The sequence below is a fragment of the Episyrphus balteatus genome, chromosome 2 (genome assembly GCF_945859705.1).
Source record: "Episyrphus balteatus chromosome 2, idEpiBalt1.1, whole genome shotgun sequence".
NCBI lineage: Eukaryota > Metazoa > Arthropoda > Insecta > Diptera > Syrphidae > Episyrphus > Episyrphus balteatus.
Window position 1 is genome coordinate 130,191,680 of NC_079135.1, and position 234,655 is coordinate 130,426,334.

General features: G+C 30.8%; 5 protein-coding genes and 1 long non-coding RNA gene across 9 annotated transcripts; 1 reads left to right on the forward strand and 5 right to left on the reverse strand.

Moving 5' to 3' along the window:
- Nucleotides 1–4,968: 4,968 nt before the first annotated feature.
- LOC129911025 (proteasome activator complex subunit 3) lies at nt 4,969–10,670 on the reverse strand. The gene is made up of 3 exons (XM_055988665.1): nt 10,444–10,670; nt 9,920–10,274; nt 4,969–5,754 (listed from the first exon to the last, which is right to left on the reverse strand). The coding sequence occupies exons 1-3, from the start codon at nt 10,465–10,467 to the stop codon at nt 5,387–5,389; spliced, it is 747 nt and encodes a 248-aa protein (XP_055844640.1). The 5' UTR covers nt 10,468–10,670; the 3' UTR covers nt 4,969–5,386.
- A 36,132-nt stretch (nt 10,671–46,802) lies between these two features.
- LOC129909238 (uncharacterized) lies at nt 46,803–181,070 on the reverse strand. Of its 2 annotated transcripts, none has more exons than XM_055986290.1 (6): nt 180,509–181,070; nt 73,347–73,402; nt 66,997–67,113; nt 65,313–65,506; nt 59,003–59,099; nt 46,803–47,828 (listed from the first exon to the last, which is right to left on the reverse strand). In XM_055986290.1, the coding sequence occupies exons 4-6, from the start codon at nt 65,451–65,453 to the stop codon at nt 47,689–47,691; spliced, it is 378 nt and encodes a 125-aa protein (XP_055842265.1). In that variant the 5' UTR covers nt 65,454–65,506; nt 66,997–67,113; nt 73,347–73,402; nt 180,509–181,070; the 3' UTR covers nt 46,803–47,688. The 2 variants fall into 2 exon arrangements, with proteins under 2 accessions (XP_055842265.1, XP_055842264.1); XM_055986289.1 differs by having other exon boundaries at nt 65,313–65,509; nt 180,509–181,068.
- LOC129909227 (U3 small nucleolar RNA-associated protein 6 homolog) lies at nt 47,749–220,129 on the forward strand. 3 transcript variants are annotated; one of them, XM_055986272.1, is made up of 6 exons: nt 47,749–47,862; nt 204,922–205,121; nt 205,198–205,501; nt 218,441–219,022; nt 219,080–219,676; nt 219,741–220,129. In XM_055986272.1, the coding sequence occupies exons 2-6, from the start codon at nt 205,030–205,032 to the stop codon at nt 219,966–219,968; spliced, it is 1,803 nt and encodes a 600-aa protein (XP_055842247.1). In that variant the 5' UTR covers nt 47,749–47,862; nt 204,922–205,029; the 3' UTR covers nt 219,969–220,129. The 3 variants fall into 3 exon arrangements, with proteins under 3 accessions (XP_055842247.1, XP_055842245.1, XP_055842246.1); XM_055986270.1 differs by lacking the exon at nt 47,749–47,862 and having other exon boundaries at nt 204,870–205,121; XM_055986271.1 differs by lacking the exons at nt 47,749–47,862; nt 204,922–205,121; nt 205,198–205,501 and adding exons at nt 213,134–213,356; nt 213,419–213,722.
- Nucleotides 193,153–201,158, reverse strand: LOC129909228 (zinc finger protein 189-like). The gene is made up of 4 exons (XM_055986273.1): nt 200,925–201,158; nt 200,387–200,866; nt 193,883–194,289; nt 193,153–193,831 (listed from the first exon to the last, which is right to left on the reverse strand). The coding sequence occupies exons 1-4, from the start codon at nt 201,033–201,035 to the stop codon at nt 193,168–193,170; spliced, it is 1,662 nt and encodes a 553-aa protein (XP_055842248.1). The 5' UTR covers nt 201,036–201,158; the 3' UTR covers nt 193,153–193,167.
- Nucleotides 204,140–204,671, reverse strand: LOC129909239 (uncharacterized). Its single transcript, XR_008771426.1, has 2 exons — nt 204,375–204,671; nt 204,140–204,313 (listed from the first exon to the last, which is right to left on the reverse strand). It is a non-coding gene; the product is annotated as an uncharacterized LOC129909239 (long non-coding RNA).
- A 5,336-nt stretch (nt 220,130–225,465) lies between the features above and the next one.
- On the reverse strand, nt 225,466–226,323 carry LOC129909237 (exosome complex component CSL4). The gene is made up of 3 exons (XM_055986288.1): nt 226,073–226,323; nt 225,761–226,009; nt 225,466–225,702 (listed from the first exon to the last, which is right to left on the reverse strand). The coding sequence occupies exons 1-3, from the start codon at nt 226,208–226,210 to the stop codon at nt 225,481–225,483; spliced, it is 609 nt and encodes a 202-aa protein (XP_055842263.1). The 5' UTR covers nt 226,211–226,323; the 3' UTR covers nt 225,466–225,480.
- Between the last annotated feature and the right edge of the window lie 8,332 nt (nt 226,324–234,655).

Below are 234,655 nucleotides of genomic sequence, written 5' to 3' on the forward strand. Positions count from 1 at the left end.
GTACAATTTTGCCTTTCGGAAATGGTATCATTTATCACTATAAGTGTTGCCGTTGTTTTTAATAATTTTTTTTTGTTTTGATAATCAGCCTTATTTTGAGACTCGAACGAATAGCTAATTCGATAGAATGGATCTATTCATTCGAATGAAATTAGTATATTTGGACATTCGAACGAATAATGTTCATTTTCGAATGTTTCATAAAATGAACCTTAATGAATTTCATTTTCGAAATCAGCTGTTTTTGACATTTATATTAGGGTTAGTGTGACAAAACTAATTTTTTCAAAGGTGGGTTGGAAAATAAATACTTTATTAGAAAAAAAGATAATAATATAAATAATATTGTGTTAAAGTGCTTGTAAATTTAATTATTTGAAGACAAAAATAACTTAAATAATTAAAAAAAAAAATTAAATTTGGAAAACGGATGGACAAGTTTATTGACATGAAAAAGTAACAAAATGAATTCAAAAGTTTTGAATAGATGAGTACTAGTTTTTTTGAACATTCATGTCAATTTTAGTGTGATCAAAAAAAAAAGAATGCAACTTCAAAGTTTCGCTTTACTTATTACACACCTGGTCACACTTTTCAGTTCTGAACAAAAAAAAAAAAACAATTAAAATCAATTGCCGGTATTTTTTCTTTTGTTAGAGTTTTAAGTTTTAATTTTCAATAAATGGCAATTGTTTTTTTTTTATGGGAAGTGAAGAGTGCGGCGAAGAGCAGATATGAAGGAAAAGGATAATGGATGCATCAAATCAATTCGAGCTGGAAAGTTCAAAGTAAAAACTGATTCCTTCCAAGCGCATTTAAAAGACCTTAGGTCTTACACGTATATGTAAATTATTAAAAAAAAAATTATTAAAGCGCCTAACCCATATATATATCTTTTTTCTTTGAAGATAAAAGTGTCTTTATTAAGTACGTGTTGGACGAGCTAACCATTGAAGTTCAAAGACGCACATTTTTGTCTATTCCTCCCATCATAATTCTAGCGACAACTTTGCGGTTTGTTCCAGATGGTGGATATCAGTTTAGGGTAGGCAAAGATCGCAATTAAACTGTCCCAATCATCTGTGTCAAGCTGCATACAAAAAGTGACATCTGTTTTGGAAGCAAACCTTAAATTAATACGCCAACAAATAAAAGTAAATTTATTTTCGTTATTTTTCAACAAAAATATCTGAACTTACATGTGTTTTCGTTTTTATTCGACACAAAAATTTTAACGTCAAATAAATGACATTTGATTCGAATGATTAGAAAGTCAAAATTTGCTTGATTTTCAAAAGATAAATGAACTTACGAATCGTTCGAAACTGAAAATGCGAATCTTTCGAAATCGAACAACTTTCGCACGAAAGCGAATGTCAAAATAAGGCTGAATTTTTTTTTAGAAAACTGCCTCTCCCACCTAAACGGGGGGAGATAGACCCCCCTCCCAAAGAAAAAAATGTTTGAATTGAACTCCTCTACAAAAACCCGTTATCAAATCCTGGCGCCCAAGTTATCCTACTACGTGCCGAAACAACATTTCTGTTCTATACCTAAAAGTTCGAATTTCTGTATCTGGGTTGAAATCGAAAATTTTTTTTTTCTAAGCCAATTTTAAACTGATTTTCATAAAAAATACCTCGTTTGATTTGGAAATAAATATTATTTTAGAAAATATTTTTAAAACAGCATGTTGTTGTGAAAATATATACTTTAATTTGATGTCGAAGTTGGGTGAATGACGAAAAAAATGGAATTTTTGAACTTTGACGGCTTATAAATTCTAGGTGGTTTAACCGAGTCACATGTTTTATACATTATTGAAAAGGTTTATTTATCTCCTATCAGAAACTGTAAAAAATCGAAAATGGGTAAAAATTTGACGAAGCTAGATTTTTTTCAATGGGTGAAGGTCAAAAAAACCGTTTTTCGCCCCCAACTCCGGATTTTGGGGGTGTTAGGGACTTTTTAAATACCGTTTCGTAATCAGTGCAACTAGCTCTTCAAAATGTGATAGGTCTCCGCCCGCGTATATTTTGAAACCTCATTTTTGTAACACCGTGTAATTTTTTTTAAAGAAATTGCAACGAAATTTTAGTTGTATTTCTACTTAAACTTAAACACTTTTTTCTCGAAAATGGGGTTTTTGTCTTTAGAAATCTCCAGAAAAATCCGTTACTTTTTGTTCTTACTTCTTGGAGAAGATGTTGATGCGAATGTTTTTTTTTTAGCGATTGTTGATAAGATTAAGGCAAACAAAAAATATTATATCATAAAAAAATATAATTAGGTATTATTGTCAAAACGAATAAGATATAATTTTTGTTGCCCTAATCTTATCAATCTCATGAAAACATTCACATCAACATCGTCAAAAAAAAAAAAAATGAATAATGCACAACATAATGCTGTCCATAGTTCCATTTTTGTTTACGCTTTATCATAAATTTTATTCATGAAAAATGGTGGATATTGAAATCTTTTGAACCATAACCAAGAAATCGGAAAATAAATATCTAGATCTAACTGAAACATTTGTTTTTATAAACTCTTAAGTGGCCTTTTAATGCTATATTTTACATGCAAACCTTAGCTTGAACAACTAAACCATTTAAAAGTCTATAGAATGCTAAACAAAAATCAACTTTCTTCCTTAAGAACAAAAAGTTTTAAATAAAAGTTACGCATACGCCACAGTGAACCTCTAAGCTTCCCCTTATTAATAATAGACTAAATTGGAAAACCAGTGGAGTTTTGTTGCCCATTCAATTGCCATTGAAATTATATGTTTACACACTAGAAAAATAAAGTATAATCTAAAAGCTGGCAGATTTGTTTGTCAAATCGAAACTTTTTTTTTTGTCCTGGACATAAAGATATTTAATATTAATCCTGATATACAACCAATAAAACTAACAATAAAAGATTTTTAAAATGAAAGTAAATACTCTTGTTTTAAGATATCAATTTGAACAAAACACTTTCAAAAAAGAACGACATCGTTGTTTTAAAAAAGGTTGTTCTTAGTAACAGAGCATCAGCATTTTGCACTTTAAGATTATATCTACTATTGAGAAAATCTACGTAAAGTATTAAATTCAAAAGTGCATTTTATCTTTTTGTTAGTTATGTCAATAACTTGTTATCTACTTCAATAAATGAAAAAAAGTAATTTTTGGCCGCGCAACGTCCACATTCCATACAAATTTGGCCATTCTCATTTATAAATAGCGTTTGGGAAAAAGTTAAAAAAAAAAAAACCAAAGGAAGTACCTACCGTTAATAATGATTTTCGAAAGAAAAAATTTTTCATGAAAAAATAGACTATTTATCCAAAAAGTAGCACTTCATTTTTTTTATCAAAATCGTTCTAGTCGTTTTCGAGAAATTGCATGGGCGCAATCGTGAATCTGCAGGGTATTTGTTTTCTTGGAATTGTTTGTGTGATCGTAAATCTCCCTTCGAATTTATGCCGAGGGAACAAAAAATAGTCAGTTAATTAAAAACGAAGAGCAAACAAGGTGTATAAGAACAAACTCTATTTTTAAAGAAATATTTTAACATAAAACCATGGTCATTTATTTTGTTCGGCTGCAAATAGATATAAAAATTCCATTCGTATCGTATTGCTAGTTAGCAAATATTTAATTAGATCTGAAGCGTTGAGATAAAGAAGGGATTAACTGCCAAAGGAGAATGCAAAAACAAAAACTAGCACCGATACGAATAAGATCTATATGGCTTGAAAGGAACTTGCTATGACAATTCTCATTTTCAAACTAGTGTTTTTTTAGCCAAAACTTTTTTCGGCGAAGTCAGTTTGTCTTGACCCACTGTATTTATGATGTGGATAATAACATAAAATGATTGGTATATTGGATGGTTTTTTTATTTGGATGTATGTATGTATAAGAGAATTACTTACCGTCGCTACGTTATCGTCTCTTGGGAACTTCCGGTCAAAAAAGACATTTATTATTATTTTGCGTTTGAATTAACGTCTTTCAAAAATAATCAATTGAAAGTGTATTTGTAAGCAAAAATATCTTTCGCGCTTATAACAACAATCCGCCAAGAAAAAGCTGTCGTTAATCCATGGGAAGGTAAAACGATAGAGTCCAAAGCGAAAATAATAATACAGTTGAAACGGAGATATCGAATCTTAAACGATCGACTTCTTATTTCATAATGAGGCCTCCTGATTTTTATTTTTGAAAAAAAAAATGTGGTTTAAGTGGTTTTTCCAAAGACTGATAAAACCAGCGGATTTTTACTACTGTTTTTTTTTTTCAATCGTAATTCGATTGGTATCTCGGAATCTTTCTAAGAATCCCAAAAAAACTATCAAAGAATCCGTCGTATTAGACAATAGTCATTACAAACGCATTCTGTGATTGTTTTTTTTTTTTTTTAATTTGAGTTCCTAGCAAATCTACGATACGAACAAAAAAATGAAATTCGCGATTCTTTGAAAATCGATGAATACTTTTGATTTCTGTGAATGATTATTCAAAATTCCTTTTAAATACTTGTCTTACAAATAAAAATAATTCTTGGTACTACCAATGTCCAATATCCATCTCAAGTAAGTATTTGAAGAGGAAGTGTTTTTGCATCCACAACTAGTCCCCACTTATTACTAGCCTTCCACTGATTATTATTAAATACATACCATTAGATTGGCTAAATAATGGTGTTTGTTTATAAGCGCCCTTTTCCCCAAGACTTCTAAAATGAAAACAATTCTACGCAAATAATGGAAATTACAACATAAATTCTATTTTTATCTGCAAGCATTTTTCTAACCGTCACATATACCCGCCCCTTTTGTCTAATCATGTTAGAACATGATTTTAATTGTCTACACATAAATAATTTGTTATGATGATGAAAGCTTCTCGCATCGAAACGAAACCTAAAAAACACCTTGACTCACCGTAAGCTATTTCGTCTTTATTAATGCATGTGTTTTCTCATGTTTTTTTTTTTTTTTGTATAATTTTAATTTGTTTTTTTATTAGATTACTGTAACTCTGCTTCTAATTGAGAGTAAAAAAAATAATTATGCATATAATTTGAAACAATATTGAAAAACTGATAAATTCAAATTCTTAAATGTTAACTTTTTTTTGAAAAAAAAAATTAAAAAATGAGAAAGAAGAAGAAATCTTCTTTCGCTTTTTGCAGATGTTTTTTCCACAACAACGACGTAGAAGCTATCGTCAACTCGACACGTTAAACGTGTACGAGTCTTCCAATCGCCGTCGTCGTCAAAGTGGAGTCTTTTTCTTCTGAGAGTTAGTTGTTGTGGTGGTTGGTTGTTGTTAAGGTCTAGATAAGAAAAGGAGCTTCCCAGCCATCGTTCATCGCTCTGGCTTAAATCGTCTTAGTATAAACTCTCGGCATTCGATGAACGAGGTTTCTTAAGCTTCTCCAGATTCTTAATGACAATATCATGCAGCGAGGAGTAGCGATTCCTCACCTCGCACACCACCAACCACAAACTGAGGTATTCCTTCTCGTCCAGCTCGACAACTGCCCGCCGATAATCCTCGATATGCGGGTACTTGGCAACTTTTGAGACGACTTTCGCACGCGAAAGGAAATATCTAGAAATCTGGTCAAAGAATGCAGCCGCTTCCGACTCCACCGCCTGAATTTCGGCAAGAGTGTCCTCCTGAATGGACACACCAAAGTTATTGCCATCTTCGATTTTCGGTATCAGGAATGAAATCCACATTTTCAAGAGATTTGCTGGAAAAAACAAACGAAATTCAAGATGATTCTTATAGTGGAGTGCCTTAAGATTTATAATTCGGAATCAAGGGAAAATCAATGAATCTTTGTATAAACTTTGGAAATGTGTTTTTAAGAGTATACAGAAAAATGAAAGAAAAAAAATTTGCCCGCTCTTAGTTTTTAATAATTTTTATACATAATATACCTATAGTTTATTATTTTTAGGACTTTTTCTTTGTTTATATTTGTTTAAAGTTATATTTTAGAAAGGAGAACTGTTTACAAACTTGATATTGGGTCTCAAGAGAAAAAACGGACAACAGCAGCTGTTGGGTGTTGTTAACGCCCAGGCAGAACTATAATACTTTTATTTTTATATATATTTTGAGACTAAGATAGACTTTTAAAAAGATTGTTTGTGTATGAAACTCGAATTTGAAGTCAGAAAAATCCAATCAAATAGATAGTTAGGTTTTGACTACTTTTGAGGTTATGATATGTGAAGAAATATGTTTAAAAATACTGTAAAACCAGATATCTGAATAACGAAATGTTCAGAATTTATAATTAAGAATTAGAGCTAAGTATAATGTGAATTTCTTTTTTCTCTCTTAAGCCTAACAATAGTAAAATAGGTATTTATTTTGCCTTTTTTTTTGTTCTTTTGTTTTTTAAACAAGCGGTAATCTTATAGATAACACATTTTTTATTAATTTAACACATCGCGTTAATTTAAAGTTAATTTTATTAAATAATAATTAGGTACATTTAATATTTGGTAAGTATCAGCTACGTACACTCAATAATCCTGGGGCCTGTTTCAGAGCTTACTTCATTGTTTACATCAGCTACATCAATGACTTCAAACATTAATTGTGGCGGCCTGTTGGACTTTCCGAAGCATTTTTTTTTTTTTTTTTTAACATTTGCACTATTTAAACCATAACAAATGTTTCCCGAATTTCAATCGGACTCAACTATTGGCTTTTGCGGTTGCTGATGTATTAAAAGTAGCTGATGTAGTTGATGTAGTAGCTCTGAAACAGGGCCCTGGAGTCAGTCAAAAACCACAAAAATTAGTTCAATTACCAGATTTTCAAAAAATGTTTTTAATTTAGGGGTAAATGATACATGATTTTTTCATATTTACTCTAAGGCCCAATTTATTGACTCTCCATAAAACTTAGGTAAATCACCATTAAAAATGGGAATTTTAAAATTAAAAACCAAAATCGTTGAGATAAAAGTCGATGGAATCGATAAATTTCTGTTGTGGTATTGTATATCTTTTTCGACAAAGATATTTGCTATTGTAAACTATGAACTCAATTTGACTCGATAGAAAAATTGCAAACAAAAAAGATTGAACGATGGCGAGCCCCCATTCGAGATCATGACTGTCGTCGATAAATCCCTAGAATATTTTTAACAGTTTTAAATTTAAGGGGGGAAATCCCTCTGGAATTTTTTATTTTTGCTTAATTTTGTTTGCCCAAAAAATTCATTTAACAACCGAAGAACCTATGTTCAGTGGTCTTAGCTTTAAATGAAGCCTCAAAAGTCCTAGTCCGAAACTCATGTGCTCCAAACCTTCTACAGTACGAAAACTTTGAACTCATTTTTCTCGCGCCGTGCAACGTAACTCAAAAACTAATGAAGCTATCGACTTGAAATAAAGTGAAAAATACTCGCTAACTTATTGGCCATTGCATGCATCTAAAAGTTCAATATATTTTTTAACAATTTGTTTACAAAAAAACACTGTGTTAAGTTAGGTTAGGTAGAAATGGCTGTCAGGAAAACAACTGACACACTTAGACCATTTATTGGTCCGTTGTGATACCATGATTTTGTAAGGAAATTCCTCACTAATTAAACCAGTTGGAGCTTTTAATGAATCGGTGAAGGTTGAAGATGTTAGTATTGATTAGTTCACTAGTATCTTCTAAGAAATATTTTTCCAAGTATTTTTTACGTCTACTGGAAAGAGCATGACATGAGCAGAGAAGATGTTGGATTGTTTCTTCTTCTCCCTCATCAAGGCAACTTCTACAGAAGTCGTTAGAGACTACGACAAGTCTTATGGCGTGTTTACCTATAAGACAGTGTCCTGTTAAGACACCTATTACAGAGCTGATATGCAATCTGCTTAGAGACAACAAATTTTTTGAACGTTTTGGATCTAGCCTAGGCCAGATCTGCTTGGTCGTTTGGCAAGTTATAATGTTTGACCATCGTATGTTTGTTGCCTCTATAGCTTCTTGCTTCAGCATGAGTTTGCACGTTGCGATTGGTATACCAATATTTGCCTTATTGGGTAAAATTGGTATTAGAGTTCCATTTCTGGCGAGTTCGTCTGCTTCACAGTTTCCCAGAATATCTCTGTGACCCGGCACCCAGAAAAGGTGAATGTTAAACTGTTCTGATATCTCCATGAGAGATGATCGACAGTCGCGGGCAGTAACGGAGTTTGTGGAAACCGAAGCTAACGATTTAAGGGCGGCCTGGCTATCAGAGAAGATGCGGATATCCGATGTAGATATCACGTTTTCTTTGAGCCAAGTCAGTACTTCTTTAATCGCCATTATTTCCGCTTGGAACACGCTGCAGTGATTAGGGAGACGGAAGGAGAGACTAACATTAAGTCTATCGGAGTAAACCCCGCCACCCACTCCGTCATTGGTTTTAGAACCATCTGTGTAGAAATGAATTGAATCATCTCTTAGAAACTCGGCATTGTCCCATTCTGATCTATTTGGGATGGTGACTTCATAATTATTGCCAAAAACCAATTGTGGGGTTGTGTAGTCGGAGTGACTGTGGATTGATCCGAATGAATTCAGAATATTTGTGTGACCAATAGAGTTATTGGTCCATTGAGAGATGGCTTGGAGTCTTATAGCAGTGCTCGCGGCCACCTGCTTGCTGAATATATCTATGGGTGGAAGATTGAGTAATATATCAAGAGCGGCGGAAGGTGTCGAACGGAGAGCTCCGCTGATGCACATGCAGGCTGAACGTTGGACTTTGCTTAACTTGTCGCGATATGTTACTTTTTCCAGAGCAGTCCACCAAACTGCTATCCCGTAAGTGAGAATAGGTCTGATGACTGCAGTGTTTAGCCAATGAGTTATTTTAGGGGATAGTCCCCATTTATTCCCTATAGCTTTTTTGCAAGAAAAGAGTGCCACTGTGGCTTTTCTTATTCTTTCTTGTATGTTGGTTTTCCAGTTTAATTTGCTATCCAAGATAAGACTCAGGTATTTGGCTTCGCTGGCAAAATTAAGTGGAACACCATTAATAGAGGGGGGGTATAGTTGTGGAATTTTATATTTCTTTGTAAAGAGGACCAGTTCTGTTTTTTGAGGATTTACCTCCAATTCACAGTTTGTTGCCCATTTTAGTAGCTTATTGAGAGCAGTTTGCATTAGTTCTATTATAGTATGGAGATGTTTTCCTGATACAGCAATGGCGACGTCGTCAGCGTATGCAATCACTTTGAAACACTGTGTTAAAGGCGTCAATAGTTTTATAACGCTTTTAACTAAAGTGATAATTTTCAAAATTTAATGGAAGCTTAATATAAGTAAAACTATTATTTATAAGCTTTAAAATGTCGTTTCAAACGAAAAAATATCTTAAATAGAAAAGTTTTCAGAAGCGAAATTATAATAATATTAAAATTACAGTTTAGGAACCAGTTATAGCTATCATTGAAGTCCATCATTGAACATTTTATTTCCGTTTTTAGGACAGTCAAGTGGTGAAAACGGGCAACAACATGAAGGTAATAGGTCAAAGAATATTTTCTGGATTTACCCACTATAATTCATAGTCTTAAAAACGGAAATAAAAATTTGCAATGATGCTTTTGATCGAAAGCTATAACTACGCCCTTTCAGGCCTAGAGAACATCGTCAAAAAGTTTCAACAAAATCTGAAATGAGACAGCAATTCCGATTGGACGTTTTCATATGGAATGACTCAGCTGTACTAAATTTTCAGTAAATTGTGGTTAAAAATTGTCGTAATCGAGAGCGGTCAAATTTTTTAACTTTGTTATCTGAGCTTTTTTGTAATGCAGTCCAACAGTCGTTATACAGATTCATTGATCATTGACTTTCCCTGGATTCCTAGATTTTACAAAATTGTATGCTTTACAGCACTTTACTATACTTACAATCTTCAACAAGTTTCCTAATAATTGGCTTGACAATTTTGATCATTTCACAAAGTGGCTCATTGCACGGCACTGTGCCCGATGGCAGAGCCATAACTTTCGTCCCAGGCACACAAAAGTCGTTGCGTGGTCTCTTGGCAGATGGTGGATCGCCACCGGCTGATGCCTCGTCCACATGATTGACCAGAATTGGCTCAGGAACTGGAATGTTCAAATCTTGATGGACCTCGTTGAAGTTGCGCTCGCAAAACATGTCGGTGGCGAGCATTTCGTTGAGTTCGACAATCTTTTCGGGGAAGCCTTGGAAAATTAATTGTTCGGCTTTTTTGACTAAGCTGTCTTTGTAATCTTGTACCTAATTTAATAAAATTGATCAAAACATAAAAATTAGAATAAAAATAAAAGAAGAAATGCGGGAAAACATAACCAAGCAAAGCGTCGTCGTTGTCGCATCATTTCAGTCATTTCCAATTGGTTTTTGGGTGAGTTTTTTGCTTGGTTGAAAAATTAGACAGATTGCTTACCTTCTTTATAGTTTCGTTAGGCATTTTGTTGTTTTTCTTGTAGTTGGTAATTTTGGAAATTTTCGATTAAAACTCAATCAAATAATGTAAATGAAATTGATTTCACAAGTTTTTTTTTTCTTTTCGGTTTTTGTGGTGTGTGGAATAATTTTTTTGCGACGAGACGACAGCGACAAAACGAATAAAAACGACACCTTGCAGCGGACGAGGTAAAAGTCAAAAAAATTTTTTGTGTTTGTGTAGATGTTTTTTTTTTTTGTTGGTTTTTGATGTGTGTACGCACATGTCAAGATGTAGATGGGTGTTATCGAAAAAACTGTATTATCGACATGAATGCATTCAGGGTGGTTGTTTGTTTTATTTTTTCTTAAGACCCTTATTACATTGGCTTAAAAAGTGAAAATGTACTAAAGTAGTAATTCAATTTCAAATTTATTTTGTGATGTTTTTTTCGATTGGAAAAATTACAAATATGATGCAGAAGTATTACTATTTTGGTTTGAAAAATAATATATACCCCGTTTGTATGTCCGAATTAAAGATCGAATTAAATCTGAATCGAAAATTCTGGGGACTTTTCACGAGTCGATTTATGCCGTGCGGCGAAGCTTTTCGACTCGTGTGAACGTAAGTCGCAGGCGACTAAAGTAACATCCCCATAGAAAAATCCTAGTCGACTGACATATCGTGCGGCTAAAATCGACTCGTGAAAAGTCGGCATTCGATGCAGGTATTATGAATGTAGCCTGGTACGCACCTCGCGCTAAATTTTAGCTCCAATACAAATTATCGAAAAATTTTATCTGAGCTAAAATGGATCCCATACAAATTATCGATAACTTGTATGGGAATTTTATTTTAGCTAAAATTTAGCGCGAACAGTGTACCATAGAGGCTTATACCAGATCGAGGAATCAAATTGAAATAGAATCGAAAACACAATTTTTCTTTGAAAAATATAGACAGTAAAATAGAAAAATTTTTTAAAATACAGAGGGCAAGAGAAACTACCCAAGTACAATTTAGATTTCATAAAGGTCAATGCAAGCTATTTTTTGGCTTGCATTAGAAAAAGGACAGGTCTTATACAAATCATTTTGGCGCATTTTACCGAAATTTCATAGGACTTTCCTTCACAGGTAATCCACAAGTTAATAGCTTGGGACAAACAGCTTAAAATGTCCTTATAGAGGTCTTCCTGCAGAGGGTTTATCTAATACACAAACCGGATTACTTGCGTAGGATGTTATAATAAGGCCTTATAGAAGTTGTTTTAAGATGTTGAATTTATGCATAAAAAAAAGAATTTATTGAGTTTTATTTAATTATTTTAATTTTATTTTTTCTGTTTTGCATTTTCTACTTTTTATTTTATTTTATTTTATTTTATTTACTTTAAGTTTTTCCTTTTTTTTTCCTTTTTTTTTGGAATTTCAACTGCTTTTTCTGTTGTTCTGAAATGGTAGGAATATTATTTTAATTGAAAAAAGAACACATTTTTTTTATTTTCACATGCCCCGGCCAGGAATCGATCCCACGTACCTCTGCATACCAAGCCAGGTAGCTTATTGAAACCTCACATTAAAATGCAATGTTTTTTCTAATGCGTTACAAACATTGCATATCTGCAATATAAAAACTTTGCATACTTATAGGCGAAAAACATTGCATACCTACTTACGAGATGAAAACATTGCATACTTACAAGAACCTCTTGGAACAGGTCTTATAGAGGCCTTCTGTCACTTGAAAATACAAGGCTTCTTTAGAATGGTTCAAACAGGTCTTATAAAGGTCTTCTTTAAGTGATATTTACAAGGCTTCTTCTTAACACTTCTAGATAGCCTTAAGGAGACCTCCTTTCTTTCCAAAATGGATGACTTGCGTAAGTAAGCCTTAAACTAAACATATACAAACTATAGCTTATCGAATCGAACAAAATGAACCTTATGCAAGTAAAATTGTTACTTGGGCAATACTTTCTCACTTTTCTAAAAAGAAAAAAAAAGGATAAACTGATTACCTACAACAGTGGTGCGTTCTTTTATTCGCCGATGTTAACTATTGTTAACAATATTTAACTTTCATCGTTCCTAAATGAGAAAAAAGTTATGAAATGTAACATCGTGACGTCACAACATCGTTCCTAAATCCAATTTTGAAGTGTCAAATAGTTACATTTTGTAACTTTTTCCAACTCAGCTTCTGGACTTGAGTTTCAATGTTAATCTGTCAAACACAAATAAATGGAGAAGAGGGGGGATGATGTGAGAAGAGAATTTTTTGTTTGTTTTCATATTTTTGTTATTATTTAATGCATATTTTTCTTTCAATTTGCTAAGAATTCAATTTGAAAGTGTTATTTTAGTGCCAAATTAATTATTTTTTGTTTATTTATTCATAAAATTGATCTTAAAAAATTTGTTTTGACAGATCAACAAAATCTAACATTAGTCGTTCCTAAATAAAAGTTGAAATTTTCTAACAAAATCTAACGAAAACAACAACAACGATTTTTTTGACACAACAACCAAAGTTAACTTTGTTTAATAAAAGAACAGACAACAGTGTTTCAATTTGAATGAACATTTTTATATGAATCCAGTGTTTTATAGAGATGAGTGAAAATTAAATCACCGTTTGCAGAAAATATAAACTATATTATCGACTGTGGTTAACTTCATCACTGACGGATTCTGTTATCGACAATATGAGTAGGTATTTATTGTAGACACAAACCAAATAATTACAGTGGCGAAAAAAAATAGTATTTTCTACAGATGGCGGAAGTAATTGAATCGTTTATTTTCAAAAAGAAATTAGTCCATTTTATAATTTTTTTTTCAAACGAAACAAAAAAACTAGATGGAATTTGTCATTCACCACATTTTTATTCCCATATTATAAAATTACAAAATCATTCAATTACGGTGAAATATGGTTTATGTTTGAAAATGGAATGCGTTCGAAGTTACAATTTAAAGAAACAGGAATGTAGTCTATATAGTTAAATTTTGAATATATGTAGGTACATTAGGGTGGTCCTTAGGAAAAAGAATTGGGGACGCCCCCTAGATTGGTTCCAAATCAGGAAAAAAAATGCCCTAATTTTTTAAAATTTTTATTTTATTTTTTATTTTAAAAAATTTTTTTTCCTGACCCTATTTCACTCTCAATTTTCGCAAAAGAGTAAAATAAGGACCACCGTAATGTACATTGCATATACATATCGCTGGCTGAGAATTATAACGTTGTATGTTTTATTTAAACCCCTGCAGACATACAACCTTATAATTCTCAGCCAGCGATATAATGGTATGTAGTTAAAGACTTCATAACCTTAATTTAATAAAAATGCAATTCATTTGAATTTTGAAAATTATTATGTGGATTGAAACCCTTTTTTTAACGGCTGATTCTTAGAACTTAATTTTTTTGAATAATCAAATAGTTTTATGGAGTTATATGTGATTAATCAAAGTAAAGTAGGTAATGTACATTATGTTTAATTAATTAAAAAGACAAGGAAAAAAAGGAAGATAAAAAGATGAAAATAATATATAAAACATCAAGTACATATTTTTAACTTCGGAATATCCATTTAAGAAGAAACTCTTTGGTACCAAAAAAAAAAAAGGCTCTCATATTTTAAAGGAGAGCTCGATGCCAAACTCTATCGACAGCTTTATTAATATCGAGGGCAACATTTTTACTTCAACCAAAATAACGACTGATACATTTAATTTTTCGGTTGAATATGCCATCTTTCTTGTGAGAATTCCTTAGCTTCCGACCTTGAACCAAATAACTAAAGAACAAAGTTCAAATTTTCATTTTTTTTTTTCTTTAGAACATAAGGTTAAAAAGTACAAAATTTTTTAAACCCTCAGTCTTAAAGAATTCTAAATTACCTTAGAGCATTCTTTCTACATCAGCTGTGTGACAAATTTGTTGGCATTCATTACTTCACAAGGTTCTGTCTAGTCCTTTATATAACCCTTTATCAAAAACTACGAAATTCCCCGCCAAAAAAAAAACATAATAAGAAGTGAAAAAGCCAAAAATCATCGTCAAACACTCTATAAACATAAAGATAGAACCTCATCATGCCTCTTGTTTAACAGGGAGGGCGAATCATAATGATAGAAAGATAAACGATTTTAGTTAAGACAACACACCGCCAACCAACACGAGTGGAGAAGCGACGGGTAAAGTCAAGTGACTCTACCAAATGATTCACATAAATCGATCTCAAGTGTTTTGACAATGACCCAGAATTGAGAGAGAACACAAAAAAAGAATCCTGCTGAAGCCCATGACCCACGTTAATGTTCATATCCTGCGGATGGTTGGTGAGAATATTTTGGTTCAGGGGCAAAAAAAAACAAAAAATGGCAAATCCAACACTTGAACGAGTGATTTTCTCAATGAACGAACATAATACAGACGATTCGTTCCATTTGAAGTGTTTTTATTATGTTTTGTGTCTTAATTTTGGCTAAGAGGAGAGCGATGTTGAATGAGATGGCTTTTGTCTTAAGAAGAAAACTAGAGCAAAATTTTTCGTTTTCGGTCAATGCCAAAAGGGATATTTCGTTTGATAAATGTTGTTTCATATTCTCTTTTTTTTTTGTCCGATATTATAAAGAAATAGAACACGCACCTCCTACATTCACCACACCCACACATTTTCTATGCAATTCATTTGCTTTAAGTGGCAATATAGTAGAGCTTAAGGATCATCACACAAGTGTATATCTACAAGGAAGAAGTTAGGATTCAATCAGTTGATTTGGATGGCACAAAAAATTTCCTTCCTTTCATAAGCAGTTCTAGATGAAATTCCTGTATATTAAATCGTAATGATATAAGATACCATTATACTAACGAAAAAAGAACTAAATCTCATGTATTTTAAGACTATTAGTTAATTTATCTTATTTAAATGGCGCCCGGGTGGGAGCAATTTTGAAATAGAATCAATTCTAAATGAAGGAATCGATTGCAGTGTGCAAGTTTCATGAATTTGTAGTTTTTATACAGTCATCACTTTATACCCGGGCGCCATTTAATCATTTAAAATATAAAATTGGCGCCCAATTCAAGCAATTTCAAAGAGATAAATGCCAGTTTTAAGGTAATTTCATCAACTTTTATCACTTCTTTGCATCACAGCAATCTGCTATTTTGAATTACACAATTATAATAAATTAAAATTCACACAGAAAAGTTCATTTAATGCTAAATGTCTTGTTGAAAAAACAGACAACAAAGACTGAAAATAAAAAAATACCACAAATTCTTGCACATAATTAAATTAATTATAAACTCAAATCACATCAGTTGCAACATAACCATCAGATGGCTTAACTTTATGACTGGCAAACATTTAACTGACTTAAAGGATAATGAATTCATTTTAGCCTTTCTTTATTATGATTTTGATTGTTATTTGTTTTTCTTTTCTGTTTTGTTGTCTTTATAACAAAGGAAAAATTAAATCAAAATTGTCTTCGTTTTTTTTTTTTAAATAAATAGAATTCAACTGGGATTTAAAATGAAATAAAAATAAAAACGATGACAGATTAAGCATCAAAAAGAGATTTTTCTATTCCCATTCTGTTTCTGATGGTTATTGATTTGTTTTAATTCCACTTCTTGGGATTTGATGCGGAGAAAAAACAGATACCACTTTGTTTAATCAACGAATCGGATAACGAAAAATTTTGAATTGATTTTAATTTCGCGCCGCACCGCACCGCACTCTTCGAAATGATAATGGAAATCGAATATTATGCAGATTAAACACACCACTTTTGTTTTTCGAACAATCAAAATGAGAAGTACAGATGGAATCTATGCATAAAATAAAATTAAATATTGGTCTATTGGGATTTGGATCAATGGAAATGATTTTCAACAATGAAAAGTTTTCCATACAAAAAAGATTGACGATTAGGCTTTCTATGTTAAAGTTGTATGGTTTTGTTTTATTATAAGATTGGGAATTCAATTGGAGAGTGAGACAGTTTCTTGTTTTGCCCCTGTATTATATTCACTTTGATACCTACTTGCTCCCCGAGTGCACCACCGCAGCACCATTTCATTTTGTATGAAAAATTCGCCGCACCATGATACATAATTTTGGATTATTGAAAAATAAAAAGAAAAAAACTACCAACGAGAAGGAGATTCGAACACTTTCAATTAGAAGTTCAACGCTTTAACCACTCCGGCACTCCACCAACAAGTCATTTTTGTTACTTAAGTCAGAATAACCTTGAAAACGACTTAAACATTTTTGTATATAATTCCAAACTGGAACAACAACGTTTAGACGTGGAATATTTTTCATACAATTACCCGTACCACTACCGAATATACTCTTCGGTGTGGTCAAGCCTTAAGAGAATATAATTTTTTTTCATTCAAAATGAAATGGTGCGGACGATTGCAGTCGTGGTGCGGCGCACACTGGTTAAATTTGTATGGGAGTGCGGAAAAAATTCAATAAAAACTGAACCACTGAATAGATTTGGATGAAATTTTCAGGGATGACAGTTTACGTCGTAAGAAAGTAAGAAATTTCGTCTTCAACGCAAAATCATTCCGAAAAATAGTTAAATCAACGTGGTTTTTGTTAATTTTATGTTGTTTTTTCCCTCAGTGTATTTTATAAAAATTTTTCAAAAGTTTATTCTTTTAAGAGAGCCATTTCTTCCTCAATTAAATGACTCTGATTCTTCTTAATAAAGGAAGGGGTCAGATGATCTGTATTTTTCAATAATAATTTCAATTTAAATTAGCTTTCTGCTTAGATCTTCGCATGAAATGCTTAAAATTCCCATTATTAATAAAATGTATAATAATGTAATGTTTTATTCCGGGTTCACAATAAAACTTATTTAATTTCCACTTATATTTCCGTTCAAATAAGAACACACTTTATTTCAACTCAATTTACTTTTATTATTCGCTCAAACAAACACACTTTTAAATCACTTTATTTACTACTAACAATTCGCAACACTTTATTTCACTTTGTACTGTACTCTTTCACTTTCAAGATTAAACTGTCTCCGGTCGGTGTCTACGCTGCCTTTTATACCGGAATCTCGAGACTCGAGAACGTCCTCGAAGGCTCTCGTCCCTGTCTCTCGAAACTTCCTTTCCAGGAAGGGCACTTCATACTTCCAGTCTAGTGGGATATTTTGAGATGTGTTCAGTGTGGGATATTTTGAGATGTGTTCAGTGAGATATTTTTAGATGTGTTCAGTGGGATATTTTTAGATGTGTTCAATGAGATATTTTTCTTAATTACTAAAGGTCCGTTCACATTTCTACCTTTGCAGGAGTAGGTAGTGTGTTCAGACTTTTATCTTAAAAGTAGTTCAGTAATTTATCGTTACATTGCCCCCCTCTTAGGATTGTTCGTCCCGAACAACTCCATTGCTTCTATCACCATTATAACGATGTAAACGGTCACAATGAACTACCTTAAGTTTGCCTCTTACCCCTCTTTGTATACGGTAAACCACGTCGTTAATTCTGGTTATTACTGTGTAAGGGCCTTCCCAGTTTTGTTGTAGCTTCGGTGATAGTCCCTTTTGTCGGTGGGGATTGTAAAACCACACAAGTTCTCCTTCTTGAAACCCTGTTGCTGTCGCTCGTGCGTCATATCTTGTTTTCATCCTGTCACTAGACGCTTTTATATTTGTCCTTGTCCGTTGGTGAATGTTAGCCAGTGTTCCTTTCAGGTTATCTACGTACTCATCCATTTCATGTGGCTCGTTTGGAACACTTCCAAATTTTATCTCACTTGGCAGACGTATTGTTGAGCCAAATAGGACTTCCGATGGTGTATGTCCAGTAGAACTATGTGTTGCACTTCTATAAGCCATCAAGAATAATGGAATATGTCGGTCCCAGTCTCGTTGATTATCATTGACTACTTTTGACAGGTGTTCCTTAAGTGTCCTGTTAAATCGCTCAACCATCCCATCAGATTGTGGATGAAGCGGTGTTGTTCGCGTCTTCTTGATGCCAAGGAGTGAGCAAACCTCTTGAAAAATCTTAGATTCGAAGTTCCTTCCTTGGTCGGAATGAAGTTCCATGGGTACTCCGAACCTGCTCACCCAATGAAAGACAATCTTATCCACAACTGTTTTGGTTTCCTGGTTTGGAATGGCAAATGCCTCAGGCCATTTGCTGAAGTAGTCCATCACTACAAGGATGTATCGATTTCCGTTGTTGGTTTCGGGAAAAGGACCTGCTACGTCTATTGCAATTCTCTCAAAAGGTGCACCCACATTGTACTGCTGCATCTTGCTTTGGATTTTTCTAGCTGGTCCTTTGCTAGCGGCACAAGTATCACATTTTCGGCACCACTTTTCAACGTCTTCTCTCATACGTAACCAGTAGAATTGCTGTCGTAGCTTTTCCAGCGTCTTGTTGATGCCTAAATGGCCTCCAGAAGTTCCACCGTGCATCTCTCGGAGAACATCATTTACCTTTGACTGAGGTACGACTAGCTGCATTACATAGGATTTACCATCTGCGGATTCCCACTTACGCCTGAGTAGTCCTTCTTGCACATGAAGTGAGTCCCATTGTGCCCAATATGCTTTTAGAGTGGGGCTTCGGTCGGAGATGTCGGCCCATTCTGGTTTCTCTTGATGTTCCTTCCATGCAAGGATGGGTTCGATGTCCGAATCTTCCTGTTGGGCCATTCTGAGTTCTTCATTACTCCAGCCGCAAATGGGATCAGCTCTCGTTCTTCTAACAGCGACAACTTCCTTTTCTTCTAGTCGTGTGCAATGTTTGCAGTCTTGCTTGCACGGGCGTCGAGATAATGCGTCTGCATTTGAATGCAGTTTTCCTCTTCGATGTTGAATCTGACATTGATACGTCTGAAGTATCTCGATCCATCTTGCTACTTGACCCTCTGGATTTTTGAAGTTCAAAAGCCAATTTAGTGCACCATGATCTGTGCGAAGAAGGAACTTCTGTCCATAGATGTACTTATGGAAGTGCTTTGTTGCCAATACCAGAGCTAGAAGTTCCCTTCTGGTCACGCAATAGTTTCTTTCTTGTTTCGAGAGTACCTTGCTGAAATAGGCAACGACCTTTTCTTCTCCGTCATGAACTTGCGATAAAACAGCACCAACTCCAACATTACTTGCATCTGCGTCAATGATGAATTGTTTGCCTGGAGTCGGATAGGCCAACACAGGAGCTTCACATAACCGCAGCTTCAGTTCCTGAAAGCTTTTCTCACACTCACCTGACCATTTAAAGGGTTTACCCTTCTCCGTAAGCTGGTGTAAGCTTTTGGCGATTCTCGCAAAATCCTTCACGAATCGTCGATAGTACGTTGCCAGACCGAGGAAACTCCGAAATTGATGCTTGTCCTGAGGGGTTGGCCAGTTCTTCACAGTGTCAACTTTTTCAGGATCAGTCTTTACTCCTTGGGATGAGATGATATGCCCCAAATATTTGACCTCGGTCTTGAAAAGTGCACATTTCTTTGGATTCAACTTAAGATGTGCTTCTCGTAGCCTCTGGAATACAGCCTTTAGGTTTTCACAATGGTCATCAAATGTTTTCCCGTAAACGATGACATCATCCAAATAAACTAGGTAAGATTTCCAGGTTAATCCATTCAACACGCACTCCATCAAGCGCTCAAAAGTAGCTGGGGCATTACATAGCCCAAACGGCATGACATTAAACTGCCACAGACCATTTCCTGTGGAGAAAGCCGTCTTTTCCCGATCTTCTGGATGGATTTCTACCTGCCAGTAGCCACTCTTCAAGTCCAAAGTCGAAAACCATTGTGCTCCTTCCATTGCATCTAGAGTATCGCTGATTCTTGGCAGTGGGTAGCTGTCTTTCTTCGTCACATCATTCAGCCTGCGGTAGTCGACACAAAATCGAGTGCTTCCATCCTTCTTTTTGACGAGAACTACCGGTGATGCCCAAGGGCTTTTGGAATTTTCGATCAGCCCGTCTTTCTTCATTGTCGATATCATTTCTTCAACTTCACCTTGTTTGGCCAAGGGGAGACGTCTTGCTGGTTGACGAATCGGCCTAGCGTCTCCTGTATCGATTCGGTGCTGCACCAGTTGTGTTCGGCCGTATTGCCCGCTGGGTGAAGAGAAGATATCAGCATATTCATGAAGAAGCCTTCCAGCAACATTAAGCTGATGTTGACTCAAGTTGTCTGATTTGAGAATTTGAGTCTTTAGTTTCTCAGAGTTCATAGTCATCTGTATGTCCATCTCATTGATCTTAGTTATTGCGGACACAGATTCACATTGCCCAACAACTTCTCCTTTCTTAAGCTTGATTGGATACGGTTTGATGTTAAGCATCCGTACAGGTACCATGTTGTTCTTTGGTGCCACAAGAGTCTTCCCGATGAAGATGTTTTCGGAACTTTGCTCAACTTCTGGTTCGACCATGAGGTATCGATGGCTTCCACAGTTCCCCTTTAACTTCGTCCACACAAAAACTTCTGAAGAAGGAGGCAAGCACATATCTTCTTTGATGACAGTTCTAATTGTTGTTGAATTTTCGTTGCCATAGACCATTGGGATCTCCACATTTCTGTATTTCAGGACTTGATTACCGATATCCAAAATGATTCCATGCTCCTTCATAAAGTCGATTCCAATGATGCACTCGTCACATATATCTGCCACCAAAAACACATGCGAAAACTCTAGTTCTGCCATACGGATCGTAAGACGAACTTCACCGTACACCCTTGCTGCTTCTCCTGTGGCGGTCTTCAGACGGTAGCTGTTGGTGTTATGTAGCCATGTCATCTTCACCAAGTCTCTTCGTACAATAGAGGCAGTGGCACCGGTGTCAATTGTAGCCACGTGTTGTTTGTTGTTTATGGTCGCCTCCACTGTCAGACTTTTGTTGTCTCGTTTAGTCTGTGAGACTTGAATTGTGGTTCTGGGGCCATCGATACCAGAAACCAGCTTCTGCCCCTCGAAGGTGGTTCTTACTCCTTTCCCGAATGGGAATTCAAGATGAGCATGAGTGTTAGTTGTATCGCTTACCTGTTGTTGGGCAATATTCCTGTTTCCACAGTGTTCGCAAGCAGTTCTTCTTGGTGGCAATCTGCACTGCCGCTGGAGATGTCCAGTCTTGTTACAGTTCCAGCATCGAGCAGCTCCGTCTCGCTGGTTTCTTTGGAATGCGAGTTTTTGACAAGAGCATTCCTCCACTGCAACTTCTCTTACCCGATGAACGCCTTGAGAAGCCTGTTCTGCTGCTTCCATAGTTAGTGCGAACGCTAATGCTTCAGGAAGAGAACGTTTTCCAGCTGTTCGAATCGCTCGCTGAAGATTTATATCAGATACAGCACGAACAAAGGCTTCTGTCGCAAACTGATTGATAATGTCGTCTCCTGCTGTCGGATATGCCAGATGAGTTAACCTTTCAATATCAGCTTGGAGTTGTTGCAGAGTTTCTCCTCTTTTCTGGACTCTTGTATTGAGTTGGACCCGGAAAACTTCTTGCATATGGCCATCTCCAAAGCGTTTTTCAATTACCTGGACAAGAGCGTTAAAGTTACCATTCTTTTCTGGTGGTAAAGTTTGTAACAACTCAGCAGCAGGACCTCTAAGTGCAAGAGTCAGCGCTATACATCTGTCTTCGTCATCCCAGCCATTTGTTGTGGCAGCTGCCTCAAACTGTTTCTTGTAGATCGACCAAGAACTTTGTCCATCAAATGTTGGTGGATGCATTTCCTTCTTCTTTGGGTACTCACCAGAACTTTCTCGAATCTTAATTTTCCGAACCTTGTCAAGTTCCTCAGTAATACTTTGCATTTTAACTTCCATTTTTTCAAACTTGTCATCCACTTTCTCGAACTTTCCTTCTACTTTCTCGAGTTTTTCTTCAACTTTCTCGAACTTTTCTTGAGATTGCTTTTCAACGCATTTGATGGAAGCATCAATAGCAACGAACTTGTTCTCGATCGCGTCAAGCTTACCTTGGATGATGTTTTTCTGTTCATCTAATTTTTCGAGAAGATTCTGTTGTTCACTCTTTTGCTCGGTACGTTGTTTTTCCATTTGTTTGAGAACACTCTGTTGTTCACTCCTTTGCTCGGTACGTTGTTTTTCCATTTGTTCTCTCTGTTCCTTGCGTTGTGTCTCAATTTGTTCTTTCTGTTCTTCAAATTTTGCAAGGAGAACAGCCATCATGGATGACATATCGGAACTAGTACTTACTCGTTCTTCTATCATTTCAACCTCGAATTGAAATGTATCCAAATCTTCGTTTTTCTGGGTTAAATAATCCTGTAGACGAATAATGAGATCATTTTTCGATCCAGCAGTAGGAAGACTTCGCTTAGTCAATTCCGCCTTCAACTCAGTCAAACTTAACTGATTTAGTGTTTTACCCATTTTAACTTTTCAAAACGCGAGCACTTTTACTTATTTCAAAATGTTTTACACTTTGTTTATTGTTAAAACACACGCGCACTTTTTATTTTATTCGCGAAATTATCTGATTCGCACAAATAAATAAGTTTTATTCCACTTTTCTGACACCAATGTAATGTTTTATTCCGGGTTCACAATAAAACTTATTTAATTTCCACTTATATTTCCGTTCAAATAAGAACACACTTTATTTCAACTCAATTTACTTTTATTATTCGCTCAAACAAACACACTTTTAAATCACTTTATTTACTACTAACAATTCGCAACACTTTATTTCACTTTGTACTGTACTCTTTCACTTTCAAGATTAAACTGTCTCCGGTCGGTGTCTACGCTGCCTTTTATACCGGAATCTCGAGACTCGAGAACGTCCTCGAAGGCTCTCGTCCCTGTCTCTCGAAACTTCCTTTCCAGGAAAGGCACTTCATACTTCCAGTCTAGTGGGATATTTTGAGATGTGTTCAGTGTGGGATATTTTGAGATGTGTTCAGTGAGATATTTTTAGATGTGTTCAGTGGGATATTTTTAGATGTGTTCAATGAGATATTTTTCTTAATTACTAAAGGTCCGTTCACATTTCTACCTTTGCAGGAGTAGGTAGTGTGTTCAGACTTTTATCTTAAAAGTAGTTCAGTAATTTATCGTTACAATAATAAGACGCATAATCCCTTTTCACTAGTTTTTAATTTGAATAGTTTTCAATATATAATGTACATACATTTCAGTTACATATAACGAAAATTAATTTTTCTGAGCCAAGGTCAAAAAATCAAATGTAATTTTATTGTAGCAGATTTGTAAAAAATGTGTTGCGAATTAATTTTATTTTCTCTATTTGTCTTTTCGGATAAGAATTTCAAGCTTGCAGCCAAAAAAAAAAACAAAAATCTGACAAGAAGGATAATATAAAAAATGGAAAATTGCGAAGCGAAGGACCTTTCCATTAATACAAAGATTTCATATTTGGTGAGTATTCTAGAGATGTCTGGCAATCTATCGGAGTATAAAATCAAAAAAAAAAATCGATTTTTTTGAACCAGCCTTGTGTTTATGTATAATTTTCTTAGTCAGCGATATGTATAAATACCCCGTTTATATGAGCAGTCTAAAAGGTCGGATTCAATAATTAGCTTTTTCAATTTAGGCCGTGTGTGAATTGCGTTAAATAGTTAACAGCATGTAAAATTTTTGACATTATCAATGGTTACTAAAAAATTTTCAGCTGTTAAAAATTTTTTTGGGCTCTGGCACCTGGTTAAATTTGAGTTAAATTTGAGTTAAGTTTTTTTTGTAGATGCTTTTGTTTTTTTTTTTTATTAAAAAGGAATATCATGGCAGAAAAAAGGCAGACAAAATTTCACACACACGGCCTTAGACCGTGTGTGAATCGGGTTATATACTAATCCAAGAATATATTTTTGACACTTTTGAGGTGAAAGGGTAATTTCAGTTGTCAAAAATTTATCCTGCTCTAGGAGCCGGTTAAATTTTTATTTTCAGAGAATAAATTTTTTGCAGAATTTTCTATGTATTTTTTCAATAACTAATCAAAAACTGAAAATAAAGAAAGAAAATTGAAAAATAATAAAAGGAGTCCAACATTATGAGTGTATATTAGGAAAAATTTATATATTTCAATATATTTGAAATGGGTAACTAACAATTTTTTTCATCATCAATAAAAGATGATGAAAAAAATTGTTAGTTACCCATTTCTGGCAACACAAAAATAAAATTCTCATGACAACGCGTGTTGGAAGTTTGTCAATTGTTAATATTTATACTTTTTTTTAAATCATTAATTCTTTCGATTTGCAGAAAAAAAAATATTTATCTACGTTAAAAATGTATTAAAATTCACACAGCTAAATTAAGCCAAAGATAATTTTTTATTCACCAGACATTCAAATGCCCAAAAAGGTATCCTCGCTAAATATTTAACATACGGCCTTAGTCACATAGTCACCCGCATACAACAACTTTTATTTACAAATTTTTATTTTTATATGTACCTACATTTCTGGCTTAAGTTTCAAGAGCACCTTAAACAAAAAAATAAAGCAAATAAAATTGAAAACTTGGTAAGGTCAGTTTTTAAAGCCAAACTTTTGTGTCGCTCAAAATAAAAGTGATGTAACTCCATCCAATTGCATTTCCATATAGGTAACAAGCTTTTAAAAAACGGAATACCATATTACACTACACAATATAAAAAGAAAAACCAGTACCTAACTATCAAAAATATATTGCGTATTTGGAGTTGATACCTTTTTATATTGAAAGATATTAACAAAATACGATACCATTGAGCAAAAAACACACATTTTTCAAAAAAAAAATGAGTTACACCACTATTATTTTAAACAACATTTACCGATCGAATATATATTATTAAAAATAAACTTTTGGCAAATTTTAAGTTATTAAAAACAACCGAGAGTGGCGAATTATTTGCCAATTAAAGGAGCAAAGTAAATAAAATGCACGACTGTGTCACGTAGTTGCTGTAAACTAACACTTATGTTAGTTTACAGATTTTAAGGGCTTCCTTTATATAAATTTCAAAGAAATTTTGTTGATGTTGGGGATGAGCGGACATTCAGGGCAAATTTTTATAATTTTTTGTGTTATTAGACTTTTTTGAGAAAAACTAAAAATGCAGTTTTACGCCTGGCAAAGTTTAATCAAAATCGTTAGAGCCGTTTTCCAGTTATTTGGTATAACTTTAAGAATTTGTATGGGGGTAGGTACACTTTCTAATTAAGGTAGAAAAAGAACAAAAAAAAAAAACAACTTTCAGAATTCTATAAAAATCATCTGTACCAAATTTGAAGAAAATCAGTCCACTGGTTTATGGCTATGGAATAGTGTATAGATGGACGTACAGACGCACGGACAGAATTCCTAGATCCACTTTTTCTTAATTCTATACCATTTTTTTTGGTTTTGATTAACACCTCAAATTTTTTTTTCGACACGAAACCAATACTTGCCTTATATAGACCAAGTAAAAAAAAATTGCACACTCATGGTTATGGCTTCAGGTCGATGATAACATATGGCCCACCCTAGATAAAATCTAGGTTAAAATAAATTTAATCCGCATGAGTCGTTCCTATAGTCTAGAATCTAGATCATTCCGGACTGTTACAGATTCGTGGATTTGAGAATTTCTAATAAAAAAAAAGTGAATCAAATATTTTAAGTACGGAAAACTAGGATTTCTTGAGGACAAGTATCGGGAAAAAAATCTACAATGACAGATGTCAAACGTCAAATTAGCCTCGTACTTCGTATGGAGTCTCTGAGATCCTTAGAGTAATTTTCGAGAGGGCAATCGGTTGTTTCTTTTTGCCTGGATAACTCGTGATCCAATCGATATGAAACGGGGTGTCTTTTGGATCTTAGTGGTAACATCTTTTTTTTTATAGAACAGTAAGGTCCGTATCTCAATATGATAAGAGGTCGTGTCGAGGGGAAATGCTTCTTCAAAAGTTTATACAAAAGTAGGTAATATGTAACTCGTCATAACTACCAAAAATTTACTTTTCATTCTAGACTAACCGCTGTTTAATATTTGTCAAGATTTTTGATTTATTTGTATCTTTAAAAACCTTGAAAAATAAAAGTTTTTCCAATGCCATTCCATAAAATCTTCACATCTTTATAATCATCATTGATTGACTCGTCAAACAAAAAATCAGAACGTGAAAATATAAATCTTTATCGACAATCTATAGCTTCCACGTGTAGTGATTTCAAAAAAAAAATCAACATTGAAAGAATAAAACAAACGTTTGCTGTGCTTATTTCGTCGAAACAACGAGGCTAGTACGTGATTTCATTGTTTGCACGTTTTTGAATTCTGATTTAGCAAACAACATTGTCAATTTTGTACTGCAAAGTCACACAAAATAGATAAACTCCTACAAACAATCATCATCAATATTGTAAGTGTTTTATTGAAAAGTACTTTCGCATAATTTCCCAAGAGACATAAATCAAAATGTGTCATTCAGAAAGAGGATTGCTTCAATTTAATCTGATAACTTTTGAGACGACTTTGACTTAACTATTCTCTTACAAACAAAAGACATAACTTTGTCACGTCATCATTTCATTGGCATGTGATTTAATCAATTTTCGACAACATAGATACATCGATCGATTTGGGACTTATTTAATAAAACAATGACAAAAGGAATATCTAATGCATCATGCTTAGGAAGGATAAGCTAACAAAATCATTGGAGAGAAAGTTCTATTGTTCTTATTTATGCACTTTGATTACATATTCAAGGCACATTTGACAATTAAGATAACAAAGTGTTTTCTTCTGTCAATTTTTAAAACCACAAACTTTTAATTAATTAACCCAACCGCCGCCATATTGAATTGAACACAAAGTAAATTGATGTAACTTTCATCCTTCCAAGAATCCTGCTCATCGAGTGGCTTCATTAGATGCTGTAATTTACCTATAATGTGACTTTGTCTGGCCATAGTCCATTACCTTGATGTCATTCAAAGGTCTTAGCTAAGAATTATATCAGATTGCCTTTGAAAGTTGTTTTTGTTGAATCGAATAAGTTGACATGTTGCATGTTTAAGTATAAAGTAAAGTGTACACGATATACTACGTGTTCAACGAGGAAGGACTACAACATTCCTGTGCTCTAATTAATCAGAATTCGAAATGGCAAAAGGTGAAAGGCAAAAGGTAATCGGATCAACTATAATATCCTCTCTTAGTGTAAATTAATGAATGCACGAATGTGTAAAAGAATGCTTTTAGCATAATGCCCTGTGGGTGAAAATATGAACATTTGGAATGATTTTTAAAGAGTACGCAGGATAAACATTAGCTCCGTAAATAGTGCGTGGTTCGTTTGATGAACTTGTGTGCTTTGAAGCCATCACTTCCATGAGTGAGAGTAGAATATTAGTTACATTTTATTAACATTAACATTAACATTAACATTAACATTAACATTAACATTAACATTAACATTAACATTAACATTAACATTAACATTAACATTAACATTAACATTAACATTAACATTAACATTAACATTAACATTAACATTAACATTAACATTAACATTAACATTAACATTAACATTAACATTAACATTAACATTAACATTAACATTAACATTAACATTAACATTAACATTAACATTAACATTAACATTAACATTAACATTAACATTAACATTAACATTAACATTAACATTAACATTAACATTAACATTAACATTAACATTAACATTAACATTAACATTAACATTAACATTAACATTAACATTAACATTAACATTAACATTAACATTAACATTAACATTAACATTAACATTAACATTAACATTAACATTAACATTAACATTAACATTAACATTAACATTAACATTAACATTAACATTAACATTAACATTAACATTAACATTAACATTAACATTAACATTAACATTAACATTAACATTAACATTAACATTAACATTAACATTAACATTAACATTAACATTAACATTAACATTAACATTAACATTAACATTAACATTAACATTAACATTAACATTAACATTAACATTAACATTAACATTAACATTAACATTAACATTAACATTAACATTAACATTAACATTAACATTAACATTAACATTAACATTAACATTAACATTAACATTAACATTAACATTAACATTAACATTAACATTAACATTAACATTAACATTAACATTAACATTAACATTAACATTAACATTAACATTAACATTAACATTAACATTAACATTAACATTAACATTAACATTAACATTAACATTAACATTAACATTATTTTTCTTGCAGTGTACACATTTTTGTTTCGTTCTTCGTCATATTCATTACCAAAGTCAAAGGTCGTCAAACTTATTATTCAAATAAATTGGTTCTTCTCATTACAATGTGTTTTCTTGACACATAATACATCCAATATCCTGAAGATTCGTAATAAAGTATCTGTTTGTCCGTTATTTTATGTCTTAATGATCGTTGAAACACATTAAATGAGTTTTTCTTATTGCAGAGTGTAGGAATCCCATTAACGTGCGTAGTTACACAGCCTGAAGGAATTCGACTGCTCCAGTGACACAGAGATGATTGTGACCAAAATGAAAGATAAAACATGTCCTTGACACAATTCCCCTTATGGCACACGCACATTCAATCAAATTCTTATATTCACTCCCACTCTCAGCCTTGTGTTGATTAATGTTTTTTTCCCACTAAGTTTTGGGATAACTTCTAGAGGAGTAAGTTACACCCTAAATGTTACAAAAAATCCCATTATTTTGGCGTTCAGAGAAAAAAACAAAACCATCACACCCAGAATCCTTGATACAGATAAGAGGACTTCTTTTCTTGTATGTCCTTTTCCACCTATCTATGGTTATTTTTATTTCATGGTTTATGCTATGACTGTCCTTAACCCGACCCCAATGCTGTATCATTTTCCTTCAATCTATATTGATCAACCACAGAAAATTAGATTCCAAGAGTGTAATGTTCTTCTTCTATTTCGTTGTTGTTCATTTAGATAACTGTAACCATTGTGACCAACAATCCAATAGAGAAGGTATTGACCATTTTTGGGGGGACATTTAACGATTCGTTTCGATGCTTCTGATAAATTTACTGAATTCTCAAGTTGATACAAATCGTCTACAAAACTAACAACACGAGGTGGCGGGGTGAGATTGACGGGAGTAAGACTGAATAATCTGAAAAGAAGTTCTAACGAGAAGTTCATTGCGCTTCAACAAATTTGGCAAAGTAGGTACTTTTATTTCTTTTCAATTTGCTGCCAAGGACAAAGAAATTGAAGTTTTTTTTTTGTGGCATGTGCGGTGTTGTTAGTTGGTTGGAGTTTGGAGTTGGAAAAGTTTTATGTTTAAACTTAAGGATTTCGAAGGAATTTTTAAAATTCAATTGATTGCCAAACTTATTCTAATCAAAATAAGGTATTAAGGACTAACGTAAGGTGTATATGCTAACTATTTTAATCAAATTTAATTTTACTAATAGAGATCCTTGTCTACTTTCAATTGAATTCGCTTGCATTTTGAGGTATATACAACAGGGTGTCTCCGAATAAGATAAAGGAAATTTAATAGGTGATTTTTGGATATATTGAGTATTTTACAGTGACGCTCTATCTGAAAAGTTGATACCATTAATCGATGATTTAAGAAAACCCTTACTTTTCTGATATTTGTGAAAAACATGCATCACCCGAGCTGCACCACGTCTGCACCACTTTTTGACCGCTGCACCACGTCCGCACTATTTCATTTTGAAAAAATGAACAAATTTGAAAAAAAGATCGCTGCACCACCGACTGCCGTTACACGTCCGTACCATTTCATTTTGAATGAAAAATTCGGTGCACCACCGCCGCACCACAACTGTACTATGATCAAAAATTCGATTCTCGTTTTTATGTATACAAAAATGTTTAAGTCGTCTTCAAAGTTATTTTGACTTAAGCAACAAATTGCCAGTTAGTACAAACATGGCTTGGTGGTCGAGTGGTTAAGGCGTTGAAGGTGCTCTGGATACTTGGGTTCGATTCTCCTTCTCGTCGGTAGTTTTTTTTGTTTTTCAATAATCCAAAATTATGTATCATGGTGCACCGAATTTTTCATCCAAAATAAAATGGTGCGGACGTGGTGCGGTGGCGGTGCGCAGAAATTTTCCGCCAAACGGCGGTGGTGTAGCTGTGGTGCGGCGTGCGGTCAAGATTTTTTAATTTTTTTCTTTAAAAATTCAATTTTTATTTGGGTAGGTAAAATCTTTTAAAAATGTGTTTTTCATTAGTCTTAAAAAGGTTAAGATTTAAAAAAATTATTTTTGTTGTTTAAGTTTACTTTTATTTAAAACACTTTAACAACAAATATTTGAAGGGTCTTCCTATATTTTGTAGGCATGTTAGGGCCAGTTTTTTTTTTTAGATTTTATTACCAATAAAACATGGCTTCAACTAAATATCAATATTTTGCTGGATATTTAATATTTAAAAAATAACTCTGCTTTAATTCTTATATCTACACTATTTTTGGCACTTTCAATTGAAAAAAAGGTAATCAAACTGTAAATAAATCTCATTCATGTTTTAAGTACACAAAGTCCTTGTCCTTGTAGCTTTATCCTATTTCGTATTCCTCTTGTAAACACACTAAACAAGTTTAAAATTTACAGTTCAAATCTCTTTCCACAAATCCATTATATGTTCACCTTCGTCCTTTGCACCGATATTGATTTCAACAAAACAATTCGATGAAATCATCTGTGAAATGGGATTATTTGTAATTTTGCTTTCCATGGTCAAGAGCCAGGACAACATATAACTTCAAATTGCACCCACGTTATAGAAAGAAAAAAAATTAAATTCCATAACGCAACGATACATGAATGACAAGTTCTTGAGAACCTTTCACATGATACTTTTCTACAAACAAATTGGTTCATTGCTCCTATCTTAACCAGAAAATAGAACTGTAAAATGATCCTGGTTAAATTGGATGTGTTTTCTCCTTTAAATATTATTGCCAATGCGGGACCTTGTCCTTCTTCCCCCAAACACACTTAAGGACAAACGACGAACGTTTTGAATTTCATAAATTCGAAAACATTTTTCCGTCGATTTAACTAAAAGAAGATTTAATGAATGGAAAATTGTCAAAACCACACAAAACGCTCAGGGTAATCATTTAAGAAGCACCGAGCACCACATCCAGATAAATTCAAGTGGGATCCTTTTACAAATTGTATGTTAAAGAGAATAAAAGTAAGTTTTTTCTCCTCCTTCCACAGAATGAAATGAGATTTGAATTTGAATATCTTTGAGATGACTGGAAGGAAGTCCGGAATAGAAGGACCAAAAATATGTATAAATAAACAATGAAACTTTTATGTTGTCTACGGATATAGTAGTACTTTGATACAGACTTTTCTTGTGTTGAGAAGTATCCTTTTTTGGGAGAGATTCAGTTAAAGATTCACCGTAGCGTATCTTAGAGGTATGCAAATTTTTTGGGAGAAAACATTTCTTCAGTTCATCTCCGAGATAATGATTTGACACCCGCAAGTTAGTAATTTACAAAAGAGAGATGGCAACTTATGCTGGAATTGATATGAAACGGATTGTTTACACTTGAATTATGACCCAGCATTTCTACTTTTGTTTTTAGGCAATATAACCAGGATATCTTTTAAGACAATAATTTTTGGGATATAAAAGAAAAAGGAAAACCTTTTATTTTTTTTTTTTTAGTTCTGATATGGGAAGATTTATCTCAATTATGTTAAAACGAGAAAACAGTAAAATGTGGTGAGAAGGGATTTTTTTTTATCATTTCTTTTATTTGGTTGTAAAAATATGGCAAAAAGGATTTTCTTTATCTTAATAAGGGTAAGGATTATGTTGAAGTCAGTAAACTAAAATGTTAAGATATTATCAAACCTAAAAAACCAAGAGGATTTTATTTGTAGCAAACCAATATTATAAATAAATTTTTGTGAACTTTAAAATTTTGTTTGAAAGTTCAGAATTAATTTTGCACAAAACCTTTTCCTTCGATTTAATTTTGATACAGTTTCTTGACAGGATAAAGATTTATGTATATTTTGATGAAATATGGGTTAAAAAAAAAGAACAATTAATAATGGTGTTTATGTGAGTGATTAAACTTTTTTTATCAGTTTAGTTTTAGGATTTAAAAAATGGAAATGTTTTTGAAGTTTTGTTTAAGCATATTTTCTTTAAAATTGGTAAGCAATTCTAAGATGCCTTGAATCGTTCTGAAGATATTGATCATTTAACTTTAACATTTAACTTAAACAAGGCTATCTTTTTGACTTCCTATTCGACAGAGTGATAAGCAAATCTTCAATGGATTAATTTCCGGAGAAAGATAACCAATTTATCGTTTTCCTCATAGTCAATAAAGTCGGTAATATCTCAATGGAATACGGATAACATTGAAAAAATTTAAAAAAAAGTGTTCATTTAATTCATGGCAGTTAATACAATTGTCTAAATTGACATTGACGGTGCAAAGTAAAAATAATTTTTTTGCTGACGTCAGAGAGTCAACGTACTACCTGTTGAATAATATCAGTAAATAATCTGTTTAAACTCAATCCACTGTTTATCCCAATACTTACCGTATTCAATTGAATTGTTATATCCGATTGTGTGAGTTTATAAGTCATTTAACCTCAAACTGTTTCTACTAAAAATCTGATTAAGTAAAATAGATTTTTCTTTTGTCATAAGTCCAAGTAAAACGGATTTCTCAAAGAAAACTTCTTCATTTAAAAAATTGATTAAAATATTACGCATACGCCCTAGTGTACCAATTTATTTTTTATTTTTGTTTAAATATATAAATTGCATGACTGGGATCTTAAATACTTGCTCTTGCACTTCAAAGCACAATAAACAATAAATTCTAAGGAAATTTGGTTGATATACGGTAAAAGCTAATTACAAAAACGTGTTTTTTGTAAATTGAATTTTTAAAGAAAAAAATCTAAAAATGGGGTTTTATTAAAATTGATTTGAATATTACGTGTGCAAAGTTTAATTAAAATTGTAAAAGCTGTTTCTGAGACAATTACAATCACAACAAAGACAAAACTGTACAAAAAAAAAATGATCTTATGTTGAAATTATGCTGGCACAAAAAGAACTTAGATATACAAATGTACCAAGTTTAAATTTTGGTAAGCTTGAAATTATTTTCTTGGATTTTATTTTTTTGCCCTTTAAAGGTAATAAAAAGTGTAAAGGTGAATGTGAATTTATTTTGTGAATTTTTAGCGGAATTCCGTTTCCCTGCAATTTGTACTTGCTCTATAGGGCAAGTATATTGGTTTCGTGTCGAAAAAAAATTTGAGGTTTTAATCAAAACCAACATTACGATGGAGAATTCCAAAAAAGTGGGTCTCGCAATTCCGTCCGTGCATCTGTACGTCCATCTGTACACATTTCCACAGCCTAAACGCTTGGATGGATTTTCTTCAAATTTGGTACAGAAACAGATGATTTTTTTTGAATTCCGAAAGTTGTTTTTTTTTTTATATATCTCGCTTAGAAAGTGTACATACATATAAATTTTTCAATACAAAGCTATTGCAAAAAAAACTGCATTTTTATTTTTTCTAGAAAAAGTCAAAAAAAAAAATTTTTTTTATATAAAAAAAAAATCGCCCTAAATGTCGGCTCTTCCCCAACCTCAACAAAATTTCTTTAAAACTTTTAGAGGCAGCTCGTAAAACCTACAAGTAAACTAACATAAAAGTGCTTTGAACTGCAAGAGCAAGTACGTGCGACCCCAGTCGTGCATTTTATTTTAATTTACAATCTTCAATCTCCTTGGAAATAAATTTTCAGAGAACAAAAAACCTATGACAGCTTATTTCAAGTTGACAAATTATCCAAAACGCTAAAACGTATAACACATTTTTTAATCTAATGAAGCCATTTCTTCAGTAATCATATTTGTTTTTGAAGCTTGGAACAGCTATCACCAAAGTTTTACATGCCATAACATCCCATACAGTTAAAAAAAAGTATATAACATGTTTTAGTTAGAACAAAATATTTATTTTCGTATTTTATAAATTAACATTTTTATTGGAAATATTATGTATAATAGAATTTAATTTATTTATTTACAAAATATTCAGATCACTACTGATATTGTTTATTTCATTATTTTCTTTTTTTTTTAAGTGTCTACACAATTAAAACTTTCCATCTTAAAATATTTAACATTGTTCTTTTTAACATTTTTTTTTTATATTCAATAACACCTTGTATCAGTTTTAGTAAAAATATTTAAAATCTCTTTTATTTTTATATATATTTTTTAATATAGCTATTCAAAAATATTGATCCACTTTCATTTTTATCTTTATTTTGTTGTTGTTGTTAATTTGTTTTTTAGAAAATTTGAACATCTATTCATTTTGAAACATCATGCCAAGAGAACTACTTAAAATATATATTTTAAAGTACAAAAGAAATGGTTAAAGAGTTTTAGAGAGGTAAAAAGTTTTGAAGAGTTAAGATTAAGAATAAGTTAGGATAAATATATATTAAATTTTAGAAAAAAAAACTACAAACTATACAAATAGTATAGAAAAACTACTTAGAGTTAGAATATGATAGCGCCTTTTTTTTATAGCCAACACAAATTTACAGATCACTGTTTTTTGGTCGATCATTCAAAATTAAATTAGAAAACATTTAAATATACACACAAGTATTCGTTGTGAACAAATAGTTTAGAGTTTTTAAAAGGAAACAACACTACATTTAAAAAAAAATTAAGGAATATTCTACTAGCAGGTTTTTTTTTTTAAATTAATTTATTGAAGTGAGAATAATAAATCAATGATATCCTTGCTCTCAATCAATTTTGTTTTTAGAATTCATTCTTCACATAATTAAAAAAAAGTACTTATTAAAGAAGAAGGAAAAAAGTAAACATATTCAATTCAATCGAACTTCTATTTGTCAATTTATCAGATTTATGTAAAAAACGAAAAGAAAGAAATCGACAGGACAATGTCCTCGTTACACTAACTAACCTTGCCTTTCATTCAAAAACTGTCTTCTTTCAATATTTAAGCAAATAAAAATCAATATCACAAAAACAAACTCATCAACTCTATATATCATTTCAACAAAGAAAAGTTCAGTGAGTCCTTTATAACCTTCTTCATACATATTCATGTTGTCCTAGCCCGTGCCCTCTTCAATTTACATACTAGTTCGAATAATTTCCATTCAAGTCATTTATCAAAACAACAAATCTAATTGATTACTAAAAATAATAATAATTTGTTCGTGGGTTTTCACACACAAAATGCCAAGGGAGTAATGATTTTACGAGAACAAAAAATATCCTTTTGTAGTTTTATGGCTACGATAATTTTCATAACGCAACTGATTTTAAGTTCAGTCGTGTTGTATAGTCTGTCTTGTTAAACAGGGCTGTGCAAACATTTTTGCCTCGAATACTCTTGTTTGAAAAGTTTATTGAAACTCTCAAGGCTACCAAAAAAACTGAATGTAGTTTCCACAACTCTGTACAGTTCGCCCAAGGACATTGCCTGAAAAGTTTTTGTTGGGAAAATTGAGTTGTACGATTGATTGTATTTTATTACAAAATCAATTTGCGTTACTTTAAATGAAACAAAAATACAAAACCAAACCGATACTGAACCGAACCTTGTAAAGCTGTACACAAGTTTCTCCCCAGGACAATGCAAATCATATTTACAAGTACAATAATGTCATAAAAGAAGCTTGTCTCCTCTATATACCCAAGGCAAAAAGACTCAAGAAGAAGAAATATTTATGCATGTAACTTTTCATTTTGCCCTTGATAAAGTGCCAAACATGATGAAATTTCTGCCATACGGAAGTTGCGATAACTCTGGAATACCTCGTCGAATCTCGTAAAAAGGTCCTTCCCTTCTACTCTACTTGTCTGTGGGTTTGCTTAAGATTCCAACCCAAACCAACTTGAATAGAATTGTCAGCTGCCATGTGTTTTATTGCGCGCAGTACTGCCATAAAATATCCACAAACTAAATTCAGTGGCACTATTTGCATTTTAAGCACGTTTCACAGCTTTTTCAATCGTATAAACAGTTTTATCGAATTGACTAAATATCCTTTGGTATATAATGACATCACGTGGGAGTCCTCTTTCGATATGAGCAGAGGACATCTCGATGTTTATTAAATTCAAACTGCCACAATATTTAGATTGAGATCGAGAGAGGGGTTTGAAATATTTGAAAGGGGTTTAAAGGCTCCTCCATGAAATTGGCCACATAGCTAAGTTGTCACAAACATCGGTTTTTGGTGGTGTTGGCTGACTGGTGTGGTTTTGACGTTAATTTGATTTGTGGCAGAACGTTATTGAATGAAATTCCTTAGGTATTTTCTCTCCAAATTCTTAAACGACGACACCAGAAGATTACTTCTCGTTTTCAAACACAAAAAGGTGGAAAGGTGACTGAAATTAACTGTTAAACAAGGAGGACTTTTGTGAGGTGTTTTCTTTTTGATATACTTTTTTGCCGGTGTCATCGAATAATGGTAACTACCATTCTGCCATCACCAGAAGCCAAGTCCTTGAGGAGTACAGTCTCATTGTTGGGGCGTTAATGCTTGTTAAGGTCAAGGCAATTACTTTTAATAAATTCAGTGAGGAGAATGGGAGTTGTTCACCTAGGTAAAAGCATTTTGCCAGACTTTTATTCGTCTGGCTTTTGCTTTTGCTGTGGTAGCATTTTTTACTTAGTAAAGGAGCCTAAATTATATTCGGTTTGACTTGTTTTGAAGTAAATACCTACTTGTTTTTTTTTAACGATATATTTCTTAATGGAATGTCAGTTTTCTGGGAATTTGTTTCTGTTGTGGAAGGGAAGGAATTAGTATTGTGATTGGCATTGACAGGTACTTATGCAAATAAAAAGTGCTTGTAACCTACTTATATTTTTGTTTTATTTTGAGGAAAAAATAAATAGAGTTTGGGACAATAAGTCAAAAGTTTTGAATTATGTCTTTTTTACAACAAACCAAATTATAAATATAAATGGTTTTAGGGCTTCTATATGATCACTGTTAACCCTCTGTCGGCACACGGGTGCGAATTTTGCAGGACAAAAATGAAAAGTGGTCACAGAAAAGTGTCTATAAGGGTAAAAAAAAACATTTTTTTGGAATTGGGAATACAGTACTCGAATTCCTCGGAAAATTCTACATCAATTTCATAAATGATTCTCCATAAAATAGTGAGACCGAAAAAAGTTCTAGCGCCATGAAAAAGTATAAACCAAATTCGCCAAAAAGAGGTGTGTGGTACAGAGGGTTAATACAAAATAAAGTAATTAATAAATCTTTTGGGGGGAATCTCTATTTAGTCACTGATAACGTCTTAACAATGTCGTGAATATATTTCAGAAGGTAAACTCAAAATAATTACGTAACTAATTGTTGCGCAAACTCAAAATTTGTAGCTCACATGATTTTGAGTCATTTATAAGAAATCTTAAATCTCGAAAATTTAACTTAAAAATAAAGCATTAAATCGAGATACAAACTAGCGCGCGTTTGCACGTTTCATCTGCAATTTTTTTTTTCGCATTTTTTAATGTTGGTTTTGAGCACAAAACTGTTAATACTTAACAAAGAGTTTGACCTACAAAACTAGAGTCCGCACCCAGAAATCAAAAAGGTCTGTTTTTCTTAATGTCTTTAATTGGCTGAGAAGTTTTCAGATTTTTTATATTTTTTTTATTTTTACCAGGCGTAAAAGTGAAGTAAAGTTTAAATCCTTAATTATACATTGGCCACTTTTTGCAAAAGTACAAAAGAAAAATATGTTTTTTTCGTGCAAGCGCGAATGTTTTATGAAAGAGAGTATACGAAATGCTTTTTAAACCAAAAAAATAAGCTTTCTAAATCATTTATTTAAGTTGTTCAGCACAAAAAAAAACTATCAAAAAATAATAAGTTTGAAAATTTTCACTTTTTAGGCCAATGTAGATAAAGCTTAACACAGATTGGAAATCAATTCTCTGAACTACTTTAAATTTGCAATGAGTTTCTTTACTTAAAAGAAAAAAAAAAAAACAGAACAAAAGTTTTTGTAGTTTTCTGTCATAATTTCAAATAAAATAAAATAAAATTGAAAACAATTGTTTGAGTATGTACAACCTTAATAGCGTTTATCCGGTCCGAGAGTTAAATTATTGCAAATAATGCTGTATTAATAAAAAAAAATTGTCATTCTTGTGTTTTATTTTTTTTTCGTAAATGTGAATCGGGTTGATTGAAAAATTTGAGATCAATTCTTGAGCTGTAAAAAAAGGAATCGGAAGAATTTTTTATATAACTTTCCTGGAATTACTGGCGATCTATGAATGATATGAAATGGACCAACACAAGGTACACGTAATTTAAGATAGTAGGTATTAATCGCCGCTTTTGTTACAAATCACATATCAGAATTTATGTTATTTAGTAACCGTGTTTTTTTTTATTTATTATTGATATGCATTGAACGAATAAATTTTCTATCAAATCAAAGGTGGTTAAAAAATTTCAAAAATAAGTTTTGGCTAAAATTTTAACCTATAATCATTGAAAAAAAGGTAAAAAATTGCCAAAAACTAGTTTTTTTTATTTTAAACATTTTTTTTTGTAAATTTTGTATCCTATGTATGTATTCAAACAAAATTTTATTTTCTATAGAAAGTGTCCTTAAACCATTTTATAGTTATGATTGGTTTTTGATTTAAATACAAAAAATGCTGCCGTTCTCAGAATTGTACGAAGAAATTGAGTAGCATTTTTGCCTGCAGCATAAAAAAAAAAGGTTTAGAAAAATAGGACCACACAAAGAATTTTTTTTTCTTATCTGTTACCCAAAAGGCTTATTCAATTTCAACAAATTTTACACAAGAGTCTTATTATCTATAGTTTTAAAAATTAAAAACAAATTTTTAAACAAATAATTCTACACTCCTGCTCAAAATTAACGCACACTTTTTTTTTCTTTAGTTATACCCCTGCATCTTGTTTGAAATGGCTTTAAAATTATTTGTTGTATTTTTTTGTGTTTGCTTATTGTTTAGCAAGTCAGAAAAATGCTAAATTGCAACAGTATTATTAACCAAAAAAAAGATAAACCAAATTTAGCAATTCAAGGTCTGAAAACTGATATTAAAATAATTTTTGTTTTTTAAGAAAAAAAATTTAAAAAAATGGAAACGCGTGACAGTTCTTTCCAATAATTTTTTTCAATACTTGGCATTGTCTCCTCTAGCGCATATGGTAATTTGGAGTCGTCTATTCATTCCACGAATTAAGTTTTGAAGGTTTTGTTGTAACTTTTCTTTCACTGCAGTTTTCTGTTAATCAAGAATGCTTGGAGGTGGATTTCGGCCGCAAATGCATTTTTTTCAACATTTCCTAGACATGTTCTATTGAATTTACATCCGGATATCTGTGTGGTCAATTCAAAGGTGGCACATTTTAATCATGAAGATATTCTCAAACCACTCTAGCATGCATTATCGTCCATCAGACTGATTTGTGGACCAAATCTAGGGGTGATTGGAACCGCATGCTGTTCGAGAATATCAGCCAAGTATCTTTGGGTACTTAAATTAGGTCTAGGAGATCTCACTAACTCCGTAGGTGTTGTGAGGCAGAGTTTACTCCATGAAAATTTATGACTCATCTCTAAAAGGTTCGCGGGTTGACAGATAGACTTCAGCATACCTCTCCAAATCTTCCCCACAAACATTTTATTCCATACCTTCAATTTAAGCTAACTCCTGTCTTATTTGAGAAAATAACCACGATACTGTGAGATAAAGTAATAGTAGGACTTTTTTGTAAAATAAATATGATGTGCGTTAAATTTGAGCAGGAGTGTATATTTTTCTAACAAGTTTTGAAATTTTTGTAAGACTTTGACGTTTTTTATAAAATCCGATGCACAATAAGTGATTCCATCTTCCATATTTTTTTTGTTCGTATTTTTATCTTAAGCAGTTCAAAACGCTCTCCTGAAAAGTTGTAAAAAATGACTTAGGTAGGTATGTTGTTTTTCCTTGTTGCCACAGAAATATTCGTGTAATTTTAAGAAACACACTTTTTAAAATTTTTCAAAGTTTTTCTAATTTTTCATAAAGTTCACAAAACAGACCTAATAAAATAAACTTTTGGATTGAATAATTCAGATACAAAGTTCAGAGGATCAATTATTCTCATAAAGATAGATATACTGAACGAACTTCAAGATTTTTCGTTTTCAGTTTAATTGAGACTTAAAGTATCACAAACAGTTCCAATTTTATTATTATTTTGGTGTTTTGTTAGTTTAAAACTTGTCCACCTTAACAAAATCGTTAGAATATGTTAGATATCCTTATTCACATATTAGAAAACCACAATCATTTTCACGTCGATATGACTTTACTCAAAACTTTCTATAAACCACCGGAGGGCATAACTAAATACGAAAGTAATTGGGTTAACTTTTTCAATTTTCCATCTATTTTTTGTTAAATATTTTGTGTTTTGCATTTTCAAATGCATATAAGTTGAACTTCTGACCACAAAAAACTTTCATGTCCATTTCATAAAATTGAGGAAGTGAAAGTTTCATGTTATTATAAGTTTGACTTCAATTTTTTGCATAAATATTATCTTAACACACTCAAAAAGTTTATCTGTCACCCAAAAAACTATGTCTGTCCATAAATTAAAACAGAACCTCATTTCATTATACCCTTTAAGGATTTATTCTGGCTTCGAAAGTTACAACAATTTATTATACAATACATGTATAATGTGATGTGTTTCATAGACTAGATAGACTGTCACGTACGCCTTTCAATATCCATAGGACATAGTACAGCAGTGGCACTTTATTATTAATGCCGTGAAATTAGATACTGGACGTGGACGTGCTTGGCAAGTTTTATCTCTTCCACATAAAACAACAACATGGCCCGCTTGTCGATTACAAGGACTACAAATCAACAGAACATATCATTTTTGTCATAGAAATGTCCTTTTTTGTCCTGTTTTTAGATACCAAATGTTCTTTGATGACAGACAACCTCGTTTCCAACAACTGTTTCAAATGATCAAACAAATACGCTTTCTGGCAAAAAGGATATTGAAAATGGTGTATATTTGTTTCAATTATACCTTCCAGTCACTATAATATTGGACATGTTAAATAAAAATTAAGTCCATTGACATGGTCTAATAGTCATTCAAACACAATTTATACCCAAAATGATAGTTAAGTGAGAATATCATTTTGTCTAGTAGTAGTCGACAAAGTCATAACTCATAAATAAATTTGAGTTAGAGCAGAGGAGTGCCAGAACCATCAGAATACCAATTAGCGAGCATTTAATTATTTTTCGGAGTGCCCCTTTTTGCTCCTCCAGCTTCAATAGTTCACATGGCCTTCATTTTGGCTTCAAATTATACCAACAACAAATCGTATTGTAAAAGAGATACAAAGGATTTTGCTTTGGTGCTCCTTTAATCGTTTCGAACAGGAGTGGATTTGAGGAAACGAGGCTGAATGGGGCCTTTTGATATGAGTTTTTCACAGTGAGTGTATTTTCAAATGAATTCCACCGCTTTGCAAATCAAATTCACCTTTAATTTAAAAATGATGCCATTGAAACCGATGTTTACACTATGTTCTCCCGTTTGCAAATCAAATTCACCTTTTGAAAATCAAAATTTTTTTTTAATCTACTTATTAGATCAATTTATTTGACTCTGAATTTGATTAGGAAAGAAATGCATTTTATTTATAAAACTTATGTTTGAAAAAAAGGCCACTCTTATATGGAAGTACACAACTGTAATTCGAACGAATGCAAATCGTGTAGTCATAGTTCATTGGAATGCGATAGACAAAGTTGAGTTGTGAAACCTAAGTGAGGACCACTTCTACTGCGAAATTGCTTAATCTAAAATCCTAGACATATTTGTGTAGCAGCAACAGCAAGATTGTTAGGTATAACGTTAGCAAAAAGGCAAATAGTTATCTTAGGACCGTTCTGACAGCAAAAAATACAAGCGATTTAATTTTTTTGTTCATGACTTTTTCTCTTTATTAGAAGTGAAGCAAACGCACGAGATAGTAGTTGAATTTCTAAAGTCAGTACAATTTTGTATGACAAACAAATCTGGTGCAAAGTGCTGATGCTTTGTAGATGACGTAAAATAAAGAACTATAATATGTACATTAGCATGGGTCAAAAAAATCGAAATTCATTTTTTCAATTTTGTACTCCGAAAAGTCGATTGCTAGACACCTCTAGAATATACACACCAAATATAAGCTCTTTATATTAATGGGAAGGTCCTCCGCTTTGCAATTTTTAATTTTTACATCAAGCTTCTACTAAAAAAATTCATTTTTTTTTTAATTGACTTTTTAGAAAATTTCTTTACATATTCTTGTATGAAATTGAACGCTCTACAAAAAAGGCCTTGCACACTTTTTTCGTTTATCTAACCGTTTGATAGATATTTGAGGTCCAAAAATCAAGAAAATCTTTAAAAATTCGTTTTTTGTTCTTAATTTTGTAAAAAATTGAAAAATTATAATAATCAAACGCGCAAGACATATTCTTGTAGGAAATTGATTGGTCCACAAAAAAGGTCTTAATATGTTTTTTCATTAATCTAACCATTCTAAAGATATTCGAGGTCAAAGTAAAAAAAAAATTATAAAACCATTTTTTACTTTTCAAAATTTTCTAATTTACTGAAAATTCATTATTATCAAGTTAGCAAGATGTATTCTTATAGAGGCTTAAACGTTCTACAATGAAATCCTTGGCATCAAATTGATTGCTTTAACCGTTTAGAAGATATTCAAGATATTCGTATCCAAACCAATGCCCACTGATTTCAATAGTTTTCTTAAGACCCCTATGCTTTGCCAATTAATAAAAAAATGAATTCTTTTTAGCAGAAGCTTGATGTAAAAATGGAAAATTGCGAAGCGGAGGACCTTCCCATTAATATAAAGAGCTCATATTTGGTGTGTATATTCTAGAGGTATCTAACAATCGATTTTTTGGAGTACAAAATCAAAAAAAAAAAAAGAATTTCGATTTTTTTTTGTACATTGTACATACAAAAAAGGAATTTGCTTGAAATAATTGAGCTATGAAGCTAATGACATAAACTGTTTTTATTCAAATTTTTGAGACTAGCATTGGTTTCCAAAAAAAACTAGTTCTTTATACAAGGTGTCCCAAAAGTAATAGTTCAAATGAAATATGCTGATAGGCCAAGTCCTGTAGTAGTTTGTTCATCCCAAATCTTTACGGCTTTCGATAAAATGCAGTTCTTCTGAATGTGCGAAAAATCCCTCCTTTTCAAATAGTATTTAGCTCCCTTTGTCCATAATTAAAATTTTTTTTTAATTCTTTCACTAAAACAATGGTAAACAATTAATCAATCAAAATTTTGTTCGAATACCGTTGTTTACACAACTTGAATTAAAATTAATTTCGATATACTATAGGACTCGTAAAAAAATTGAACTTGAGATAACAATGGTATATATCACATTACGATGATAGAAAATGCGAAGAAAGTGGGTCTCGTAATTCTGTCTGCTCAAAAAAAAAAAAAAAAAAATAATTTTCGAAATTCAGATTTTTTTTGTTTGAAAAATCAATTTTTTGATTTTAATTGAAACTTTTTTTTTTTAATTTTAGGTTTATAAAAAAAACAACTATTTAAAAAAAGGCTCTTACAATTTTCAAAAGTTTTTGTCTTATTTGTTATACAAGAAAAAATTAAATGACATATGTACATACTTAAAGGGAATGTTTTTGTAACTTTAAACGTAATTTTAAACAATTTTTGTTTAATTAATTTTGTATAGTTTTAAATTTTTTAAATAAATTCTTTTCATGAATTTTTAAAAAATTTTAATATTATAAACAACTTTGAATAAAAAAAATTGCTTTCAAATATGTATAATCTATATTGCTTTAAAAGAAAAAGCATTTATGTATTAAATTAAATTTTAAATAATGAGCAATTTGGTTCATATATTTTTTTTGTTTATACATATTTTGTAAAGTTTAAAAACCGTTTTAGACATTCCATCCCTTTCGACTGGTGGATATTTACTAATAAAAGCTCTCCTACCTACGTTTCTTGACTAATAGAAAAAAAAAAATTATTAGCTATTCGTGGGGCAGGAATCTCAACTAATAAATTTGTTGTTTTGAAATTTAATTTTCCTGCAGTAATAATTTATCACCAATAATATGGACGCTGGAGAATTTATTAGTGCGGAAAAGGTTTTATGAAACAATTTTTTGCTAATAAACTAATAATTACACTGTGCAAGTTTTGTGAAAAAAATTTTTGAGACAGGTGCGCGATTAACTGTTTCGCCCTATTTCGGACCCGAGAAATCGATTGGCGTCATTAGTTTTTAACTTTATCGGTACGACTTCGAACAAAGTTTTTTTCAATTATTTTGTGAGTTTCCCACTGTTTTTAGTCATTTTCAACCAAAAACAATATTTATGTAGCTAATAATTCTGCTCAAACGTTTTTTGCTACCAGTCGAAAGACATTATAAACAATTTTGAACAATTTATTTGAAAGTTTAGTGATTTTTTTGAAGAAATTAAAAAAAAAAATCGAAATTTTTTACATTTATCGTTTTTTTCGCTGTTTTTGTTCTCTTTTGCACAAATACATTGCATGTTTTCCATTAAACGTTAATTTAACTGTTAATTTAGTGTTGGTTAAACTTCGACAATCTATCGCTAGCATCGATAACAAAAAAATATCGAGTATATCGATACTTCACAACACTATCGATAGTTTCAATACTTCCAAATTATTTTACCACAAGGCTACCGATATTATCGATAGTTTTTTCTTAAAACTATCGATACAATCGACAATGGAAACTATCGATATCTACCAAACACAATGTTAATTCGTTGTTAACATCCAATGTCAAATGAAAACTTAACTTGTAGTTCAAATTGTGTTTAATTAATTTTAAAGCTATCGATAATATCGGTAGCCTTGTGATAAAATAATTTGGAAGTATTGAAACTATCGATAGTGTTGTGAAGTATCGATATACTCGATATTTTTTTGTTATCGATGCTATCGATAGATTGTCGAAGTTTAACCAACACTAAATTAACAGTTAAATTAACTTTTAATGGAAAACATGCAATGTATTTGTGCAAAAGAGAACAAAAACAGCGAAAAAACGATAAATGTAAAAAATTTCGATTCTTTTTTTTTATTTCTTCAAAAAATCACTAAACTTTCAAATTAATTGTTCAAAATTGTTTATAATGTCTTTCGACTGGTAGCAAATAACGTTTGAGCAGAATTGATAGCAATATAAATATTGTTTTTGGTTGAAAATGACTAAAAACAGTGGGAAACTCTCAAAATAATTGAAAAAACTTTCAAAAAAAATTTTGTTCAAAGTCGTACTGATAAATCGAAAAACTAATGATGCCAATGGATTTCTCGGGTCCGAAATAGGGCGAAACAGTTATTTGCGCACCTGTCAAGAATTTCGACTTGCACAGTGTTAATAGTAAATTCGCTAATAATTATTATTAGACTAATAGTTTTATGAAATAAAGCCCTGATCGCATATTCAACTGAAAATTAATTAGAAGAACGGTTCAGGAACCCATTGGATTTATTACGAAGACGTAATGAAAGTAGATTGAAGAGGCAACAATTTGGAAGTCAAGCAATGCAAATTTTTGTCCAAAGTCTAAGTTAGAATTTTACTAGGAATGGAACTATAAAAAATTTCGAGCTTGGAAAGAAAACTATACAGTCTTCAATATTTAGATTTTTACGCTAAATTTCCATAAAGAGATATGCGGTCTCTCGAGAAAAACATTCAAAGGTAGATTGATTCACAGTTGTCACTTCAATACCAGAGAAAAGTTTTTAAAAGGTTATGAAACTTAAGAATTTATGGTTTTTGACCATACAAAAATTTTGAAATTACTCATTTGTCTTTATCACCACTACACTACTTTTCAGACGTAAAAACCTCTTCAGACCTAAAATCAAAGTATTCCGTCTCTGTTTTAAGTGACTGTCTAAACTTTTAATTATAATCTCTTCATTTTAAAGTTTTTGTGCAATTATTCATCTCAAAGTCACTTGTATTTTAATTAGAAAAAAATATAAATATATAAAAAATATTTCTGTCAACCAAAACCATTGTTTAGGTAAAAAAAAAAAAAAACAAAAATAAGAAATTCATTTAAATCTAAACCAATTCATGAAACCCTTTTCAAATAACTCTCAACGACTAACAAGATTGCCATTTTAAATATTTCATGAACTTCGATATCGACATCCGGAAAAAAAGGCCAACCAACGACATCGTTGTCCTTAAGTTCAAAGCAACAGTGAGGTAATTGACAAGAAAATAAAAAATAAAAAAAAAAAATAAACCCAAAAATATCCCTTTAGGACTAATTCAACATAAGGAAGGATAAGCCCAAATAAAATGTAGAAAATTCCTTTCGAGAGGTTTAATTTTAAAGCAATTTGTGTTGTTTCCCTTTTTTTACTTTTTTTATTTTTGATCTCAGAGAGATATTTTTTTTTTTTCAATAAGAACTCGTAAGTTATAAGATTAACAAAATTCCATGCTCCCTTTTGAAACACTAGGTGTGTTTACATATTATTATTATATTTGTTTATTCAATATAAAAAGGATTTCAAAAAGGAAATCCTTGCAATACTCTTTTTTTTTTGTTTTTATTAACTATAATCTAATATTATTTTTTCTCTTTCTCTCTTTCCATATTTTTATTTTATTTTCTTTGTAACCACTCGGAATCCTGATCCTTTAGCCTTAAAAATATTAAATATACATTTTGTATGTATGAGAGGGAGATTTTTGTAAAAAGGTATGCGGGAGATAATAAAAAATTGTTTCATCTTTTTTCTTTTTTTTTTTTAAGTTACTTAATTGAAGGTCCAGTTTTGTATTAAAGCTTTTAATATTTTTCTTGTTTTGTTAGTTAGTTTTGTTTAATTTTTACTCCTCGATTTAAGAGTTTGTGTAGTTTTGTTTTTTATGAATATAATTATTTATGTGATTTTTAATTTAATTTAGTTTTATACATGCTCCGCTGATTCATCTAAGACCATCGAATGTATATCCATTGCTGATCGTGTTTTTCGAGGTGGTTTTTGAATGACAACCTGTGGTCCCACAAAGACGGAATTTTGGCGAGGTCTTACATATGGTGTATATGCTGAAAGAGAAAAGAAATTGTTACTTTAAATAAGGTTAGAGAAATTTATATTTATGCTTAAATTTAACTCATGAGCTTTGAGAAATTTAATTTTAGTAGATACTCATTTAGTTATGTTTAAAAAAGTGGTATAGGTACCTTTGTGTTTTTTTTTCATTGACAACAACTCCCATGTTAAGACAGAATTTTGTCTTTACCTTTGGAATACAGAATTTCGAGTTTACAGCACTTTGATATATAGAATTTTGAAATTAAAAAAATTTAAGATACAGAATTTCGGAATCCGAATTTAAGCACATACAGAATTTTATCCCCAGCCCATGTTTTTTTTTGTTGCGGAAATACAAATTTGTGACATCGAATTGGGATTTAAGAAATCAAAATATTACAAAAAAATGTCTGAATTTAATAAATAATTTCACTGTTGAATATAAGTTTTTGAAAAATACAAAAATAATTGATATTGAAAATATCTAGACCAGTTAAGAAATTCAAGACGTATCACATTTGATTTCTTAACCTCTAAGTTAAGAATTATATAAAAAAATTACTAAATACGACAAAAAACTTTGAAAAATCATATCTAGAAAACCTATCCATAAACATCTTTTTAGATAAGATTTTCGAGTTTCCTGGGCTCAAATCTATATGAAAAGTATATAGGTATAATTTGGTGCTCAAAAAGTTTTATTTTTGTGGTGTTTTTATCGAATAAGAGAAAGTTGAAAATAGGAATAACTCATTTCTTTTTCGATATAAGAAAAGATAGAACTTCAACACGAAAAAAATAAATTTCACGGCTGGGGTCGCACGTACTTGCTCTTATAGTAAAAGTATATCTTATCTTAAAGCTTTTTATAAAAAAAATGATGCAAAATTATACATAGATTTAATTAAACTATTTCCCATTATGTAAAAAAGTACCTAAAATCTGTTTTTATAATTAACTCCGTTTTTAAAGGTTTTGATCACAAAACGAAGTATGCCATCTGATTTCTTGTACGAAAAGGAGTTATAAGAAAAAAAAAAAAAAAAAAATTGAAAATCGTTAGAGCTGGTTTTTTAAAAATTAATTTTGTATATACAAATTTTCTAACATTAAAAAAGAAAAATGTTGGTATGCCATTTTGAAGAAATAATTAATTTACACTAAAAAACAAAATTTCGAAACTTTCAAAAACCCGTTTTCAAAAAATTGATTTTTCATAAAAAAAAAATTTGAAATATTTTTAAAAATCCAAAAATGTGTTTTTTGAAAATTTTCTAACATTTTAATATTACGGTTTACTAAACGCTTTCGTTGAACTCGGGTTAGTCTAGTAAGAGATATTTTGAAACCAAAAAAAAACGGTTCTATGGCAGGTACCGTTAGTAACCTTCCAAAAAAATATTTTTTTTAATCAAAAATTGGGTCTAGCTCTTTAAATTATATAAAATTTTTTTTATCAAAATCGTTAAAGCCGTTTTCGAGTTATTTGGTATAACTTGAAAAATTTGTATGGGAGGTACACTTTCTAGGAGAGATATAAAAAACAAAAAAAAAATAACCGACTGTCAGAATTCCATAAAAATCATCTGCACCAAATTTGAAGAAAATCCGTCCACCCGTTTAGGCTGTGGAATTGTGTACAGATGGACGCACAACCGCACAGACGCACGGACGGAATTGCGAGACCCACTTTTTCGGAGTTCTCCATCATCTTAATGTTGTTTTTGATTAAAACCTCAATTTTTTTTTCGACACGAAACCAATATAGAGCAAGTAAAAATATTCTATCATGTTTTTTAATCAACTTTTTTTATAAAAGATGTCAAAATTGTGAAACATGTCAAAATTGTGCTAATGTAAAAAAAAACCCAAAAAAAATGCATAATAAAAGGTCAAAAAGTGTGTTTTACTAATTAACCACTTTTTGGATTTTGTATTAACATTTTTTTAATTTTTTCCATTGCATAATGTACTAAGCAAAAAAAACATCAATGCACCACTGTTCGACAGAATTTTTAGAAGAGTTTAAAACGAAAATTAAAAGTTTTAGATCGAAATGTTAAGCCAAGTCATTGAAAATTTGGTTAAATAAATCAAAAGTATAGACGTAGCTTTGGTGGATATTAATATTATGGTCCTTTGTAACAATAACCCTGGGTGTAATAGGTATAAATTAGGAGTTAACTCACTTTTGCAAATTCGGTCCAAACACTATTCTCAAGTCTCATTGTGGCTCGTTTTACTTCAAGCCAGAAGTAATCTCTCATAAATTATTTTTTGCTCGGAAATGCATTGTACTGGCCATGTGTTGTGTTATGGGCAATCGAAAATGCTTATTTTTATTGAAAAACCATAACGTAAGTAATGCAGTACAGCAATAAATCTATTTCCTGCAAGTTTTGAATAGTTAGTTTAATTTATATAAATTTATTGGATATTCAATAAGAATGACAAATGTCTCAGCTGGAAGAAATCTCAAAAGGACATAACTTTTCAACCCCAGCAACCATAAAAGATAAGTGCTGTTGCCAGACATTTCTACAGCATAAGATAACCTTGTGGAAGGAAATTCTCAGAAATCTTCGGCACATTTTATGGTCTACAACATAGACTTTATGGGAATACTATACTTACGATGGTTTCTGTCAGTTTGTAGACATTCAAGCCAAACCACAACCTATAACTACTCCCTTTTTGACCCATAAAAAGAGAGGAAGAATGGTTTTTTACTCTGCCTACACCCAACACCTATTTGGTTGAAGTCCTTTTTCACATTCATCAAATTTATTTAACAATAAAATTGTTAAATGTCCTTACAAAATGCTTTCGTTTGCAGTTTAATTGCAATAAAATACAGAAATTCTTCGGTTAGTGGTTGATGTTATTTGACTCTTTCGATCATAAATTCTTTTTTTTTTTGTTGTCCTTATTCTTCTGGGTAAAACATTTATCGTTGTGTCATAATGTCAAAAGGTTATTATCATTAAAAAACTGCTATAGTCACTTTGTGGGGAGATATGAACAGGAAAAATGTTTGTAATGCTATCCTGATGGCAAGATATGACACCATAAACGATTTGAAAGAGTTTTCTTAGCTTTAGATTTTTATAAAAGTTGCATGGTCAAGGTTACTGAGCAATTTGCACTTTTTCTTATGGTGTTTTTCATATAAAGAGGAGCACATTATTTGTTCGTATATGAAGAAGCATGAGCATGCACTTATCTTGCAGATTGAATTTTTATTTTAATGGACTTTTAGCAATATGATGCGTTTTTTTGCTATATCTAATGTCTTTCCATAGAAGTGAATAGAGTGGAATTACTTTGATGTTGCTTCATGCTTAATAATGAGTTAGAAGAATCATTGATGCATATTAATATGATTTTGAAAAATGTGTCTTTTGTCAACTTTTGGGTGAGCCTTAAAATTGACTGTTTCTGAGTTTTGACAAAAAAATTGCCAGATATTTCAACGCTGAATGGTTTATTCCCAATATACCTCCGAGGTATAACCACGATAATAAAAGATTTTTTTTTTCACTTCAGATTCTTTTACGTAGTAAGCTTAACATAAGTGCATAAGTTAGTGGTTAGTATAAACAATAGGAAAAGAAAAAAAAAAAAAGAAAAAAAAGTTACTCATACGCCACAGTGAACAACTTTGAAATATGTTTAGGTATGGGCATTTTTTGGAAGGTTTGTGTTTTTTTTTTGCGTTTCTTGCTCTGCAGCCAGAATATTGAACCCCCTTAAAAGAAGATATATTTATCAAATGGAGGCCTATAACTTACAGTGGTGGCAAAATAATTAGAAACGTTCTCCTTTGTTTACAAAATGTTATTTTTGTCTTACTATAAATATAAATACAAAATATTTAAAAAATGTTTTGCAAACACAAGCGATTATATAATCCTTGTAACATTTTAAGAAAATAATTTTAGAATTTTTTTATTTTTTTAATATCTCCTTTTTAAAGCATATCTCCCATATAACGTTTTCTTTCGAGGTATTGCAATTTTCTTGAAAACGGCTCTAACGATTTTGATTAAATTTGATATACGTAATAGACTTATTGATTGTAACAATACTGCGTTTTTAGTTTTTCTCAAAAAATGCGGAGAACGGAAATATGGCGTTGCCGTTTTTCAAAAATTGACATACATATTTTTTAAGGTCATATATTTCATTAAAGCATTAGTTATTTTATTTAAAATTTACAGAGATCATTAAGTATAAAATGTTAAAAAAAAAAAATATTTTTAAAAACATTTTTGAAAAAAATTTTTTTTAATTTAATTTTTAAACTTTAAATTTTTTTTTTTGATTTTTTTTTCTACAAAATCTTAAATTTCCAATAGGTATTTAAGATAAAGATACTGTGAACTACAAGAGCAAGTACGTGCGACCCAGTCGTGCATTTTATTTTTGAAGAGAATTTAAAAACCAAATTTTTTTCAAAACTGTTGTAGTTTATAAAAAGTCATACAGCAATAAAAAACACATTTTTAAGATACTTTTCCATTCGTGTGCTTTGGGTAGTAAAGGCCAGAATTGTTAACCATTTTGTTATAAGTTCGAAATTAAGCCATTTTTTATACATTCTTTAACTATTTTGCGGCACTTTCGTATCGGAGATATTTCGGATTTATAAATTAAATAAAATGACATTTTTAAATGTATATGAAATAAAATGCAAGACTGGGGTCGCACGTACTTGCTCTTGCAGTTCAAAGCACTTTTATGTTAGTTTACTTGTAGATTTTAAAAGCTGGATCAAAATTTAAAAAAAATATGATAGCCGACATTTAAGGCAAAATTTTGTTAAATGAAAAAAATTTGTTTTGTTATTTGACTTTTTTGTGAAAAAATAAAAATGCAGTTTTATTGCCACTGCGTTAAATATTACGTATACAAAGTTTAATCAAAATCGTTAGAGCCGTTTTCGAGAAATTCGTAATATCGTATTTTTTTGTATGGGAGGTATACGTTCTAAACGAGATATAAATAAACAAAAAAAAAACAACTTTCAGAATTCCATAAAAATCATCTGTACCAAATTTGAAGAAAATCCATCCACCCGTTTAGGCTGTGGAAATGTGTACAGATGGACGCACAGACGCACAGACGCACGGACGGAATTGCGGGACCCACTTTCATCATAATTTTGGTTTTGATTAAAACCTCAATTTTTTTTTTCGACACGAAACCAATACTTGCCCTATAGAGCAAGTAAAAAATGTAGGTATACAAAAAAAATAAAAAAAAATTATATATAATATAGTTTCATTTGTTAAGATGCATTTTTGGAAAAAAAAACAAAATCTAAATCGTTAGATTCGTTTTTTTGCTTATTTTTTAGATTAGATTAGATTAGATTAGATTTAGATTTATTGATTCATCGAGAAAAAGAATTACAAAAACATTTTGTTTAATTAACTTAAATCTTTAAGGGCATGGCCAGATGAGCCGTCAGCCAGATGATAGCTTTGCTAAATGATTACATTTATGAATTTGTAAATTAATTGATTTTTGTTTCTTTTTAATATAATTTTAAAAGGCTTCTCTTAATATTTTGTTTCTATAACTTAATGATATTTTTATATATTGCGATAGTTGGTGCCAGTTTTTCCCATTTAAAATTGCAAGAAGATCATTTTCATCCAAATAGTTTTGTTGCCATACTTGTCGCCTTATTTCTGCCAAAATTGGACATCTTGCGATGAAATGAACAATATTTTCCCTTTCGTTGGTATTGCATAAGGGGCATTTCAGAGCTAAGTCTTCGCGGTGCGGTATGAAATTCAATGCTAACAATTCTCCTCTTGCTCTGAATATGAAAGATATTTGTTCGAAGTTAAAGCTGTCATTAAAATAGTTGCCTTCACATAGATCGTACTTCAGTTTTGAATATACTTCCCTGTGAAGTGAACTTCTCGCCTGCTCTACACTGTTATCTCTTGCTTTGTAATGGAGCCGTTCAAGTAGATTACAGAGAAATGGCTTCCACTCTGCCACATTTTCCAACGTCAAACTGAACGGTATTTCACACATGTCTGCTAAATTTTTCCATTCTTCAAACCAAGAACTTTGGGATCTTATAATATTGACTGCAATTTTCCTAGCAATTTTGTCGTTGTGGCTGTTCATGAGTTTGACAATGTAGTTGAAATGCATCTTAAGTGATGTAAGGTACAGGGGTGACAATCCGGTTTCAATAAGAAGCATGTAATTTGGCGTTGTGTCTGGTAGACGAAACTGTCGCTTTAAAAAGAATCGGAGGAGTTTTTCGGTGGTCTCCGACTGACGCCAGCCCCACGATTCTGCAGCATAGAACATGATGGATTGAGAAGTTGCGATAAAAACTTGGTATTTTGCACTGAATGGAAGACTCGTATTTCCGTATATATTTTGCCATACTGTACCAATAGCGTTTTTGGAAGCAGATAGCTTCTTTTCCAAGTGTTTTTCGGTATTCATGTTACTTGTTACAGTGAAGCCAAGGTACTGGTATTCTTTAACATTTTCGATTAGAGTTGCGTTATAAAACCATTTTTCATTTGCAGCCAAACGTCCAGTTCCTCTCCGAAAGACCATTGTTTTGGATTTGTTGAGATTAACAGTAAGGTTCCACTTACAGCAATAATCCCGTAACTTGTTGATCATCAACTGCAAAGACTCAGGTGATTCCGCTAGAAGAACTAAGTCGTCCGCGTACATAAGCATTTTGATAGGGAACCCATCGATTGTTATTCCACATGGCATCTCTTCATTTAAGTCTTGAATGTAAAGACAAAAAACAGCGGGGCTGAGATTACATCCTTGTTTCAACCCAGCAAATGCAAGAAACCAATCTGACAAATTTTGCCCGTCCCATACTGCATAGCTTGTTTCTTTGTAGATGTTCTCAATCATCCTTCCAAATTTAAGAGATATCCCGTCTCTAAACAGCTTGAAAATTAGGGCTTTTCTGTCGATAGAATCAAAAGCTGCTTGGAAATCGACGAAAAAAGCGTATAATTTTTTGTGTTTTCGAAGATATATTTCTGCAATATTATTAAGGCTAAAGATGTGGTCTACTGTAGAGTATCCTTTCCTGAAACCAATTTGTACTTCACTGAGAAGATGCTTACTTTCAACCCATTCTGTAAGGCGGCACCTTAAGATTTCCATAAAAATTTTGAGGGACGAGTTAAGGAAAGAGATACCTCTATAGTTCGATGGATCCATCTTATCTCCTTTTTTGTGTAGAGGGAATATGATTGATTTTCTAAAAGCATCCGGTGCATTTCCTGTTATGAAGATATCATTATATACTTTTGTGAGATGAATTAGAAAATCTTTTGTTGCATATTTGAAAAACTCATTTGGGATCCGATCAACTCCGGGAGCTTTATTTTCTTTTACTTTAGCTACAACATCTTCTACTTCTGAAAGTGCTATTTCGCTATCTAGAATTTGGTTTTCAAAATAAGGTGTTGCATATTGAATTGGTTGAGAGAAAAGTTCTGCGTTCAACTGATTTTGAAAATGATCTTTAAGTGTTGATGTAGGTAAAAGTATTTTTGATGCAAACGTTTTTCCTTTTATATTTTTTATTACTCTCCAAAAATCCGAGGAGTTTCTGCAGTCAGTTATACTTTCTGCTAGTTTTTTAGAGTAATTTGCTTTTTTAGATTTACAAAGCGATTTGAAGGCTCTATTTGCTGCAATGTAGTCTGTTTTTAAAGAACTGGCATTCAAATGTTGGTATAGGTTTAGAAAAGCAAAAGATCTTTTTCTGGCAGACTCACAGTCCTTATCATACCAGGGTGATTTAAATTTGCAGGCTTATTTTTTATTTTTATCAATAATTAAATTTTCTATTTCATGTTGTAGCAATTATTATAAATCAACAATAAAAAACCAAAATTAAAAAAAAAGTCAATGTTTTGTTTTCTAAAATTAGATTTAAAAAAATAAAATGCACAACTGGGTCGCACGTACTTGCTCTTGCAGTTCAAAGCACTTTTATGTTAGTTTACTTGTAAATTTTAAGAGCTGACTCTATATAAATTTTAAAGAAATTTTGTTGATGTTGGGAAAGAGCCGACATTTACATAGAACAAACATTTTTTAAATGAAAACATTTTTTTTTTGTTATTTGACTAAAAAAATAACAACTTCAAAAATGCTATAAAAATAATCTGTACCAAATTTTAAGAAAATCCGTCCACCCGTTTAGGCTCTGGAAATGTGTACAGATGGACGCACAGACGCACGGACGGAATTGTGAGACCCACTTTTTCGGATTTTTCCATCATTGTAATTTTGACTTAGATTAAAACCTCAACATTTTTTTCGACATATGAAACTAATACTTGTCCTATAGAGCAAGTACAAATTAAATGAAAATCTCCTTTAAAAATCTAAAAATGTAGGTAGGTACTTTTTGATAAATATGGAGGCAACACAAAATTTTTCGCATACAAAAATTCGTAAGAATAAAATAGTCATTTGGACAGTAAGAAATTAAAAAAAAAAAAGTCATGTGTGCAATTCACACGTGGTAGAAGTGAAACCTTAAACAAAAATTTTTCTTGAAAAAAAAAAAAATCTACCTATTTTTTATTCTATCTTCTTTAAATACATGTTTTTTATATGACAACCTATGTACATTAATTTTATATCATCTGAAAGCTTATTGTTTCAGCTCAAAATATTTATATCGTCCATGTCTATACAACATCTACAAAAAGAGCTTATTTTTTTCAAACCAAATCACTTTTCATCAAAAAAGCAAAAAAATCAATCTTTTTTCTCTTTTAACACCATTAAATATATTTTTTTAAATGACAACCTATAGTAAATTTTATATCATCTGAAAGGTTATTTCACCTTTTATATGACGTATGAATCATATTTCTACCATGCCTAGAACAAAAATAAGAATTTTTTAAAGCCAAATATGTCGAAATTTCAAGCTGAGATTACGGTACTTCCAACACTGGTCATCGTCAACAAATCTCCACAGGTGTTTAGAGGGAATTGGGTCAAAATTTTGGCTTCAAAATTCTGCTTTTCAAAATTCTGCTTTTTCAAAGAAAATTCTGTTTTTCAAAATTCTGCTTTTTTTCTATTCTGCTTTTCAAAATTCTGCTTTTTAAAATTCTGCTTTTCAAAATTCTGCCAGCATTATACTTAAACAAAAAAATTCTGCCAATTCTGTTTTTTTTTTATAGCACATGCGCTGACTAATGAAAAATACACCTCATTAATGTAATTCAACATTGGCACTTTCCTAAATTTTTTTGTTTAAGTGTCGCAAATATTTTTTAAAATGCATAGACTGACTTTCTTTCAAATAAAATCTATAACTTATTGGAACCGATGTTGTTTGATACAATATATTCCTTTTCTTATTCAAATTTTTGAATATTCATCTTTATTTGACAAATTAAAAAAATTAACAGATTAAACAGTATTCAAAACCTTTTCTTAATATTTTCAAATTTATTCATTTATAAAACAAAAATTAATATACATTCAAAGAATGCAAATTATGTAGGTAAGTAATCAAATAAACAGATAATTTTTCAAGAAGATGATTTTAAAGAATTTTGCAAAAAATTAAAAAAGGGTTTGGAAAATGTTAAAAAGCGCGCGCTTTTGAACATTTTCAAAACCCTTTTTTTAATTTTTTGCAGAATTTTGAAAAACAGAATTATGAAAAGCAGAATTTTGAAAAACGGAATTTTGAAAAACAGAATTTTGAAAAGCAGAATTTTAAAAGCAGAATTTTGTAAAGCACAATTTTGAAAGCAGAATTTTGACCCCGGCAGAATTTTGACCCCAACCCGTTTTGAGGTATTTTTCAAGTTTTTTAATTTAAGATTGTGTAACTTGTAGAAATTTATAGTTTATTTAATTACCTATCTACAGTACAAATTTCATTCATCTATCTATTAAAACAAAATAGTTATAACAAGTTAAATGTTCGTGTCGCGTTTTCGTTTCATCTTGTTTCAAATCACTACGATACTAAAGAATTTTTCACTTCAAAAAAAAAAAAACAGTTTTATGGAAATAACTATTAACAACGAAAAACGAACTTGTCTAAAAGCAAGTTTTTGAATTTTTTAATCAAAATCCTAGAAGCCGTTTTTGATAGGATTCAACTTTTCTAAAATTGGTATTTAACAAGCCCAGTTGTTTTTTTGTCAATATCACACTGGAATTTCTGTTCCATTTTCAATTTCTAAAACCCAAAAATTTTAAAATAATGGTTATCCATTTTTATATAGGAAAATAGTTTGGTAATATTCTGTTGGCATAGCCTTAAGTCGGAACTATACAATTTATTGTGAATATGTGTCTCAACCAACAAAAGCCAATTTTTATCCTTAGCCAGATTTAGATTCCAAAGCTTTTAACCATAGGAAAACAGCTGTGGTGAAATTGTTATGATACTTTACAAAAATTTAACTATCAAATTACGAAATGAAAATTTCCCAACGAACCCTTATTTTTGGTACCAAAAAACAAAAATGTTGTACCATTAAATCAGTAAAGTGACTCTGTATCTGCAGAGAATCCAAGATGTGATTTCATTGCGGATGTACCTTTATTTCTTCCTTTTTTTTAGTTACTGTTGTTTTTTCACCCAGACCACTGAAATGTTCTCACGTAAAATAACGAGCTATACTATAACCTCCCCAAGGATAATGCCATCCGTGTTTATATTTTGTTGTGTATAGTTTAGTTTAGCTAGCAAACAATTGTACACAATATAACAAGGTTAAGCTGAATTGCGACGACTATCTTCTATATTGCATTGCGACGGAAAGCAGTTTTGGTCGCACAAGAGATTTTTCACCGTCAAGTAATTTTCTTTACTGGATTTTATCACTTTTTCTGTTGAACTTTTTCTTTCAATTGAGTTCAAACAAAAAAAAGGAGAAAGAAAAAAAAAATATTTAAGAAAATAAAATAAAACTTGTCACCGCATCTAAAGGTGATTTTTCTTCATCATTTTCTAGGTTTGGGATTTAGAGAAGTCCTTCGGTGATTTCCAATTAAGTGTCCGAAAATAAAGGATTCCCTTAGCACAAACAAATAAATCTTACCTCTGTCTCCAATGACAGTTGTAAAGCAAAATTAAATAAACACAAACCAAAATAAAACTTGAGATTTATTATTTTTAATTTACCTTTTGTGTAGATTGTGGGATTATACGTTGCAAATTTACATGCTGGTATATTTAAATTGCCCATCATTCCCATTGACATTCTGGACACGGATGCTCGCTGGAAAAAAAAATAAAAATAAAAAAATATACACAAGTGATAGTTAGAATTGCAATTGAAATGGGGGAGAAAAAAATATATTTTACATTCAAAAAGGATTCAGTTGACAAAGAATATACAAAAAATAATTTTGTAAGCTGCATTTATTTAGATTACGTGATGGTCAAAGCAATATTTACACAAAAGTGATACAAAAAAAACTATCTATTGAATTAAAATGAAAAAAGGGATTTAAAAAATATATCATTATTCAGTTATATTGAGTTGATTGAAAAATATTTGGTATCAAAAAAATATTCGTGGAATTGGTATTGAAAAAAAAGGAAAATGCGATTGCGAATTAAACCTTTGACATATACACAATTTAAGTTAAAACTAATATAATTCATGAAAACTGAATAAACTAACTTAGTACAGTAACTAAAGCAAATTATTAGGGAACCCGGCCGAACAGCTCTGATTTTGACGATTTTTTTTTTCAAACGTAGGTAATTAAAAATACTTTAAAGTCTATAGATTAAAAATTGCTGGTGTTGCCGTATTGTTTTTTAAAATTAATATTAATTTTTTTTTAACAAAACCATTTTTTTTTTTTGCTTAAATTTCATAAAACAAATGATAGCAAAAGATTCTCTAGGTAATTTAAGGAAAATATATAAAAGGCAGTAAGGGACAATCTTCCATCTTTTAAGCACAAAAAAAATATTTTGAAAACAACGGCAACACCTACAATATTTTAAAATACATTTTTAAAAAGCCAGAAGCTCATTCTTATCTCTTAATTTTAAATCCACTAAATTTAATCAAGACTTTTTGAAAAAATGGTCTTCAAACTAAGAATTAAAAAAAAAATGTTATTAGAAAAATTTAAAATGACTTTTTTCCAAACTTTTTCTAATAAAATATGAATTTATTTAAAAAAAATGTTTGGCCATAAATATTTTCAGTTGAATTTCGAAGCAAAAAAGGTAAAATATATCACACTTTTGAAAAAAAAAAAATGAAAAATTACTTCAATTTCAATGGTTTTTTTTTTTTATTAAAACTGAATTTTTGCATTGAAATAATTAATTTTCTCAAAGACTGTGGTAAATAGGAACTTTAAATTTTTGCTATTTAACTTTCAACAGTAAGGGTTATTAAATGAATAAAAAATAATTTTATGTTTAGATGTTGAACTTTAAAAAAAAAAAATAAGTTACATTTTTTTTCAAAACTTTTATTCAAAAAAGTTCTTCGAAAATGAAATACTTTTTAATTTTTTTCATAAACCGTAATACATATTGACATTTCCTTTTATAATTTGAAATCATAATAAATGCGGCCAAAAAAATTTGAAAATAAATGCATTTTATATTACTTTTTTTTTTTTTCAAAATCTGAGTTCAATTACCATTCTTTCAAAAGCCGTTCATTCAATTAACTTAATTTTAATTTTACATATATGACTAAGCTTCTAGCTTTTAAAAAATGTATATTTGAATATTGTAGGTGTTGCCGTTGTGTTCAAATATTTTTTTTGTGTTTGAAGTCAATTAATAAGAAAATTGCATCTATCGCTTGAACTATGGAGGATTGTCCCTCACTCCCATATATTTTTTTTCCTTGAATTTCCTAGACAATCTTTTGGCATCAATTAATTTATGAAATTTAAGAAAAATTTTTGAAAAAAATTTGTTTTTGTTCACAAAAATCTTCAATTAAATTAAAAAAATCAAAACGGCAACACCGGCAATTTTTAATCCATAGACTTTAAAGTATTTTTAATTACCGACGTTTGAAAAAAAAGATCATCAAAATCTAAGCTGTTCGGCCGGGTTCCCTAATATTGCCAATTTTTGAGCTTAGGTACTCCACTAACTAACTTAACTAAAAACCGAATAATTGAAATTAAAGCCATTTTTTAAAACTCTTTCATTCATTTTCTTTTTAAAAAAACATAGAAATACACTCCTGTCCAAAATTTTTTTTCTTAGAGACTTTATAAATCAGTATCATAGTTTTTTGCTCAGATGGAACAAGAGTCAGCTTAAATTCAAGTGATGGAATTAAATGTTTTTCAGAAATCTGAATTTAAATTTAATAGAATATGCCTAGGACTAGTTTGGGACCGAAATCCACTGCCAAGCAACCTTGATCAGCTGAAAACTGCAATGAAAGAAGAGCCGTACAATATTTTACGACAAGGCCAATACCAAGCAATAAATTGGAAGGAACTGTCAATTTATTCTTAAAATACAAAAACTATCTTAATATCAGTTTTTAGAGCTTGAGTTTGTTAAATATTAAGGTTATTCATGTAACGAGATAATTTTCTACTTTGCAGAAAAATAGAAAATTCCGCAAAAGGTTTAAATGAACACCCCAGCAGAAAATAATTGAGTAAACAAGGGAAACAAACAGCTGTTTGTTGAACGTCAAATTAAACTTATAAAATTTTTGTTCAATTAAAAAAATAAAGTCAAGCTAATTTTGCAAATACTATGCAACAATAAAAAAATGTATTTTGCTCAAATAAAAAAATATTCTCTTTTCAATATTAACATATTTTATTTGTGGTTATCTGAATAATAAGATATAAATCGCGTTCAAAAACATATTCCAGATACGGGTATCCCAGATAGCCTATCCGATAGGTGACTGAACACACCCAAAGTTTATCAGATTTTTTTTCTACAGTTTCTGCTTCAAATTTGTGAGATAAAATTCTTTGATTTGCAGAATATTTTTCCCATACAAATTTTGACAGCTCATTTCTACCGATAGAAAATTCTACGGTTTCTACCGTTTCTATGAGTTTTCCGCGTTTACGTGAATACCCCTATTGTTTATCTTTTTTATTTGATAATACTGTTACATGAAAGCATTTTTTCGAAATGAAAATAAGAAAACAGACAAAAAAAAAAGAGGTACAATTTTAAAGCCATTTAAAACAAGATCCAAAAGTAAAGACGTGTGCGTTAATTTTGAGCAGGATTGTGATTTTGTTATGAGTAGATAGTTCTATAATTGCGTACTTTAATATGATTTGCAATGAATAGGTAATTGGAAAATTAAGTAAAATAAAATTAAAATTTATTCTCCTTAAAATTTAATGTAAAGGGGTTGACACGTTGTAATTACTTTTTGAAAGGATAGAGGACTGCAGTTTCAGAAATTTGATTTATTTAATGTTTTTTTTTTTTTAATGTGTAATTTAAGCACCAAACTTTAAATGCAAAGTTTTAAAGTTCAAAATAATATTAATAATTTGTAGGCCCCTCCCAACTACCCATTTTACCATAAAGATATTAATTTAATTGTTTTTAAAATGACGTCTGGTAGAAGGTTATCTACTGCATGAATTATGAACGAAATGAATAAAAAAATTGTTTAACAATTTTTTAGATTTATTGGTTGTTGAAAAAAGGTATTACATAGAAATTTTTATTTTTGTATATGTAAAGTCGACTTCCCTTTGGTCCGAGTTAGAAGGAAATTCGAGTTAGAGGGATTAATTTAATATTTTTTCTTCAAAATTGTTCATTAAAAATGGTGAAAAAGTTCGACTTAGAGGGAAATTCGACTTAGAGGGAGTTCGACTTAGAGGGAGTCGACTGTGTATACATTTTTAGAAACATAAACCATATATGGGTTAGCATGCAGCAAGACGAGTTCCTGCGAAAAATTAATAACCCATTTATGGCTTAGTATGCATTCAATGTATGTTTTATAAGTATGTTTTTATTACATTGGCCTTTCCTTATTCGTTGCACTTTACACATGCTCTTGAAACAATGCATTTATTTCAGAATCATGACTCTCTTACTAATAATAAAAACCGATTAATTGTAAAAAAGTAGACATAGTTTAGAGTTAAGTCTGTTTTTAATTAATTTTTTTTTATTAGGTACAAGAAAATAGCTCTCTTTATATTCTCCAATGCGTGCCTTCTTCCATTAAATTTGATACCTAGCTTCTTCTTCTTCTTCTTCTTCTTCTTCTTCTTCTTCTTCTTCTTCTTCTTCTTCTTCTTCTTCTTCTTCTTCTTCTTCTTCTTCTTCTTCTTCTTCTTCTTCTTCTTCTTCTTCTTCTTCTTCTTCTTCTTCTTCTTCTTCTTCTGATTTGGGTGGAAAAAGCAATATTTTACGAAAAAAATTTCATTGGAAATTAGTTTTTGAGATTTCACACGTTCTGCATTTCACTTTTTGCCTAATGTGAAATGAGGTGTCTGCATTTTTTCACTCATTTACATTTTCTGATCAAATTCAATTCACTTTGTTTCTGTTCGTGAATTTGGTGCCTTTTTCATTGACTCTGAACTTTTGGACAAAGTACTATCTAAACTTATATTTTTACTATTTTTTTAAGTTTTTTTTTTTGTTAATTTAATACAAAATAAACAAAACACATGAGGCATGAAATAATAATTCATCACTGCCTGTGTTTGCAGTGTACAATTCTATAGGGGAGAATTGCACCTTGTGTTTGCAACCTCATTCGCTTTATACTTTACCTAATTCATTTTTCTTTTAAAATTTGCAATAATATCGCCCACTTACATATTTGTTATTTGATTTGTCCCGAAAAATGTGTCTTCTTATTTTTTCTTTTAAACTCTTCTTTTTTAATTAAAATGAAGAGCAGCAATAATTTCACTTTAGAAACAAAATAAAATGGATGATCCTCGATTCGAAATCGATCGAAATGAAGAATATGATATTTTTTCATTTCACGTGAAATTGGAAAGTGATTTCAATTCACTTTCGGTGGAATAGCGGAACATGGGCGTTTATACCGAAAACAGTGATGAGTATAGCTCAAAAACTAGACGTGATATGAATAAATCTGTAAACTGTTTTGAATTTAGAACGAAATAAAGTGTTTTTTTAAGAAGTATGACTCAACTGCTTGTTGCTTGTGTAAAATGTTTGGGATACAAGAACTTTGATGAAACACGACTTTGGATGTGAAAGGAGGAGACAGTAGTACGAAGCTGTCGAGAGCAGTAAAATGCTACTATACAACTTTCAGTACCGCAGCACTTCACTCTCCATCAAAAATGAATAAAAAAGAGAGACAATTTTTTCGTACATTTACCCTTAAAAAAATGTATGAAAAATTTTCCAGCCCCCTCCAAATTTTTTTCTAGATACGCCACTGTTCAAGAGTTTAATTTTCATGAAAAAGTGCACCTTTGCTTAGCCGCGATAAATGGCTTCTATAAAGCTAAAGAAATGCTACTGTTGCTTCTGTAAAGCTTTATAGAAGGCAAGTTGTTGTTATTTTTTTTTTTAATCATAAACTTTGAACTGTTAGAAGTTCAAGGCTAAATAATTCCTAGTTTTTGCGTAATTCATAATACAAATCAAAATTAGAAAACTAGTTTCCAGACTAAATCATATTGTTAAATTATTAATTATCCTGCTTTCATTGTTATGAAATGCAAAAATTAGTTTTTCTCATACAAGGAAACTTTATAAGTGCTTTTCTTTAATAAACTTCCACAATTTCCTTCATTCTACGCAAGAATATTAAAATTTCATTTCAGTCATAGAGCTATCCCACAAAAAAGGCTTAGAACACTCTTAACATTGTGTTGTTTATAGTTCTCTTTATATAAAACTTGCCACTAGTTGTTTAAATTTACATATAATTTTAATTCATAGTCCTTTTTTGTTTTAGCCCAAGGAATTTTCCATGTAAATGTAAATTTAATCATAAAATATATGTAATGGAATTTAAACCCCATTTAGCTGTCTGGGGTTGAGAAAGGAAAAACTTTTTCCACAAGAAAATAATTATTTTCAGTGTTAAACTCATCCTAGATTTTAAAATCTTAAACAACAAATTGTAACAAGTTTCTTGCGAATTCATTTTTCAAAATAAATTAAATCGCCTGAAGTAAACATTTATGGAAATTCAGGACTTAAAGAGATAAGAGAGGTATTTGCTATTCCCAGCACGTGATTTTTTGAAATTCATAACGAAACTAAATTTCTACTTTTTTTTTGTTTTAAATATCTATACTTTAATCGTTTCCGTGACATCTGGCAAATGAATGGAATTTAAAAAAATATGTACAATTTGTTCACTGGCCGTAAAAACTAAATACCAATAAAGCTTCAAAGATTGAAACATAACAAGTTTTGATGATTTGACATTCACATAAAAAAAAAATTATATTCAAAAACCAACAAAATAGAGAAAGATAAAAGAAAAAAAAAAACTTACCGGATGTGAATGTAGTGAATCCAAATCGACGAGCGGACAGGAAGACCTATGCTGTTGCTGGAATTTCGGCTGATATGGCTCCAGCATACGAATTTTTCCCCAACGATTAAAGAACAAAACAATGGAACCCACCCACAGCATCAGGACTACGCCAACAATGAGAACTTCTTCGGTGCGAATGATGAGTTTGGGGCCTGCTGAAAAAAACAAACACAAACAAAAATTGTACACTCCGAGTCAATTGATCGAAGCTGATAAATTATAATAAAAGTCGTGGAGGTATTAAACTCTCAGCAGTTCTCTTAAAAATCTCAAAGTAAAAATAGAAATTGAATTTAAAAAAAAAAATGTTGAACACCGCACCATAGCTGCACCACCAACAGCAGCCGTTTGGTGGCAAATTTCGGCGCACCACCATTGGACTACGACTGCACGTCCGCACCATTTCATTTTGAATGAAAAATTCGTTGCACCATTTCATTTTGTATGAGAAATTCGGTGCACCATGATACATAACATAACATGAAAAAACTACCGACGAGAAAGAGATTCGAGCCCGAGTATCGAATTCAATTAGAAGTTAACCACTCGACCACCAAGTAATGTTTGTACGAACTGGCAATTTGTTGCTTAAGTCAAAATAACTTTGAAGACGACTTACAAATTTGTATAAGTACGAGAATAGAATTTTTAATCATGGGGCATACGTGGTGCGGCAGTGGTGGTGCACCGAATTTTTCATTCAAAATAAAATGGTGCGGACGTGTTGCTGTCGTGGTGCGGCGATCTTGCACCGATTTTTTTCATACAAAATTAAATAGTGCGGCGTGGTGCAGCTAATTTTTTTTTCATTTTTTCAAAATGCATTGGTGGTGCTTCGTTTTGAAAATGTTTGATCATGGTGCGGACGTGGTGAGGCGGTCAAAAAGTGGTGCGGACGTGGTGCAGCGGTGGTGCGGCAAAATTCCATTTTTACTCGGGTCTACATCCCGACTTTTGAAAAACTTTGGAATAGTAAAACATAGAACAATTTTTCACGGTATTAAAATTCTGAATTTCAAGACCTTCTCGATTTTGCCAAACTGGGTACAATCTATTGACCCGGACTGTAAAAGGGTCAGTTCAATGCATCTGAATAATTTATGAGATTGAGGATACAGATACAAAAAAAAAATAAAAATCCTCTCCTAATTTTGGTATGTTCTTTGAAAACCAATTTGTGGCAGCATATAGAATAGCCGACTGACTGATACATCTGACACCTCTAGAGCTTCTGATGTGATGCTTTCACATTTTTATTTTTTTTTTGTTTCATCTCTTGTCCATGCATATTATAATTGAAACGTTCTGTATTCATAGTTATGTTGGGTTTTTTTTTTTATTTCGCTTTGGTCAATTTATCCAGCTTTATGACCAAATGCCTTAGCTTTTACGATAAAAAGTGAGGGATGTCCGAAATTGCCGTAACAGACTGAATGGTTGTTAGATATTATTTTTGTTTGCTTTTTTCTTTTTTAAGTGCAATTTAGTTACCAATTACTTCTGCTTTGCCAGTTAGACAGTATTTTTTAACGACTAGCTCATTTTGAGGTGATAAAGTTAAAAGTTCACTGAAGTTGACATTTTTATAGGAAGAATATTAAAAAGGAATGAGCTTATATATATATATTATACGAGTACGTACCTTCTTGTGTATGATTTGTTGAATTTAATGTTGTGTCCCCATGGCGCAGGTCGATGTTTAAAGTGGTTTCTTGTACTTCGACAATAAAGTCTGGTCCATTCCACCCAGAGCCCCATTCTGTTGGAAAAATAAAAAAAAATATTGTATTTGTCATTATTCTTCATTAAGATTTTTAATAGTTTATGAGAAAGCGTTGCAAAGTTATAAAGTCGTTTTAAAACAGCTTCATTTTAATTATTACTTTTCACTTAAAACATTTATGTTGGAAAAATGGAAAAATATACATATAAAGTTTACGATCTTAAAATAGTAGCCATAGGCGCCCTCATTTAGAGCTTATTTCTAAGAAAATAATTTGTTTACACTATATTATTATAAAAAAAGATTAATACAAATAAGAAACAGCAAAAGTTTAAAGCACTTGATTTTTTTTTTTTTGAAAAAAAGAAACAATTAAATATCGATTGAAAGTGATTCTCGTTCTTATAAAAATAGCCCAAATTTTACCGAAAGTGAGATTGTGTTGCATTTAAAATCGTGAGGTGGTTTGAGTCCACATGCGTTTTTTTATACTTTATAATTTAAAAAAAGATGACTCTTTTTTACAAAAAATACAAAAAAAATCACTGTGTTTAAAAAAACGATCATTCGAGACATTCTAAACCTTTTCCCTTACATTATTCCTTTGGAATAGAAATACATAGGAAATTTTCAAAACAATTATCAGCGCTCTATAAATTATAACTTATTTTATTTTGCTCTGGAGCGAGACTAAAAAAAGGGTCACTGTGGCGTATGCGTAATTTTTTGTTTTTATGAAGACAACATTTTCTAAAAACGATAAAGGTTTAAGGTTAGGATTCGTAAAAAATTGAATTTCCTGATAACAATCAGACATGATTAAAATTACTATGATAGAAAATGCGATAGGAAGGTCTTCTGTATATCTATCTGTCTGTCTGTCTATATTTCGAGCTAAATCTCAAACCACTGAAGCGATTAATTTCAAACTTGGTAATTATAATGTTCTGGGATATTCTATAGAGGGTAAATTGAAAATATTTTAATGACCAAAATTACCGAAACAGTTTTAAATTGTGTTAAAAATACAAAGAAAATATGCATATGCAAATAAGCTTCAATTTTTAAAATATTAAAATAAAATTAATACTTTTTGGACCATTTTTAACGGTACCTATCACAGAGCAGTTTACTTGATTTCTGACTTTCTCTCAAATGATTTAACATGAAATGAGTCGATATATTTGAAAAAGGTAAAATATTGCATCCATTAGCTGTGATATGAACTCAACTCCACTTTATATTTTTACAAAAAAATCAGTTACATTGTTGTGTTTCATTAAGTAAATTACACATTTTGAAAACCATGGAAAATGTGACTTATAGCACTTTCAAATATAACGAATCAAATATTGAATAATATTAAAATGTCTACAAGTTTTCAAAACCTTCAGTGTTGGAATTTAAGAAAAAACTCTATGTCTCTTATTTATGCTGATGACGTGAAAATTTTTCGAAAAATTAATTCAATATTAGACTGTGAACTTTTACAAGATGATCTGAAAAGATTCTGGGTAGTAATAATCGTCTTTTTTTAAATGTTGAGAAGTGCAAATCAATGTGTTTTACGCGTAAGAATAACTGGTTCGTCCATAAATATAACTTTAATTCCTCTGATTTACAGATCTTGGAGTAGTATTAGAATCAAAGCTTTCATTTATCGATCATTTTAATAATATAATAAAAAGGGCTAATAAGGCTCTTGGCTTTATTAAACGTTTTACTCGTCAATTTCATGACCCTTATGTCCTTAAAACCCTCTATGTTTCGTTTGTGAGATCAATTCTTGAATATGCGTGTGTTGTATGGGCACCTTATTACGCGACTCATATCAACAGATTAGAATCCGTTCTAAGAAGGTTTATGAGATTTTGTCTACGTTTCCTTCCCTGGTCAGAGAGAATTGTAATACCACCTTACTCTCATAGATTACAACTTATACACTGCCGGTCACTTGAATACGTCCACATTTTAGTTCATCTTATTTTTAGCCTGGCTTGGTATTTATTGCAATGGTACATCTTTTTTACATACGTAACGAGAGAACATCTTTATGCGCTTAGCTTAGGAGAAAAAAAATTGTTTTGGGACCTACCGTTCTTCTCACACGGTAGCTAGACCAAATCTATTCATAAAAACAAGTATATTTTTTGACTCATCTGAATAGGCTCAAAAGCAAAAATGTTAATAAATGATGAGTTGCATGGGTCAGTTGGACTCAAAATTGTGTCTGTCAATAAATCTGATTGTCTATAACCTGTAAGGACGAAAACGGGTCGGAAAAAATCTTTAGGCGCGGACAAAATGGCGAAAATAAAGGAAGTCTTTGAATTAGGCCGAAATCAACGATGCATTGGGACAAAAATTAACACAAGTTAAAATTTAGTATGCAGTTATTCGCGCAATATCCAAGGGTATAGAAACAACAATTACAGTCGAAGTTGCTAAGCCACAACATTGGCCGATAGATGTGCAATGATCTGAACAGCCTGACTTCGCGCTAAAAATTAGGCTGAAAACCGGTATAAAATGCAGTTTAACGACGGCAAAACGGGTTGTTACAAGTGGTAAGCATTTGAGAAGAACAAATCTTCGCAAAAATTACCACTTTATAAACCACGAAAAGAAACTCGCCTCCAATAAAGAAAAAAAAAAACATGTCGTGAAAGTCAAATTTGCAACCGGTGATTTTTCAAAGGAAAAAAATGAATTAAGTTGACCCTGAGGGCTCAATTCCTATTTTTATGACTTTCGTAGAGAGAAGGATTATTTTAAGTTGTCTGCATAACTCTGAAGGCAGTGTCATTAAGTGCAAAGCTGTTTCCTTCTACAAAACTTTCGATCTGCAATTTCTAACTCAGTTTTTTTTTACGATTGGAGGCGAGTTTCTTTTCGTGGTTTATAAAGTGGTAATTTTTGCGAAGATTTGTTCTTCTCAAATGCTTACCACTTGTAACAACCCGTTTTGCCGTCGTTAAACTGCATTTTATACCGGTTTTCAGCCTAATTTTTAGCGCGAAGTCAGGCTGTTCAGATCATTGCACATCTATCGGCCAATGTTGTGGCTTAGCAACTTCGACTGTAATTGTTGTTTCTATACCCTTGGATATTGCGCGAATAACTGCATACTAAATTTTAACTTGTGTTAATTTTTGTCCCAATGCATCGTTGATTTCGGCCTAATTCAAAGACTTCCTTTATTTTCGCCATTTTGTCCGCGCCTAAAGATTTTTTCCGACCCGTTTTCGTCCTTACAGGTTATAGACAATCAGATTTATTGACAGACACAATTTTGAGTCCAACTGACCCATGCAACTCATCATTTATTAACATTTTTGCTTTTGAGCCTATTCAGATGAGTCAAAAAATATACTTGTTTTTATGAATAGATTTGGTCTAGCTACCGTGTGAGAAGAACGGTAGGTCCCAAAACAATTTTTTTTCTCCTAAGCTAAGCGCATAAAGATGTTCTCTCGTTACGTATGTAAAAAAGATGTACCATTGCAATAAATACCAAGCCAGGCTAAAAATAAGATGAACTAAAATGTGGACGTATTCAGATGACCGGCAGTGTATATGTATCTGCCATCTCTTTTTGCTCATAGAGAGTATTTACAGTTCAGTTTTATCATAGGAATAATTAATGGTTCGATTTCAACACCATCGGTCCTTTCCCGATTGAATTTTACAGTAAGTCTTTATAATGTAAGAAGACAAATGTCAATTTGTAACATCTTTAGTAGATCAAACTATGGCGCTTATAGTCCCCTCAATCTGTTAATTAATGTATTTAATAAAAACTATTTTCTTATTAATTCCTGTATAAGGAATCACAACAAAAACATTACTGTTAAAAAAAGAGCCAAGTTCTCTTATGTTGAAGTTATGCTGGCACAAAAAGTACTGAAATGTAAAAGTGTACCAAGTTCTAAAGCTTGGCTTTAAATTTGTATAGATAAAATGTTTATTGTTTGCTTGGCAATTTTTCAATTAGCATTTTTAAAGCTTAAAAATCGGTAATTTTAAGAAAAATTGTCAAGAGAAAAATCAACATTTCATTTATACAAATTTAAAGCCAAGCTTTAGAACTTGGTACACTTTTACATTTCAGTACTTTTTGTGCCAGCATAACTTCAACATAAGAGAACTTGCCTGTTTTTTTTAACAGTAATGTTTTGTTGTGATTTCACTACTTTTTGCAAGGTATTGCTGTAGAACTTAAAATTTCTATAATTGATAAACACTCAGAGAAAATGGGCGGTTACCACGCCCCTTGTTTAAAATTCTAAAATTCTCAAATTGAAATTTTTTTTTTTGTTTAAACTACCAAGGGTACCATTCCACCAAATTTTAAGGTTCTATGACAGTTAGAAATGCTTTATAATATTTGATGAAAATTCAGCAGAAATGGGTGGTTGCCACGCCCCCTATCCAAAGTTCTCAAATTTTAAATTTTTTATTTGGTATAACTTACTATCTTTACCATTCTACCAAGTTTCAAGATTCTACGATAGTAAATTTGATAAAATTTAGTGAAAATGGGCGGAAATGGGCGGTTGCCACGCCCCCTGGCTGAAATTCTCAGATTTTAAATTTGTTCCTTTGTATACCTAAACTACCAGCTCTACCATTCTACCAAATTTCAAGATTCTACGATAATCAGAAGTGCTCTATAATAATTGATGAAAATTCGGTGAAAATGGGCGGTTACCACGCCCCCTGAATTGAAAATCTCAAATTTTCGATTATTTCCTTTGTATACACCACAAGTACTATCACCATGTAAATTTTCAAGTTTCTACGATAGCGGGAAGTTCTCCATAAATTTGATGATCTGTCAGTGAGTCAGTTACGGTTTTCGCGATTTTTGAAGTCCTATATCTCAGAAACTACTCATCGTAAGAAGCTGAAATTTTGTGAGGAATTCGGGTTCGGCCAGCTCAACAAATGTAGTGAGTTTGAATATTCTGGAATCTTTGGTGTGGAAGTTAGAGGGGGGTTGAAAATGGCCTGAGTTGTTTCCTGTAAATAAGGGTGTAGTGCCAAAGTTGCTAGAGAACTTGGCTGGGCACTACCGTGCCCCTTGATATGTTTTTCAATCAATATCATTAAAAATTAATTTTTAATCAAATGTTAAATATTAATCTTAAATCTGTATAATCTGTACCCTTAGTATTTAACGAAATAAAATATTTTAAAAATATTTTTTAAAAAGTTATTTTTTTTAACTCAACTGTCTGAGAACGGGTTGCTAATTTTTTTTAAATAAACTGTTCCTACAATTTTCGTAAAAAAAATTCTAAATTTCTTTGTTAAATTAGAAATTAAATGTGTACTAATTATGGAGATTTAAACCTATTCAAAAGCTGTATTCGTTATTTTAAAAACAATTTTAAGTCTTTTTTTACATTTTTTAAAGAAAAAGTTAAATTGAAATTTTTGTTTTATGAATGGTATAAAAAAACTGTAATATTTTAAGCAATTTTTATCATGAGAACAAGTTAATGCGACCCAGTCGTGCATTTGATTTTAATATGTAGTAAAAAGCTAATACATTTACAAAAAAATGATTTTTTTTACAACCCTGCATTGTCTTCATCAATTAAAGTTTATAAAAATTACTTCATTTTGAACTTATAAACAAATCTTCATCAGTATGCTGTTAGCGTTAACCACCCAAACGGAAAAGTGTCTCAAAAACGTTGTTTCTATGGGTTGCAGGATTTTTTACATTTATTTAGAAAAGTTTAAAAAAAATATTAATCTCAATCTATTAAAATATTGGTTTTGTAACAAATAAGAAAGAAATCAAAAATAATGTTCACTATGGTGTATGAGTAACTTTTTTTAATGGAATACGAAATTTGCTTTCTTTGAAATGGTCGGACAAACTACCCTGTTCTAACAATTTTATATTCTTCCAAAGAATATTACTGGTATTGAAAGGGTGGTTTCACCTGGGAGCTGTAAGGGGAGAAATACCCTTTGTTCCCAAGAAACCTATTAGTTGGCCTAGCATTGTTTTGTAAAATTCTTGTTTTGAACTATTTATTTATTTATTTAATTATAAATAAAATACTTTTAAACTTGAACGTGGATCACTTGTAATTTTTAAAGGCATTTTACACACTAAAAAAATTCGTTGATTAAAACAAGTTGATACGTTAAATGCTCAAAAATTTTGTATTGTTATATAAAATATCGATTTAACAACCAAATTGTAAAAAAAAAAAAATGCCACCTCTCAGACTATTTAATGTATTTTTTACCTTCTGAAACTCCTGGTGTTGAATCCACTTGGGGTAATTGATGATCCAGCTTGTATCTGAAAACAACAAAAAAGAAACAAAACATTGAAAGAATTTTCTTAAAGTTCATTTTTTCTGTAAATTCTCTTTAAAAGTTATTTGATTTTATTTGAATCTCTGCCAATGACATAAAAACACATAAAATCCCTTGATACATTCGTATGCGAAAAACATAGATTGAGAGATTAAGGAATATAGACTCGATTCAAATCTATTTAAAATTACAAAAACATACTATTTCCGCATGGGTGTGGTGTGATGGTGGTTGGTGGGAAAGTTGAATGAAACTTCAATTATGTCCTTGAAAACAATTATTTTATATCGTCTTTATTCTATACAAGAAGAAGAAGTACACAATTTTTTTTTGTTTTTACAAAAAAACCAAAACTTTTGCCGAATTCTTAATTGTAAATAATTCTACACAAAAAGATACAACAATTTGTTAAATTTGGCAAAAGAAATGCACAACAATACTCAAGTACACAAGCAACGCATGAATTAATAAATGCCTCGGCCGAGTGTCATGAGTTTTTGTTTTGTTTTGTTCTTTTTATTTTGTTTTAAGTTGAATTTATTTTTGTTGTTTTTTGTTTTGTTTCTAGTACAAATGTTTTGGCTTTTCAAGTATTTTTAAAGCGTTCCCAATATACAATTGAATTAAGGCAAGTGGGTTGATGTTGAAAAAGTGGGCTAGTTTTTTTTAGGTTAAGTATTTAGAGGGTGATCCAATTGGAGTTCTTAAAAATCATAATTATCCATTATTCTTGAATAATAGCAAAAGTTAAACAGTTTACAAAGCAAAAAAGCTCAATTTAGTGCCTGTTTTTGAACTTATTTAAACTAAGTTTTGAAAGTTTAATTGGATATTTCTTCACAGTTACATTTTCTAATTGAAATAAATAAGCCAACATAAGCTTTTGTGGGCGGGATGTTTGAGACATAAATAATTAATAGACTTGTGTAAAAACTTTAACTTTACACAAAGTGGTCAATTAAAAATGCATTAACTATTACACTTTATCATACCAATTAAAATGTTCAGTGTGATGTAGGTGCGGCGAATAACAAATTTGGGAAATTGAATCTCATCCTACATCCCCAAAAATTGAAAGGTCAATTCAATGGTTATTATTGTGGGATTTAAATTTGGTTTTAGTTAGGCTTATCAAACATTTTTCAGGCTATAGAATTTTATAGAAGTCATAAAAATACCATAAATAATAAAAAATTGACCGAAAAATACTAAGTGACTTTAGAGCTATTAAATTTGTTTATTTTTTATTCTTTTCATGTTAATGCATCAAAATCCAGCTAACGATACAAAAAAATAACCATTGGGCTGTTTATTTTACATCCCAACAAGATAATAAAAAAAAATTGCCTTCCTATAGATTTAAAATCTATAAAAAATACAATAATTTAGGAAATTCATAAATAATTCAATGTTATACCACGAAATTTGTATAAAAAGAAACACAAAATGAAGTTGGGGTTGAAAAATGAAATGAAAAAAAAGGTTTATTTGAAATACATAACTTTATCAACGAAAAATATTGGAATTTATATTTTAGTTATGTTTTCCTTGAAACAAGACATTTGAATTTGATAGTAGCTTTTAAGTTATTCCAGTCGATTTTGGTTTCATAAAAATATTTAAATCAAATTAGTTTTACGAGAATGGTATGTTTATGCATTTGGAAGAACTTTATGTTTTCACTCTAGAGAGTGTTAAAGAGAGAATTAAAGTGATCAAAATGCTATATTTTTAAAAGTACTTGAAGAGGAAATTTCTGGTGTATATTTGTTTTAATTGGCTTGTTTTATGATTTTGCGTTCAGAGTTTTTTCAAGGCAAATAGTATGAGAAAAAGGATTAAAAAAAGTGACGAAGATTTGCATGAACATTTTGAATATTAATTTCTATAACATTTTTAACAACATTTTTAAGAAGCAAGGGCATTATTTTTACTTGTGATATTGGTGCTATAGAGCTAGTTTAGGACTCGTAAAAAATTCAAACTCAAGATAATAATGCGACCTGACATTAAAATGTTGGAGAATACCAAAACACTGGGTCTTGCAATTCTTTCTCTATGTCAAGCTACTGAACTACTGTGTCAAAATAACTGAGGTGATTTATTTTTGTAGAAATTAAGATCATACTTTCAAACAAACAAAAATTTTTAGCACAATTATTACCTAACAGTACGTATAACCAATTTCAACGAAAATTTTTAGTTATAGAAAAACTTTTTAGAGACCTCAATTTCAAAATTAATTCATTCATCCGTTTTCAAAAAATTGATTATTTTTGTTAATTTTGAAATTGAGGTCTCTAAAAAGTTTTTCTTTAAAAATGTTCGTTAAAAAATTTTCCTCAAAATGTCATACCAACTTGCTTTCGAAAATTATTTGAAAATTTTAATTTTTTTTTACCGTTTCCAATGATTTTCAAAAATTAATTCCAAAAATTCTATATTGCACAAAAAATCTAATGAGTTTCCTTTTAACAAATATGTAATTTTTAATCATTTTTACATTTCTTATAAAATGGAAAGGGTTTTCTTTTGATGAGAAATGAAAAGATAAATCTTATTTTGGAGCAATGGAAGTGGAAACCCCTGAACAATGTACATTTTACAATGAACAATATATTTACCCTGAATGTAAGAAGTCTGAATTTTTAACAGATTTTTGCTAAAATTTTACTTATTGTCCTGAAAATATTATTTATTATCATTGGATTTTTGGAACCAATTACAGATTTTATTGTCTCTTCGAAAAAAAAACCTTTTCACCGAAATTTTATAAAAACTCTTTATTCTTGCTTTTTATCCAAAATTCACCATCATTTTTGTTTTCTCTAAAAAAAAACACCCTTTTAACCATGATGTTCTTATAGACGCAATAGATTCTTGTTTCTAAACTCAAAAGTAACATAATTGCTGAGTTTCAATTGGGTACTACTTTTTTTGTGTAACTTTTTTTCCCTGGTTTTTTGTAGTACCTACTAATTCCGAATTTCATAATTTCGTATGACTCTTTAGATTCTTAGATCTTATAACAAACAAAACCTTTTTACCAAGTTTAAAAAATCAACTAAATATCTTTGGCGCCGGGTACAAAGGTGTTAAGTCAGAAAATGTAGTTTTGAGGAAAATGAAATTGAAGTTTCAATTTTTGTTTGTAAATCTGAATATTATTATTTTTAAAAAGTAATGATGCAGAAACATCATTCATAAGATCTATTTTAATATCATTATGCTGTTGACCAGAAAATGACCGTTTTGAAAAAAAAATTGTGTTGACTTAACACTTTAGAGCCGTTTAGGCTAGGCGCACACATGCGATTTTCAGTCGTTGCTACTAAAAAATCGCAGTCGCAACATAAAATTACCGTGCACACACTTGCGACTAAAAAATCGCGCGACTATTTTTAATTGCAATAAAAAACATTATGTTTGGTCGAAAAAAAGTTGACCGTTTTTCGATAAAAAATATGCATCATCTCAAGATCAAGAGAGCCAGGAGATACTCACTGTTCAAATCTAATGGTCAATAAAGTGATAAATGTCTCAAAATTTGGTAAGGGTTTGACAGCTTGTTTACCAGACTAGAAATAGAAATAGATTCTCTGCAATGTGTATGTTTGTATCTTATTTTAGGCCCCACGAGTACCATTACTTCACCAAAGCACTGAATACTCATTAGTACTGGGTAAATTTCTGAGGGTCTTCTCTTATTTTTTTATGTATTTTATGGAATTATATTTTTACATTTCCTATCGTTTATAAATAAGAGAGCCACTATACAACACTTTCTAGTAATATCCATTATTGTACTTAAAACAATTGTTCCAAGTGTCGCGAGTGCGGGCAGGTGCATTACGTTCTGTATAATATATCCTTATGTGCAGCAAAAAAAAATCGCGAAAAATAGAACCGGATCCATTTTTTTAAACTTTGCGATTTTAAAATCGCAAGTCTGTGCGCTCTCATTTAAAATAATGTGTTTCATTTCTTGCGTCTAAAAAATCGAGTGGTTGAAAATCGCATGTGTGCGCATGATTTGGCCTCTTTGCGACTGCTACTTTTTAGTCGTTTTCGGTTTAGTCGCAAGTGTGTGCATAACTATGCTGGTCCATTTGTTCCATTTTAATTTGCGACAATCGCGTCGCCAAAAAAATGGGACAATTTTCAATTTTTTAATCGCGGCTATTTTTTAGAAGCATATGTGTTTACCGGCATTGAAATGCGTGTGATCCATTTTTGCGACTGAATAATCGTGCGACTAAAATCGCATGTTTGCGCCTAGCCTTAGTCTTCAAAAATAAACTTGGTCCAAAGGTGTTAAGTCAAGAAAAATCTTTATTTACATTGATAACAAGGTTTAATTTATAAAAGAAAGTTGGAAATATTAATGCGATTAATTACCAAATGTGAAAATTCTTTTTGAAATAATATAATACAGTAGAAAAATCGCTTTTCGTTTTTTTTCTTCCTCTTAACTTAACGCTTTAGGATCAATTTTTTTATTTTAAAATTAAAAATGAATGCAAAAACAAAGGAGTTAAGTCAACTTACGCTCTTAGTACCATACAATTTAAGAAATTTTTGACTTAAACCCTTTGTACCGAATAATTTCTAACGGAAGGAGATACGTTAGAGCTATGGCGATAGTCCATTAAAAATCCGAAAATCGTTTTTTTTTTACTTAACCCCTTTGTACCCGGCATCAAAGATATATGTCAGCTGTTATGATACCTTTCTCACACATAACTCAACCCATAAAAAAAAACAAAAAAAACACCCTTTCACCAAAAAATATTTTTGAGTTCATCAATCCTTAATCCCTGCTTTATCCAAAACCTTCATCCAAATTTCATCAGTGTATTATATTTTCACATGGTTTTAATTATATTTTACCTGTTGTCGAAAAACAAGCAATCTTGTTTTTAATTGGCAATAACTTTTCTTAGAGCAATCGTATTGACTTTATTTTTATGTCATTATATTCAGCATCAAAAAATACCTTAAATACATGTGTCATTATTATGATATTCAACATTATTTACCTTCACCCCTTTCCTCATGTCCGCGAAAAAACACCCTTCCACCCAACCTTTTTTTTAGACTTTTTTATCCTTGGTTCTTATCCCAGAAGCAAACTTTTTGCCAAGCTTCATGAGTGTAACAATTTTTATTTTATTTGTTGATTTTATGTAGGTACCTACTATTTTACCTGTTTGTTTTTACAATGTGAGTGTGAAACTATTTCCCTCTCTCAATTTTCCTATACAAAATTAAAGTGAAAATTTTGTTTCAAAAAAATACAACATGAACTTCCTTATAACCAAAAATTTGTATTTGTTGTCATATAAAAAAGAGAAATAACAATCGTGCACACTCTTGTTTACTCATTATGTTAGTCGTTAAGCCTGAACTACATCAAAACACAAAGTCAAAAAAGTACAAAAAAGTAAAAAAGCTCAAAATATAAAAATCACATGTATATTTACCTGACATCTATTGGAAAAAAAATAACTAAAAAAGCTCTTTTGTTTTTGAAGTTTTAAATTTCAAATAAAATTTTTTTTTTTAAGTAAACAAGGGAAGTTCGACCTGGATGAAGTTCGACTTTGAGGGAATCGACTACCTATGTATAATTGAAAAAAAAACTACACCCATTAAAATGGTGAGGGAACCAAAAATGAAATGCTTTTTTTTTTAATATAGAATTTATTTAAAATTATTTGACATTGTATACAAATGTTCATATTTCAAAATGCACCAATCCCAATTTTGCAGGCGTTGACAGCTTTTGAAAATGCGACGAAAACTATCCTAACAAACACTGAGTCATTTGTTGCAAAATGTTGCAAGTCTGAAGTATTTTCGCTTTTTATCCCAGAGCGGCGGATTTCTCTTTGAATGATGGTTATCAGAAACTCATCCTCAGCTTCTGCAAAATAGATTTTTTTTTACGTGAAGAATTAAAAAAAAAACTTCAATTTAACAGACCATTCGATTCCAAAATCCAAGTCTTTTATGATCCATTCTTTAAACGCACAGAAGCAACAAAATAAATGAGTTTCTTCAATTTAAATTGAACCATTACAAAATCTTTGAATGTCCCATAATGTATTTAGGTATACAAATATTCTAAAACATTTAATAATGTTATTTCTTGCTTACGGCATTGTTTTCCAGACGTTTTTATAAATTTAGCTGATAATTTTTTGATATTATTTTGAAATGACATTTATTTGTCAAAAGAGCTTTTCTTCGCAAAATGACAGGAACTATGTGATCGCAGAGCTACCTTACGGAAAGGATATACAAAATTGTTTGAGTGTATTTGTTTTTGAAACTTTGTGAAAATTGAAAGCTTGGTCTTGTTCAAGCTTTTTGAATCGAATACTTTTTTAAAATGAAAGGGAGATATACAAACAAGCTACTAGGGGGAAGAAGAAAAAACATCTTGTTTACTTTTTTGTACTTTTTTGACTTTGTGTTTTGATGTAGTTCAGGCTTTAGCAGGAAATATGTTTGCATAAATCATAAAGCCTTTCCTCAACAACCTGTTTTTATTACGAAATAGAATTCAATTAGTCTAATGAGAAGTTCATGGTGGATATACCTACCATTACATAAAGTTTAGCACTCGTTTTATTTGCGATCAATCAAAACAAAATAGTTTCATAACAATACCACCTCATATTGCTGCTATGCCGTAACACGCACACACACCAATATTATACAGCCTTCATAGTTCGACTCTAGCACTTAACAAAAGTGAATCCTTGAGAAAGTATTTCACCTTTTTGTCAGCGAATAACTTTCTCCATTCCCAAAGAATGTGTTATATCTTTATATTTTTTTTTTATGAAACTTGTGGGTTTCTCCTGTTTGTCAACTTCACACACAAATACCTACTTTCTCCCAGGTGGTTCTGTTCTGATTTTGATGACAAAAGCTGTTAGGGTAAATATCCAATATCCATCTATTGTTGTACTTAGCTACACATATCCTTGATAAAGTATTCTTATATGGATAGTTGTTATATAGCGTCTGTGGCATTGAATTACTGTATCTTCATTAATTAGATAATAAGATATAACAAGATATGCGGTAGCTCCTTCGGCTCATTAATGATAAATTTAAGTGAATTGAAGTTTCCAGAGGATCATCCTCGTTATACACAATCTTGAGGTTGCCATGCAACCAAGTATGATTATATTCGGTTTTGACTTAATTATGTGTGAGTTATATCCTGTTGGAGTATATAAATTAGTAACATCAGGATAATCAGCTAGATATTGATGTGCTGATTTGATGTCAGTATTATAAAATTACCACAATATTCTATATGGTGGTAATTACTACAGAGTAAGGATTAATATTAAACACTTTGAAATAGCACTCAATTATTCTAAGAAAACTGCTAGACATAACTTTTAGTATCATGGCAAAAGTTAAAATGGTTAATTTAGGGATTTATGTGAAATTTATAGAGCAATATTTATAAGTCCTTAGATATTGGAAGGTTTTATTTTAATATAGCTAGTGTTCTTATTGGCAATTTCAATAAATTTAAGAAGAAATAGACGATTTAAGGAGGGAGAAACATTTAACTTTGATTTTAACAGAGTTTAAACGGATTTCGTTTATTTTTATAGGAAATCTTGTTATTTCAAGAAGATATAATTAAGAAGAGCCTAATCTTAATTGTAAGTGTCTTAATTTTATCTGTGTAAGCACAGCACAAACCTACTTTTAGTTTTTTTTTGACGTAATAACGTCTTATAAATCGATGAACCATGGCAGCATCCACGAAAAAGGGACGCCATTTTCTCCCGTTCTCCACTGAAATTGTTAGCAGTGCGGCATAAATTTCAATTAAAAATTAAAAATAAACTAATGGAGATACAAAAATCTTCTATAGCTTATTTGAAACGTATTAAAGGGAATACCAATAAAGGATTTTTAAAAATTCAATAATTAAATAGGGTAAATAGGGATAAAACGAAATTGAAAAAAAGTGGCTATTTTCTAAACGCGATGTTGTAGAAAGTTGAATTTATTTTTTAATCGATATTGTATTGGCTGACAAAGGTATTGAAAAAATTCTAAAAAATTTCAAAACCAAGTTATGAACGGTTTTTTTTTAAACTTAAACATGTTGTAGACCTTAGACAAAGTTATGATCTTAGGTAGGGGAAATTGTTTTTGAAAATTGGAAAAATTTCATTCGAAAGATTATAAGAAACAGATTAGGGGTCTGATACGGATTTTTATCTTTGTCTCTACGTTTCGAAATATGAATTTTTGAAAAACGCCTACATTTTTAGGGGTATTTTTGGGTGTTTTTTAGCAATTTTTTGGAGCTTTTAAAAATTTCAAACTTATAGGACATATAAAGGCAAACGATTTTTGACTGAAAAACGGAAAAAACAAGTTTTATCCAAGTTTTTTTACGGTTTTTTATTTTTATCTTTTTTTCTGTAACACATAAATTAATTAAATTTATATTGTAGATAACACTGGTTTACAAGGGTTTTGTTGCCGAAACAAAAATATACTTTTCTGAAGGTTTTCGGTGTGCTGAACTCGAATCCGAAGTCAGAAACAACTAATTAGCTCCCGTTTTTGAGATATTACCGTTAGAAAATGCAATAAAACTTTTTTTTTGAGTTCTTCGGACCTTATTCTTTTGTATAAGGAAAATTGTTTGAGCATACTTAGCAACGGTTTCTATAAGAACTGTCCATCTTTCGATACCTGTTTAAATCTTTTCAATATCTTTTGTATTGTCCGAGATATCTTATAATGAAGTTTGTGGGTTTGGCTTCATATATTATAGAGGAGATAATGACGTTTTTAAATTTATAAAAATACCAAACAACTGAGGATATCTCGGGCAGTAAAAAAGATATCGGAAAGATTTAAACAGATTTAAAAAGGTGATAAATAGTTCTTATAAAAACCGTAACTAAATATGCTCAAATAATTTTACTTATATAAATGAATAAGGTCCGAAGTACTGCATTTTCTAACGGTAATATTTCAAAAACGGGAGCTGATGAATTTTTTTTGACTTCGGATTCGAGTTCAACATATCGAAATCCTTCAGAAAAGTATATTTTTGTTGCGGCAACAAAAAAAAAGTTTAATTTTGTTAACCAGTGTAATTAATAGGCAGGACTATATTTATGAAAAATTTTAATCAATGTCGTATTCACAATTCCGAGATACTGGTAAAATATAGTTCTATTTTCTAACACGTTATATCTTTTATTGAGCATGCTGATAATTAAACCTTTCATATATTATAAATATTAATATATATTATTCATAACGATACATTTACTACAAGCTACACAATCTAAGCCAGCCACCAGTGTGGGAATTACCGTAATTTCAGTTTGAAATTTCGACATGGTTGACTTTTTTTGTAGGCATCGTAGAAATATGATAGAAGCGTCATATGAAAGGTGAAATAATAGGATTGGGGACAAAATCCCGAAAACCGAAATCCCGAAAACCCAAAATCCAGAAAACCCAAAATCCCGAATGGGATCCCGAAATCCCGAAAAATTATATAAAATGAAAAATTTGCGCAAATTTTTCATTTTATATAATTTGCGGGATTTCGGTTTCGAAAACAATCCTAAGTGTGAAATTAAGGTGTTATTACCTAAAAAACAATATAAGTTTATGATTCCGTTAACCCTCTACTGCATACGAAGCCAAATATGGTTTTGTCTGTTTGTATGCACTTTTCTCTTCTCTGTCACAAAAAAATCCTCTTATTTGTGTTTCTGAGAACCCATAGAGATTGTTTTTTCGTGTGTCCGACACAAAATAAAGGTGTATTTTATGATCACAGGTGAGTCGATCAGTCGCACATAGGAGTATTCTGGTCGAAAAGCTGGACAAAAGTCGATTTTCTAAAAATCAAAATTATGAATTAAAGTTTTACAAAGCGGATGCTAAATATACATGGGATCATATGATGCACTTCTTTTATTTGTGGTAAAGTGTTTGGTGTGTCAAAACAAGTTCAAAGTCAGCTGTTTATTTTCTGGAATTTTTTTGTAATTTTTGCTGATTTGGTGAGTATATTTAGAGATTGATTGTGAGCAATTGTGCTTTTAAACATTAAATTTTCATATGAAAAATACAATTGCAGATATTGAATAATAATTAAAGAGTAGTTATGGAAATATTAAATTTTTTTTGTTTGAGTAAATGACAGTGGAAAAAGAGTCTGCCACATATAGATATTTTTATTACTTTTTTTTAAAATCTAACAGCCTAATTTATAAACGTAGTGTAGATAGTGCATAACACTATACACTCTTTATAATGTTTTTAAACAGAATATTGGTATTTATAAAATTTATGCAACGTTGCATAGAAGTTGTATAAGCTAAACGCGTTTTAAGGTTGTTTAGAGCCTGAATAAGAATATTTTTTACTCAAATGTCATTTGAAAATCACATCAAAAAAAGAAAAAAAAACAGCAATCATTTGTATATTTTTCTTTTAATTGAAGAACTCATTTTTGGCATTTGATTTGATTTATTTGAAATGAATAAAAACAAAAAATAAGAAATTGTGTTTTTTTTGAAATTTTTTCCTAACTAACTTTTGTGGTGTATTCTCTATTCTTTTTCATTTTGCGTGTTGTTTTTTTTTACATAGAAATTGATTCATGTTCGATGTACCTATGTAATATCTTTTTATTGGTGTACTTTTTTTGGATTACAAATATTTGCATGTGAAAAATTTGTTATCTAGTGAAACAATGAGGAAATGTGTTTTTTTTTTTTTAGAGATTTTCTTCCTCATAGGTAGGTATGACATCGAGAACTTTCGCTCACGTTTTTCTTTTTTTTTGTTTTGTTTTAATTTTTTGTTTATTTTCGGAGCAGATGGAGATATTTCATCGACAGATGGAGTTGTTTGTCGTGATTAAAAATACTAATTTTCCAGTTTTAGTACTTATTTGGACACAAACCTAGCATGACTATAATGGATAGGAAAATGTTTTATAAATTAAAATTTATGTAACGTTGCATAAAGGCTACATAAAACCTTATGCATTGTATAACTATGAAGCTGTTTAGAGCTGTTTAGTGAAATCTAATAAATGAGACTGTAAGTGTTTTGTTATAGTATTCCCTCCTATTCTGCTTCGATACATAGATTTACTTTGACTATTCTTTAAATTTTATATCAAAAAATTGGGTGCGATTTTTTGCGATTAACAAAATAATTTGCGAGTGAAATTTTCACTTTTAGAAAACTCACTCATACGCCCTACGTTTAATTTTCTTCTCACAAGCGTTTTTAAAGTTTTGCTGAAAAAAAATTATTTCCTTGCATAAATAATAATTTTTAGCAAAAATAATTAGTTTTACTTCAAAAAATAATTTTGTCCAGGTTTTTGATCGAAATACTCCTATGTGAGTCGTGTGCATTGAAATCGAAAGTGTAGAATATATTCATACTTTAAGTGTTAATTACTGCGTTTGTTTGGAAAGTAAAGTGGAATTAAAAATTTATTTTTGATCGATTGTCTAATTGTGTATGCTATGAATCAATTTTTGTTGAAAAAAAGTTATTGACCTGGTCTTGGGAGGGCAAAAAGTACGGAAGCCATATTTGGCTTCGTATGCATTAAGGGGTTTTAAATCTACACAATTTGTAAAAAAATTTTGTTGTTCTTTATTTGTTATTTTGCTTGGAAGCTATGTTTTGCTTCAGAAATGGAGCCCCTTCGCAATTAGAGACATTTTTCTGATGTTAACCCCATTTCCAGCGGCGTAACCACAAAAATTTTAGGGGAGGGGGTGCTCACTTATAATATTTTTAAATCATTTTATTACTTTTTAGTTTTTGTAAGATCTGGGAGTGGGTGAAAATGTTGGAGCAAGACTTACTTCGACAGTGGAAAGAATGTGAACCAGAAGAAATATTTAAAACGGACAAAAACAAATTGCTTTTCTCGGTTCCATGTCATAAAATGAGCCAAATTTGAATTAATTCTTAACCTTTTGTAATGCAATGTATTTATTTTACTTTATTTTGTTTTTAAATGATAAATATTTATCTTTTAATATTTTTAATTGCATTCTTTACATAATCTGAATAAATAAAATTAGTAAAATTTCTTAACCCTTAATGCATACGAAGCCATATTTGGCTTATAAACAAATTTTTTAAACAAATTAATTTAAACAAATTTTTTTAATGAAAACCGTTTTGAAACAACCCAAAGAACCCATGTAAAGCATTTTTTAATTTTTTCGTCCGCTAATATTAATTCATGCAGTAGAGCAGGCATATCAAATAGTCTAAGAGCCAGGAGCAGATTTCTTGCGTGAGAGGTAACCGATTCATATGAATGTCAGAGGTAGCGTGGGTAATGGTGATGACGAATACCTTAGTCTGCCTGCATTTATTTGGGCCGTTGTCGAGAAAAAGCGCATCAAAAGTACCATTTTTCTGAAAATCGATTTAGTGAGGGTAACCACTTAAAATTTATTGATAACCAACGCCACATACTCACTGATAACAAATATACCAATGGCAGACATTTTAAGTGCGGCCAAAGCCCCGGCAGACTGTCCCGAAAATGCGTTTTTTTTTGGCGTTTTTAGACTTTGGGGTAACCACCTAAAATTAATCGCATCCTATAGCGGTGGACTCCCTGATAACAAAAATACCCATGGCAGACATTTTGAGTGTGGCCAAACCCCCGGCAGACGGTTTTGAAAATGCAGTTTTTCTGAAAATTGATTTATTTAGGGTAACCACTTGAAATTAGTCGCATCCTGTAGCGGTGGACTCCCTGATAACAAAAACACCCATGGCAGACATTTTGAGTGTGGCCAAACCCCCGGCAGACGGTTTTGAAAATGCAGTTTTTCTGAAAACTGATTTATTTAGGGTAACCACTTGAAATTAGTCGCATCCTGTAGCGGTGGACTCCCTGATAACAAAAACACCCATGGCAGACATTTTGAGTGTGGCCAAACCCTCGGCAGACGGTTTTGAAAATGCAGTTTTTCTGAAAATTTATTTATTTTACTTTTTCACATAACTCGCGTATTATTGGACCTAGCAGAAAAAATTTTATAGCAATCTTAAAGATAATTGAATTTCCTACAGAATATGTTAAATAAGTTTTTTCGATTAAACCTTCGGTTTAAGAGTTAGGGTGGTTTTTTTGAAGCAAGTCAAAGGGTGATTTTCTTATTTTCGTCATATCTCTTTTATTTGAGCTTTTTTAAAAATTAATTTGAAGTAAAAGTTGTAGATCTTTTTATTACCTTCATTTATTACATTAACGGTTTTTCGATTTGACAGACCGTTTTCGATCTGTAGGAAAAAAACTTCAAAAAGTTTGCAATTTTTTATATAGGAAAAAGGTTCTACATAGTACAGGGTAATTTGCAATAGATGTAACAAAAAACCTAGGCGTGTAGGTTGCACTCAGGCAAGAAAAAAATTGTATAGTTTTAGGCGGGGAGGGGCAAAAAGATTGCAATTTTTTATATAGGAAAAAGCTATATAAAAAATTGCAAACTTTTTGAAGTTTTTTTCCTACAGATCGAAAACGGTTTGTCAAATCGAAAAACCGTTAATGTAATAAATGAAGGTAATAAAAAGATCTACAACTTTTACTTCAAATTAATTTTTAAAAAAGCTCAAATAAAAGAGATATGACGAAAATAAGAAAATCACCCTTTGACTTGCTTCAAAAAAACCACCCTAACTCTTAAACCGAAGGTTTAATCGAAAAAACTTATTTAACATATTCTGTAGGAAATTCAATTATCTTTAAGATTGCTATAAAATTTTTTCTGCTAGGTCCAATAATACGCGAGTTATGTGAAAAAGTAAAATAAATAAATTTTCAGAAAAACTGCATTTTCAAAACCGTCTGCCGAGGGTTTGGCCACACTCAAAATGTCTGCCATGGGTGTTTTTGTTATCAGGGAGTCCACCGCTATAGGATGCGATTAATTTTAGGTGGTTACCCCAAAGTCTAAAAACGCCAAAAAAAAACGCATTTTCGGGACAGTCTGCCGGGGCTTTGGCCGCACTTAAAATGTCTGCCATTGGTATATTTGTTATCAGTGAGTATGTGGCGTTGGTTATCAATAAATTTTAAGTGGTTACCCTCACTAAATCGATTTTCAGAAAAATGGTACTTTTGATGCGCTTTTTCTCGACAACGGCCCAAATAAATGCAGGCAGACTAAGGTATTCGTCATCACCATTACCCACGCTACCTCTGACATTCATATGAATCGGTTACCTCTCACGCAAGAAATCTGCTCCCGGCTCTCGGTCTAAAACTTGCTGCCCGCGGGCCGCATGCGGCCCACAACGAATAACTTTGCGGCCCAGTCCACATTTTTATTAATTTTGAGTTTAAGATTTAGATTTTATGTTCACAGCTTTCGACACACACGCACCTCCTTTTTTTCCTAATCAACAAAAAAATATGGGACAAAACCAAAAAAAAATAACAAGTTTTATAAGATCTCGTGGGTTAAATCAGGGTAAGTTATTAGATTTCTTAAAGGGAAGCGAATGTTCTGAGTTAACCTAGCAACGATTCAAGGGCTTGGGAATTTTTTAGTTTTTAATGATAAAAATCTTTAAACCAGCATGTCTTGCTATCTAAAATGGTTGCAGAGTTTATAATCCATGATGTAGCAAAAAAATGTATCTGAGTTAAACTCAAAACTGCGAGGAAAATTCATAATATAACAAATATGTGAACAAATGCAACATTCAAATGCAAACGTGCATTCAAATGCAACCTAGCTCTTTTGGAACATCAGAAGATAAACTAGGATTTGACGTATCAAAAATACTACGCAAAAAATCTAAACTATAAAATTGAATATTTCTTGAAAGACAAGTTCGCTTGATTTTTTTCGATTTGTTTCTAAACATAGAGTTAATGCCGAATCATGTGAAAATGGAGGAAAGCGATTTCTAATTTGACTCCGAAGTAAGTTCCAAATTCGATGAAATGCCCGATTTTATAAGTATTTTTGTGCACTTGAAAACTGCCATATAAAATCGTTTGCCAACTTCACAGTAGGTACCTGTCGAAGCGAGCAGTTATTTCAGTCATTAAGAGGAATGAGTTACCTATAAAATCCTGGATAACTAACTTTGGTCTGGGAAAAAAATGGTAAATGAAAAAAAAATAGTTTCATCATTTTTGCTGTTTTTTTTTTACAAAATTGTTTTACATATAAAAATTGTAGCTCAACATGTTCTGCGGCCCACAAAAATTATTATCTCGCTGTTTTGGCCCCTTGTAACCATTGAGTTTGACATGTCTGCAGTAGAGGGTTAATATCTCTTTTTTACATGATTTCAAGTTCTTATTGTGATTTCAGCAGTGTTTTGTAATGATTGAGTTAAGTTGGAATATCGTTGAACTAAAATCAAAAGAATTATGAATTATTATATTTAACTTATAATAATTGTATGTTTAAATTGTTTTTAATTGGTTTTAATTTTATGTTTCAGTTAAAATTTCAGTGAAACACAGTTTTGAAGAGTTTTTTTTTCGGTTTTTTTTCGGGATTTTGGCCTTTCTGGATTTTGGGTTTTCGGGATTTTGGTTTTTCGGGATTCTGGGTTTTCGGGATTATGGGTTTTCGGGATTTTGGGTTTTCGGGATCTTGGGTTTTCGGGATTTTGGGTTTTCTGGATTTTGGTCTTTCTGGATTTTGGATTTCGGGATTCTGTCCGTCTCCCGAAATAATAAGCTTTCAAAGATATAAAAATTTATTATAGACTGTCATATAAAAAAATGGATTTAATGTTGTTAGAAGATAAAGAAGATTGACTTTTTTTGCTTTTTTTTATTAAAATTGATTGGATTCAAAAAATGCTAGCTCTTTTTGTAGATGTCGTATAGACATGGTTGATGTGAATATTTTGAGCTGAAACAATAGGCTTTCAGATGGTATAAAATTTATAACAAAAATGGATTTTGGGTGATGCAAAATAATTGTTTTCAATAGATTATTTTTATATCTTTTGCGCATTGTAAAAGTTTAAATATTAAGCTTTTTAGGCCCATTTGCTCATACTAGTCATAAATTCTCATCTTAGCTAGGTCGAACATAACTCTTGTGTTTTACTTAGTTTATTCTAAGTTGCTAAAAAATATTTATGTTTAACCTAGCAATGATTTACTTTCATGATATAAATCGCTGAGAATTTCAAATTCAAAAGTCAAATCAATAGAAACGTCAAATAATTTATCAATATCGTTAAATTTTCAAGTTTGTGTCTTTATCTTGCGGAATAAAAGTGTAAAAAAGTATATTTGAGCCAAAAATAAGTGTTAATTGGTTAAACAAAAATTATTCGTGTGTGTGTGTAAATGTGCTGGTGTGTCAAAATTAGTCAATGAAATATGACAGCAAAATAGTGCCTCATACAAAAAACTGTGGTGTAAATTGTACCATCTGTGGATGGTTTAAGTTAATGAATGTAAGTTTATATTTATTAAATTGATAATAATTCATGTCCTTTGTACTACGGACATCAATTTTTGAGCGACATTCTTGCTTTTTTCATAAATGTGCCTAGGTAGAACATAACAGCTTAAGTTCTACTATTTCTTCCCCCTAAGTTATGTTAAACTTAGAGGAATTTATGACACAGTTTGAAGTTCGTGCAAACCGTAATGTAGAACTTAAGGGTTTATGTTTCACATAAATATTTAAGACTCGTTTCAGCAAATGGGCCTTAATAGTATAATTTTTTGTAAGCTTTTAATATAAAAAAAATTGATATAATGAGAAAAGAAAAAAAGTTATTTTTTAGCTTTTTCTTGTATATTATGATTGGATTCAAAAAGTTATTCCGTTTTTCTACAAAACAACATATAATATGTTAGATCTTATTATAATTTGTCACCCATCATTCATCAACATAAAAACTGTCTGAGCATCTAACAAATTATTTAAAATTTATTTCAAAGCTCATAAAAACAGAAAAAATCCCTAACACAAAATTTAAACCAATTGCAACCATTCATAAAATATTTTGGAGAAAAAAGTCTTCACAGTAAAATTGAGAAAATTCGTTTAAAAAATACAAAATCTACTGGAAAACAATTACTTTTCACAGAATAAATCGACTCATCATCATGGGGATTGTTCACGTTATATTCCCTTTTCTCAGCCATTTTCGTGGCATTATTCCCAGCTTATTCTCAGTGTCACCTACCAAAACAGACGACTTTCCTACCTTATCATACTCCAAATTGAATGACAGACATGACGACAGTCCCAGTTGTTGTCGCTTGTCGATGTCTGGATTTGCGTTCAATGTTCTCATAAAATGACGTTTCGAATGCTGCGAGTTTTCTTTCTTTCTTTTTTTGTATTAGAACATGGAAGGAAAATATATGTATTTCATAAATTCACTATGACTAAGTAAAGAACATGATAAGGATAACATTGTGAAAATGGGAATGCTGTTTCCACCTCGTTTGATTCGCTTAAAATATTTATGTCAGAGAGCTATGGTTTTAATAATCAGAGCTGTCGAAAATGCTACTCCACTCAGCATGAAAAAATCTGTAGACTGAATTTGTATCCAGTGACAGTCCATTGCGCTAGCCAATTCGATTCTGGGTACTTCGATTATCCTCCATTATCTGTGTTTAAATAAAATTATTGTGTAGGTATTGCTTCTATAATTTTTAAAGTTTTTCAAATTTAAGGGACAAAAATGGCAGCGCTGCTTGGAATTTCTTAACATTGCATTGCATAAATATTTACAAGGAAATTGAGAAAGAACACTCATTCTATGAAATACAGAAAAGCCAAAGCGTCTCTCCATAGGGTATACAACGGATTTTCTATTGTTACTGACATTGAGAAAACACGAGAATATTATTTCATTAAAAAGCATTATGCGGGGTCATAGAGGGTTGTGTTATTTATGATATTTTATAAGAAAAAGACGACTCGTGAAATAATCGTTATTTTATTTACATTTTGAAGTAACAAACGTTCTGACAAGCAATTCATGTGCCTTATGTGCAATGAAAACATGTAACTTAATAATTGAGGAATTACATTTAACAGTTTTAAAGGGCAATATTTACATGTATAATAGTGAAATATTTTATGAGTAACACATATGTCATTTAGTTAATATAAGAAAACGACAAACACCACCCAACGACCTATACTTTGTACTTTCGCGGAAAGTTATATAAACTCAAGGATTTCCTCAAGTAGCACAAAAGTCTAAGAGCGGAATTCAGAGACGTTACTCAAGTAAAAATTTTACTCAAGTGAACATTTGGTCTTGCGTTTGGTTCACTTCAGCTACTAATTACGTTAAGAAAACCTAGGAATGACTTTACTTTAGCTAATGAATTCCAACTGAGGAAATTTTGAAGTAAATACTTGGACAAACACTCAGAAAATTCATCTCAGACTTGTGCTTGAGAAAAATTTTTACTTGAGTAACGACTCTGAATTCCGCTCTTAAATACACCAAATTATTTGGTGTATTTTCTGCACTTTCGTGATATATGTACCTACATTTTTAATATAAAAAATACACCATTTGCTCGTATATAATAAACTCCGGTGGTTAAAAAAATATACCGATTTTTGGTGTATAAATGGCGCTAGTGGTATATTAAATGATCTGGTTTTTGGTGAAAATTATGCCTATTTATCTATGGATAAAATACACCATTTAAATTATTCTGATTTAAAATTTGAGCCAAAGTTTATTTTTTTACCTCAAACAGTTTGATGAATTATAATTCACACCATTTCTTATGAAATAAATGAAAATGAATTTTTATTCACTTTCATAATATTGCCATAAGAAACTAATGGTTAAATATGAATTTGTTTGCCAAATTTTAAAACGAAACACATTTTGTCTACTAATTTTAGATACTACCCCCTCTAAAAATCAAGCGCCTCAAAAATGTCAGTGAATTAATGATTTTTTTTTTCGATTTTAAAAATCAGTTTTTCAAAAATTATAACTTTTTGTTGTTTTTACATTTTTTAGAAGAGTTTTTTTTTTTTTTATATAATATACTGAATCGAAAAACCAAGAATGCGGGATAATTAGGTCGTTAAATATACTATTATAGTTAAATAATTAATCGCTGTCTTCTTTTTTTAAATGGCGGCCATTGAAAATATGTCGTCTCCCACTTTTGCATTCTGGTGAAGAGAGTGTACAAAATATTCCGTTTTGGTTGATTTCAGAATCGAATAATTTTATGCACCATTAATGGTATATTATAAAAACAACTGAATATAGGTGTATTTTTTGCACTGAATCTTAAAAAAATTTATAAATTTTGTACAGAAAAGACAGTGGTATAATTTTTATACCAATAATTTTGAGAAATACATCATATTTTTTCAATCTCCTCAATTTTACACCAAAATTAATGAATTTACACCAATTTATACACCAGTGTGCTACTTGAGTCAATGCTGAGTTGACTCTAACTTTACTCAGATTTAGTTAGTAAAAGGATTATGTTAACCCTCTGTCGGCACACGGGTGCGAATTTGGCAGGACAAAAATAAAAAAATTACGATTTTTCAAAAAAGTGGTCACAAAAAAGTCTCTTTATAAGGGTGAAAATATTTTTTTTCGGAATTGTGAATACAATATTCGAATTCCTCGTAATATTTTACATCAATTTCATACTTGATTCTCTATAAAATATTTTGACCGAAAAAAGTTCTAGCGACATGAAAAAGTATAAACCAAATTCGCACCCATGTGCCTATCACGTCACAAAAAAGAGGTGTGCCTACAGAGGGTTAATATTGAGATAAAACTGGCCAACAATTTTCAACTTTTTAAAATTTTCCAGAAAGATTCATATCATTTTAATGGATTTGGGCATCTATTACGATTGTCAACTATCTACTGATAGTTAATAAATACTGACATTTAGGGCCATTTTTTTTCACTCGGAGTTGAACATAACTTGAGAATTTTTATATTATATTTATATTAAAAATTCTCAAGTTGTGTTCAACTCCGAGTGAAAAAAATGGCCCTTAGTGTTTTAAAATCTAATTTGGGAGAAAACAGGCCATTTTTTTAATGGAATTTTTCAATTAAATTACAAATAATAACGCTTGGCATCATGCTTTGCTTTCAAATTTTTTGGAAATTAGATAATAAGAAATCGAAATTTATTTTTTATCAACGATCAATTGTTAGTTGACAATCGTAATAGGGGATTGTTTTTTATTCTAACAGCTCTAGTTTTTGAAATATTTAATTTTTCATATTTGGGGGAATATTCATACTAATTTTTGGGCGTTTATTAACATTTTCCGAAAATATAAGTATGTTTTTGGGGTCAGCCTCAGCAAGCCTAAAAATAACATTCATTTATTTTTAGGAGCTCTATTTTTACTTGCGATATAGGTACTTATCAAGTTATGCATTCGTACAAAAAAAAGTTAAGATAACATTTTTCCATGACATTAAGATGGTAGAGAATGCCAAAAAAGTGGGTCCCGGAAGTCCGTCTATCTGTCAGTCTATCTGTCTGTCTGTATAAGGAGCTACAGCCTGAACTGATGGACCGATTGACTTAAAACTTGGTATGTAGCATTTTTTGGAGGCTCTCCAGAGGGGTTTTTGGAATTAATTTTTTTGGACCAAAAATAACGGTACCTGTCATACAAAAATTTCGGAAAAGTTTAGTTTCACGAAAACGGCTCCAACGATTTTGTTAAAAAAATTCAAATGTTAGTTTTTAAACCAGGTCTATCTTTCGAAGAAAAAAAATTTTGTTGAAAATCATTATTAACGGTACCTGCCATAGGACCGCTTTTTTCAAATCGGATTTTCTGCAAAACTGCTTATTGTATTTCAACGAAATTGTTTATACAAAAGCACTTATATACTTTAAATTTAAGCCAAAAATAAAATTTTGTGGATTTTTAAAAATATGTTGAAATTTTTTTTTTTTTGAAAAATCAAATTTTCGAAAACGGTACATTAAATTTTTTTGAAATTTTGCTTTTAGATGTTGATTAGTGATTTCTACAAAATGGCATACCAATTTTATTTTAAAACTTTTTTTTCAAAAAAATTCATTTATAAAAAATTAGTTTTTTTTTTAAACGGCTTTAACGATTTTGAAAAATTTTTTTTCTACGAATGCACCTTAATATATCAAATAAAACTGCGTACTTGTTTTGTGGGGCGATTTGATTTCAGATATTGTTTTATTTTTTTTGAAAAATGAATTTTTTTTTTATTTGTTTTTTTTTTTTTTTTGTTTTTGTTTTTTTTTTTTTGTTTTTGTTTTTATATATGTACCAACATTTCCCAAGTTTCTATATAAAAAGTCTTAAAAACTTAAGCAACTTGAACTCTAAGAGCAAGTTCGTGCGACCCAGTCGTGCATTTTATTTTTTAAGTATTTTAGTTTTCCACACTTAATAAATTTTGAAGTAATAATGCTCTACAAAACAGTTATATGTAATAATTTCTTTACAAAAGCAATAAAATTAAATTATTTCTTGAGGGTTTTCAAGTTAGTCAAAAATTCTATAGCCCATAATTATGTGGTCAAATTCCAAATAAAAACAAATAAATCAGAACCACAGATTCGGTTCAACCTCATAAACGCCCCCAGTGTTTGTAACCTTAAATCAATTTAAAAATAAAACCGCAAAATAAGGCATGGCATTTAACTTTATTATTGCTCTCAGAATTTAAGTTTTTTTTACAATGTATGTAATAAAATTAGTTTCCAAAAATAATTATTTAGGTAATATTTTGACCGTTATCTAAAACTTAAGATAATTATCATCATTTCTCGGAATAGATTATTTTTAGCAAACGAATTTATTATACCTCATTAAATTAAATCAATTCCCCTTTCAAGACTACCTGGTACAAGACACACCGATAAAGTCCGTTCCCTAATTAGTAATCAACCCCAATATCAATATAGTCCTTATCCTTTTCTTTTGACCTGTCATTGCGGTCTAACAATCTTCCAATTACCCTTAATTTTATTGACAGGTATTATCTAAAAGTATAATCTTCGATATAAAAGATTGTCATGATTTCAAAAATTTGTTCAGTCCTATTACAACTTCAGCCAGCTAACAGTGGAGGATAATTTCATTTCGAAGAAACAAAAAAAAATGGGTTCATCACAAAGTGTCTCCGAAAAACCTAACAATCCCCAAAACACTCTACAAAAACTACGAAATAAAATAAAGAAAACTTGTCGAAGTGTTTTCAAGAGAAAGAACAAATACACTCCAAATAATTTATCCAGTTTTCCTAGAACTTCATCATTCAAAAGTTCATCATGTTTGCACTGCCAACATGGACATTTGAAAAGTTGCTGCCGTTTATTTGGAGAATCAAAAGCTGATGCTAAGAAATATGCATTGTGGAAGAATAAATTTGAATTTCCATCGAAACCAGTGAAATCAATTAGAATTCTTGGATTATCTGAAGCTGTAGCTGGCCAATTTAGTCCTCCAGATTTTCCAACTTATAGTGAACGGATTCCCTGGGAAACGATGACTGAACGTGAAAAATCATCAAAAAGAAGCATTTCCAGCGTATTTCAACGGGGAAGTCAGACTAGGACTAAGATAAGAACTAAACAAGTGAGGAGGCGACCGAGAGCTAAAGTTTGTGGAAATGGTATTATAATTGTGTGTGGTTAAGATATTAAGTTAAGTAAAATTGTGTTATTGTAAGATTTTAAAATAAATTTAATTGTAATTAAAATAAAATTTCAACAAGTGTTATATTCTTAAAAACATTCTTCTTTAAACATTCTTCAAAAACTAATTTTTAATTGAGTTTTTTTATGTTTAGTCAAAAATATATATTTTCCGTAATATGTTGCTCTTTATAAGTCCAAATCAGAAGACGCAAGATGGAATTTGATTCAAAAAACCATTCATTACTTTGAAAAAAATAATCAAGATTTTGAGATATCTATCATAAATTTGTTTTTTCAATATCTTTGAGAAAAAAAATAATTTTGAAAAAATATAAATACCTTTAGGACGTGTTAATATAGCGTTTTGACAAAAAAAAATTAACGGTGATGTAATTCGATGTCAAATGTACCCTAAAAAACGCGTTTTGGACCTATTAATATTCAATTATTTCAAAAACGTGACGTGCCAGTGAAATTTTGACTTCAGATTCGGACTCAGCAGACAGAATTCCTCTCGAAAAGTAGGGTTTGTTTCTTGCTCTATATTCGTTGCCGACCAGTGTAATTTATACAACTCACAAAGCCGAGGCTGCTATTGCGAAAGCTGCTTTTAATCACTTTGTTTTTCAACTGACCAGAAAATAGTTGCGATTGCTCTTCAATATAGCTGCTCACTGCTCAGTTCTCAGCCTTACAAAAATCCAATCGAATTATTTTTTTTTTTTTTTTTTTTTATACACTGCGCGTCACTTGAATAGAAACAACAATTTTTCTTTAGAAAAAAGCGATTGGCGCTTTGGTTAGGTAACTTAGTAGATTTTTGGTTTTGCATTTTCAAAGAGGAACTTTTAACAAACAATGTTGGAAAAACAAAAAACCCAAAACATAAACCGTATGGCTACTAGTTGCGTTTTTTCGCATTACTTCACAAAAAAACAGTGTTTTTCTTGCGTCACTTGAATAGAAACAAGCTCTTAAATTAGATAAAAATGATGAAAAATCATGGACAACACTAATTTTAGTAAAGCAATATTAAACTTTGACATTATTTGCACATTATAACCAATTATGGGCTACGAGCTACCCTTAAGCACCACAGAAAATGCATAAATAGAATTTAACATTAAAAATGCACTTGTACTGTACACAATCGTGGACCTAATTGGAGAAAGTGATAAAAGTGTTTGGTAACTTTTTACAAATTAAGAAAATGACATTTTCTACAATTTAAGGATTGAATAAGTGAAATAAACTTTCGTTTTTATCTGGAATGCATCTGTTTTGTTTCTATTGCGTTGTTTTTTCTGGAACTATCCTTGTGCAATCTCTAAGACTGTTGTTTTTCCACGTTCCTAAACTTGCCAAGATCTTCTACCGTTATTTCTTTGTAAAAAAGTTTGCATCTTTTTTCGAAGCGTGAAGCTTCAATTTTGCTATTGCACATCATAAAAACAAAGCGTATTACTATAACACATTTTAGTGCCCTTTGGTGGCGATGCAATAAAAGTTATTCTTTCATAAACCAATGAAATAGGACTAATATTAACATGGTCCATCTGAGTTGGTATTTTTTCCTTTAAAAAACCACTCTTTACTTTACCTCACTTCTTTCCAGTTCGAATGCAACTATAAAAAAGTTAACTTTTTTTAATCTTAGTAGAACTTAAAACGTTGTTATTTTGCATTTTGAGGCTTTTTAAATGTTGTGCACCTTTTATAACTTCCGTGATGGAACAATTACCATAGCACAAAAACCACGTTTTTGACTGATTTTAGCGGCAAAGTGAAGGAAATTGCAACTAGTTGTTAAATATTTGTTTTCTCTGCTCTTTATTTGGGTCTCACCTGTCTAATTTTTTTATTTAATCACTAGTTTACGATATTTTAAAAATATTCTCATCCAAATTTGGCAAATTTTTCAATATCTTTCGCTATTTTGCATAGTGCAAGTGCATTTCCAATGTTAGCTTCTAATTATGCATTTTCTTGGATGCCTAATGGTAGCTCGTAGCCCATAATTGGTTATAATGTGCAAATAATGTCAAAGTTTAATATTGCTTTACTAAAATTAGTGTTTTCCATGATTTTTTATCATTTTTATCTAATTTAAGAGCTTGTCTCTATTCAAGTAACGCAAAAAAAAACACTGTTTTTTGTGAAGTAAAATATTCTAAGCTCTTAAAGATTTCACTGCTTTTATAAGCAAAACTAGATTTGACTTGCAATGAACAAAGGATGCAGAAAATAGCTTACCATGACGATGAGGAAATTTTTATTTCATATTTTCAAACATAATTTAAAATCAAGAAGATATTTTGAGAGTAATTTGGGACATTAACTGCTATTTAAGGAGTGATTAAATAGCAGCTATTAATAGCTGCTCTTTTCGTATGCTGCTTGTGCTATCACTTTAAAAATCGCTTCCCTAACACAAAGTTAATAACTTTTTATGTCACTGCAAACAAAAAAAAAACAACAAAATAACAGTGGGTTGAGTTTTTAGTGGTAAAAAATGGTTATCTTGATTACCGGCAAAACTACAAGTCTTATGGAAAAATGTTGTATTGCAAAGTGTAGGTAATAAAAGGATCTAAAATGTTTATTTTGATTTAAAATATTTATTTTTTCAACTTATTTTGACTAAATATAAAAAAAAAACGCCTTAGTTTTCAATCGAAAATTCACGTGTCAAAATATCAGCTTTTTTGAAAAAGTCGGTGGGAATTTTGTTCGTTGAAATCTCTACTTTCTGATGGTGCCAAAAAAATTTACATTCGTAGGTATACTATATACAGTATGTACAATCATGGCCTATTTATTAAAATTTACACTTCACTTGCTCAAAAATCGTAAGATTTCATGTTACATTGATAAATCTTACGGTTTTTTGAGTAATTAAAGTTAAAATTTTAATAAATAGGCCATAATTGTACTATTATATAAATCGCTAAACGATATTATTTCCTCTTAGTACCAAATGCGCTGGAAATATAGCCTTGTAATGATTTCACCAACCAATGGTTTCCAACGATTTTTAAAACCAATTTCATATGACCTTGCACCCAATCATACGTCATAATTTCATAATTTTTTTAATTACAAAATTAAAAAAAAAAAAAATAAAGCAATTATTTGAGATAAATCAAAAACTCAAATAAATATTTTGTTTAATTTATTAACATTTGTCTCTGATCTCTTTAATTATTCTCGGAAATATTTTAAATCAATACAAAAATATTGTTAAAATATAAAAAATCAATCGAAATTTTGAAGAATTATTCAAGTTCATGAAAAATTAATCACTGATATAAAAAATATCTGATTCGAAATTCAATGGAAAACCAAACACCAAAAAATTTACATACATATCCGCACTTAAAATAATACCACAAAAATATTATTTAACACACTTTCGCACTTAAATTCCCTTTTTCAAAATAATTCAAAAAGTTAAATTAAATTAAAGAGCAACCAAAATAAATTGGAATCCCAGAGATATGCATGCATATCTAGGCTAAGGTACATACCCTTGTCAATTCACGCTGCCAAACATAATCCCTTAACAGATCTTTTGTCAAACCCAACAGCCAATACCCTACCCTCCCGTCCCGTCACTCTTTCAAACGTGACGACAAACTTTCAAACCTTCTCTGACATATTATTCCCATTTGCCTATCAACACATCATCATCGCCATTGCCATTGCGAGATGGGGACATTATATAGCGCACACATAGTCTCAAGGACGAAGTGTTTATACATAAGGGATGATCCTAAAGACCGATTAAAGGGCTTTTTCGAAATGCCCATAACTCGGTCTCAAGTGGGGCTATGATCGGGAGGTGAAGAAGGAGACACATCGGCTTAAAATGAAAACACCGTTTCGCCGCCGCCGGACTAATCGATTATATCCTTACCATGAGTTTGCTATAGTTCACCAGAACCGGAAGAAAGCACGTACTTCGCATTCAAATTTACAGGCTTTCGTATCTCGAAATCTGTGACTGTGATTCTGCGATGGTTGAAAGGTGAAGTTGATGGAACAACATTCTCGTTAAACAAACCATTCTCACTCTCTATATCTGTGAGTTTCACAAACTAACTTTTTTTTCTTTCCATCTCACCACATCGACCGTGTTAGACAAGGACTCTCTGATTAACTCTCACAAACTGCTCCTGGGGGTATAATTTCCTCAAGTATCTATCAGAGAATTGTGTTCAGGATAGAAAGCCATAGATTTTCTTCTTCCACTCTGAAGGCGTTGCACTTAAAATTCGTTGCACCTCGGAGGCATGGTGATGTGCACTCTTAAGTGGCAAACTGCCCCTTAGCAGAGGAACTTCAAGATCTCGACGATGTCAAGGATAAACATGGTGGATATGGATTTCTGCACCGCCTATTCTTCAATGTCACGTAGTTCCTACATATAGTGAAAGATACCATAGAGACGAGGTATTGTTTGTGTGAGAGTCAAAAGCTTTTGTGTGGTTTTGGTTTTTTAGGGCAATTTCAATTAGGTCTTGTCTTCTTTGTGGCTTCACTCTGACAGTGTTTTTTTGTTGTTGGTTTTGTCGTCGTTGGTTATAGATATTTAATATCTACTAAAACACTTGCTCATCGTCAACAAACATGCCAAATTGCCAAACAAGCCAACGCATTTTATGTCAAGTTCGGTATCATTAAACTTAGCTCATTGGAGAGTGTTAAAGTTCAACTAATTAAAAGTGGGTGGAGGGTTAATTCGAATAAAGTCTCCAACAAAAAAGAATGAGGGAAGAAGGTTAATTATATTCTTTTTTGCTCGTGATATTTTTATACCTTCACACATGCCACACTTTGACATGATGGAGGGTCAAGGATATTCTAGTACATATTCAAGTGGTTATTGATCCCCTACCTTGAAAATATGTGGATTATTATGACATTCATAATGAATGAATACCGACATGGTATATTAAAGAGGCTCACCAGCACTAAAAACGGCAAATCGATTGGGTATTAAAATTATTGATTCGTGAATGAGAAATTATTCGTTAGGGGAGATTATGTTTGTGTGATGGTAATTAAGCTGGCTATAAGGCTCATCAAGGGCGAATCCTTAGGATCTCTGAACTTGGACTTGGATGAGAGCAACTTTTATAAGTACCTACCAATAATATGGGGTGGCGTGAACTTCTAAGTAAGAAATGGAAGGTGAAATCCTGATGTTAAATGTGAAGTGATCTAAATTTAAATTAAATTTACTTTATCCTTATATTCTTGGATCCTCTCAAAATCACGTGACCACTTTGAGCAGGGTTGCCGTAAATACTTGCTCATATTTTACAGTTAAAAAGAGAGTCTTATATAAAGTTAAATGTTATTATTTTAGCCTTTACTTTTTTTTGTTCAAAGAAAAATTTTGTCAAGATGTAGGTTTACATTAGGTACCTACTTAAATTATTTAAAAAAAAATTTGTGTCACTGTTAAGGCACTTTAAATATTTCCTTATTAAATTATCATACCTTTTTTTATAAATTTTTTTTTATATAAATTTTTTTTAATAATAATTTAAGTAATGTGTCAAATTTTCTTTTTAAATAGAGTTAACACAAAGATTGTTCTCATTTTGCCAGCGGCTTTACAAGTTAAAAAAAAGTTCCAAAAAGTATTTAAAGTATTTAATTTTCTAAATGTCTTCAAATTTCATTGATCAAATTCGACCGGGTAAAATGGCACACTGATATGCAAGTATCCAAATATCCGTCCAAATATGCGTGACTCTAAAAGCAAAACATAGTCAGCGAGCTCCTTTTGCACGAACAAAATAAGTCCTTAATCTTTTCAGACCCTTCAGAATCTTGTTCTTGTTGGTTGCTCGTCTTTTAAGTGAAGTTTTATAGTTTTTTTTGTCAAAACATTTCTCACAAAATGTTAGTTGATCTACTTTTTGAGATGGTTAAATATAGTCTGACCTGTTGAATTTCAGATAATGGGTTGAAGTTGCTAAAATTTCGTATGTGTCAGTGACGCTACATAAAGTAAAGAATTGTATTTACAAATCCTTCTAATTTTGTTCGGTTCTACGATTTTAAGCATTTGTAGCCAACCTCTAATCTTTTAAGATAAGTGACTTTTTGACAAGATCACTATTAGTTTTAATTGTCAAAAAATAAGGTTAAACCCACCAGATTCCAAGGTACTTATTAAAGTTAGTCCGCAACTTGAGATTTGGGTGTAACTTTTAAAATCTTGCTCATCAGACTCATTGAAAGACAATTTTCTTGAAAAATGGCGGAGAATATGAAACTTTATTTAGAAGTTAGACTGAAAGAATCCTTTACGCTTTACCTTACCTTAACCTTTAAAGCCTAGTACGCTGCTGAAGCGAAAAGAAATTTTCCATACAAAATTTCCTGAATTTCGTTTTACTTTTCGTTTTTTAGTACGCAGCTCTAGCGAAAAATTGAAGAGTTTGCACTCACTCATTTGTCACTTACTTTTTACTGTCCGTCCTGTGCATTTTTCTGGACTCCAAGAGCAGTGTTGACGGGTTTTACCGACTTCCAAGAAGGAGGAGGTATTCAATTCGTCTGTATTTTTTTTTTTTTTATGTTTGTTACCGCATAACTTTGGACCGAGTGAACCAATTTTGATAATTCTTTTTGTATTGGAAAGCTGGTGGCTGCAATATGGTCCATTTCAATTTCGTTCAGTTAGAGCCATAGGAACTATTAGAAAAACCATAAAACCCAGTTTTCATCCATGGAAGTCGGTTTTGTTTTTTGATAAAAAAGATTATTTCACTTTGAATTCATTTATTTCTTGCTTTTCTGTTGATTTTTATTGATTTTAAATTAATATTGAATTTTTTTTATCTTGACTTTGACAGAATACTCGATGATATTTTTTCGTTAGCATTTTCGACTTTGGAGACTTGAAAATTTTTCGTTTCGCACCAGCAGCGTACTAGGATTATAAATTTATTTTCAGTTTCAAAATAAAAAAAATTTTATTACATTTCAGTATAGTATTAACGTTGTTTTCAATTCTCTCATTACCAAATACACATTTTTTGCGTATCATGAACCGTTTTCGAGATATCGATAAAAAAAAGTCAAAAATTTACGATATGCGATTTGTTTTTTGACATTATCTATTTTTTGGTAATGAATATCCAAACAAATATTGGAATCAAATTTGTAGACCCTGTTCAGACCTACAATTCCGTGTTTTTATTTTTGTTTTTAAACAAAAATTACGACCTCCAGCCGCCCGCAAAGTCGTTTAGTCCGCACCTACCGCCAAGCAAGCCGCTCGTTCGGTTGTGAAAAAAAAACAATCATTCATGTTTTTTTTAATGCCAAAAAAAATACGAAATTGTAGGTCTGAACAGGGTCTACAAATTTGATTTTAATATTTTTTTGGATATTCATCACCAAAAAATAGATGTCAAAAAACAAATCGCATATCGTAAATTTTTGACTTTTTTGATCGATATCTCGAAAACGGTTCATGATACGCAAAAAATGTGTATGCATGAATTGTAGAACATGGTAAAAGCTACAAAAAAGCTCCTTGTAAAATTTTCGTATCTCGAAGGATAGCCGAGTTACTGTCAAAAAAGTTATTGCGGAAAAAGCTCATAGGAAATCTTTTTGTCGAAAACTTCAAGTTAAGCTTTTTTAAGCATCCCCTACAACATATCCAAAATTTAGCTTTCTCGGTCATTTTGCATTTCCAAATGTATATAATGACTGGACTATATATGTAAGAATCCCTCAGGGTTCTATCAATTGAAAGCGACGGGGAAGTCTAATGCTCAGGTAAATATCGGTTGGAATTTGCTAGCAACGATTAAACTTCTATGATTCCAGAAAAAAAAATTATTGTTGTTAAGAGGACGTGAGTATTATTGGCTTAAATTCTATTGTCTCAACATACCAGAACCGATTTAACCTCGAGGCAGATGAGGATCAGGATCGATCCCTAAAAATTCTAAGATAAAACAAACTCAATTAATGATTTACTTTCTTACTAACGCTCAAGTGAGAGCTTTTATCATGATGAAACAGTGTTGTTTTATGGAAGCCGAAAACAGAGTGAAAAGGACATTCAAAAGACTAGGAATCTCTTTAAACTTCTATCATATTTCCTTCCTTACCAACAAAATTATTGTTCTTCTCCAATTTCTATATTAAATTATTTTGATATTGTTTTAGTGAAAGAACTAATTAAAAATTCAGCTTTTTATAATCCTCGCCATTGCAATGAAGATTTTCATTTTTGTAATAAAATTCTCCTTTTTGATAAAAAGGCCAAAATTAAATTACGATGTGGCGTGCAGATAAACACAGGATTTATTTCCGCCCAAAGGACTGCATTTTCCATTATGAATGAAAAGAGAGAGAGAATAAAGAACAAAAAATAATTAGCCAAGTTGATGGCGCGAATATAATGATTATTATAGTACCAGAAGTTATCCTTATAGCTGAGTTGCAGTACAAAAAAAAAAAAAAAAAAAGCAACAACAAATAAAAAACCCATTTTCTTTGAGAAATGATATTAATGGCCAAGAGCGTGAAGCTTGAGTTATGGGTGTCTTTATGTTTTAATTTTCCTTTTGAATATAAAAGAACAAATAAAAAGGAAGTGCGGGATTATTATCATTTTCGTTTTTCAGTTGGTTTGTTAGATTGTGTGTTATTATCGTGGCATTGTTTATTGTTTTTCTTGGTTTAATGATAAAAAGAAATACACTTCGGATCACTTGATTTATGACAGACCCGAATAATATTCAGAAAATTAGGGAGATAAAAATGAATTTTGTACCTTTTATAAAATATTAATTTTGAATTTCAAAAGATTATGGCCAAAGAAAAGAAACTAGTGTTGGGAAAAAGATTTCAGATTTTTCTTTGACTTTACTTAAAAGTAGGGCGTTTTCATAAACGTCTGCCTAACTTAGGCCTGCTTTAGACGTGTTCATAAAGTCAGATCTACGAATTGGGAAGCAAACATTAAAGGTAATTAGGGTGGAGCAAAAAATTTTACTTTTTTCATTTTTTCGAAAAATTTGGGTTTTAATGACACAGAAAATTTCTAAATCTTGTTTTTTGAGATTGAATTTTTTTTGTATGTATTAGGGTGGCTCTCAAAAATGTTAGCTTGTGAAATTCCAACAAAATCAACGTGGATATTATTTTGACCAAATTATCGAAGAAAAAAAAATTGCCATAAGGGTGGTTCAGTTTTTTTTTTTAATTACTTAATTTAAAAAAAAAAAATATTTTAATTTACAGAAAAAGTTTTTAATACATCGTTTATGAAATTTATTCCTGGAATTCAAACAAAATCGATTTGATTAATTTGATATGAACTTAGTATTACTATAGCAAAAAAAGGCAGTTAATAAACTTTCTGTACACTAAAACTCATTTTTTTTTTCAAATGCAAAAAAAAACTTTTTTGAATACCCTAATTAACCCTCTGCCGGCACACGGCACGGGTGCGAATTTGGCACGACAAAAATGAAAAAATTAAAATTTTTCAAAAAAGTGGGGTGCAAAAAAGTCTCTTTATAATGGTAAAAATACATTTTTTTTAATTGTGAAAACAATATTCGAATTCCTCGGAAAATTCTACATCAATTTCATACAAGCTTTCTCTATAAAATATGAGACATAAAAAAGTTCTAGTGACATGAAAAAGTAGAAGCCAAATTCGCACCCGTGTGCCTATCGCGTCACAAATAAGAGGTGTGCCTACAGAGGGTTAAAAATATTTTTTTCCGTCGATAACACGGTGCGACACTGAAAATACATTTGACAAATTACATAGTGTAGGCTGTTTATATGGTCGAATAGTGCATACAAATTTTTTTGTTATATTTTTTTTTTTTTTATTTACAAAAAACCGTTTTACAGACTTTACGCGGTAATCTATGAATATCTAAGTCATTTTTTTAACCATTCCCAATATGTTTTATGTTTTGGAAAGAGCATTGTCAGACCTTTTGAATGATATATATAAATCTACGGTTTACACAGTTAAAGTGTAAGTTTTTATTCCTGAAAAGTGATTTTTTCCTCAATTTTTTTTTACTTTAACCATTTTTTTATTGCATATGAAACAACAACGAACAATTAAGTCAGGTAATATTCTGAAAGAACATTTATTTACGCACAAATAAATGTATTGCTTTATTGAATTCGAGCAAAACTGCAGAGTCTACGCTATTTTTTCGTAACTAGAAAATATGGCCAATCATGATGTGTATTGCAATAGGGTGCTAATTATTTTAAAACAATTAGAATTTGTTTATATGGTTGAAAATAAACTAAAAAAATATTCCCCAAGTTTCAAGTATAACTTAATTCTAACCCGTACCTTCAAGCGGTTGAAGTGTCTTATCGGAAAAACTTGATGTATTTGGACCTTGTTCGATCAATTTTAAATTCCAGCCAAACCATTTGTTCAAAAAACTTAAAACCTTACAGACTTAAACTTTATTGGTGTAGCTAACATGTGGATATTTTTCAGATTTTTAATTGTTAAAATTTTGGAGATTCAACTTGGTAAAGAAAATCATTTTTTTCAGACTTTTTCAAAAAGTGGCCTGCAAACATTCTGCAGAATTGGTGTGTTCATTAATGAACAAAGCAGAAAGACGATTGTACTAACGCAGATTTCCGACGTTTATGACAACACCCGTACTCTCAAAGTTGGGCAAATCTGATTCTAAATGAGTTTAAAAAACACATCAAGACTTCTTATTTTTCATCTCAAAAACTATAAAGCAGTACCATCCCAATTTAGTGACATGGATAGTATGTGACGGTTTAATTGAAGAAATAAATGCTTCGAGAATGATTCATGAAGCAGAGAGGGTTATTTAAAAATGCTCTTTAGCTCAAGTGTTTTCCGGGTACTAATTAATAACATACGTTTTATTTCCGTATCGCCATAATTATTTTGAAAGTTCTTCTGTTTGTAGTTCTTCCATTATTCTTTTATATTTCTCGAAGGATCTTTAACAATAAGAAAAAAGCAATTTAAGAATACTTTCATATGTGTGTGTTACCTTTATGAACGAACCAAAAATACCTGCCTACGTGTTAAGTTAATGGATTATTTTTATAGCAAACATTGCAGTGTCTTATTTTGTGTGACAGAATTTATTTTTTTGTCTCCTTTTATTGGGAGCTAGGAGGAGAGAAAAATAAAACTTGATATGGGTAGCATTTTCCAACCTTAACAAGGAGCTTCCCAATTTCCCATTATTCATTGAGGTTCGGACAGTTTATGATAATTTTTTTTTTTTTTTGTCGTCTTGGAGAAAAAAAAGGAATATTGTACAGGTGTCGGTGATGGCAGTAGTAAAGAAAAGTACCCCAAAACGATTTTATACGATGTCGTCTACACTTTGTAGGGGATTATCTTACTTAAGGGTATTTGAATGTTCTTTAAGCTCTTTTTTGATACTTTTAGCATGTTAAAGAAAAAAATTGGTTTGTTGGTTTTATTTAAATGAAATTGAGGTTTGAAGGATTTTAAACGAAATTAAGCAAATTTATATTATGTCATTTTATTTGGAATAAATTGAAAGATTGTCAACTTGGATCTCTATTGGAATCTTGAATATTTTTCGGAAAGATTTATAACAAGGTTAAACAATATTAGGTAAAATGATATGAAAAAGACATTATAAGTTTTCATTAAATTTCATGAGCTATTACTTGTTTAAAAATTTAACCAACTCAAAAACATTATAGTACAGGTAAAATTCACTCCTGCTCAAATTTAACGCACTATGATTTATTTAAAGGAAAAGTCATATTATTACTTTATGTACATCTACAAAGTTAAAGCAGAAACACAATCACGCTTTGCCAGACGCGTCATCGCGTTACGTTGAGAAATCCTTAAAGCGCGCTTCTGTCACTTTGACTTCGAACAGCTGATTGAAACAAAAAATCTGCTGTCAAATAAAAAAAACACAGTCACTCACAAAATTATTGGGCCAGGTCTTTATCTTGATTTAATTGTGAAAAAATGAAAAAGGATATTAATGTGTTTAAAAAATGCATAGAAATTGGTTTATTCTTTAATCCCATAGTTATAAAAAACAAAACCAATCAAAATAAATTGTTTTTAACAATAAAACTCAGTCTACAACATCATTAAATTATTTTTGTTTTTAATACGTAAATTTTTTTGATTTAAAATATCTCGATGTCGTTTTTTTGTGCAAAATCTATATAGAGAAATTAAAAAACACACATACATAGTTTTGCAATAATTTATTTTTTTTTATTCACATTTGGCGCAATAATAATGTGGGTGATTGTAACTATGTCTGATAAATGTCAGAAAGCGAGCAAAAGTTCAGTCTGGTTGAACTTTTGCTCGCTTTCTTACGTTTCCTTACGTTTGTCAAAAAAAGCGTACGTAAGAAGATACAGATTTCGTATGGTTGAACTTTTGGCAGTTGTCAAAATCGACGGCAAAGCGTGATAGTGTTTCAGCTTTTAGTGAGCCTTCCTAAACCTACGTAAGTACCCAAAGATACTTGACTGATATCCTCGAATAGCATGCGGTTCCAATCACTCCTAGATTTTGTGTACACTGTACAGTTTAGTCTGGTCTACGATAATGCATGCTAGAGTGGTTTGAGAATATCTTCAAGAGTTAAATATGTCAGCTTTGGATTGACCACACAAACACCCGGATTTAAATTCAATAGAACATGTCTTAAAAGTGTCGAAGACGTGCATTCGCACCAAGAATCCACCTCCAATCAGTCTTGATCAATTAAAAAATACACTGAAGGAAGAGTTACAGCAAAACCTTCAAAAGCTAATTCGTGGAATGAACAGACGACTCCAACTTGTCACATGCACTAGAGGGGACAATGGGCAGGTTCAGGAACGTTAGGCACTATATATTTAGGTAATTTCTCGGTCTCTGATTGGTAAGCTGTCAAAAAAAATCTTTCCAATTTAGGTAATTTTATTGGAAAGCTAACTGGAAAGTTAGGCACGAAAATTTTCCCTAAAAATTTAGGAAAGTTTTTTTTGTCAACATGACAGCAGATTGTTTTGAATTAAAGAATTAATTTAGCAAAATTAAATTTATTTATGTGAAAAACGAGTAAAAAGTGCATTATCGGTTATGATTAATATTATTTATTCATTAAAAAGTTAAGTGAAATTTGGTGTCTTCCCCATGCGATCGGTAAAATTCTTACATAAGTAAATTTTGAAATTTGACAATAGCATCATATCCAAACTAATTTAGTCAATTTCCTCAAATTTCCGTTCAGAACATGACGTTGCCTTAATATCTAGTCCCTAATATTTCCTTAACGTGCCCAATACCATCAAGTATTGAATCAAATTATTGGAAAGAACTGTCACTTGCTTCCATTTTTTTAAATTATTTTAATATCAGTTTTCAGAAGTTGAAAAAATTTGGTTTATCTTTATTTTTTGGTTAATAATATTGTCGCAGTTTAGCATTTTTGAGACTTGGTAAACAATACACCGGCACACAAAATAAAAAAAGTGTCATGTACCGGGAACCAGACCTATCTTTCTATATGTTTTTGGACACGCTGAATCCGAATTTCAAGTCTGTTTGGCCCTGTCACCCTCCAGTTTTGAGTAAAATGCAAAAAACTCAAAAAAGGAAGTTTTCTGCCTTTTTTGGGCTTTTTTTTACATTTTTCTCAAAACTGGAGGGTGACCGGGCAAAACGGACTTGAAATTCGGATTCAGAGGGTCCAAAAACATATAGAAAGATAGGTCTTGTTCCTGGTACATACAACTTTTTTTTGGTGTGTTGGCACTGTCGCGAAATGTCGCTTTCATCCTCGGCACACAAACAAAAAAATTCCATGTACCAGGAACCAGACCTATCTTTCTATATGTTTTTGGACCCGCTGAATTCGAATTTCCCTTTTGCCCGAACACCCTTCAGTTTTGAGAAAAATGCAAAAAAAACTCCAAAAAAGTCATACAAATCCAAACAAAATGCAGTCACAGCTAAAACTGGAGTGTGACCGGGCCAAACGGACTTGAAATTCGGATTCAGCGTGCCTAAAAACATATAGAAAGATAGGTCTGGTTCCTAGTACATGCACTTTTTTTATTTTGTGTGCCGGTGTAATCAAACACAGAAAAAATAGACCAACGAATTTCAAAGCCATTTAAAATAAGATTCAATTCAATTCAATTTTTGGTTTATTGAACTTGCTATTTACAATTGACTTAAAATAACTTACTTCTAAGATACATTGATAGATACAAAATTGGCACAAAGGGGGCCAATTTTGAGGGAAAAAACGCAACGTAAAATGTAAAATGTTCAACTTTGATTTAACGTTGAAAAAATTAACATGAAACTTCTTCAAAATAAAATTGAAACAACTTAAGAAATTTTTTTATTTTTGTCGGACTTCAGCTTTTGTTGCATTTTATCACTCTAATTTTCAACAGTGAGATAGCACGTTGGTTAAGCATTCGCCTAGTACCAAGAGTTGTAGGTTCGATCCACAGCGGCTGCCCATTTTTTTCTTTTTTTTTAATAAATTGATGCTTTTTTTTAAAGTTGAAACAACTTTGATTTAAAGATGTTTTATAACGGTAAACCACTTTAAACTAACGATATTCTACTTTGATTTTAAAATTTTCGTCTTCAACGCAAAATCATTCCGAAAAATAGTTGAATGAACGTGGTTTTCGTTGATTTTAAGTTGTTTTTTCCCTCAGTGTACATAGGTATAACTGCAGAAGAAAAAAAGAGTGCGTTAATTTTGGGCAGGAGTGTAGTAGGTACCTAATAGGTACTACCTATACATAAAACCAACAAATAAAAAAAAAATTGTTATATTATGATGAAAACCAAATACAAAAAAAGTCTATAAAAAAAAAATTGTGTTGAAGGTTATGTTTTCGCGGACAAGAGGGATGGGGTGTTTTTTTTATGGGTTGAGTTATGTGTGAGAAAAGTATCGTAACAGCTGACATAAATTTTATTTATTTCTTAAACTTGGTGAAAAAGTTTCGTTTCTTATAAGAGTTAAGAATCTAAAATGTCTAAAAAATTATCTTGAGTGAATGAGTGTTTTTTTTTCAAGAAATGATGAAATTCGGAATTAATATCACAAAAACTAGGACAAAAATGTAACACCAACGAAAATCGGTACATACATACATTGAATAATTACAAATAGAAGTGGACACCCAGGGAAACTTCCGCTGTAAAATTGTAGTCGCTAGTATCGTGCGTTGAATTAAAAAAGCAAATCCAACAATCCAAAAGCAAAGCCAACAATCCAAAAGCAAATCCAGCAACCCAAAATCAAATCCTAAACAGCTTATACATATAGATAAAAGTTTTCCTATTTCAAAAAGTGGAGATAGCCTAGAGGATAAGGTGAATGTCTGTTAAGTTTACCTGCCCAGGTTCGAATCTGACGGGAAATTGAGATTTTTTTTTTTTTGTTTTTACATTACTAGAATAAAAATTAATTAAATTTCTCAAAAAAAATCTCCACAAAGAAAAAAATTCAAATTTTACCGGTATTCGAACCTAGGCCAGTAGGAGTAAAAGGCATCGTCCTTGTTCTCTAGACTAATATGACTTTTCAAAATACGAAAACTTATATCAATATAAGCTCTTTGAAATGTATAATAATAATTATTAATTTTTTTATGAAGGTTTCAAAAAAATATTAGTTAAGACTCAACTCGAAAATACATGATAGTTGAGGCGCAAACCTGTAGTTCATCTATCTTCCGGTACTCTTATAGTCGCATGAGTAATCTGCGGTGTCACTTCTATTTGTAATTATTCAATGATACATACATATACATATATTACATAACAGAAACCAATAATCTAAGCAGCCTTAACAAATATTTTAGTTGAAAGGGTGTTAATTTTGGGAAATAAGGAAAATCCACGATAAGTCCGATAAAATCAATGATATAAAAGTTACCCTTACGAGATTTATTAAAAATGTTGTCTTTCGACTTAAATAAATCTATACATTTTTTTTTATGTGAAAAAGGGTTTTTTTTTAGGTGTAGAGAAAATATGGGTATATTTGAAAAAAGTGTATAATACTAGAGTAAGGCTAGGCGCACACATGCGATTTAAGTTGCGCGATTATTCAGTCGCAAATTAGATGACAAGAATTTCAATGACTGTAGACACAATTTTCAAATTTTTAATCGCGGGAAGCATGTGTGTTCACAGGCATTGAAATCCTTGTGATCCATTTTTTCGACTGAATAATCGCGCGACTGAAATTGCATGTGTGCGCCTAGCCTAATATTATTGGTAGAGTCATTTGGGGTAAGATTGCGCAGTGGGTAAGAGGGCTCACTGCTTATTTCTCGAGTTGTGTCCAAAAAAAATTAAAACGAAAAATTAGGAAATCAGCGCATAGTAAGGCGTCAATAGGTGACGATCTTCGCGAGTGTGTTCCCAGCTCCATTTCATTTCAAAAGAGGGTTGAAAAAACCCGCCTAAAAACAAAAAAGAAAAGTTGTGCTGAAAAAGTGTGTGGCGTGGCAGCATTAGACACCGAAAGTAGCATATATTTTTGAATAGTGCATATTTATATTTGATTATAGTCAAAAATTTGTTAAACTTTGTTTTATTTTATCATAAATTTGATAAATAAAAAAAAAGTACCTTTGTGGGTAAAATCACTTCTCCCCATATTAAACTTTTCTTTTTTTAATCTGATTTACAGTACAGAGAATTTTTAAACTTGAATCTTGAGAAACGAAGGCTGTTATTCATGAATTCCAAAAAAGAAAGGCTCTAATTTAATTAGAAACAATTTTTGTTTGTTTTGTTTTATAAATTAAGTTTTAGTTTTTGCATTTGAACTTAATTTGTTTTTTTTTTTTCAATATTCATTCATTTTAGTGAAAACTTGGTACTTTTGAAAGAACGTTTTGTTTAACTTAGTATTACATTAAGTTTTTAAAAATTTAGTAGCCGTAAACTGTCCAGATTCCTATTAAAATTATGTGCGCGCTCTTACCCAAGAGTTTGCGCGATCTTATCCTGACTCAGGCGCAAGAGTTCGCACTTTGACTTCATATGGTTTTTGTGTTTTCTTGTTCCCAAAATATAGGTTTATGAAATGTAAAAAACTTTATCCTGATATCTCTTACAGAATCTTCACAATTTTGCCTTAAAGTGAAAAGTGCGCGCACTTACCCCAACCGACTCTAGCCTATTGAAATTCAGCAATTATGTTACTTTTGAAATTAGAAATTAGAATCTAAAGTGTCTATAAGAATATCATGGTTAAAAGGGTGTTATTTTGAGTGAAAACAAAAATGATGGGTTACCCTAATGAAATTTGGTAAAAAAAACATTGAATTTGGGATAGAAAGTACATGCTTTCTATCCCTGACATATTTCTCTTATTATTTTGAATGATTCTATCGCATTCAACCTGAATTGCATATTGACTATTCCCTTTAAAGAATGAAAAGAATGAAGATTTCTAGAATAATTTAGAATCTAGGATTCAGTAAAGTTATTTAAATTCGTTTCAGTTTCCTAATGCCTTACACTTATACTTTGTTTTCAACCTTTGCATACGCAATTGAGACGTCCAGCCTCCCTTTTCTCAGGCAGATTACACTGAATAGACCGACATACAAAATACAATCTAAATCAGACAATATGAATGACATCGACATTTTTATCTATAAGCAAACAGACATTCTGGTTTTGTTTTGTATGCAAATTCTGGCAAATGTTATGGGAAATCGAAGGACTCATAGACGACCACACCACAAAGTAATTTTCTGTCTGCATTTCTTCTATGAAATATTTAACGACCCAATTGCTTGAAATTGTGTATAGATGTTATTTAAGAATTCAATGTCTGACACTTTATTTATATTTATTTTATTATTTCTTCTTCTTGGCTAATTACACTAGCATATACGCAAAAAGGATAACGCCACCGGTAATTACAAACACAACACCTCGTAATTGTTGTTTTTTTTTTATGATTCCCGATGGATGACAAAACATATTTGGCACAGATACAGATTCCATTCTACCATAAAATAATTAAATTTTTCAGACATTACATAAAAATGTCCAGACAAACCGGAAGATAGAAGGTTTCTGGTTGGTTTGGTTTTGTTTTTGTTTGTATCGTAATATGCATTATAATTTGAGATAAAAACAAAAACAAGTATCCTTTTTTGGTCACATCCGCCATAAATATTAAAAATCCATTATGACTTTCACACGTGTATATGTCTGTGTTTTGGATAATTTAAGCGTATAGCATGCGCCGGATGTGTGTTGTAAACAATAAACAACATTTTAAAATCTTTTGGCACATTATGGTTGGATTCATAAAAGCTTTAGGAGAAAACATACATTTGTAGGTACGTGGCAAAAGATATTGAAAACTTAAGTTGTCTTGTTTTCTTGAAAAACTACAACGATTTTGTTAGAAATATTTTAATATTAGTTGTTAGACAAGTTCTTTTTCTGATTTTCTGATTTCTGAGGTCAACCCGGCGAACCCCACAAGCGGATCACTAGTGTGAAGCAGTAACGTGGGATAGTTATGATCCCCTCGACATCGAGATCATAACAGCGCCGAGAAAAAGGAAGAAGAAGTTGTTAGACAAGTTCCTATGAAGAATTTTTTTTTGCAAAAGTACACTTCAGTCAAAACTCAAACGGGACAAACGGACCTCGTATTCGGATTCAGTACATCAAATGACATAACCGTTGCGTTGGTGAATTAAAAATACAAACATTTTATTTTTTTGTCCCTGTAGACCGGTGCAAGCATTCACTAAAAACAAAGCAGTAAAAAAAATGGGGACTATATTTTTTGACGTACTGAAGTTGAATCCGAAAAGTTTCAAAAATTCCACCAACAAAAATTGAATTATTCTGCCGCTGTTATTTTTAGAAATAATTTTTTTTAACAATTTTGATTTTTTTTTAATGCATATTTTGTTTTATTTTATTTGTTTTGGAGCTCAATTTCATAAGATGTTCTTTTATTTCCTTCCAAGACCGATTTTTGTTCATAAAGTAAATACTCCAGTCAAAGCGTTGGAAAAAAGGGCCTAACCTTGCCTTAACTCTCTACGACCCACACGAGCCGAGAAATTAATTTTTTTTTTTAAGTTCCAAATGACCTATTATTCGGCTTATAAACAAGTGAAATTTTTTTTAATTTTCTTACGGATTAATGCTTTCTTAAAATTATAATAACTCGGCTTCCGTGGGTCTAGCTATTTTTTTTTTGAAGTTATACTTCTTATGGGAGGGTGGGTATGAAAATTTACTTTTTGACAAGAATGTCAAAGGGATTATGACGCGATCACCCTGGGTAGCAGGGCTGTCGTTTCACCTTTTGAGTAGGCAGTACTTTAGTATTTAAAAATGCAGTACGCCGCAGTACGGCAAACATAAAACACACAACACGTTGCAAGTAACATGTTACATGTGGCAAGTTGCATGTGGCAAGTTGCATGTGGTAATTTCCATGTGGCAAGTTGCCAGGGTTGCAAAAAGCTCACTTTTCAGCTCAGCTCAAATTTGAGCTAGGTACCATAGCTTAGCTCATTTGAGCTGAGCTGAAAGTGAGCGCCCCAACTTCCAACGCCTATATCTCGGAATTTTGAAGAAAATGAAAAAAAAATTTTTTGATGCCAAAAGGTAGCGGGGACTCTAACCTATATTTGGGTGCAACTCCCATCCCTGTAGGTCCACGCGTTCTCAAACCGGGAGAACTTAAAAGTAAAAAAAAATAGGCACGATTCTGAAAAAATAGGCATGATGTGGCGGTTTAACATGGAAGGCGATTTTTTAAAAATCTGAAAATGTGCAAAGCGTAGGCCCATGACAAAAGCTATCATTTGGCATCACTCCCAAAAATTGCTCTCAAGCGGTTTAGCTTCCAGGAGCGTTCAAAGATTCGGGGATTTTTCGAAAAAAAATTTTACCCCAACTTTCAAACGCGATTTTCTCGGAATTTTGAAAAAAATCGAAAAACCGGATTATAGCTCTATCGGCCAGCTGAGAATATAAGCTTTCATATGGCACCACTCCCCTGTCTCTAGATCAAAGCGTTCAGCTCCCAGAAGTTTTTTCGCGCCCCCAACTTCCAACGCCTATATCTCGGAATTTTGAAGAAAATGAAAACAAATTTTTTGATGCCAAAAGGTAGCGGGGACTCTAACCTACATTTGGGTACAACTCTCATCCCTGTAGGTCCACGCGTTCTCAAACCGGGAGAACTTAAAAGTAAAAAAAAAATGGCACGATTCTGAAAAAATAGGCATAGGAAATAGGTTTAACATGGAAGGCGATTTTTTAAAAATCTGACAATGTGCAAAGCGTAATCCCATGACACAAGCTATCATTTGGCATCACTCTCAAAAATTCCTCTCAAGCGGTTTAGCTTCCAGGAGCGTTCAAAGATTCGGGGATTTTTCGAAAAAAAATTTTACCCCAACTTTCAAAGGCGATTTTCTCGGAATTTTGAAAAAATCGAAAAACCGGATTATACCACTATCGGCTAGCTGAGAATATAAGCTTTTATATGGCACCACTCCCCTGTCTCTAGATCAAAGCGTTCAGCTCCCAGAAGTTTTTTCGCGCCCCCAACTTCCAACGCCTATATCGCGGAATTTTGAAGAAAATGAAAATAAAATTTTCTAACCTTCATTTGGGTGCAACTCCCATCCCTGTAGGTCCACGCGTTCTCAAACCGGGAGAACTTAAAAGTAAAAAAAAATAGGCACGATTCTGAAAAAATAGGCATGATGAGGCGGTTTAACATTTAAGGCGATTTTTTAAAAATCTGACAATGTGCAAAGCGTAGGCCCATGACACAAGCTATCATTTAGCATCACTCCTAAAAATTGCTCTGAAGCGGTTTAGCTTCCAGGAGCGTTCAAAGATACGGGGATTTTTCAAAAAAAATTTTACCCCCACCTTCAAACGCGATTTTTTTGGAATTTTGAAAAAAATCGAAAAACCGGATTGTACCGAAATTTTTTTTTATGATAAAAAATGAAATATTTTACTAAAAAAATAGAAATATATTTACTATTAAAAAAACCAAGAGAAAAGATCACGAAAAATTATCTGTCTTATTTATAAAATATCCATGTGTTAAAATAATTCCATTAATAACTAGAACTAAACATCTTAAGCTATGGTGTTTTATAAAAGTTTAAAATATCTTCATATTTCATTATACTTTCCAAATAAAAATCAATGTATCCTCTCACCCATCACAGCTCAGCTCAGCTTACTTTACCTTAGCTCACCCAACAGCTCAGCTCACCGACAGCTCAGCTCACCCAACAGCTCAGCTCAACCATCACCTCAGATCAAATGAGCTGAGCTATGGTACATAGCTCAAAAATGAGCTAGCTCAAAATTTGAGCTGAGCTGTGAGCTGAGCTCAGCTAACTTTTGAGCTTTGTAGCAACCCTGCAAGTTCCATATTGCTACTACTAGTGCTGAAGCACACACAATTCTCATAAAATTCACAGAATAAATTGAAAACTACATGGACGCAAGGAGGATGAAAGAATTAATTTATTGTTTACTTGATAAAAATGTAAAAAAACGAATTGTGGATTAATTAATTTAATAATAGAAGTTAAAAATATCAAATGAAATTCATTTACATATACTGAATGAGAAGTATAACTTCAGTCGCGTGTACATGTGTACACACACTCTTTTTTTTTTTTTTATTGTGGATAATTTAAAGGACTACAATTTTTTTTTATTTTGTTAGCCAATACTTGTACCGTTTGCAAAATAATAAGGCAAGAGTTATTTCGTTTCGACTTAATATTATTTATTTTTTATTTGTTTAAATCGATAGAAAATGTTGTAACGAACAATTAATAGCTTTATTTTTTGCCGTAGGGCATCCTGAAGCCGAGTTATTGACAAAAAACGATATTTTTGGGTGTTTTCGCACCGGTTTTACTTGCGTTCATTTATCAATTGCTCGGCCATCTTTGGTGATAGTTGATTTTTTCTTTAAAATGAAGGAAAATAAGTTGGAAAAATGTTACTCATAATGCAAGCTTTTTTCGAAATAAAAACGAAAATGTGTCTTTTAACAACTAGAATTTGACTTAAACTGGCTGCCATTTTGTAGTTACTCACTTTAATACAATGAAATTACATTTAAACGATAGAAAATATTATAAGGAAGAGAATGTATATTCGTTTTTTTGGTCTACGACATACTGGAGCAAAGATATTAACTTAGAAGTGAAATATCCCAAAAAATACATTTTTGTGAATAACTCCGCTAAAAAGAATGATCAGGGTGAGAAATTAGGTTTAAGCCTTTTAAATATACCCCTATCGATCCATGAAATAAAAACTGACCGTGCCCCTGTGCACAAGGTCAAATGACGCTTTGACTGGACATTTAACAAATTTGTAGAACTTGAGTTATATGAAGAAGTTCGTGCGATCCAGTCGTGAATATTATTTAAATTTGCAACAAATATCTTCATGTTTTCAGGACTCTACAAAATAATGAAAGTTCTAAAAATGCTTCAGAAAAACTAAAATTATACTACCTACTTACAATTAAAACTAATTTTAAGAGGTTTCTTAAGATCGTCTGGTAATCTTCTTTTCTTTTCTTATTTGTTTTTATATTGTAAATATTTTAAAATTTCAAAAATTAAGTCTTGAAAAAGACGCTTCAATTGATTGAAATAAAAAACAATTATAAAATTTAATAGAAAATTCAAAATTTTGAACTATGAAAATCAGTTCCACTGGCCAACACATAAAAAGTTTCCAGAGTGTTGTTTATCATTTCCTACTAAATTTAGAGTGCTGATTCCGAAAACAACATTAGTTTTTTTTCTAGCAGTTCAAGTTCTTGAGTTATTTATACATGAAAAGGCATAGAAATGCATAAAAAATTTTTTTTGTTAAATTTTTTTATGTAGGGGAAAGTGGCCTAAAATGGCACCCCAAGGTAAAATGGCCACCTTGCTAGAAATCGTAGAATCGAAAATAATTAGAAAGTTTTATGAACGCGATTCTTTAGTTTATCTGGCAAAACCAACATATACGAAATTTCAGGAACTTCAAGCCATTATTTGAAATTTGACAGGTCAAACTGTCTCTATCCACATCAAAAAGTACACTCGTTAAAATTTTGTGAAATTTATTTTGCAAAAAAAAAGTATAAAAAACATTGTATTTTGGAAAAAGAAGTTAATGTGTGTACGCATGAAGTATTTCTTATTAATTTACTGAAATAAGTTGGTTTAAAACGATTTTAAATTTTTTGGTGTAAAAATTAAATTGAAAAAACTCAAAATGGGCAAAATGGCCTACTTAGTGCTCGGGTAAATTGGCATACCTATTTCACATGTCATTTTAAATTTTTTTTCACATTTTCATTTTTTTAAAGTGAAAATAGTTGCTATTTATGAACGATGTACAGAGAGGAAGTCCTGGACTGAGGAAAGCCCTTGATTCCGTCAAAAACCTGGAAAAAAGCATCCAAAACACTCAAAGTTGCAAAAACTACAAAAACGAGACGAGCAACCAACATGAACTGGGTTTTGAATGACTCGATGAAAGATCTGGGGGGATTAAGCACCACTTGTTCCAAAAAAATGGAAAAGAAGCCCTTTGACTCAATTTTGCATTTAAAATCACGTATGTTTGGACAGTGTGCCATTTTACCAGGGTAAATTTGATCAGTGAAATTTGTAGACGCCTTGAAAATTAAAAAAATTAAATACTTTTTGGAACTTTTGCAACTCGCAAATGAAAAAAATGTGAGAGTAATATATTAAACTTTGAAAAGTATATAGCATTTAAGTTTGAATGCTACTGTTTTTCGAGATATAGGACATTTTCCTTAGAGGGGCCATTTTAGGCCACCTTCCCCTACAAAATATTTTTTTGTATTTTTATTTTACGGTGCAGGGAAATAATTCCACGGGAATCTGCTCCACATGGGAATTTATTCCACCTTATGTGGGAATCTGTTCCACTTTTTGAAGTGGAATAAATTCCCGCCCCGAGTGAGAATTTATTACACTTTTAATTGGGAAGTAACTTCACCTTCAATTTTGGTGATTTATTTCTTGTCATTTTGGAGAATGATTTTAGGTTATGTTTGTATTGTATGTGCAATCTGGAAAAAAGCTGCGTTTTTGCGGAAATGGATAGTACCTTCAGTTTATAAACCATTTTTATGGCATAAAAGATAGTAGAGTTCTTCCAATTCAATCTGGGAAAATATAATATATGTATTTGTATTGTAATTTTCTGAAACATAGCTATGTCTTGGATCGTGTCAACTGGTACCTACATATTAACTACTTACATGCTCTTCATACAAAAACTGATCAAAAACTTAAAAAAACAGCAGTGTCGCTAATAAGTAGGTAGTCTAAAGTCGACTTTGATTTTTTATGTTTCAAATCAAAGTAAGACATAGCAAAACAATAATTTTCGGAAAAGAGGAAGAAGCAGTCCCAATCTTTGACCTTCCTTTGATATTCGTATCACAATTCACTTTACTTATTTAATTCTTTTGAATTTGTTTTTACCAGAGCCGGTTTTAGGGGGGGGGCAGCCTGGGCCGTCGCCCAGGGGCGCAAGAATTGAGGGGCGCCGCAGGCGCCCCGAACTTTTACAAAAGTTATATAAATAACGAAGTCTTTCCAATCGATGTTTTATTTTTTTTTTACATTCACAAAGGCGCCCCAATTTGTTTCTATTTTACATTTTCAACGGCGCTCGTATTGTTTGTCCTTAACTTTTTGAAGAATGAAGGCGCCCCCCAATTTTGGGTTAATTTATTTGGCTTCCGGAAGGACAATGGTGTCCAAAATCTTCGTTCATCTTTGAAGAACAAGGCGCCCCAATTTCTTTTGAAAGACTAAAGCAATCCTAATATTCCTCCTACCAATTTAATTTTTACAAAGGTGCCCCTATAGTAATGAATAAGGAAAGAGAAGGGAGACGGACAGAATCCCGAAATTAAAAATCCAGAAAGCCCAAAATCCAGAAAACCCTAAATTCCCAAAACCCAAAAACACAAAATCCCGAAAACCCACAATCCCGAAATCCCGAAAACCCAAAATCCAGAAATGCCAAAATTCACAGCTTCTCCATTTCTCATAAAAACGTTTGTGTGTGAGAATAAAAAAATAGGTCTGTTCCTTGTTCCCCCCTCCAGGGCACTCTAAGTCATTTCAATTAACTGTGAAAAAATCAGAGTTTCTCGGGTTTTCATTTTACATCGAACACCTCAGAGCTTTAGTTTCATCAGCGAACATCGAACACAGAGGAAATAACTCTGGTTGAAAAAGGAGCTACAAAAAACGCTTGACAACGAATTCGGAGCGACCCAGAGTGCCCTAGAGCTCACAACGAACAAATCTTATACTTATAAAGGTATGTTGTTTTCGATTGGCCGTCCGGAAGCGCCTGGAATCATTAAGAAGCGTGCTGCAAGTTTTTATTCTCCTAGTGAAAAAACAAAACACAATATTTGATTTTTCACCAATACAGATATTAAATTTTAGAATTGGGTGGAAGCTATTCAAAGTTTTTTATTGGATTTCAGAATGAGTGAATCATTGAGTGATTCCAATCGAAAACGACATTAATGTACCTAGTTGAAAAAGTTTTTGAAAAAATATTGTTCAAATAAGACCAACTGTACCTAATCTTTAAATGTGTTTAAACAAAAAAGTCAGAGATAAAGGTAGTCTTGTCAATTGAGCCTAAATGACATGAATAATTTTTTTTTTTTTAAATTTAACCTTTTTAAGTTAATACACTGCACATTTTTAATAAATGCATTAACAAGTATATGAGAGGTAAGACATAATCTGCTATTGCTTTTTTTCGTGATTTTAAAAAATTGTTTTTAGATGAATTTTTTTTTGAGAGGCGCCACTTGCAATCTTGCCCAGGGGCGCCGCACATAGGGGTATTTACCAATTTTAGGCGGACAAAATTATTTTTCCAGTTTATCTTCATCAATAAGGTATTTAGTACTGGAATAAAGTGTTTAAAGTGTTGATTTCAATGAAAACATTTTTCTTCCTAAACCACTTTTTGATCAAACAAAAAAGTGTCAAGAATGGATCCCAATGGTTTGTTAAAACGCTTATAAATGGAGTTCTATTAATGGTATCGCCAAGATAAAGGTCTTAAAATTTAGGAAAAATCATAAGGATTCAGGTTCTGTAATTAACAAAGTTGAATCTTTATAAAAACTTTAAATATATATGCTGACTACAAGGTAACCATTTTTCAAAACCTAAAACCTTTAAGAAGGGCAAATGTGTCGAAGTTGCACTTAGTTGCACCTATTTTTTACAGATTCAATTAGATAAAAATTTAACCTTTAGAAAACATAAAATTTTATCACACAATAATGTGAAATTGTATAACTTATCTCCTTATCAACACAGAAATTTACTTTTTTTACGATTAATTTATATTAAGATTCAACATATCACTTTTTTATTTATAAAGTAATACAACATTTAGACACAACATCTAGTAGGCAGTTTCGTATCTCCTTATCAATATTCCATAAAAACTTTTTTCTAAATCCACTTAAAAAAAAAAGTACTTACTTAAGCACAGACGGTAAATTACAAAAAAAAAAATTAATTTTATCTTTGGGCTGAAAACTTTAAACTCTAGACCGCTGCTGTTAGTCACCTGAAGTGATAATCAATTTTAAAACTATAAGAAAACGCTAAGCAAGTTATCTACTTTTAGTAGGATGTTGATTTTTTACGTTTGGATCAAATTAAAATTTCGTGTTTTGTCCGCCTAAATTGACTAAATACCCCTATGTGCGCCGGTAGTGCTTAAACCGGCACTGGTTTTTACCTTCAAAAAACACTAAAAAGTGCCGATACGATAATCATCCGCAAATGACTTCGTACTCGGTGAAAATTGACCCCAGCGCGGTATCTGGGGGGGGGGGGGAAGAGGCGCAAAGCGGACAAATAATGATAACTTAATGATCAAAAACATATATCAACCCCTCTTGTAATAATTGGTTGAAAGCGAAGCGGAAAAAAATTTGTTGACATGAGAATCTACTCAAATTTCACAACCGAAACGCGAAGCGTAATAAAATTTTGACCACGGGAGAATCAATTTTGAGGTGTGAAAATAAAAATTCGCGCGAATTTTTTTTCCGTTTCGCTCCTAATGTTGGCCTTATTTTACTTGGCGTTATTTCATAGCATCATTATCCATATATGTAATTGCTTATATCCACAAGATGTAGTTACATAATTAAGAATTCCGTCCAAGCAACTTCAATTGAAGGAAAAACTCTATAATCGTTTGTTTTGAAAAAGAATACAACGTCTTTTTATAAAAATAAAATATTTTGGTAAGACTAAACCTTCTACATAAAAATATTGCTTAATATGAATTCAAATGGTTCTTAAAATATTCAGAAATCAATCTATTTTCTACAGTTTTGGTGGGTAATAATTCCACAAAAAAATTGGTGTAGTAAATTCCCTTCCACGGTGAGAATTTATTCCACTTCAAAAAGTGTAATAGATTCCCACTTAAAGTGGAATAAATTCCCATGTGGAGCAGATTCCCGTGGAATTATTTCCCTGCACCACTCTCCCCTACTCAAACAACTTGTTCATAAAGTGTCATACTTATACAATTCGGAATTTGATACACAAATTAATCTTCCTTTAAATAAAACTATACTTTTCTAAAGCATTTTTGTATGCTGATTCCGAATCCGAAGTCAGAATTGATCTAGCACGTCACGTTTTTTAGATATTCCCCTTAGAAAATCTCAAAAATACATTTTTTTTTGCTTTTTTCGAAGAAATATTTTGGCCTAATGTAATCTTTTTCAATTAAAATTATTACGGTTTATGAAAGAACTTATTTTTTTCTTTCAAATTCAGTTTCAATCTTCTCAACATCTCTTTTCTTCTCCGAGATATCTTAATTTTAGTAGGTTTGGCATATCATAAAGCAACTGATCTCTAAAAATTAATATATCTTTCTCCCTAGAACAAAAATATACTTTTCTAATGGACTTTAGTGTGCTGATTTTGAATCCGAACTCAAACAATTTTGGTCAGCTCTGGTTTGTGAGATATAGTAGTTTTTTTTTTAGATTTTCTAAGAAAAAACTTGATTTTGTGATACTTTAATGCTTATATCTCAAAATCCTGACATGATAGAATTTTTGACTTCGGATTCTAACTCAGTACATTAAAAACTATAAGAAAATTATACTTTTGTTTTTAGAAAAAACCTGAAGCTTTACAAGGCAGTTTATCGAATGGTTTATTACAAATAAGATATTTCTAAATAGAAAAATAGTATATAAAATTACAAAACACGTAAAAAATTTTGTTTAATGTATTTTATTATGTTTTTCTTTACATATTTGACTTTTTAAATATAATGGGCGTTGATATTTTACATTTTCCTTAATTAAGGTGTTTTTGTTCATATAGGATTTACTAAAAACTGACGGATTTCGATATTTCTGCCTTTTTTGTCAATCAGTATTTTAAAATATGAGTAAACAATAATACAAAAGGACATATTTGGTGTCAATCACTAGGCTATATTATGAGGAATAAGTCCTCCAATGCTACAAATAGTTTTAATTTTTCACAAGTTCAAATGAATCTAAAAGGGTTATTTTTTAGAAAATACTTACATTTTTCAAAAATCATTTTTTACCAAAATAGTACCTGATAGAATTTTTCTGAAACCAGATTTAGATTCAGGAAAATCTAATCTTTCATAATATCTAAAAAAAATATTTGAAGGAGAAAAAAAAGTTAAATTTTGCAGACCAGTGTTATTAGTTTTCGATTTAAATAATCTAATCTGTAAAGCTTTCATTTGAAAGCAAAAACATCCAAATGCAAAAAGATAAATAAGAACTTATGAACTACAAGTCGTTTCTATTGAAATTCAAATTGTTTTGAAACAAAAATATACATTATTACCAATTTTATTTAATAAAAAAAAAATGATTTATATCGATATCTAAAAATGATAAATGAAAACAGAAGCTCATTAGAGTGTCTCCTATCCATATCAATAGCCAGACAAACATATCACAAACAGAATAAACTCATAATCATCATCAATTCAAATTCAAATATTGAATAACAACAACACAAAACCATGACCCTTACTCATTTAATTTATATTTATTTTTCGGTTGGGTTTTTGTATACATATTTTGTTGTGTCACGATGATAAGAAATGTCACCAAAATGAAAACATTCTGTGTCTCCTGGCAAAATATCAATTGCAAATCAAATAGTTTTTTTCTCTCTCTCTCTCTCTCTTTACAAAAATATCTGCACACAAAAACATCATAAATATTTTATTACTTTTCCCCCAGAAATACATAAAGAGAGGAATAGCCTAGTCAGCTTTATTAAAAACATCCCTAAGATTCATTTCACAAATATTGTATCTATTCTATATCCTGGCAAAAACTGCACCTGATAACTTCAGCTACCTGTGACCTTCATAAATGTCTCGTTCGCTTACGATCGTTCGTTACCTGTTTTTGGGGTTGTTTTTATTGTGAATCATAAGAAAATCCTATCCTCGCGACAGATAAATTGACCTGTTTTTGTAAGTGAGTGACATATCATGCAAATATGTGTTCCTTAAGCCGATGACGGGTAGCTATATAACGCGATCCAGTGGTTCTATAGATTATAGTCAACATCAGTTCGTCACAGAGTAAAGACGTTCCCTTAGAGAGAACATAATATTAGCAAAAAAAAAAAAAAATACAAACATGGGTTGCGTTACAAGTTCAGATAAATCACCAAACAGCAGTTTCTATCAACACCCAGAAGGATGCTGCTTCGGCAAATTATCCTGGAGCAATCGTTCGAAGAAAAACTACAAAGTGAACTCATTGGACCACCTGCCACCACCACCATTACCCACCAAAGGACCCATCACTCGATCCAAAACCAGCTTACCAGTGGCAACAAGGACAACCGAGGTCCTCTCAATATGCGATGACTTCCAAGAGGGCTATGACGATGAAAAAAGCTACGGATACTTTTCCGAATCAATATCAACTGCCAACACATCATCCCTCAGCTTCAACCCCAACGACTGTGATTTGAAAATGGAAATGTACATGATGACCCGAATCAGCAAAGTAATGCCAAAGACCTCATCGCCCATTATGCCCACAAAGTATCCAAGGCACAATACCCCAATGGTGCCAATGTCCTTTTCCTCTTCATCGTCCACATCGAACTCTGGAATGGACGAAGGACGACAATGTGTGGACCAGCAACGCTCGTACAACAAATGGAAACGACATCTACAAAGTACTCCATCCTACATCCTCAATGATGTAACACGAATTCCTGAAGCCATAGCTGGACAATTTAGTCCGGAAGATTTCCCAGCATACACCGATGTCAAACAATGTGAAAGGATCAACATTCAGCGGAGGTTAGCCATGGAAACTTACATCATTTGAAAAAGTTCAAGGCAAATTTAGTACAACAAAAAAAAAAAACTCAACAATTCTGTGACATACTTGTAAATCTTGTAAAAAAAAATATTTTATTTATTTATTGTTAAGCGGACGATGTGTGCAAAAAAAATACTGTATAGAAATTTAATTTAAACTTATTTTTAATAAAATTTAATATATTTATAAAAACTAAAGTTACATATTTTTTTTATTTTTTTTAATGAATAAGAATTCAATAAATTCTGAGTGCAATTATGTTAAACAAAAATTAACATTTTCCAACGCGAAATCAGAAATAATTTGATATAAAAAGTTATTAAAAAAAAACTAATTTATATTAAATTTTAAATAATTTTCATTTTGTTTTTATTTAAACAATTTTAGAGGAATTAAATTTCAATATTTTAAAGATTTTTTAAAATAATTTTAACTTTCTTATAATATTTACAATTTCTGTAGTCAGAATTTCATTAAAAAATTAAGTTGTTTTGAAAAATTAGTGCAACCGTTAAATTTTGAAAATTAAATTAAATTAAAAAAAAATCATACTTCTTAAACTATTACATATTTTTTGTTTTTAAGGTTAAAGACATTTAAAAATTTAAATTACGTATATAAAAATTTCGATTTCGAACATTTCACATTAAGTCATCCGTCGATTTTCTTTTTCCCACTCTACCTGAGATAAAAGCAACCTTACTTTCTTGGAATTGTTTTTGCATATTTCAAGTTCAAATCCATCAATCCTTTTTTAAAAATTCTTTTGAACAATTTTCAGTGGAAAATGTACCTAGGATTAATTATGATTGGGTGTCATAAAATTCCATATATCTGTTTTGTCAATTTTCTTCGAGGCTGGAATATTTTCTATTATCTTCCAGAAAAACACACAAAAGTAATATATAATTCTTAATTCGTGGAAAACTGTGTCATAAAAATATACATTTTCGGATCATGAATACGGAGGGGATTTAAATAAATTTTAAAATAAATCCGCGATAATAAAAGAGTCCAGGATTTAATTTTCATATAGTTTTCCAAGAATTTTAGCACGGATTTATGGATAAAGTTAGGTATAAATAAGCTGATGACTACCTGGGTGAATTATATGCGATTTATATATAGCTACGAATGGTATTTTAATTCTTGGAAGTAAAATCAAATTAGGTATAATGACAAAAACACTTGTTGGAAAATTGTATGAAAAGTTTGCAACAGGTGTTTTGAATAGGTAGTTGATTTAGGGTCTATAGGTGGATTTTATTTTATTTTTTAGTTTTTGCATTGTTTGATTTCGAATTTTGGTGGAAAAAATAAAAATTAAAAATGTTTGTATTGTTGAATATTTTTGATTTTTTTTTGTCGGTCACAGAAATATTGGGTCAAATTCAAATATGAAGAATATACAAGACTGGGTCGCATCTTAAAATTCAAAGAAATTATAAAATACGTTCTTCAAAGGTAAAACAACAACCATACTTAGTGAAATTGAGCTCCAAAATCGGTATACAATTTCATGTCTTTTATTAAAATACATTTTTAGAAACCAAAATTTTTGGAAACCAATATTACAAAATAAAGTTAGTACTAAATTTTTTACTTGATCTTAGAATTCAAAGTAGGTACTAAAATTTATAAGAAAAAACTATTTTTACTTGCGATATAGGTACTATAGGGCAAGTTTAGGATTCGTAAAAAAAATCGAACTCGAGATAACAATTTTACATGACATTACGATGATGGAGAATGCCAAAAAAGTGGGTCCGGAAATTCTGTCTGTCTGTCTTTATCTGGAGCTGCAGCCTAAACAAGTGAAGTGATTTTCTTCAAACTTGGTAGTTAGCAGTTTTTGGTAATTCCCTAGAGGGGAAATTGAAATTTTTTTTTTATGACCAAAACTAACGGTACCTGCCATATAACGGAAATACAAAAGTTAATTTTTTTTCAAAAACGGCTCTAACGATTTTTAGTAAAATTTTTGTTTATAGTATTACACATAAGAGCCAACTTTTAAAATAAAAAAAATATTTTTTGTACCGTTATTAACGGTACCTGTCATAGAACGGTTTTTTTCGTTTCTGAATATCTCGTACAACATTAACCCGATTTTAATGAAAATTTTTATACAAAAGTGTTTAAGTAAAGGTAATATTAAAATTTTAGAAAATTTTCAAAAAACGCATTTTTGGATTTTTAAAAAATATTTCAAAATTTTTTTTTTTAAATCAATTTTTTGAAAACGGATTAATGAAAAATTTTGAAATTTAGTTTTTATGTGTAAATTAATTATTTCTTCAAAATGGCATACCAACTATTTTATTGAAAAATATTAGAAATTTTTTATATATAAGAAATTATTTAAAAAAAAAAACGGCTCCTACGATTTTCGAAATTTTTTTTCTAAAAATACCTTTATATACAAGTAATAAAATGGCATACTTGTTTTTTTTTTAAACATCATTTAAAACGGTGTTTAATTAATTATAAAAACAGATTTGATATTTTTACATTACCTATGAAATTTCTTGAAAATATCAAATTTTTCCTAATTTTCTTGAATAAAAAGCTTTAACATTAGAGTTACTTTAAGCATAAGAGCAAGTACGTGCGACCCCAGTCGTGCATTTTATTTTAAATGAAATTGAGCTGAAAAAAAAGAATGCACTTTAATTTCTTTAACAAAGATGCATTTTTAGAAAAAAAAAATCAAAATCGTAAGAGCCATTTTAAAAATAAAAAATAGTTTTCTATAAATAATCTAAAAAAAAGGTTTAAAAATAAAATTGGTATGTCATTTTGTAGCAATTATTAATCATAACATTAAACCAAAATTTAAAAAAAAAAATCAATTTTCCGTTTTAAAAAATTCGATTTTTCAAACAAAATTTTTTTATATTTATTATTTTTTTTTTCAAAATTTTATTTTTATTTATATAAAAACAATATAAGTGCTTTAATTTTAAAAAAATCTTTGAAATTAAGCAAGTAATTTGGAAGAAAGCCAGATTTAAAAAATGGTTCTATGGAAGGTACCGTTAATAACTATCTTAGTAAAAAACAAATCATTAAAATATAGACCTTGTCGAAAAACTAATACTTGAATTTTGTTGATCAAAATAGTCTAAAAACGAATATTTGAATTTTTTTTATCAAAATCATAGGAGCTGTTTTTGAGTAAATTAAACTTTTCAAAAATTGGTCCCTACCGTTATTTTTCTCTGCATAGGATTAAAAAACTGCTACAAACCAAGTTTGAAGTGGACCGCATTCGTTTAGGGTGTAGCTCCTTATACAGACCGACAGACATCCTTACAGAATGACAGACAAATAGACTGACAGACCGACCGAAAGCAGGGGCGTATACAGGATTTCTTCTTGGGGGGGGGGGGGGGGGGGTCATGCCAAATTTTTTTTTACAAAAGTTTTGATAGTAGGCATAAACTTGAAAATGTGCTATTTGAATTAAAAATATTAAAGTTTGCTCGTTTTGCATATCGAATCGAGCAGTTCCGAAGAGTTCTAAATATAACCAAACAAAAACGTTGTGTGATTCGTTTGCTTTTGTTTGGGGTTCAACCTTAAGTCTAACCAATTAAGACCATCCTGTCCTTAAAGTACAGTGTAATGTATAGGGATAGGATTTTCATACACTTAAAAACGAAAAATATACGCTCAAAATATACTCTTAAAAAAAAGTATGCACTTTAAATATGCTTTTAAGGCCACATGAATTTGTAAAATATCAATATTTCTTTAAAATTATAAAAAGATTTTACGTAACTTTTATGAAATCTATATACGAAACCATTTCCGAGTTCAAAGATGTAACTTTTTGGAAATATTGGGGTTTTCTTTAAAAACAATAAATAAAATTGGCGAAAATTTACTCTTAAATAATCCAATTTATCATTTGAGCGTGTTTTTTATGAGTTTGGACAATGTTGATTTGCCAGTTTTGCACAGCATTTGCTTACGTTTTTGACTTTTTTCCAATTGACTTTCAGTCACTTTTAGTCAAAAATTTTAAGAGTGAAATTTCGTTATTTTTGCCAATTTTTGCGAAAATATGCACGAAAAACATGCATTTATTTCCAAAATATGTCAAAATATGCAAAAAAAAAATGCTAATAAATGCAAAATATGTAAAAATATGCACTAACGACTGATTGAAATTTAAAGGAAATATCCTGATTCGTGTACATACTACGTTGCCATGCTTCCGAGGTGTTCCTAAAAAAACATGCATTTGCATGGAAACCCGATCCCTAATGTACAAGTCCTTCGATTCAATAATTTGCCTTTAAACAACTCTGCATTGTTTTCCGATAGGCCAGAATTATTTTATAAGTTAAAATAAAAATCATTTTAATTTAATAACACTGGTAACTTTCGAATTAATTGTCTTCCTAACCTCAGGCAAACGAATCGCAAAGTTTTTCCAAAAAAATTGTGTTTGAAAATATAATTTTTTTTAAATTTTGTTTTAAAATTGTACGCGAATTTTTATTTTTTTTTAAGACGATTCAAATAGGTACCTCTGTGAAAATAGTAAAGACAAAAAAATATTTTTGTCGTAACAGAAAATATTAAACAAAATTATGCTAGTTTTAGGGTAGATATTTTTTCGAAATTTCAAACGCCAATACTAATTAAGAAATGCTTTAGATCATTCACTAAGGATTTTACAATTTTCTGCTCTGATTTCGTCAGCTTTGAGGTATTTATCGGCGGTTTAAAATATAAAACATATTCAGTTGTATTTATTAGATTTTCTTAAATTGATTATCGAAGGATATTTTAAGTGATCTAAGCTTGCTTAAATATTTAATTTGCCTTTAGACAAGCTTGCTTATATTCTTATCTATTTTATCGGTTTAGTCAAAATTAAAAAAATATTTGGATTTTAAATCCATACAAAACTCTACAACACAGCTTAACTTGTAGCCTATCAATGCCTTACATTATCGAACGAATCAAAATAATCCTAATCCAGCATAGCTTTTGCTAAAAATATCCCCAAATATAGGAAAATAGTTGGTTTGAGTACCGAAAAATTTTTTCACTTTTCATTTTCGTTCATGTTCTAAAACTTCGACATTTTGCAAATCACATAACAATTTTTTGTTTATGTTTTGAGTTCTTGGGAGGGGGTCATGACCCCGTGATCCCCCCCTGTATCCGTTGACCGAAAGACACTTTTTTCGCATTCTCTATCATCGTTCTCTATAACAAAAACTGCATTTAATCGAAAATAGAATAAAGATATGGAAGGAACAAGTTAACAAACTTGTGGTCAAGTTGGTTTTTCTGAATATTTGGTTTGGATCTTTACTTTTGGGACACCCTGTATAAGGAACTATATTTTTTAAAACGATGTTAAAAAAAAATCAAAAAATTCCATTTAAAGAGATTTTTTTTTAGTTTTTTTAGAACAAAGAGAATGCCGAAAAAACAAGCATCGATTGAATTAAGGCTGGAAAGGGCTGGAATATGATCTCTTTTTCTCAAAAGTCTTTTAAAATTGTTAAGTGTTTTTTCCATGAAAATCTGTTTTCGTAGCTAAGTCAGATTAGATTATCTTCGTTTGAGTTCCAAGTAATCCCAACATCGAAAAATAATCTTATCATATACCAAAAGCTTGAATTTTTTTTAATAACTTTGTTTTCTATGTTTTGGGCAAAATCCATATAAGGAACCCCAGAAATTATGTGGATGAGGATGCTGAATTAAATTATTATATTGGTATATATGATTTTTTTGATTTTGATGTTGATAATATGAAATTCTTGCAGACCTTAGTAAGGTAAGTGCAAGGTAAAGTGTATTAACAATGCAACTTTTTCAAATAAAGATGATAAATTTTCATCTAATCTTCGTTGTCAGATTTTTAAATAAAATTCAGACATTTTTGAGTTTAACACTTGTTGTTGAAAAAAAAACAAGGAGGGTTTTTTCAGTGCTACTATTTGTTCGCAAAATTTGCACAGTACTACATTTTAATATAAAGTGGCTTGCCTAGAATTTTACAGAGTTTAAGTCTCGATTTTCTAACAAATGTATAACTTTCACTTAAAATACCTTCATCGTTTGATGCGTAACATTCTTTTACAAAAATATTTTCTTATTGCTCTTTTGACGACTAAACTCCTCTCAGTAATTTAAATAGACTGTTGTATAAATTTATTTCATGTTTGCCCTCATTTTCAAAATGAACAATGCGAATAAAGATCCTTGAAAATTCTTATCATCCTACAAGACTCCATTAAAGTGAATCCGTTTATATGAACAAAATAAATCTGTTTTTGAAATTGAGTTATCATGTTGTCAAAAAATAACAACAACTAAATTATGTTCATGTAAAAAAAGAGAGAATACAACAACTTTACCAAAAAGTTGATGAAACAATATTCGAAGAGGCTTTAAAGCCAAAACGAAACCGAACACAACAATCATGCCATTAGCCATAAAAGATTTATTTTCACTTCCCAGAAGACAGGTGGAGCTCAGTCTGCTGGTTTTTTTTTTTTTGTATAATACGCCTTGACTTTAAAGGCTTGGCCACATTGGAGGGTATGCGGTAGCGGTACGGGTAGCGGTGAGGGTACTTGTATGAAAAAAATTCCAAACTGACACATCAACGTTCAGGTGTGGAATTTTTTTAGTACAAATATCGTTACCGCTATACCGCATACCCTCCGGTGTGGCCAAGCCTTAACAGAAGCAAACAGCGAAAGAAAATACACACCGCCAACATTATGATTGATTAAATTCAAGTGGGAAGCTTTTTTGTATAAAAAGATAATTTTTATTTCTTATTTTTTTTTTTATTTTTAACTTTAATAATAAAATATACGACGAGTATATTGATTTTTAGTGTGATTTCTGGCTCATCACTATGAAAATGTTTTTCACTTTAATTTCAATTTGATTGACATTGAAAAATGAAAGAGATTCAAATTTTTTTTTTTTCGTATTTTGCAATTTGTGATTTATAAATCTCACTCAAAGGCCGAACGCGTTTGTGTTGTCAGATGAAATTTTTGTTAAATAAAACAATTTTTTTTTTCTTCTTGTTTTTATGTTTGAGTCAGCAAATATTTAGATATTTTCAGTTATCATCTTCATCCTCATATCAATCAAAATCGGTTGCCAAAGACTCAATGATAGGTATGTATGTGTATTAAGGGTAGCCAGCTGTTGTCAAGAATCTGCTTGTTTTGTTTTGTTGCTTCTTAAAGACAAATTCCATCGGTAAGTTGAACTTTACATTTATGAATTTCTTCAATTTTGTATTTTTGAAAATAAAAAAAAAAAAAAATAAGAATGAAATGAAAAGATTTCTGAATCAATTAAAGTATACAAACCTAAATAGAAGAATACTAAAAGGACAGAAAACATTCAAAAAGCTTTTTAGATAGATGACCTCCTATTTTGGAAGACGCCATTTGAAAATGCTTAAAAATCCTTAAAATGGTTAAGCTTTTCAAAAAAAAAATCAATACAGAATGTTTTTAAATTTGTTTAAATAAGAAATTTATTAAAACATAAAAAAGAGATTTGATAACAACTGATAGACGACGCACAGTGGGGCAGAATAGGTCGATTTGTGATATTAATTATTTCTACTAATAATAAGACATTTTTTGTCACTTTATTTGGTTTTGTAACTAAAGTTAACAGACTTCTTGAATTTTATGAACTTTTTTCCATTAAAATTTTTATTTTTCTCCAGGAAATTAAGTAAGGGGACAAAATATTAATACATTTGAAAAAACCTATAATTTGGAATTATGTTTTTTTTTTGTTTAAAAAGTGAACTTTATTTTAAGAAATAGTTCTTCAGTTTAACATAAGAAAAAAATTGTATGGGAAGGGGGCTGTATCACCCCTTGTTCCAGTAAGAGGGGCAATTTTCTAAAAATTTGACCTTAAATAAAAAAAAAAATACATAAAATCAAGAAAAAGACAGTGCATGATTGTCAAAAAAGAATGATTTTGTAATTTATTTTAATAAAAACAAAAAAGCACTTTCTTTAAAAAAAACCGTTTTTTTGAAGTTCAAAATATCATTAAAAATATTTTAGGCAAATATTTCGCAAAAGTGTTTATATGGGCTTATAAAGAAATTGCTTATCATGCTTTCTCCATTTTTAGACTTGCTAAATATTTGCCTAAACAGAAGATTTTGAGAAAAAACTTTAAGATGCGTTTCAAAAAATTCATTATTTTCTCATTCAATTTTTAAATATAAGAAATTTTTTTAAATTTTTTTTTTGCAGAAAAATAGTAATTTACTTACTTTTATCTATGCGAGAAATTTGTATTTTATTTTTTTCTCAAATAATATTGAGTTTAAACAAAAAAAAAACAAAAAAACACCTTTTTTATTACTTATTTAAAACTGAATTTTTGCTCTAAAACTCTCAACTTCAACCGCATGAATAAACATAAATCAAAGACTTTGAACAAAACAAATATGCTCATTTTATCAATTTTACTGTTAAGTTTAGAACTCGTGATCTTGTTTTCGCATAGCTTAAGTTTAAAAAATAACCTTTATATCACCACACTATATGCTATATGGGCTGCCCCACTGTGCGACGTTTCTAATGAAATGAGAAGAATCAGTAGCTCAGAATTCGAATTCATAGAAAACCACAGAGATTTTGTAAAAAATCTTTTCACATGAGGTGCTGAAAAAATAGCCGGTCGTGTACAAAGAAGGAACAATGCTTTGCTTTTTGATGAGACCTGTACGAGAGTCAATAATAATAATAACTTAAGGTTTTTTTTAGATCAGGGCAATGTCAGTAGTAGGCAAAACTTGGATTTTGTGATTCCAAACCTGTTCATTTTATTATAAAAAAAAATGGTTGTCTGTAAAGTCGGTTTACGGACGATAATTTTACGTGATAATGGGCATATTCTGAAGGTATCCGAGAATTTCTGGTATACCTCAGGTATCCGAGTGATCAGCTCATAAACATTTAGCTTTTTTTATTTTGATTACTTTTCCGGTGATTATTCAGCTTAAAACGAAATAAAGTCAAAGCGATTGTGCAAGTACTATTAAAAATTAAAAAAATGTAATTTGCTCAAAAGAAACAGTTACCTCTTATCAATATTTACATATTTTTTAGTAGCTGCTTTGGCAAGCTATCTGGATAGCTCTTCGTTCAAAAAGGTATTCCAGATACGGATATCCCAGATAGCCTATCCGATAGGTGTTTGAACGTGCCCAATGTCATAAAAAGAGGTTGTGTGGTTTACATAACAATCTAACATGAATTTTATATTATCTGAAAGCTTATTATTTCACCTTTTATATGACGGTTCAGAATTCTTTACGGTAGATTACGGTACTTGCAAAAAGTAAAAAAAAAACACCTAAAAATACCCCTAAAAAGTAGGAGTTGTTCAAAAAATTCAAATTTCTAAACGCTGAACCTTAAAAAAAATTCGTATCAGACCTCTAATTTTTTTTTCATTATCTTTTGAATAGCATTTTTCAATATCTTCTAGATATAATCACTACTTTGTCATGTCAAAGGTCTACCGCATGTTTATGTTTTAAAAAACCATATATAACTTGGTTTTGAAATTCTGTAGAATTTTGTACAATAAATTTATCTATCAATTTAAAAAAATTCAATTTTCTAAAACTTCGCGTTTAGAAAATTGCCACTTTTTCCTTCCTTAGCATTCACCTTTAGCTTATTATCTTTCAAATAAGCTATAGAAGATTTTTGTATCCCCAATACATTCTTTATTTTTAATTTAAATTTAAAGGAGAAAGGGCAAATTTGTATGGAACGTGGACGTTGCGCGGCCATTGATGAATTTGTTGTTTTATGATGTTATTAAGTCTTACATATGTTTTGCAGGAGTTTTATCCTTGTGAAGTACTTAAGAAACGAATAAAATGCATTTTTGCATTTAACTCTTTATGCAGATTGTGTCTATGTTGTAACTTTAATATTTATTTTAAGTGCATATTATGATACTCTGTCATTTTCTCTAAGCCTGAAGACCTTAATCTTGAATATCCAGCCACTAGAACCCAAACTATCAGCATTTTTAAACAACAATTTCAAGCCTATTTTGAGAGTTTTGTTGTTCAATTTTTTGTTAGTTTGAATCGTTTGAAAAACTCTCGAACAAAAACAAAAGTGGTTGGCTTAAAAATCTTGTATTATGATTTCTATTGGTCGGATTTTCAAGATCAATGTCTTCAGGGTCAGGGAAAATGACAGAGCTTCATATTATATATTTAAAATAAAAATATAATTAAATTTTTCCTTCACACATTAAGCGATGCATTAACAATACAAATATTGCAATATCTTGCATTCTTAAAGTAATACCGCGAAACTTCCAATGTAAAAGTTTTTCCTAAGATTTAGCTCTTTCATTTGATACCAATTTCATTAATGGCCGCTCAACGTCCAAAATGCCCATTCTCCTTTATGCCGCACTGCTAAAAACTTCAGGTGGAACGGGAGAATTTGGCGTCAATTTTTCGTGGATTCTGTCATGGTTCATCGATTTATAAGACGTTACTATACGAAAAACTCAAAAAAATAAATAAATCGAATATGTATTACATAAATCAAACAGTACAACCAATACCAGTATAAAAATTTATACCAACGTAAGCTGCAAATGAGATCATATTGCATTTTTGTACTTCCAAGAATCCTTTCCGTGAAATATTTGAAATTATTCTTGTCTCAATTCCAGATATCACGAGGTTTTTTCGACGTAGAATTTTCTTGTGAAAAATAACTGCTGGTTTTTATAAGAAGTACAAAATTTGACTTCCTAAATTGAATTATTATCTTTTAAATCTTCTCAAATATCTAAAAAAAAAAATAAATCTTCCAAGGAAATTTATATTTATTGATTTTATTTTTCGTGGAATAAAAAAAAAAGAAAACATCAATATTCAATTATTTATTGCGAAGTCTGTTCTTTTTTTTTGTAACTTTTGAAATTGAAAATAAAAAATAAATAAGCATGACATTATTCTTTCAACCAAAAAAATTTACTTTTTATTTCATTCCAAGATTTGCCCTCATCCAGCTGAGAAAAACACTTAATTTATTTGTTACTTTTTTACGAGTTTTTTTTTATATAAAATCATTTGTGGTTTAAATATAAGTTTGATCCAGAACAAAACAGAAACTATTTAACAAAGTAAAATCAAATAAAAATAAAATAAAAGAAAAATAAACTTAAAATTTAAATTTTCAAGCTTCAAGGTAACATCCAGTGAGTAGGTATCTTTTGTAAAAACTTAATCAAACTAATTTACCAAGTAATCAGCGCGCATCCATATAAATGTAATTGTACATTCAGTATAATGTTTTTTTAATACCTACTCTCATTCCTCGCTTTCATCGTAAATCAGCAGAAACAACTTAAATGTCTTTATTCAATCTACACATCTTCCCCCCTTAAATCTTAACCGAAGCAAAGTATTATCCTGCAATATTTATGGAGGTTTCTACCTCTCCGATATACAACAACTTCATCGCAATAAAACTTCCAGGATTCAAATAAAATTCCACATCCAATTTTGTTGTTTGGAAAACCTAAGCTTTTCTTTGAGAAATATATAATGGATACAGTCGATGGCGCTTATATAAGGAAAGGGTAATTTAATAATAAAAAATCTGTTTATTGTATTAAAACAATTAAAGGGGATTGACTGTGTTTTAATCCGCCAAACAAAAAATCATTATACTCAGATCCTAATCACTTGATTGAAAAAAAATTTAATATTGTTGGTGTTTAATTTAAGCAGAATTGACTGTATTAAGAATAAAAGCCTCTCAGGAATTTATGTTTTCTCATTCTAAACAAAAATCTGCGTTAACCACAACGAACGTCATTTGGCTTTAATTGTTCTTCTTCTTTATATTATTTTTTCTGTTCTTTCTTAAAGTCCTGTGGCAATGAAAGGAATGTCAACAAAAATTTCAACTAAAATCCTTTTGAAGACAAGAAAAAGAAATGAAAAGCGAAGAAAGGAATTTATTTTTTTTTTTTTATTTTAATTGATTAAAGTGCGCAGAGATTTCCACTTGGAGAGTAACCGGAAATGCAGAACGTAAATCATTTTCATTGGATGGTGTTTTTTTTTCATGCTTTGATTAACATTAAAAATTTTGATGAAGTCGTTGAAAGGAAGTATTTTAAATTTCAAATTGATGATAGAGGAATCGCTGGAAAAGTGTTTTTATTTTTACTTTGTGATAGTGATGATGATGGTAATTGTCATTTAACTAATTCGGTGTTTTTAGATTATTTTATCTGTTAATGAATGAAAATGAACACAAAACTTGCCAGTTGAACTACATAGAAGAGTTTTTTTCAATAATTTTGTTCCTGACTATTTAAAAATGAAAGCATATCTCTTCGAGAGTCAATTAGCTGTAGAGCTTGCCCTTGCAGATGGAGGTTATGTCGGTTATTGCAAAAATGAATGAAAGAAAGAAGGGTATAAAACTAACATTTTTTGTTATTAAATCTAACGTTTATACACTCCTCGTCAACTGAATTCGCACAAACATTTTTGAATTTTCGGCAAAAATTTCAAATAGAAATTTAAAAAAATTAAAATTTTTGATTTATACACACATTTATAAATGCAATATTTGAAAAGAATTAAAAACCAATAAAACTGCATTTAAAATTATGTGATAGGTGAAAGCAAAAACTACGAAAACAGCTAATAATTTCAAAAAGCGAAATAAAATATAAAAAAATTTTTAACGGGAAATTTGGAATGTAATCTTTTAAAGGAACTATTTTCCAACCAGAATCAACAAACATTTTAAAAATAGATGATTTAACTTAAATTCCCCGTATTTAGGCCCTAAACTTTCGATCTGGGGGGTGTCACCCCCGAAAACATCACTTTGGGAAATAACGGACACCCTACTGCACAAGAACCGTTTTTTTTTTTTAATTCTCGTAAATGGTTGATTTTAACCAAAATGTTGTTACAGAAGCGTTCAAGTAGGTAAACGTTATATTAAAATTTTATAAATTTAAAAAACAAAACAAAATTGGATTTTTTTTTAAATAATGCGTCTGTTATTTGCGGCAATATTAACTAGGTCGAAATGGAACATCGGAAATAGAAGAGTAACGTTGAAATATTTATTTTCACTGGCATTGAGACTCCATTTGCAATCTTCTCCACAAAAACAGACATACACTACACAGCCTAGATGCAGTAAATTTTGGAAATATTGTTGACCAATTTTAAGGCAAGATTTACAACTTTATCATGAGTTTTAACAATAAAATGCTTCAGTTACCAATATTTGGAATTATTTTAAGCCCGCAAACATAACATTAATGAAATAGCCCATATTTATCCGTTGTTATCCAATTTTAAATCTCTGAAGAACCATGGAAAGATGAGTTTATATCCATTCAAGCCTATATAATTGGCAAATTTAGAGATCCAAGCCAAAAAATGGTGCAAAAAATTTCATATCAATTGTTGCAAAACAAAACCGTGATTAACTTATCATTGACTTTTGTGAATGCTTGCAAAAATAAAAGCATAACTTCAGTATCTAAAACTAAGCAGGATGGTAGATCAGTTGAGAAGATGAAGATTCATTTTTAGAAAAAAAAAAAATCAAAATCGTTAGAGCCGTTTTAAAAAAAAAATTATTTTTTATAATTATATTTTTTTTTTTTGGAAAAAAAGTTTTGAGAGAAAATTGGTATGCTTTTTTGTAAAAATCACTAATCAACATTTAAATCCAAAATTTCAAAAAAAAAAAATCAATGTACGGTTTTCGAAAATTTGATGTTTCAAAAAAAAAAAATCAAATTTTTTTAATTCTAAAATTATTTTTTTTTAAATTTTATTTTTGGCTTAATATTAAACTTATATACATATAAATGTTTTCTTACAAAAAGTTTCGTTGAAAACGAATTTGTAGCTTCGGAGAAAATCGGATTAAAAAAAAAAACGGTTCTATGGCAGGTACCGTTAATAATGCACTGGTCAACAAAATTTGACTTTTTTTTGCCACAAGAACCAAAATATACTTTTCTAGTATTTTTCGGGGTGCTGAATCCGAATCTGAAGTCAGAAAAATTTGATTGTCCTCCGTTTTTGAAATATTACCGTTATAAAATGCTAAAAAAAACGTCATTTTGGCTGTTTTCCAGGTTCTGTTTTTATGTGGGGTAATTCATTAGAAACAAATTTATAACGGTTATTATAAGAACTGATATTCTACTTTCAAAAACTGTTTAAATTTTCCCGATATCTCTTTCATTGCTCGAGATATCTTAAGTTTCAGTTAATAAGCCAAAGAGAAACTAAACTTAATTTAATGATTAAGTCACTAGTCACAGAATTTTTGCCACAAGAACCAAAATATACTTTTTTGAAGGTTTTTGGGTTGCTGAGCACGAATCCGCAATCAGAAAAATTCTATTAGGATCCGTTCTTGAAATATAACCGTTATAAAAAAAAAACTTTTTTTTGCATTTTATAACGGTAATATTTCAAGAACTAAGGCTAATAAAATTTTTCTGATTGCGGATTCGAGCTCAGCAACCCGAAAACCTTCAGAAAAGTATATTTTGGTTCTTGTGGCAAAAAAAGTTCAATTTGGTTGGCCATAATGTATTACCCCACATAAAAACATAACCTCGAAAGCCACAGTACACATAAAAAGATAATATTTTCCGAACTGACATTGGTCGCTAGATTGTCAAAACATGACACTTTGGCGACCAATGTCAGCTACCGAATTCTTAATTGTTTAAAAAACCGACGAAAAACCCACAAAAACTGATAAACCACGCGCACCACTAATTTTTAAACAATTATTTTTTATTTACCATTTTCCGCGATGAAACACGAAGAAAATTTGTTATTTTTCAATTTATATTATTTTTAAATGACAATTTATAAATTAAAACAAAAACAAATTTCCTGTTTACTGCGATTGAAATATAAAAATTAAAGGCCGACCTGACAGATTGGTGCCCATTTTTGACAAACAAATTTTGACAACGTTCGGAATATATTACCTTATTACCTATGTGTACTGTGCTCGAAAGCAGCCAAAATGACGTTTTTTTACATTTTCTAACGGTAATATTTAAAAAACGGAGGCCAATTCTGACTTCAGATTCGAGTTCAGTACATCAAAAACTACTAGAAAAGTATATTCTGGTTGTTGTGGCAAAAACTTTGTTGACCAGTGTGATTTTCAAAAAAATTTATTTTTGGTCCAAAAAAAATTAATTCCAAAAATCCTTCTGGAGAGTCGCCAAAATAACGCCACATATCAAGTTTGACATTAATTGGTTCATCCGTTTAGGCTGTAGCTTCGTATACAGACAGACAGACTGACAAGTAAAAATTAATTAGGTAAGGTATATTGGAACAAAGGGAAATATAAGTAAAGTACCAAAACTACTTGTTTCCCCAAAATGCTGGCTTAAGGATGCTATACAAAAAACATACCTTTCCAAATCCTATCCGTTTAAATTATCCGCAATCCGTTCGATACTGTTTGAAAAAATGGACTTATTTAAACTCTAAGAACATTGGCCCTCGAACCCTAAGACTATTAAACAGTAAAAATGAATCAAAAAACACCAGATTCTTAAAGATGTCAATATATCTCCTTCGCATACCTGCAGGCCTGCAGCACATCTTCCAATAATAACCCTGAATAAGTATCGATGCAACTTGCTGATGACTCAATCTCATTTTTCCACAAAAATTAACCAGACTCTATGGAAAAATCATCAAAATAAAAACTTGAAAGTCCCAGCAGTTATTTCAAAAAGTATCAGAACCAATTCAGCGAATCATAACATACGACTTGTTAACAAAAACATAAAATCCTCTACATAAAACTGGAAAATTTCAAAAATAAAGCTTGTTTTGATTGGAATTGAACTAATCACATATAAGTTCTTAAACCATAACGAAAAAAAGCAATATTTCATGTGTTTGGCTATATGAAAACCCCGCATGGACATAAAACACAGCAGTAGTATGTTATGAAAGATCCTTACAAATGTTTAATGAAAAAAAAATTAAAAGGAATTTCCTCTCTTCCGTCTATATTTTATGGCATCGCGAAAATCGATTATTGAAGGACTTCTAATATTTTTGTTAGTACAAAAATACCTAATATAATTGTCGGAATGTTTATTCGATTAATTACAAGGTGTTTCCGAAATGCCCACAAGAAAAAAAAATTCCGAATGGAGAAAGGGTTTTTGTCGTACAATACACTGCGTGTGTTGAATTTTGGATGGCATGTGTGTGTCGTTACAAATTAGATATTTTTCCCATTGTGGGAAAACTCCATATAAATATGACAGATGTTATATGGGTTTTAAGTGATAAATAAATCTGATTTGGAATTTACATGCGTCTGTCCATTATTTTGTAAGTAGAAATTTTGTGTATTTGTACATAATAAAAATGTGGCCAGATTTTGTGAGACAAAATTTCAATTCTAAATTTGAAATTGAATTTCACAATAAATGAAATTTTAAGATAGATTTTTTAAAAACATTTCGCTGATAAGTTTCAAACAATTTAAACCAAAAACTTTAACTTTCTTTGTAAAAAAAAAAAAAAAACGTTCATTCAGCTATTCAGCAATTTCGCCTCAATCCAATCAAGTGAATTCAAAAAAAATTCAATCCACTTGGTACTTTCAAGTTTGCTCTTTTTTTCCATAACGAAACCAAAAAACCACATGAAAAAGCAATAAAAAGAGAATTCAATCAACTCTAATGTTGCATGCAATTTTTGCTGTTGTCAACGGCATGAAAACACCTGTAAGAGCCAAACCACATAATCACATCATTTCAGCCTTTTTTTTTATTATATAGGTGCCTTGCTACATACATCCTTCTAAACACTCACGAGGCTACGAGGCATAATCTCAAGTTGAAAAAGTTCTGACATAAAAATCAAGGCTTTTCCACACTCTGTCTGTGAATGTCTCTCAACTTGTATACCTTCTCATATTTTATGGTAAGGTGGAACAGGGCAGGCAGGTCTATTTTCTGCGCTGGACTGGGTAATCAGGAAAAATGTAATATTTTCCATAATATTAAATTAAGGACAGTATTATTCTCTGAAAGAAAATTGTGTCTTCTCTCTTTGAGGCAAACAAAGAAATAACAAGTGAGCAAAACTTTTTACTCAAAACACAACTCTTTAGTCGTCTTTTTATGCCGTCGGCAACGTCTCGTAGGACGTCCTTCAATTTATATGACAGAGAAGCAGTTGTATGAACGAGAAGTATTGATTACCCCTTTTTATTAGTTCTATTGTACACTGAAAAAAAAATTGTACATAAAATTTATGAACGGCGTTCATTAACTTGAAATTAATGTACGGTTCACGGAATTAATGCACCATCCCTTAATTCAATGAACGATTCATTAAAAATAAAATTATGAACCTATGAACGTTCATTAATCTCGTTCATTAAAATCCGTTTTTGTCTGAAATTTTTTTTATGAACGGCTATTCATTGAATTAATGAACCTGTACATTAAGACAATGAATACCATTCATTAAAATCTTGAACGTTCATTAATTCAATGAATAGCCGTTCATAAAAAAATCTGTTCATTATCCCAATGAACCTGTTCGTTAAAACAATGAACGCCATTCATTAAAATCTATGAACCATTCATTAATTTAATGAACAGCCGTTCATAAATATCCGAGACACTTTTTGATAAAAGATAAATATCCGATACACGAACCTGTTCGTTAAAACAATGAACGCCATTCATTAAAATCAATGAACCATTCATTAATTCAATGAACAGCCGTTCATAAATATCCTATACACGAACCTGTTATCCGATACACTTTTTGATAAAAGATTCTATGAACCTGTTCGTTAAAACAATGAACGCCATTCATTAAAATCAATGAACCATTCATTAATTCAATGAACAGCCGTTCATAAATATCCGATACACGAACCTGTTATCCGATACACTTTTTTGATAAAAGATTCTATGAACCTGTTCTTTAAAACAATGAACGCCATTCATTAAAATCTATGAACAATTCATTAATTCAATGAACAGCCGTTCATAAATATCCGAGAAAATTTTTGATAAAAGATTCTATGAACCTGTTCGTTAAAACAATGAACGCCATTCATTAAAATCTATGAACCATTCATTAATTCAATGAACAGCCGTTCATAAATATCCGAGAAAATTTTTGATAAAAGATTCTATGAACCTGTTCGTTAAAACAATGAACGCCATTCATTAGAATCAATACACATTCACTAATTCAATGTTTGTGAGATGTTTTATTTTGCAAAAGTCGCTATTACTTCTAAACGAAAGCGAAAATCAAAAAAACTTATTTAATATATTCTGTCGGAAATTAAAAAATCTACACCTTTTATATCTGACAATTTTTCAAAAAAAGCAAAAATAGAAAAGATATGACGAAAAAAGTAAAAATTTCATGTCTTTTTGTTTGAGAGATGTTTTTTTCACAAAAGTCGCTATAACTTCTAAACGAAAGCGAAAATCAAAAAAACTTATTTAATAAATTCTGTCGGAAATTAAAAAATCTACAACTTTTATATCTGACAATTTTTCAAAAAAAGCAAAAATAAAAAAGTTATGACGAAAAAAGTAAAAATTTCATGTCTTTTTGTTTGAGAGATGTTTTTTTTTCACAAAAGTCGCTATAACTTCTAAACGAAAGCGAAAATCAAAAAAACTTATTTAATATATTCTGTCGGAAATTAAAAAATCTACAACTTTTATATCTGACAATTTTTCAAAAAAAGCAAAAATAAAAAAGTTATGACGAAAAAAGTAAAAATTTCATGTCTTTTTGTTTGAGAGATGTTTTTTTTTCACAAAAGTCGCTATAACTTCTAAACGAAAGCGAAAATCAAAAAAACTTATTTAATATATTCTGTCGGAAATTAAAAAATCTACAACTTTTATATCTGACAATTTTTCAAAAAAAGCAAAAATAAAAAAGTTATGACGAAAAAAGTAAAAATTTCATGTCTTTGTTTGAGAGATGTTTTTTTTTCACAAAAGTCGCTATAACTTCTAAACGAAAGCGAAAATCAAAAAAACTTATTTAATATATTCTGTCGGAAATTAAAAAATCTACAACTTTTATATCTGACAATTTTTCAAAAAAAGCAAAAATAAAAAAGTTATGACAAAAAAAGTAAAAATTTCATGTCTTTTTGTTTGAGAGATGTTTTTTTTTTCACAAAAGTCGCTATAACTTCTAAACGAAAGCGAAAATCAAAAAAACTTATTTAATATATTCTGTCGGAAATTAAAAAATCTACAACTTTTATATATGACAATTTTTCAAAAAAAGCAAAAATAAAAAAGTTATGACGAAAAAAGTAAAAATTTCATGTCTTTTTGTTTGAGAGATGTTTTTTTTCACAAAAGTCGCTATAACTTCTAAACGAAAGCGAAAATCAAAAAAACTTATTTAATATATTCTGTCGGAAATTAAAAAAACTACATCTTTTATATCTGACAATTTTTCAAAAAAAGCTAAAATAAAAAAGTTATGACGAAAAAAGTAAAAATTTCATGTCTTTTTGTTTGCGAGATAGAAAATAGAAAAGATATGACGAAAAAAGAAAAAAATTCATGTCTTTTTGTTTGCGAGATGTTTTATTTCACAAAAGTCGCTACAACTTCTAAACGAAAGCGAAAATCAAAAAAACTTATTTAATAAATTCTGTCGGAAATTAAAAAATCTACAACTTTTATATCTGACAATTTTTCAAAAAAAGCAAAAATAAAAGAGTTATGACGAAAAAAGTAAAAATTTCATGTCTTTTTGTTTGAGAGATGTTTTTTTTCACAAAAGTCGCTATAACTTCTAAACGAAAGCGAAAATCAAAAAAACTTATTTAATAAATTCTGTCGGAAATTAAAAAATCTACAACTTTTATATCTGACAATTTTTCAAAAAAAGCAAAAATAAAAAAGTTATGACGAAAAAAGTAAAAATTTCATGTCTTTGTTTGAGAGATGTTTTTTTTTCACAAAAGTCGCTATAACTTCTAAACGAAAGCGAAAATCAAAAAAACTTATTTAATATATTCTGTCGGAAATTAAAAAATCTACAACTTTTATATCTGACAATTTTTCAAAAAAAGCAAAAATAAAAAAGTTATGACGAAAAAAGTAAAAATTTCATGTCTTTTTGTTTGAGAGATGTTTTTTTTTTCACAAAAGTCGCTATAACTTCTAAACGAAAGCGAAAATCAAAAAAACTTATTTAATATATTCTGTCGGAAATTAAAAAATCTACAACTTTTATATATGACAATTTTTCAAAAAAAGCAAAAATAAAAAAGTTATGACGAAAAAAGTAAAAATTTCATGTCTTTTTGTTTGAGAGATGTTTTTTTTCACAAAAGTCGCTATAACTTCTAAACGAAAGCGAAAATCAAAAAAACTTATTTAATATATTCTGTCGGAAATTAAAAAAACTACATCTTTTATATCTGACAATTTTTCAAAAAAAGCTAAAATAAAAAAGTTATGACGAAAAAAGTAAAAATTTCATGTCTTTTTGTTTGCGAGATAGAAAATAGAAAAGATATGACGAAAAAAGAAAAAAATTCATGTCTTTTTGTTTGCGAGATGTTTTATTTCACAAAAGTCGCTACAACTTCTAAACGAAAGCGAAAATCAAAAAAACTTATTTAATAAATTCTGTCGGAAATTAAAAAATCTTCAACTTTTATATCTGACAATTTTTCAAAAAAAGCAAAAATAAAAGAGTTATGACGAAAAAAGTAAAAATTTCATGTCTTTTTGTTTGAGAGATGTTTTTTTTCACAAAAGTCGCTATAACTTCTAAACGAAAGCGAAAATCAAAAAAACTTATTTAATAAATTCTGTCGGAAATTAAAAAATCTACATCTTTTATATATGACAATTTTTCAAAAAAAGCAAAAATAGAAAAGATATGACGAAAAAAGTAAAAATTTCATGTCTTTTTGTTTGAGAGATAGAAAATAGAAAAGATATGACGAAAAAAGAAAAAAATTCATGTCTTTTTGTTTGCGAGATGTTTTATTTCACAAAAGTCGCTACAACTTCTAAACGAAAGCGAAAATCAAAAAAACTTATTTAATAAATTCTGTCGGAAATTAAAAAATCTACATCTTTTATATATGACAATTTTTCAAAAAAAGCAAAAATAGAAAAGATATGACGAAAATAAAATAAATCTTTTTTTCTTCTTTTTAAAAAGGCGCCAAAACTTAATAAACCATTCATTATTTTAATGAACCATTCATTATTTCAATTATTCGTTAAGATTCATATTTAACGAATACATTTACTGTCGAAGTGAGCGTGTTCATGAATTTAATGAACGTGTTCATAGATTTAATGAACGTGTTCATTGATTTAATGAACCGTTCATAAATTCAATGTATAGTTAATCAAAACTTAACGAAGGGCAACTTGCATGTTTCAGTAATCACACTTTTAAAAAGTGTATCAAATTATGGACAAGGTTTTCATATCATTTAAAGAATACATTTATTGTGGAAGTGAGCGTGTTCATGAATTTTATGAGTGTGTTCATAGATTTAGGAACGTGTTCATTGATTTAATGAACCGTTCATTAAAATTTAACGAAGGGCAACTTGCATGTTGCAGTGATCACACTTTTAAAAAGTGTATCAAATTATGAACAAGATTTTCATATCATTTAACTTTTTACTAAAGTAATAATTTTATTCAGTTTGCAGGTTTCAAAATAACCCTTTTTATGAGTATGAGAATAAAATGTTTTGAGACCACATTTGCCAGGTGTCGAAATATCATTTTTTTTTAACCGAGTTGGGGAATCAAATAAGACGGGGCTTATTACCTTGTGTATTTTTTTGTGTTTGTACATATTGAGTAGTTTTGTGTTTTGTTCTCATTTTCAAAGTTTTCTTGCTCACACAAACATTTATCTCGGTTGAACAACCGTTCGTATCAATGTGAACAGTAGTTAACGACACAAGGAGATGTAAATGTTGTTGAATGTGAAAACCCCTTTAGTACTTATTTTTTGGTGTCGTTTCATCTGTTTGTGCTTTCAACATGAAAGAAAATGTTAAGTTATTTTTTTTTACTGTGATTGTCAATATTCTTACAATATCTATGATATTCGATTTTTGAAAACATATATTTACAAGATATTACCTTTTGTGTATTAACTGTGCTCTTTGCACATAGTTCACACTTAAATTTTAAAGAACGCGTAAAATAAAGTGGGAACACTACTTGTTGATACGTAGAACGAAAGAATTTCTTTCGTTAAATGATGTAGCCGGCGTCCCCAAGCCAACCCAAGCCATTCAGTTACAGTGTGAATGTCTGATCGATAAGAGGAGCTATTCAGCGGAGAGCTGAAGCAAAAATAAAAAGTAAGTATTTCATTAGATTACGTAGTAGGTATTTATTATTTAAAAGCATTTATTTATTAAAAGGACACATTTATTTTGTTAAATAATTTGTTTTTTATCATATATATAGGAGATTTGTTCGATTTCCCATTTGCCGCCGCCCGCCCGTCGCCTGCTGCCATCACGTCGTTTCATGCATCAAAAATTTAAGGTAAGTGTTTTCATCCCTAAAATGTGTTATAATTGTATTAATATATTTATATATATTTAGTGCTCTTCTTACACCACGTTGCCACCACCACGCTGCCGCCACATATTGTCTGCCTCCGGTGTCGTTGTCGTCATTTGCCACACCACGTTCCTTCCAGCCACCACGTTGTTCCCGCCAGCCACCACCATCATCACGCTAAAATAATTCCTGGTATGTATCTACTTTTTTATAATTTTTATTGATCATTTTATCTTATAAATATATACGTATGTATTAATATATTTATATGTAGTGCCATCACGTTGCCACCACCACGCTGCCGCCACATCCGCCACATTATTGTCTGCCTCCGCTGTCGTCGTCATTTGCCACACCACGTTCTATCCAGCCACCACGTTGCTCCCGCCAGCCGCCACCAATCTTGCTAAAATAATTCCTGGTATGTACCTACTTTTTATGATTTATATTATATATATATCGATACCTCCCCAGAAGAATGTATTTAACCCTTTGCTCCCGGAAAAAAATACAAATATCTTGAAAAAAAGTTTTGATATTTTCTAATTACACACTAATATGAAAAAATAATGATTGTACTAGTAATAACATTGTATAAGGAATGTTTTGAGCTGAGAGTACAAAAGGAGAAGTCCATTTTTTATTAAAAAAAAACTAACAAAGTAATTAATACGTGGTTTCATGCTGAAACCACTAGGAAGCAAAGGGTTAAACGACATTCTCAAAATTTGTATAAACTTAAAACAAACTTGCTGTTCATTTCAAAGAAATAGAACTACAATTACTGCCTAGAATCATTTTTATTAATATTTTAAAATTTGATTGCATTATAATCATTAACACTCTACCGCAAACAGGCCAAAAATTGATTTAGATATTCTAAACTTGAATAAAATTAACTTTTTCAATATGATTTTTCATAAAATATTTAAAAAAAAATCCTAAAAAATTATTTGAACTTCGTTTTTAGCTTATTTTTCTTTTCTGAAAGCAGCGTATGCGGTAGAGTATCAATAAAATTTGAATAGAATGACTTTTTTAGCCACTTTTAAGCGTTGGTTTTGATCATTTATAGAGTTTGATATCCTAAATTGAGAAAAAATGAAACTAGGATTGCCATCTACAATCATTTTCATTAGTATTTTGAAATAAACTTGCATATTATCATTAACACTCTACCGCAAACAGGCCAAAAAATGATTTAGATATTCTAAACTTGAATAAAATTAACTTTTTCAATATGATTTTTCATAAAATATTTAAAAAAAAATCCTAAAAAATTATTTGAACTTCGTTTTTAGCTTATTTTTCTTTTCTGAAAGCAGCGTATGCGGTAGAGTATCAATAAAATTCGAATAGAATGACTTTTTTAGCCACTTTTAAGCGTTGGTTTTGATCATTTATAGAGTTTGATATACTAAATTGAAAAAAAATGAAACTAGGATTGCCATCTACAATTATTTTCATTAGCATTTCGAAATCAACTTGCATATTATCATTAACACTCTTCCGCAAACAGGCCAAAAGTTGATTTAGATGTTTTAAACTTGAATAAATAAACTTTTTCAATATGAATTTTCATAAAATATCTTAAAAAAATCATAATAAATTATTTGAACTTCGTTTTTAGTTTATTTTCCTCTTCTGATAGCAGCGTATGCGGTAAAGTATCAATAAAATTTGAATAGAATGACTTTTTTAGCCACTTTTAAGCGTTGGTTTTTATCGTTTATAGAGTTTGATATACTAAATTGAGAAAAAATGAAACTAGGATTGCCATCTACAATCATTTTCATTAGTATTTTGAAATAAACTTGCATATTATCATTAACACTCTACCGCAAACAGGCCAAAAAATGATTTAGATATTCTAAACTTGAATAAATTAACTTTTTCAATATGATTTTTCATAAAATATTTAAAAAAAAATCCTAAAAAATTATTTGAACTTCGTTTTTAGCTTATTTTTCTTTTCTGAAAGCAGCGTATGCGGTAGAGTATCAATAAAATTCGAATAGAATGACTTTTTTAGCCACTTTTAAGCGTTGGTTTTGATCATTTATAGAGTTTGATATACTAAATTGAGAAAAAATGAAACTAGGATTGCCATCTACAATCATTTTCATTAGTATTTTGAAATAAACTTGCATATTATCATTAACACTCTACCGCAAACAGGCCAAAAATTGACTTAGAAGTTTTAAACTTGAATAAATTAATTTTTTAATATGAATTTTCATAAAATATCTTAAAAAAATCATAATAAATTATTTGAACTTCGTTTTTAGTTTATTTTCCTCTTCTGATAGCAGCGTATGCGGTAAAGTATCAATAAAATTTGAATAGAATGACTTTTTTAGCCACTTTTAAGCGTTGGTTTTTATCGTTTATAGAGTTTGATATACTAAATTGAGAAAAAATGAAACTAGGATTGCCATCTACAATCATTTTCATTAGTATTTTGAAATAAACTTGCATATTATCATTAACACTCTACCGCAAACAGGCCAAAAAATGATTTAGATATTCTAAACTTGAATAAATTAACTTTTTCAATATGATTTTTCATAAAATATTTAAAAAAAAATCCTAAAAAATTATTTGAACTTCGTTTTTAGCTTATTTTTATTTTCTGAAAGCAGCGTATGCGGTAGAGTATCAATAAAATTCGAATAGAATGACTTTTTTAGCCACTTTTAAGCGTTGGTTTTGATCATTTATAGAGTTTGATATACTAAATTGAGAAAAAATGAAACTAGGATTGCCATCTACAATCATTTTCATTAGTATTTTGAAATAAACTTGCATATTATCATTAACACTCTACCGCAAACAGGCCAAAAAATGATTTAGATATTCTAAACTTGAATAAATTAACTTTTTCAATATGATTTTTCATAAAATATTTAAAAAAAAATCCTAAAAAATTATTTGAACTTCGTTTTTAGCTTATTTTTCTTTTCTGAAAGCAGCGTATGCGGTAGAGTATCAATAAAATTCGAATAGAATGACTTTTTTAGCCACTTTTAAGCGTTGGTTTTGATCATTTATAGAGTTTGATATACTAAATTGAAAAAAAATGAAACTAGGATTGCCATCTACAATTATTTTCATTAGCATTTCGAAATCAACTTGCATATTATCATTAACACTCTTCCGCAAACAGGCCAAAAGTTGATTTAGATGTTTTAAACTTGAATAAATAAACTTTTTCAATATGAATTTTCATAAAATATCTTAAAAAAATCATAATAAATTATTTGAACTTCGTTTTTAGTTTATTTTCCTCTTCTGATAGCAGCGTATGCGGTAAAGTATCAATAAAATTTGAATAGAATGACTTTTTATGCACTTTTCAGCGTTGGTTTTTATCGTTTATAGAGTTTGATATACTAAATTGAGAAAAAATGAAACTAGGATTGCCATCTACAATCATTTTCATTAGTATTTTGAAATAAACTTGCATATTATCATTAACACTCTACCGCAAACAGGCCAAAAAATGATTTAGATATTCTAAACTTGAATAAATTAACTTTTTCAATATGATTTTTCATAAAATATTTAAAAAAAAATCCTAAAAAATTATTTGAACTTCGTTTTTAGCTTATTTTTCTTTTCTGAAAGCAGCGTATGCGGTAGAGTATCAATAAAATTCGAATAGAATGACTTTTTTAGCCACTTTTAAGCGTTGGTTTTGATCATTTATAGAGTTTGATATACTAAATTGAAAAAAAATGAAACTAGGATTGCCATCTACAATTATTTTCATTAGCATTTCGAAATCAACTTGCATATTATCATTAACACTCTTCCGCAAACAGGCCAAAAGTTGATTTAGATGTTTTAAACTTGAATAAATAAACTTTTTCAATATGAATTTTCATAAAATATCTTAAAAAAATCATAATAAATTATTTGAACTTCGTTTTTAGTTTATTTTTCTCTTCTCAAAGCAGCGTGTGCTGTAGAGTATTAATAAAATTTGAATAGAATGACTTTTTATGCACTTTTCAGCGTTGGTTTTTATCGTTTATAGAGTTTGATATACTAAATTGAGAAAAAATGAAACTAGGATTGCCATCTACAATCATTTTCATTAGTATTTTGAAATAAACTTGCATATTATCATTAACACTCTACCGCAAACAGGCCAAAAAATGATTTAGATATTCTAAACTTGAATAAATTAACTTTTTCAATATGATTTTTCATAAAATATTTAAAAAAAAATCCTAAAAAATTATTTGAACTTCGTTTTTAGCTTATTTTTCTTTTCTGAAAGCAGCGTATGCGGTAGAGTATCAATAAAATTCGAATAGAATGACTTTTTTAGCCACTTTTAAGCGTTGGTTTTGATCATTTATAGAGTTTGATATACTAAATTGAAAAAAAATGAAACTAGGATTGCCATCTACAATTATTTTCATTAGCATTTCGAAATCAACTTGCATATTATCATTAACACTCTTCCGCAAACAGGCCAAAAGTTGATTTAGATGTTTTAAACTTGAATAAATAAACTTTTTCAATATGAATTTTCATAAAATATCTTAAAAAAATCATAATAAATTATTTGAACTTCGTTTTTAGTTTATTTTTCTCTTCTCAAAGCAGCGTGTGCTGTAGAGTATTAATAAAATTTGAATAGAATGACTTTTTATGCACTTTTCAGCGTTGGTTTTTATCGTTTATAGAGTTTGATATACTAAATTGAGAAAAAATGAAACTAGGATTGCCATCTACAATCATTTTCATTAGTATTTTGAAATAAACTTGCATATTATCATTAACACTCTACCGCAAACAGGCCAAAAATTGACTTAGATGTTTTAAACTTGAATAAATTAACTTTTTCAATATGATTTTTCATAAAATATTTAAAAAAAATCCTAATAAATTATTTGAACTTCGGTTTAGTTTATTTTTCTCTTCTGAAAGCAGCGTATGCGGTAGAGTATTAATAAAATTTGAAAAGAATGACTTTTTTAGGCACTTTTAGGACTTTTAGGCACTTTGGGACCTAGAACATTTTTCAATACAAAAAATTTTGTTGGGGATGCCAAAAAAACCTATCTTATTTTGGGACTTAGAATATTTTTTAATGAAAAATTTTTTTTTGGGACTTAGAATATTTTTCAATGTTGGGGACTTAGAAAATTTTCGATGCCAAAAAAACTTAACTTAGTTTTGGGACTTAGAACATTTTTCAATACAAAAAATCTTGTTGGGGACTTTTCGATGCCAAAAAAACCTTAACTTATTTTGGGACTTAGAACATTTTTCAATACAAAAAATATTGTTGGGGACTTTTCGATGCCAAAAAAACCTTAACTTATTTTGGGACTTAGAATATTTTTCAATGAAAATTTTTTTTGGGACTTAGAATATTTTTCAATGAAAAAATTTAGTTGGGGACTTAGAAAATTTTCGATGCCAAAAAAACCTATTTTTTTTGGACTTAGAATATTTTTTAATGAAAATTTTTTTTTTGGGACTTAGAATATTTTTCAATGTTGGGGACTTAGAAAATTTTCGATGCCAAAAAAACTTAACTTAGTTTTGGGACTTAGAACATTTTTCAATACAAAAAATCTTGTTGGGGACTTTTCGATGCCAAAAAAACTTAACTTAGTTTTGGGACTTAGAACATTTTTCAATACAAAAAATCTTGTTGGGGACTTTTCGATGCCAAAAAAACCTTAACTTATTTTGGGACTTGAATATTTTTCAATGAAAATTTTTTTTGGGACTTAGAATATTTTTCAATGAAAAAATTTAGTTGGGGACTTAGAAAATTTTCGATGCCAAAAAAACTTAACATACTATTGGGACTTAGAATTTTTTTCAATGAAAAATTTTTTTTTTGAAAATTTCTCTGTACTGATAACCGTGTCAATAAAAAAAATATACGACAGGTTCTAATCAAAATTAAAACAGCAGATTCATGTGAAAGTTCGTGCTTAGTTTAAATATTTTTAAGTAGAACTTGTAATTATTATTTTTTACTATTCCAAGTGATTAGTAAAAATAAATTTATACTTAAAAATACACTATCATACATTTTAATATAGCTATGTATAAATATATAATTATTGTACCAAATTGTTGTTGAAAGCCTTACTGATTTTGGTATTTCTGTGGTTGGCTTTTTTTCAGACTGTAAAGATGCGGCATTACTTTGGGCTCTGCATGGATACTTTGTACCTTTCCAAAAAGTTATAAAAAAAGACACAGATGGTAGGAAACACGTTATACGACATACCATCAAGGACTCGCAGTATTCATTCGTTTGGATAGGCAACACAATTCAAGCTTAAGAAGACCATATTGCCTTCCTCAACAAAATGGGTGAGAATACCCACCCACCAAATAAAAAATGTATGTATGTACAAATGCTCTAGTTTTGGTAAATGAGATCATAAAATTTCAATTCTTATATTATTTTGATTCAAATTTCCCTTAATTTCACTTTTTATAATTTGTTTCACTTTCTTATCTGAAGATAAATCTACAAAATAATGTAATAAAATTTTTCCTGCCATTCATTTGGTTTATTTGAACAATAAAAGAGTTAATGTAAATATAAATATTTCTTTAATTTAACCTTTAAGATTTCAGAAAGGAGAAGATTAGAGATGAAAAACCGAATGTACAGGTTTGTAAAAATTGAAAACGGCGATTCACATTAATTTTTCTTTCTTTTTCACAGATCTCGACCTAATAAATTTAGAAAGCTAAGCTTCCATGACTAATTTATTTGTCAGTTGATTTTTTTAATTTCTTGACAGGAGATTAAAAATTCTTTGACAAAGAAATAAGACTATACGAAATGTAACTTTTTAAATTTATTGAAAACAGTGCCTACGTTCTATAACGCTTGCATGGAAATAAGTTGTAGAAAAACAATTTGAATCAAAATGAAATTTGTACAAAAAAATTGATTTCATTCGAATTCACAATGTTTTTCGAGCACTTATGACGGTGCAAGAGTTACGGAACGTAGGCCTGTGTTCATAAAATTAATGAACGCGTTCGTTAAATTAATGAACACGTTCGTAAAATTAATACGAACGTGTTCATTGATTTTACGAACGCGTTCATTAATTTTATGAACGGGTTTTTTTATTTTTATGAACGCGTTCATTAATTTAATGAACGGCGTTCATTAATTCTATGAACGGCGTTCATTAATTTTATGAACGGCGTTCATTAATTTTATGAACGGCGTTCATTAATTTTATGAAAGGCGTTCATTAATTTTATGAACGGCGTTCTTTAATTTTATGAACGGCATTCATTAATTCTATGAATGCGTTCATTAATTCTATGAACGCGTTCATTAATTTTAGGCAGGTTTTTTTTTTATTTTTATGAACGGTTCATTGATTCAATGAATGCGTTCATTAATTTAATGAACGCATTCATTAATTTTATGCACGATTTTTTTTATTTTTATGAACGGTTCATTATTTTAATGAACGTGTTCATTAATTCTATGAACGGATATTTTTATTTTTAAGAACGGTTCATTAGTTCTATGAATCCGTTCATTAATGTAATGAACGCATTTATTTTTTTTTATGAACGTATTCATTAAATCAATGAACACTGTTCATTGTTTTAATGAACGATTCATTAAAATATGTTCGAAATTTCAAGTTCGAAATTTTATGAATGAAATTATGTATGGTTCATAGAATTAATGAACGTTCATTGATTTTAATGAACGGCCGTTCATTATCTTAATGAACAGGATCATTGGACAAATAATAATGAACGATACATTAATAGAATGAATATATTCATTAATTCCATGTACCTTTTTGGTTCAGTGTAGTTGTCATCACATAAGGATGATTGTCAGATGGGGCAGAACATTTTGTAGTTTTCTTGCCACACATTTCACATGATTATACGGAGAATTTACTTTAAATTGTTTTCTGGTAATTTAATTTTATAAGTGAGTAGGTGCAGTACCTTTGACTATAATTATTATAAATTTCAGAGGTAAGTCTGATGGGAAATTTAGGAAAAGTATTGGAAAATTGTCCGCGAATAACCACGGAAAAAAACATTGGATCACCGCAAAAAAATGAAGAAAACCGCGAATAACCGCACCGCACGGAGAAAAAAAGGGCACCTTAAAATAAGATGATGCACAACTTAAATCCCACCATCTTAAAACAATACCACGCCAACTTCGTTAAATGAAATCCGTTTTAATTGTTTTAAATTTAAGGTGAACTTCATTTCATTTTAATGTACATTTTCATCCTAAAAAACCGACAAAAAAAAACAAATTAAAAATTATAGTCAGACTTTAGCTGTACTTGCAATTTATCATACTTATTTCCAACAGTGAGATAGGCTAATGATAAGGCACTCGCCTAGTGACCCAACAGTTGTAGGTTCGATCCCCAGTGGTTGCCAGTTTCCACTTAAAAATAAGATGACTTCCCGATTAAATTAAGTGGACTTCTTTTAAATTTGCGCATTCAAGAAATTAAGAAGATTTGCCCGCTTAATTTAAGATGGAAGTCATCTTTGCAAGAAACATGCCGAAATCCGCTTACTTTAATGTGGAATCCGCTTGTTTTTAGGTGGTCTTTTTTCTCCGCACGCGGAAAAACAGTGTAAAACCATGAGACCGCAAAAAAAAAATCTTTGTAAGAACCACAGAAAAGAGCCTGGAAAACCGCGGGAAGAAGGTGGTCAATCGCGGTTTTCCACGTTTTTTTCCGCTGTTATTCGCAGTCATCAACGATCTTAGTCAAATATAAAACTGGCCCAAAAGTGAAAATAGAACTAATTCGGGAACAAATGAAATAACCTATTCCCTGTCTATAGTGAAAGAATTTTTAAAGTAGCTGTACTACAGTCTTAACTAAATTGAAAATTTACCATAAAATTTACTACAATAATTAACCATAGTGTTCTGACCTTAAAGACAAACTATATTGCCGACATACCACTGCTAGCACTGTTTATGTAATAAATTTGTTCCTCCATCGTTCTTTTGGGTGTGAACAGAATGATTTATTTAACAATTAACCCACTAGGCTCGTTTTTAATTTCCTTTTAAATTAAATTGAATACAAAAACAATCATCAATGATAATATTGCCTCTCTGTGAGGTAGCACAGAGAGCACACCCATATATCATGCAAATGAAAATATTATTGATGACTATATCCATGCGTACAATTTCTCTACAGGAAAAGATGCATTTTTTTTTGTATTCACAAAAAATTTGCATTTTTAAGTCAGGGGTGGAGCACCTGTGTTTAAATGGGAACGTATTCTTTTTCTTTGCTTCTAGAAATTTCCTTTCCGGGAAAGGGCGCTTCATACTTCAAGTTGGATATTTTGGATGTGCCCAAAATCCAGGGATGTTATATGAAGTGCGTTCAGACATTTATTTAAGGTAGAGAGTGCTTTCAGTGCGTGAAGTTGGCCCTTATAGTGACCCTTAAAATTGGCCCTAGAATGTTTGTGATAAGAGTCTTCAGAAGGCAATCCGCTACTGATTTCAAACGAACTCCAATGAATTTTGCAATACCGACCGTCTCGTTCGAAAGTTTCTATATCTAGATCTAGAACAATCAAAAGAGAAAAAGTCAACACAAAATTTATGAAAAAAACCTATTTACGTTCATACAAGAAAAAATAAAAAAGATGAATGAAAAAGGCATGTGTGTTCCGGTGATGCAGTAGATTTGCATGGGGATTGCACTCTTGATATCCTTTTTTTCTATGCTTGCATAATGTAAACTGACCTCAAAAACGAGTTTGTCAGATGGTCACGCACTCATTCATCTTGTGCGTGCTTTTTTAATGCAAAATTGGATATGAACAAATTTACCAGTGATATAGATAGATGCTAATGCCAGCCATACAGGAAGCATTTTAAGTCGTTATGTGTGTTTAGTGAGCCAGGAACATGTGTGTTTAGTTTACGATAAAATTAATTGAAGGTAAATTTGGCAAACGACCATATAGTAATTTGATGAAAATTGATGCGATTATAAATGTTGCAATGCATCATATTTTCGCTGGGATTATGTTTATAAACAAGTGAAGCGGATATGTGATTACTTTGATGGAATTTTCCACAGAGTGACAGAGTGTTTTGAAGTACCGTTAAACGGGGTTACATATTGTCCCTCTTTTTTTTTGATTTTTTAATAGGTGTCAAAACTGATTCAAATCTTAATTTAATAATTTTGTTCTTACCTTTTAATTTGTAAAGTAACAGAAAATACATTCATAATGTGAATACCTAGAAGATTAAGGACTTTTTGCTAATACATAATTCCGATGAATTTAGGGTTTTACAATAAATATTTATTTAAAACAAAACAAAAGCTCATTCTTATAAATAATTAACTACACAAATAAAAATGTATATAAAAAAAAAATTACAAAAAATAAATATTGAAGAAACTCAAAAACATTAAAAATAAAGTATTTTGGACCACCTAGGTATTTTTTCAAAGGAAGGTGGGAAAACTAAGTTAACTAAACTTCAAGTATCGGGGTTTTCAATTTTGTATAATCACAAAAAAAAACTATGCACCTTCCTGTCTTCATAAAGATCAACTTGAATTATATTTATTTATACAAGTGCAAATTTATTGCTAGCAAAGTATATACCAATAGTCAATATTGTACATAGAAATTCCCAGCAGAGAAAAAAATTGTTTAAATTTTCTCTCCAAATAGTTAATTTACTATCGTGCCCACAAGTCTTTAAATTTATTTTTAAGATGTTGTTTGCAAAATTTATGATACGAGTATCAACGTAGGTGGGCTTTGTTCAAAATTTATTTTCATATGGGATATCTGTTTAGTCTCAAAATAATGTTTGAATTAGAAAAAAGAAAAAAATAATATCAATTTAATTCTCTTTACTTTTTCATTGGAGTTTCAAGAATAAATCTTTTTCGAATCATGAATAAACAATACAATTGTTTAAGATTCAAAAGCAGTAGACGCAATCCCAAAAGAGCACTTTTTTGCTTCAGACATTAAGATGAATTTTTCTTTGATAAATTATTTAAAAAATAAAAACACTTTTGAAACACATAGAATTATTATAAAATAAGAGTAAGAAAAAAAGGACAGTAATTACACTGGTCAACAAGGTTTTTGCCACAAGAACTTTTCTAGTAGTTTTTGATGTGCTGAACTCGAATCTGAAGTCAGAAAATTGTTATTGGCCTCCGTTTTTGAAATATTACCGTTATAAAATGCTAAAAAACGTCATTTTGGCTGTTTTCGAGGTTCTGTTTTAATGTGGGGTAATTCATTACAAACAAATTTGTAAAGGTGATTATAAGAACAGATATTCTTCTTTCAAAAACTGTTTAAATCTTTCCAATCAAATTTTTCTGACTTCAGATTCGGATTCAGCACCCCAAAAACTACTAGAAAAGTATATTTTGGTTCTTGTGGCAAAAAAAAAGTTAAATTTTGTTGACCAGTGTTATCTACGTTTTATTGCGAAAAAAAGTTGAAAGTTGAACATATTCCACAATTTCTTTTCATTAAATAAGCATTCTTTTTTTGTGCCTTGAAGTTTCTAACACATGTCTTGTCTTACAAAGCTTAAGCCTTGTTTACATTATTTGAAATAAGCTTAAACATGAGTAAATTTGTTAAAGTATCAATGACTACCACACATCTGTTTCGGTGTCAGTAAGGTGCCACATTTTAACAGAAAAAACATCTGCGTATGTCAAAATTTCACGTAAACAACAATGTCTTGAGACTTGGAGGTTCACATCAAGAAATCCCCATTCCTAGAGATTACATTGTCTGTTTGACGAATTTTGAAAACTTAATCCTATAAGAGCCTTACATCATTTTTCCTTCTTCGAAGTGATATTTGTCTGTCATTTAACATTATACTTTTCCAAGAGATTGATTTATTTTCCGGATGCTCTGATACTGGAATCATTCATAGGATATGTGATTTGCCGCGGAAATGAGCCCATCATCACGAACAATGAACAACGAACGACGAACGAGACGTTTTTATTGATTTCTCATGAAATAAAACAAAAGAAACAAAAAATACTTGAAGGTTCTTCTGAGTTTGTTTTGTTTTATTTTTTTTTTTGTTTTCTCTGACAGCAAATAGTCTAAGAAAACTGTTGTCATTTATTATTTTGATGAATCTTAAGGAGTGAGAAAAACTCACTCACTTATTCTATCAATCATTTATAAATTCTCAAAAGGATGCAGCGTGTAGATGAAAATATTCTAAGGAATCATAATTTCGAATTAATAAACCTACGGTGACGATAATTTCAAAATTTTCTTATATTTCTATGTTGAATTTAAATGGAAAGCTTTAAAGATGCTTTGTGATACTTTTTTTTTGTCGAGGTTCTGGGAAACTAGGTGAATGCCAGGATTTCCCAGATGAAGGCACAACGAAAATCAAGTTGGAAGAAATACATAACTCTGTTTAATTACCAATTTCCAAAATAGTATTAATTTACAAAATCTTAATTAAAGAACTTATGATAATCTTTCATTCAAAGTCTACGCACCCAAAAAATAAATCATTAGGTTTACGAGTATGGAAAGACAGGAAAACGTCTTCCTCTCCCAAAATAGCTGACAAAAACCGGACCAAGGTCGTGTTTCCCGAAAGCACAGGTACAAAAAAGTCAGATGAAAACTCGTATTAGAAGATGGGGAAGCTCATGTAGTTTCGAAAACGGATAATTTGACCCTAACACAAATTCTATAAATAGGTCTCAAGGAAAACCTATATCCTAGCCCAGCTACATATTTCCATGTCAATAAACTTCGACTTTCGTATTTTACCTCTACTTTTTTTCTGGAAGAACTCACTGTAAATTGTAAGAAAGAAGAAAATAATAATTTCTATCATTACTAATTGTAGAACCCGTGGCGCGAAGGTTAGTGCGATGGGCTATGACACCAGAGATCTTTGTTCGATTTCCAGCCTCCACCACCTTAAATTAAAAGATTAAGAGCGAAATTCATAGTCGTTACTTGAGTTAAGATTTTTCTCAACTCCAGTTAGTTGAGAAACATTTCAAGCAATCGCTCAAGGGAATTGAAAATAGGGCTGTCACTTGAGCAAAGAACAATCTTGTCTTGAGGAAAATTTTTTCTCAAACTTGAAAATTTGGCTAATTTGAATTAACTGTCATCAAAAAAACATTTTTTTAATAATTTGCACTCGTTTGTCCAACATACTCGTCGAATTCATCGTCCCACTCGTACAACTCAAATCAAATATTCGCAATTAATTTATTTTATTATAAAACTATTGCAACTTTTAATTGTTAAATAATAAAAACAAACGCTCGCAATGACACTTGCGTTTTAATGTCAACTGACTGAAAAAAAAAACTTAAGCGTTTCCTCAAGTAAAAAAGCCTCCTCAGACATTTACTTGACGAAAATTTCGACTCAAGTGTTGACTATGAATAAGGATTCGCTTGAGCGAATGCTTAAGATATTTCTCAACTTGAGTGACGACTATGACGACTAAATTTCAGCAGTTCTGCTTTTGCAAGAAAGTATCATTGCCCAAGAGTATCATTGTTATAAAAAAGTCTCTGCTTAACCGTTTAGACACGGCGGTAAATTTAGGGTACCTTCAATTCTTGCAAATTAGTTACACGACCTCACGAATGGTTGGGAGTTGTAAGTCACTAGGTCATTCTCACTGATAGGGTGTTACATTTATTACATGTCGTGCTGCAGTATTTATTTTCATATTTATTTTATTTTACAGCAATTTAGTTTAATTTCAAACTTAAATAATATGTACTAATATTAATTAAAAAAACCTATAGTAATGGTAAGTACGATTCACTTCAACGCGATATAGTGGAGTAACTAAAGCTCAAAAATTGGCAATATTAGGGAACCCGGCCGAACAGCTTAGATTTTGATGATCTTTTTTTTCAAACGTCGGTAATTAAAAATACTTTGAAGTCTATAGATTAAAAATTGCCGGTGTTGCCGTTTTGATTTTTTAAATTTAATTGAAGATTTTTGTGAACAAAAACAAATTTTTTTCAAAAATTTTTCTTAAATTTCATAAATTAATTGATGCCAAAAGATTGTCTAGGAAATTCAAAAAAAAAAAAATATATGGGAGTGAGGGACAATCTTCCATAGTTCAAGCGATAGATGCAATTTTCTTATTAATTGACTTCAAACACAAAAAAAAATATTTGAACACAACGGCAACACCTACAATATTCATATATACATTTTTTAAAAGCTAGAAGCTTAGTCATATATGTAAAATTAAGTTAATTGAATGAACGGCTTTTGAAAAAATGGTAATTGAACTAAGATTTTTGAAAAAAAAAAATTATTGAAAAAATTTTAACATGTCGTTTTTTAAACTTGGTCGTAATATAAAATGCATTTATTTTAAAATTTTTTTGGCCGCATTTATTATGATTTCAAATTATAAAAGGAAATGTCAATATGTATTACGGTTTATGAAAAAAATTAAAAAGTATTTCATTTTCGAAGAACTTTTTTTAATAAAAGTTTTGAAAAAAAATGTAACTTATTTATTTTTTTTAAAGTTCAACATCTAAACATAAAATTATTTTTTATTCATTTAATAACCCTTACTGTTGAAAGTTAAATAGCAAAAATTTAAAGTTCCTATTTACCACAGTCTTTGAGAAAATTAATTATTTCAATGCAAAAATTCAGTTTTAATAAAAAAAACCATTGAAATTGAAGTAATTTTTCATTTTTTTTTTTTAAAGTGTGATATATTTTACCCTTTTTGCTTCGAAATTCAACTGATAATATTTATGGCTAAAATTTTTTTTTAAATAAATTCATATTTTATTAGAAAAAGTTTGGAAAAAAGTAATTTTAAATTTTTCTAATAACATTTTTTTTTTAATTCTGAGTTTGAGGACCATTTTTTCAAAAAGTCTTGATTAAATTTAGTGGATTTAAATTTAAGAGATAAGAATGAGCTTCTGGCTTTTTAAAAATGTATTTTAAAATATTGTAGGTGTTGCCGTTGTTTTCAAAATATTTTTTTTTGTGTTTTAGGTCAGAATGTTAGAAAATTGCATTTATCGCTTAAACGATGAAAGATTGTCCCTTACTGCCTTTTATATATTTTCCTTAAATTACCTAGAGAATCTTTTGCTATCATTTGTTTTATGAAATTTAAGCAAAAAAAATGGTTTTGTTAAAAAAAAAAAAATAATTTTAATTTTAAAAAAACAATACGGCAACACCGGCAATTTTTAATCTATAGACTTTAAAGTATTTTTAATTACCTACGTTTGAAAAAAAAATCGTCAAAATCAGAGCTGTTCGGCCGGGTTCCCTAATAATTTGCTTTAGTTACTCTACTAATAGAAGTCGGGATTCGAATCCAATCTTCCTTTTGAGTCCGTCACTTAATCATCAAGTAGGCAGTCACGGACTGTAATAGACCAGACAAATCAAGAAGATTGAATTCCGCCGCACCACCGCCGCACCACGTCCGCCTATTTGACCGCTGCACCACCGCCGCACCACGTTCACACCATTATCAGGATTTTTTATTGCGCCGCACTACCGCCGCACCACGTCCGCATTATGATCATAAATTTCTAAACTGCCGCACCACTTTCGCACGAAAAAAAAGCGCTGCACCACCGCCTCGCCACGTCCGTCCGCACCATTTCATTTTGAATGAAACCATGATACAAAATTCTACTCTCGTACTTTAACAAATGTTTAAGTCGTCTTCAAAGTTATTTTGACATAAGCAACAAACGGTCAGTCCATTCAAACATGACTTGGGGGTCGAGTGGTTAAGGCGTTGGATTTCTCATTGAAAGTGCCCTGGATACGCGGCGAGTCCCAATCTCCTTCTTGTCGGTAGTTTTTTTTTTTTCAATCTAACATTATGTATCATGGTGCAGTGAATTTTTTCATATAAAATGAAATAGTGCGGACGTGGTGCGGCGGTGTTGGTTGGTGCGGTGCAATTTTCCACCAAACGGCGGTGGTGCAGCTGTGGTTCGGCGGTCTAGAATTTTTTAAATTTTTTTCTTTAAGAATTCTCAGATAAGTGACTCCAGGCTCTGGTAGCTCTGGGGCAAAGTTTTTCAGTTGATAAATATTTAAAGTATAAAAATACGGGAAAATAAGACGAAAAATCTATTGAAATATAATTTCCTTTGTTTTAATAAGGTTTTGCGAATTTCTTTACTCAGTGATTCCATTTCACTGTTTATGAAGAAGATAGAAGGCCTCAAAGTTTACAAATTTTGTTTCTTCAAGTTTAAGCATAGGTAAAAGATTAAATCAAAGCGATAAACAAGAAATTCAATATTGTTAATACGGAAAAAACTTTTGTTTCTGAACCTTCTCATCAATCTATTATTCCCTTTTTACCCCTTTCAAAATTATTTAAATTCTGAGGGAAAAGAAAAGTTATGTAGGTAGGCCCATGTGTAGGTTAAAATGTTTAACCAAAAGATAGAAGCCGCAAAAGCTTCCATCAATCACTTTTTACATGTTTTGGCTTTGCTGACCTTTATGTTCTTTTTCCAGTAACTTTAAGAAGGCAACAAATGTTCACATATAAAATTTTGCACAGCAATGTATAATACCAACCAGATTAAAAGTATTGAGAACTTTTGCATTCAACAAGCATACAAAAAAAAAATAAATAAATATTTAAAAATGCAATCAAATTTCCGAATCGATATTTTATGAGATGATAAATCTATTTTTATGAATATAAACAAAGTTTAGTTATTGTTGACATAAAATTCATACGAATTTTAATTAAAATATTTATTGTTCCTGTTGTTTTATTTTTTTATTTATATACCCACAGATGTGAAGGTGTTATTTTTTTCCTGACTTGACTTGACTATTGATGCAAATCATAATCGATGTCGTTGAAAAATTCCTTCATAAATAACAACATGATACATTTTCAACCTTAAAGATGTTTCTCAACCATGCATGATGGTCTCTCTGTCCGGAAAAAATCACATCCCTTTTCTTGTTTCTTTGAATATTAACTCAAATAGAAGGAGAGACAACAATGTTTCTAAATAATGTTTCATCCAGTCAACTAATGTCAGAGAAATTTAGGTCAAGCATCACATTTTACCAAGTTCTTGTAGGACTCACAAAAGTTTTTCTCTTACTTTTTTGTATTATTATTTCTTTTGTCCTCTTTTTGGATGTTTGATAACAGAGAGTTTTGATGAATGAATAACTCCCCTGTCTGCAATTTCATGTCCTACACATAAATCTGGGCTTTTTACATAAAAAAAAAACAACAATTTTAGAACTTTTCTGGGTTCACGAGAAATTGTATAAACAAACTTTAATATTTTTAAATTTTGAAACTTTTTGAGCACTCCATCAATTACGATGTCCGTATGTCATGTCATGGAGGTTTCTCGGATACTTCCGGAGCACTTTATTTTTGGTTTCAAAGTCAAAAGTCCTTCCGGTTAGGGTTTTTGTATTTGAGGGTTGTAATTTTTTTGTATTTTTGAAAGTTTATTGTTGTTAGGAGAAAGGAAGTATTGAATTGCGTTTTACCCTGTGGGATATGATGGGAATTGCTAGAACGAAAATATCCCATGTCTGACCACAAAATTGTGTAATATATTCTAACGGGATGCTATTATATTGAGCACCTCCGCATTGATTTATTGTATCGAATATCCAAAAGGTCGTTACATATGGGGAAACAGGAAAACGAGGATGAAATTGTATTGAATGCTTTAATGGTTTATCAAATATTCGCATCTTGAATAAAAGTGTTATATTCGAAAGAAAAATCTTTTTAGGATTCTTTTTTGACGTGATAACGTCTTATAAATCGATGAATCATGGCAACATCCACGAAAAATTACGTCATTTTCTCCCGTTTCCACCTGAAATTTTTAGCAGTGCAGCATAAATTTGAATTAAAAATTACAAATAAACTATTGGAGATACAAAAATCTTCTATAGCTTTTTTGAAAGATAATAACCTAAAAGTGAATACTAATAAAGGATTTTCAAAAACTCAATCATTAAATAGGGTAAATAGGGGTAAAACAAAATTGCAAAAAAGTGGCTATTTACTAAACGCGACGTTGTAGAAATTGAATTTATTTTTAATTGATAGATAAATTTACTGTAAGTCATAATAAATGTTTTTTTTTTTTTAATTAAACATGTGATAGATTTTTTTTTGACAATTTTCAAAATGTCATTCAAAAGATAATGAAAAAAAAACTTAGGGATCTGATACGACTTTTTGGTAGGTTTAGGTGGCTTCCTCTTTCTTTTACTCATTTTAACTCTATTAAAAAAAAACATATTTTGGCTTCTTTCAGTTTTTATGTTCGCCAAGTACCAAAATCGAATATAACAAAAACCGGGAGTGCTACTCGTGGAGAAATTCAAAACTTACTAATCTGAAAATGTGGAATTTAACCAGGTACAGCCGCGAACTATTTAGTTTAAGGAAAATAAATGTTGGTCGATTTTTAAACCTGCCCGATATGCACAAAAAATTTCATAAAAATAAGAAAAATAATTTCTTCAATTGGCAATTTTTGTTTTTATAAATTTTGGAAAAAATTTTTTTAAAACAAAACGCCCACAACAATTCTCGAAAAAAAAATCATAAATACAAAAAATCAAATAGCATATTTCATTTAGGCCCAATTTATTCACTCTTCATTATCTTTTAAAGTCCCCATTAAAAATCTGTCAAATCACATACAAATTTTAAAACTTCCCTTTTTTTAATGCAGACTTTAAATTTAATGGAGTGTGAATAAACTGGCCCTGGGAAAAAAGAGATGAAAAAAATAAAATCTGTAAAGAGATTTCTGTTTGGTTTTTTGCCAAGAAGACTTCCGTCTTAAAATAAGTGTACAGTTCTTATTAATTTCTTGAATGTAAGGAATTGAATTAAATTTCATAAGAAAATCATTTTTTTTAGACTTTACTTTGTTTTCAAATTGAATTTATTTAAATGGCTTTTGTTTTGTGGTGGGATTCTAATAAAAATACTATGGCCAAAACTTTAATATTACACATCATATGATACGTTTTATCAAGAAATCGGATTAATTTTAGACTTCTGAAGGTTTAATTAAATATTAGATAGGTACTGCGATAAAAATTTAACTTATCATTATAGAAACGTCTTGTGAATCTTTCTCTCAAAATTCCTTTAAAAGTTAGCATTTTAATTGAGAGAAAAATAAGTGTTTTTTTTATTAGTATGTTATTTTAAATTTAACTAAATTTTTTCACAACTTGCTTTTGCACGCTACTTAAAATTGCAACTTGCAAAAAATATTGTAAACAACGCAAAAACCACGAATCTGCTAAATTGTAGTTTTGAGAAAAACGGCTTCAAAGTTTTTTAGAGTCTAATTATCAAAAACCCATTGCATTTTATGTAAAAAATGTATATCTTTTTCACTTTCTCAAATGATCAGCTATGATTTTGATTTAAACAGAAATTTCCTTGGTGGAAACCGGAGAAAAAGATCCAATTAGCCGTTTTGCTTGCCATTTAAGATATTCATTTATTTATTGTATATACCTGTGCTTCCTGTCTACGTCACGGTAGGTATTTTATAGGCTTGCGTTATCAAAAATACAAAGTGGCAACAAAAAAATTCAAAAAACAATTTGATATTATAAGCGCTAGTGATGAAGAAAATAAATGAAATCGCATTGCAAGAAAACTTAAAAGCAAAACAACCTTTTTTGGCACTTATTAAGTATAATACTTTTGCTTTCTAGTTGTTTGTTATGTAAATATAAGAAAAAACAACCTTTATACTATGTTTGCATGTCAACAAAATCATATTACATTTTGTCTTTTAATTTTATTATTTTGAAATTCTTATTAAAGTATTTAATTATTTTGACGTCAAAAATATATGACAATTCAAATTAAACTCATTATAAGAAAAAAAATATAAAAATTTTCTCGGAGACTATTGCACAAACATGTATTTTGACGAGAATACAACAGGTTGATTAGATTTTAAAAGAATAACTTTTGCCAAAAGTTCTTACAGATTATGTGAACTAAATGAATTCTTTAGTATATTTTAATAGTATTTAAGAACTTTAAACTTTCAAATTAAATAAAGTTCTTTATACCTTTGAAATAGTTTATATCACAAGAAAAATAGCTATTAAATAATTTATGAAGTTCATTGAAAAATATTTTACTCTATCAGAATTTTTAACTTTAAAAATATTTATACCCACATTTTCAAAATTCCATCAAACAAACTTTAAAAAATTAGAATTTCAACCTCTCTGGAAATGTTTGCATTAACCTTTTATTATAATTTGTTCATTCTCTTACCAACAACCTCCAAAACCTCTCATTTAACAAGAATACCTATATTTTTTCATAGTTCACTCGGGCGTATGAGTAACATTATTTTGTTATTCTGGGAAAGCAACAAGTGGTGAGTGGTTCTGTGTTAACTTTCACCACCATCCACTTCATATAAAATGTATAATGTCATGTCACACGTGCATTTCACAAACCAACCAACGATGGCAAAAATAAACAGAGTTTCAAGTTTTACAATGTGATTAAATAGAGGCCTCATCAAAAACAGACGTTATGATGGTGATGGTGAACACATTCTATTGTGTATCATTCAACCAAAGGAATTTTTTATCACAAAAAAAGGGATGCAAAACGTGCACTTAAAATTTACATGGATGTTGTTTTCTATTTCTGATGATGATGAGTTTGTAGTAATTTTATTTTTTTTTTTTTGGTTGAAAAGAAGTTAACTTTTTGTAAGGACACGTGCTTTTGAATTACTGTATTATCCACACAAAAATTATGACGACGACAAGGAGTTGAGTAAAAGACTAAAACTTTGATTGCTAACTGAGAGACTATAATTTAATTTTTTGTATCTTTTTTTTTGTATTAAAAACAGTAGGAAGCTCGTTATAAAACCTTAAGGGAATTAATTTTTTTGAAAAGGATATATGTACCAAAGAACAGGAATGGTTTGTTTTTAGCTTCATATATTATTAAATGGACGTGGTTGTAAAAGGCGTCAACTTTGATATTGAATTTTTATTCAAGTATTTTCGTCTTTTTTTTTAATTTAGGCAGACTTGTGGGGCTATTATTTCCTTAAATTGGGCATTTTCAAACCTAGAAAAATCAGGATGGAATAAATTAAAAGGAAAACGAATGTACTTTAGTTTTAAAAATTTGCAAATACTAAAAATAATCTTATCATCCTTAAGGCCTGAAAAAAAGTGGTTGTCAGTAAAGTCGTTTTACGGACCATTATTTTACGTGAAGAACAATACCTTTTTTTCTTTTCTCATTATATCAATATTTTTATATAAAAAACTCACAAAAAAAACACAAAGCCTACTTAAATTTTAACAATGCGTAAAAGATATACAAATAATTTATTGAAAACAATAATTTTTCATGAAAAAAGTAAAAAAAATCAAACTTTTTTTCTTCTAACACCATTTAATCCATTATTTTGTAACACAACCTATATTTACAAAAATATACAAAAAGAGCTAGCATTTTTTTAATCCAATTAGTTTTCGTCAAAAAAAAAGCAAAAAATAGCTAAAAATCAGTATTTTTTATCTTCTAACATTATTAAATCCATTTTTTATATGACAACTTAAAACAAATTTTATATCATCTGAAAGCTTATTATTTCACCTTTTATTTAACGCTTCAATCAAATTTCTACAATGCCTACAAAAAAGTTAGAATTTTTAAAGCAAACCATGTCGAAATTTCAAACTGAGATTACGATGCTTCCCACGCACTGGTGGTTGGTCATGGGCAACACATCACCCCATGTGTTTTGAGGTTTTTCTGATTTTTTTTTAATTTAACATTGTTTTAAACGTGTGGAAAGATAGAACTTTATTTTCACCCCAGGCAAATTAGTCAAAATATGGGTATAAAATCGCATTTTTTCGAGGGATAAAATTATTTTCATGGAATGTGTTTGGGTATATGTCCTTATCATAAAAGTCAATTTGTTCGGATGATAGGACGTCGGGAGCAGCCGCCATCTTGGAAAAGAGGTTGGTACCGTTTTTATTTAATAGCTCCATTTTTACTCATTTTAACCAAAAATGACCAAGAACAGACTTATTCATAATTTAATTCAATTTTATAGTTGGTCAAAGTCCAAATTAGTCTCGCGAGGTGAGGGCAAAACTACATTTATTCAAATATCTGACGAACTTTTGATTTGTTTGGGTGATTCTTTAAGAATGAATTATAGCATTTTTAATTATCTTACAAATGAACCGTTTATCGTTTTTGTAAGCATCATATTTTAGAAGCAACCCAACGTTTTTTTTTTTTTTTGAAAAGTTTGACACACTCCATAGTGGAATAGGTGGAACGAAGTGCGCTGGCTCAGCTAGTAATCCATATTTTTCAGTTAAAAATTTAAAGTTTTAATTTGCAGCTTCTTTTATTTGATATTTTAATACAATTTTCACAAAAGAATCTTTAAATGAAAATAAAAAATTTAATTCAAAAGTGATGATTTTTATCCTCATTTCATTCAATCAATGTGGTCAGTGGCTTTTTCTTTTATGCTCAAAGTCAAAGTTATCAGAAGAAATAAATCTGTCATCAAAGAAAAAAAAAAAAAAATCCGATGCCGAAGAAAACATCAAGATAGGAAAGGTACGGAAAGGTCTCAGATTTTTCGCTTTGAAAACTTCTCCGATTCCAATTTATTACTTTATTCAATTTAATTTTACACAACAAGAAAAAAAAGAAAGAATGATGTTGTTTTGTTGCTTTGTTGGACAAACAGGACACAGATAATGCCCAAGGCTATTCATGTCTGACATTGCCTTTGACATGGGAACAGAGAGGACTTCTTTGTGTATGTTTCTTGATTAAAGATAAAAATAAAAAAATAATTCTTTAATCCAGCTCAACAAACTGAAAAACAACCTATACACATAAATCAATTTAAATTTTATGTTTCGTATATTAATTAATCAATAAAGTCAAATCATTTGCACCGGAAAATTAAATGCACAACTGTTGGTTGAATGAACTTGTCATTTCATCGACTCTATCTTAATGAAAAAAAACTGAGAGCTTAAAGAGCTTGAAAAAAATGTTTAAAATTGAATTTAAAACAAAATTCTTAAAGTTAACCCAAGTAAAAATAGAAAATCCACCTTTTGGCCGCACAGTTACACCAAAGGGTGCACCTGCGGAGCAGCTGTGGTGCGGCTGTGGTGCACGGAATTTTTTCATATAAAATGAAAGGTTGCGGCTGTGGTGCGGCGGAATAGACATTTTCGATTATGGTGCGGCTGTGCTGCGGCGGCTATTGGCAATTTTTTGAATAAGAATAGGAAGGGTACTTTAGGTAGAAGTTCAATAGAGAAGTAGAAGATAAATTTCGTCAAATATCCTCAAGTTGTGTTCGCCAAAATTTTACTTAAAAGCATCATTTTTTCAAAGCTATTTTTTTTGCGAATGCATAACGTATCCTTAAATCAGAGGTGAGTTAAAAACATCGCAAATAAAAAAGTGAAATTTATGACGCCTGTCTGTCGACAGACAAATTCACCAAGTTGTTTTTGCCCCAAAAATACATTCATCATTTTTTGAAAAGCCGAAAATATCCAGAGGCATCTGCTGATCTGTGCTGGGCTCAGGAGCCAAAGAAAATATATAAAATCATCGTCCATCGCGTAAATATTTATGAATGAAAAATTGACACGCAACGTGATGGCTGTTTGCCGATACATTAATTTACTTTTAAAATTTTAAATTGTTTGAATATGAACGTGCAATTTCGTTTGTAGTTTTTTTCATTTGCTTTATTTTTATTATTTATTTATTGGTTATACATTTAAATTTTAAAAGGGACTAATATGATTTTGTTTCGTAAAAATAATTGCAGAGGTATTCAGGTATTAAGAGAAATTCAGGGAGGAAATATTATATATACTGCGGAAAATTCAACTTGTTTAATATTTTCCTATTGATACTTTTAGTTTAATGCATGGTTATGTTACATGCAAAGGGTAAGGGTATTGTGTTATTTTTTCAATTTTTTTTTTAACAGATTTACACTGTCACGTAAGCTTTTTGAAGTTCAGAATACTTTGCCAATCCACCATAAATTGTGGGTAAGTTCGTGATGCTTTTTGCCAGAAAATTGAAATTCGTTTCATTCTGCACGAAGTTGGGTGGTAAGCAGACGTCAGTTTTTCTAATAAATTTGCATTAGTAAACGTTATAAAAGCACGAAAAATGATTCCTATTTTTTTTAAGAAAAGGAAACTAACTGGACAACAAGTACAAATAAAAAATCAATGAAAAATCAGCGTTAGTAAAAAATTGTGATCCGAATTAGAGTGAAATTTCGTTTGACAAAGTCAGCTTGTTAAAAATACAAAATACAAACGTTTTCAATCATCTTTTCATAACACAGCACAGGGGCGGATCCAGGATTTTTTTCTTGGGGGGGGGGGGGGGGCGCAAGGGATGGATTGGCAAAAAAAATCAGCAATAACAGTTAGAAATAAAATGACGACTGACTGACAAGCAGCATATTCTAACGACGCACAGTGCGGTATTTTGGTCTAAAACCTGGCTTAAAATATTTTGGCACATTTTCTGCATCAAATAGGTACCAAATGACAAAAAAGTTATTCGGAAGGAAAAATTTTCATTTTCTTGTTACAGTAAAAGCCACTTAAGTGCTTACCTACTTATCTCCTGAAAAAAAATATAATAAAAATCATAAAATGCATGTACAATCCTGTGCTATATTAAAGTTAGTACCTAATCTATTCCTTATTTTATTTTTTGACTTAAGTTGTTTCATTAAATAGTTTTTGAGAAATTGAGTTTTAAAGATAAAATTTAGAAAAAAAAATGTTTACGTTTTTTAATTGATTTTGTATAAAATTTTGCAATATCATGGACATATTTATACCATTATTTAATGACCTAGTAGTTTTTAGTCAAATACTCAAATCTTCATTCTAATAAATATTAAAGTTCTAAAAGAAAAACAAAAAAAAAACTGAAACATACTTTTTCCCCGGGAAACCCAGTTTTGTTTTTTTTTTTTATTTTTATTAAAATTTTTTTATATCTCAAGAATATTGTGTTCAAATTGTAGGTCTATTAGAGCCAAATTAACCAAGTTATGGGTATTTAAATACTTCGCTTACGAACGTTTTAGTCCAGAGTTCATAACTTTAAATCGTTCTCCCCACAACTAATGTTTTCAAAGCCGGTGCCCCTCATAACTTCAAAACTAATGCACCAATTCTTTTGAAATTTGGAACACTATTTTTTTTTACATATTTTTAAAGGAATCCCTGGAGAAATTTTCTCAATAACATAATGTTTATAAAAATCTATAAGTAAGGGTCGCTTTTGAGGAGTTTTTCTCAAGGGGTCTTTATTTTCGGGGTGCAATTTTGGGCAAACTTCTGAAATGCAAGTTTGTTTTACATATCCAGCAGTTCAATAATATATAGTCAATGTTGTGGAGTGTTGCGCTATTTTAAAAACACTAATGTTAAAAAAAAAACAACGAAAAAAGTGCAAATTTTTTAGGTGTGAACTTCAATCCCTCCGTATGAAAAAATAGAGTTGCATATATATTTAATTTTTTTTTTAGAATACCATTCATACCTTGATTGTCGATGTCCATATCAAAATCTTTCACCAAAATCACTTTGAAGTTAAAAAAAACACTTAGAAAATTCACTTTTTTTTAAATCGAAAAAACATTCGTGTTTACCCATCAACAAATAGTCGTTTATTTATTTGTGAGGTGGATCTTTTCATGGGAAAAAGATGCAAAAAACAATAAAATTCGCATTTTCAGCCAGAAATAGACAAGAGTTTCACTTTCTGTTATTATTCATATATTTTAACAACTCTTATAATTTGATTTGCTTTAAGTATGAACCAGTTCTGGGGGGGGCACGTGCCCCCGTGCCCCCCCCCCCCCCTGGATCCGCCAGTGTCACAGAAAGTATGAGTGCGGTGACGTTGGTTAATTTCCTATAATTTCTAGCTCACTTAAGTTATTGTATTATTGCATCTTTAAGTGCTAGTTAAGTACTGTAAAATAAAATTAAGTGCTCTAGTCATATTCGTACAACAATTTTATTTCTTATTTCTTTTTTGGAAGAACCGAAGCGCGAAGGGGCGATAATGGTTTATCAAGCTGAAAAATGTTTGTTGTTGTACTCTGGCCATATGACACATTATTTCAGGGTATTTTTTTAACACTTAATTTATTGAAACGCAAGATAACTCAAGATGACCACTTTGAAAAGTTATCAAAAAAAAAATCGATGTTTTAATTAAAACCAACATAACGATGATAGATGGTTACCGTCCATCTACGGCACAATGGGGCAAAACTCAAAAAAGCTGGCATTTAATCAAATCATAAATTTGAGCTTTGTTTTGAATAACCCAACTATTTCTTTTTGAAATATAATAGAGAATTGGAAATTAGAGAGAAAAAAATAATTTTAACCACGTTTAATTGAGGAGATTGTCTCAAAGGAAGAGAAAGATCACTTTTGGGTAGAATTTTTACGACTTTTTATCATTTTGGGTTGTTTCAATAAATTGTGTATACTGTTTATTATTTATTACTTGTACTTAGTTGAATCTTTTTGAAATGGAATCAGTGAGCTTGGGTACGTTCTAATAAATTTTCTTTTTATGAAAAATATGCATTCAAAATATTTTAATTTGTAGTCAAAAATGAAAAATAACCTGAAAATAATGTGTTTTTCAGTTCACTTCTGTAAGCCTTAGTTATTTAGTTGCGTTCGCCGTAAAACGCCTATAAGTTTTTTATGTCATTTTGTTCTGCGTTTTGTCTAGTTTTAGAATATGAAAAGTTTTCTTGCTACTTTTTGCTACCCTGTATGAATTGTTCATTTTTAGTTGATGACGTCATTTTCTATAAATGCACCTTTTTTTAGTAAAAATTGAGAGTAAAAAAGACATCTAAATTATTAAATTCGTTTATTTATTAAATGCGTATTTATGTATAGTAAAATATTAAGAAAAAATTCATTGAATAAATTTATTTCAAAAAAAAAAAAACGTAATTAAATAATAAAAAAAAAATAAAAATTTCAAAATTGGCAACCCTATTTTTTATTTAATTTTTTTATAAAAGGCATTCAAAATTTAAATTAAACTGATTGAGGATTTTCCGAAAAAGTTCGAAAATATTAAAAAAAAAATGTATGAGTAGTAACGCTAAAAATGGACGAGGCCATTCGAAATTTTGGCTATGAACTAACATTTGTATAAGTAGGATTTGTTCCAAATTTCAAGTGTCCAGCTCATTTGGTTGATTTAATGCCACCTTTTTGCCATTTTGCCCCATTGTGCGTCGGTTCGTGCGTAGGTTCGTCTGTGCGTCCATATGTATAACGAGCAAAGCTTAAACGGGTGCATGAATTTGCTTGCAATTTGGCACATACACGGCCAAAATGACATACAAGCCTTAACTTGAAATGTGTACCACATGTAACCCTACCTCCTATCTCAGTAGGTGAAACCAATGAAATTTGAAATTCTGTCAAAATAACAAATCAATTGACAGCCCCAAACCAAAAATATAAAGTAAAGTGTGTTTATAGGAGCTATTTCATTTTTATGGTGTTGGACTAATTTTGTTATTTTGGGAGTTGTATGTAGCTTTTTTGAATATTTTATTGGGTATAACGACAGTTTACAATTTAAAGTTAAAAACTTATTAATATTTTTTATGAAATCAGGGTTTAAAACAGTGTTATGCATAAAAATGTGTCACAACTACGATATGGACAAAATGACATACCCTACCTATGGTCAAAACGACATACCTTCAACTTCATAGAAATTGTTGTTGTTTTTTTTAATTTTAGCTTTAAATATGCCAATGGGGTATAAGAGAACTTCCGACCGCCAATCATGGTTCAGGCGATGGGGGCCATTGAAGCTGCTAATGAAAACAAAATAGACTGGCTTGCAACATCAAAAACATTTGGTGTCCCGCAAGCTACATTAAGGTGAAGCATACTGGACACCAACAAGTTTTTTAAGTCCTATACAAAGGTTTAGGTGGATTCAAGTAAGCTTTCCTTTGAAAATCTACACTTGCCAACTAATTTTTGTATTTTTTCATATGAAATGTCATATGTCGTTTTTTCCATATGACCTATGTCATTTTGTCCATACGATATGAACAAAATGAATTCCGATACTTTTTTTTTCAAAGTTTTAATTTATTTATTTTTTTAATACAAAAAGTACTACAAAATGTTCTTAATATTATAAAGAATGAATAAAAAATGCAAAGATTGTGTTATACACCACGGGTATTATTTTATTGACGAAAAAGCTTATGGTATGTCATATTGGACGTACTTCCCCTATAAATTTTTTTTTATTTGAAAAGTTTCCTTTTTCTTGTATTTCAATACAAAATGTTCGAGTTGTTTGTTATTTGGATAAAATTTGTTAATTAATTATGTAAGTGTTGCTAACAAAACTGCGTTTTTGTTTTTTTTTTTTTAGAAAAATACAGTGGAAAAACATTTTATTTATTTGTAGATATATATTATAGCTCGATAATAAATGATCTGATTTATTCAAAATTTAGGGACAGATATTTCATATTGTTTTAAATTATTATGTGTATTTAATTTTCAAAGAAAATCGGAAAACAAGATTATTAAAATATTTTTTTGTATTGAATTTTTTCATTTTTCTTCTGATATCTAGCCAAAGGGAGCGTATCGGAATTCCGCTATTTAAAATCCCGTTTTTAAAAATCCTGAAAAAATAGTTTTTTTTTTTTTTAGTATAGAAATAAAATTTAAAATGAAATTTGAACAAACCTAATATGCGAAATTTTCTCATTTGGGCTGTAGTAAAACAGGCTATAACTTTGTTAATTGATTTAGATTTAATTTTTTTTTTTTTTTCGTTTTAAAATAATAATAATTCTTACTTTACTTATATTTTTTTGTATATGCAATACAATAGCTACATATTTGTTAAAGGTAACAACAAAATGCATTTAGAAAAATCTCTCATTTTTTAATTCATTTTAATTTTTTTTATCATATACCGATTTAGCAATCAATACTAGTTGTTTTATTTTAAAAATTCGGGATTACGAAAAGCGGGATTTAAAAAAACGGAAATATAAAAAGGGGGATACCAAACCCAACCCCTAACCAAATCGGATTGGGATCAAAATCCGGAAAAACCAAAATCCCGAAAATCTAAAATCCCGTGAGTCCATAATCCCAAAATCAAAAATCCAGAAAACCCAAAATCTCAAATGAGGATTTCATAGCTAGAATCAATGAGTCTATCGTTATAAAGAATATAGACTCATGAAAGAGTTTTTTTAGTTTTTCTGTTTTATTTTCTGGATTTTGGTTTTTCCGGATTTTGGGTTTTCAGGATTGTGATTTTTTTGGAATTCTAGGATTTCGAGATTTGGATTTTCTGGATTCTCAGGATTGTGGGTTTTTTGCATTCAGAATTTTGTGATTGTTTAGTTATTTCTGTTTGGTTTATACTATATTCACAAATCCCTTTTTGCACATCTTTCTAGTATAGGCTTTTAGGCTCTTTTTTGTCAAAATGGATCTTATGGTATCTTGATGCAGTTAAATAAATCCCCGGAAACAAAGTTCACTGAGCCGTTTGCTTCACCCTTTTCCTTAATTCTCACTTATTAACATCAAAATCCACTTTAGCAAGGTGGGAATAAAATTTTCAAAATAAAATATATGATATTCCCTTTAAATATTTTATTAATTTTCCCCTATCCCGTTAAAAGTTCCCTCTGATGTTATAAGTTTTTTGATATATGAAAACCTGTCCACAATTCAAGACATAATATTTTTCTAAAATGATTTAGGGTTTCCAGTGCTATTGTAAAAAAATGCTTTCTGTCCTATTTCAAATCTGAAGAAAATTTGAATCAATGTCAGTTATTAAATCTGGGTGAAATACGATTTTTTGGAAAAAACATATCATACCTAAGATAATAATCAAATCATACAAAAATCGCTATTTTTTAGTTGACGAGTGATAATTTTCCTACACTGTATGTTATACGTTATACCCCACCAATTAAAATTTTGGTTTGTTTTGATAAATTGTACCTATAATTTTTTATTCAACTTTAAAAAAAATAAAATCATTTTTAAAAATAAAAACGCAAACTAAACGACCGCTACAAAAATTAAATTTTCAACCATATTATGGTTCTATCAACTCTGTTAGGTAAATCAATAAAAAATAACATCCTTATATCGTATTAACCTCATATTTTATTCATTCCTAGTTCCTTCCATAACACATTTGTAAACATAACGACCCATTTTCCCCAGTCATTTTAAAACATATTGCTAAAGGTACAATTTAAAATTCCCATTCGATTATTTATTACATATTTGTAATAAATTTCTTTCCTCACAGTAAACACTTATCCATCAATCGATGGGTAATTGACAATGTCACCCCTTTCATTTTTTTTTTTCAGTACCCAACAATAATTTCCCCAATAATAATTATTTATACTAATATGAAAAATAATTCAATAAGAAATAAAAAATACCCTTTTTATCATAAAAACACCCTATTAATGTGCTGGAACCTTTCATACAAACAAGTCCTCTTTGAAGAATGAAAAAGAAAAAAATCCTTTTTTTTGTCCCATAAAACGTTTTTCATAAATTCTTAACCAAAAGTGAGAGAAAGAGAAGACTGAGAGAGGACAACGACACGCATCAACGATCCATAAATAGATTTGAACCCGAGTCGGATTTTATCTTTAAAAATAAATCTTAGCCCCACAAACACCCATCCGTATGGTAGTCGTGTCGGTCGACGACGAAGAAAAATACATTTTTTACGGTCTTTCAAGCTAGACCAAAAGGATGTCAAATTAATCCCAATGTCCTTATCCATTGTCACCTCATTATCTCATAATAATCGGAACTATCATCAATATCCTGTGTGGGAACTTACCGTTTAATTGGTCCTTTCGTCCGTAAAAGACTCCAGCTACTTAAAAATTATATGATATTTCCTTTATCCTTGTTATGAAAACAGGATTCTCAGAATTTGGAATTTTATAACTCTCTTTTTAACAGGTGTTACGAGTACACCACAGACTAATTAGCACGTAACTTTGTAATGCACAACAAAAACACTGGAGAAAGGGTAAAAAATTGCTCTAGAAGCCACAGAATTTCATTCATAATAGCACCATAAGGACACACGTAATGACGTTTTCAAAAAACCATACAATATTTTTCTTCAAAGCTCAACACTTTTTTCCCGTTGTTTTTTCGATGTTCGATATTTTTATTTCATCAAAATCAGTCCGGTAGTTTTAAAAAAACTATATCGAAAACCTTAAAACATATGTTTCAAATCTTTATAAATGATGCTCCTTCCTAACGACTATATCACGAAATCCTTTTACAACACTTTGAGATCATCCCATAGAGGAGACATTCAAACTCGCCAAAGAACCGTTATTAACTGAGAGTAGAACCCTGACCAACGATACGAGGAAAGTGAAAATTTTCAGCTGGGTGAAAAAATGTAAACATTTTTCGATGCGTTTCAGGAGCATGCGTATTTTGAATTTTGGCGACACAACACACAAATTTTACGTCTCGCATAACCATGTGCCATACTGTCTATCAGTGTTTACTCTGAGGCTGTGTTTTTTTTCTTTAGTTTTGTTGATAAACAAATCCAAAAACCAATATTGGAGGGAAACAAAAAAAAAACATCGCAAAAACATCGCACGTACGTTTTGGCATTGTTGGGGCCAAATTTTGGGCGGGAAATTGTTTGGGTATGTTTACAATGAAGGACGATGACGTTGTGTATAGTAAAATATACGGAAAACATCGAAACGTGATGATTATGTTGGCCTTGATGGAAAAAGATAAATGTACCTATTCATCTCAAATTTTGTTTTTTTTCCAGTTGAATGATTTATTTATTGGAATGATGGTGGTTTTGTGGTGGGTTTTGAAATGGCTTGTTTTTGGAGACTATTTATTTAGAAAAAACTATAGGATTTTGTGAAATTTTAATTAATTAAGTCATTTAATTTTTTTCTTTGTGTTCTGGTAGAATATAGAATTTTTTTTAATTAAAAAAAAGAAAATTCATAATTTAAGAAGCTTTTGCACTCATTACCATGGATTTAAAGGATTATATCTTTTGTGTAGGTAAATCACCCTTCACGAGATTCGTATACACAAAGAAAAGTTCTTTTGAGGATGAAGAATTTCATTTAGATTAAAGTCAGATGGAATAACTCAGAGAGAGTTAGCTTCGTATGCGTGACGAATTTATAAAGCAAGATAATGTATTTTGAAGTGGGGGTACATTAATAAAGCTTTAAGAAAATATTTTGCAATTTTGGCAAACACAAATGAGAAAAATATAAAACCAAGTCTGACTAAAAAAAAAAAAACAAACAATTTGTGGACATCAAAACAGAAAGACTGATTTTTTTTTCTATTTTAAATGAAGAAGCTTAAAACATATTTTTTTCCACATCATAAAAGCTATAATTTATTATTAAGTTCGGTCAACAAGACTGTAATTAAATTGATAAAAGTCAATTAGTTTAGTTTTGTTTATTGTTTGTATAGTTTTGTTTTCAAAATTTTATTTGTGTCGCATTTCGTTTTAACAGCCATCATCGGATCACAATTGACTTTGATTTGATTTTAACAGCTGTTTAAATCAAATTGAAAACGATTGTGATCCGATAATGGTTGTTTAGTCGACACAAATTAAATTTTTAAAACAAGACTATAAGGTATTTAATTGACTTTTTATCAATATGCATAAAAGCTATAGAGCATCAAATTTCAAATAGTTTTGCGTTCTTTTAAAGATTTGTTTTTCAGTCCAAAGATACGGAACTTAAAGAAGAGTTTCTAATTATACACAGTACCTTACTTTTTTATGCATTAGAAACAAAAAAAGGCTAGAAATTGCATGTTGGGTTACAACAAGAAAATTTGGCATTTCCCCTCATTTGTTGTAGGGGCAATTCTCTAAAACAAAACAAAAAAAAATGTTGTGTTGATTAACATCCTTTTTTTTTAAATAAGTTTTCAAACTCAAAATTAATAAGTCAAGCTAAAACATTGATTTTTGTTAAGCTTTGCGTGGTTTAGTATTAATTTGGTTTTAATTTCAATAACAAAATATATTTTTTGAACACCAAGTGCCGTTATACTTTTCTTATAGATTTAAACGCAGAAACCTCGAAAATTTTATCTTAAAAAAATGTTTATTTATAGGTTTTCGAGATATGATTTTTTCAAAGTTTTTGTCGTCGTTTTTCTAAGCACACTTAGGGCCAGTTTGTTAACAGTCGATTATAATAATATAATATTACACCGTGTTATCTTTTAATCAAGGATTATTCCATAGAAAAATCTTTGATTAAAAGATAATCGAGTATGAACAAACCGGCCCTTAGTATTCTCGCTATATCTCTAGTTATAAATGACCAATCTAAACAAAAGAACCAGCAGTTAAACGGTGAATAAATAAGCAAGAAACATTAAAATAACTTTTCTGTGTCATTTCAGATGTTTAAAGGCAATGTATGAAAAAATTTTTAAAGAATCGATTTAAAAAAAAAATTTGGCAAAAAAAGAAAAGTGGAAGAAAAAATCAAAATTATTTGAATCCTCCAAAATTAAAATATTATATGATGTGTAGTATACATAAGGTGACCATCCGTCCCGGTTTACCCGGGACTGTCCCGTATTTCCATAGCTTGTCCCGGATTTTTATTTAAGAAACCCGGGACGTATAAGTGTCCCGTGTTTTGAAATTTGTCCCGTGATTGTCCCGTATTTGTAAATTCTCTAAATTTTTTATTCAATTATAATTACTTTTTAAAGAAAGCAGTGGTTGGAAAATAAATTTTTTTTTAATTTTCCGGATAAAATCATTAGTTTTAAGATTTTGCGTCTATTGCTTAGTTCCAGCTTAAAAAGCTGCACCAGAAAAAGTTTCTTTTCTCGAATAATGAACAACATATGGAAGAGTTAAGAACCCAGATAAATTTCAAAACTTTTAAAGACATGCTAAAAGTCGAATTAAAGATTACACAACTTACAACTTCAAAATCGTTTTAAATAAAACTAAAAAGTTAAAAACCAGCTCTCACGATTTTGATAAAGAAAATTTTTTTTAGAAGTTATTTTCAACAGTAGGTACCTACTTATTACAAAACCGTTTTCTTCAATTTTGACTTGCTTGTTAACGACTTAAATGATTTCAATGAAAATGTTCCATTAAAACCGTTTAAGAAATTTAGGCTTCAAAATTAGGAATAGTTTATGAAAATTCATTTTAAAAAATATAATTTTTTTTAATCAATGTTTTCAAAACGATGCAACTAATTTTTTATCTGTCCCGGGTTTCGCTCCAAGAAATATGGTCACCGTAAGTATATAGTACACGTAATAAGGTAATATCTTCCGAACGTTGTCTGTCAGATCGGCCTTTAATTTTTATATTTGAATCGCAGTAAACAGGAAATTTGTTTTTGTTTTAATTTATAAAATGTCTTTTAAAAAAAATTATAAATAGAAAAATAACACATTTTCTTTGTGCTTCTTGTCGGAAAATGGTCAAATATTGTTTAAAAAAATTCGTTAAATGGTGAAATATTGTTAAAAAATAGTTGTGTGTTTTATCCGGTTTTTGTGCGTTTTTCGTCGGTAATTTAAAAGTGAAAAAAATTGACATAGTCTCAAATTTGTCAAATTTGACGATCAATTTTACAACGTTCGGAAGATATTACCTTATGTGTACTATCACAAAACATATCATTTATGCCTTTTTTAAAAGAATAAATAATGTGATTTTTGCAGAGCAAAAATAACAATAAAATTCAGAGTATACTGTAATACAGTATTACTGTATAGTGTATACTATTACTTTATTGAAAAAGTAGTTCAAACGTTCAAAGCAGCTTCAAGTACTAAGTAGTAGATTAATGTGCCCAAAGGAACGCTACTATTCACCAAGAGACCCCTACCAAGTAAGATTACAAAATAATATCAAAGTGAAATTCCAAGCCATGATCATTGAGATATTTAATAAATAAAATGCACGACTGGGTCGCTCTTATAGTTAAAGTTGCTTAAATTTTTAAGACTTTTTATATAGAAACTAGCTGACCCGGCGGACTTCGTTCCGCCATTTCTTGTATTTATTTCTAATTTTCGACTCTGTAATTAGTTAATTTTCAAATGAAAAAGAGGATCAAAACTTGAAAAGTTCATAAAATGAGTTTAAAAATGTTAACTGTTCAACTTTTAGCAAAAGTGGTCTATGCAAAATACTCTTGCATGCGCATGATTGAAACCTATATTTCCTATAAGTTTGAGATTTTTTGCAGACTTTAAAAAATTCCAAAAAAATAAAAGACTACTCAAAAATGTCCCTAAAAATTAGGTTGTTTTTCAAAAATTTTTATTTAAAAATACAGGGCCTATGAAAAAAATCCGTTTTAGACCCCTAATTTTTTTTTTAATATCTTTCTCATGGTGTAACTCATTTAAAAAAAAGTCAACTCTTTACGACTTACCGTTTAGAAAATAGCCTCTTTTTTCAATGTCGTGTTACCCCTATTTACCCTATAAAATCTTAAATTTTTTTTTGCCTTAACCTTCTCCTCTTATACCTCTTTGATAAAAAAAAAAATTAAGAAAATAAGTCAGCCGGTGTGGCCGGTTAGCGAACGTACACAAAAACAAACTTTAATATATTATATAATAGATTTGGAAAAAAAAATTAAATTCGTTTTAAAAAAAAAAATTTAATTAAATCAGAAATTAAGTTGCCCTCCAAAACAAGTATGCAGTTTTGATTGATATATTAACATGCATTTTTAGAAAAAAAAATCAAAATCGTTAGAGCCGTTTTTTTTAAACTAATTTTTTATAAATAATTTTTTGGAAAAAAAGTTTTAAAATAAAATTGCCATTTTGTAGAAATCACTAATCTACATCTAAAAACAAAATTTCAAAAAAATTCAATGTTCCGTTTTCGAAAATTTGATTTTTTTTTTTTTTAATTTTCAATTTTTTTTTTTTAAATAAAAAAATTATTTTTTTGGAAATATTATTTTTGCGTTATATTTAAATTATATAAATACTTCTTTACAAAAAGTTTCGTTGAAATCGAATAAGCAGTTTCGGATCCAATCAGATAAAAAAAAAAAAAAAAACCGTTCTATGGCAGGTACCGTTAATAATGATTTTCAAAAAAAAAATTTTTTCGAAATAGAGTTTATCTTAAAACTTATATTTGAATTTTTTAAACAAAATCGTTGGAGCCGTTTTTGAGCAATTTCAACTTAACTAAAATCGGTATATGACAAGTACCGTTATTTTTGGTCCAAAAAAATTCATTCCAAAAACCCCTCTGGAGAGTCTCCAAAAAATGCTACATACCAAGTTTGAAGTCAATCGGTCCATCCGTTTAGGCTGTAGCTTCTTATACATACAGACAGACAGACAGACTGACAGACAGACAGACGGACTTCCGGGACCCATTTTTTTGGCATTCTCTACCATCGTAATGTCATGGAAAAATGTTATCTCAACTTTTTTTTTGTACGAATGCATAACTTGATATTTAGTACCTATATCGCAAGTAAAAAGATACCAACAATAAAATTTTATATTTTCTTACTTTTTGTTATATCATAAGAAACGTAGCTTGCCAGAATGAGGAAGAAATTTATAAATTTTTAAATATAGTGGTACACTAGGGTGTATGCGTAACTTTTTTATATAACTTCAGCTTGACCCATTTGTTTGAAAATCCAATAAAAATGTCATTCCAAACATAAAAACCATGGTTCCAATTATCCATCGTTTCAAAAGGTTGTCCTGCGAAAAAAACACACCTAGTTTTTTTGGTATTGCTACCCGTATCCGCAGATGTAGTTAAAAGCAACGATAAGAATAGAAGCTAAAGAAGAGAAGCTAAATCCAGCTGCGGATACAGTTTTATACAAAGTATACTACCTACTTTCTTTTTTCTTTAACCTTAATGTGTGCATATCTATAATTGTTTTTCAATGCTATTTGTGGAATTCTACTGCGGAAAGCCCTGTCAAAAAATACACCTACTATCTTAAAAACTAATTCATCATTTCCTAAACTATTCAACGTTGGTGATTTTAAACTCACTTTCTTCAATAAAACCTTACACTTATATGCAACTTAAGAAAGCTTTTTCATAAAATTACTTTGCTATTCATTTTAAATATGTTCAAACATTTATCTTTCCCTTTACCCAAAAAGTTACACTCAAAAAGTTTAGATTCAAACTCTACATTGAAGTGTTTAAAATTTTCCATTCGATACGGAAACAAATTTATTACTTTTCCGTATCATAAAAGTAGACCCTACGGATATACAAAAATATCGCTTTGTTGTATTCAATGTTGCTAATCTGAACACATAAATCCTCTCAAAATATCTATACCTCCTGGAACTCTTTCATATAAATCATGATGTAAATATGGTACAATTTTCGATATCCATTCCACACAACAAAACGGAAGGATTAATTTTAACGTCTAGAAAAGAGCAATGGCCCCATTAATGCATCATGAGTGCTTGATGGTATCCGTATCAGGTTGTAAAAGTCCTTTAAATTTTTGGAAAGGAAATGATTTAAATGACCAGAGATGAATCATTTTATACATAGATATTATTCTAAGGCAAGAGAAAAAAAAAACATTGTTTTGTATTTTTAAAGTCGAATTTCAATTGTTCCCTATTTTCTTCCTAACAAAGAAAAATTCAAAATATTCCAATTATCCCTCGAACCCATTTAATGGCTAATTAAATCCTTCTCATTCTCTTAACTCCCCCACTCTAATCCAAACGGATATTAAATGACTTTATAAAGGTTTTAAGACCAGTAAAGTTACTGAACCCATCTTTTGCTTCCTTTTCACACTTATTTCAATCTCACCTCAAATCAGTTAGATTTCGAGATGAAGACATCTTCCCTTCTCTCCTTTTGAAACTTTCACAATAGATTCTTATTTGAATTCCTGCGGTTATCCTTGAATGAAACTTATAAAAGTCATTTCATTCCGCATTTATATTCAATTTGGCTGTTTTGTTCTGTTGTTGGTGTTTTTTGCTGTCATTTTTTTGGGGGAGTTGGAAATTATTCGAATTGTTAGCTGCTTGGCGATCCGTAAAGCTGAATGATTTCATTAATTTTAAGCGATGGGCTATTATTCCCATTCTTACGGTTGAGTCGATGAAAGATTCACAGGATATATCTAAGGCAATTCGTAGGATTACGTCTTTGACCTCAATTTAACTCGCTTCTTTTGGCAAAGCATATGGCTTCAAAAAAACTCGTATATGTCCTTCAAACTTGCCATTACTGGCACTCAATTCCAAAGTCGTCAATTTATCTCTTCTAATATAAAAAAATTATGTCACCATTACCGAATCCTCAGGAGGGATGGATGCGCTTAGAATAGGAATGACTTTTGACAGGACAATCCTTTTCCGTAATAAATGGGAAATGGCTGCGGGTTTCTGATACGTTTACAAAAAACACATAAATACTCTCAAATAGGTCAGGTTCGATTTGCATACCCACACACTTGGTCTCCATAAATCATACTTTGAAAGCTGAGGGTAAAGTCCCCAAGTTGTAGGGTTTGGGGGTGTGTTTTAAACTCACACAGTTCAGAGATGCAAATATTTTCCCTTGACTAAGCTCCATAATAGAAGTCTCAATTTTGTCTTTCTTCCTTGCTGTTGTGTATTCTCAATGACAAGGAGAGTGTAGGTACCTACTCGCTATGTGGTTGGAATGGAATAATCTCGTTAGTGGTAATTGGAAAATTTGTATGACTTTCCATAGAGGACTCGTAATAGACGTGATAGTTTGAATCTGTGATTTTTTTTCAACAAAGTCATATAGCAGAGCAATGAAGCGACTCGAAGACCCAAGGCAATAATGCCTTGCGAACTCTGTCCCATACCCAAAAAAATTGTGTATGCCAAAAGCATAGTGGTAATTTTTCATTGGAATTTGCATGGTACGTGTGGTTTGGTGTGGTAGATGGTGCCATACGGCATAGAATGGCATAATGGCAGAGTGTACAAATGAAGCGATTGATTGCTTGTCGTGCTTGAAATAAAGGCATGATGTATTGATAGGTTTTGTTGATGGCATACTTTGGAGAAACAAGTTTAGGAAATGAAATGTCTTTCTTTTAAACTTTTACCATCGTGACAGCTATCAATCAAGGGTTAAAGAGGACTTTGATGGTAGTTTTTGGAAGGGTTCTTTGAGCATGAGAATACAATTATCATCTATTTCATAATTAATTTGAGATTTTTTGACATTTGGAGGGTTTCAAATTTAAAAGATTTGTATTTTTGACCATATAAAAATGATTTAAACGAGGAGGGTATACTTTTTACAAAATGCCCCGAGCTATTGCAAATAATAAATTTTAATTCAACTATTGTTGGTCGAAAAATACTTTTCAAACAAATGGAAAAACAAATTTCATAGGTCATTAATACACCTTGCGCAGTTAAACCATCAGTCAAAGGAAAGAATATAGCTTAAATTGTTATTTTTTATGATTTTTAAGTTCACTGGGGTGTATGAGTAATATTTTCTTTGCACAATTTACAACTCCTACTTTGAACCAGAATTTCGCTTCCTGTGTTGATTGATTTTTTTTTACAATTCTCTTACTTAAATAATGGTTATAGACCAGTGCCGATGCCTTCAAAAACATTAAAAAGTACAAAAAAATCATAGTTGGATGAAACCCATTGGAAAAGGAGGTGAATATGATAAACATTAGAGGAAAAATAAATTACGGGCGAACCAAGTTCGGGAAGTGGGTGGGTTGAGTTTTTAATGGTAAAAAATGGTATATCTCGATTTCCGGCAAAACTACAAATCCTATAGAAAAAAGTTGTATGGCAAAGTTGTAGGTAATAAAAAGATCTACAACTTTTGTATCAACAATTTTTTCACATAACCTCAAAATGTATGTGAAAAATTCAAAAAACCGAGTTTTTGGTTTTTTATTTTTATCTTTTTCAAAAAGAAAAATTTTTCTACGAAATTTGGTGAAAACTTACCTTATTATGTCCCAAATACACTGTAATTTATTTGATTAAAAATATTAATTTGTTTACCTTATTTTGACTTAAAACCAAAAAAACACCCTAATTTTCAATCGAAAATTCACGTGTCAAAATATCAGATTTTTTCAAAAAGTCGGTGAGCATTTTGTTCGTTAAAATGGCTATTTTCTGTTGGTGTAAAAAAAAATTTACATTAGTATACTATAGAACATGTTTTAGTAAAATTCAAAAAATGAAAAAAGCTTGAATTCGAAAAAATTTTTTTATCATTGCTCACAATTTTGGCCTATTTATTCAAATTTACACTTTAATTACTCAAAAAACGTAAGATTTCATGTAATATTGATAAATCTAACGTTTTTTGAGTAATTAAAGTGTAAATTTGAATAAATAGGCCAATTTGTTCGAATTCAAGTTTTTTCATTTTTTGAATTTTACTAAAACATGTTCTATAGTATACTAATGTATAATTTTTTTTTTACACCAACAGAAAATAGACATTTAAACGAACGAAATGCCCACCGACTTTTTGAAAAAATCTGATATTTTGACACGTGAATTTTCGATTGAAAATTAGGGTGTTTTTTTGGTTTTAAGTCAAAATAAGGTAAACAAATTAATATTTTTAATCAAATAAATTACAGTGTATTTGGGACATAATAAGGTAAGTTTTCACCAAATTTCGTAGAAAAATTTTTCTTTTTGAAAAAGATAAAAATAAAAAACCAAAAACTCGGTTTTTTGAATTTTTCACATACATTTTGAGGTTATGTGAAAAAATTGTTGATACAAAAGTTGTAGATCTTTTTATTACCTACAACTTTGCCATACAACTTTTTTCTATAGGATTTGTAGTTTTGCCGGAATTCGAGATATACCATTTTTTACCATTAAAAACTCAACCCACCCACTTCCCGAACTCGGCTCGCCCGTAATTTATTTTTCCTTTAATTTTCATCATATTCACCTCCTTTTCCAATGGGTTTAATTCTACTATGATTTTTTTTGGTTTCAAAAATTATCGACCCTGGTCTATTATTACTTATTAGTTAGAAAAAATTTAATTTATTTAAATTTTTTTATTTTGTGCAACATTTAAAATTCAAACTTCACTTTCTACTGAATCTTTGGACATCATCCTGAATAAGTATGTATGAATTGTCACAGATTAACTGTTAAAAACTTTCCCTGATAATGTTAAACAACAATAGATATGCACACATTAAGAAAAAAATAAAGTAGGTAATACTGGGACTATATGAGATAATAATCATCTTATTCTCAATTCACTGTACCAACAAAAAATCTTTCCTATCTTTCTATTCCTTCTAACTAGTGCCGTGCAGTTGCATTTAAAAGACCTTAGGTCTTACAGGCATATAGTTAAATTATTATTATATTGTTATTACTTTGTAAGAAAAACTCTATCCGCTGCTGGATTAAGCTTCTCTTCTTTAGCTTTTATTCTTATCGTTGTTTTTAACTACATCTCCGGATACGGATAGCAATGCCAAAATAACACAACTAATAACGTCTACTATACCCTTTAAAACGATTAATATTTTTTTTATTGAAACCATGGTTTTTATGTTTGGAATGACAATTTTATTGGGTTTTTTTAAACAAATGGGCTTAGCTAGCTATATAAAAAAAAAGTTACGCATACACCCTAGTGTACAACTAGAATTAAAAATCATTAAATTTCTTCCTCACTCTGGTAAGTTATGTTTCTTGTGATATAATAAAGTTTTACTTTAAAACTGCTTTCTGTAATCTTACTTGGTAGGTGTCACATTTATCTATTGCTTAGTACTTGAAGCTGCTTTGAACATTTGAACTTCTTTTTCAATAAAGTAATAGTAGTTGATAGCTACTTTAAGTACCTAGCAGTAGGTTAATATCTCCAAAGGCACGCAGCTAATAATAAAGATGAATTAGTTTCTTCGATCGTTCAAAAATCAAGCAGCCAAAGGACTAAATTCTTTGATATTTAATTTAAATCAAACAGCGGCAGCTTTTCTAAATCGAAATAAATCACATGCGACGGGACAATCAAGAGGATTGGAATAAAATGTCTTTATTCGGCAGGTTCAGAAAAGTTAAGGACTAAATACTAAGCCAAGTTTCGTGTCTCTGATTAGGTTTTAAAAAAAATTCTTCCAATTTAGGCAAAGAAAAATCTCCCTAACTCAATTTACTTCTCTACCTAAATTTTTATTCAAAAAATGACGTTGATATATTTACTCCCTAACGTTTCCTCAACGCCCATATTGTCTACATCGTTGAAATAATTGTCTGCGTAAGAAGATAGTCTCAAAATGAGCCAAAAATGGAAAATCAATTTCAAAATTAAGTCTATTACGCTGGGGAAGCGAAACTATAAATTCAATATAAAAATTAGCACAACGAAATTGTGAACGAAAAAATTCGCAAGGCTTTTCGTTCTCTTGTACGCAGCTCTGTGAGCGAAATTCATGTTTTGTATTTTATTTATTTATTTTTTTGAGATTATTCACACACAATTAATTATCCGAAATATTTTTCTTGATCGAAAATACCATATTTTTTAGGCTTCCTAGGTTTCTCCAAGAGAGCTTACAAATGTAAAAAAAAAAACCTATTCAAGGAAGGTGTATAAATTACTTTTGGAACAAATAATATTCTTGCAAACAAAGATTTACTTGGGCAAACATAAAAGAGTTTTCCTTTAAATTTTCATGTTATTTTTCAAGCACACACACATGTAGCTTGCGTTGACCCTTGATTAGTCACCGTTGTTTAGTTGTCCAAAGTAAAATATGTTTAATTTAAATAGTTGACGGCAGGTGCCAGAAGTTGAATATGTTTAAGCTTTCTAACAAATAATAAATAACCACCAAATGGAGCATCAGAACCGATTTTGTTGTTATTCTTTCATACCCAATCAAGTATATAATTAATTGTCAATTGGTACACTGGGGTGTAGGTGTAACTTTTTTTTAATTTTGTTTCTAGATTTGTTAGTAAAGGTTCAAAAAGGAAGAGAGAAATCGGTCAACGATATATAACTACTGAATGGACAAGTTACAAGTAAAATGTTCGAATTTGTAGAAGAAAGTACTTTTCACATTGCGTTCCAGGACTCAGGTTGTCGTTAAAATGGGTTGAGACGTTTGGTTAAAACATTTAGTCTGTTTCGTAATGGAAATAGAGTGCAAGTTTAACCATAAAACGATTGCCATATTTCTCTATGCATATTAAACCTGAGAAGTCAGAAACTTTTTTTTTTAGGCATCAACTTTCTTTTCTATTTTTGATAAACTCTAATAGTAGTCTAGACTCTATATCGATGCTATTCTTACCTTATAAGTTGTTTGAGTTAAGACTTCAGATAAATTAAATGCTTAAGGAACCCAAATTTCTTAACTATACATATAAAAACTATTTTTATTAATACTAATTAATACATCAATAGCATCTTTCCATCTTTTATTCAGAAACAATAATATCCTCCTCAAATCCTTCTGTATTCCGTTCAATAATATCATCGATGTATAAACTAATCTGCGAATCATGGAATTCCTCTCCAATTTCAATTCCATTCTTGTCCGATTCAGTCTGCTCATCACCTTCCTCATGAATCAATTTATGTCTCTTAAATTGACTAGACAGCAAAAATTTCTTTGGACAATTAATACAAACATAAGGCATCTCTCCCGAGTGTATTCGCAAATGGACAACCAAATTACTTCGCATAGCAAACGCTTTCTGACAAACATTACACACATGCCGCTTGTCTCCGGTATGAGTAAGCATGTGTGAGCTTAGATGCGATGTCTGTCGGAATGATAATCCACAGCTCTTGCAGGTATGTGGTCGCTTGTCTGTGTGCAGTAACTCGTGATTAGTTCTGGCACTTGTCGTCCGGAATGCTTTGTCACAAATACTGCACTTGAATGGCTTATCACCGGTATGCGTCCGCATATGGTTCAGATGGGTTGTACGATGACGTGAGATCTTGTCACATTGATCGCAGAGGTATATTTGTGATTTTGATTTGGATTTGGGTTTATCTTTTTTCGGTTTTTTGACTCGTACCGGTTTGTTTTTATGAACTCTCATGTGGTAATGTAGACTCTGATTGGTTTTGAATCTGTGAAAAGAAATTTTTAATACAATTTTTGAAAAAGTTTGGAAAACTCACTTCTTTTGGCAGATTTTACACTCGATTGTTCTTTGGTCAGTGTGCATGAACATGTGCATTTTTAGAATATCTGCTCTCCCAAAACTAGCTCCACATTCATAACATTGGAATTTTCTTTCCAATTTGTGTGCCGAACGCACATGACGCTCCATATTGCCCTGATTTGTGTAGCTTTTGTCACACTGGGAGCACGGGAAGGCTTTCTCTCCATCGGACTGATGGTTTTTCATGTGTTCGTCGAATCGAAATCGATGGACAAACCATTTGTCACAAACCTCACAATGGAAACGTTTTTTGTCCTTGTGTGGTTTTGTTTGTTTTTGGGATTTCGCAGAGGATTTCTCTTCAAAAAGAAGGCAGGTAATTATTCTTGGTTTGTTCTTTAGAGTTTGAGTATCAGGTTCCACCTGGAAATATGGCAATTAGGATCATCAAAAAGATTGGAATAGAAAACTGTTGAGATTCAATGCTAAGGCTTTTAAATAAAAGATTTCCAACATTCAGTGGCTTCTTTTTTGCTGACATTTGAAAATCTGGTTCACCAGCTCAAACTGGCTGAATGCAAAGTGGAAGAGAACGATATTATCCCTCAATTATTCCTTACGTTACCTGAACAATACGACCCATTGGTAACAGCTCTTAACAATTTGAATGAGAGGATGAAGAGTGAAGAGCCTAAACTCATAGAATGCCAGGAAGAAAAAGGTGTAAAAGATACTACACCATTTTCGAGTAAAATGAAAGGTTACAAACCAGAAAAGAAAGGTTACAACTACAACACCTGAATTGTGGTATGGATTCAAGTCTAATTTGAATAAGTTAAGGGTGTTTGGTTTTAAAGAGTTTATTTTTTGCAAAACTTTTTCCTGGAATCTGGAGCGCCAAACAAAACCCTTTTCAGAAGGAACGGACAATGCCAAAATACCAAAAAAGCAGCTTCATCAGATACAATCTACTATCAGAATGTAAACGGGTTAAGGACAAAGATCAATACGGTCTATAAAAATATAAATAACCTCCTTCATGGAATTATTGCTCTTACTGAAACTTGGTTGAACACCTCTTTTCTGAGCACTGAGCTTTTTGACGGGTCATATCAAATCTTTAGACGTGATAGACATAACGCAAATGATCTAGAAAAAGTTGGCGGCGGAATTTTGCTAGCTGTTAAAAACAATTATATCTGCACACTCGTTGACGATTTTACTTCTACAGACGCTGAAATAATAGCTATTAAAATAAAATTGGAAACTGGCTACCTATATATGTATAATCTGCACTTATATACCACCAAGCTCCAATAATAATGTATATGAAAAATATGTTGATTGCATTGAAATTATACACAATTTAATGGAACCAAACGACGAACTTTTGATTGTAGGCGATTTCAACTTCCCAAATTTGAACTGGATACAGCCAGACGATAGCAATATCTTATCTCCATCAAATTTATCATCTTCAAATGAATTTTCAGTCATCGACGGACTTACCTCATGCGAGTTAAATCAATATAATGGAATTCGTAACGCTTTTAATAAAATACTGGATCTTGTTTTCTTTACGGATTCAATAAACTCTGACATAGCTGTAACTCCGGCTAACACTATATTATTAAATGAAGATAGACATCGCCCAGCAATAGATATATCCTTCAACATGAACATGTGTAATGTATCCTTAAAATCAAATGTAAAACTTGAGTTCAATTTCAAAAAATGTAATTTTAATCTTCTAGTTAATTTGTTGTGTAATGTAAACTGGAATCAACTGTTTATTAACTGTAATGTGAATGAGATGTGTTTAAAATTCTATAACTTACTTTTTGAGTGCTTTTATAAAACGACACCTATAAGGAACAACTATATTAAATCTAACAACCCACCATGGTTTGATCATCGCATTAAAAACTTGAAAAATAGAAGAAATAAGGCTTGGCTAACTTTTAGTAACTCCAAGGATGTTGAAGATTATAGAATCTATTCTGAACTTAAAAATATGTTTACTGAATATTCGAATACCTTGTATTCAAACTATGTATTGAGGGTTGAGAGTGAATTAAAGCATAATCCAAAAAACTTTTGGAATTTTGTGAGTTCCAAAAAAAAACACAGACGATTACCCTAACTCTATGTCATTCAAAGACATAACTAGCCATGACTCCATCGAAATTTCAAATATGTTTGCTACCTTTTTCCAAGATGCTTATTTGGATTGTAATTCTAATGAACCTGTCAATTACTTCGCTCCGCAGCTAAATTACTCACATCTTACTTCCATAGATTTTACTATTCAAGAAGATTCAATTGCTCGAAATATATTTGATTTTGAAAATAGTTATAGTCCGGGTCCAGACGGTGTACCGTCATGTGTTTTAAAAAAATGTGCGTCCCAACTATCTTATCCCTTATGTTTGTTATTTAATACATCTATAAAATTTTCAGTTTTTTTCATATTGTGGAAAAGTGCTTACATTACAACAATTTATAAAAAAGGACTAAAAAATGATGTTAGCAACTACCGCCCCATCGCTAAACTATCTGTTATCCCAAAATTGTTTGAGTCTCTTATATGTAATGTCTTATCGTTTAACTGTAAATCGATTATTAGTGACAGTCAACATGGTTTCGTCCAAAATAAGTCTACCGTTACAAACTTGTTTTATTTCACTTCTTTTTGCATTGATTCATTTGAAAAACGGAAGCAGGTAGACTGTGTCTTTACCGATTTCAGTAAGGATTTTGACAAACTATGTCATAAAACTTTATTATTAAAACTAAGAGCCTTAGGTTTCAACGAAAATTTTTTTAATGTGGGTTGCATCTTATTTAGAAAATAGAAGTTATGCCGTTATTTTCCGTAGTGAATGTTCCAAACAATTTTATGTTAATTCTGGTGTTCCACAAGGAAGCCATTTAGGTCTCTTATTGTTCACTTTATATATAAACGATGTGACCACAATTATTAAAAAACTCTTCTCTCCTTATATATGCAGACGATATAAAAATATTTAAAGAAATATCTGCAGTTAGTGACTGTCTACAACTTCAAGAAGATCTACAAAACTTCAGGGAATGGTGCATTACAAACCGCTTATTTTTAAATGTTGACAAGTGTAAAATAATGAGTTTTACACGCAAAAAGAATTTAGTCTTGTATAATTACATGTTTGACTCTTGTCCATTAACTAGACCGTCCATTTTTTCTGACTTGGGGATTATACTTGACCCAAAACTAACATTCACTTATCACTATGATTATATTATTAATAAGGCTAATCGAATTCTAGGATTCGTCAAACGGTTCTCTCGTGATTTTCATGATCCATACGTTTTAAAACTATTATATGTGTCATTTGTTCGGCCTATACTCGAATATGGATGTGTTGTATGGTCACCATACTATTCAATACATATTGACAGAATAGAAGGTATTCAGAGAAGATTTATGCGTTTTTCTCTCCGGTTTCTACCATGGTCCCCCGAAATCTCACTACCTCCCTACAATCAAAGAGTTATGTTACTAAATTTCCCTCTACTCTCAAAGCATAGAGAATACTTACAGCTTTGTTACATCATTAAAATAATAAACGGTTCTATAACATCGCCATCAACTTTGGATCGTTTACATTTCAGTTTTAGCCAAGCTAACATAAGAAGACAAATACCTTTATGTCCATCTTTCAGTAGAGTAAATTATGGATTATATAGTCCTCTTAGGGCGATTTTGTTCACTATTGCTCAACTTGGAGCAAACTCTCAAGTTGACAAACTTGAGAGTTGACTTTAACTCGAGAGTTAAAACAAAAGTTGAGAATCTATTTTGTTCACTATTTTTTTCTTAACTCTCGAGTTTAAAAAACAAAAGTTGGCCAACTTTCAGTTTTGAAAATATCCCTGGGATATTTGTGACAGCAAAGACAAATAATGTCAGTTTATAATCATCTTTTTATGTTTTTGTCATCAGTTAGAATTTTAATTAAGTTTGTGTTTTATTTTTGGTGTTCAAAATGTCGAAGATTTTTTATTAGTCCGATTGTACGTGCGCGCCGTTTTTCAAGAATTTCAAATTCAAATCATTTGATTGATTTGATAAAATTATATTATTTGTATGGCTGTCAGTAATATAAAATGCGGAGTAATTGAAATAAATGTAACTGGATAGATGTGAATAGCGTCGGAAATGGTCTTTAGCACCAGAAAAAAATGGTTTTTTTCACAAAGAAATGTCTAAATTTGAAGGTTTTAATAAATGTACATTTTAATAATATGTACATAAGAAAATAAATAATGCAATTCTTTCTCTTTAAATTTGTCTTTGTTTTCGTTTTGTTTTTGCATCATATTTTTTTCTATGAATTTGTTCTTTTCCATGAGCAACATTTTATATCGATACCACTAAAAAGAAAATGTTATTTTTCGATTTTTTCCTTCGGAACATTAATTTTTATCACAATAACTGCCAACAAAATTTTGACAGAAAAATAAAAAAATAATAATTTTAAAGCAAACTCTCAAGTTTGGTCGGCAAACTTCTACTTTTTCCGGAAGTTGAGAAAACCGAAAGTTTATAAACTCTCGAGTTGAGAATCGAAAGTTAAAAACGTCAACTTTGAGTAAACAAAACAAAATCCAGAAGTTGAAGATAAAAATCCTCAAGTTATGCTCAACTTCTAGTGAACAAAATCACCCTTAATCAGTTGATTTCAGTATTCAATAAATACTACTTTGTGATCTCTTCTGTTAATAATACAGTAAAATAAGGAGAAAAAAGGGGTAAATCTCGGAATGAATGTTAGTAGAAATTTTTTTTGCTCAATATCTTTCTTTTGCCATTCTATAACATATCTCAAAAGTCTAGAAAAATCTCATGTCCGCTTGTCGCGATTTCAAGGTCAAATCGCGAAATGGAGATTTTCAAAATTAGCAAAAATAGGCTATGGTATTATATACACATATGATACATGATTTCAAGGTATTTTTTAATACTGATTCCAAAAAATCTAAAATCAAGACAATCTGACGTCTCTGGAAAAAGTTATACCTGTTTTTCATCTGTCAACTCATATTATTATAACAGTTGCAAACTTACTGCCGACAAACCCTTAAAAGTTATGGTAGATGAACCAAATTTTGCATGAAGATTTTAGAATCCATCATTATTAAAAATCAAAACAATCCATTACAAAAAATATATATACCTACGAAATAATGGTATTTTTTTATGGAGCGGCAAATTTTAGGATATGCACTAAAGAAGATTCTTGTTCATCTAAGGAATAAGTGCTAATAGGCTAATTTTTTCATTTTAATCTTTGTTTGGATATTCTTTAACTACCCTCAAAAATCTAAAAAAATCTCATGTCCGCAAGTCCTAATTTTCTTGGTTTGAAAATAAGGTGCAGATTTTAAAAGATTGAAAAACTTCACTTCAGATATTTGTGTCAGATCAACATGAATAAGGTGCATTACTTTTCAGGGATGGTCAGGTTGACTTGTTTGTGAGTTTTGTTGGAATAAGTGTTAAAAAATACCTTTAAATCATGTCGCTTATGTTGGTATACATATACAAATTTAAACTTTTCTTATTAATTTTTTAAAATATGCCCCTAATTTTCAAACCAAGAAAATTAGGACTTGCAGACATGAGATTTTTTAGATTTTTGAGGGTAGTTAAAGAATATCCAAACAAAGATTAAAATGAAAAAATTAGCCTATTTGCACTTATTCCTAAGATGAACAAGAATCTTCTTTAGTGCATATCCTAAAATTTGCCGCTCCATCAAAAAATACCATTATTTCGTAGGTATATATATTTTTTGTAATTGATTGTTTTGATTTTTAATAATGATGGATCTAAAATCTTCATGCAAAATTTGGTTCATCTACCATAACTTTTAAGGGTTTTTCGGCAGTAAGTTTGCAACTGTTATAATAATATGAGTTGACAGATGAAAAACAGGTATAACTTTTTCCAGAGACGTCAGATTGTCTTGATTTTTTGGAATCAGCATTAAAAAATACCTTGAAATCATGTATCATATGTGTATATAATACCATAGCCTATTTTTGCTAATTTTGAAAATCTCCATTTCGCGATTTGACCTTGAAATCGCGACAAGCGGACATGAGATTTTTCTAGACTTTTGAGATATGTTATAGAATGGCAAAAGGAAGATATTTGGCAAAAAAAATTTCTACTAACATTCATTCCGAGGTTAAACCCTTATTTGACTGGATAATAATGATAATTTTAAAAGCATAAAATTCAAACAAATCTTTTTTAATATACGAGAATGTAATGTAAATTTAAGATGTACTAGTTTTAAGATATATAATAAGTTGTTTAACGTTAGTCCTTAACGCATTAAATAAATAAATAAAAACTTTTATTTGGAAACCTAATAGCCTTTTTGACTAGATGAGATAATTTTGCTTAATTACCTACCTCATTTAGGCTCAAGTGAAAACAGTCTATAAACATTTAATCTGAATAAAAACAAACCTCAGCTGGCTCTATATTCGATTCATCTTGAGTCTCCAACACTTCTTCAAATACCTCCGCGATATTCTGTTCGACTGGTTCAATGACAATGCCATCATCAGTAACCTCTTCAGGTTCATGATATTCGTTCTTTTCTTCGACCCATGTCAGTTCTTCTACTATATCATGAACTATGACTTCCTCCTCGTCACCAGATTCTGAGACTCTGTCAATCAAACTTTCTGGTTTGTCGAAATCTTCATCATCATTTATCCAGATTTCCTCATCACAAAACTCTTCCACCATCTCGCTGTTGTCATCATCTTCAGAATTAATGACACTCTCATCAACCACTGAATAAGGCTCAATTGTGGTAAGAAGAAGATCTTGTCTAAGTTTCTTTTCGGTTTCTTCGCCGCGTTTTCGCAGACGATAAGAAAAGGCCAAACCATTCTCGCATTCGTGGCAAACAAATTTTGGCAAACAATCATTGGCATCGATCTGAGAAATTTTTAATGGATTTAGATGGTTAAAGGAAGGGCTTGTGGACAGTACTCACTTGGATATTTGCACATAGTCGAATCTGTTCTACAAGTTCATCGTTTCCTTGAGTGAAAATGTTTTTCAAGTCGCTTGTTGTGCCACAAATGCGACAAACTTCTAAATTCATTTTGATTTAGGTTTTTGGTGGCAGGGTTTTATAAACACTTCATACAGGAAAATGATAAAGAAAGAAGATTTTTGGAAGAAAATCCTATTTTCAAGGAAGTTTCTTTTCTCCTGTTGCTTGATTTGTGTATTTTTTTTTTTTTTTTTCAAAATCAACAAAAATATCCGGAAAATGTTTGACAAGTACAACAAAAAAAAATGACGTTTTATATGTGTCAATTTGGATGAACACTAACACAGGGTGATACCGTTGAAAATAATTTATTTTATTTTCATTTTCCAATTGCAATTGAGATTTTTATAAAAACAAAACTGGCTAATTTTATCTCGTGGTTCACCAACTTTTATCTTTTGAATTCGGTGGTAAAGTTGAGGTTTAGCACTGGTGCAAGGTTCACCTATGTGAAAATAGCCAGATCCATGCTTGAACCGAAGTTGACCCGCATCTAATCCATCGCAATTGACCGGCTTAAATTCTTGATCCGAGGCTGAACTACGTTTGTACAACTTGCATTTATTGACATTGAACCAAAGCCTAAATTAATTTCTAGGCTCAATTGGAAGCACTGTTTTAAAGATTTGATGGGTTCGACGATGGTTGACGCATATTTTGCCTGGATAAACCGTGAACAACAAATAAATCTCAGCATAGATTTTAGAAGAGAAAAAATGCTGAGGTAACACAATTTCGACATTTTTTGTTGTTTGTCTATTGCTAGCATGGTATAAGAAAAGAAGGTATAATCACGCGAAGAAAAGTGTGTATAGAGAACTGTCAGATGAAAGAAAAAAAAATGGCTAAGTTTTTGACAGCTGCCCCATTGAAATTGTTGTTGTTAACAAATTTGTCTTGGAAATTGTTGTTGCTTTTGACTTTGCCAAATATTAAACATCAAAAACTTAGGGCGATTTTATTCAGTCGAAGTTGAATATAACTTTAGGATTTTTAGTTTCAACTTGGGACTTTGGTTTTATTCACTGAAAGTTGAAGCTATCAAATGTCAAATACTAAATCTAAAGTTTATCAACTTTCGATTTTCTCAACTCTCGAAAATATGAGAAGTTTGCCGAGCAAACTTGAGATTTAAGTTCAAAATGTCATTTATTTATATTTATTTTTGTGTCAAAAGTTTTTTCAGTTTTAAAAAATACCTAAAAATTATTGTTGTCAACATTTCATTACCTACCCAATGTTCTGGATATTCAAAATGATGGAACTGATGCGTTTGGAGTGTTTTCAAGAAAGCCAAAAAATATTTTGTGTTCATAAAAACGTGTCGTAAATCTCTTTTTTTTTTCGTTTTGAGAGTACATATATTAAAAAAAAAAGAATCGCATAATATTTCATTTTTTGTAGAGATAATGTACATATGTATGTACATTGTACATATGTGTATGTATGTGTTTTGATTAAAGATTAAAAATAAATAAAAAATAATGTGTTTGGCAAAAATTGATGTTTTTTTCTTGTTGAGTTTTTACTCCCCAAAATAAAATTTGGTTTGGATATCTTCTTGAGGTCTTGGAAAATCTTCTTTCATTCATTTATTCAAAAAAAAAAAAAAAAACTAACTTCAATTGGAATGACATATATGTAGTATTCAAAATACAATTGAAATTGGCAGATTTCTTTATTAATTGTCACAAAAATCCTAGGGATATTTTTAAAACGACAAGTTTGTCAACTTTTGGTTTGAAACTGGGATGTTGAGAAAAAAAAACTATTGAATAAAACAAACATTCAACTTAAGATTCAAATATCGAGTTGGGGTCAACTCTGAAGCTTGCGAACTTCAGAGTTTTTCCAAAGTTGAGTAATAGTGAATAAAATCGCCCTTATTACTTCGTATACCATCCCTTCAAGCAAACAGGTCCGACCTCGGTCCGAATCCGTTCCGCCTGAGGCGGAGCTGAGTCCGACTTCGGATCAGAAACTGGTCCGAAGGCGGCTCAAATTAGTATGGAAATTCCCAAGTAACAATTTTACTTGCATAAGGTCCATTTTCTTCGATTCGTCAAGCTATAGTTTGTATAAGTTTAGTTTAAGGCTTACTTACGCAAATCATCCATTTTGGAAACAAATGAGGTCTCCTTAAGGCTATCTGGAAGTGTAAATATAAGTTAAAGAAGACCATCATAAGACCTGTTTGAACCGTTTTAAAGAAGCCTTCTATTTTCAAGTGACAGAAGGCTTTCATAAGACCTGTTCCAAGAGGTTCTTGTAAGTATGCAATGTTTCATCTCTCAAGTATGCAATGTTTTTCACCAATAAGTATGCAAAGCTTTTATCCTGCAGATATGCAATGTTTGTAACAATTTAGAAAAAAACATTGCATTTTTATGTGAGGTTTCAATTAGCTCCCTTTTTGCCACTCATCTTTAATATTCGAGTATGGTCTACTGGTAAGGTGCTGGCTTGGTATGCAGAGGTACGTGGGATCGATTCCTGGCGGGGCCATTTGTGAAATTTAAAAAAAATGTGTTCTTTTTCAATTAAAATTAAATTCTTCCCATTTCAGAACGACAGGAAAAGCATTGACATGACCAAAAAAGAAGAAAAAACGAAATAGAAAAAAATTAAAAGAAAAAAAAAATTAAATCTTTTTTTTTATTCATAAATTCAACATCTTATAACAACCTCCATAAGGCCTTATTATAACATCCAATGCAAATGATAGTTTCCTTAGCGAAGCTATAGTTTCCATAAAATGTTTCATTGTTTTGTAAAAAGGCCTGCATAAGGTCGTTTTACGCTGTTCGTCACAAGCTATTAGCTTGTGGATTGCCTGTGGAGGAAGGTCTTGGGGAAATTCGGTAATGTGCGCCAAAATGATTTGCATAAGACTTGTCCTTCTTCTTAAACAAGTACAAAAATAGCTTGCATTGACCCTTATGAAGCTAAATTGTTACTTGGGTTATAATCACCGCGAAGTCGATTGCATATGTATTGGTGTGGTGAAAATCTCCATTCCGAGAAAACGGAGCCGAAGGCGGACCTGAGCCGGAGCAGCGAAAACCTACCAGAAAGAGGAATAAGAAAGGGATGACATTTCGCATTTGCGACCAAAAAAAGAACAAGATTTATTTTTTTTTTCACTGAAACTGTTTTATTTTTTATTTTATTTTGGCAAACGAAATTTTCACAATAAATACAATATAAAATACAATACATTTTTTTTCATTTTATTTCATTTGATGCTGCTGCTGTTGTTGGTGTTTTTTAGATTACCAATCGCATGTTTCACCTTCTAGATTTTTCTTCATCATTAGAGATTACATCTACAACACAAGAAGAAACAACATTTTAACCCAAACACTTTGAGCGATATATACAACATACCTTTTTTTGTTTCCATATTGTTTATAATTTGATATTGTTTATAATTATACTAATATTATAATAACAACGACACGAGACACGACGCGACGCGACTATACACTTCAACGAAACATAACAAAATGACGCTTTTGCTCTTGTTGGCTATGTCTGTTTCACTTTTTTTTCCATTTCTCACTTTCCACCACGATTCTCGTTCGACTTTGTGTTCATACACAAAAAGTTGCAAGTGTGTGAGTGCAACCCCGCGTTTCTCGGTCGGAGGTCGGACTGTCTTTTCTGGACTCCGTTTTCTTGCTTGAAGGGATGTATTGCTTAATTATCAAAACTTTACTCAGATATTTCACCCATATTTATATAGAATTTACTTGCTTGTTAGAATTTGCTCATGTGACTGCAGAGTTACTCCAATGAAATTGCACTACCTTATCGACCACACAAAAGAGACTCGAAATTCTATTTTTTTGTTTGTTTGTTTGTTTGTTTTTTTTTTTGTAGGTACATAATTTTGTGTTTTTGTTTTTATCTTCTTCCCGTTATCCGTTCCCAGCAACAGTAGAGAAATTGAATACAGAAAATTGGAAAATTTATTTCATTTTTTAAAACAAACAAAACATAAATTATATTTCATTTGGTTTTAAAAAGCAAAACCTTAAATATGGCTGAAATTGTTGGCTGTTATCAGGAACGAACAATTCCTGAATATGAATATATTCGAAAACATAAAGTAATGACTGAAGAAAGATTGAGGTAGGTTACAACTATACTCACAAATCTTGTTTTTTTTTTTTTTAAACAAAATTTATTTCCCTTTAAAACTACATAGATCTATAATAAAAACTCGAGAAAACTATCAATATAAATTAACCAAAAATCATAGAACCCTTCGAGATTACGGGACATATGTTGTTTTCGAGAAGAAACTTCACGAAATGGTCAAGCAAATGGAAAGAAATCGAAACGAAGAATTTTCCGGTCTCAAGCAAGCCTTGGCTAATCGGATTGTTCGTCTTTATAAGGAAGCAATTCGTTTCTATCCGAATGAGGGTCGTTTACTTGATGCATATTTAAAGTTTTGCAAATTTAATTTTCCATCCGAAGTACCGAATGCATTTGAAACGATTATTCAGGTAAGAATTTTAATGAAAAAAAAAAACTATTCCATACTCATTTGAAAAACTGTAGACTTTCATAGTGGGTTGTGATTGTGAGCGGCACATATTGATTTTTCATTTCTGTATTAAACAATTTATGGGGGTGGGGGAGGTAGTGTCGGTATTCTATTGACAAGTAGGTATTCCTTAAAAGGTGATTTATTTTGAAAAAGGGATTAAAGCTTTATCTACATATTGGCTCAAAAAACTATATAAAGGCCATAGCCGTATTTAGGGGGGGGGGGGGGGGGGTTGGGTGTTAAACCCCCCCGAAATTTTTTTTCAGAAAATCAAAAGATACCTATATTAGAAACATATACAAGTCTAATATATGCAGCATATATATATGTTTTTGTATTTTAGTGATTTGATTACCTATATGAAAATCTCCCTTAAAATCACTACCAATTTTGCATCGTTGCAGAAGCTGTCGATGAAGTTTGTATAAAGGAAAACAAAAATTGTTTGGTCCATTACAAAGAGTTTTTATCTCTTTGACCATTTCCTTAAGCACTATGTTAACACCTTAAAATGCTCTTTTAAGTACCCTTTAAATACCACAAGTACTTATGCAGGGTTTTTGGTGCCGAGACTAAACTATGATTTTTCAAAGGGTTTCGGTGGCCGAACTGGAATCCAAAGACGGAATTATTCGATCACATCTCGTTTTTGAAATATTACCCTTAAATCTATTTAAATCTTTCAGACATCTTTTCTACTGTCCGAGATATCTTCAGTTGCTTATTACCCACTTTTGTTCTATGTTAAACTTAAATCCAGTATGTAAGCGAAAATAAATGTATCGATTTATTCAGAGACTGTAGTACCTACCAACGCTAGGAAATAACCTCGAAAACTGGTAAAAAGCGGGATTTTCGATTTTCTAACGGGAATATCTCAAAAACGCGATGTGATAGAATTTTTCTGAGTTCGGATTCGAGCTCAGCACATAAAAAACCTTTAGAAAAGTATATCTTGGTTTCTGTAACAAAAACCTTGTTGGCCATACTCAAAATAAAAAAATGCAATTATACTTTTGCAATGGAAGAAAAACTTGTTTTTATTTCTAAAAATTATAAGAGAAAGTAACGGGACATTTTGTTCTTCTCAATATTCTTGTTTTTTGATCCCCTTTAATAAAAAAAATAGTAGGGTGTCGCTGCAATACTCGGTTTTATATAAATAGCATTTTTATATGGTGCTATTATACTTTTGCAAAGCACTGTATTTACAACATTTCGTTATTCTTTTGTTTCAAATTATAAAATTAAACAATTTCAGTTTATTGTTAAATTTCAAAGTGAAGTATAACACTGGTCAACAAAATTAAACTTCTTTTTTGTTACAGAAACCAGGGTATACTCTTCTATAGGTTTTTTGTGTGCTGAACTCGAAACCGAAGTCAGAAAAATTCGATCACATCACGTTTTTGAGATATTCCCGTTAGAAAATCGAAAATGCCGCCTTTTACCAGTTTTCAGGGTTATTTTTTTAGCGTTTACTTATTTTTTTTAAATTGAATTTGTAACATTTTCTAAAAGAATTAAGTTTTGTCTCTCTAAATCCGTTTAAATCTTTTAAATATCTATTTTCTTCCTCGAGAAATCATAACATGAAATCAAAGCGTTTGGGGCATCTCATATTTATTTGCTTTTAATAGCAAATATCGAAAAGTTCTGTACCAATCGCTTTCAAATTTTGACACAATTCTTTTAGAAACTGTTACAAATTTAATTTAAAAAAAAAAAATAAGTAAACGCTAAAAAATAACTTTGAAAACTGGTAAAAATCGGCATTTTCGATTTTCTAACGGGAATATCTCCAAAACGTGATGTGATAGAATTTTTCTGACTTCGGATTCGAGCTCAGCCTATAGAAAAGTATACCCTGGTTTCTGTAACAAAAACCTTGTTGACCAGTGTAATTAGCTCATGTCAAACAACTTGGATTATTTAAAATTTTGGTTTTTAAGTATTGCTAATTTCATTTAGAACTCAATAGATAGAATGTACCTGTCAATTTTGTGCTACAAAATTTCAGTGCAAGAAAAAGTCCATTTTTCAATGTTTTATATATTAAATTATACGAAATAATTTTTTTTATAAAGCCTTAGAGCTAACGCTCGCAATTTATATCAACCAACTTATCACTCTTTGTACCTACAAAACTAGAGATGCCGCTGAATATTCGGCCATTTTTAAATTCGTTTACCGTAAGCAGGGCTTTTTTAAACTTTTAACTACGAATTCCTTTCCTAAAAAATATTAAAAAGGATATTGGCAAATTTTTCGCTTCTACACAGTTCAAATGACTATTTGATTTAGCGGGATTTATAATCGACTGCATATACATATAGTTGATACAAAGTATTGTGATTTCTAAAAAAAAAATTTTGTTTGGTCTGAGCTATCGAGCTGATATTGTCTAGGTCTTCTTTATGATTCATTGTTGTTGTTGATTTTTGTTGTATTCGCAAACTTTCCAATGTATAGCGGGTGGTGGTGCGGTTTTCTTTATCCAATATTGTTACAATATTGTCAAAGTCTGCGAGATGATCATTATCTATCATTTGCTGCGAGAGTGCTGTAGCTGATCTCTTCTTTCTTATGTCAGCTTCTATTCTGATAGTCAACCTTTAACCGTTTTCGCTGAAAATAAATCAAAAATGGTCAATTCAAAGGAAAATGTTGAATATGTCAAGAATGTCTTTATATTGCAAAAATAAATATGAAAAGGATGTTTTTTTCTAAGTTTATGTATTAAATAATGTATGAACTAAATAGACTCTCAAAGTTCTTTAGAACCAAGATTATATCTCTTTTCGTTTAAAGTAAAATCTAAAGATGAAAATGTGTTTTCCACTGTGATTTGAGTCGGTGGGACGACAAGCACAACCAATGCAATTTCGAATATTTCAGGAGACCGATGTTCTAAAGCCAGAACTATAATTGGCGGATGGAGTCGGAAGCTACTGTCAATTGTTGTTGTTTTCCATAAGTTTTCATTCGCCGAGTGCGGCTGCGAGCGCACTCGTCGGATGAAAACTTATGGAAAACAACAACAATTGACAGTAGCTTCCGACTCCATCCGCCAATTATAGTTCTGGCTTAATAAGTCGCCCAACTTCAAACGGCTATATCTCGGAATTTTGAAAAAATATGAAAAAATGTTTTTATGCCAAAAGGTAGCGGGGACTCTAACCTACATTTAGGTACAACTCCCATCCCTGTAAGTGCACGCGTTCTTAAACCGAGAGAACTTAAAGGTAAAAAAAAAGTTAAGCCCGATTCTGAAAAAATAGGCATGATGTGGCGGTTTAACATGGAAGATGATTTTTTAAAAATCTGACAATGTGCAAAGCGTAGGCCCATGACACAAGCTATCATTTGGCATCACTCCTAAAAATTGCTCTCAAGCAGTTTAGCTTCCAAGAGCGTTCAAAGATTCGGGGTTTTTTCGAAAAAAAAAATTGTACCCCAACTTTCAAACGCGATTTTCTCGGAATTTTGAAATAAATCGAAAAACCGGATTATACCACTATCGGGTAGCTGAGAATATAAGCTTTCATATGGCACCACTCCCATGTCTCTAGGAAGGAATTGATACATTTGCTGATTAGATTTATTTTTTTCTCTCAGCGATAAATCTCACTGGTTGACCGAAACATAAAAAAATACAAAATAAAGGTTTCTCTCAGACCTTGACCGAAATTTTTCTTTTTTAAAAATGAAGGTTATTTTATGACCTTTATTGAAAATGGCGACAAATAAGAGTTATTAAGGAACCTTTCAAAAGGTTGAGATTTATTTCTGATCTCTGGTCTAAACATTTTGTGTAGGTAATCTTTTTTACAAAACGATTGCGCTACCGAGAAAAAAAAATGTAGTCAACGTTTAAAGGCATAACTACAACGAGCACTTTTTGCCAAAAGTCCAAAATTGAACATTTTCAAACTCGTTTATCTGAGCATCTTATTAGCGTTACCGCTAAGCGACTTTAGTCGCTATTAGCGACCTTTTTGAAGCCTTAGCGACCAAGCGACGACTTTTTATTCAAAGCGACCTTTTCACCAATTTCATTATAGCGAAATTGTATTTCTTTTTTACCTCTCAACATTTAGAGCTTCAATTTCTTTTTTCGTTCTGAAAGTATTCTGAGCTTGTTCAAAGTGCGATCGATGGACTCAGAATAAATTATTTTATTCTGAGTCCATCGATCGCGCTATGAGCAGACCGAGTTCAATGCTGAACAAGCATTTAGCAATAGAAATTGAAAAAAATTTCAAACAAATAAAATAATGGTGCAAGAGTGCAGTAGTTGGTCTAGTTTTTTATTTTAATTTAAAAAAATTGATTTAATGGCGTGAGAAGATAAAAAAGATTGATTTTGGGTTTTCGGGATTTCGGTTTTCGGGATTTTGTCCCCAATCCCTTATAATCTGATATTCTTACACCTTTCGTAAAATATTTTTTTTTCTTCAAAATATATTTTTTTTTACAGCGTTTTTACTTTTGAATTTCCGTTAACTTTTTGAGGATTGGTACCCTCACCTTACTAGGCTACAGAAAAAAAAGTAAAAAAGAAATAATTGAATACCTACAAACCGCCCACTGCCATTCCCACTATTATTTAGTATAAAGCTATAAGTACAATGACGTAAAAAGTGAAAAAGTGGGAAATTTACAAAAGTAGTTTTTTTTTATTTTTTTCTAGCGCTATTTGTTTTTGGAAAAAAAAAACTACAAAAATTGTTTTTTAAGCCAAAAAATAAGCTTTCTGCATCATTATTTTTAATTTTGTGGTCGGAAAAAGGGCACGTTCAAACACCTATCGGATAGGCTATCTGGGATACCCGTATCTGGAATATCTTTTTGAACAAAGAGGTATCCAGATAGCTTGCCCAAGCAGCTACTAAAAAAATATGTAAATATTGAGAAGAGGAAACTTTTTCTTTTGAGCAAATTACATTTTTTTTACTGTTGAATAGTACTTGCACAATCGCTTTGACTTTATTTCTTGCAATTTTTTTTTATTTTGAAGCTGAATAATCGCCCAAAAAGTAATCAAAATAAAAAAAAGCCAAATGTATATCAGCTGATCACTCGGATACCTGAGGTATACCATAAATTCTGGGATACCTTTAGATTATTTTTTGACAGAAAATGGTTCGTTTCCTTGCTAATTTTTAACATTGTCTACAACAACAAAAAGCTATCCGATAGCTTTATGTTAGCTCTTTGAACGTGCCCAAACTGTCCCAAAATGAGTTTGAAAATTTTCACTTTTTGACTTTTTGCAAAAAGTGGCCGTTGTAGTTATACCTTAAACGTTTTAAAAACGGCTTCCTTTTTGATCTGTCAAAGTCAAATGTAACAACAATTCCGAAAGACAAACAGCAACAATTTCAATAAGGCAGCTGTCAAAAACTTAAGAAAAACTATCTTTTTTTTTGCTTTCATCTGACAGTTCTCGTTACTGATTAATGGCGCGGCAATCCGGAATTGTTCTTCGATTCGGAATCCCAATTGAACAGTTTTTTTTTATTCCGAAGAATCTGAAGTTTGGTGTGAATGTTTTGGTTGAGTTTGACATGTGTCACATATATGTGTATTCGCGCCAAATTTCATTCATATGACATTGGTCAAGTGTGACGTCACTTACTGTACATCTCACATTTAAATCTATGAATATGTGAGTGATTCTGCTTCTGATTCTGTTTTTAAAACCAGAAGAGAAATTCGCCTTTTTTTTAGAATCAGAACTGTTAGTTTTGCCCAATTGAACGCATTCAGTTTGCAGAAATATTTCTGCTTTTTTTTAGCTAACCCAATTCCTTTTCGGGTATTCTGAAACTGTGTAGTTTTTCACAAAAAAGAATCTCGGTCGAAAAATTTCTTTGAAAAACAATATAAAATGGTTTAATATTTCTATTTTCTTTATTTTTGTCTCAATCGGTATTGATTTTTTAAGTTAAAAAAGTAGCAGAACAATTAGTCCTAAAAGCGTTTGGGTGCTTTGCATTTTTGTATAATATTTCTTTCTCAGAAGATTTCATTCAGATTATTTTTTTAATTTGACAGATTTAATATTTTCAAAACTTAGACGTGTTTTGAGTGCATTTGGTATAAAAATTTAAGAACTTTTGAAAATAAAACTAAAAATAGTTTATATGTATATAATAATAGGTGTGTTTTTTTGTTTATCTATATAGATTTTGTGCAAAAAAACGACATCAGGATTTTTGAAATCCATGCAAAACATTTGGCACCACTGTACATATACTTTGGCAGCTGTCTGTCAAAAATGTTGCTTTTGTTTTTTTTTATTTTAACTCCGAAGTGGGAAGGCCACTACATCCATGTTGGATGCAAACAAAAATTTTCATATGGCCATGGCATCCATGTTGGATTCAAAAAAATTGTTTTTTTTCACAAAAAAAACAAAAATTATCTGTATATTCTTAGCTACATTTTAAGACCATTAACATTAGTTGCGTCGTTCTTGTGTTATAAGCGTTTGAAGGTAGCCATATTGAATTTTTTTTCGATTTTTTAAAAATCAAATGTGAAAACTTTTTTATTTTTATTTCTAATTTTTTGAAAAAACTTTGGTAATTTTATATACATATCTGTTCAACAATCTTATCAGGATCCATTTAAGACTTTTATCTGAAAAGTGCATTGCGTATATCTCGAGATATTAACATTTCAATGCAATCATGTCAAACAAATTTTTGATTATTTTTTTGTATGAGAGTTTTTTTCAAACCTCGTTTTCTCCGCTTTTTTTTTTGTTAATATTTTCAGATATTTTTGTATGAACACAACAAATAAAGTACCTTGGCACTACTTTTTTTATCGAGAGAAAAGAAAATCTGGATAATTATCTGGATTTTTCAAAAATCTATACAGATAAAGTTTTTGTTGTTTTTAACACGTAAATTGTTTTGATTTCAAAAATCTCGATGTCGTTTTTTTGCACAAAATCTATATAGATAAACAAAAAAACACACCTAATAATAATTATAGTATCTGCGTTCCTTTGGAAATATTTATCTACTTTTTAGTACTTAAAGCTGCTTTGAACTACTTTTTCAGTATAGCAAAGTAGATCAAAGTAGTTTCAAGTACTAAAAAGTAGATAAATATTTCCAAAGGAACGCAGCTAGTTTTATTTACTTTTTAGTAAATAGTTAATCTAATAGCCTGTTTTCACTAGAGCCCAAATGAGGTAATTTCGCCAATGAGGTCAGTTCAGATTTAAATTCAATTTTTTTTTCTATAGAATTCGAAATGAAATAATTTGCCTAATTTCATTTAGGCTCTAGTAAAAACAGGCTATAACGAATAAAAGTATTTGCGTGTGAAAATTCGTGCTTCCTTTAGGAAAGTTGAGTCGTTAATTAAAATTCGATCAAAATGAATTGATTTAGAGCGAATATCGAATTAAATTCAATTTCAATCAAAATGCAGAACATTGTGCTCACCAAAATTTGAACATGTACTTGCTGAGTTATTTATAAACTACACTACTCTGCCGACTAACGAAAATCAAGCCTCTAAACTTGTGTATCAACCTTAAATTTAATTTGACATAAAGTAGCATGCTTTTATTTGCATTGTGTACTTTTGTGTTTTTCTTCAACTCGGCAGTGAATTTTTAAAATTCTTGCGATATTTTTATATCAAAACCCCGTAAAACGACAATTAATTAATTTAATTCAAATTAAATATTAAAATATGGCTGAAATTGTTAGCCACAATCAGGAACGATCAATTCCCGAATATGAATTGATTCGAAAGCATCAAATAATGACCGAAGAAAGGCTAAGGTAAAACTCAAAGAATAAAAACGAAAACAAACTTATTTAAAAAAAACTCTCCCTCCAAACAGAGTTATCATCAAAACTCGCGAATCATATCAATACAAATTGAGCAGAAGTGGCAGAACCCTTCGCGATTATGGTGCCTTTATTATTTTCGAAAAGAAACTTGTCGAAATGGTCAAAGCAATCGAAGTCTCGAGAAAACAACAATTTCCCGGTCTTAAAGCGGCAATGGCTAATCGTATTGTCCGTCTGTACAAAGAAGGAATCCGTTTCTATCCGAATGAGGCTCGTCTGTTTGATGCATATTTGAAATTTTGCAAATCGAATTTTCCATCTGAAGTACCAAATGCATTTGAAATGTTAATACAGGTAAATTTTAACAATTCTGTTGTTGTTCAAATAGTAGTAATAGTACATGGACCGAAGATTCTAATTAAACATAAGTTGTAAGTTGTTGTTTGTAGCAAATTAAAGACGGATAGGTATATTTTCAATGAGACACTTCTCAATGAGTTTAGGCGGGAAAGGAACAATTTTGAAATCAACGATGTCGTCTACAGTTCCAATCAGCGTGAACGACTATGGGAAATTATTATATGGTTAACTGAGATGTATTCAGAGCTAATGCCTATTTTGCAGGAACAAGAGTTACCTGGACCTTCACGTCGGGAACTCTTGCTTGTAATTGCTCGGCCAGAAGTAGTCTTAATTCATTATGCATATTCACTTTCGGTCAGATTATCACCATTTATCACAGTTGTAAATTCTCAGTACGAATCCCGAACATAAGTATCGTAGGGCCCATCACAAAAATGATATCACTAGCTCCCAATGAATAGGAAGTTTGGGAGATTTTTGTAAGAACAGTTTTTTAATCGGAGCTACATTCAAAAATAGATACAACAGTTAAATTTTTGTAATAGAATACATACAGTGACGGACAAAACAATAAGACCACCTCTATCACTCTTAAAATATTCTCTCTATCTCTTTTTAAAATTATATAAAAAGGCTCTTTTTACTATATTCTGCTTAAAATAAGGGAACTATTATGAAATAAAAGAAAAAGAACATGCACAGATAATTTGATGCAAAAAATAAATGTATAAACTAAAAAGAACTCTCAAATCGTGTGGACAAAACAATAGGACCAAGTGATGTCATTTATTTTTGTATTACCTAGGATTCAAATTTTAAACAATATTTTAAATAGAATACTCTTGTGAGATCATTTAATATTATTGGAGCAAAAAAAAAGTTGGGAAAACCTTAAAATGGGTCGTGGAGTCCATTGTTCTTCAGCCGTGAGAGAATTAATGCATTAACTGACAAGAGAAGGCAAATCAGAACGGGAAATTACCGAAAATATTGGTTAATTAAAAAAGTTTGTATTAAACGCACTAGAGCCCCCAAAAGAAAATTTTAAAATAGGAACAAAGCGAAAAACTTCACAAAAACACGTCTTAGAAATAATGCGATTGTCATAAAAAGACACTTTCAGGTCATCTTTGGACATTAAATTAGAGCTTAACTTGCTAATAAGTGAGAAAACGCTCAGAAGAAGACCATAAGAAAAGTAACTCTTCCAAAGAATCCCCAGGGAAGTTTCACTCCTTAGCAACAGGCATCGCAAAAACCGAATCAATTTTGCAAAAAACCTTTTTAATTGGATTGGTCCAGATAATGAAGAAAAAATGGCGCAATGTTCTGTAGCCCGACGAAAGTAAAGTCAAATTAGTGGGATCAGATGGCAAAAGATGGATAAAGCGTCCAGAGTACGCAGAATTCAAACCGCAATACACAAGACAAACGCTTAAACACGGTGGTAGAAACATCATCGTGTGGAGGTATTTTTCTTGGCACATAGTAGGTATAATTTTTTGGATTAAAGAAAACATGGACCAGCATTTGTATCCCAATTTCTTAAGAGAAAAAAGAAAATGTCCCTAAAATGGCAGTTTATGCATTATAATGACCGTAAATATACATTGGGTCCAGTTCAAATATGGCTTAAGGGGCATAGAATTAATGTTATGTCTTGGTTTGCCCGATCGCCGGACCCAAGTCCAATTGAAAATTTGTGGGCTATCGTTGAGAACTCATTGGGTGCAAAAAAGTCGAGAAATAAGGATGAGTTGTGGCAAAAACTTCAAGAGACTTGGTATGTAATACCGAGACGAACTTCTCGCAAATAAGTGAAATTAAAGCCTCCAAAAGTATGTGCGGTGATGGTAAATAAGGGCTATTCGACAATTTATTGATTTTGATCAGTAAAAGAATTGAAATAATTTCCATTTTTTGAGTAGTGGTCCTATTGTTTTGACCGCTTTAGAAATCAATTTATTTTCGTATTTATTTATTTTTTTTATTTAAACAAAAAATCTTGTTAGATAATGAATTGATTTAAGTTCCTGATACTGTAAATTTTATATAAATAATTTTTTTTTTCTTTTAAAAACAATGAAAAATGTGTGTTTTATGATTTGTTTTTAAAGTAAGACGAAATGGTCTTATTGTTTTGTCCATCACTGTATGTACCTACAAATGAACAACACCCAAATAATAAAGCGAAATGAGTAATTTTTTAAAAATTATTTTAATAATAATAATAATAATTTTAACTATATGCCTGTAAGACCTAAGGTCTTTTAAATGCATACTGCACGGCACTAGTTAGAATGAATAGAAAGATAGGAAAGAATTTTTTGTTGGTACAGTGAATAGAGATTAAGATGATTATTATCTCATATAATCCCACGGGTGGCTTCCAAGCTAGGGAATAAAGAAAAGAATGCTGCCTGAGGTAGGACTCGAACCCACACGTCTAGGTTAGCAGACAAGCACTACATCCACTGCACCCGCATTTTGAATTTGGAAAAAAAAACTTTTCGAAAAGGAACCCACGTGTGCAGAGTACACTCAATTAGCAGTGGAACGTCTTATACAATCGGCCCCCTCGTCAAGTTTAAACTAGGTGGCATTTTGTTGTTAAGGGTTTTACCTATGTTATCTGACTCCGAAAGCCTGAATAATTTCTGATTTCGTTCGGAACTTATGATAGTAACCTTATCTAAAATACGAGGAACTGTTATAAGGCTGTATAACTATGAGTTTGCTTATGCTTTTAAAAAGATCTTAAATTAAATTGGTAAATCGCCAATCTAACTGAACAAAATTTAAAAAAAAAGTTTAGCCAGTTGATTTTAAATTATGCGTTTAGCTTCTCAATACAATGGGTAACTGAAATATATTTTTTTTTTTTTTTGCCTTCATCTCGCATTATGCCTGATTCACAATATTGCGACACGACGAGACGAGAGCGTTGCGAGAGTAAAATTGATACCCAGTTTTCGATGTTTGGTCAAATAATTTCCTTCTTTTCACACAAATTCTTCTATATCCTGTCAAAAATAAACGAATCGTAAAATTACCGAATGACTTGCGATTTAAATGACTATAAAGAAATCTCGTCTCGCAATTAGGTATTAGTGAAAACTATGCTTGAAAGTTTGTTCTTTTCAACAGTTGGATAGAGATATTACGGAATATTTATTTTCCATTTGATTTCGGTTGACGATTAAAAACGCAACAGTGCATTTGGGAGTTAATTTCCCAAACACTAGTCATGTCTTGAAAAATATTTATTTTCCTCAAAAGAAGTTTTTTACATTGCTACAATTCTCTTACTCTTTTTCCTTTAAATAAGTTTAAATAAAAAATTAGAACTTTTATACTGGTTATTAAAAAAAAAAAATAATAATTAAAATAAAAAATTCTGTGAGAGGGTTTGAAAGTAAAAAAAAAAAAATACTGTTGTTTTTCAAATAGAGTTAAAGTTAGTTTTTCCGCATTTTTCCGATCTTAAAATACAATTTCGCAACCGCCATACAACTTTTTCTTACAATTTTTCGAAAAATTGGTAAAAACTGCCAAATTAGATTAAAAAGAAGTATTTTTAGATCATTTAATGACCACGTATCGAATTTGGAACATTCCCAAAAATAAAATAAAAACAACTACAATGTTTTGTGGTTCAAGGTAAGCGAAGAAAACACAACAAAATGGATCGCTATTTTACCATGAATTTCATCTGGCTTGACCAAGATTATGTACAGACCTATGATGGTAGCCGATCGGAAAAATATACGATCGGAGAAAAGTTCCGATCGGAAGATTTTTGTATTCACGGTACCCGAATTTGAGGAGAGAAATTATTCCAATTTTTTTGGTTTTTATATTTTTCGGATAATTTTTCACGTTTAATTTTCTATCGGGAAGAATCGGAAAGAAAAAAAAGCATAAAGCACAACGCGTCTCAAATATTTTGACAGTTCACTGCATAGCATCGCATGTATTTTAAATTTTCAACGCACCTAAGATTTTTTTTCGTACATCTGTCCGATTTTACTGTCGGAAGGGTTAAAATCATATGAAAATTGAAAAATTCGTACAAATCGGATAAAATTTTCTTCCGATCGGCTACCATCATAGGGCTGGTAGTCACAAAATTACAAAAAAAAAAATAGTATATAGTGAAAGCAGATTAGAGAAGAATTTTAAGAAAATGAAATTGCGCAGAAAAATATAAGAAAAGGAAGGTTCAAAGTCTCTTTAGTTTAGGTGCATTTAGGAGATAATTAAAACCAGTCAAATCGCTCTTTGCGAAATTGGAAAAGCATATTCGGATAAAACCGTAAAGAATTTATAGAAAATCTTGTCGAGTAAGGGGATTAAAATTTATCTACAAAAGATAAATTTCTGCCACTCTGAAAGCACTGGAAATTTAGAGCCTAATTTTTTAACTGGCCACATCGTATCCACTTCCTGAATTAAGGGCTGTCATCTTATACTTTGCTGCTCCGTTCTTAACTGTGATTCACAAGAATGTTATCGTTTGACTATCTAATCTCATAGATTCCCTTGCGTTAAAGATATTATTCTATTCCTCAGGCCACGAAATCAAAATTTAATTTCAGTCTCCCAAAAGTCATTATATCGTTTCAATCCTTTTCTAATACACACTAATATAATTTTTCATTTGATCAATTTTTACTAAACTAATTTGTATTCTTTTTCGTTTATTTTAGAAACGTGGAGATAAACCAAAAGTCTGGAATAATGCAGCCATGTGGTTCCACGAACAAGGCAACAATATGGAACAAGTTAAAGGTATCTTCTTCCGTGCACTTCAACGCCATCCCGATAGTGAATTGTTGTTCACATCATTCTTTCGCGTACTCCTCTCCGAAACTGCAGAAATGCCCAAAGATCTACAATTAGCTAGCTTGGAGCGTGTCATGTCCATATACAATGCAGCAAAAAAGAAAATCTGTAACATTAAATTTCTGGTTAACCTTATTAAACAGTGTCAGGAAGAGCAACATGTTGAATTCACAAAACCACTTCAAGAACTCATTCTCAATGACATGTTATTGTTATATCCACGTGAAGAAGATGTCTGGGATATATTGGCACGTCGTGTATTGGCTGGCGAACCTATTGACAATTTCCTTGACCAAGCGGCAGCTAATGGATTTGCATCTGAAATAAGAAATAATGACGCAATGGACACCAAAGACATGAAAGATGATCTAACTACAACACCCAAGCCGACTCTAAAAGCCCGCATCGAAGGATGCTTTAAAGTTTATCAAACTGCGATTGCTATTGTAAGTATCCTAAAATCCACTGATTTGTTTATATTTAATTGAAATGCTTCCTTATAGCTGAAAACCCCAGCAATATGGTCATTATTAATCCGCTGCATGATTGAGCTTAACAATGATTTAACTACCCAGCCAGTGTTAAAGCGCAAAAAGTTAGCCACTGCGTTTAGAGGAGCACACGACGCCAATTGCATGTCTGAGGAACATTACCACGCCTACATAACACTCTTATTGGAATCCAATTCCGACAAAGATTTCACCATGCAAATAATGGTCGAAGCCACAACGCGTTTCACTTCGTTGAAATTGTGGGAACAACGTTTGGGCTATCATATCATGCAAAACGATAAAGTCAAAGTCTATGAAGTCTTTCGTCAAGCCACCGAATTGCTAGGAGTTAATTCCTTTCCCATATGGAAACTGACCATTCAATTCTTTATGTTAGCCTTAGCAGATAAAAACAAGTTTCTGCAAATTATGAGAGAAGCATGTGCTATTGATGCACCACAGTTCTTGGCATTCCGGCCACAATTCTTGGAATGGTCGGTGGTTAATCAACCATTTACAGCAACTCGTTTGTTGTATGAAGAGCTGAGAACTCTAACACCACCCAGTTTGGAATTGCATCGAAAAATGGCTCTTTTAGAAACTCAAAGAGTAAGTTATAGAATATACATGTATATAAATTTATTAGTTTAATCAAATGACTTTGTATTTTCAGCTTAAACCTGATATTGAAATGGTTAGACATTGCTATGAGAATGCTTTGTTTGATTTTGGTAAAATGCACACAGCCGTTTGGATTGAATTTATTAAATTCGAACGTGATATAGGTGAACCAAAACGAATGTCGGCTTTATGCGAACGGGCAAAGAACACTCTTGCGCCAATGTTTGTTGACAATTTTGTTACAGAACATTGTCTGCTTATGGTTGCAACTTATAAATGAAGAGAAAATGATTTATATTTATTTCATTTTATTAATATTTTGTTTTGTTTTTAATTAACTGATAAGAGAGATAAGAGCGAAGTTAGCATTTTAATTTTAAAATATTTTAACTTAACCTTAAAGGAAAAAAGGTTTAAAATAAAATGTTATTGTAAATTTGATGTTGCATGGGTCACAATTCTGTTGGTTGCCAATCGCTAACTTAGAAAAAGACGTTACTTTCAGCATGGTGTAGAAGCGGCTGACAACACACAATTGTAAGTAGCGACTACTATCTATTAGGAAATGTTATGCACGGCTCATATAACAAAACTGGACAAAGGTGCCTAAATTAGCGATTGGCCCCAGCTAAATGGAGCCTGAGAGGTGCTGCTTTATTTGGACAAGTTGCTGTTCGGAAACCCCTTTTTCCACCACAAAACAAAGTGAAACGCTTAGAGACGGTAAAGAGACTGAACGGAAGAAGACTTTAACAGAGTCTTATGGAGCGATGAATCCAAATTCGAGGTATTTGGTGCTGGAACCATTTACTAAATTGTCAAAATAAACTACAGTCGTCGGCATTAATGGACGTTGAAAGTTCTTTTGCACTCCATAAATCACCAGAAGTGAATTTTGTTCGGAATCGGTCTAGAAAACTTTAACTTGTACTTTTCTTGCTGAATAAGTCCCAAAATTGTCTTCCCTAAGTCTCCTGGGAATTGTTGTTTTCGTTTATGGAATTCTTCCTCAGGGATTTCATTTCCTGCTCCATGATTTTAGGGTTCAATCTGGGATTTAAAGTGAATTTCGCCAAAAAAATGCTTGTTTTTGTTTGTGTATGTAATTTTTTTTTTTACACATCCATCATGAGTACCTGGGTGACCGAGCTTTGCTCGGTATCCTAAAATGTTATAGCTTTGAGTGAAAAAAAAAATCAAATGTAAACAGCAATTTTTTGGAGTGGGTTTGAGTTTGCAATGACCAGTTTTTTCGCGGGTTACAGAACACCACATTCCCACTTTATAATCAAGTTTATTTAAGTTTGAATATACGACCAGCAATGAATAGAAGGGTTACAGGAATCTGCATTATCGAAAATGCTTACAGCAATGAGATCCCTTTTTGTTCAAATTTTAATTTACGGGTCAGAAAGTTTTGGATGGTGAATATAAAGTTAATCTTTTTTTTTTGTATAGCCTGTCTCTGTTCTATTCTGTATCAGTGGATTAAGACTAAGATTAGGGTGAGAGGTGGGAATAATTTGCCTTATCACTGCGGCCTCTGATGGGCCTATTGTGATGTCCTCTTTTTAGAGTTCACGTAGAAATCCTGAGTTTAGAAAACTTAGTATGTTTTTGGGTGAACTAGCTAGTATGAACTAGTATCAGTGGATGCTTTACTCCTTTCTTTTTTTTACTTATATAGGGTGTCCCAAAAGTAATGGATCAAACGAAATATGCTGATTGGGGAACTTAAGGGCTCTCAGAATTTGGAACCTTGTTCCTCCCAAATCCTTACGGGTTTCAATTTAATGCAATTCTTGTGAAATTTCGAAAAATCCCTACTTGACAACAGTATTTTGCTTCCTGCGCCCATTATTGATATTTGTTTTTTCTTTTTAATTCTTTTACGAAAACATTGCCAATAATTAGGAACAATTAATTAATCAAAATATTTTTTATTCCATACGCCATATTTCGCTGCAAATTAACTAACAGTTTCAAGTTTTATAAAAAATCTATTTCTAACTTTTATTTGCGACCAACACCACAAACAAAATTTTACGCTGTGAAAATGGTTTATTATTTTAAAAAGTTGCCCTGTTATTGTAGTTTTCAAAAAAGTATAAAAGTTTCCTAAGTTGCAGTTAGATCACAAAATATTACAATTTGAATTCAACAAAACAGGGTTTTTCAGAACAAAAAACAACCAACTGAATAAATGATCAATACATGATCAAAAAAGTCATGATCTAAAAAATTTTGTTTAGTTATTATAACAAAAAGAAAAAGAACAATGCGTAAAACATGGAACCATCCCTCAAAATTTTATTGAAGTCGTTGAATCTCTCTCTGCGAAAACAAAACTAATATAAGAGAAAATACTTCCAAAATGTCTAGAGGACTTCAAAATTTCAAAAAAAAAAATCTATGGTAAAAAAGTGGGCATGGCAGTGGGCGGATTTTTCCAAAAATACTTACAAAACTTTTAACTCCCTTAGATAAACAAGCCCTTAAAATGTCATCGAAATCGTTAGAGACGTTTCCGAAAAAAAAAACTTAAATGTTAAAAAAGTGGGCTTGGCAGTGGGCAGATTTTTCCAAAAAAAAAATTCCAAAACTTTTTACTTTCTTGGATGAACAAACCCTGAAAATTTCATCGAAATCATTAGAGCCGTTTCCGAAAAAACTTATATGTTAAAAAAGTGGACGTGGCAGTGGGCGGATTTTTCAAAAAAAAAAACTTCCAAAACTTTTTACTCGCTTATATAAACAAACCCTGAAAATTTCATCGAAATCGTTAGAGCCGTTCCCGAAAAAACTTATATGTTAAAAAAGCGGGCGTGGCAGTGGGCGGATTTTTCCAAAAATACTTCCAAAACTTTTTACTCGCTTAGATGAACAAACACTGAAAATTTCATCGAAATCGTTAGAACCGTTTCTGAGATCCCAATTTTATATATATTTATATACATATATACATATATATAAACAATTTTAGCTCGTTTAAAGTTATAAGATAGATTCTACTCAGTCCCCGTACTCTTGTGTTTATTTATTAGTTAGTGCATAATTTGACACAAACAACTCATTTCTCAATTGATTTGTTAACAGTTAACGGGAATTTTAACTTGTAACAATAAATGCCCTAATTTCAATGTTTATTTTTGAAATTTTTCCAATTTTTTTTTTATGAATCTGAGCCTAAACATATTCAACATTGGAAATTTGCAAAACCTATTACTTTTCCTTACCAAAATTGAAAACAAAAATGCTGGTCAAACTACTTTTGCCACTCAAAAAATGGCACTTCTAGGCCTCAGTTATAGCTATCAGTAAAATCCAGCAGTAAAAATTGAGACATCAGGAATATGAAATGTTTTACTGATGAGCGTTTATAGCAATCAGTAATATTACGTCTGCAAATTTTAATCAAAATCGTTAGAGCCGTTTTCGAGTAATTTGCTATAACTTGAAAAATTTTTATGGGATGTACAATTTCTAAGCGTGATATAAAAAAAAACAAACTTTCAGAATTCTATAGAAATCATCTGTACCAAATTAAGGCTGTGGAAATGTGTACAGATGGACTCGCGGACGGGATTGCGAGACCCACTTTTTCAGACTTCTCCATCATCGTAATGTTGGGTTTGATTAAAAACTCATTTTTTTTTTCGGCACCAAACCAATACTTGCCCTATAGAGCAAGTAAAACAATCGGAATTTTTCGAACGTGAACTACTTTTCGCTCGGAACTCAATAGGGAAAAATTGAAATGGGCCCTATCGTAAATCTTCAAAAGAATTTTGTTTCTCTGGAAATATTTCACCAATATTTGATTAAAAACTCATTTTTTTTTTTTTCGGCACCAAACCAATACTTGCCCTATAGAGCAAGTAAAACAATCGAAATTTTTCGAACGTGAACCACTTTTCGCTCGGAACTCAATAGCGTTTTGGTTTTTCATACTTCTCATTTCTGGGATGGTATTATAACGTTAAAAAAGGTTGACCTCCAACTTTGTCAAAAATAATCAGCCCTATCCCTAGTTTCACGGAATTTGAAAAGTTATCATGAGTTTCACCCGAAGAGAATTTACATTTTGCTCTAAACTAGTTTCCTGTTCGCCACGAAAAGAAAAGTCGACTACCTTACATTAATTATTAATTGAAAACTATTATTCTAAAACCTATTTTGTACTAACATTTAAAGACATTTTCTTGTTATTGTTAAGTGGTTGAGCACTTAATTTAACTTTGGGATACTTAACTATCAGTTAATTTGACTAAAAGATAAAATAACAAACTTATTTTCTGCTCACTTTGCTCTGCTTATTTTAGGGACATGCAGAAAAGATTCTTTCAACGTCACAGGAAGTAAAAAATGGGAACTTCTATGTACATATGTATAGTTTGATATTTTCATTTGGTGACAGGTTCCAGCCCAGGCGCAAATCTTCAGCATTGCGATTTAACTTTTTTTTATCTCAACAGTGTATTTTCTGTAAGCAACGTGTTAGCATTTACCTTAAATATGTACTTATTTTATAAAAATCAATTAAATTTTTCGATGAAACTCACGATAGGGCTGAATACCTAAAAATTAGAGAACCGAAATTGAATACTCTTAATCATTCCAAAAACCGAAGCGATTTAAAGATCGTCTTGTTTTTGCACATCCAATGTTCCTATCTATAGGTACTAAAATTTGTATGGGAATTTTGTTTAATTTCAACTCAATAGTTTTCAGACAAATACAAAATAAAATTTATCAAGGGGCACGGTGGTGCCCAGCCAAGTTCTCTAGCAACTTTGGCACTACACCCTTATTTACAGGAAACAACTCAGGCCATTTTCGACCCCCCTCTAACTTCCACACCAAAGATGCTAGAACTCTCTACATTTATTGAGCTTGTCAAAACCAAACTCCTCACAAAATTTCAGCCTTTTACGATGAGTAGTTTCTGAGATATAGGGCTTCAAAAATCTCAAAAACCGTAACTGACTGACTGACTGACTCACTCACTCACTCACTCACTGACAGATCATCAAAATTATGGAGAACTTCCCGTTAACGTAGAAACTTGAAATTTTACACGGTGATAGGGCTTGTGGTGTATACAAAGGGAAAAATCGAAAATTTGAGATTTTCAATTCAGGGGGCGTGGCATCCGCCCATTTCCGCTGAATTGTCATCAAATATTATAGAGCACTTCTGATTATCGTAGAATCTTGAAATTTGGTAGAATGGTAGAGATGGTAGTTTATACAAAGGAAAAAATTTAAAGTTTGAGAATTTCAGCAAGGGGGCGTGGCAACCGCCCATTTTCACTGAATTTTCATCAAATATAGAGATTTTCAATTCTACAGCCATACCTTGCAAAAAGTAGTGAAATCACAACAATAACATTACTGTTAAAAAAGGAGCCAAGTTCTCCTATGTTGAAATTATGCTGGCACAAAAAGTACTGAGATGTAAAAGTGTACCAAGTTCTAAAGTTTGAGTTCAAATTCGTATCAATAAAATTTTGATTGTTTACTTGGCAATTTTTGAAATAACTTTAAAAATCGGTAATTAAAAGAAAAATTGTCAAGAGAACAATCAAAATTTTATTGATACGAATTTGAACCCAAACTTTAGAACTTTGTACACTTTTACATCTCAGTACTTTTTGTGCCAGCATAATTTCAACATAGGAGAACTTGGCTCCTTTTTTAACAGTAATGTTTTTGTTGTGATCCTATTTTCGTGACAAAATAAAATAGTAAAAAAAAGCAAAAAAAAAAAAAAGAAAGTTATTTCAAAATTGTTTATTCATTTGCTTCAATTTCTGTTTTAAGTGCACTTTCCGGCACAATTTTCGCTACTTTTCTCGGCTCTTTGACAAGTGTGTCAGGGCATTGCATTTCAGTCCAGCTAACTGGCACCATTGGGACACCATATGGACCACTTTCATTGGCCAAAGCAACAACAACACCAAGTTCATTTTCAGCTGTGCTTAATTGATAGCAGGATAATTCTGTTTGTGGTAACTTAAAAAAAAAATAAAAAATTAGATCCTTTCCTTAATTTCATAAAAATAAATCTTACCACTCTGGCTAGAATAATGTCACCTGGACGAAACGATTTGTACATTTCAACATTATCTTTTTCTGTTGCTCGAACGTCTTCTTTTCGTAGAATTCCTCTGTAATTTCTTTCTAAAATATGATCTCCAATGCAAATAATGGAACATTTGGCAAATCTTTGATTAACTTGTTGGACTCGGGCTGTTATAACATCGCCAGTTACAGGTACAATAGTTTGATTTCCAACGCATTTAACTTCGACAAATTTGAACTAGAATATATTTTTTTTCTGAAGATGGAAGGAATTTTAATAAAACAAAAAAGAAATGTTTACCTTATCTTGTTCACGAACATTCACTGTTCCAGCTAATGTTGAATAAATGTAGCCTTGTCTTTCGTAGGTTCCTTGGCCGGCTACTGTATTTTCATCCGATAAACAAAGTCTCTGTCCAGGTAGGCAAATTAAATTCATTTTAAAAGAATTAAAGAGAAATAAAGGTTTAATTCGTATTTTATTCTAAAAAGTTTAAAAACGCGGTATGGAGTTTGTTCAAGATGTAAACATGTCAAAATGAAATGTCAAAAATTTCGATACTCGAAAGTGAAAAAATATATTTTGGGCGTTTCAGGTTTTAACAAAATGTATTGGGGATTGGTAAAGTTGAAATGCGCTACGGTAGTCAAAATTTGTACGGAGATGTTAAGTGCCAGTTGTACAAACGTGGATCAGCCTTGGTTTAGGAATTTAACCCACCGATTTCGGCGGATTAACTGTGGGTCAACTTCGGTTCAAGCATGAATGTGGCTATTTCTACATATATGAACCTTGAACCAGTGCTAAACTTCAGCCTTGCTACTGAAATCGAATTCGGTACAATTTGACATTCGAAATGACTATTACTGCGGCGGGAATGAGAGTCACTTTCGTTCAGATTTCCTATTACTGAACTCGCCGGTGCGTAAGTGATAAGGCATAACTACATACACCACTTTAATATAAAAAAATAAATTAAATGAAAAGATTAGAAACACAATTTATTAATTTATTTTATTTTATTAAGGGCCAATTTTTCAACAGTCAGTTAAACAGTCAGTTAGTACTTATTCTCCTGATAGAGGAAAAATCATTTTTTCAACAGGCAGATATAGCTTATTCCTATAAATAAAACTATCTGCTTCTTTCAGAGACGAATAAAAATTATTCTAAGGAATAATATCAATAAAAATACTGTGTCAATTGTCAAAGCTGCTTTGAAATAATTTTGACAAAGAATACAGAGGAACACAAGAAAACAAAAACAATTATTAATAAAAAAGACGTTTAGTTTTGAATATTATTGAATTTGACAATTTTGTTTTTGTTATTCTGTAGAATAAATTATTTTTGATTGAAAAATTCAATGTTGTTATCCGATTGTTTATGAGCCTAATAAATTTATTCGTCGAACAGTTAACTGACTGTTTATTAGAAGATGGAAAAATCGGCTCTAAAAATTATTAAATAATTTTCACAACTTTAATTTATTTTATTTTTATTTTTAAGGCGACGCGTTTCGGAGTGTCTCACTCCATCATCGGGCTCGTGACGTTTGATGTTGTTGGGGAGTTGGGGCCAAGTTGTGTCTCTTGTTGTGTTGTTGTAATGTTTGGTATTTGTTATTATGTCTGTCTTCTTCCCTCTTTGTGTATTTGAATTATTGCCGTGTTAAAAAGTATATTGTTTTTGATGGTTAGTTTGTCGTTTAATATGTTGTCCCGTTCTAATTGGTATGCTTTGAAGATCTCAAACTCTTCGGTTGCATCCAATGCTACATAACCCAAGAAGTTATGCTACATAACCCAAGAAGTTATAAACGCCGAAGCTGCAATAAAAACTTTACCTAATATCGAAACACAAAACGAAACCAGAATCACAATTAACAAAAAACTTAAAAAACTTATAAAAACCAACAATACCAATAAACAACTCCATAACAAATATAAAACAGACAAACTAAATCTTAAAAATATAAAACAAAAATTAAACATCAACAAAGCAATAATAACAAAAGCTGACAACCCAACTAGCACAACAGCTTCTGTAAATTGAAATCTCGCAGGATCTACTTTGTATACAGCTTGTATTGAGCTTGCTTCAGAATTTGACTGCTTATAGAAGTTCGGACTTGTTTAACAACTTCTAATAAGTTGTTTAAATACTCTTAAAGAAACTTAAACGAAGAAAGCTTGTTTTTCTTATAAGCCTGTTTAATGAATTTATAAAAGCTTTACAGAAATTACCAAGTTTTGTATTTGATTTTTGGTTTTGATATTAAATAATCTAGCTCGGACACTTTTTGGTTTTGACATTGAATAATTTAGCTCGGACATTTTTTTTGCTATTTGAACTGATTAAGTTTTTGATTTTATTAATGAATATACTAGGATGGCCGAGTGGGTAGAGTGATGGACTACCACCAAGCAGATACGAAGTTCGATTCCTGGGTGTGGTAAAAAAATTATATACTTTTAAAATTATTATTAATAGATATACTAAAAACTAATGGAATGTTAAATATAATATCAGATCAAAAGCTAAAATTCATGATTTAAAACCAGTTAAAAAAGAATTCTTTTTTGTTTTTGTAGTCTTTTTTTAATTTCGATAAGACATGTATTAAAGAGATATACAGGCTCTTCCGAAGCTATCTGTCAAATCTCAAAGCTTCGGTAGAGCTTCTGTAAAGCTTCGTTTAAGATCCTTATAGAGGGTCAAATTTGTATAACGTTCTCCTTTTTCCATGCCCAACAACTTTACTAAAGTTTAAAAGAAGCTAAAATGTAGCTTTTGTAGTACCTTAACCGAAGCTGAAATGTTAGTTGGGAAAGGCAATACAATAGTTATAATGGATGAACAAGAATACATTGACAAACAAAACAAACACTTTCTTACACGAAAACAATATGGAAATATTAAAGAACGATCCCACTAAAGTCTACAACAAAGAAATAAATAACACTATAAATAAATGCAATAATCTTTTTCCTAATATCAACAAAAACATACTCAAACAACCACATCCAACAGCACCTCAGTTTACCGGCCTCCCAAAAATCCATAAACAAGGAACACCCATTCGACCACTCATCAACTACACCACAGCACCAAGCTACAAAGTAGCTAAAAAACTACAACAAATAATCAAAAACAATATAAAATTAAACAACGATCACAGCATAAAAAACAACACAGCATTAATAGAAAAACTAAATAACATAAACCTTCTACCAAGTTACAAAATGATATCATTTGATATCACAAACATGTATACAAACATTCCTATAAACGAAACCATTAACATACTAAAAGAAAACCTTACTACAACCGCAAAAATCAATAAACAACAAATAAACGAACTAATCTTAATATTAAAAACAATAATGAAACAAAACTATTTTACATTCAACAACAAATTTTACAAACAAAATGATGGATTGGCAATGGGATCACCTTTGAGTGGACTAATGGCTGACATATATCTCAATCATTTTGAAAATAAATTTCTATTATCAACAATCAACCCCCAACAACAAAAAATAATATCATACTCCAGATATGTTGACGACACATTTGTCATCTTTGATGGAACACATAGACAACACATATTAACAAAATATATCAATAACATAAATACAAAAATAAAAGTAACAGCTGAAATAGAAAACAATAATAATATAAACTTTTTAGACCTAAACATAACAAACAACAACAATAAATTCAAATACAAAATATACAGAAAACCAACAACAACAGACATTACAATACATAAAGACTCTCACCACCCACACTCGCAAAAAATGGCTGCTTTCAACGCTTTCATCGAAAGACTTATCAACATACCAATGGACCAAAATGACTACCAAAACGAACTCAACATCATAAAACACATCGCATACGTAAATGGATATAACCCAACAATAATAGACAAATTACATACAAAAAAGCTTAAAAAGAAAAACAACAACACCAAAAATGTTACACCAACAGAAAATAAATACACATCAATAACATACACTAACATTCTACCACAAACCATACAATATGAATTTAAAAAACACAACATTAACATTTCTTTCAAAACAAATAACAACATAAAAAACATTTTAAAAACAAAATCATCAACAGATACTAAAATATGTTCCGGAGTCTACAAATTATGCTGTAACGATTGCGAAAAATTCTACATCGGACAAACTGGACGAACATTCTATGAAAGATTTCAAGAACATAAACCAAAGCCGAATACTAAATCCACATACGCACAACATTTAATAGACAACAACCATAATTACATAGAGGAAGGAATACCTAGAGACGCGACTTCGGTTGGTTTTTCTCTTCCACCCTACAAGCTGCAATGAGAGGAAAAACTCCACAGTGCTTATATGTGGTAGTTTTCCCGTGCATTTTAAATGGCACCAACACATTCAACTGTGGAGTTGAGCTCAAAACAATTAAAAACAATTTAAGTGCTCAGTAGGAAATAAATTCATAAAAAAATAATATAATAAATTCAAAACACGAACCTTTTTTTTTTTATTTCTGTACATATTTATTGAAAGGTGGGTGTCTGGAGTGAGCTATTTGAGCTATTCAAGTTCATGTACAAACCAAAATCATGTTTAAATTCAAAATTTGTGAGGACATCTACTGGTGAAAGGAAGGTATTAAACGAATTGTACTCATTGTATTTATATTTCTATAGTACTATCAATCCATGAAAAGACTTTAGCGACATCTTTTGGTAGATCTGCACTTCAATTTTCTGCATAAGGTTCAAACATAAAATAAACTAGCGATCCCAGCGGTGGCGACGCAAAACAGAAAATTCTACTTCATGAGAGTACTATAAGAATATATATACAATGTTGTACTTTTCACACGTATTCACAGATAGGAAAACAAGAGAAAAATAAGAGAGATTATCTGAAATTAAATTTGCGGGTGTTTTAGGTAAGGGGGGTACGAGTCGGCTCTCTAGGTATTCCTTCCTCTATGCATAATTATACAAACTTCGATAGAAATTTAACACCATTACACATAATTAATAAAAAAGGAAAAGCATTGGATGCAACCGAAGAGTTTGAGATCTTCAAAGCATACCAATTAGAACGGGACAACATATTAAACGACAAACTAACCATCAAAAACAATATACTTTTTAACACGGCAATAATTCAAATACACAAAGAGGGAAGAAGACAGACATAATAACAAATACCAAACATTACAACAACACAACAAGAGACACAACTTGGCCCCAACTCCCCAACAACATCAAACGTCACGAGCCCGATGATGGAGTGAGACACTCCGAAACGCGTCGCCTTAAAAATAAAAATAAAATAAATTAAAGTTGTGAAAATTATTTAATAATTTTTAATAAAATAAAATAAATTAATAAATTGTGTTTCTAATCTTTTCATTTAATTTATTTTTTTATATTAAACTTCATTGACACCCACAACTTGGAGACAAAAACCCAAAATGCATACACCACTTTTTGAAAAAGTACAAAAGTGAAAAGCTATCGCAATTGTTTTTTGATAAAGAGTGTACAAATTGTTTTTTAGACCAAAAAATAAGCTTTCTGCATCATTTATTTTAATTGTTCATCCCGAAAAACTATACGGAAATGCGTTTGAAAATTTTCACTTTTGTACTTTTTCACTTTTTGAGCCAATGTAGTTAAGAATGTCGGTAAGAAGTTTAGGGTGGTTTCGTGGATCGGTAATACAGTTTATTCCGGGGATTTCACGGATTGAAATTTGATGCGGTTGCGGATCGAGTAGATTCCCGGGAAGTGAATCACTTCGTCTTCGGTAATAGGTATGAATATTCCGCGCGAACAAAAATATTCCGGGCGGAAAACATACCAAGTGAAACTCACAATAGGGCTGATTTTTTTACGTGTTAAATTGATTCTGATCCAGATCCTATAGGAGGAGAAACTAGTGTGATAAACTATTTTTTTAGAAATGACATCCAAATCACATTGTATATATATTTCTATAGTAGAAAATACTTTAGCGACATCCAGTGCCGGATTAGCCTCAAGGCAAACTAGGCAGCTGCCTAGGGGCCCCACTTCAGCTAGGGGCCCCTCGCCCTGACTACGAACAAACAAAGTTTCTTGGCGTTGCACAGTGGGGAAAAGGCGGAAAAAAAACCCAACTTTCGGAAGTACGATTTATTTTGATACTGCACGTGTTTCTAACAGTAAATTAGTTGAAGAATCAGAAAATGAAAACTGTTTTTCAAAAAAAAAAAATTGTGGGCCTGGAGATTATCGCTCAAAGTTGAAAAATAGTGAAAACTGATAAAAATACAAGTAGTTTCAAAATTATCCATTTACCGTATAATTTCAAGGTTTGAACCAACTTTTTTTGTAAATAGGCTTAAAATAAATTGGCAAACAATCTGGTACATTAGTTTAGCGAAAAAGAATTGAATACGATTTTTTTGACAAAAAACATTCCATTTTAGTGACTTTTTATGTTCACATAAGGTTTTAACTACTTCCTCTGTTTGCCTCTGTTGGCGGATGGGTTTCGTTAGATAGTGTTAAATCTCAGCAATAGTTTTCAAAAAAAATCTCACCCGAAGACGCACAGTGGGGCACCTTGTATGGGAGACCGGAAAAAACTCAATTAAGACTAAACTACTGAACCAATTTTCATGAAATTTGCAGGAAAGGTAGCTAATAGCAAGACAAACCTACATCAATGACCTCCCATTGCCACGTCCACTCAGAAAAAAATTATATTAAAAAATCAGAAATCAAGTTTTTGCAGCTGTAAATGACTTAAGCTAGAGCTACATCGAAACACAAAGTGAAAAAAAGTATAAAAAGTAAACAAAAGTACAAAAAAACAAAAACAAATTCATTGACGTGACATTTAAAAATTTAAATTATTTGAAAAATAATAAACTTTTTTTACTTTTTTTCACTTTGTGTTTCTATGTAGTTCAGGCTTTACTTCCAATCGCTTTTTAAGAAAAATCAAACTTTTTTGAGTTTATTTGAACATTTTATTAATAAATACCGTTTAAATTTTACATAAATCAAAACAAAAAAAATCAAAAATTTTCAAAAAAGGAAAAATATCCAAAAACGGTAGGTATGGCATTTTTTTCAAAATTTAACTTTCTTGGAAACTTTTTTTTCCTTGGTTAGTTCTAAAATTTAAACGGCTACCAAGCCTAAACTTTTCCTTCAATTAGCGGAACATTCCATCAAATCATTCCATCCTTTTTTGGAAACAAGTGGAACTAAAGATAAGAGAGGCTTCAAATAACCAGTTTTACTGTATTCCGATTCCGATAGTTATAAATAAAGTCAAAAAAGTGGCTTAGTGAAAAAAACATTTGTTTTAATAGGTAAATGTGCAATGCAGGTTTCATTAACACAAACTCCTGATCCCAACAGCGACTAAATTGGGAAAAACTTTAAAATTGTGGGTTTAAAATTTTTTTTTGCAATCTTATCAAAAATTTTGGGCTGTTTAGCAAAACGGACTTCACATTCAGATTCAGCATACCAAAATACATTTAGAAAGATTTGTCTGGCGAAAATAGCTGCATATTTCTTTTTTGCCTTATTTTTTTTTTTTTTGGTTTTTTGAATGACTTTTTCAGATTGAAACTGCTATAAAAACCGAATACGGACGTCGTTGTACCTTCAATAAAAAACAGCTTTACATTTGTATTTGCAATAAAAATAAGAAAATAGAACAACAAAAAAAGAAGAAAAAAAATCGTTTGTAAATCATCAAAACATTGTATAAGTAAAGTATATTGTAAGTATATTGTATAAGTATATGTCGTTATAATGAACTATGACTCACATCCCATCCTGAAGGGCCCAATGCAGCGATGAATTTTCTCCTTTTTTTCGGGTTTTTTGATAAGAGAAAAAGGGAAAATCGAAACAGAATAGCTCAAAATCACGTCCAAAAGTTCTTTTTACAACATTTAAAATCTAAATTCAATGAAAAAAGTACCTTCTTATATGGACATAAGCGTTATTCTTTCCATGTTTAAACTTGAAATCTCTTCTTACAAAAAAAAATATTGCTAGTCTATTTGAAAATAAATAGAGAAAATACAGGGGCCCCACTTTGTAATTCTATTCTACAAAAAAATGTGTTCGAATTTTCAAAAACAGATCTCCCAGTCATGTCAAATCCTTTATTGGGTTTTATTATCAAGATTTAGATTGGTAATAATTATTTTAGATATGAAATTCAAGTAGGAAGTACAATTGAAATTAACATTGGCATAGAAGCCTGTACAAAATTCATCGAATATTATTTCGAACCAAGTAAACGAGTCTAGTAACGAGATGTTGCAATCAGAGCGATACGTCAGAAAAATCTTAGATTTCGCATGCTGAGAAGTTACTCAAATTGATATCAGATAAAATGGTCCAATCAACGTTCCCAAATGTTATATTAGCTTTAAAAATGTACAGAAGTTTGATGATTTCTAACGCGACTGGCGAACATCATTTTTCAAAACTAAAAATTTAAAAAATTGTCTGCGTTCTTCAATCTCGCAAAAGCGATTAAATTCATTGGCAATAATGGCGACAGAAAATGATACCGATGTTCGGGATAAGGTCAATTTTCAAGAAATAAACTGTTTTCTAAGATGTGTCAAAAGTTTTAGTTAACATTTATAAAATTTCATGATAGGACACCAGATTATAGCCGATTAGTCCTCAGGAAGTTACCTACACAAATTTCTAACCTAATTTAAAAAGAGCTTATGGTATTGAAAAACCATCGGAAAAGGGCCCGAGAATTGTATTGCCTAGGGGCCCATGACATGGTTAATCCGGCACTGGCGACATCTTTTGGTAGATCTGCACTTCAA

Coding starts and splice junctions, on each gene's coding strand:
- LOC129909238 (XM_055986290.1), bottom strand. CDS start 65,453: ATGCTGTGGGTGGGTTCCATTGTTTTGTTCTTTAATCGTTGGGGAAAA. Junction 59,100..65,312: donor ATTCACTACATTCACATCCG/GTAAGTTTTTTT, acceptor TTTTTTTTCCAG/CGAGCATCCGTGTCCAGAAT. Junction 47,829..59,002: donor TCCCACAATCTACACAAAAG/GTAAATTAAAAA, acceptor TTTCTCTTTCAG/CATATACACCATATGTAAGA.
- LOC129911025 (XM_055988665.1), bottom strand. CDS start 10,467: ATGCCTAACGAAACTATAAAGAAG. Junction 10,275..10,443: donor CTAACGAAACTATAAAGAAG/GTAAGCAATCTG, acceptor TTATTAAATTAG/GTACAAGATTACAAAGACAG. Junction 5,755..9,919: donor TAGGAAACTTGTTGAAGATT/GTAAGTATAGTA, acceptor TGTTTTTTCCAG/CAAATCTCTTGAAAATGTGG.
- LOC129909237 (XM_055986288.1), bottom strand. CDS start 226,210: ATGAATTTAATTTGCCTACCTGGACAGAGACTTTGTTTATCGGATGAA. Junction 226,010..226,072: donor ATGTTCGTGAACAAGATAAG/GTAAACATTTCT, acceptor AATATATTCTAG/TTCAAATTTGTCGAAGTTAA. Junction 225,703..225,760: donor ACATTATTCTAGCCAGAGTG/GTAAGATTTATT, acceptor TTTTTTTTTAAG/TTACCACAAACAGAATTATC.
- LOC129909228 (XM_055986273.1), bottom strand. CDS start 201,035: ATGAATTTAGAAGTTTGTCGCATTTGTGGCACAACAAGCGACTTGAAA. Junction 200,867..200,924: donor GACTATGTGCAAATATCCAA/GTGAGTACTGTC, acceptor AAAATTTCTCAG/ATCGATGCCAATGATTGTTT. Junction 193,832..193,882: donor TGTAAAATCTGCCAAAAGAA/GTGAGTTTTCCA, acceptor TTCTTTTCACAG/ATTCAAAACCAATCAGAGTC.
- LOC129909227 (XM_055986272.1), top strand. CDS start 205,030: ATGGCTGAAATTGTTGGCTGTTATCAGGAACGAACAATTCCTGAATAT. Junction 205,122..205,197: donor ATGACTGAAGAAAGATTGAG/GTAGGTTACAAC, acceptor AAAACTACATAG/ATCTATAATAAAAACTCGAG. Junction 205,502..218,440: donor CATTTGAAACGATTATTCAG/GTAAGAATTTTA, acceptor CGTTTATTTTAG/AAACGTGGAGATAAACCAAA.